The sequence below is a fragment of the Capra hircus genome, chromosome 2 (assembly GCF_001704415.2).
Source record: "Capra hircus breed San Clemente chromosome 2, ASM170441v1, whole genome shotgun sequence".
NCBI classification, from domain to species: Eukaryota; Metazoa; Chordata; class Mammalia; order Artiodactyla; family Bovidae; genus Capra; species Capra hircus.
The window spans coordinates 125,689,083-125,977,440 of record NC_030809.1 but is presented as its reverse complement, the minus strand read 5'-3'; the positions used below and the strand labels follow the sequence as shown (position 1 = coordinate 125,977,440).

Below are 288,358 nucleotides of genomic sequence, written 5' to 3'. Positions count from 1 at the left end.
GTTTGCTGGTTTTAGAAATTCAATGCAATGCATTTGTATACCAGGTGATCTATTTCTGGATATTTGTTCTCAACATAATGCTTTTCAGATTTATCCAATTGTGACATGAATCAGTGCTTCAGTCATTCTTATATATCCTAGTATATGAGTAGGGGCTTCCCAGCTGGCTCAGTGGTAAAGAATCTGACTGCCAAAGCAGGAGCTGCAGGAGATGTGGGTTCGAACCCTGGGTCAGAAAGATACCCTGGAGGAAGTAAAGGCAACCCACTCCAGTATTCTTGCCAGGATAATTCAAGGAGCCTGGCAGGCCTTAGTCCATGGGACACAAAGAGTCCGATTTTTAAAATCAGTTTTACCAAGATGAAATTTATGTAAGCTAAAATGAGCAGATTTTAAGACTACAATTTGATGAGTTTTGACAAATTCGTGTACTTGTGGAACTACTGTCTCAAGATAAAAGTTATATCTATAATCATTGGAAGATCCTCCTGAACTTTTGTTTCTAAAGTCCAGACTTCTGGGTAATCACTGATCACTAAAGCTTTAATTTTTCAATTCTGGGATGACATATAAGTTGTGTTTTAAAATAATCTTTCACCTGGCTTCTTTCACTCAGCAATGTTTTATTGTTTTTTAAAATCATCCATGATAATTAAAAAAAAATTTTGTAGTGTTTCATAGATCAGTAGTTCAAATTTTTTATTATTGAGTAATATCACAATATAAGAATATGCCAAAATTCTCATATTCATTCTCTTGTCAATGGCTATTTTGTTGTTTCCAGGTTTTAAAAAATGTTATGAATATTAGTTTACCAATCTTTTGTGAGCATATGCACTATGTATTCTTGGGTATGTATCCATGAGCTGCTATCTCTGGGACATAGAATGAATATTTATCTAATTGTATAAGGTTTTCCAAAGTAGTTGTAACATTTCTCACCTAAAATATATGAGAATTATAGTTGTCCCTCATCTCTGTCATCACTAAGCATAGTCAGTCATTTTTATTTTAGCCATTTTATTGGGTATGAAGTGCTATCACATTCACTATCACAAATAAATACAAAGATTTTATTTCTATTTCCTTGATGACTAATGACAATTAGTGAACACATAAAGTGCCAGACATTCTTGTAAGCTATTTGATTATATTTAAACTTAAAATAAGTCTATAAAGTAGGTATTGAGAAGACTGATCATCAGAGAGAACTACTTTTTTTTTTTAATTTTTACTTTTCATAAGACTGTGCTGCAGCTTTTTTCACACTTTCCTTCACAAGTAAACTTTGGGCATTTTTCAAGGAAAAGTGCCATAATTTTATAGTATTTATGTATTTCTTAATAATTTAATGTATATAAAACTGTACTATTGCTTTCATTAGATTTCCACCTGAGTTCATTCTTACGTGTTGCTGACAAAGGTTTTGAATGTTGTGCCTACAGCTCTATTTACTCATAATCGCTGTGGATTTTATTATGCACTTTGCTTAATACAATTATTTATAAGAACACATATGTCTCAATATAGCAGAAATCTTTTTTCTTACTTCATTTAAAACTTTTTCCCTTTTTCCCCCAGAAATTTTACTATGATGTCTTAAGTTATGATTTTTATGACTTTTTCCTCTTTGGTATTTCTAGTTTTTATAGAATCTATCTATCTATCTATCTATCTATCTATCTAGGTTAACATATATATATATAGGTTAATGTCTTCCATTGGTATTATAAATTCTTTATTATTGTTATTATTTTTTTGGTTTTATAAATTCTTAACCAAAAACCCTGCAGATATTTCTGCTGCCCTGTTATCTATCTCCTTTCCACTTAGTGTGGAGTTTTATCTATATTTTATGTTGTACTTTTCCACCATAGCTTGTGTATTTCTTAACCCCCCCATTTTCTCCCAGTAATTCTCTTTTTCTGTTCTGTATTTTAGTCTGTATATTTACTTGTGACCTATCTGCTTCTTCACTGATTCTTTCTTTAGCTATGTCTCTTTCGCTGTTAAATTATAAACTGTTTTCTTAATTTTGCTATTCTTCTAACTGTCAAAGTTTTCTATGTAGTCAGTCCACTGGCCACCCTCTAAATTGCAAATGCAGTTATCTTCATCCCAAAATATGCACAATTCTTAATGTAGTTTGAATTTTGATGCAGAAAAATTTTATACTAGCCATATTCTTTATTTTTTCTGAAATATATGAATTGATCTTTTGGCCTAATAACCAAAAATTACTATTTTATTTTAAAAATCTAAATATTTCTGTAGCATTATTCTTGGTGTTCAACATTTTGGGGTAATTTTCTCTATCATAAATGTCCCGATTCTTTCTTTCTTTTTTTAAAAATTGAAGTATAATTGCTTTACAATGTTGTGTTAGTTTCTACTGTACAGCAAAGTGAATCAGCTATATGTCTACATATATCCTTGATCCTCCTTCCTATATATGAAATCTATAAAAATGGTACTGATGAATCTATTTGCAGGGCAAGAATAGAGACACAGATGTAGAGAACAGACTTCTGGACACAGAAGGAAAAGGAGAGGGTAGGATGAGTTGCAAAAATGTATCTTTTAATGTCAGATTCTAGTCTATTATTTCAGGAGTTTATTAAATTATATTACTAAACAATTGTTCTCTCCAGTTGTTTTAATATTTTTCTTTGGAAATTCCAAGTATGCATACACTTTCCCTATTCATTCCAAGTATGCATATACTTTACTAATAATTTTTAATAATAATAATTTTTAATAATAATAATTTTTAATGTTTATTTTTGTTTCAATTTGCCCGCTATTTTCTTATTTCTGTCCTTTATGTTCCCTACTTAACTATTAGCCAGGTCTGTCATCTCCTGTGCTCCTTGAGGTTTTGACTTTGCTTCTGTAAATGTTTTACTTTTCTTAGAAACTGAGTTTTGCCTTTTTTTTTTTTTTAACATTTTATTTACTCCTAGAATCTGCTTCCAAGTTTAGTTTTTCTATACCAACATTTTGCATAAGGGGAGAAAGCAAGGAAGTCAGCCCCAAGGAAGTGGTGGGGACAGTTATTCTCTTTAACTACTGCACCAGTTGGTAGCTAAGCTGTTTCTGACTTTTATGAACTCAGTCATGTTCTGGGGAGCTTCCAGTGCTCTCTAGTAACTTCCCTGGCTGTTATCTCCAAAATTCCTAGACCCTGCTTGTCAGCTGTGTTCCTCTGTTTTAGTATAGGATAGAGGTCTCTCTACACCTTCACATATGCTCACATCCTGTGCACATGAAGCAGACGGCCAAAGCTCAGCTGTGCTTCTGATTTGGGGTATCTGCCATTCAGCGCCTCACCATCTCTCCCCACTCTACTCCCTCACTCCCCCCGCTGCTTCTAGTTGTCGCCAAAGTTCTCTGTTGTTTCTGCTAGCATTTAGAATTTGAGGATCTCCTCTTAGCATGTTCTAGTTTCAGGTATATTTTCATTTTTTTTCCCCTGAAAAACTGTATTTTTGTTTGTGTGTGCTTGTGTGTTTTTGTTAAGTGTGTTGTCCTCAGCACTAAGAAAGAATATCACTATTTTGAATGGGAAATTTCAAACAAAAGTGATACTTTGTAAAAGGGACACTTTTAAAAACTTTATACCTATTTTTAGGTCAAGAATTTGTGGGGGAAAGTTGGGGAGAATGATAGGAATCATCCGAACGTCTTAATTAGGTTATACTATAAGGATCCTTTTTTATCACATCTGTTGGGCCCTTTTTCTTGGGTGACAGGTCTGCCCTCAGGTTTGGTGTCCCTCTTTTATTATCTGCAGGAGTTTTTATTGTTCTCACAATTCTTCCAGGTGGAAATTCATTTATCTGGTTTCAAGTGACTTGAATAAGTAGTTACAAAATTGCTTCTTGCTCAACCTTTTTTTTTTTTCCCATTCTGTAACATCTTCAGTCCAGAATTCTAGTTTATACCACAGGTCTCAGAAAGTTCAGAAGCAGATATCCTACTTTTTTCTTCCTTCCTTACTGAAAGTGAAAGAGAAAATGAAAGTCGCTCAGTCCTGTCTGACTCTTTGCGACCCCAGGAGCTATACAGTCCACGGACTTCTCCAGGCCAAAATACTGGAGTGGGTATCCTTTCCCTTCTCTAGGGGATCTTCCCAACCCAGGGGTTGAACCCAGGTTTCTCTGCAGGTGGATTCTTTACCAGCTGAGCAACAAGGGAAACCCTAAAATATTGGAGTGAGCAGCCTTTCCCTTCTCCAGCAGATCTCCTCAACCCAGGAATCCAACCTCGGTTGAATCCAATCTGGGGATTCCTACATTGCAGGCAGATTCGTTATCAACTGAGCTATCAGGGCAGCCCATCAGAAAAGTCCTTCCTGACTGCTGTACAATATTAAATGAGAAACCTGGAGATGCTACATATCTCACCTGCAGCACGACTATTCGCCTCAAACTTACATTTCCTTCAAGATTGTTACTTAGATGCTTAAGAGTTAAGCCAGATTTTCTTAGACAATTCTACACATTCCATGGGAATTGTATTTATATAAACAGTTCTGGTATTTTTCACTAATTGGTTTCAAAATATTCTCTATTTGGCAGTTAGTTATTCATTTATTAATGGTCTTCCCAGGTAGTGCTAGTGGTAAAGAACCTGTCTGCCACTGCAGCAGTCATAACAGATGTGGGTTTGATCCCTGGGTGAGGAAGATCCCCTGAAGAAGAGAATGGCAGCCTACTCCAGTATTCTCGCCTGGAGAATCCCGTGGACAGAGGAGTCAGGGGGGCTACAGTCTATGACGGTGCACAGAGTCAGACATGGATGAAGTGACTCAGCACGCTCTTAATTTATTAACTCTGTTTTTCACTTTCTCTCTATGGACTTCAGTGAGTAAAAATGATTGTCTGGATATTTTGGCACTGAATTAATTTAATCTTTACTAAATGAATATACATTAATTATGGGATATAAAGTTATTACAGAAAGACTTGTTACAGTTTCAGAATCATGATGTTTGAATGAATGTGATAACTCCTAAATAAGGATGCCAGTTAAAATGTTGAACTAGTTAATACAAAACAAAATATGTGAAAGAATGCTTTATTCTGTATATTTTTTACTTATTGGCATGGTTCTTGGAATCTTAGTAAGTTTACTTACTATCTGATCATGGGTTTAATTTACCATTCTTTGAAAAAATTAAAAGACTAAAAGGGCCAGGATAGCAGGGGGAAAAGGAGAAAAGAAGTAAAGAAAAGAAAACCACAGGGGCAGATGCAACAGACAATAGAGAAAATGAAGTCAGAAACAATGTCAAAAGTTTATCATAACATGAATTGTGTTTTTCTTGCTTGTGCTAGTCATACAGACTTTTCAAAATTTCTTTGAATGTGCATATTTTCTTCCCAGAGGGGCTTCGTCTACATCGTTTCTCTGCCTAAAGCATTTTCACTCTTCTGTTGATCTTATCCTTCAAACCTGAACTGAATATCACATCCATAAGGAAACATTTCCTAGAAGTTCTCCTGTTTTATTTGCTCATCTATTTTTTATACCATCATTCAATGGCAATATTGTAATGTGGGGTTTATTTCAGGAGAATATTCCGCTTTGGGTTTTCCCTCTTTGCAGAAAATAGAGCTTTGGAAATGAGCAAAATAAATGATCAGTGCTTTTCCTCCTCACCAGTCTTAGCTGAATGCTAACAGATGAGAAGCAAAATTTTACAGCTAAGAGAGAACAATTTCTTTGGTAGGTAACATGCTTGATAACTGGAGCAGAACTAGGCATCTGAAAATTTTCAAGCATACTCAAGTTGCTCTTCATAGAGCTATTTCAATGGCCAATAGGTTGTTTTGAATTCAGTTTTTAGAACTGATAATTAGTGAGTGTATTTGCCTTGATTAAAACTACTAATAAAGAAAAAAATTATTTTAAATGAGATTATTTATAATAGAAAGGACACAGTATTTAAATTCAGAAGGTATGATTGGATCTAGACTTTGCTGTTTACTAGTTAAGTAGCCTTAAGAAAATAACAAGCACTCAATCCTTCTGTTCATCTATAACTACAACTATAAATGCTTATATACTAAGAAGGCTGTTCCTATGATAAAACAGTAGACTATAAATGTTATAAACTACAAGCTCTAAAGCTATATTAGAAATATACAGCAATAAAAAGTTTAGTTTATGATTAAGTACTCCATTATCTTAATAATAGAAATGGTTATATATTAGCAATTTCTGACCCCTTGGACTTTACAGTCCATGGAATTCTCCGGGCAAGAATACTGGAGAGGATAGCCATTCCCTTCTCCAGGGGATCTTCCCAACCCAGGGATCGAACCCAGGTCTCCCACACTGTAGGCGGATTCTTTCCCAGCTGAGCCACCAGGGAAACCCTCTTTATATATTAACTAGTTATATATGTAGGATTTAAAAAATACAGTCTTCTCAGATGTTAAGTATAGAATCAATGATCCTCTAATACTTTTTGCTGCTTTTATCATTTTGCATTCTGAACATTTAAAACCTAATATCGAATTATTACAAACATAAAGGTCATAAAATTAAATTCATATTCTAAGATTTTACAATGTCTGGCTTTCTTTCTCTATTTCCCTTTCTCTCTCTCTTCTTCCTTTTTGTATTTCTTTCTTTTGCCTTACCTTTCCATAATATATTCAATGGTTATTGGTATGAAATATTACACATTTTTCAGTGAAGAAAATAAGTGAACTTGTTACTGAGTCTAAATTCATACTATTTGCCATACAACAGGCCATTGATGGAGATATGAAGTATTGGGGAAAGTAATAGCAACTATTCAGAAAGCCAGCTGACCAAGAAGATTTTGGTCTAGTGTCCCAAAGAACCATCGTGCTAAGAGTTTGGATACTAGTTTCTTTTTTAGAACAAAGAAGGTGAGGTGAGTAAAAAGGGTTGTAAAAAAAGTTGTAAATGTTTCCTGGTTTCTGTCAGACTCTGAGGGAATGTATTAATTTCTTCTTTCCTACAGTCATTCACAGGTGGGCCTGGTCAGGATGTTTCCCATGAGGTAAACAAGGGTATTTTTGAAATTTATTGAGATTTAGTTGATTAACAATGCTGTGCATAAGAAAGGGAATCACCTATTAATACATGTACATTTACACATATATCCCCTCCCTCTTGGATCTCCCTCCCACACCCTTTAACCTCATTGTATGGGAGGCAAGCTTCTCAGAGATGGGCCATTATGCCTACTTTAAGATATAGGCAACATACTTGTAGTGATTAACTTGTAGCAAAGGAATAGACTATAAAGATAAAAGTAAAAAAACCATATTCAATATGAAGTCAGATTTTTTCTTTCTTGTTACAAACTTTTGTTTTCCCAAGAAATGCTATGTATTGATAGTTTTATAAATAGGAATATCACTACTTAAGTATAAAATGCTTTAAAAATATGAAAAAGTAAAAATAGATTAATTCTATTATTTATATCATAGCAGCAGCCTTGAGAGTAATTATTGACTAAATTTATCTTTTATTCTGTATATTTTATTGCCTACAATTTAAATACAAGGATTAAATAATTTTTATAATCAAATTATATCAGAATATGGAGATAGTAAATCCAGTATACAAACTTTCTCTTTAGGTGTTAAAAGAAAGTAAGTTTCAAACATCAAATATTGTTTTCCCTGTGCTTATGATCTTCTTTCTTTCTTCATCTTGCCTTATGCCCCAAGTATCTTAAATGGTCTTAGTCTCCCAAATTACTCTTAGGTATTTTAGTTTTAATTTCTGATTTGTTACCTGGGAATACAGACTGTAAATAAATATAGAATATACTTAGTATAATGAGGACAAATATTAAATACTAGTCTCCCCAAAATACCACTGAAACAGTTTATTAATAGACAAAGGCGAATCCATTACTTTCTTTTTTAAGAGTCAGCACTACCTAGATAGAGTTTTGGCATCACAGAGGGAGACCCAGAGTTGTGAAATTTATGAACTTTTTGATATTATAGTCTGATTAGGATTGGTCTGATTAGGATATGATTAGGACTGGGTAAAGATTGATATGATAATTCAGGCCTTGTGGATACAGCAAAGTGAGGATTTTGAAGAAAGGGTTTAGAAGAGTCTAGGCCTGGAAAATTCCATGGACAGAGGAGCCTGGGGGAATACAGTCCATGGGACTGCAAAAAGTTGCACGTGACTGAGCAACTGAGCACCAAGAGATCTTATGGTAGTTCTAATTATTCCACTTCTGATTATTTATTCAAAGAAAGCAAAAACACTAATTTGAAAAGATATACACACACCTATGTCAATTACAGTGTTGTTTATAATAGCCAAGATATGTAGGCAATCTAAGGTCCATTGATAGGAGAATGGATAAAGAAAATGTGGCAATACACGCACACACACACACACACACACACACACACGTCACTTTTGTGGTGAGAGATGGTAACTGTCAATATAGACTTATTGTGTTGATTATTTTGTAATGTATATAAGTGTTGAATCACTATTTTGCACACTAATATAATGTTGTATATCAAGTATACTTTAATAAAAACAAAACAGGAGTTTGGGGAAAGAAAACAATCATTTGGGATTATTAATTAAGTTACTCTATAATCTGATGTTCAATGGATAGATCTTTCAGGAAGTCCCTGAAATGAGTAATAAAATTATTTCTGGCTTTTTTCTTTCTTGGCAAGAATTTCCTGGAAAACACAGAAAAAATCTTGAAAGCCATAACTACTTTGTGTCCACTTGGTCATGTTGATGAAGTAACTAAGTCACATAAATATAGACAGCAAACTGTGTGGATATACCCTAAATGGTTTTAATTCTCACACATCTTAAAAATGGAAATTTAAAATGTAAATAAATTATGGAAAACTATTTTCTCCAAGCTAGTGTGACTGCTCAGTGTGTGTGTCTCTGTGTCTGCATATTGGTATTGTGGATGCCTATTAAGGTTTATAGGAGAGGAAAATATTTGAGAGGTCATCTGCTGTCTATTTAGGGCTGATAATCCACTTGAGCTTCCCTGGTGGCTCAGTGGTAAAGAATCTGCCTGCCAGCGCAGGAGTCACAGGTTTGGCCTTGGGTTAGAAAGATCCCCTGGAGAAGGAAATAGTAACCCACTCCAGTATTCCTGCCTGGGAAATTCCATGGCCAGATGAGCCTGGTCAGTTACAGTCCACGGGATCTCAAAAAGTCAGACACGTCTTAGCGACTTGACGACAACAAAAAGCACTTGAAAGCAAGAACAATATTTTTTTCATATGCCATATTTTGTCTTTGGGTTAGAGGGACCAATTATCTTTTTCTGCAGTATTTATGCATGTACATTTTAGTAAATCAAACCAATAAAATACAAATATAAAATAATAATATGAGACAGTGTGCAACACTACACAAAAATATGTAGATATATACCTTGTTAGTATTTCTGACTGTATAGAATATGGGTTCTTGGCTCAAGTAGAGATAACTGAGTTTAGGCAGTTTGGATTGGTATGGATGATGTCTGTTCTGGGACATGAAAGACATATAGACTTTCAATAATTAAAGTCATCAAAGGCTGTCATATATACATAGATGAACAAGAGTGCTAAGATGGTACCTGGCACATAGTAGGTACTCAATGATTTGAGTAAAATTACAAGTGAATTATGTGTTGGTAAACATTCCTGGTGGCTCAGACGGTAGAGTGTCTGCCTACCATGTGGGAGACCCGGGTTTGATCCCTGGGTCGGGAAAATCCCCTGGAGAAGGAAATGGCAACCCACTCCAGTACTCTTGACCGGAAAATCCCATGGATGGAGAAGCCTGGTAGGCTATAGTCCACAGGGTCGCAAAGAGTTGGACACACCTGAGCGACTTCACTTTTATGTGTTGGTAAGTAGACTCGTGATCTTTAAACACAAATTTCCTGTAAGATATTAATGGGAAATTCTACTGAAAAACTATTTGGGCAAGGTTACAAAAGACATTAAGTGAGATAATGAATGGAGACATTTTTCTTACAGGCAGTAGAAAATAGATGACTCTTGCACAGAGAAATCATTTGAGGGTGTTTTTTGAAAGAATACGAGAGCCACGCTATGTTGGGACAAGTCAAAGAAGAGAAGCTGATAGTGGTGCAAGTAGTTGAAAAGAATGTCAATCTAAAATGGAGCCAGAGGTATAAAATGGAAAATCTCAGCATGTGCCCTCAGGTAAACAAAACTTAAGGACTGAGAGACTGATTTCCTGTAAATGCTTGATTTACAGATGACTGATAATGGAATTTTCTTAAATAATAGGGAGTGGTTAAGGTTGCTTCATATCAACATTGGGAAAGTTTCCTTATGGTTTCCAGGCATGAACAAGAAATGACCCAGGTCTGGTTGGTCTTGAAAAATATGCTGAATTTAGATTTGTTGATATGATTGGACTGGACTTGTCTACTCAGGGAATTTTCAAAGTTGGTCCCATTTGTTTTTTATTTTAACAGACTCCAAATGCACTTTCTCTTTATATTCCCTGCCCATATATACAGCCTACCCCAAACCCTTAGTAGGCTTGCCAGTTTGCCTGTCTGGAATTGTAGTTCCTCTGTTATTCCAGAATAAACTTTTCCTTTTGACAATTTTCACCTGGCTTTGTTTTACCTTAAAAGTTTAGGTTGATGGAAGTTAATACAATATTCCATAAAGAGCTATATGTTACCTTTGTCTTAAGAGGAAGGACAATAAATGGTTGTTTATTGAACATTTAAAATATGTGATTGATTATGTAGCATTTTGGAAAACTGTAGTCACTTAATGCACAGCACTCACCAGCTTATACTTGATGATGACAGAAAGGATATTACTTGGTTAGATTTTGACATCACTTTTTGGTTATTTACAAATAAGCTGAAATGCATATCAAAAACACATAATTTTTCTGGATATAAAATTATAAACCTAATTCTAATGTATTAGCTATTTACTATTCTGTTCATATAACTGGGCATGTGAAAAGGGTGAACATCTTTGACAGGATAAAAGGGGTTATAAAATATTTAATTAAATCCAAGCATTGCTGTTGATAATTTTGTGGCTAACTTGAGATGCAGTGGTTAATGTGATTTAATTTTTTGGCATCAAAGTCCTAATTAAAAAGAGGAGTACAGCCTTTTATCACACATTAAATGAATTTTCCCTGGTGTGGTCCATATGGTATATGACTTAGACAGATATTTTCATAATAAAATCATGGGGAAGAAAAGCCTTTACATTTATAACAACAGTAATGAAAGCATACAGGTTTGTTGGCCAAAAAGCCTTTGTAAACATTTATATATTTGCCTTTCTAGGTTATTTTAAAGTGGATATTAATAGATATTTTGAAGCAAGTTTGCAAGCATATTAGTAAGTTTGACTGGTAGCATCATAAATGAAAACAAAAAAAATTATTAAATGTGTCACTTAAATAGGAAGAAGACAACACATAAATTATGCTCTAAAATATTCAGGGTAGAAAAATGACTAGTAATTTGTGTTATCTTTAAAAAAATGCTATCAAATTCTCCTTGGAATTTTGTTATTCGTGCACATGTCAACTACTTGAAAAGAGATTTTTGTCTTAATTACTTTCTGTATTCCCAGTAGTAATTTTTATATTTTAGCTTATTAATTACTCAACTATTATTGATAAATTTATATTGGATATGGAGATTGTTTAGATCAAAGTTATAGTAGCTAAATTAACAAGCATGTATCATTATATATTATAGTAAAATTTGTTAAAAATTAACTTAGAATTCACCTTTTAGGCTCTGTATGAAAAATCCTTCTTTCTCCAGAAATCATCTTAATTTTATCTTCCTGGGCTTTATAATTTTATTTCTCATATCTGGGTATTTAATCTACCTGGAGCTCATTTTCATATATGATACAAGTTAGTGATAACAGTATCTTATCTGTTTCATGAATTGAGATATATTCCCCCCCAAATTTATGGAACATTGTATCATTTTCACATTTATTTCTGATGATACATCTACACAAATCATACTGATTCCTGGCTTCTATTTGCTCTGTTTGTCTATGTCAGTTCATTACTGTTGTGATTGCAATGGCTTCAGCTAACTTAATAGCGTTTAGGGTGCATTTTCCTTGGCTTCTCATACGTGTGTTCCTTTTAATTGATTTTGCTCACTGTGGGCATTTGTTTTCCCATGTAAAGCTTAGGGCCCCTTTATATAACTGCATATTTTTTTCATTTTTCTTTACACTTATAAATTAAATTTATTATTTAAATATATACTTAAATTATTTTGGAGACATTGTCATCTTTTCACTATTAATATTTTTCATCATTGAATGAAAATGATATATCTACATCTATATAGTTATTCATGTCTGTTCTTTAATTGGATTTTTATAACATGCATAAAGGTATTATTTATTTTTGTTAGGTGAATTTATGTATTTATGCATTGTGTTATAATTGATTATTTTTATATTGAAATTCATAAATTCTTCTTGGATCCAACAACCTTTCCTCTTTCTGTTTGTAATAATTTGTTTCCATTTGTATAATAGAATTTAAATTTTTTGAGACTTCATCCATGTGTGACTTTAAATCATATCATATTTTCATAAATATCACAGTAGTCCTTGAATTCTCATTTACATGGGCCTCAGAATTCTCATTCTTTGTAACTTACTTACACGGAAAGTTTCTTGAGAGCAAAATTTCAGTACTGAGTCTGTTGTTATTTTTTTCTGTGAAAACCTTGTACTTTTTCCTGTTTTGTTATATACACTGGTTTATATATTCTACATATAAATGGTAAAATACAGTATTTGTCTTTGTCTGACTTATTTCACTAAGTGTGATAGTCTCTAAGTCCATCCTTATTGCTGCAAATGGCTATATTTAATTCTTTTTTTATGGTCGAGTAATATTCCATTACATATGTATACCACATATTCTTTATCCATTCTTTTGTTAATAGGTTCTTTATTCTTCCTTTACCTGGATATTTGTTTCCTTCTCCTGGCTTGGGACAGAAACATTGAAATTTTGTTCAGAGTAGTAATTATTGTTATAGTGAACAATGCAGAATTTGGAAAATGTTACAAGCTTCCATATCTTAACATTGAAGTGCAAATATACAATATAATAGCAAGATATCAGAGAATTTTCCTCTTCCCAGTGTGTAGCATCTTTCCTTTCAGGGAATTACTCTCTTGCCTGTTATGTCATCCTGGTAAGGCATTTCCAGGTTTTAGAGGGAATGATAACCAAGATTAGACCAATTATAATTTCTCATTCTCAGCAGTGTTTGTCAAAGAATTATGCATGTAATGTAAACAGTGCCAAGGAGATATACTCTCAAATATTAATTTTAAGAAACAAAGAATGAGGATGAAAAAAAAAATTCTAAGCCTGCTAAACTATGAGATGTAGTGTTGAGGCCTGTGCTGGCCCTCTCACCTATGTGAATGGTGGGAGCTCATTGCAGAACTCATAAGAGGAGCCCTACACAGTTGGAAGCAAAGCTAAGTAAGTAGGAGAAGAGAGGCCTGAATTCATTTTCTCTCTTCAGATTCTCAAATTAGTCACTATATTTTCTTTTCTTAGAACTTGTCTGAGAGGTAAGGTATCATTTGCCATCAAAAGTTTCCTAATACTTAATCTGATACTTAGGAATCGGCGAACTAAAATGGACTAGAATGGTGAATTTAACTCAGATGACCATTATATATACTACTATGGGCAGGAATCCCTCAGAAGAAATGGAGTAGCCATTGTGGTCAACAAAAGAGTCAAAAATGCAGTACTTGGATGCAATCTCAAAAACAGAATAATCTCTGTTCGTTTCCAAGGCAAACCATTCAATATCACGGCAATCCAAGTCTATGCCCCAATCAGTGATGGTGAAGAAGTTGAAGTTGAACGGTTCTATGAAGACCTACAAGACCTTTTAGAACTAACACCCCAAAAAGATGTCCTTTTCATTATAGGGGACTGGAATGCAAAAGTAGGAAGTCAAGAAACACCAGAGTAACAGGCAAATTTGGCCTTGGAATGTGGAATGAAGCAGGGCAACGACTAATAGAGTTTTGCCAAGAAAATGCACTGGTCATAGCAAACACCCTCTTCCAACAACACAAGAGAAGACTCTACACATGGACATCACCAGATGGTCAACACCGAAATCAGATTGATTATATTCTCTGCAGCCAAAGATGGGGAAGCTCTATACAGTCAACAAAAACGAGACCAGGAGCTGACTGTGGCTCAGATCATTACCAAATTCAGACTCAAATTGAAGAAAGTAGGGAAAACCGCTAGACCATTCAGGTATGACCTAAATCAAATCCCTTATGATTATACAGTGGAAGCGAGAAATAGATTTAAGGGCCTAGATCTGATAGATAGAGTGCCTGATGAACTATGGAATGAGGTTCGTGACATTGTACAGAAGACAGGGATCAACACCATCCCCATGGAAAAGAAATGCAATAAAGCAAAATGACTGTCTGGGAGGCCTTACAAAAACCTGTGAAAAGAAGAGAGGTGAAAAGCAAAGGAGAGAAGGAAAGATATAAGCATCTGAATACAGAGTTCCAAAGAATAGCAAGAAAAGATAAGAAAGCCTTCTTCAGCGATCAATGCAAAGAAATAGAGGAAAACAACAGAATGGGAAAGACTAGAGATTTCTTCAAGAAAATTAGAGATACCAAGGGGAATATTTCATGCAAAGATGGGCTTGATCAAGGACAGAAATGGTATGGACTTAACAGAAGCAGAAGATATTATGAAGAGATGGCAAGAATACACTGAAGAACTGTACAAAAAAGATCTTCACGACCCAGATATTCATGGTGGTGTGATCACTTATCTGGAGCCAGACATCCTGGAATGTGAAGTCAAGTGGGCCTTAGAAAGGATCACTACGAACAAAGCTAGTGGAGGTGATGGAATTCCAATTGAACTGTTTCAAACCTTGAAAGATGGTGCTGTGAAAGTGTTGCACTCAATATGCCAGCAAATTTGGAAAACTCAGCAGTGGCCACAGGGCTGGAAAAGGCCAGTTTTCATTCCAATCCCAAAGAATGGCAGTGCCAAAAAATGCTCAGACTACTGCACAGTTGTACTCATCTTGCATGCTAGTAAAGTAATGCTCAAAATTCTCCAAGCCAGGCTTCAGCAATACGCGAACCGTGAACTCCCTGCTGTTCAAGATGATTTTTGAAAAGGCAGAGGAACCAGAGATCAAATTGCCAACATTTGCTGGATCATTGGAAAAGCAAGAGAATTCCAGAAAAACATCTATTTCTGCTTTATTGACTATGCCAAAGCCTTTGACTGTGTGGATCACAATAAACTGTGGAAAATTCTGAAAGAGATGGGAATACCAGACCACCTGACCTGCCTCTTGAGAAACCTGTATGCAGGTCGGGAAGCAACAGTTAGAATGGGACATGGAACAATAGACTGGTTCCAAATAGGAAAAGGCATATGTCAAGGCTGTATATTGTCACCCTGCTTATTTAACTTCTATGCAGAGTATATCATGAGAAACGCTGGACTGGAAGAAACACAAGCTGGAATCAAGATTGCCGGGAGAAATATCAATAACCTCAGATATGCAGATGACACCACCCTTATGGCAGAAAGTGAAGAGGAACTAAAAAACCTCTTGATGAAAGTGAAAGTGGAGAGTGAAAAAGTTGGCTTAAAGCTCAACATTAAGAAAACGAAGATCATGGCTTCTGGTCCCATCATGTCATGGGAAATAGATGGGGAAACAGTAGAAACATTGTCAGACTTTATTTTGGGGTCTCCAAAATCACTACAGATGGTGATTGCAGCCATGAAATTAAAAGACGCTTACTCCTTTGAAGAAAAGTTATGACCAACCTAGATAGTATATTGGAAAGCAGAGATATTACTTTGCCGACTAAGGTCTGTCTAGTCAAGGCTATGGTTTTTCCTGTGGTCATGTACAGATGTGAGAGTTGGACTGTGAAGAAAGCTGAGCGCCACAGAATTGATGCTTTTGAACTGTGGTGTTGGAGAAGACTCTTGAGAGTCCCTTGGACTTCAAGGAGACCCAACCAGTCCTGGGATCAGTCCTGGGATTTCTTTGGAAGAAATGATGCTAAAGCTGAAACTCCAGTACTTTGGACACCTCATGCTAAGAGCTGACTCATTGGAAAAGACTCTGATGCTGGGAGGAATTGGAGGCAGGAGGAGAATGGGACTACAGAGGATGAGATGGCTGGATGGCCTCATGGACTCGATGGACGTGAGTCTGAGTGAACTCCGGGTGTTGGTGATGGACAGGGAGACCTGGCGTGCTGCGATTCATAGGGTCGCAAAGAGTCGGACACGACTGATTGACTGAACTGAACTGAATCTGATACTTGAAGTAGAGTGTTATATCTGACAGGCTCTAAAGTATGAAATTTTTGGTGGTGTCAGAAGGATGGGAATATTTTAATACCTTTACTAATAAGTGGGGATTTGGCAATTCTTATTTGGTAATAACATCCCTGGTTAAATTATCTGTGTGTGTGTGTGTGTGTGTGTGTGTGTGTGTGTGTGTTTGTGCTGGGGGAAGACATATATTGTATGCCTACAGAGATTGGAAGTTAAAGATCTAAATAGGAAAATATCAGACTGCATTATTATGTTCACTCTTCTTTGTGACCTTGAATACTGTCTTGAGAGAATAGGGACAAAACTTTACTGAGAAGCACAAACCTTGAAGGATCATTCAGACCATTGTGAGAACTTTGACTTTTGCTTTGAGTGAAATGGGGAGCCACTGAATGGCTCTAAAAAATAGAATAAGATGATCTGAATAATGATTCTAAAGGCTCACTCTGGCTTTCGAGTCGACAATAGACTTAGAAATAGAAGGAAAGACCAATGAAAAATCTATAATAATTACCCAGCTGAGGAATGATGGTAGTTAGTAGGTTTGGATATAGCAAGAAATGGTCAGAGTTTTAGATAACATGTGTCTGTCAAGATATGCTGACTATGAAAGATGACTAGCCAATGGACAATCACATACTGATTATCCACAGAAACTGAGTGACAGATAACCTAACATACCTATGAATACCGATCCCTGCCAACACCGTGAAGATTCCTGCATGCCCTTTTCAACTCACTAGGTGAGTACAGTACCAGGTTGAGATATATGAGAGCCTTTACTCTCTAGAGGGCCAAATACTTAAATAAATTTCTCCAGGTTCCATTGAATATGATTTCCTATTGTCATTCCAGCCAATAAAGGTACAAGTGTTTAGTGATGCTGCTCTATTAAAGCTATATATTATAAATACAGACAAAAAGAGCTGACAGATATGTTGTGACTGTTTATTAATGTATCCATTTAAATCTAAACATTTTTGATGTGTTAAAGTGGTATTCTGTTGTTTAAACAGAATTTAAATGTTTATATATATGCACTTTTCAATCTACTACAGAGATAATCTATTAAAAGAAAATTTGCTTTTAGCCATAGAGGATTGTATATTTCCCTCTTGAGAATTGTATTATCACACTCATTAAGTGGTGTACCTGAGAAGAATAAGAGTGCTAATTATGTTTATAATGAATAATAATAATATATAAATAAAATGGGTTGATGTCACATTAATAAATAATAAGAACATTAAAAAAGGTTTACACTAAGCTTATTATAGCAAGTATTGTTAATTTGCACCAACATTTTAATTTTCACCTGTAATCTAGTGAGAAAGATATGTCAGTGATGTGAAGCTAGATACAGAGAGGGAGTCAGACAATATTATATTTCTTTTATTTAAAAATTATTCTGGATTTATGTATTTTAATGAAGAAAATTATTGATTAAAAACCTGTTGGCCAAAATGTTTTTCCATGTTACTATCAAACTAATAATTTGCATTTTCCTAGAGTAAGCAGTTTTGAAAGCTAAGCTATTTTATTCTGTATACTACTAATTTTTAGCAAGCAACTTATATAAAACATGGCAAATATTAGATACCATCAAAACCTCACTGGGAGTTCTCAAAAACTGATAAACTGATTCTCAAACTGATAAGAAAGTATGAAGAGCTGAGAAAACCCAAAATATTTTAGAAAAAGAAGAGCACATTTAAAGGGTGTAAGCTGCCTGATTTCAAGATTTACCATAAAACTACAGTAATTAAGATAGTGTACTGCTGCTGCTGCTGCTAAGCCGCTTCAGTAGTGTCCGACTTTGTGTGACCCCATAGATGGCAGCCCATCAGGCTCCCCGGTCCCTGGGATTCTCCAGGCAAGAACATTGGAGTGAGTTGCCATTTCCTTCTCCAACGCATGAAAGTGAAAAGTGAAAGTGAAGTCCCTCAGTCGTGTCCGACTCTTAGCGACCCCATGGACTGCAGCCCACCAGGCTCCTCCACCCATGGGATTTTCTAGGCAAGATTACTGGAGTGGGGTGCCATTGCCTTCTCCGAAGATAGAGAAGTACTATTACTTAAGTATTAGATGTTTATATTGGTGGCATGAAATAGAGAGTTCAGAAATATTCTTGCACATATATGATCACAGTTTTGACAAATGTACCAGAGAAATTCAGTGGGAGAAATGATAGTCCTAAAAAAAGTGATGACAGAAAAGTTGAATATTCACATGGGGAGAAAAATTGAACCTAAAAACTCAATGTACACATTTATAACACTTAATTCAGGGCTTTCCAGGTGGTGCAGTGGTAAACAATTTGCCTGCCAATACAGGAGATGCAGCAGACACAGGTTTGATCCCTGGGTCAGGAAGATCTCCTGGAGTAGAAAATGATAACCCACTCCAGTATTCTTGCCTGGAAAACTCCATGAACAGAGGTGCCTGGTGGATTACAAGTCCAAGGGGTTGCAAAGAGTCAGACATGACTGAGAACACACAGCACGGATACCAAAATGAGAGTTGATCAGTGACCTAAATGTGAAAAATAAAATTGTAAAGCTTCTAGTAGAGAAGAAAGAAAGAAATCTTGTGACCATGGGTTAGGCAAATACTTCTTAGACTGGACCAAAAAAAAAAAAAAATCATGAATTATAAAGTTAAGAAAATCATGGAACTTTATCAAAGTCAAAATTATGATGCTTTTCAAATGTCATTGTAAGAAAATAAAAGGGCAAGTCATAAAATGGAAGGAAATATTTTCAAAACATTTCTGATAAAGGTCTTGTGCATAGATATATAATAAACACATATAATTCAATAATAAGAACACAATCTAATAGTTAATGATGAAAAGATTATGTTGTTGCTATTATTGTTTTGAAAGTATTTTCTTCCATTCTTTGGCTTGCCTTGTGACTTATCTACTGCTGTGCACTGAATTACCCAAGACTTAGCAACCAAAACCAAGACACATCTGTAAGCCCCAAATCTGAAAGACTTAGATTTTCCTACCTCAGAATTTCTCATAAGATTGCAGTCAAAGTGTAGATGAAGGCTTAAGTCATTTTCAGACTCAACTGGGAGTGAATTATCTTCCAAATTCTTTCTCGCAGAGGCTGAAAAACCTCAGATCTACTTGCAGCCTCAGTACATGGACCTCTTTCCACAGAGCTACCTCAAAAGAAGGCAGGTGAGTGCCCCAGACAGAAACCTTTTAATAATGTAATCTCAGAGCAATATTCCATCACTTCTGTCTTACTCTATTCATTAGAAGTGAATCAGTGAATTTAGGGCATATGCAAAGTGATGATGTTACATAAGGGTGTGACTACCAAGAGGCAAAGAATGTTTGGGGCCATCATAGAGAAACCAACTGCAATATACCCCCTGGACCTCTTCCTGCATACAAAATACTCATAATTTTGGTTTTGTTTGCTTGTTTTTTGATAGACAGTTTTCTTTTAAATTGAGGTATAATTGACATATAACATTATATTTGTTTTGGGTATACAACAGTATCCCCAGTATGATTCAGTATTTGTCTATATTGTAAAATGGCCACAAGTTCATTTACCATCCATTACATGTATAGTTAGAAAAATCATTTTTTGTTGTTGTTGCTGACAACTTTTAAGATATATTCGTTTGCTGCTGCTGCTGCTGCTAAGTCGCTTCAGTCATGTCCGACTCTGTGCAACACCATAGATGGCAGCTCACCAGACTCCCCCATCCCTGGGATTCTCCAGGCAAGAACACTGGAGTGGGTTGCCATTTCCTTCTCCAATGCATGAAAGTGAAAAGTGAAAGTGAAGTCTCTCAGTCGTGTCCGACTCTGTGTGACTCCATGGACTGCAGCCCACCAGGCTCCTCCGTCCATGGGATTTTCCAGGCAAGAGCACTAGAATTGTGTGCCCTTGCCTTCTCCAATATATTCGCTTAGCAACTTTCAAATATGCAATACAATATTATTAATATCCCCATGACTTATTCATTTTATAACTGAAAGTTTATATCTTTTGACCTCCTTCACCCATTTCACCCATTCCTTACCCCTGCTAACTCTGGTAACCACCAGTTTTTTCCTTGTATCTATGGGCTTAGCCTTCATTTGTTTACTTGTTTATTTATTTTTTTGATTGTGTCTATTTGCGACCCCGTGACCTGTAGCCCACCAGTCTTCTTGGTCAGATTTTCCAGGCAAGAACACTGCTATGGGTAGCCATTTCCTTCTCCAGGGGATCTTTCTTACGCAGGGATCAAACTCAGGTCTCCTGCATTGCAGGCAAATTCTTTATGGTTTGAGCCACTAGGGAAGCCCTATTACAATATAAGAAATATCAAATTTTTTTTCTTTCTCTGTTAGACATTTCACTTTGGATAATGCCTTCAAAAGGGCAAATTTTCATTCTTTTATGATTGAATAATATTTCATTATATATAAATTTGCCACAGCTTGTTTATCCATTATTCTACAGATGTACACTGAGGTTGCTTCCATATCTTGGTTATGATAAATGTTGCTGCAATGACCATGGGGTGAATATGGCTTTTTGAATCTGTGTTTTTCTATTATTTCAGATAAATATGCAGAAGTAGAATTGCTGGTAAATATGGTAATTCTAGTTTTAATTATTGTGGAATCTCATACCATTTTCCATAGTGACTGTAGCAATTTGCATTTCTACCAACAAGACACAGGGTACATTTCTCCAAATCCTTGCCTACATTTGTTATTTCTTAACTTTCTGATTACAGCTACTCTAAGAGGTATGAAGTTATAACTCACTGTATTGATTTGCATTCGCTGAACATCTTATCCTGTACCTGTTGGTCATTTGCATGTGTTCTTTAGATTATCTGTATGTTAGGTCCATGAATCAAGGCAAATTTGAAATGATCGAACAGGAGATGGCAAGAGTGAACATCAATGTTTTAGGAATCAGTGAACTAAAATGGACTGGAATGGGTGAATTTAACTCAGATGACCACTATATCTACTATAGTGGGCAAGATCCCTTAACAGTGATGGAGTAGCCATCATAGTTAATGAGAGTCTGAAATGCAGTTTTGGATGCAATCTCAAAAATGAAAGAACAATCTCCGTTCATTTCCAAGGCAAACCATTCAAGATCATAGTAATCCAAGTCTACGCCCCAACCAGTAATGCAGAAGAAGCCGAAGTTGAACAGTTTTACAAAGACCTGTAAGAACTTCTAGAATTAATACCCAAAAAAGATGTTTGGGTTATAGGGGACTGGAATGCAAAAGTAGGAAGTCAAGAAACACCGGAGTAACAGGCAAATTTGGCCTTGAAGTACTGAATGAGGCAGGGCAAAGGCTAATCGAGTTTTGCCAAGAGAACGCACTGGTCATAGCAAACTCCCTCTTCCAACAACACAAGAGAAGATTCTACACATGGGCATCATCAGATGGTCAATACCAAAATCATATAGTTTATATTCTTATCAGCCAAAGATGGAGAAGCTCTATACAGTCAGCAAAAACAAGAACGGATGCTGACTGTGGCTCAGATCATGAACTCCTTATTACAAAATTCAGACATAAATTGAAGAAAGTAGAGAAAACCACTGGACCATTCAGGTGTGACCTAAATCAAATCCCTAGTGATTATACAGAGGAAGTGAGAAATAGATTCAAGGGATTAGATCATATAGAGTGCCTGAAGCACTATGGACAGAGGTTTGTGACATTGTACAGGAGGCAGGGATCAAGACCATTCCCAAGAAAAAGAATTACAAAAAGGCAAAATGATTGTCTGAGGAGGCCTACAAATAACTGAAAAGAAGAGAAACAGAAGGCAAAGGAGAAAAAGAAAGATATACACATTTGAATGCAGAGTTCCAAAGAGTAGCAAGGAGAGATAAGAAAGTCTTTGTCAGTGATCAATGCAAAGGAATAGAGGACAACAATAGAATGGAAAAGACTAGAGATCTCTTCAAGAAAATTAGATAAACCAAAGGAATATGTCATACAAAGATGGGCACAATAAAAGACAGAAATGGTATGGACCTAACAGAAGCAGAAGATATTAAGAAGAGGTGGCAAGAATACACAGAAGAACTGTACAAAAAAAGATCTTCACAACCCAGATAATCATGATGGTGTGATCACTCACCTAAAGCCAGACATTTTGGAATGCAAAGTCAAGTGGGCTTTAGGAAGCATCACTACAAACAAAGCTGGTGGAGGTGATGGAATTCCAGTTGAGCTATTTCAAATCCTGAAAGATGATGCAGTGAAAGTACTGCACTCCATATTTCAGCAAATTTGGAAAACTTGACAGTGGCCACAGGACTGGAAGAGGTCAATTTTCATTCCAATCCCAAAGAACAGCAATGCTGAAGACTGCTCACCTACTGCACAATTGCACTCATCTCACATGCTAGTAAAGTAATGCTCAAAATTCTTCAAGTTGCACTTCAACTGTACGTGAACTGTGAACTTTCAGTTGTTCAAGCTGGATTTAGAAAAGGCAGAGGAACCAGAGATCAAATTGCCAACATCCACTGGATCATGGAAAAAGCAAGAGAGTTCCAGAAAAACATCTACTTCTGCTTTATTGACTACACCAAAGCATTTGACTGTATGGATCACAACAAATTGTGGCAAATTCTGAAAGATGGGAATATCAGACCACCTGACCTGCCTCTTGAGAAACCTGTATGTAGGTCAAGAAGCAAAAGTTAGAACTGGACATGGAACAATATACAGGTTCCAAATTGGGAAAGGAGCACATCAAGGCTGTATATTGTCACCCTGCTTATTTAACTAATATGCAGAGTGCATCTCGAGAAACACTGGGCTTGATGAAGAACAGCCTGGAATCAAGAATGCCAGGAGAAAAATCAATACTCTCAGATATGCAGATGACACCACCCTTATGGCAGAAAGTGAAGAAGAACTAAAGAGCCTCTTGATGAAAATGAAAGAGGAGAGTGAAAAATTTGAATTAAAACTCAACATTTGGAAAACAAAGGCATCTGGTCCCATCACTTTATTGGAAATAGATGGGGAAACTGTGGCTGACTTCATTTTGGGGGGCTCCAAAATCACTGCAGATGGTGACTGCAGCCATGAAATTAAAAGATGCTTGCTTCTCAGAAGAAGAGTTATGACCAACCTAGACAGCACATTAAAAGGAAGAGACATTACTTTACCAACAAAGGTCCATCTAGTCCAAGGTATTGTTTTTCTAGTAATCATGTATGGATGTGAGAAATGGACTTTAAAGAAAGCTGAGTGCCAAAGAATTGATGCTTTTGAACTGTGGTGTTTGAGAAGACTCCTGAGAGTCCCTTCGATTGCAAGATGATCCAACCAGTCCATCCTAAAGGAAATAAATCCTGAACATTCATTGGAAGGACTGATGCTGAAGCTGAAACTCCAATACTTTGGCCACCTGATGCAAAGAACTGACTTATTTGAAAAGACCCCAGTGCTTGGAAAGATTGAAGGTGGGAGGAGAAGGGGATGACAGAGGATGAGATGGTTGACAGAGAATGAGATGAGATGAGATCACTGACTCAATGGATATGAGTTTGAGTAAACTCTGGGAATTGGTGATGGATAGGGAAGCCTGGCGTGCTGCAACATGGCGTCACAAAGAGTTGGACATGACTCAGCGACTGAACTGATACTCATGACTTCTTTGGAAAAATATTAAGTTCCTTGGCCCTTCTAAAATTGGATTGTTTTTTCTTTTTCTAATGAGTTGTTCCAGTCTATATATATATTTCAGATACTAACCTCTTATCAGCTATATGACTGCAAGATTTTCTCCCATTAAGTAAGTTGCCTTTTCATTTTGCTGATGATTTCCTTCATTGTTCAGAAGCTTTTTAGTTTTATGAAGTCCCACTTGTTTATTTTTGCTTTTTCTGCCTTTGCCTTTGGTATCATATGATGCTCATATGATTTTTATCCTTCATTTTGTTCATATGGTATATTACATTGATTGGTTTGCAAACGTTGAAGCATTGTTGCATCCATGGACTAAATTTCACTTTATTATTGTCTATGATCCTTTCAATATATTGATATTTTTGCTAATAATTTGTTGAAGAATTTTTCATTTATCAGGGATAGTGGCTTGACTTTTTTGTTTAAACAAGATGTGTTATGATTGTGCTTTTAAGTTCACTATACTCTCAATCATAAGCTAGTTTAATGAAACCCTTATAACTCAGTTAAAGAAGTGGTTTGAATAGAATGTTTTAAATCATTCCCTTATTCTTAAAATGTATTTGTATTAACACATTATACAAGTATTTGCTTTCAAAGAAAAATGTTTTTTAATTTTGCCAAATGTCTTTCATTTCTTTATTTTAAATAAAACACTAGTCTTCCTTTTTTTATCATATACTCTGATAACTGCTAAGTAATTCCTCTTTAAAATGACTCAGCATAATCTTTCTTTACATTTCCCATTTTCTAATCCAAATCAAATTGCTACTTCTAAATTTGAGAAATATGAAACTGATATAATTTTGAGATATGAAATAAAAATACTTTATTTTAAAAATTTTGTAAGAAATTATGTTTAATAATATCAATGGGTATTCATCAGTTTACTATTTGGTTTTCCTGACTTTGAATTAAATATTAACTATTTTTCATTTCAAATGGTTATAAGAGATTTGAATTTTTTCCTCCCTGTACTTTTTAAGAAAATAATGAAGTTTGGATGGTTTTTGAAAACTCTTTTCCATTTCAAAACAATTCTATTTTCTGATATACATCCTATATCTTTTCTAGTGGGCTCTTTATCCCATTTTTTAAATCAGTTCAAAGTCCAGAATCTCATTATCTGAATCAGGTCCACACAAGGATCAGTTAAGTTCAGTCACTCAATCATATCCAGCTCTTTGCAACCCCATGGATTGTAGCACGCCAGGCTTCCCTGTCCATCACCAGATCTGAAGCTTGCTCAAAATCATGTGCATTGAGTCGGTGATGCCATCCAAATATCTCATTCTCTGTCGTCCCCTTCCCCTCCCACCTTCAATCTTTCCCAGTATCAAGGTCTTTTCAAATGAGTCAGTTCTTTGCATAAGGTGGCCAAAATATTGGAGTTTCAGCTTCATATCAGTCCTTCCAATGAATATTTAGGACTTATATCCTTTAGGATTGTCAACTTTGATCTCCTTGCAGTCCAAGGGACTCTCAAGAGTCTTCTCCAACACCACAGTTCAAAAGCATCAGTTCTTTGGCACTCAGCTTTTTTATAGTCCAACTCTCACACACATACATGACTACTGGAAAAAACATATCTTTGACTAGACAGACCATTGTTGGCAAAGTAATTTCTCTGCTTTTTAGTATGCTGTATAGGTTAGTCATAACTTTTCTTCCAAGGAGCAAGTGTCTTTTAATTTCATGGCTTCAGTCATCCTCTGCAGTGATTTTGGAGCACAAAAAAAATAAAGTCAGCCACTGTTTCCAGTGTTTCCCCATCTATTTGCCATATAGTGATGGGGCCAGATGCCATGATCTTAGTTTTCTGAATGCTGAGTTTTAATTCAACTTTTTCACTCTCCTCTTTCGTTTTCATCAAGAAGCTCTTTAGTTCTTCGCTTTCTGTCATAAGTGTGGTGTCATCTGCATATCAGAGGTTAAATTGATATTTCTCCTGGCAATCTTGATTCCAACTTGTGCTTCTTCCAGCCCAGCATTTCTCATGATGTACTCTGCATAAACGTTAAATAAGCAGGGTGACAATATACAGCCTTCCTTTCCCAATTTGGAACAATTCTCTTATTCCATGTCTAGTTCTAACTGTTGCTTCTTGACATGCATACAGGTTTCTCAGGAGATAGGTCAGTTGGTCTAGTATTCCCATCTCTTTAAGAAAATTCTATAAGAATTTTCCACAATTTGTTTTGATCTACACAGTCAAATGCTTTGATGTAGTCAATAAAGCAGAAGTAGATGTTTTTCTGGAACTCTCTTGCTTTTTCCATGATCCAGTGGATGTTGGCAATTTGATCTTGGTTCCTGTGAGTTTTATAAATCCAGGTTGAACTTCTGGAAGTTCACAGTTCATGTACTGCTGAAGTCTGGCTTGAAGAATTTTGAGCATTACTTTACAAGCGTGTGAGATGAGTGCAATTGTGTGGTAGTTTGACCATTCTTCGGCATTGCCCTTTTTTGGGATTGGAATGAAAATTGATCTCTTCCAATCCTGTGGCCACTGCTGAGTTTTCCAAATTTGCTGGCATATTGGCTACAGCATTTTCACAGCATCATCTTTTATACTTTAAAATCGCTCAACTGGAATTCCATCCCTTCCACTAGCTTTGTTTGCAGTGATGCTTCCTAAAGCCCACTTGATTTTGCATTCCAGGATGTCTGGCTTTAGGTGAGTATCACACCATCCTGATTATCTGGTTCATGAAGATCTTTTTTGTATAGTTCTTTTGTGTATTCTTGCCACCTCTTCTTAATATCTTCTGCTTCTGTTAGGTCCATACCATTTCTGTCCTTTATTGTGCCCGTCTTTGTATGACATTCCGTTGGTATCGCTAATATTCTTGAAGAGATCCCTGGTCTTTCCGATTATGTTGTTTTCCTCTGTTTCTTTGCATTGGTGGAAGGCTTTCTTGTCTCTCCTTGCTATTCTTTGGAACTCTGCATTCAAATGGGTATATCTTTCCTTTTCTCCTTTGCCTTTCGCTTCTCTTCTTTACGCAGCTATTTGTAAGTCCTCCTCAGACAACCATTTTGCCTTTTTGCAATTTTTTCCACCTCAGGAATGGTCTTAATCCCTGCCTCCTGTACAATTTCCCAAACCTCTGTCCATAGTTCTTCAGGAACTCTATCAGATCTAATCCCTTGAATCTGTTTGTCACTTCCACTGTATAATTGTAATGGATTTGATTTAGGTCATACCTGAATAGTCTAGTGTTTTTCCTAGTTTCTTCAACTGAAGTCTGACTTTTGCAATCTGGCATTCATGATCTGAGCCACAGTCAGCTCCCCATCTTGTTTTTGCTGGCTGTATAGAGTTTCTTCATCTTTGGCTGCAAATAATATAATCAGTCTGATTTGAGTATTGTCATCTGCTGATATCCATGCATAGAGTCTTCTCGTGTGTTGTTGGAAGAGGGAGTTGCTCTGACCAATGAGTTCTCTTAGCGAAACTCTATTAGCTTTTGCCCTGCTTCATTTTTTTCTCCAAGGCCAAATTTACTTTCTACTCCATGTATTTCTTGACTTCCTACTTTTGCATTCCAGTTCCCGATAATGAAAAGGACATCTTTTTTTGGTGTTATTTCTCGAAGGTTTGTAGTTCTTCATAGAACCATTCAACTTTGGCTTCTTCAGCATAACTGGTTGTGGCATAGATTTGGATTACTTTAATACTGAATGGCTTGTCTTAGAAACGAACTGAGGTCATTCTATCATTTTTGAGCTTGCATGCAAGTACTGCATTTCAGACTCTTGTTGACTATGATGGCTACTCCATTTCTTCTAAGAGATTCTTGCCAACAGTAGTAAATAGAGTGGTCATCTCAGTTAAATTCACCCATTCCAGTCCATTTTGTTCGCTGATTCCTAAAATGTTGATGTTCACTCTTGCCATCTCCTGTTTGACCACTTCCAATTTGCCTTGATTCACGGACCTAACATACCATGTTCCTATGCAATATTGCTCTTTACAGAATCAGACTTTACTTCTATCATCAGTCACATCCACAACTGGGTGTTTCTTAATTACAGTTCCTCAGTTATATTTCTGCATCTGTAGACCCTGGAAATTCAAAGGACATATTATCTGCACTAAAAATATCTAACATTAACGGTGAATGAGGGGGTAGGTATAGAATAACTGCTATAGACATTCAGTTTGAAAAAGGGATAATTGAGACAAGTAGTCACTTGTTCCTAAGAATTCTAAAACCTATGGAAATGTTTGACACTCCTTGATTATTCCTCAATACCTGGAAATACTTTTCCTTGGCACTCATGTCTAATCTCTAGGCTCTTGGTTTCACCCTGTGAGTAATTTTTCTAATACATGAAAGGTAGCACTTTTTTTTTTTTTTAATTGCTAAACAGTGTTGCCTGCTTCCTGCAAGTAGTCTGGACATTCAAAGACCTCATTTCATTTGTTATATTCTTAAGTTTTAGGATCATGTACTTCCTGGAGTGGCTGGAGATTTTTTAAACCTTCAAGTTCTGGTTTGAAGAAAGAAAGAACCTTCTTTCTTTCAATTTACCTATTTCCTCTGACAGATCACTATTAGCATCGTGATTCCTAGAAAATATGCTGTACCTTCAAAACTCTTCATATACTTTTCATTTGTTAATGTATTTCTTTTCTTAAACATCTCTTTAGGGAGATCACTCATCTCATTAGTCACATGTTCTACTTTCTACACGATCCATTTTAGTGTTGTTAATCTTTCTATCACAAAGTAACAAGGATTCACCTTATTTCTCTTTTTTAGAAATACATTCCTCATTTTCTTATAAATCCTTAGCCACAGTATAAAATCCAAAGTTCCTCAGACAGAATGTTGAAGGCACTTCAAGTTTTTACTAACACTGTCCTCAACGTCCACCACTCTTTTCAAAGCTTTTTCCACAGTTTAGGTTTTTGTAACGGCAGTCCTCACATTCAAACACCAAAGTCTGCATTATTAATCTTCTTCTGCCTCATACATTACTCCAAACACAGTGGTTTAAAATAGCAAACGTTTATTATTTCATGGTTTCTGTCAGTCAGGAATCCAGACACAGATTTGCTGGGAATTTCTGCTTCATGGCTTCTCAAGAGTCTGCAATCAGGGTGTGAGCTGGGACTACAGTTGTCTCATAGCTCAACTAGGATAGGATTCACTTCCAGACTTTCTTTCATGATTCTTGATAGGCCTCAGAAGATCTACTTGTCAGCACAGCGATGTGGACCTCTCCACGGGGCTGCCAGCTTGTTTCTCTCTGAGTGGGCAGTCCAGGACAGAGCACAAGAGACTGAATCTCATGTCTGCTGTATCAAATTCACTAGAAATGAGCAAATAAGTCCAGGTCATATTCAAGGGTAGAGTATTACAGAAGGGCTTGAATCCCAGCAGGCAGGGGTAGGGGAAGGGTGAGATGGGGAGCATCTCCAAGGCTGCATCCTGCAGTAGTTTTTTACACATATATATGAATGATTGTCCATAGGGTGATTTGAGATTGTCCATAATATTGGATTAAATATTACTGTCAAGTGAAAGATTTTTTTCAAAAAATACTATATATTTCGTATCTTAAAGAGGAATCCACACATCTTGAATGAATGGAAAGTTTCCTCAGTGTATCTTCTAAGTTATAATTTTGCTTTGTTTGTTTTAGTCACTCAGTCTTATCCAACTCCATGCACTGTAGCCCTCTGGGCTCCTCTGTCCATGGGATTTCCTAGGTGAGAATACTCAAGTGGGTTGCCATTTCCTTTTTCAGGGGATCTTCCCTGACCCAAGGATCAAATCCACATCTTATGCACTGCAGGTGGATTTTTTACCAATGAGTCACTGGGGAAGCCCCAAGCTATAATTTAGCAGACTAATTAGATGTTGTTTAAGTTAGGTTTTCTCATACTTCCTAGGTCACGTTTTGTATACATATGTACTATGAAGAAAAAGATCTCTACTTAAAACTGTGATTTTCTTAAACATGCATTTTAAAAATTGATTTTCCAGGATAGGAATTTCAATGCTTGGCTTATAGTCTCATGCTGTTACATCTTTTCATGTCCTGTCTTCACAGAGTTCGTGTTTATATACTACGGTTTATTGATATATAAGAATTTATATTCCACTCCCCTCTAGTTCGAGAAAACATCCTGTATCAGTCAGGGTCCAGTTTTAATACAGAGATTAAATACTGTCAGCTGTTTTCACAGGTGGAGCCCAACAGAGGATGAAGGATGCTTAGGGCACACAGAGAATCAAAACTGCATAAAGTCCCTACCATTGTTCAAACAGGGAAACCAAAGGGAAGAAGTGCTATCATGAGTCTAGCAAGCTTGAGTAATCCTGACTCTGATGCTCAGACCTGTGATGAAGGGCTGTGACTGACGGTGTTCAGAGAGCAGAAGATAGGTGTATGTAAGTTGGTGCTTCTGAAACTCTGACTCCTCAGTTCATGTTTCTGGCTGCTGTTCATGCTCCAGAGGGAGTGACGCATGACTGCTGCTGCTGTTGCTGCTGCTAAGTCGGTTCAGTTGTGTCCGACTCTGAGCGACCCCGTAGACGGCAGCCCATCAGGCTCCGCCATCCCTGGGATTCTCCAGACAAGAACACTGGAGGGACTGCTAGGTGTGTCCAAAGATGCTGGATTCTAGATTTAACTCTCCTAACCAGAGAGAGGTCAACCAGACTAGTGAGCTCCTCATTCTAGCTTTCTAATTTTTCACCAGTGACTACTAGTAGGAGAGAGCAATTCTAAGCTGGTAAAGGAATTGGCTGAATATAGTTTGCAGATAGAGGGGTAGGCTTGACCAAAGAAACTAAAGGTCAAGCTTCCTAACAGAAAGTGTAGCGTTTTGAGGTTAATAATGACCTGCCCACAGAAAAAGTTTTGTGAGCTCTTAAAATGTCATAATGGTTTATTTAGATACTGGTATAACAAAATTGTCCCAGGTTGGATTTCCTTTAAACAGGTACTGAGAAAGAATTGGTCTGCAAGATATTTATTAGAGATTAATATCTATTTCCCTGGTGGCTCAGACAGTAAAGAATCTGCCCACTGAGAGAGACCTGAGTTTGATCCCTGGGTCAGCAAAATCCCCTGGATCAGGGAATTGTAACCCACTCTAGTATTCTTGCCTGGAGAATTCCACGGATAGAGGAGCCTGATGGGCTACAGTCCATGGTGTTGCAAAGAGCTGGACACAACTGAGCAACTTTCACACACACAAACATATGTAATATCTGTAGTGGGAGGGAAGAGAAAGAATTTAGGAGAGCAAACTTCAGCATCCATCAGAATTACCCAGAAATTGCTATTATCCACTCCTAGAATATCTGATTCAGTGTTTCAGAGATCAGCTGAATCTGCATTTTGAAAAGATCCCAGTTACACTGCTGCTGCTGGTCTGGTCTTTATGTCAAAAAACTCTCGAACTTTTTTGAGTAATGCCAACTCAAAAAAAAGCCTTGGTCAACCTGGAAAGGAGCTCTCAGGAGTGTTGCCCATCAGATGATACCCAGCTGAGCCCAAGGGATCAGGTCCTTGTCTCCTTGTTTTCTTCAGTCTGGATTCAGATGCCCTGGGACGGGAATGAGGGTTGGGTAAATTCAACTCTTTGCAGCTGAGGCAGGCTCTGAGGAATTATGCGCTGGAAGCTGTTTGCAGACCTTCCTCTCTACTGTTAGGCAGTAAGCCTTCCTGATGGGAGACCTGGTTGTACATCTTTACATCTACCAAAAAGATTGAAATAATGTTTCTTTGTTGTGGACAATTCTAAATGTTTGAAATTTTCAAGTAAATTAATGTACTGTCCAATATTCTAATCAAATACAAATTTTAGAACTGCAGTTCCTCACAGAAGCATTACACAATGGAAAGAAATAATGCTTATAAAATGAATGTGATATCTCTGTGTCCTCATATTGTTCTGAAATAATTGTGCAATAAATCTATAAACAGAGCTATTTTACAAAAATAATACAGGATGCAATTAAGGATGCTAGAGCTCTTTTGAAGGATATAGATGTAAAGTCCAGGTATAATAGGTAAAATTTATGATTCAATTGCACAAAATACTCACTTTGTTGTAAGCATAAACTATATCAGACCATGGTTGGTCTAATTATGAATTCATACTGAAACCAAAAATAAACTTGTTGATAAACTGTAGCATATTTCAACATTAATATTAAAGTATATTTAAATATACTGTATCTTCAGATTAATTTTAGAATCTACATATATTTTAAAGCATTAAAACTTTCTGTTGTACATATCCAGGACCACAAAAATATCTTTTATTCAGAAGGTAACTACCAAGAGGTTATTATTTTGAGACATGAATCAATCATTCACTATAGCAAATTTTATGTATAAAATTATCCCTTTTATTTTGAAATCTAATCTTAAGAGAATGAAGTAGACTTTTTTATTTTCAGCTGCACTTTGCAAATCCTATTGTTGCTGAGTGTACATCTCAGGTGCTCTTTTGTAATGGCCATTCTCAGCTAGGCACTTCCAACTCTATGACTTACTAACGAGCTTGTTCAAAAGTTGCAGTGAGAACTCATATTCAGATTAAAAGATGCAACATCTAAAATAATCATACACCTGGCTGAAATTAATGACAAGATCTAAGGAAACATTATATGAGAATGTCCCATTCTCCATGGTGTTCACTTTGAAAACTAAAAGTAACTCCTTAGAGATTTGGAGCTAATCATACAAAAATTGATATGTTTTCAACAAAAAGGAACAGATAGGCTATATTGTTGACAGTCCTACAAGAATTCTTATGTGAATATTTTATATTGCAATACCAAATGAAGAAATTCAATTGTATTTTTGTATTATTTATTCTAGTGTATATGTACTTAAAGCATTAGAATATATGAATATGGAAAGAATATTTTAGGATTGATGTTATTCCAATAATATTGATAAGTCCATTCCAGTTACGTTTAAATATATATGTGTAAATATGGGTTTATGTGTGCTTTTGAATCAATGGGTCTTTATGCTCTTGGATATGGGTATGTATGGATAGTTTGAATATTATGTTAGAGTAATAAATGTAGAAATGAGAGAAGGTGCAAGGTGTTTATGAATGAATTGGTGTTTACATATTTGAAAAGTTCCAGTTCTTGTCCCTCTCAGTCTTCCTTTTACCCTGAGAAAAGGAGACATCTCTAACCTCTCTGTCAGATGTCCCTTCTGACACCTGCTTTTGGGACCCTGCTATTTCAGGGTCTCTGACTACAAACATGGCTCTGAAATAGTTATGTCCATATCACCTGGGAATCATGAGAGACCTGTTTTATGTATAAAAAGGCAAAGATGGCCCCTGTCTATTGGCTCTATGTTGGTTATTTCTTCATAACAGGCTGGGGGCCCATTGACTCAAAAGTCCACAGTCACCATTGTCAGATATTTTAGATTAGGCCATTTAGAGACTGTCTGCTTTGCATACTCTGCAAAACTGCACTCAACACCTGCTGGGCATCTATATTATAAACCTCACTGCTACTGTCCTCAGCACCCCCTGCCCAGAGACTACTGAGCTCTGGGTCAAAGGCCGGGTTCCCTGCTGTGCTGTTGAGCAAAATCACCTGTGCTGACAGAATTCTACTTATGTTAGAATAAATAATATTCTACTACTTAAAATTTTCTTTTGGAGCTACATTGATGTTTAGTCACAAATCATTTTTTTTCTCTTTTCCTTCAATAATAATAACAATAGGAAGAATATTAAGAATAAGAACTTGTACCCCAATGTTCATCGCAGGACTGTTTATAATAGCCAGGACATGGAAACAACCTAGATGTCCATCGGCAGATGAATGGATAAGAAAGCTGTGGTACATATACACAATGGAGTATTACTCAGCCGTTAAAAAGAATTCATTTGAATCAGTTCTGATGAGATGGATGAAACTGGAGCCGATTATACAGAGTGAAGTAAGCCAGAAAGAAAAACACCAATACAGTATACTAACACATATATATGGAATTTAGAAAGATGGCAATGACGACCCTGTATGCAAGACAGCAAAAAAGACACAGATGTGTATAACAGACTTTTGGACTCAGAGGGAGAGGGAGAGGGTGGGATGATTTGGGAGAATGGCATTCTAACATGTATACTATCATGTAAGAATTGAATCGCCGGTCTATGTCTGATGCAGGATACAGCATGCTTGGGGCTGGTGCATGGGGATGACCCAGAGAGATGCTATGGGGAGGGAGGAGGGAGGGGGGTTCATGTTTGGGAATGCATGTAAGAATTAAAGATTTTAAAATTTAAAAAAAAATTAAAAAAAAAAGAATAAGAACTCATTTATTAAACATTTGTTATAGGCTTTTTCCTAAGCATTTGTATATATTAACTCAATTCTCACCAAAAAAAGTCAACTTTGTTGTAGGTCTTCGTATTCAGTTCAGTTCAGCCACTCAGTCGTGTCCGACTCTTTGCGACCCGATGAATCGCAGCACGCCAGGCCTCCCTGTCCATCACCAACACCCAGAGTTCACTCAGATTCGTGTCCATCGAGTCAGTGATGCCATCTAGCCATCTCATCCTGGGTCATCCCCTTCTCCTCCTGCCCCCAATCCCTCCCAGCATCAGAGTCTTTTCCAGTGAGTCAACTCTTCTCATGAGGTGGCCAAAGTACTGGAGTTTCAACTTTAGCATCATTCCTTCCAAAGAAATCCCAGGACTGATCTCCTTCAGAATGGACTGGTTGAATCTCCTTGCAGTCCAAGGGACTCTCAAGAGTCTTCTCCAACACCACAGTTCAAAAGCATCAATTCTGTAGTGCTTAGCCTTCTTCACAGTCCAACTCTCACATCCATACATGACCACTGGAAAAACCATAGCCTTGACTAGACGGGCCTTAGTTAGCAAAGTAATGTCTCTGCTTTTGAATATGCCCTCTAGATTGGTCCTAACTTTTCTTCCAAGGAGTAAGTGTCTTTTAATTTCATGGCTGCAATCACCATCTGCAGTGATTTTGGAGCCCCCAAAAATAAAGTCTGACAATGTTTCCTCTGTTTCTCGATCTATTTCCCGTGAAGTGATGGGACCGGATGCAATGATCTTCGTTTTCTGAATGTTGAGCTTTAAGCCAACTTTTTCACTCTCCATTTTCACTTTCATTAAGAGGCTTTTTAGTTCCTCTTCACTTTTTGCCATAAGGGTGGTGTCATCTGCATATGTGAGGTTATTGATATTTCTCCCGGCAATCTTGATTCCAGCTTGTGTTTTTTCCAGTCCTGAGTTTCTCATGATGCATTCTGCATATAAGTTAAATAAGCAGGGTGACAATATACAGCCTTGACGTACTCGTTTTCCTCTTTGGAACCAGTCTGTTGTTCCATGTCCAGTTCTAACTGTTGCTTCCTAACCTGCATACAGATTTCTCAAGAGGCAGGTCAGGTGGTCTGGTATTTCCATCTCTTTTAAAATTTTCCACAATTTATTGTGATCCACATAGTCAAAGGTTTTGGCATAGTCAATAAAGCAGAAATAGATGTTCTTCTGGAACTCTCTTGCTTTTTCCACGATCCAGCGGATGTTGGCAATTTGATCTCTGGTTCCTCTGCCTTTTCTAAAACCAGCTTGAACATCAGGGAGTTCACGGTTCGCGTATTGCTGAAGCCTGGCTTGGAGAATTTTGAACATTACTTTACTAGCATGTAAGATGAGTGCAATTGTGCGGTAGTTTGAGCATTCTTTGGCATTGCCTTTCTTTGGGATTAGAATGAAAACTGACCTTTTCCAGTCCTGTGACCACTGCTGAGTTTTCCAAATTTGCTGGCATATTGAGTGCAGCCTTTGACAGCATCATCTTTCAGGATTTGAAATAGCTCAACTGGATTTCATCATCTCCACTAGCTTTGTTCATAGTGATACATTCTAAGGCCCACTTGACTTCACATTCCAAGATGTCTGGTTCCAGATGAGTGATCACACCATCATGATTATCCGGGTCATGATAGAAGCAAGGTCCGATGCCATAAAGAGCAATATTGCATAGGAACCTGGGATGTCAGGTCTATGAATCAAGGTGTTCGTATTATTCCAACTTGAAGAAATTTAATCACAGAGAGGTTAAATAATTTGCCCATGGTCACAGAACCAAGGTTCAAACTCAAGCATACCTATCTTAGATCCTTACAACCTTGCTTGCATTGAGTTTCACTTTACTGGGCTCTCATCTATTATTAAAATTATAGCAAGACAAACAGAAAACAAAAACCAAAGCAAAATAATACCCTCCATTTACTTTTGTTTTAAGAGTTCTCTCCAGAACTGTTCTCATTATAGTACCTTAGATGAACAAGGCAAATATAATAGTTCATCTTCTTTTATAAATGCAACATATGCATATTATATATTATAGATATAACATACTCTACATAGACAGACAAATAAATAAATGAATGATATATATAGGGGAAGGACTTCCCCAGTGTTTCAGCGGTAAAGAATGTGCCGGTAATGCAGGAGATGTGGGTTCAATTCCTGGGTTGGCAAGATTCCCTGGAGGAGGAGATGGCAACCCTCTCCAGTATTCTTATTGGGGAAATCTCATGGACAGAGGAGCCTAAGGGGCCATAGTCCACAGGATCTCAAGGAGTCAGATATGACTGAGGGACTGAGTACAAATACATATATGGGGAGAAGGGAGGGGGGCCATTGATAAAGATAATGATTTTTCTTCTATTTTGCCCTATACTGCTAAAAGCATCCAGTGTAATACTTTGGAAATAAAATCAGGTCATTGCTCTGCTCAAAATATTTCATGGTCTCCATTTTGCCAACATGGCCTTGTTGTTCTTGACACAAACATACTAAAAATGCATTGACATGTGTGGCACTCCAGAAAGTTCCTTCTATCAAACACACCCTTCTACGTTTCCGTCTGACTTTTCTCCTCTCTATTTTCAGGTCTATGTTTAAAGGTCACTTAGTTGAAGAAGTTCTTCCTGGACGGCTCTATATATAGAACACTCCTCTCTGCAGTATCACTAATTCTTACTTTACCCTAATTTTTCTTTATAATATTCATAGGGCTCCAGAATGCAACTATCAAACCAGAGATTGTGTCTATTTGGTTTACTATTGTATCCCCAGTGTTTAAAATAGTGACGAGACTGTATTCAGCACTCAGTCCTTATTCCTTATGTGAAACATACATTTATAGCTAACTTTGATGAGATATTAACCAATGTGTTAGGTGTTATGTGTAAGTGGTTTAAATATATGGTACATAACCATGACAGGAATTCCATGTTATAGAGAGAAAACAACCAGCTTATAAGTGGCAGAAATAGGATTTGACATTAGGCAGATTTTAGAGTTTACACTATTAATCATCATATCAAACTACCAGATGTGAGAAATCTCTTTCCACGTTTCAAATATTATTCTCTTCTCTGAGGTTTTGGTATCCTTCATTCTTTCAAGTGAAGAGAGCAAATTTAATTAACCCTGGTTGAGAGTTTTAAATACTGTTTTTTCTCCAATCATTCATTCTATCAATGCCACAGGATATATGCCTTCTCTAACATGCTATTCCAAGTGGTTAGTGTTTTGTTTTTTTTTTTCCTGGGAAAAATAGTGGTAAATTAAAAAAAAATTATACTTTGCCTTTAGGATCTCTAATCTTCTAATCTTGTGTTATGCGTTATTTGTGACTTGTGTTTTTTTAAGTTTTTTATTTTATTTTTTGATTTTGTCCATCTAGGCTTTTATATTTTTTTTACTCCTCAGTATCTTATAGTACTTCCATGCTTATTTCACCTAATTTTGTGCTCTGTGAATGCTTTTCCTACTTTACAATGTAACTTTAATTCTAACTATATATTTCATGTTAATTTTACTTTCAATTCCACATATAAACTCCAGAAAGAAATGCAAAAGAATATATATTACTTGGGCTTTATTAAGGAATTGACAGTATAATTTGGTCATAAAATTCTGCACTAATGTTTCACTGCTTTCTCACTGAGAGAATGAATATATAAATGGACAGTAGCCAAACTGACCTGAAGCAAACTGACCTGAATCAAACTGACTCTTTAATCAAATAGAAATTGATAGAGAGGGCAGATAAGAAACTCAAGCAAGGATTTATTGGGACTGGTGCTGCAGCAAGGGGGAGCAAAAGCAAGTAACAGGTGCCCTTGCTTTCTCCCTGTGGGTGGGGCAAGCTGGTTCCTTTAAGGGGGTGAGGGTAGGGGCAGATTCGTGGGTCAGCCTGATGGGTGATCCGCCCATCCTCTTGGTAGCTGTGTGCAGGGATCATGTGCAGTACCCTGCTTTTGCTCCTGGAACCTCATAAAGTGTCAGTTGGTTTTCAGACTTTTTATATCATATTGTTCATTATTTGCTCCAATTGTGCATACTTGCAGTTATTTTTAATGCCTTAGAGTTTCTTTGTATTCTGTTGCTCAAGGAGGAAATGTTTGTCCAGGTTCAAGGACTCTAGTAAAGGGTCCCAGGTCCCTGCCTGTCTCAAAAGCATATATAACAGTAGAATTCTGACCCTCGACCTGCAGCAGCCAATCCAGGAAGCTAAACAACAGCCTCAGTAACCTTTGATCCAAAACAGCCAGGACTTGATGGGTAACTGGGAGCTTCTCTAATTTTTGCCCCTGCTTCTGATTTAGGATCTAACAAATTATACAGAGTGCCCGCTTCTAGTTTGCTTACAGCTTCTCCATGGCAACAGCCTCCAATCAGAGGATACTTGAAGCCTTCCCTTTTTTGCTGTAAAAAGCTTTCCTATTAATCTGTCTGCCTTTGAGTCTCTGCTGGTAGGCTAGTTGATGGCTGACTTCCTTGCCATCTCAAGCTCTGAGTAAATGGCATTTGGATAGTTCAAATGAGAATAGCACATTTTCATTTGGATAGTTTTTGTTATTTCCACAGTTCCTTTATTAGACTCTGACAATTAAACTTATTTTAGTTGCTTCTAGTGTATGTGTTCCTAGTATTACATTTAAAATGTAGACTTTCACCTATTTACGGATTTATACATTTGATCACTGAACACCCATTTTTTGAGACTGTAACTATGGAGAGAGTGTCAGTCAAGGACACAACCCCCCACTGCTGGGCCGGCCTTGATCATATGCTTATCAGCATTCCTAAGGGAGGCACCGCCATTCAGAGACCAGTCTCAGCTGAAACCTTCTTAGCAAGAAATTGTCTCCACTCTGACTCAGCACTTTTTCACTCCTAACACATCTTCACCAGCTCCTGGCTACCTAAGCCTATAAAAGGCAAGAGAGGTTTTTTTGCTTCTTCTTTTTCTTCTTCTTCTTTTTTTTTTTTTTCCTTTTTCAGGATCTTCAGCAATGAGGTGGTTTCCCCCACTGTGCTGGGAAATCTAACCGACCCTCTCCCGGTAGCATTCCATGGGGAAACATGGAACACTGGTTAGCTTGTACTGTTTTCTTTGCCTCTTGCCTGCATTGTCACAGTATTATGGGCTCAACTGTGTCTCTGAACAGTTTGGGCTCCTGAAGAGAATTTTAGGTTGAAGACAGAGGGAAGATCATGTGAAGGTGGCTATCTATAAGCTCTGGAGAGAGGCTGCAGAAGAAGTAACCCTGCCAACAGCTTGATCTCTAGCATCTAGACCTGTAAGTTTAAACAACCCTGTGGTATCCTGGTACCTTGCTATGGTAGCCCTAACAAACCAATACACACAGTAAGTGAACAAAGGCTTGATTGTTACTTGAAGTCTCAGTTTACAATTTTTTCTTTTATGCTCCATGTTTTGTTTAGTTTATAAATATAAAAAAATCTTTGTTAGATAACAAATAAACTGTTTTCTTTACGACATTTTATAGTTTTTGGTTGAATGTTTAGCTAGGCTTTTCATTTTGAGTTCATTTTTTATGCATGGTGTGATAAAAGGGAGAATACTCAATCTTTATACACAGAGATTAAATTTAATTGCTTTGGTATCTTTGTCAGAAATAAATTAAGCCTATATATGTGGGCCAGTTTCTGGATGTTCTATTTTGCTACACTGATGTATATATCTATCTTTCACTAATACCAGTTTTTATTTTTTAGCCTTATTCTCAAAATTAGGTGGAAAAAGTCTTTAAAATTTTTGTTTTTGTTTAAAATCATTTTTGAATCAGCTTGTCAACTTGTATATTTGGGGTTGTCTTTTGTACATAGTTGAAATGGGGGGGCTTTACTATCTTAAAAATATTAAATGTTTCAGCCCATGAATAATTCATATTTCTCTATTTAGTAGTCTTCATTTTCTATCACTAATGATTTGCAATTTACATTGTTGGGAAATAGTGCATCTTGGGTATTTTATTTTGTGTACAGTGAATGAAATTTAAATGTTTTAGTTTTTAATTGTTCTCACTGATTAGTAAAAATACAACTGATTTTAATATTATTTTTTATCCTTGAATTTTGCCTAATTCATTCATAAATTTTAGTGTTTTTGTGTGGATTGCATGGAATTTTCTGTTTGAATAAACATACTCTCTCAGTTCATTTCAGTCGCTCAGTCTTGTCCAAATCTCTGTGACCCCCATGGACTGCAGCATGCCAGGCTTCCCTGTCCATCATCAACCCCTGGAGCTTACTCAAACTCATGTCCGTTGAGTCAGTAATGCCATCAAACCATCTCATTCTCTGTCATCCCCTTCTCTCCAGTAGCATATTAGGCACATACCGACCTGGGGAGTTCATCTTTCAGTGTGAGTCAGTTCTTAGGCAGGTTGAGAAAAAGTCTGGGGTCCCCAAGGAGGTCAGAGGGGTCTGGGGCTCTCAAATAGGAGATGGGGTCTGGAATTTTCAAGGAAGAGGAAAGAACAAATGTCTTTTTTCTTCTATCTTCCTTAGTCTTAGTCACATAAAATGTTTTTTTTCTTTAAGCCTGGAACTGATGATTACACAACAAAGAACTCAGATTAAACTCTGTACTAAGGATTATATAACAACAATGTATCCTGCTTGAGGATAGTTTCTCCTTCTTGAAAACATTCTGGCTAATAGTGTTATCAATAGAATGTTAATGTTAGATATATAAAGGGAGTGAGTTTGATAAGATCTTTCTACAGTTCAGTTCAGTTCAGTCACTCAGTCATGTCCGACTCTTGTGACCCCATGAATTGTAGCATGCCAGGCCTCCCTGTCCATCACCAACTCCCAGAGTTCACTCAGACTCACATCCATCGAGTCACTGATGCCATCCAGCCATCTCATCCTCTGTGGTCCACTTCTCCTCCTGCCCCCAATCCCTCCCAGCATCAGAGTATTTTCCAATAAATCAACTCTTGTGCATGAGGTGGCTAAAGTACTGGAGTTTCGGCTTCAGCATCATTCCCTGCAAGGAAATCCCAGGGCTGATCTTCAGAATGGACTGGTTGGATCTCCTTGCAGTCCAAGGGATTCTCAAGAGTCATCTCCAACACTGTAGCTCAAAAGCATCAATTCTTTGGCGCTCAGCCTTCTTCACAGTCCAACTCTCACATCCATACATGACCACAGGAAAAACCATAGCCTTGACTAGATGGACCTTAGTTGGCAAAGTAATGTCTCTGCTTTTGAATATGCTATCTAGGTTGGTCATAACTTTTCTTTCAAGGAGTAAGCTTCTTTTAATTTCATGGCTGCAGTCACCATCTGCAGTGATTTTGGAGCCCCAAAAAATAAAGCCTGACATTAATGAAGATATAGGCTGTAGATGTTTTTAGATTCATTTTATCAGATTGTGGAAGTTTCCTATAATTGAAATACATGCTGCATATGCTTATTTATTATCATTGAAGTATAGTGATTTATGTTGCATGTATTTACTGTGTACAATTTTATGAACTGGTACAATGAAATCACCTTGAGGGAAACAATAGAATGAGAAAGACTAGACTCTAGTCAAGGAAATTAGAGATAAAAGGGGAACATTTCATGCAATGATGGACACAATAAAGGGCAGAAATGGTATGGACCTAACAGAAGCAGAAGATATTAAGAAGAGGTGGCAAGAATACACAGAAGAACTATACAAAAAGGATCTTCATGACTGAGATAATCTTGATAGTGTGATCACTCATCTAGAGCCAGACATCCTGGAATATGAACTCAAGTGGGCCTTAGGAAGCATCACTACTAACAAAGCTAGTGGAGGTAATGGAATTCCAGTTGAGCTATTTCAAATCCTAAAAGATGATGCTGTGAAAGTGCTGCACTCAATATGCCAGCAAGTTTGGAAAATTCAGCAGTGGCCACAGGACTGGAAAAGGTCAGTTTTCATTTCAATCCCAAAGAAAGGCAATGCCAAAGAATGCTCAAACTACTGCACAATTGCACTCATCTCACTCGCTAATAAAGTAATGCTCAGAATTCTCCAAGTCAGGCTTCAGCAATACATGTACCGTGAACTTCCAGATGTTCAAGCTGGTTTTAGGAAAGGCAGAGGAACCAGATATTAAACTGCTAACATCTGCTAGATCATGGAAAAAGCAAGAGAGTTCCAGAAAAATATCTATTTCTGCTTTATTGACTATGCCAAACCCTTCGACTGTGTGGATCACAACAAACTGTGGAAAATTCTGAAAGAGATGGAAATACGAGATCATCTGACCTACTTCCTGAGAAATCTGTATGCAGGTTAGGAACCAACAGTTAGAACTGGACATGGTACAGCAGACTGGTTCCAAATAACAAAAGGAGTACGTCAAGGCTGTATACTGTCACCCTGCTTATTTAATTTATATGCAGAGTACATCATGAGAAATGCTGGGCTGGAAGAATCACAAGCTGGAATTGAGATTGCTGGGAGAAATGTCAGTAACCTCAGATATGCAGATGATACCACCCTTATGGCAGAAAGTGAAGAAGAACTAAAGAGCCTCTTGATGAAAGTGAAAGAGGAGAGTGAAAAAGTTGGCTTAAAGCTCAACATTCAGAAAACGAAGATCTTGGCATCTGGTCCTATCACTTCATGGCAAATAGATGGGGAAACATTGGAAATAGTGGCTGACTTTTTATTTTTGGGGGGCTCCAAAATCACTGCAGATGTTGACTGCAGCCATGAAATTAAAAGGTGCTTACTCCTTGAAAGGAAAGTTATGACCAACGTAGACAGCATATTAAAAAGCAGAGACATCACTTTGTCAACAAAGGTCCATCTAGTCAAGGCTATGGTTTTTCCAGTAGTCATGTATGGATCTGAGAGTTGGACTGCGAAGAAAGCTGAGCGCTAAAGAATTGATGCTTTTGAACTGCGGTGCTGGAGGAGACTCTTGCGAGTCTCTTGGATTGCAAGGAGATCCAACCAGTCCTTCCTAAAGGAAATCAGTTCTGGGTGTTCTTTGGAAGGACTGATGTTGAAGCTGAAACTCCAATACTTTAGCCACCTGATGTGAAGAGCTGACTCATTTGAAAAGACCCTGATGCTGGGAAAGACTGATGGCAGGAGGTGAAGGGGATGACAAGATGAGATGCTTGAATGGGGTCACTGAATCAATGGACATGAGTTTGGGTAAACTCCAGGAGTTGGTGATGGACAGGGAGGCCTGGCATGCTGCAATTCATGGGGTCACAAAGAGTTGGACATGACTGAGTGACTGAACTGAATTGAACTAGGAATATATTCTACAATTCTAGAATTTATTCACCCAACATCATTGAAGTTTTAGACTCACTAAATACCAATTCTCTGTTTTCTCTACCCTACCCCAGTTTTTGGCTTCTCTCTATGTATACTCTATATAAAACCTTTGTGTGTGTATGTGTGTGTGTGTGTGTGTGTGTACACTTATGGTATAAGATCTAAGATCTGTAGTCAGCAAACTCTAGATGCAGGAGAACCAGTGGTGTAAGTTTTAGACTGAGCTTGAGGGCAGAAGACTGATTACTTGAAGCCAGTGAAGCAGTGAGAAATAATTTTTCTTATTCAGACTTTTAGTCTATTCAGTCCTTCAGTGGGTTGGATGAGGCTCCTTCACGAGTCTTCTCCAGCACCACAGTTTGAAAGCATTAATTCTTTGGCACTCAGCCTTCTTCATGGTTCAACCCTTACATCTGTACACAACTATTGGAAAGACCATAGCTTTGACTAGATGGACCTTTGTTGGAAAAATGATGTTTCTGGTTTTTAATATGCTGACTAGGTTTGTTTTAGCTCTTCTTCCAAGAAGCATCTTTTAATTTTATGGCTGCAGTCATGGTCCACAGTGATTTTGGAGCCCAAGAAAATAAAATCTGTCACTGTTTCCATTTTTTCCCCATCTATTTGCCATGAAGTGATGGGACCAAATGCCATGATCTTAGTGTTTAAGTGTTGAGTTTTAAGCCAACTTTTTCACTCTCTTCTTTCACCTTCATCAAGAGGCTCTTTAGTTCCTCTTTCTGTTATTAGAGTGGTGTCATCTACATATCTGAGGTTGTTGATATTTCTCCTGGCAATCTTTATTCCAGGATGTACTTCACCCAGCCCTACATTTTGCATGGTATACTCTGCATGTAAGTTAAATAAGCAGGGTTGACATATTCCTTTCCCAATTTTGAACCAGTCCATTGTCCCATTTCTGGTTCTATTGCTTCTTCATATGCATGCAGGTTTCTGAGGAGGCAGGTAAGGTAGTCTGAATTTCTCATCTCTTTAAGAATTGTCCATAGTTCATTGTGATCCACACAGTCAAAGGCTTTAATATCGTCAAAGAAGCAGAAGTAGATAGATGTTTTCTGTCTTGCTTTTTCTATGATCCAACAGATGCTGGCAATTTGATCTTTGGTTCCTATGCCTTTTCTAAAACCAGCTTGTCCATCTGGAATTTCTCGGTTCACATATTGATGAAGCTTAGCTTGAAGGATTTTGAGCATTACTTTGCTAGCATTTGAAATGAGTGCAGTTGTGCAATAATTTGAACATTCCTTGGCAATGTCCTTATTTGGAATTGGAATGAAAACTGACCTTTTCCAGTCCTGTGGCCACTGCTCAGTTTTCCAAATTTGCTGGCATATTGAGTGCAACACTTTCACACCATCATATTTTAGGACTTAAAATAGCTCAGCTGGAATTCCATCACCTCCACTAGCTTTGTTCATAGTAATGCTTCCTAAGGCCCACTTGACTTCACATTCCAGGATGTCTGGCTCTAGGTGAGTTTTCACACCATCATGGTTGTATGGGTCATGAAGATCTGTTTTGTATAGTTCTTCTGTGTATTCTTGCCACCTCTTCTTAATATCTTCTACTTCTGCTAGATCTATACCATTTCTGTCCGTTATTGTGCCCATCTTTGCATAAAATATCCCCTTCCTATCTAATTTTCTTGAAGAGATCTCTAGTCTTTCCCATTCTATTGTTTCCTCTATTTCTTAGCATTGTTCACTAAGAAGGCTTTCTTATTTCTCATTGCTGTTCTTTGGAACTCCGCATTCAGATGGGCCTTTCTTTCCTTTTTCCTTTGAGTTTCACTTCTCTTCCTTTCTCAGCTATCTGTAAGGCTTCTTCAGACAGCCATTTTGCTCTTTGTAATTTTTATTTTCCCCTTTCTGGATGGTTTTGATCACTGGCTCCTGTGCAATGTTATGAATCTCCGTCCATAGTTCTTCAGGCTATGTCTATCAAATCTAAGCCCTTGAATCTTATTTTTCACTTCCACTGTATTATCATACAGGGTTTGATTTAGGTCATACCTGAATGGTTTAGTGGTTTTTGCTACTTTCTTTAATGTAAGCCTTAATTTTGCAATAAGGATTTCATATATATATATATACAAATGTATACAAATCATATACACACTTTTCATACAAGAAACTAGAAATTTTATAATGTCTATGCCTGAAGTATCCATTTTATCTTTGTGTTCCAGTTTTACTCACAATTTCTGACACATAGGTTAAATCAATGCTTTCTAAGTGAAAATATAACTTCTTATATCTATACTCCAGAAATTGTAAAAGACAGGATTATGGGATTATTCAGGTAATGTAAGATATGCCAATCTACTTTCCATATTATATAATGCTTTCAAATTACCTTAGTTTTAATATTAGCATTTTCATTGCTATAGACTGTTTCTAACTCCTGATTATTTTAAATATTTTGCATTATAAAGGAGGAGAATTACATTCATTAAGAAAAAAATTTCTAATGTTCATGTGCTTTTGAGTGGTTCTCAAAATTTGCAGTCAGCAACATTTTAGATCTATTTTTCCTAATGCCAAAGAAGAGAGTGTTATTACTGAAGTCACCTAACATAATCCAATTTGATCGTAGCCAGAATATTTGCATATTTTCTCTATACTTCAAAATAGACTCCAGATATAGGTAAATTTTATAATCATTCATCAAGATAATAATAAACTCTCACGACATTGAAAAGTAAATTTCTTCACCTACAGTGATAAACTATCAAATTAAATAACAAATTTGACCCACATTTCACTTACCTATGTTTAATGATAATTTATGAACATTTATAAAATATTCCATGGAAAATATTTATTCTAAAATATTTAAATTTAGAGTAAAGTTTTTAAAAATATTTTAAAATTAAACATCAGATTAGTAGACCAGACAAAAAGAACTCATTAAATTGCATGTAGTATAAGCAGAGCTCTCTGCCCATTTGAAAAGATGAATATACTATGGGCCTGGTGCAACACACTCTATAACATATTCTACGGAAGGGGTTCCCAAAACTTGCTCTCAGAAGCTTAAAAAATTCTTAAAATTTGTGGAGAACCTTGTGGGTAAGTTCTATCTATACTTAAGTTAATTTTTACAAGAGTATAGTGGCTTTACAATGTTGTGTTAGTTTGTACTGTATAGCAAAGTGAGTCAGCGATACATATACACATATCCCCTCTCTTTTGAACTTCCTCCCCAGTCAGGTCACCATAGTGCATTAAGTAGAGTTCCTTGTGTTATATAGTATGTTCTCATTAATTATCTATTTTATACATAGTATCAATACTGTATGTGTTTCAATAACAATCTCTTAATTCCTCTTCCTCTTGCCCCCTTTATATGCATATATGTGTTCTCTATCCATATATTTGTTCTCTATGTTTTTGTATTTCTGCTTTGCAAATAAGATCTATATCATTTTTCTAGATTCCATGTCTCTACAAATGACCAAATTTCATTCCTTGTTATGGCTGAGTAATATTCCATTTTATATATGTATTACATCATCTCTACCTATTCCTCTGTTGATGGACATTTAGGTAAATTCCATGTCCTGGCTGTTGTAAATAGGCTGCTATGAACATTAGGGTACCTGTATCTTTTTGAATTATGTTTTTTTCTGGGTATATGCCCAGGAGTGGGAATGCTTGCTATTTCTAATTTTAGTTTTTTAAGGAACTTCCATAATGCTCTCCATAGTGGCTGTTATCAATTTATAGTCCTACCAACAGTACACAAGGGTTGCCTTTTCTTCACACTCCAGCATTTGTAGATTTTTTTGGTGATGGCCATTCTGACTGGTCTGATGTGATACCTCACTGTAGTTATAAATTGCATTTCTGTAATTTATTAATTAGTGATATTGAGCATCTTCTCATGTGTTTGTTGGCCATCTGCATGACTTTTTGGAGAAATGTATATTTATTTCTTCTACCCATTTATTGACTTTTTTTTTCCTGATGTTGAACTGCTCGAACTGCTTGTATATTTTGGAGATGAATCCTTTGTCAATTTCTTTATTTGCAGATATTTTCTTCCATTCTGAGGGTTGTATTTTTGTCTTACTTATGGTTTCCTTTGGTATACAAAAGCTTTTACGTTTAATTAGGTTCCATTTGTCCATTTTTGGTTTTATTTTCATTACTGTAGGAGATGGGACAAAAAAATCTTGTGATTTATGTCGAAGAGTGTTTCGCCTATGTTTTCCTCTAAGGGGTTAATAGCATATTAACTACAGACCTTACACTCAGGTCTTTAATTCCTTTTGAGTTTATTTTTTGTGTATGGTGTTAGAGAGTGTTCTTATTTCATTCTTTTACAGTTAGCTGTTTAGTGTTCCCAGCACCACTAATGGAATAAACTGCCTTTTCTCCATTATGTATTCTTGCCTCTTTTGCCATATATTAGGCAACAATAGATGTGTGGATTTATCTCTGTTTCATCCTGTTTCATCATCTTTCCATCCTGTTTCATAGACCTAGAGTTAGAATTCCGGCTGCTTTTATACTAAACGGGGAGAGGGTATGGCCCATTGTTGTAAACTCTGTACAGGCATCCTTTGTTCTTGTATCTGTTCATGTGGGGCTGTTCACAACGTTCCTGTAAACCTCCAACAAGACAAGTGTTATTCTCTATTCTTCAAGTTTTTATCTCTATATGAGAGGAAAAATGTTATACTTTTAAAGGTCAGAGCCTTGAGAATGGGTTATCATATATATATTTCAGGTTATAGGCAACATTCTTTTACAAAGATGCAGAGCCAGAATGACTAAGCTTGGGCAACAAAGCACATGGGTTAGAGCCAAAGGCATAAATCCAATATGAACAGATTTGTTTTTCTCTGTTATACTTCATTTTTATCTTATACAGTTATTAAATATATATAAAAATATAACATAAACTGTAAGGTGATATCCAAATATAAGCTACAAGTATTTCCATAAAATATGAACACAATGCTGGCTCTTAGTTTTTGACATATGCATTAATAAATTCAGGATGCATACCTGAATTCATGAATAGATGATGTCTTGATCTCTATTATCCAAATATTGGTGTGAGAATGTGATTGCAAGTTGGTGGTTCAAAAAACTTTTGGACAGTTGCATGGTTTCTCTAGAGAGCAATGATATGTGAAAATACAGCCTAACCATAGATGCTTATAGACTAATAGTTGTTGGAAAATACAAATAGTTCTAAAGTCAATTGCTTTGTGGTAGCAGCAATGGATTACATTCTGTCACTCAGTTGTTATCAGTGACCTAAGTGAAATAAGATAGTTTCTTGGTAGTGAATTCAAAAGGAAAGGGCTTAAACATTTTCCACAGTAAACTTAGTATGCCCTTGGCGCTTAATATAGCTGATACAGTGGCAACCTAATTTCCCAGTGAGTATTCACTTTAGCCATACCAGCTGCTAGGCTCTACCACTTACAACAGCTTTGCTATTAAATAAAGATAGTCATTTTTGTAAAGAAGTAAATTGCTTTATTTATTACTGATGTTCTTGCCTCATATATTGAAACATTTTGTCACAGCTGGAGAATGCAGCTGCTTTTTCCCTTATATTGCAATAAAAAATAAATCATAAGAGAAATACATTAGAGAGTAAAATAGTTTTTTCAGTGTTTAAAATAGGCTGTCAGCAAGTTAGAAATGTATAATTTTCAGAAAATGAGTAATTTAAAGGAAAACATATTGATAATGATCAATTATCTGATTGTATTATAGTGTTATTTTGCAACTTTTGTTTCTTAGTTAAGACAAAGAATACCCATATTTTAGAAATTTTTAAAGAAATTGAAGTTTGTGAATTTTGGAATCTTTTGTGTAATCATCTATAAAACATTATCACATGTAAAATTTTTATAAATGTATCAGAGTCTGGCACATATTAGCAATGTGAGTCTTAAACACAGAATATAGTTACTGTGAATAATGTGATGAAACTGTTTAGAATATCAAAATATGATTTAACTAAACTATACTCCTCAAGTCAATAAAAAACTAATTTCATACACTCTTAGTTTTTTTTCTGCAGTCAGGGATCTTTAGACGTGGTGTTTCAAGCTCAGAGGAAATTGATGTGCCCACAAGCAATGTATACAAAATGCTTTTGATCATGAACTGAACTGACCAAACTCTAGTGTATAAAATACTTTAGTTGACTAGAACATGGTAGGAAGTTTTCAACTAAAATTGCCTAATGGCTTTCTAATAAAATAATTTTAAAATGAGTAAAAATAAAATAATAACTTCCCTTTTCATCTATGACAGAGTAATGGACAGGATTTACCCTCTCTACTTAGGTAAAAACAAAATCTAGAGATAGACAAAAAATATGAAATAATTATTTTCGGACATTGGATAAAATGCAGTGTACGTCTGTGATCCTTTGAGAAAAGTAAAACAAACAACATGAATCCTGTTAATTTTTCTAATTACCTGGAAATTGTTTTTTCACTGCAATGAAGAATGGGCCTCTGAGTATGGACTGCGGGAAGGTGAGATTTTCACTTTTTCTTATGTTTTCTAGAGTATGGAACATCTTCACAAGACTCAATAGTGGAGTGACTATTTCTGGCCTGTGGAGGAACATTAGGACATTGTTCTAAATTATGGAATTGAGGAAATCTGATCTGAATGAAAATTATCCATGAATTATACAATTCAATTTAATGAAAAATTGAGATAATGATAAATTGAACTAAAATTCATCAACATACTATGTAGCAAAGTAGCTGCTATTTAGAATAAATAGTTGTAAATCTGGCTTTAAATTTTATAATCTGTGACCTTGGATAAATCTGTTAATTTTCTCGATCTCTTGTTTTCTCATCTGTAAAGTGAAATTGCTAAACAAAGTCAGTAGTTGATAATAATCGGAAGTAATAAAAGTTATTGAGCATCATTTACATACCTCAGTAAGTTTGACAATATCTCTGTGAAATGGGAATTTTTAGTATCCCATTTATAGTGAGAATAAGTAACCTGTTCAAGGTAGTGGATGACAGAGAGGGAATATGCGCCCAGGTATGTTTGGTTTCTCAACTTTGTCGTTATTCACCATGTTGTAATATTTCAATATTGGATTAACCATAAACCACTTGTTTGGACATGTACTCTATGATAGGAATACAAAATGGTAAGATAATTAGTGTAATAACAAAAAGAAAAAAGAATATAGTTATTCTAAATATTTACAAAGCCAAATATGAAAAACAAAGATTCACTCTGATCTCTTGGGCCAAAATATTTTGTCAGTCCAATAAACCTGAGTTCTGACAATGTTACTTTGCTCATTTAAGAGAAGTTCTGTTTTTAGTGGAGTTAAGCCACTGGATAATCAGTTATGTATATATCATATATTGAAAATGAAGCTTTTTTTGCTATTTAAAATTATAGCATAGTATTCATCCTTGTACAAATATCCTTTTATATATTTTCTAAGAGTTTAGAGCTATTTATATAAAATAATTTATTGAAAGTATAAAATTCTATGTGCATGTGTGTTTAGTCATGTCTGCCTATGCAACCCAATGGACTGTAGCCCACCAGCCTCCTCTGTCTGTGGAATTTTCCAGGCAAGAATACTGGAATGGGTTGCCATTTTTTCCTGCAGGAAATATTCCCAACCCAAGAACTGAACCCATGTCTCGTGCATTGGCAGATGGATTCTGAAGGTAAATTTCATATTCATCATGCCAAAAAAGATTTCTTATGCACCTTTGCAGCCTATCCATTCAACTGCCCCTGGATTCATATATCACTAAATGTTCTTTATCACTATGTATGTTTCCATTTTCTGGAATTTCACTACAAAATGTAGTCAGTTCAGAGCCTCAGTCGTGTCCGACTCTTTGGGACCCCATGGACTGCAGCATGCCAGGCCTCCCTGTCCATCACCAACTCCTGGAGCCTGTTCAAACTCATGTCCATTGAATCGGTGATGCCATCCAACCATCTCATCCTCTGTCATCCCCTTCTCCTCCTGCCTTCAATCTTGCCCAGCGTCAGGGTCTTTTCCAATGAGTCAGTTCTTCACATCAGGTGGCCAAAATATTGGAGTTTCAGCTTCAGCATCAGTCCTTCCAATGAATATTCAGGACTGATTTCCTTTAGGATTGACTTGTTTGATCTCCTTGCAGTTCAAGGGATGAAACATAGTACTTACATTTTTAAATTTATTTTTACACAGGAAAGTGATTTTCGGATTTATCCAGGTTGTTGCATGTAGCAGTAGCAATTCATTTTACTGATTGTAGAGTTGTTTATCATTGTATAGATAGACCATTGTTTTTAATCAACTTACCTGCTAAGCATCTTATCATGTGCTTATTGGCCATCCATAAATATTCTTTTGTAAAGTGTTTGTTAAAACATTTTACCTACTTCTAAAGAAATTTTTTCCTATGCTAGATGGCAAAGAAGTACCCTAATATTTTCTTCTAGAAATTTTATACTTTAAGCTTTTACACTTAGATCTATGATCCATTTAGAGTAAATTTTTGTGTATTATGTGAGGTAGGAGTTGAGGTTGATTCTTTTTGTTTCTTTGTCGTATGGATATCCATGTTTGTGTAATCGGTCATGTATGATTCTCTGCAACCTGTGTTATTTATAGCGTGCCAGGCTCCTCTGTCCATGGAATTTTCCAGGCAAAAATACTGGAGTGGCTTGCCATTTCTTCCTCCAGGGGATCTTCCTGACCCGGGATTGAAACTGCATCTCCTGCATTGATAGGCAGATTCTTTATCACTGAGACACCTGGGAAGCCTATGCATATCCATAGGGAATAAATTTAAGTAGAAATTTTGTAATACTAACTCATCTTTTTTTCCTCTATTACCCCAGTGTCTGCTGACTTCATCTAATTTCTTCTAATTATTCTTGAACCGTGGTGCTGGCAAAATGTAACTTCAAAAAAGAAGTTTACAGTTTTTCATGTTCTTTTCTCCCCTAAACTTTTGAGGCTGGTTGAAATTCAAGAAAACATTCTCCCAAACGCTTTTGGCTTTGTGTTTGAATCCTTTTTCTTTTGTCTTTGCTCTCTGTGTTTACTGAACTGAGTGGGTAGATGGTAGAAAGTGGTTCTTTCTCGTTCAGTTTTTTTTTTTTTTTTAAATCTTGCATCAAATTAGGTAGTTGATGACATTTTCTAGCACTACTACAAAATGATCTTTTAGAAATGAGACTTGCTAGTTGACCATTATTTAATTTAATTGGCTTCCACGATGACTCAGCAGGTGAAGAATCTGCCTGGAGTGCAGGAGACGATGGGTTTGTTCCCTGAGTCAGGAAGATTCCCTAGAGGATGAAATGTCAACCCACTCCATATTCTGGCCTGGAAAATTCCATGGACAGAGGAGCCTGGAGGGCTACAGTCAGAAGTGTTACAAAGAGTCAGACACAAGTGAGAAACTGAACATGTACATGCACATTATTTCATTGCTTGTATTCATTTAAAGTTGGAGAAGGCAATGGCACCCCACTCCAGTACTCTTGCCTGGAAAATCCCATGGACGGAGGAGCCTGGTAGGCTGCACTCCATGGGGTCGCTAGGAGTCGGACACGACTGAGCGACTTCACTTTCACTTTTCACTTTCATGCAATGGGGAAGGAAATGGCAACCCACTCCAGTGTTCTTGCCTGGAGAATCCCAGGGATGGGGGAGCCTGGTGGGCTGCTGTCTATGCGGTCACACAGAGTCGGACACGACTGAAGTGACTTAGCAGCAGCAGCATTCGTTTAAAGTTATCTGAGGATTTTTGTCAGCATTGTTTAGTTCCAGCATACATTTAAAGTTTTTGATAAGTAATTTTTTCTTTGGCTGTTTTGTCAAGTTTTGTCAAGTAAACATAGAGGGAGAGTATTTGGTATATGGTCAGTTGCTGCCATATTTCCTAGTTTTGGAGTATTTGCTCATTGATAAAATTATGCAGAAATAGAGTTTCAAATCTTCTTTTGGAAACATCACTTGTTAGTGTTTAATATTTAATATTTAGTATCAGAAAGATTTTATAAACATCCTTAATAAAAGGTTTTACTTCACCTATTTTTCTGACATATATATATATTTAAATTTTTTTCTTGTATTTCATTGCCTGCTTTTTTTTTTTTTTTCTTAGTCACAGCCAAATGATATGAATTAATTTTTTGGCCTGATGAGATCACTTAAAATTTTGCCAGTTCATATACTAACATTTAGGAAAGAATTTAGAATAGGTATTTAGTAATGTTTTTTAAATGAATTAATTTAGGAAAGTCATCAGATAAACAGTTATTACAGGGCAGGTCTTATTCTCCAATCATGTAGTGCTTTCCTCAAATAGTATGACAAAATTCAATGAGAGTGTACTGCTTATACGTTGTACATTTGATTAGACTAGTGTTAACAGGGATTTGGGAATGTGTTGCCTTTGCTTATTTATTAGGAATTCATTAGACATAGGTTTGGAAACATCTTTGCCCACACAGTGGTTGAAATTGAGGAAAAGTAGACACTGTCCTTTTGTTCCTCTGTACAGATTTCATTTTGTTTAAATATTAATAATCTTAGTAAAATGCAATGAAAATTTAATTCATCTTGTGTAAATGAGCTAAACATATTGATTACTGTGCTATACTGAGCATCAGAACAATGCACTTATTACCTAATATGTTTTATTAATAATTAAACATGGATTCCGAGCTTAGCCAAAATGTAACAGAGAAGCATAACATTTGGCAGTTCACAAATATGTTTGAGAGGCAAGTATTTAAAAGAAGCACTACTCAATGAATATTTGTGAGATAAGTCATATTTTTGTCTCTTTTTCATGTTTATTTTATCGGAAAAAATGAATTGATAAAATTCTGACTCTAAATCTGGAAATTTATAAAATTAAAACACTGATTTTCTTCACATCATATAATTGTGTAATATGGTGAGGGGTTATGCAACTAGGAACTAAGCACTTCTGTGGAAGATAGAAAATTAAAATTTATGTTCCAAAATTTACCTACCCATATACATTTGAGGTAGTGAGAGAAAGGTGACTTATAAGTATGCATTTTTATTTAATTATTTTTATACATTGTTAAACTTACCATTATTTCAAGCATTTTAATGGCTAAATGTTCTTGAAATTCTTTGACATTGAAATACAAAATAAATTATTTTTAATGTTAAAATTTATATTGAAATGATAAATAATATTTGTACTTTATGAGGCATTTAATATCACTTATTGATTTTAACCCCAAGAACATTTTATTAAAAAAAATATTCCTCAGAGCTAACACAACTTTTTCAATTTCCTATAACACCTTCCAGACTTCTGCTTATATACATGCCTATTTATAAATGTTTCATTACAGGTTTTTAAATCTAACTTCTGGATTCTTTTCTACGTTGTTGATATAATTGGTTCTTTATCCCCTGGAGAAAGAAATGGTAACCCACTCCAGTATTCTTGCTTGGAGGATCCCGTGGACAGAGGAGCCTGGTGGGCTATAGTCGACTGGGCCACAAAGAGGAAGACACAACTAAAGTGAGTTAGCATGCATGCACATACTGCTTATATTACCATCAGTTACATAGCTATTTTAAAAATAAAAGATACATGTGTATTTTCATTTTCTACAAATTTTTACTTATGTCATTTACTATGGAACTGAAAGTTCAGTGATTTAAAATTCTGCTATTTGATACAGTTAGCTATGTTTTTCATCTATCTTTCATGTTTTATTTACACTATCCATTACTACTTATTACACATTATTGTGATTATCAGGTAATATATATTCCTTGTTCACTATATTGAGGCAGAGGCTGCAGACTGTTTATTTCTGTATTCCCCAATGTGAGCAATGCTTGAGACATAGTAGAAGCTTAGTAAATATTTGATGCTCTCCCTCTTCACAATGTGTATCTAAAATCTTGTGCGCAATTTAATTTGGATTTTAAGATCATAGGCATAGCACTTGCAGTTTGCACCTATTGAGGTGAAAAGTCATACCCACCTCTGATCTCTCTTAGCTCAGATCTTTCTGGGTAGGAATGGCAGTGTTCTCTAAAGAAGCCACTCTGCCCACTAGGAGCAATTTGTGACCAACATCTTTACATGTTTATTGGGGTAAAAAGAGTTGGTAAACTCTTAAGAGAATCAAATTTAACTGACACTAGTACGTCCTAAGTATATTGTTTTTCTTTATCTCTAGAACTCTTCAGTTCAGTTCAGTTCACTCAGTCATGTCCGACTCTGCGACCCCATGAATCACAGCATGCCAGGCCTCCCTGTCCATCACCAACTCCCAGAGTTCACACAGACTCATGTCCATCGAGTCCGTGATGCTATCCAGCCATCTCATCCTCGGTCGCCCCCTTCTCCTCCTGCCCCCAATCCCTCCCAGCATCAGAGTCTTTTCCAATGAGTCAACTCTTCTCATGAGGTGACCAAAGTACTGGAGTTTCAGCTTTAGCATCAGTCCTTCCAAAGAACACCCAGGACTGATCTCCTTCAGAATGGACTGGTTGGATCTCCTTGCAGTCCAAGGGAGTCTCAAGAGTCTTCTCCAACACCACAATTCAAAAGCATCAATTCTTCGGCGCTCAGCTTTCTTCACAGTCCAACTCTCGCATCCATACATGACCATTGGAAAAATCATAACCTCGATTAGACGGACCTTGGTTGGCAAAGTAATGTTAGCATGTCTCTAAATTGAAGATTTTACATCACATGAAAGTATTATAAGACTTTCCGGCCATAGATCCCTCATGTGTTTTAGTTGTTCAGCTGTGTCTGACTTTTGTGCCCCTATGGACTGTAGCCCTCCAGGCTCCTTTGTCCATGTAATTCTCCAGGCAAGAACACTGGAGTGGGTTGCCATTCCCTTCTTCAGGTGATCTTCCTGACCCAGGGATCGAACCTGGATCTCCTGCTTTGCAAGTAGATTCCTTATCTTCTGAGCCACTGTCCCACTGTCCCCCATTTCAATTGCCTTTGAAAAAATTGTATAACCATTAACTCTTCTTTTGGTTCAAAATAAACTAGGTGCCTTTCAATATGACTTCCTGAATTGTTTTAATTTTCTGGAGAAAAAATTAGGAATGAGAAGTTGGTTGGCAATGTATGTTAATTATTTCATTTGGGCATTCTTAAATTTACTTTGTGTCAGGCTGTTCTAAGTACTTTGTTGTTGTTCTTTATTTACTAAGTCATGTCCCATTTTTTTGTGACCCCATGGACTGTAGCTCACCAGGCTCCTCTGTCCATGGGGTTTCCCAGGCAAGAAAAATGGAGTGTGCTCCCATTTCTTTCTCCAGGGGATCTTCCTGACCCAGTGATTGAACTCATGGTGTCCTGCATTGGCAGGCAGGTTCTTTACTGCTGAGTCACCTGGGAAGCCCTCTAAGTGCTTTACACACTGCAAATCATTTACATCATAACTCTTCTATTTACATAGTATCACCTCTCTGCTACAACTTTCTTGGAATTTCAGTCCATAGGAATTTTTGAAATAAGTTTTTCTTAAAAATTCCAAAGGTGGTGATTTTATTTATGTACTACCATATTGTTTATGTACTATTATAAAATAATCTTCAGAAAAGTATTTTCAACTGTTGAAAGCTTAAATAGTATTATTAAATTAAATGATATTCTTGTGTTTGTATCAGAAATATTTGAGAACACAAGTTTTCTTTTTGATATTGAAAAATTTATAATTTAGTGTTACTTTTGAAGACATATTTGTGATAACATGATTAATTTGGTACATAGCTATATGTTTACCAGTTTTTCTTTTCTTTTCTTTTTTTTTTTTTTTTGCCAATAATGGCTCTGTCATTAAAGAGATAACAAATTATCTATGAAGTTTGGGAAGATTAATAGTTTTGGTCTCTAATTTCATTTTTAACTGGTAATTACTTTGAACATCAGTTGTCTAAATTCACCAATTAAAAGACAGATTGTCATGTGGGTTAAGAAAAGACTCACATATAAGTTCTCTACAAGAAACTTCATTGTTTTGAAGACATATATAAAAGTTAATAGGTGGAGAAAAATATAACACGGTAATACAAATCAAAAGAAAACAGGAGTAGATATCTTAATTTTAGACAGTAAGGACTTCAAAGGAAGGAAGTCTATCAGAGATATAGAAGAGTATTATATAATAATAAAAGGATCAATTATTCAACAAGTATAACAGTCCTTAGCTTGTATGCACCTAAAAACAGAATGACAAACTACATGAGGCAAAAACTAATAAAGTTGCAAAGAGAAACAGATAAATCAATTATTATAACTGGAAACTTCAACATCTCCATATTATAAATGGGCAGACTTAGCAGTCAATAAATCAATAAGGACAATCAACTGAATATAGTTGACATCTTGTATGTGTGTGTGTCTGTGTGTGTCTGTGTGTATATATATGCACAAATATATTCTGTATACAAACTATATATATATACATATATATATATATGTATTTGAGGCATTTGTCTACTCAATCCAACACTTAGGCCCTCTCATGGTCCTTTATATTTGCCTGCTTTACTTCCAGAGTAGAGTTTCCTGATTTTTTTTTTTTTTTGCACATTTCCTAACTTTAATGAACAAAATTTTGCATTTTAGGTAATATATTGTAGCAGTATGAATTCTGCTTTATTTTTAAATATTTTGTAACTTTTCTGGATTCAACTGCCACATGTATCATTTCAAAGAATATGTCTTCCTTTCTGGAAACAAAGTTTCTGGTTATGCTCATCAGCCATGCTCTGTAAAAACTGTCCTCCCTGATCAAGATGGGAAGAGGGAAGCAATGGAGCAATTACACATGGGCAAAACAGATTCTGTTCTTACCTGAAATTCTGGAAGGTTGTTATGAATAATCCGATTCCAATTTTTTGTTTACCATTGGTCTATTTTCAGATTCCTTATATTGTTTGTTTTGAAAATGTTGTCTTATTTTATAGTTGTTTTTGAGGAGGATGATTCATTAAATTCCTGAGCCATAGCCAAAAGACTCAGACATGACTTTTGCATATTTACTCAGATAATACTTTGGTACTCAGAGAAAAACAGTTTCTTCATCTTTTTCCAGGTGTTCTAATATTTATTCCTTTGGTTTTTCATGGGATCTCACACTGCTAATGAAAAAGTAAACTTCTTATTTTTCTAAATTAAAAAAAATAAATTATTTTAATTGGAGGCTAATTACATTACAATATTGTATTGGTTTTGCCATACACAAACATGAATCCACCACACATGTTCCCCATCCTGAACCCCCCTCCCACATCTCTCCCCATACCATCCCTCTGGGTCATCCCAGTGCAACAGCCCCAAGTATCCTGTATCCATTGAACCTGGACTGGCGATTCATTTCTTATATGATATTATACATGATTCAATCCCATTCTCCTAAATCATCCCACCCCCTCCCTCTCCCACAGAAGCCAAAAGACTGTTCTATACATCTGTGTCTCTTTTGTTGTCTCGCGTACAGGGTTATCGTTACCATCTTTCTAAATTCCATATATATGCCTTAGACTGTATTGGTGTTTTTCTTCTGGCTTACTTCACTGTGTATAATAGGTTCCATTTTATCCAATTTTTATCAATTTCATTTATCCTTTCAAAGAACCAGCTTTTGGCTTCATTGATTTTTGCTATGGTCTCCTTTGTTTATTTTGCATTTATTTCTGCCCTAATTTTTAAGATTTCTTTCCTTCTACTAACCCTGGGCTTCTTCATTTCTTCCTTTTCTAGTTGTTTTAGGTGTAGAGTTCGGTTATTTATTTGACTTTTGTCTTGTTTCTTGAGCTATGCCTGTATTGCTATGAACTTTCCCCTTAGCATTGCCTTTACAGTGTCTCACAGGTTTTGAATTGTTGTGTTTTCATTTTCATTCGTTTCTATGCACATTTTGATTTCTTTTTTGATTTCTTCTGTGATTTGTTGGTCATTCAGCAGTGTGTTGTTTAGCCTTCACTCCATCCCATGTTGGAATTTTTAATAGTTTTTCTCCCATAATTGAGATCTAATCATACTGCATTGTGATCAGAAAAGATGCTTGGAATGATTTCAATTTTTTTTGAATTTACCAAGGCTAGATTTATGGCCCAGGATGTGATCTATCCTGGAGAAGGTTCTGTGTGCACTTGAGAAAAAAGTGAAATTCATTCTATTGGGGTGAAATATCCTATAGATATCAATTAGGTCTAACTGGTCTATTTTATCATTTGAAGTTTGTTTTTCCTTGTTAATTTTCTGTTTAATTGATCTATCCATAGGTGTGAGTGGGGTACTAAAGTCTCCCGCTATTATTGTGTTATTGTTAATTTCCCCTTTCATACTTGTTAACAAAAATTTGTCTTACATATTATGGTGTTCCTGTGTTGGGTGCATATATATTTATAATTATTATATCTTCTTCTTGGATTGTTCCTTTGATCATTATGTAGTGGCCTACTTTGTCTCTTTTCACAGCCTTTGTTTTAAAGTCTATTTTATCGGATATGAATATTGCTATTCCTGCTTTCTTTTGGTCTCTATTTGTGTGGAATATCTTTTTCCAGCCCTTCACTTTCAGTCTGTATGTGTCCCTTGTTTTGAGGTGGGTCTCTTGTAGACAACATATATAGGGGTCTTGTTTTCGTATCCATTCAGCCAATCTTTGTCTTTTGGTTGTGGCATTCAACCCATTTACATTTAAGGTAATTATTGATAAGTATGATACCATTGCCATTTACTTTATTGTTTTGGGTTCAAGTTTATACAGCCTTTTTGTGTTTCCTGTCTAGAGAAGATCCTTTAGCATTTGTTGGAGAGCTGGTTTGGTGGTGCTGAATTCTCTCAGCTTTTGCTTGTCTGTAAAGCTTTTGATTTCTCCTTCATATTTGAATCAGATCCTTGCTGGGTTCAGTAATCTGGGCTGTAGGTTATTTTCTTTCATCACTTTTAGTATGTCTTGCCATTCCCTCCTGGCCTGAAGAGTTTCTATTGAAAGATTAGCTGTTATCCTTATGGGACTCCCCTTGTGTGTTATTTGTTGTTTTTCTCTTGTTGCTTTTAATATTTGTCCTTTGTGTTTGATCTTTGTTAATTTGATTAATTTGTGTCTTGGGGTGTTTCACCTTGGGTTTATCCTGTTTGGGACTCTCTGGGTTTCTTGGACGTGGGTGATTATTTCCTTCCCCATTTTTGGGAAGCTTTCAACTATTATCTCCTCAAGTATTTTCTCATGGTCTTTCTTTTTGTCTTCTTCTTCTGGGACTCCTATGATTCGAATGTTGGGACATATAATATTGTCCTGAAGGTCTCTGAGATTGTCCTCATTTCTTTTCATTCATTTTTCCTTTTATTCCTCTGATTTATTTATTTCTAACATTCTATCTTCTACCTCACTAATCCCATCTTCTTCCTCCATTATTCTACTGTTGGTTCCCTCCAGAGTGTTTTTTATCTTATTTATTGCATTATTCATTATATATTGACTCTTTTGTATTTCTTCTCGGTCCTTGTTAAACCTTTCTTTGGTCAACACTGAAATAAGATTGATTATATTCTCTGCAGCCAAAGATGGAGAAGCTCTATACAGTCAACAAAAACAAGACCAGGAGTTGACTGTGGCTCAGATCATGAACTCCTTATTACCAAATTCAGACTCAAATTGAAGAAAGTAGGGAAAACTGCTAGACCATTCAGGTATGACCTAAATCAAATCCCTTATGATCATACAGTGGAAGTGAGAAATAGATTTAAGGGACTAGATCTGATAGATAGAGTGCCTGATGAACTATGGAATGAGGTTCGTGACATTGTACAGGAGACAGGGATCAAGACCATCCCCATGGAAAAGAAATGCAAAAAAGCAAAATGGCTGTCTGGGGAGGCCTTACAAATAGCTGTGAAAAGAAGAGAGGTGAAAAGCAAAGAAGAAAAGGAAAAATATAAGTATCTGAGTGCAGAGTTCCACAGAATAGCAAGAAGAGATAAGAAAGCCTTCTTCAGCAATCAATGCAAAGAAATAGAGGAAAACAACAGAATGGGAAAGACTAGAGATATCTTCAAGAAAATTAGAGATACCAAGGGAACATTTCATGCAAAGATGGGCTCGATAAAGGACAGAAATGGTATGGACCTAACAGAAGCAAAAGATATTAAGAAGAGGTGGCAAGAATACATGGAAGAACTGTACAAAAAAGATCTTCACGACCCAGATAATCATGAAGCTGTGATCACCAATCTAGAGCCAGACATCTTGGAATATGAAGTTAAGTGGACCTTAGAAAGCATCACTATGAGCAAAGCTAGTGGAGGTGATGGAATTCCAGTTGAGCTGTTTCAAATCCTGAAAGATGATGCTGTGAAAATGCTGCACTCAATATGCCAGCAAATTTGGAAAACTCAGCAGTGGCCACAACACTGGAAAAGATCAGTTTTCATTCCAATCCTAAAGAAAGGCAATGCCAAAGAATGCTCAAACTACTGCACAATTGCACTCATCCCACATGCTAGTAAAATAATGCTCAAAATTCTCCAAGCCAGGCTTCAGCAATACATGAACCATGAACTCCCTGATGTTCAGGCTGGTTTTTGAAAAGGCAGAGGAACCAGAGATCAAATTGCCAACATCTGCTGGATCATGGAAAAAGCAAGAGAGTTCCAGAAAAAACATCTATTTCTGCTTTATTGACTATGCCAAAGCCTTTGACTGTGTGGATCCCAAGAAACTGGAAAATTCTGAAAGAGATGGGAATACCAGACCACCTTTCTGCCTCAGGAAGGAACAGTTAGAACTGGACATAGAACAACAGACTGGTTCCAAACAGGAAAAGGAGTACATCAAGGCTGTATATTATCACCCTGCTTATTTAACTTATATGCAGAGTACATCATGAGAAATGGTGGGCTGGAAGAAACACAAGCTGGAATCAAGATTACCAGGAGAACTATCAATAACCTCAGATATTCAGATGACACCATCCTTATGGCAGAAAGTGAAGAGGAGTTAAAAAGCCTCTTGATGAAAGTGAAAGAGGAGAGTGAAAAAGTTGGCTTAAAGCTCAACATTCAGAAAATGAAGATCATGGCATCTGGTCCTATCACGTCACGGGAAATAGATGAGGAAACAGTAGAAACAGTATCAGACTTTATTTTTTGGGCTCCAAAATCACTGCAGATGGTGACTGCAGTCATGAAATTAAAAGAAGCTTACTCCTTGAAAGAAAAGTTATGACCAACCTAGATAGTATATTTAAAAGCAGAGACATTACTTTGCCGACTAAGGTCCGTCTAGCCAAGGCTATGGTTTTTCCTGTGGTCATGTCTGGATGTGAGAGTTGGACTGTGAAGAAGGCTGAGCGCCAAAGAATTGATGCTTTTGAACTGTGGTGTTCGAGGAGACTCTTGAGAGTCCCTTGGACTGCAAGGAGATCCAACCAGTCCATTCTGAAGGAAATCAGTCCTGGGATTTCTTTGGAAGGAATGATGCTAAAGCTGAAGCTCCAGTACTTTGGACACCTCATGCGAAGGGTTGACTCATTGGAAAAGACTCTGATGCTGGGAGGGATTGGGGGGAGGAGGAAAAGTGGACAACCGAGGATGAGATGGCTGGATGGCATCACGGACTCAATGGACGTGAGTCTGATTGAACTCTGGGAGATGGTGATGGACAGGGAGGCCTGGCGTGCTGCTATTCATGGGGTTGCAAAAAGTTGGACATGACTGAGCGACTGAACTGAACTGTACTGCTCGGGAACAGGGGGTTTCCTGAGGCTCGATCCCACCTTTGCATATGAGGAAGCCTCCTTCCTCATGACCTTTGCCACAAGCGGAGTTCCTCACGCTGGCTCCTGGCATATGACCAGTTCCAGTTCAATATCACATCTTCAGTTGAGGCTTTTAAATTTCTCTTGTGATAGAACATAGAATATTTGACATTTAATACATATTTGAAGTGTAAAATTCAATGGCATGACATTCACAGTGTTAAGGAATCATCACTGCCATTTCCAAAAATGTCTCAGTAGTCCAAGTAGAAACTGCCACAATTAAGCAGTAATTGTAGGCAGTGATCCCCATTCTTATCTCCAACCCCTGTTCCTGGTAATGTTTAATTTACTTTTTGTCTCTATGCATTTGCCAATTGTATACAATATGTAATTTAAGTAGAATATATTTTTGTCCTGAATCTGGATTATTTCATTTATTTAGAATAACATTTTAGAGGTTCGTTTCTGTTGCCACATGTATCAGGGCTTCATTATTTGATGGCTAAATAATATTCCACTATATGTATATATCACTTTTTTTGAGTACATTCATCTGTTGATAAATAGGTGAGTTGTTTCCACATTTGGCAAATAGTACTGCAATGAATGTTATTGTATAAGTGTTTGAGTTCCCATTTTCAGTTCTTTTTGGCGTATATATAGGAGTGGAATTGCTGAGTCACATGGTAATTCTAGGTTTAGCTTTTTGAGGAACCACCATTACCACAGCAGCAGCAATTCCCAACAACAATTTATGAGTATTCTGTTTTCTCTATGTCCTGGTGCACTCAACGTATTTTTTTTTTTTCCCTTTAAAAAAAGTCATCTTAGTATGAATGAAAGTAAATGATTGTTGTTTTGATTTCAGTTTCCTAATAGTTAATGGAATTGCATGTCTACAAAATCTTATGGCCATTTTTATATCTTATGTGGAGAAGTGTCTATTCAAGTCAACACCCATACCTTAATTGTTTTTGAGTTGCATGAGTTCTTTGTATATTCTAGACATTACACCTTTATTAAATACTTGATTTGATAATATTTTCACCTATTCTACAGGTTGGCTCTTCACTTTCATGATAATATTCTTTGCAGATAAGTTTTTAATTTTTGAGTCTAGATTTGTTGCTCATGGTTTTGATGTCATATTCAATAATCCATAGTCAAAAATATAGGATCATAAAGATATTTTCCATTTATTTAGTCCTTTTAAAATTTCTTTCTGAAAAATATAAACGTTTTATTATGTCTTACACCTCCTTTCTTGATTGATTCTTATTTAGGTGATATTGTGGGAACTGCTCTAAATTTGAGGGGGGTATTTATTTCAGGTATATAGAAACACAATAGACTTTTAAAATTTATCTTCTATCCTATAATCTTGCTGAATTCACTTATTAGTTCCTGTAGCCTTCTTGTGGATCTTCTTTGGGGATCTCTAGTCATATCTGCAAGCAGAGATAGTTTTATTCTTTTCTCTCTCACTTGGATGCTTTTCATAATTTATTGCCTAATTGCTTTGGTAAAAAAAAGTTCTACCATGATGTTGAATAGTAGTGAATGAAGCAGGGCATTAGAAACTTCCCAACAGAGAAAAATCCAGGACCAGATGACTTCCCTAGTGAATTATACTGAGCACTTAAATGAGAATTAACACCAGTATTTCTTAAACTTGTCCAAAAATCAAAAGGAGGAAGGAACATTTCCTAATCTATACTATGAGGCCAGAATTACCCTGACACAAAGCCATATAAGGACATCACAAGAAAATAATTAAATACCAATATTTTTTATGAGTGGAAGTGAAGTCGCTCAGTCGTGTCTGACTCTTTGTGACCCCAGGGACAGTAGCCTGCACCAGGCTCCTCTGTCCATGGGATTTTCTAGGCAAGAGTACTGAAGTGGGTTTCCATTTTCTTCTCCAGGGAATCTTCCCGACCCAGGGGTTGAACCCACGTCTCCCACATTGTAGACAGACGGTTTACCGTCTGAGCCACCAGAAAAGTCCTTATGAACAAAAATGCAAAAATTTTCAACAAAATACTAGCACACTGATTTAACTTAAAAGGATTAGAAAATGAAAGAAGGTTCAACATGGACAAATTAATCAATGTGATCCACTGTGTTATTGTTTGAATTGTGCTTCTTCCAAATTCATATTGATTTTCTAACCTCTCACCTTTTTTGAAAATAGGGTCATTGAGAGTGTAATTTTGTGTTAAGATGAAGTTGTACTGGACAATGGTGGTACCTTACTTCAATACGATGAGTGTTATTGTAAAAGGAATACCATATAAAAATCCAGGCATACACAAGGAAAATCCATTGTGAAGATTGGAGTTAAACTGCCCAAAGCCAAAGAACTAATAGAAGCTAGAAGACAGGCTTAGAAAATATCTTTTTCTATTTCCTTCAGAGGGAGCATCGTCCTACAAAACACTTTGATCTTAGAATTCAAGCTTCTAGAACTGTGCAGCATTTCTGTTTTTTAAGCCATTCAATTTGTGGTGCTTTGTTACAGTGCGTAAGTAACCAATTGGGACTAATTTAATAGATTGAAGAGGAAAAGCCACATTAACATCTCCATTGACAGAGAAAAAAGGCATTGGACAATAATTACCACTATTTTATGATAAAAAAAAGTTCAGAAAAATAAGAATAGAAAAGAACTTTCACAACATGATAAAGGGGATTTATTAAAAACACACAGCTAATAAAATTATACTCAATGGTGAAAAATGGACCCCACTCCAGTACTCTTGCCTGGAAAAATCCCATGGATGGAGGAGCCTGGTAGGCTGCAGTCCATGGGGTTGCCAAGAGTTGGACACGACTGAGTGACTTCACTTTCACTTTTTACTTTCATGTATTGGAGAAAGAAATGGCAACCCACTCCGGTGTTCTTGCCTGGAAAATCCCAGGGACAGGGGAGCTTGGTGGGCTGCTGTCTATGGGGTCGCACAGAGTCGGACACGACTGAAGTGACGTAGCAGTAGCAGATAAAAGTTTATAAATTTTCATTTTTTTTCAAAAACACAAATATATGATTTCATAGGTTTTTTTTTTGTTTCTCTGGTGCATATTTTACTTTTCTTCATTCTAATCTTTTTACTTCACTGTGTCTGCTAGCTTTGGGTTTATTTGACTCTTTTTTTTTCTAGTTTTTCTCTCTTTTTTTTATTTTTGGGGGTTCCAAAATAACTGCAGATGGTGACTGCAGCCATGAAATTAAAAGATGCTTACTCCTTGGAAGAAAAGTTATGACCAACCTCAGTTCAGTTCAGTCACTCAGTCGTGTCCAACTCTTTGCGATCCCATGAACTGCAGCACACCAAGCCTCCCTGTCCATCACCAACTCCCGGAGTTCAATCAGACTCACGTCCAATGAGTCAGTGATGCCATCCAGACATCTGATCCTCTGTGGTCCCCTTCTCTTCCTGCCCCCAATCCCTCACAGCATCAGAGTCTTTTCCAATGAGTCAACTCTTCGCATGAGGTGGCCAAAGTACTGGAGTTTCAGCTTTAGCATCATTCCTTCCAAAGAAATCCCAGGGCTGATCTCTTTCAGAATGAACTGGTTGGATCCCCTTGCAGTCCAAGGGACTCTCAAGAGTCTTCTCCAACACCACAGTTCAAAAGCATCAATTCTTCGGCACTCAGCCTTCTTCACAGTCCAACTCTCACATCCATACATGACTACTGGAAAAATCATAGCCGTGACTAGACGGACCTTAGTCGGCAAAGTAATGTCTCTGCTTTTGAATACGCTGTCTAGGTTGATCATAGCTTTTCTTCCAAGGAGTAAGCATCTTTTAATTTCATGGCTGCAGTCACCATCTGCAGTGATTTTGGAGCCCCCAAAATTAAAGTCTGACACTGTTTCTACTGTTTCCCCATGGCCTATAGCATATTTAAAAGCAGAGACATTACTTTGCCAACAAAGGTGCGTCAAGTCAAGGCTATGGTTTTTCCAGTGGTCATATATGGATGTGAGAGTTGGACTGTGAAGAAGGCTGAGCACCAAAGAATTGATGCTTTTGAACTGTGATGTTGGAGAAGACTCTTGAGAGTCCCTTGGACTGCAAGGAAATCCAACGAGTCCATTCTGAAGGAGATCAGCCCTGGGATTTCTTTGGAAGGAATGAGGCTAAAGCTGAAACTCCAGTACTTTGGCCACCTCATGTGAAGAGTTGACTCATTGGAAAAAACTCTGATGCTCGGAGGGATTGCGGGCAGGAGTAGAAGGAGACGGCAGAGGATGAGATGGCTGGATGTCATCATCCACTCGATGGACGTGAGTCTGAGTGAACTCCGGGAGTTGGTGATGGACAGGGAGGCTTGGCGTGATGCAGTTCATGGGGTCGCAAAGAGTCGGACACGACTGAGCAACTGAACTGAATATTTTCTTTATATATTTTGTGGAGATATGTTTATAATTGTTTTATTAATGAATAGACCCTTTTATAAATATATAATGTCATTTTTTGTCTGTAACAATGCCCTAAAATTCATTTTGTCTGATAATAATATAGCCACCTCATGCGAAGGGTTCACTCATTGGAAAAGACTCTGATGCTGGGAGGGATTCGGGGGGCAGGAGGACAAGGGGACGACAGAGGATGAGATGGCTGGATGGCATCACTGACTCGATGGACGTGAATCTGAGTGAATTCCGGGAGTTGGTGCTGGACAGGGAAGCCTGGCCTGTTGTGATTCATGGGGTCAGAGTCGGACACGACTGAGCGACTGAACTTTACTGAACTGAATGTAGCCACCGGGCCTATTTTTAGTGACTATTGGCATGGAGTATACTTTTCCATCCTCTACATCTATTTGTTTCTTTGGCCCTAAAACAGTCTCCTGAGGCGCTATGCTTTTACTTTTTTCCTACTACAAGACTCTGCCTTTTGATTAGAGAATTTAATACATTTACATTCAAAGTAATTACAGAGAGGGATTTTTCCATTTAATTATTTATTTTTGGTATCCTTTACAGCTTTTTTGTTCCTTCATTTGCTTCATCACTGCCTTCCTTTGTGTATTGTTACTTTTTTGTCATGATTCCTTTGATTATCTTATATTTTTATTGTGTATATATTTTTTAGATGTTTTATTTGTGGATACTATGGAGAGAATACATTTACAAGTTTATACCATATAATTAGAACCGGTATCAATATAACATGCAGTTCAGTTCAGTTGCTCAATCGTGTCCGATTCTTTGTGACCTCATGAACTGCAGCATGCCAGGCCTCCCTGTCTATCACCAACTCCCAGAGTTTACCCAAACTCATGTCAACTGAGGTGTTGATGCCATCCCACCATCTCATCCTCTGTCATCCCCTTCTCCTGCCCTCAATCTTTCCCAGCATCAGGCTCTTTTCAAATGAGTCAGCTTTTCGCATCAGGTGGCCAAAGTATTGGAGTTTCAGCTTCAGCATCAGTCCTTCCAATGAACACCCAGGACTGATCTCCTTTGGGATGGACTGTATGGACATCCTTGCAATCCAAGGCACTCTCAGGAGTCTTCTCCAACTCCACAGTTCAATAGCATCAATTCTTTGGTGCTCAGCTTTCTTCACAGTCCAACTCTCACATCCACACATGACCACTGGAAAAACCACAGCCTTGACTAGATGGGCCTTTGTTGGCAAAGTGATGTCTTTGGGTATATACCTAGAAGTGGAATTAATAGAATACATGGCAATTCTATGTTTCACTTCTTCAGGAACTGTCAACCTTTTCCATGGTGGCTGTTGGAATCCCTTTTATACTTTTTACTTCTTTATTGATACTCTCATTTAGTTCATGCAATGTTTTCCTGATTTCCTTCAGTGTTTGTCCAAGTTTTCCTTTGGCTTTTTGAGCAGATTTAGTGTAATTGTTCCATGATCTTTATATATTACTCCAAAGTTTGGGCTTCCTGAGGGAGGGTTTCTTAATGTTTATTTTGTTGTTCTAGGGGATATGTTTTCCTATTTCTTTGTATTCCTTGTGGGATTTTGGGGGGCTGATTTTGTTGTTGAAAACTGGAAATTCATGATTCATAATATGGTAAACCTGGAAACCAGGTCTCCATCTTTTCCAGTTTTTTTTGGTTTGTTTGTTTTTGATTGTTGAAGGCTACAGGAGCCCATTTGTTTAGTGAATTTCTTAAACTATAGTTTCAAAGGATGTATTTCTTGTCTTCTATGGTCACTGAAGTCTGTTCCTTGTGTTAAGCTAGAGTTTTAACAGAGGTTCCTTCTGGAACAGCAGAAGCTAAAAAGCACACATATTAGTCTTTGCAGGATCTATGAGGGGAACTACTTTAAATACCTAGCTAGGCTTAGCTAGCCTAATGATTGGCTTGAAGTGAAAGCTTAAGGTGTTTCATATCTTTTCTGAGCATGAGTTTTGCTGTGGGAATATGCATCGCTTTCTGTTTTCCTCTCATAGATGCTTCTGAATGTCTTAATTTCTTAATGAAATGACATGAATCTTGTTCCTCAGATTTTGGTATCTGTTTTATGTTTCCATCATATTTTACCACCTAAGCATCTGTGAGTTGTTAGCTTGGCTTGCAGTTTTTTTGAGTGATGTCTATTGCTTTTCTGCTCTGAGTTCCCAGTTAGGTTGAACTGGGAACAAGTGCTTTGCCACTATTTCATGCTGCTCCCGGATAGTTTGTAACAGACAAACAACAATTTTCCAAGGAAGTCTGCTCTGCTCCTTCCAGTAGCAGGGTCCAAGGACTTACACACTAGGAATGGGAGTTTCTTTCTTTTAGGACTGCCCCTGCGCTGCTGAGAGAATGAGCAAGGGCAAGTAAAAACATCATACATTTTTGCTACCATTTTTCCAGTTACCTTTCTCTTGATTCAGTGTTTGATTAGTTACTATAAACATTTAACTGTTTCACAAAGTTCTGAAAAGTTGTATTTGACAGTTTTTGCTTGACAGCTCTTTCTGTAGGGGGATGGGAACTTTGAGGGGCAATCTAGACTGATGTTGAGAGATTTACAAAAATGTGACTACCAAGTGTTCTGAAAATATGTCTGGATCCATTTTGACTGGCTATTTCTAAGGTAAGAACAAATTTTTACTGAAAATTCAACTTCAAATTAAAGCTTGATGTAACTTTCTTTTTCTTTTTTATTTATTTATTTATTTTTAAATTTTTTTAAATTTTAAAATCTTTAATTCTTACATGCATTCCCAAACATGAACCCCCCTCCCACCGCCCTCCCCATAACATCTCTCTGGGTCATCCCCATGCACCAGCTCCAAGCATGCTGTATCCTGCATCAGACATAGACTGGCGATTCAATTCTTACATGATAGTATACATGTTAAAATGTCATTCTCCCAAATCATCCCACCCTCTCCCTCTCCCTCTGAGTCCAAAAGTCCATTATACACATCTGTGTCTCTTTCCCTGTCTTGCATACAGGGTCGTCATTGCCATCTTTCTAAATTCCATATATATGTGTTAGTATACTGTATTGGTGTTTTTCTTTCTGGCTTACTTCACTCTGTATAATCGGCTCCAGTTTCATCCATCTCATCAGAACTGATTCAAATGAATTCTTTTTAACGGCTGAGTAATACTCCATTGTGTATATGTACCTCAGCTTTCTTATCCATTCATCTGCTGATGGACATCTAGGTTGTTTCCATGTCCTAGCTATTATAAACAGTGCTGCGATGAACATTGGGGTACATGTGTCTCTTTCAATTCTGGTTTCCTCGGTGTGTATGCCCAGCAGTGGGATTGCTGGGTCATAAGGTAGTTCTATTTGCAATTTTTTAAGGAATCTCCACACTGTTCTCCATAGTGGCTGTACTAGTTTGCATTCCCACCAACAGTGTAGGAGGGTTCCCTTTTCTCCACACCCTCTCCAGCATTTATTGCTTGCAGATTTTTGGATCGCAGCCATTCTGACTGGTGTGAAGTGGTACCTCATTGTGGTTTTGATTTGCATTTCTCTAATAATGAGTGATGTTGAGCATCTTTTCATGTGTTTGTTAGCCATCCATATGTCTTCTTTGGAGAAATGTCTATTTAGTTCTTTGGCCCATTTTTTGATTGGGTCGTTTATTTTTCTGGAATTGAGCTGCAGAAGTTGTTTGTATATTTTTGAGATTAGTTGTTTGTCAGTTGCTTCATTTGCTATTATTTTCTCCCATTCAGAAGGCTGTCTTTTCACCTTGCTTATATTTTCCTTTGTTGTGCAGAAGCTTTTAATTTTAATTAGATCCCATTTGTTTATTTTTGCTTTTATTTCCAGAATTCTGGGAGGTGGATCATAGAGGATCCTGCTGTGATTTATGTCTGAGAGTGTTTTGCCTATGTTCTCCTCTAGGAGTTTTATCGTTTCTGGTCTTACATTTAGATCTTTAATCCATTTTGAGTTTATTTTTGTGTGCAGTGTTAGAAAGTGATCTAGTTTCATTCTTTTACAAGTGGTTGACCAGTTTTCCCAGCACCACTTGTTAAAGAGATTGTCTTTACTCCATTGTATATTCTTGCCTCCTTTGTCAAAGATAAGGTGTCCATATGTGTGTGGATTTACCTCTGGGCTTTCTATTTTGTTCCATTGATCTATATGTCTGTCTTTGTGCCAGTACCATACTATTTTGATGACTGTGGCTTTGTAGTAGAGCCTGAAGTCAGGCAAGTTGATTCCTCCAGTTCCATTCTTCTTTCTCAAGATTGCTTTGGCTATTCGAGGTTTTTTGTATTTCCATACAAATCTTGAAATTATTTGTTCTAGTTCTGTGAAAAATGTGGCTGGTAGTTTGATAGGGATTGCATTGAATTTGTAAATTGCTTTGGGTAGTATACTCATTTTCACTATATTGATTCTTCCAATCCATGAACATGGTATATTTCTCCATCTATTAGTGTCCTCTTTGATTTCTTTCATCAGTGTTTTATAGTTTTCTATATATAGGTCTTTAGTTTCTTTAGGTAGATATATTCCTAAGTATTTTATTCTTTTCGTTGCAATGGTGAATGGAATTGTTTCCTTAATTTCTTTTTCTACTTTCTCATTATTAGTGTATAGGAATGCAAGGGATTTCTGTGTGTTGATTTTATATCCTGCAACTTTACTATGTTCATTGATTAGCTCTAGTAATTTTCTGGTGGAGTCTTTAGGGTTTTCCATGTAGAGGATCATGTCATCTGCAAACAGTGAGAGTTTTACTTCTTCTTTTCCAACTTGGATTCAGATCAGTTAGACCTAATTGATATCTATAGGACATTTCACCCCAAAACAATGAATTTCACCTTTTTTTCAAGTGCTCATGGAACCTTCTCCAGGATAGATCACATCCTGGGCCATAAATCTAAACTTGATAAATTCAAAAAAATCGTAATCATTCCAAGCATCTTTTCTGACCATAATGCATTAAGACTAGATCTCAATTACAGGAGAAAAACTATTAAAAATTCCAACATATGGAGGTTGAACAACACACTTCTGAATAACCAACAAATCACAGAAGAAATCAAAAAAGAAATCAAAATATGCATAGAAACTAATGAAAATGAAAACACAACAACCCAAAACCTGTGGGACACTATAAAAGCAGTGCTAAGAGGAAAGTTCATAGCAATACAGGCATACCTCAAGAAACAAAAAAAAAGTCAAATAAATAACCTAACTCTACAACTAAAGCAACTAGAAAAGGAAGAGTTGGAGAACCCCAGAGTTAGTAGAAGGAAAGAAATCTTAAAAATTAGGGCAGAAATAAATGCAAAAGAAACAAAAGAGACCATAGCAAAAATCAACAAAGCCAAAAGCTGGTTCTTTGAAAGGATAAATAAAATTGACAAACCATTAGCCAGACTCATCAAGAAGCAAAGAGAGAAAAATCAAATCAATAAAATTAGAAATGAAAATGGAGAGATCACAACAGACAACACAGAAATACAAAGGATCATAAGAGACTACTATCAGCAATTGTATGCCAATAAAATGGACAACGTGGAAGAAATGGACAAATTCTTAGAAAAGTACAATTTTCCAAAACTGAACCAGGAAGAAATAGAAAATCTTAACAGACCCATCACAAGCACGGAAATTGAAATGGTAATCAGAAATCTTCCAGCAAACAAGAGCCCAGGTCCAGACGGCTTCACAGCTGAATTCTACCAAAAATTTCGAGAGGAGCTAACACCTATCCTCCTCAAACTCTTCCAGAAAATTGCAGAGGAAGGTAAACTTCCAAACTCATTCTATGAGGCCACCATCACCCTAATACCAAAACCTGACAAAGATGTCACAAAAAAAGAAAACTACAGGCCAATATCACTGATGAACATAGATGCAAAAATCCTCAACAAAATTCTAGCAATCAGAATCCAACAACACATTAAAAAGATCATACACCATGACCAAGTGGGCTTTATCCCAGGGATGCAAGGATTCTTCAATATCCGCAAATCAATCAATGTAATTCACCACATTAACAAACTGAAAAATAAAAACCATATGATTATCTCAATAGATGCAGAGAAGGCCTTTGACAAAATTCAACATCCATTTATGATAAAAACTCTCCAGAAAGCAGGAATAGAAGGAACATACCTCAACATAATAAAAGCTATCTATGACAAACCCACAGCAAACATTATCCTCAATGGTGAAAAATTGAAAGCATTTCCCCTAAAGTCAGGAACAAGACAAGGGTGTCCACTTTCACCGCTACTATTCAACATAGTTCTGGAAGTTTTGGTAACTTTCTTTTTCTAATTCAAGGTAGCTTGTAGCAGAATGTACATGTGCCTTTTCAGAAATGTATTCAATAATAAAATTACAAAAAAGATGAATATTTGAACCTTATGTATAAATTTTTTGTAATATATTTTGAAACTTTTTTTAGTAAAATTTCATTGCTTGTTTGGCCATACTGCATGACTAGTGGGATTTTCGCTCCCCAACCAGGGACTGAACCTGGACCACAGCAATGAAAGTAACAAGTGCTAACCACTGGACTGCCAGGAACTCCCAAAATTCATTGTATTTAGAACTATTTTTAATGTTTTTAACATCAAAGTATCTTTTATTAGCATTAGCATCTTTAATATCAAACTCCGTTAGTTTATGTTCCCAAATTTTCATAGTACATGAGTCAGTACACTACTACCATGGGGTCTACCTGGCTTACCATCTTGTTCTGTGAAATCTGTGAGCTAAGGATGGTTTTATAATCTGTTTTATCACTGAAGAAATAAAAGATGTTTTGTGATGTAAAAATTTTAAACTTCAAATTTTACTTTTCATAAACTGAATTTCCAGCCATATTCACTGGTTCATACATTAACTATGGTTGCTTCTGTGGTAGAAAGCCATAATGTAATAGTTCTGACAGAGACCATTATACCCTCCAAAAGTATGACGTTCACTATCTAGCCCTTTATGGAAAAGATTTGCCAACCTCTGTATTAGTACAGCAGAAATGGAAAAAAAGCCTGAGAAATTATTCCCATGCTTTATGGATTTAAAAAATATTTTTCCATATCAAAAGTTCATTACATATAAAAATTTAAGGCTACTACAGATTTCATCAGGTAATATACATTTCTTCAACTCAGTCTTTGAATTTTTAGTATCTTTTCTAATATTATCTAAACAGCTACAAAGTTTATTCAACACATGACATGTTATAGAAACTTTTCTGGATTAAAGTTTTTCCTAGAATTTAAATTTATGAATAATTTAAATCACTTTTCCCATAATTTTGACAGCTTCAAGAATTCTGAACTTTATGCTTCTTTTTATACCTCAGTTGGAGAAAATTGGAAATTTCTTTCATCATTAAAATCCTATCAGAAAGTACATTACTCTTACAAGTTAAATCTTTAATTAGAGAAGTATGTGAATCAGAGTGCCTTAGAATCACTTTTTCCATAATTTTGGCAACCTCAAGAATTCTGAACTTTATGCTTCTTTTTCTACCTTAGTTGGAGAAAACTGAAAATTTCTTTCATCATTAAAATCCTACCAGAGAGTGCATTACTCTTACATGTTAAATCTTTAATTAGAGAAATATGTGAATCAGAGTGCCTTAGAATCAGATTTGCTAAAGATTTGCTTATTTCCTTATCAACTTTTGAAAACATGGATGAGAGCTTTGATTAAAAATAATTTACAGTAAAACTTTTTTATGTTAAAAGACAACCTGAAAGCATGGGATTTTTAAAGCTGGGGACGATCAGTGATTTGTTTGGATGACATTTATAAGGATACACTCTACTGTCAATTTATGCACACTGGTAGAATTAGTTCTCCTGAAAATAGTTTTGATTTGGACTGGCAATCATTTCTTATCAACTATCATTTTTAAAAGATCTACATCTATAGTGTATATGATTTTGTATGATCTTTGAGATAAAATAATTTATAAGAAATTTCATCATCACTTGAATATAAAAATTCTTTATAATTACATTTTTTCCTCTAGAACTATCTGTCATAACATCACTAAATTTATTAAAGAAAATCCAGTTGTGTAAAACAAAATTTTCTCTGACATTTCTGCTTTAATTCCGGCTACTGTCAAGAATATTATATAGAGAAAAGAGACGATATCACATTCTCTGAAAATGTATGAGTCAGCACTGCATGACTGACATTTTTTACTGTTTGGTCCATCTTTTGGATCTTTTCAAAAGACTTTCAGAACCCAGGAGCAAACATGCTGAATAAATTTGGATCCATACAACAAAGTAGCAAGTTAACAGATATTAAAAAAAAAAAATTCCTCTATCACTGTACTAATGATCCATCTTGTTAAGTTTTCCTCAGTACTTTTTATGTTCTTACAAATAGAATCTTGAGATCTATGTTCATATAAGGTATCTATATAAAGAATTTAACAACTTTGCCAACAATTTGTTTATTGATGGTATTTTATACAAAAAGCTACCTTGTCTGAAAAAGGTTTTTAAGGAGAGGGGTCATCTTATGTATATACAATGGTTTATCCACAGTGATTCTTCTTGATGGTTCTTTATCAATAGTTACATATTTTCATTTGGCAGGTGTTTTATAAACTGATGAAATTTTACCTGTAGTTGCTTAGAGAGACTTCTTATTTGAACATACAAATACATCTTTTCTAGTGAACCAATCAGTTTCATATCTGTGTCAGAGAATTCAGCTTGAGTTTTATCTCAGCTTGCTGACTATTTTGGTGAACATACCCTCTGGAAATTTAATAGGAAAAAATTCAAGTTCATTTTCTGGTGGTTAATGAGGGCTGACTGATTTACTTGATATGCTTTTTGTCTCTTTATCTTCATGGCACGTATATAATATCAGCACTCAGCATCTCCTTATACCAAAATTCTAATCAGAAGCATTGTCAAAATTTTGTTACTCAGGTCTCTATTTCTCTTGCTCTTAACTTTTTGCTCAGAATTATAGGAATCATCTTATTGGACACTATGTTAATGTTTTAAAAAACATTTTATTTTCTAAGGGAAGTAAGCACAGTAATATCAGGTATAAAAACTTCAATGCTCATTCTGGTGAGGTGGTGAGGAAGATTTGAAAATATTGGTGTTAATATTTCGAGAAAACACCTTTGACAGAGCTGAAGATACCTTTGCCAGCATTTTAGATCCTTGTTTGGGAACATCAGACCTGGAAGTTTCTGTGGACAAAACAAAGCAGTATCGATATTTATTAGACATTCTAGTTGAGGCACTAATACCATAGGATTAATGATTTGATGTTCAGAAATTGACATTTATAAAATAAATTATGGAATGTAAAAAATATTCACAAAGATTCTGTTGATTTGATCCTTCTAACACCCCTGTGAAGGAAACAGAATGATATTCCCATTCTTGGATATGAATCTTGATGAAGTCAGAAACCCTGCCTAAGGTCATGTTAATAGAAAGTCATCCCACTTCCATAAGGTCCAGATTTCTGCCTCTCATGGCATCATTATACCTGCTCTACTCTGATACTTCTCTAATCAGGTGTTCAAAGAATACCTTTCTTTTTCTAGCAGAAGAACCTCTGAAAAAGTAATGAGTTAAACTCACATAAAGAGTACTGATAACTTTCAACTCTATACAGCGAGACTGTCTATTTCAGAGTGCTCAGTTGAAAACAGAAGTGCATTAAAACTGCTATTATTTCTCACAACTTTGGGTAAACTTTTAGTTGACTGACTTCAAGTGACTTCTTTTGTCATGTGAAAGAAAACTGTATGGATATAAGAGTTTCCATTTGGAATTATTGTTCTGTATCACATGGGATTTGGAGAAGGAAATGGCAACCCACACCAGTACTCTTGCCTGGAAAATCCCATGGAGGGAGGAGCCTGGTAGGGTACAGTCCATGGGGTCGCAAAGAGTCAGACACAACTGAGGGACTTCACTTTCACTTATCACTTCTTCAGGGCATGGACTCTTCAGTTCACTTCAGTTCAGTCACTCAGTCGTGTCCGACTCATTGTGACCCCATGAATCACAGCATGTCAGGCCTCCCTGTCCATCACCAACTCCCGGAGTTCACACAAACTCATGTCCATTGAGTCAGTGATGCCATCCAGCCATCTCATCCTCGGTCGTCCCCTTCTTCTCCTGCCCCCAATCCCTCCCAGCATCAGAGGCTTTTCCAATGAGTCTACTCTTTGCATGAGTTGGCCAAAGTATTAGAGTTTCAACTTTAGCATCAGTCCTTCCAATGACCACCCAGGACCGATCTCCTTTAGAATGGACTGGTTGGATCTCCTTGCAGTCCAAGGGACTCTCAAGAGTCTTCCCCAACACCACAGTTCAAAAGCATCAATTCTTTGGTGCTCAGCTTTCTTCACAGTCCAAATCTCACAGCCATACATGACCACTGGAAAAACCTTAGCCTTTACTAGATGCACCTTTGTTGGCAAAATAATATCTCTGCTTTTTAATATCTCTGCTATCTAGGTTGGTCATAACTTTTCTTCCAAGGAGTAAGTGTCTTTTAATTTCATGGCTGCAATCACCATCTGCAGTGATTTTGGAGCCCCAAAAAATAAAGTCTGACACTGTTTCCACTGTTTCCCCATCTGTTTCCCATGAAGTGATGGGACCAGATGCCATGATCTTCGTTTTCTGAACGTTGAGCTTTAAGCCAACTTTTTCACTCTCCTCTTTCACTTTCATCAAGAGGCTTTTTAGTTCCTCTTCACTTTCTGCCATAAGGGTGGTGTCATCTGCATATCTGAGGTTATTGATATTTCTCCCAGCAATCTTGATTCCAGCTTGTGCTTCTTTCAGCCCAGCGTTTCTCATGATGGACTCTGCATATAAACTAAATAAGCAAGGTGACAATATACAGCCTTGACATATTCCTTTTCCTATTTGGAACCAGTCTGTTATTTCATGTCCTGTTCTAACTGTGGCTTCCTGACCTGCATATAGGTTTCTTGAGAGGCAGGTCAGGTGGTCTGGTATTCCCATCTCTTTCAGAATTTTCCACAGTTTATTGTGATCCACACAGTCAAAGGCTTTGGCATAGTCAATAAAGCAGAAATTGATGTTTTTCTGGAACTCTCTTGCTTTTTTGATGCTCCAGCAGATGTTAGCAATTTGATCTCTTGTTCTTCTGCCTTTTCTAAAATGAACTTGAACATCTGGAAGTTCATGGTTCATGTATTATTGCTGAATCTTGGATTGGATAATTTTGAGCATTACTTTACTGGGGTGTGAGATGAGTCAACTGTGCAGTAGTTTGAGCATTCTTTGGCATCGCCTTTCTTTGGAACTGGAATGAAAACTGACCTTTTCCAGTGCTGTGGCCACTGCTAAGTTTTCCAAATTTGCTGGCATATTGAGTGCAGCACTTTCACAGCATCATCTTCCAGGATTTGAAATAGCTCAACTGGAATTCCATTACCACCACTAGCTTTGTGTGTAGATATTCTCTTAGAGAATATCGTATTAAAATTTAACAAAATGAGTATGTTATATGTAAAGACAGAGGTGAATATTTACATACTTTTATGAAAACTTATGATAGGATGTGATAGGACATTGAAGCATGATAGTAAAAGCCCATCTTTTCCTAATTCCAGTTCATGCCAGAATTCATGACTATACCTCTTATAGTTACTAGATTTGTTTTTTCTAGCCAGGTGATCTTCTGTGGTTAAGCTAATATGTTGTTTAGTCACTAAGTCATGTCTGACTCTTTTGTGACCCCATGGACTGTAACCTGCCAGGCTCCTCTGTCCATGGGATTCTCCTGGCAAAAATACTGGAATGGATTGCCATTTCCTTCTCCAGGGTATCTTTCTGACTCAGGGATCGAACCCAGGTCTCCTGTGTCTCCTGCACTGGCAGACAGGTTCTTTACATCTGACCCACCTGGGAAGCCCCTTAAAAGCTAACACAGCTAACAGCAAATTTAAAGTGAAAAGTGAAAGTGTTAGTTGCTCAGCTGTGTTCCGCTCTTTGTGATCCATGGACTATAGCCTGGCAGGCTCCTCTATTAATGTAATTCTCCAGGCAAAAATACTGGAGTGGGTTGCCATTCCCTTCTTCAGGGGCTCTTCCTGACCCAGGGTTCAAACCTGGGTCTCCTGCATTTCAGGCAGATTCTTTATCATCTGAATCACCTGGAAAGTCTAAGAAAGCCAACAGAATAAAGAATTAAAAAAAAACAACAACAACTATGTTTAGGTTTTTTGTACATGCCCGGTTGGTCAGTCGTGTCCGACTCTTTAAAACCCTATAGACTATGGCCCACCAGGCTCTTCTGTCTGTGGGATTTTTGTTCAGGCAAGAATAGTGGACTGTGTTACCATTTCCTTCTCCAGTAGATCTTACCAACCCAGGGACTGAACCTAAGTCTTCTGAGTCTCCTGCATTGGCAGGCAGATTCTTTACCACTGAGCCACCTGGGAAGCCTCTGTTTAGATTTTTACTGCGCTATTGTTTTTTAAATTATCTAAAAATTAAATAGGAAAAATCCAAAATCTGTAGCAAAAAGACAGACGTATGGATGAAAGAGAAAAATGTACATTCTGAAAAGGAAAGATAAAAAATTTTCTAACATGACTGAGGCATTATGACAAGGCTTCTGAAATTCTCATTGGAGAGGTAAGGGTTAATGTTCTGAAAACTTGGTGGTCTTGTTAAAAATGCAGATTTCTGGGCATCATTACTCCAAGATACTAATTTAGCCAGTCTATAGAGGGTCTGGGAATCTTCATGATCAAAATGGTATTCTGGGTGGTTCCAGTGTTGTAAAGCAGTTTCTAGAAACAAACCAAAGACTGCCCAAATCCATATTCACTATTAGAAGACTGGTGGGTGGCTGGTGTACTAGGTTAAAAGCATCATTCCCAGAGTGAACAGTGAACCCTTGTGTTTATCAATTAATAGTTATTTTTACAACAAAACTATAAGCTATCTTTGCTCATTACCCACCAAGGACCTAGTTCTGGGATGCAATGGCAACTGTATGGATCCACAGTGGAGAGGGAAGAAAGAATGCAGGATTAAAGTAAGAAGATATGTTTTTGAACCCTAAAAGCTCTCCATCTGTTGGCTGTATAACCTCCAATAGTCATTTACCTTCATTTCTCATCTGTAAATTACGGTTCTAAGACTTGCAGAGGGAATATTATATGGTGTAGGAGATATAAACAAATTTAGTTTCATTTATCAGGTGTTTTGAAATTACATCATAAAATCTGAAAGTCAGAATTTTTTACACAAAACTGTCTCTACTTTCTTCTGAAAAATGCTAAGACTTGAATTAGAAGGCCTGGCAACAAGCCAGCATGCCATTGACTGGACCTGTGTAGCAGCTCCCTTCTTTAGATGGGGCATGCCATGGGTCCCAGCTCAAACTACTGTTCTTGTTTGTCACCTACTTAGCTCCTGTGATCATTTGAGTATATCAGCTATGGTCATGCTTAATGAGCTCAGGCTTTGAAGTCTGGCAGATCCGTATTTGAACCCCAGTGCTGTAACTTACTTGCATGGGGTGACCTTGAGTAAGTTATTCTCACTTTTTCTTTAATAAAATGAAGATAGCTGATACCTAATCAATGTTAGTTCCATTACCTATTACCTCTTTGGTTTAAGAATTGCATAGTAAACTGCAAGTGGAAATAATATCTTAATATTTATATATAAGATTTGTATTTTTATGTATAGCTATCTCATATTGATAACATGAGCCAAAGCTGCAAAGGAGAAACTACTCATTCTAGAAGTAATGTTAAAAGCATAACATATTTTGTACCTGAAATGACTTCTTTTGAGGGATTCACACTGTGAAGGATATTCTTGTTTCCTTCAAAAATGGTGATAAACTGCAAGACAAAGCAAAGTACTGATTCAACCTTTTATTAGATACTACATACTAGAGATATCTAGAAATCCTCAAGAGATGTAGCATACTCATTATAGCATTTTATATGACTTCCGTGTTCAGCAGTTACAATTATTCTCTGAGACTCATACATTTTGCCAATTATATGGCTAGGATTGACCCTTATCATAGATATGAACCTTGACTACCAAATAATTGAAGGCTCAGGTATCATAACAGACAAAAAAATTATCAGCTTTGTCTCTCCCTCCTCTTCTTTGGGATAAATTGCAATGAGTAGTAAGTTATAGATTATTTTCTGATAATAAAGAAAAGAGAAAGAAATAGATGTTTAATATATAACTCTTCATGGGAAATAGATGGGGAAACAGTGGAAACAGTGTCAGACTTTATTTTTGAGGGCTCCAAAATCAGTGAAGATGGTGACTGCAGCCATGAAATTAAAAGATGTTTACTCCTTAGAAGAAAAGTTATGACCAACCTAGATAGCATATTCAAAAGCAGAGACATTACTTTGCCGACTAAGGTCCATCTAGTCAAGGCTATGGTTTTTCCTGTGGTCATGTATGGATGTGAGAGTTGGACTGTGAAGAAGGCTGAGCGCCGAAGAATTGATGCTTTTGAGCGGTGGTGTTGGAGAAGACTCTTGAGAGTCCCTTGGACTGCAAGGAGATCCAACCAGTCCATTCTGAAGGAGATCAGCCCTGGGATTTCTTTGGAAGGAATGATGCTCAAGCTGAAACTCCAGTACTTTGGCCACCTCATGCGAAGAGTTGACTCATTGGAAAAGACTCTGATGCTGGGAGGGATTGGGGGCTGGAGGAAAAGGGGACGACGGAGGATGAGATGGCTTGATGGCATCAGCGCCTCAATGGACATGAGTTTGAGTGAACTCCGGGAGTTGGTGATGGACAGGGAGGCTTGGCATGCTGTGATTCATGGGGTCGCAAAGAGTCAGACACGACTGAGCGACTGAAATGAACTGAACTGAACTGAGCTGAACTGATATAACTCTTAGCTTTCTTTTATGGAAATCTTTGCTGTTTCTGAAGAGAAGTCAAGTGGCTGTGTGGATCTAGTGCAGGGAACATGGCTCAGAAACTAGCTTTATTCCATAGGACTTTATCTTTGAATGCAAAAGAAGCAACTTCCCCAGAAAGACGTGAAGTATCCTAGGACAGGTAGCAAGATTTCACTGTAGCTATTTTAGAATGCTAGTAATTTAAAAAGGAAATGCATCAATGAAGTAAGGCTTAATATATGTAACACAAAATGCCTTGTGTAGAGATTATGCAAAGACCACCAGATATTAATGAGTTCTACCACAGTTCCTCCAAGAGAATTTGAGGCAGAGTTTGAGATATTTTGAACGACACTTGAAGAATAAAATGGAGCAGAGACTGTGTAAAGATCTTATTCTCAGCATTGGCTGCACAGTAGAATTATCTATGAAAAAAAATTAATATGAATCCCTGGGTCCCATACCACCATGGAATTGAAGTCCCTGAGTGCGGGGCAGATATTGACACTAAAGAAAAACACATGACTCTAATGTGTGAGAATTAGAGTTGTAATACCTATTCTATAAGAAGGAAGCAGATGCTACCATGTGTCTCATATGAATAAATATACTTAAGTTCTGCTAAGAACTTCCAGTATTAAATCAGATTCAAGAGTATTTGCTGTTACTTCATGGAACATTGTTAAAATAACCTTTTTAATAAAAATTTAGAGGTTCTTTTTTTTTTTTTTTAATATTGCAGTTGTTTTACAATGTTGTGTTAGATTTTGCTATGTAGCTAAGAGAATCAGCTGTACCTGGATCTCGTCTTCTTTGGATTTTTTTCCCCTTTTAGGTCACCAGAGAACACCGCTATACAGCAGGGGCTCATTAGTTATCTGTTTTGTACATGGTAGTGTATGTACAGCAGTCCAAATCTCCAAACTCATCTCAACCCTCACTTCCCAGCCACCCTTGGTAATCATAAGTCTGTTCTCTACATCTGTGTCTCTTTCTGCTCTGCAGATAAGTTCATCTGTACCATTCTTCTAGATTCCACATGTAAGTGACATTACACAATATTTGTTTTTCTCTCAGATTTACTTCACTCTGTAGGACAATCTCTAGGTCTATCCACGTCTCTACAAACTACCCAATTCCATTCCTTTAGATGGCTGAGTAATATTCCATTGTATATATGTTCCATATTGTCTTTATCCACCTCTCTGTTGATGGACATTTAGGTTATTTCCATGTCACATCTATTTTAGACAGTGCTGCAAGGAACATTGGGGTGCATGTATCTTTTGATCATGGGCATTCTGACTGGTGTGAAGTGATATCTCATGGATTTGATTTGCATTTCTCTAATAATTAGTGATGTTGAGCATCTTTTCATGTGTTTGTTGGCCATCTGTATGTCTTCTTTGGAGAAATGTCTATTTAGGTCTTCTGTCCATTTTTTGGTTGCATTATTTCTTTGATATTGAGCTGCATGAACTGTTTGTATATTTAGGAGGTTAATCCTTTGTCAGTTGCTTTGCAAATATTTTCTTCCGTTCTAAGGGTTGTTTTTTTTGTCTTACATATGGTTTCCTTTGCTGTGAAAAAGCTTTTAAATTTAGTTAGGTCTTATTTGATCTTTTTGGCTTACCTCCTAGAATAATGAAAATGAAACCAAAAATAAAGCAATGAAGCTTGATTAAATTTAGTATCACTTAAAGTTTTTATTTGAAAATTTAAAAATATTGCCTATGTTGGAGTTGGCATCTTTGTCCCTTCCCTTTAAAGTTATAGACACTGTCTTAGTTCTTTGTATGTTGAGAAATATTGTATTGTATCCTGACCTTTTTGAACAATTTATATGATTCTAAGAACTGTTAAAATCCTCTGTAGAGGGTTGATTATTTTTAAAGTAGTTAGTTAACCCATTAAAGTTCAGAACACACATCCTACCCTGTCTTCTGTGACTGTGGTTCCAATGTAAATTTAGTTTTCAGAGTCTTGGCAGTATTTTTTAGTGTGTATCTCTATTAAGACTGTAGTTCAATTTCTTTTTTTTTAATTTTTATTTTTACTTTATTTTGCTTTACAATACTGTATTGGTTTTGCCATACATTGACATGAATCAGCCTCAGGTAGCCTTTTGTCTATTGAACATCAAGTCAGTTCTTTGCATGCACATCTCAGGAGACACTTTATAAAAACAGATTTGGAGGGGTTCCTTTTTCATGTCCCTCTTCTCTTTGATTTCAGTGTCTCTGATTCTCAACAGTCCCCTGTTCTGATTCTGCGTTTAGAATGCTATGGCTCTAGCCCTCCTGTGTGCTGTCTCACACATCCCATGACGGTATCGATGTCCAGGGTAAAGTAACAAAAGAAGGCAGAGAAAAACGTAGCAGGTTTCCCCCTAGTGTTCTTCATGTTACTGGAGACTAATTCCTCTGGCCAGAGAGAAAGATTTTCTCTCAGTCTTAAGTGCCTCACAGCTTTGTTGCCACTGTTGTACAGGTTCATGGCTAAAGCTTGCCTTGAGAGTGGGCAGAAGAAGGGGGAAACAGTGGTGAAAGTGAGCTTCCCTACTTTCCATTTCATAGGTACTTCTTCCTAATTCTGGTAAGAGAGCCATGGTTTCTCTTGGAGCTTTCTTATTTTATCCATTCCCTCTATGTAATTATAGGATTTGAACTGCCCTGGGTCTATCATAGATGTGAGAGGAAAAAACACACGAAACTCATAATGGTTTTGGAGTTCTGATTTCCTGCCCCAAGCTACTGAACCAGTTGCTTTTCAGAGCCCTCAGTAGTTGTCTAGAGAGTTTAATCAGTGAGAGACACAACTGGAATGTGCTTTACTTTACCTTTCTCAGAACTGGGCTGAATAAAAACTGTAAGCACAATTTTACCATGGAAAAGAAGTTAAGTGAGGAAAAAGGACAGGAGCTAAAAGGGTGCAGATTAGCCAGCAGTTCAGTTTGGCACAAGGAATGGCCTGTTAGTCAGGTCCTTAGATTAGAGATTGTCTTCATTTTAGTGACATTTGATTTTACTTAGAAAACATGGCGTAAGTGAAGCCTGAGGTTGTCAAACAGGTGTTTTCGTTTAAAAATGAAGATTAGGTTGAGTGAGGAACTAACCCAACATCTTTAGAGATGTGGTAAAAGTTATCTTAAGTATGAGTTGTAAGATTTGACTCTGAAAATTACTCTGGTAATAAGAAGTGACTGGATAATTGATGGATTGGGTGTCATGGGGTTGGGGAGATTTGCTTAGAAATAGGATTAAATTGAGCCAAGAAACAACCACAACATAAGAGGACTTGTAGCTTGAGGACTCATTGGAAACTTTCTAAAGAGGATTAGGAAGGAGGACACTTTCTGAGTTTACACTGGAGCATAGCTCCGTCTCTGGAAAACTGTCTTCAGGCAGTCATTCCTTAGGAATGCAGAGAAATAGATGGAATCAGCATTTATTTCTTATAACCTGCTCTCTTCCATTTCTGAAGCTTCTGTTTCTTCCTTGCCTCCACCAAACCCCTCACTTGGGTCTACTTGCCCTAAGAAGGGCCAAGTGACTCATTCCTTCTCAGATTTCCTCCAGTGACTGCAGTAACAGAGTTAAGGAATGGAATTGTTTTCAGGTGCTAAGGAGGAACAGTGGCTTATCCTGTGCACTTAAGCAAGGAATGATAGCTTAACCCTAAGGTGAGAATTGATGGATTTCTTGGGTACCATGGACAAGTCTTGGCCTGGAGGAGAGATTTGAGCATGAAGAAATTGCAAATAGAGGAAGAGCTCCTGATGCCCCTCAAACAGCACCACATGGTCATTGATTTAACCTTGAAAAATAGAATATACTGGTGGGCTGCCGTCTATGGGGTCGCACAGAGTCAGACATGACTGAAGCAACTTAGCAGCAGCAGCAGCAGCAGCAGCAAATGGCCTCATATATTCTAATTAGAGGCTATAAAAAAAATACTTACCTTAACACTGCTTGAATTTTCTGGCTTTTGTTCCTGAGAACTTGCTGTGGAGACGAAGAAAAAAAACAGGAAAAAAAAAAAAAGTATTCTTTCGGAGGCACAAATAACATTGACACAAATCTGATCTTATTGTTTTTCACTGAAAAGTCATAGAATTAGGCTAATAGAAGCACTTGTTTCAGTGCATAGACAATGTGAATAAAACTGAAATAGGTGAGATCCCTAGATGTATGTGGCATATTTTAGCCCTTCTTTTAGGAATTATGAAAGATGAAGTGTGATGTCATAGGAAAGACAGGTTCTGTAACTTAATAACTATAAATCTATGAACAACCACTCAATCCCTATGTGCCTCTTTATTATTTATTTTGCATATAAAATAAGAAATTGCCCTATATGTGATTCCTAAGGGCCTTTCCAGCTTTAGCACTCTTTGATTCCACATAGCTAATTAAAAGCAATCAATTGGAACGAAGAGGAAGTCTTTTATAAGAGCTAGTCTTATGAAATATTCTGAGTGAGAATCAGGAGAATTTTGAGACAATACCAGAGGAAACCTGGCGGAGTTGCTGCACAACTAAAAGTTGCCTAAATTTTAGGGGAAGTCAACACCAGTAAAAAAATTCAACCCAAGGAGGTAGAAATAATACTATGAGATACATTTCACAAAGACCCATCACTAAGAAGGCAGCTCACCTGCTAGGGCATCAGAAAACTTGAGTTTAAGTCTTAGCTTCACTACTTAGAGCTGTGTGGATATTGGGGAATTTAATCTGACTTCTCTCTCAGTTTCCTCCCCTTTGTAGACTGTGAATGAGACAGTCTCAAGAAGACTTAATGAGATATCTCATGTATAAAAAACTGTGCATTTTATAGACATGTACTCATCAAGAGTCAACACATGTTTGTTAGGATCAATTTAGGTTCTGGAAACAAAACAAAACAGTAGCAAGACCTCAGTTAACTTAAGAGAAGAGCTAATTATCTGACTTACCCGACAAGGTTGGCAAAATTTCATTGTTGGTTAATAATATTTCTAAAGTATCTAACTGTATATTGCACAAAATTGAACTGACTTTTAAATTACTGAGGACATTTGGATTTACTACCATGGCTATCATTCCAAACACTAGTTTTTTTTGTTTCTAGGTTCAGTGGCTATCAACTTTCCAGGATGTACTAGGAATTTGTTTGGATGAAAAGTCACAGAAAAATTCCTGCTAGTTTAGGATCCTAGGATATTCAGATTCAAGCTATTTGGAATTTTCTTCTATATTCTATATAAAACTATAAACCAAAATTAGGAATATTTTATAATATATATAAAACTATAAACTAAATGTTCAACCTTAATCTTGTAATTCAACTCAAGATTTAAATATCCTATGGCTTATGTGACATCTCAACTTAAATATCTAATATCTTAACATATTCAAAACAGAATTCTTGTCCACTCTCTTTAGTTATTCCCATAGTCTCCCTTATTTACTGCTTCCTCCTACTATAAGCTTGTTTTAGACCCTTGGGGATATAGCTGTGATCTTCATGGAGCTTATATTCTAGAAGGAGATAGTGAAAAAAACAAATACGGAGTCTGTCATACAGTAATAAGAGCTAGGGAGAAAAAAAGCAAAGAAGTGGAATATGCAGCGCCATCTTCACAATGAGGTTACAATTTCAGAGCGTGGTCCAAGAAGACTTCACTGAGAAGTCTGAGTTTCTGAAGGTGAAGAATAAGCAATGTAGATACAGGAGGAAGGCTTCCTTGGTGGCTCAGATGGTAAAGTGTCTGTCTACAATGTGGGAAACCTGGGTTTGATCTCTGGGTCAGGAAAATTCTCTGGAGAAGGAAATGGCAACCCACTCCAGTATTCTTGCCTGGAAAATCTCATGCACAGAGTAGCCCGGTGCAGGCTACTCTGTCCATGGGGTCCAAAGAGTAGGACACGACTGAGCGACTTCACTTTAGACTTCCCTGGTGGCTCAGATGGTAAAGTGTCTGCCTGCAATGCGGGAGACCTGGGTTCAATCCCTGGGTCGGGAAGATCTCCTGGAAAAGGAAATGGCAACCCACTCCAGTATTCTTGCCTGGAGAATCTACAAGGATGCTACATGAGGATCAGCAAGTGCAGAGATCCTGAATTCCTGGAATGTTTAAGGACTAGCAGAAGGTCAGTGAGGCTAGGACAGGGTGAGCCAGACAGGGAAACCAAGGAGGTGATAATAGGGGTTTGCGGTGATGTCTAGATGATGTAAGGTTTTGCACGCCACAGTAATTTCTTTGGTTTTTGTTTCAGATGGGATGGGAAATACTTATACCTGTAATTATCTTTGCTACTCTGCCTCAAGTTACAATGTAAATTCTATGATGTTGAGGACTCTATCAGTCTTATTCACATATGGGATTTTAGAACAGAAAGGAAGTGCTCAGTGAATTTCTGAATGAGTGAATTGGACAGCTGCAATATTACTGAAGGATATAAGAATTAAGCTTGATCATTGCAACGAAGCTGGAATAAACAAAACCCTGAATTTAGGGTCAGAAGACATGGGATGTAGACTAGGCTCTGCCTGTGACTTAAACTAGCCTTGGACAAGTCACTTCCTCACCCTGAGCTTGAATTTCCTCATGTAAACAATGGAGGAAGTCATATTAAGTGATTTTTGTCTGACTCTAATCAGCCTAGGATTCCATAATATGGGAATCATACAGTGATTATTTTGACACCGGGTTATAGTATGTTTATAGAATTCTGTTGTACTTACTGTTATTTTATGAACCATCTTAATAAAAATGATTTCCTCTTTCAAGTTGAGAGAATGTTTCTTAAGTAATACCTTGAGTGAGCTGTAGTTGTGGTTCAGATTTAAAGGCCACTTTACAGTAGGCACAAACTCAAATTCTTGGACATGCTACCACTGTTAGAACCATATTAATTACCTGAGGTTTCAACAAATAGAGTGCTAGATAGTCCTCACACAAATGTTCTAAGCACTCAATATAATTATAGGTTAAAAAAAAATTGAGGTCCATACTAGCCACATTTAAATGTAAGCATATGAATTTAGCTCTAAAGGCCTTTTTTAGGGGTACATTTTGATTTGGTTAAGAACAAAGAAAGGATAAGTTCTCAAATAAATTGTTAAATCCTAGTATCATAGTTTCTGGTTCAGCTAGAAACTATGATATACACCCTGATTTTGTGGATATTTCTCACAGGAGCATGGTAAACATAAATTCATTTATCATATCATATTCTTGACCAAAATCATTAATAATAACATAAACTAGTTCACTTATTTTAACACCTGCATGCTATAGTACTGGATTCTTTTTAAAAGTAGATAAGCTCATAGGAAAACGTAGTATCAACTTCAGGCTTGATGACTTAAAAAAACTGATCAGAGCAGTAGAGTATCCTTCTGAATAGTTTCTACTTTAAATTAAGAAAAAGAATAAATCCAACCTTCCAAAATTTTAGTTCTCTCTGCAGTATAACCTTCAGTTTCACTAAAACGGAAGAGAAAAAGAACATTTCATTTTTTTGTGTATTTAATGAATCAAGAAATTACTGGTTAAGTAAAATCACAATTAGTCCTCATTCTCCATACAGAGGTAAACTTGGAATAATGTATCACTGAGTTTCCAAATCAAATGCAGATTATTTCTACATTGACTTTCTTCCCACTTTTAAAATCCTGGTAAAATACACATGAAATTGATTATCTTAAGCATTTTTAACTGTACAGTTTATACTTGAGTGCATTCACACGATTGTGCAACTATCACCACCACCCATCTCTGGAGCTTCTTCATTTCCCCCTGAAACTGAAACTTTGTACTCATAAATCCTTATTCCAAAATACTAACACTACCTCCCTCTCTCTCCACCCCCTGGAACCCATATTTTACCTTATGCCTATGTGATCTGACTAGTGAGGTATCTCGTATAAGTGGAATCATAAATTTGCTATTTTGTGACTGACTTATTCATTTAGCATAATGTCTTCAAGGTAACATGTCCTTGTCAGGATGCCCTTCCCTTCTAAAACTGAAAAATATTCTGTTGCAATTATGTATCATATTTTGCTGATCCATTCATCCATCAGTGGACTCTCGTGTTACTTCCAAGATTTGGTTATTGTGTATAATGATGCTATGAAGATAAATATAAAAATATTTGTTTGAGTCCATGTTTTTTCTGGTTCGTATGGTAACTTTGTGTTTAATTTTTTTTTTTCACAAACTCTCATACTGTTTTCAATAGTGCCTGCACCATTTTAAATTTCCACTGCATTGTGTGAGGGTTCTGATTTCTTCACATTCTTGCCAACATGTTATTTTATGAAAAAAAATTGTTTTTGATTATAGCTATCTTCATGGGTGTGAAATAGCATCTCATTGTGGTTTTGATTTGCATTTCCCTAATGATCAGTGATGTTGAGGATCTTTTTACAAGCTTATTGTCCATTTATATATCCTCTTTGAGGAAGTATCTATTCAAGCTACCCTTTGCCTAATTTTTAAATCAGGTTGTTTTTTGTTTTTGTTGAGTTATAGGAGTTCTTTATATATTCTGGATAGTACTTCCTCAGATATATGACTTGTAATTATATTCTCCCATTCTATGTGCTGACTTTTTACTCTCCTTTGAAGCGCAAAAATTTCTAATTTTGATACAGTCAAACTTATCTAATTTTTTTCTTACTGCTTGTACTTTTAGTATCATATCCAAGAAATTATTGCTAAATCCAATGTCATGGGCTTTCCCTCTATGTTTTCTTACAAGAATTCTATAGTTTACTTAGGCGTCTTTGACCCATTTTGAATTAGTTTTTCTACATAGTATAAGGTAAAGGTCTAAGTTTATTTTTGTGTGTGGTTATCTAGTTTTCCCAACGCCATCTGTTGAAAAGACGTTTTTCTCCACTTAATGGTCTTGGGATGCTTATAAAAATGTTTTTGATATATTAGAGATCCGTTCTGTGTTATTTATTTTATTCCATTGGTCTACATATCTGTCTTTATGTCAGCACCACATTGCTTTGATTACCATGATTCTACAATAAGTTTTGTAATCAGGAGTCCAAGTTTGTTCTTTCTTTTCAGGATTGTTTCGGCTACTGGAAGTTCTTTGAGATACCATATAAATATTCAAATGTATTTTTTCTTTTTCTGCAAAAAGTCAGAATTTCTATAAGGATTCCATTTAGTCTGTACAATCCTTTGAGTGTTATTAAATTCTTAACAGAATATTTCCATTAATTTGTGTCTTTTAAAATTTCCTCCAGGTATGTTTTTCAGTTTTCATTGGAGTATAGAAATGTAATGGTTTTCTTCTGGGTTAATTCTATATCTACCAATTTTGATTAACTCATATATTTCTTTTAAAAGTTTTTTTTTTTTTTTTGGTACGGCATCATTTGATTTATACATATAAGATAATACCATCTATGAGCAGAGCTCATTTTAATTCTCTTCCAATTTAGATACCTTTTATTTCTTGCCTAATTGTTTTGGCTAGGACTTCTGGTAATATATTGAATAGAAGTGATGAGAGTATCAACTATTGTTGAATAAAACTGGACAGAGTAGACATCCTTGTCTTCTTTCTGATCTTAAAGGAAATGCTTTCAGCTTTCTATGGTTATATATAATGTTAGCTGTAGGTTCGTCAGATACTACCTTTATTATGTTGAAGAATGAAATCCCTCATTTGCTCCACTGCTGCCTTCCTTCCTATTAGTTGAGGTTTTACAGAGACACATTTTGATTCCCTTTTTGTTTCCTTTCATGTATATTTTATAGTTATTTTCTTTGTTGTTAACATGGAGAGTACATACAATATCTTAAAGTTATGATAATTAAGCTGATATCAATTTAACTTCAGCTGCATACAAAAACTCTACTCCTTGATAGATCAAGCACCATCCCTTTGTTACTGCTGTCCCAAATTATGGCTTTATATAAATTCCATTTAGTCTTTGGGTTTCCCTGGTGGTTCAGATAGTAAAGAATCCACCTAGATTTATTATAATACTGATTTTTACATTTGTCGATATATTTAACTTTACTAGAGAATTTAAAATTTTCATACGGCTTTGAGTTACCATCCAACATCCTTTAGTTTCAATTTGAAGAACTTGTGTTAACATTTCTTGCATTTCATTTTCTATTTTCGAATGTTCTGATTTCTCTTTCATTTTCAAGGGTATTTTTTTTTACTGGTAATAGAGTTGTCACATGACAGTTTTCTCTTTTAGCCCTTTAAATATATAATCGACTGCCTTCCATCCTGCAAGGTTTCCTCTAAAAGTCTTACTGACAGTGAACAGGGAACAGATTGAGATCTATGGAGATCTCGTGTACAAGCAATCCCTATGGTGCCACCTGAAGATTCTCTTTTGTCTTTGTCTTTTGATGGTTGTGATTATGTTTCAGGTAGTCTCTGTGCACTTATGTTACTTAAAATTCACTGAATTTATTATTTGTATATTCATGCTTTTTCAAATTTGAGGAGGTTTTGGCCATATTTCCTAAAATAATCCCCTTTCCCTTTTTCTCTGTTTTCTCTGGAACTCACCATAGTGTGTGTGTGGGTGTGTGTATTGGTATGCTTGATGATATCCCTTACGTTCCATAGAATCTGTTCACTCTTTTTTTCAGCCTCTTCTTTTTACTTGTCAGACTCAATAATTTCAAGTGACTTGTGTTCAAATTCACTGATTATTTCTTCTGCTTGATTGTGACTGCTTTTGAGCCCATCTAGTGGATCTTACAATTTAGTTGCTATATTTTTCAGTTATAAATTTGTTAGTTCTGACCAGTTCCTTTTTCCAGGTTTTAATCTCTTAATTTTCATTTGCATGATTTTTTTAATATACTTTTCCTTTGACTTCCTTTGGTTCTTTGTTTCAGTTATTTTATTATTTATTTATTTATTTATTTTTTTTTTTTGCATTTTGGCCATACCTTTATTTATTTATTTATTTATTTGAATTTTTAAATTTTTTTTTATTTTTTAAATTTTAAAATGTTTCAGTTATTTTAAACTCTTTGTCATATATGTCCATTTGGTGTGCTTCTCCATGGACATTTTATGAGGATTTATTTGGTTTCTTAAAAACGTGCCAGATTTTCTTGTTTCTTAATATACATTGCGGTCTTATGATGGAATTTGACCATTTAAAGCAACAGTTATCTCTTCCAGCTTTTGAAGATTGGTGTAGAAACCCTTCACTAACTAACAGAATGGGAAACCTTGGGAACAGACAGAGCTAAAGCCTTCAGGTGTTCATCTTGTTCTGGGCCTATGTCCTTCTGGGACTATGTCCTTCTGGGCCTATGTGTGTACTTTTGCTTTTCCTTCTTCACTTTTCCCAACCTGCTGTTAAATATTTCGTTTCCTAAGAGTATAATCATATTTCTTCTCAGTTTAGTTCAGTCACTCAGTCGTGTCTGACTCTTTGCGACCCCATGGACTGCAGCATGCCAGGCCTCTCTGTCCATCACCAACTCCTGGAGCTTACTCAAAATCATGTCCATCAACTCGGTGATGCCATCCAGCCAGCTCATCCTCTGTCGTCCCCTTCTCCTCCTGCCATCACTCTTTCCCAGCATCAGGGTCTTTTCCAATGAGTCAGTTCTTTGCTTCAGGTGGCCAAAGAATTGGACTTTCACCTTCAGCATCAGTCCTTCCAATGAATGTTCAGGACTGATTTCTTTATGACTGACTGGCTTGATCTCCTTGCAGTCCAAGGGGCTCTTGAGAGTTGTCTCCAACATCACAGTTCAAAAGCATCAATTCTTCTGTACTCAGCTTTCTTTATAGTACAGCTCTCACACCCATACATGACTACTGGAAAAACCATAGCTTTGACTAGACAGACTTTTGTCGGCAAAGCAATGTCTCTGCTTTTTAATATGCTGTCTAGGTTGGTCGTAACTTTCCTTCCGAGGAGCAAGCGTCTTTTAATTTCATGGCTGCAGTCACCATCTGCAGTGATTTTGGAGCCCAAGAAAATAAAGTCTGTCACTGTTTCCATTGTTTCCCCATCTATCTGCCATGAAGTAATGGGACTGGATGCCATGATCTTAGTTTTCTGAATGTTAAGTTTTAAGCCAGCTTTTTCACTCTCCTCTTTCACTTTCATCAAGATGCTCTTTAGTTCCTCTTCACTTTCTGCCATAAGGGTGATCATCTGCATATCCAAGGTTTCTTCTCAGGGCCTTAGCTATTCTGTTGTTTTCCTGCATCTGTAATCTCTTGCCTTCAGGTGTCTGTGCATCTGTAGTCCCTTGTGATTTCCATGCACCATGGCATCCATCTACTGACTTCTGAGGCTTCCAGGCTTAGATGCAAACTATGCCATCATTCCCAATCTGTGCTTCTTCAGGTGAGACAGAAATAGTCTCTCAGGTAGTCCACAGATCCGAACATTGCAAATAAGTTCCAATCTGCTTTTTCTACTCCAAGAGAAAAAAAAATGAGAATTGGGCCATTTCTTCCCAGCTATGCCACATCATGTTGCAGAAGGGGGTTGGGCAAAGATAAGAAAAGTCTGTGGAATTTCCTGCCACTTTGAATGTGGCCTTTCTTTGGGCATTCCCTTTGTTGATGCTGTTATTTGATCGGTTTCTAGAGCTCTTGTAAAGTTGTTTTATCAGTCTATAGTTATTTTTGTTTCTACAAGAAAATAAGGGTTTGCATTTTCTTGGCCTGCTACCTTGCTCTAAATTGACTTTTAGTTGGCATTATCTGTGCCCTCTGTCTTCATTGATATAAATAATAGAGGGGTACCTGCATTACTAATTTGTCTGTTAATACAATCAATCATTATTTAGGAACAAGAGGCAATAATTTGGCCAGGAACAAATGTCCCAAAATAGTATGTCAAAAAGAATTGCATTATGCTGTGTGGGGAAAAATTATAACCAGGTAGATTTTCCTATTTATATCTATTGCTCCTCCTACAATAGAAATACTTCCATTTCTAGGTTATGAATACTCTTATAAACTTAAGAATAATTTTAGGCAACTTCTGTTCTAGATATGATTAGATTAGAAATCTAATTAGATTTCAAGTCTGTTGCTGTTGTTCAGTCACCCAGATGTTTCTGATTCTTTGTAACCCAATGGACTGCGGCACGTCAGACCTCCCTGTCCCCTACCATCTCTTGGAGTTTGCCCAAGTTCATGTCCATTGCATCAATAATGCCATCCAGCCATCTCATTGTCTGACACTCTTTTCTGCCCTCGGTATTTCCCAGCATCAGGAATTTTCCAAAGTATTGGCTCTTTACATCAGGTGACCAAAATACTGGAGCTTCAGCTGCAGCATCAGTTCTTTCAATTAGTACTCAGGGTTGATTTCCTTTAAGATCAACTAGTTTGATCAACTTGCTGTACAAGGGACTCTCAGGAGTCTTCTCCAGCACCACAGTTTGAAGGCATCAATCTTTTGGCACTCTGCCTTCTTTACGGTTCAGTTCTCACAACCTTATGGGACCACTGGGAAGACCATAGCCTTGACTATATAGACCTTTGTCGGCAGAGTAATGTCTCTGCTTTTCAACACACTGTCTATGTTTGTCAAAGCTTTCCTGCTGAGAAGCAATTGTCTTCTGATTTCATGGCTGCAGTAACCATTCACAGTTATTTGAAAGCCCAAGAAGAGTAAGTCTGTCACTGCTTCCACCTTTTCCCCTTCTATTTGCCATAAAATAATGGGGCTTGATGCCATGATCTTAGTTTTTTAATATTTAGTTTTGAGCTGACTCTTTCACTTTCTTCTTTCATCTTTATCAAGAGATTCTTTAGTTCCTCCTTGCTTTCTGCCATTAGAGTGGAATCATTTGTGTATCTGAGGTTGTTGATGTTTCTCCCACCTATCTTGATTCCAGCGTGTAACTCATCCAGCCTGTCATTTCTTATGATGTGCTCAGCATAAAAGTTAATAAGCAGGGTGACAACAGATAGCCCTGTTGTACTCCTTTCTCAGTCCTGAACCAATCAGTTGTTTCATACAGGGCTCTCACTGTTGCTTCTTGACTCACATACAGGTTTCTCATGACATAGGTAAAATGGTCTGGTATTCCCATCTCTTTAAGAGTTTTCCACAGTTTGTTATGATCCACACAGTCAAAGGCTTTAGCGTAGTCAAAACAGAGGTAGATGTTTTTCTGGAATTCCCTTGCTTTCTCTATGGTTCAATAAATGTTGGCAATCTGACCTCACAGCTACACAGTTCAGACTGCTCCAATACTCATCCAAACTTGGGTTGCCTTCTCATGTAAATGCTGTCTATCTACACAGACCCACATCAAACTACATTGTTTTCTAGAATTCATCTCTGAATGCTCCAGCTTACACTGTTCCCTCTCTTATTTGGATTCGTACATACTGGAACATTGAATTACTTGAAGAGAGTTGAGTAGGAACCCTTTGGGCTGAAAGGCACTGGGTGGCATTCGTATCTGAACTATCTTCCAGACTAAAAAACAAAACAAAAGCCATAACACAGTAGCGAATTCTTAATTCAAGACACTGTTAGACTAGGAAGAATGTAGAGGGCAGGTAACTAGGAATGGGGCATCAGATGGAATGAAAAGGCCTTAGAGAAGCACAGTGAGAGGTAGGGGAGGAAAGGATAAGGAGTGCAAGAAGTTATAGGGTTGAATACTTGCCCTATCAAGTTTTACCAGGGACTTCATTCTTCCCAGAAGCATTACCCTGATCTCAGATTGCTATTTTATATTGCTTTAATTTCATATACCTGGCATATGAAATCAGATCTTCTTGGTTGTATGAAGATGAACTCATAATTCTGTGTATGAAGTAATGTGGCGGCTCAGTAGTAGGAATTTTTTCTTCTTTCTGGAAAAGTGCAAGCTATGCATTATATTTGATAAGCATTTTACCATATACTTGGCATATTCTCCCCTCTTAACATACACTATAGTTAGAAAAAGTTTCAGAAATTACTTAAAAATGGATGGAACCTATAGTTCTAATTAAAATGTCTTTTTCCAATATAGTTTTTAGGAAATGGCTAGTGAAAGGTTCTAGACAATAACATTGAAGTTTGAGTAAATGCTAAAGATAAACATAGCACAAAGTTTGATGTATATGGTTTTCCAGTTCTGTACTTTACAGGTATTTTATGGAAACTTAGTTCAAAAAGAACAGAGATATAACTCTGGTCAGTTCAGAAGCTTGTCAACTCAGTCATGTGAACCTGTACTCTGATCTGGTTTGTTGGGAAGTCATGTGTGATTTTAAGGCCATAACTTTTATAAGAATATGTTTAGTGTTGTGTCTGTTATAATCTTGAAAAAATAGACTACTATTACTGGGATTACTGTTTATACAATCTATTTTTACTTTTGTTAATGTTAATTCTTCAGTTATCTATGAAGTCAGTACTTCTGAATATGTGGCTCAAGAAAACTATTCTGCAGACTGCGTCTAGTCATGTAATCACATAGATTCCCAGCAAATAGTTCAAAGTATGTGTTAAGATGATTTGCCTGGGAAGCTTTTGAACTGAACAGAGTTGTATCTGTTGTTTCTGGTTCATCTCAGCTTTTGTGTTAACTTGGGAATCATGTCAAATGTATAATCAATAGGATTATCCCACCAGGAAACCCTAAATCATATATACTTTTCAAAAACGTACTTTGGTATACATTTTTGAACAGGGACCACCCAAAGAGTCACTGAAGTCCAAACCATTATCTTATGTGAGGCACTTGGTACTAGGGATGAAAGTTGTTCTCCATGAATATAGAGGAGTTTATGGGCTGATTGCAAGGGTGATATTTAAAATATTTTTATTAACTTGTTAACTTTGGGCAAGTTGGTTAAGCAACGTGTTTTAAAAAAAAAATGCTATGTAACTTGCCCAAAAGATGCATAGCTATTAAAGATAGAGTTGGGTTTGAAAGCCAGACAATCTGAAGTTGTTGTTGTTGTTGTTGTTTTTAATTACCTCCTACCTTGACCCATCTTCTGGTCCTAACCTACTTGTTGAAAATGTATTTACCAGTCAAAATATAAAAGGGATGAAATCTTCTAAAATATGTAAATAATTAACTTTCACTTCTCTTAAGTAGCTTCCTTTTCTGTCATCCTTGGCTTTCTAATTATTCTATGTCTCTTTCCATTTTCTGCTTTACTTCAATTGTGTTCTATGCATGTTGTAAAATTTTAAGAAAAGTTTCTTTCATATTGTAAATTTTTCTTGCATACTGTATGCATTTCTTGCATACTGTAAATGTTGCCAGACTTAGGAAGAGACTCTCTGGAACCATTTTAGTATTCTTTTCTACTCAATTAAGGTGCATTCTTGGACAGAATCTCTGAAGACCTCTACTCTTTCCACAAACATCTGGTTATTGAGAGTCATGTTTCTCACTCACCTTACTCTGTGACTTTTCTTCCCAAGTAGAATCTGTTTCAGTGAAGGTTCCTGAGCAGGGGGACATGTCAAGTTCAGCAATAGTTCTTTTAATTTGTCCCTTCTTAGCTTCTATTACATGATTTGACATTGTTCCAGTATGTTCAACATTTGCATGGGATGTGGGCTGACAACATTTACTTAGTGAAAAAAACTTTTTCAGACTGCTTGTGCTTTGTGTTGGCTTGGGAGAAACGACTTTGCTTTCTACTGGCTTTGTGGAATCTTTCACTTGATCTTCAATATTTTCTCCTGAGTGTTCTTGTACAATCTCTCTTAAAACAACTTCATCTTCATCAGATGAAGTTAGTTCCTCTTCTATGTTACTTTCTGAGATTTCCTGTTCAATATCATGGGCTACTAACCGGAGGATAAGTTCTTTTTTGTTCTGAACATCTTTTAAAAGCTCCACTTTGGTGATATCAGGCTTTCTTATATTCTGAAATGAATTTCTGCAAACAGCCTAGAATTGAAGGTAAAATGAATATCAGAAACAAATGCCTCAATCACTTTTCCTGTGATTCTGTTATAAAAGAGCTATTGCAGTATGATTTCTAGTTTTAGTGTAAAATAATATCTTCAGATGCTATGTTTACATTAGCAATATTTTAAAAAAGAAACATGAAAATTGTAAGAAATATTTGTTAGTATCATTTCTTTTACATTCAGGGATTGTATGTAATTTATCATACCATTTTATTAATCTACCATAATTTACTCCAGAGTTTAATGAAGGACTAACACAGGTTCTTCTTTTGCTTTTTTTTTGCTTAAACTTTGTATCTTGTTGCATCATGGATATATATTTTTTATTTTTTTACTTTGGAAGTTTGTGAGAAAAGTAGATATGATGATATATTTTTCTAAAACTGTAGATAGGTCATCAAAGATAAACTGAAATGTACATATTTTCAATAGAAAATCAGTGTATTATCTGCTCTTGATTTTTAAAAATGATGAAAGACCAAGATTGTGAAGGTCTCTGACTCTTTAATCTCTATCATTCCACTCTTGATTCTTTGGATATATTTTCCAAAAGAATCTTCAAAACATAAGTCTTCATTTTCCCCTCACCTCCCTAGGCAAATCTCACCGTTCATTTTCAATGTCTAAAGACAGATCTAAATGTCTAAAGAAAAGACAATTATAATTGAGTAATATAACATCCCCATTTCAGTAGCCTTTGATGATGCCACAGAACCTCCAAACTGTTCCTAATCCTAGACCTCAACATTCCTTTGGAACACTGCAAGCCAATTTTTAAAATATTGGTACCAGAAAAGAATATTTTCTATGGAAATAAATATACAAACAGTCTCCTTAAGAACTTAAAACACAATCAGTTTTGATTTTCTGTATTATTGGCGGGGTGTAGGGGGCAGGGCAGGCAGTGGTTTAGAAAATCCAAAATCATTCTATCTGGCTTTGTTACTATATATAGTTTTAATATGTACATGCCTAGTGTGTTAGGAATTTATGGTATCTCAAAAAGGAAATAAAGCCCTGGGGCACAGCCAACAAATACCTAGATTCTCTGCTCTGATCTACTATTCTTTAGTCTTTTTGTCCCTGTGCAGGAGATTGATAACACTGATACCCAGACTGGTTCAAATCATGTCTTATCAGAGTTGTCTAGGTCTGCTTCATTTGTGCTTCAGTTTTTGGATGAATTTTCTCCCCCTTAAGAGAAAAATGGCCATTATTTTCATTTAAATATTATCTTCCTGCTTTCTGTGGTCTATAAATGACTTAATGAAAGAGAATGATAACCAAGAGTGAGATTTGTGACAGACAATTTTACATGTAATTAAAAACTACCTTTGAGCAATGTTATTCTATGTCTTTTAACACAAATTTTACTCCTAAGGGGTTACATATATATATGAATGAAGACTACCAAAAATATGCTAATGAAAATGATGAGAATCCATGTAAGAAATAACTTTTAGATCTTGAAAAGACTGTCATCTGGTTCAAAAGAGTTAAAGCAAAGATTAAATTAGTATGTCTTCCCATAATAATTTCAGGACTTGGGTATGAAAACATAAGTGCCAATTAACATATTTAACAGCCCTGATACCTAGTTCAATGGGTTGCAGGACAGTGTTGGAGAAAATTTACTTCAAGTGCCTGCTCCAAGGAGAATAGTTCTATAAAACTTGGCTCATTGTCCAAACATAAATTATACCCTAAGCACACTCTGTCCTCTTATGAGAGAACACGATCAGTACAAGGGGCTCTGATAAAAATGTGTAGATTAGTGTAATTCCATTGGCCAGACCATCCTTTGTCCTCAGTTGTACAGTTTCCTTGGAACAAGGACATCATTTTTTGCATTTTAAAGTCTCCACTAGTTTAATATATTTGCGGCCTAAATATGGAACTGCAGAGCAGAATTAGGAACTAAAACAAGAGGAAGCAGATTCATAAATATGGAAACATTAAAGCAGCTAAATCTAGAAGGATAAGAAGAAACTTAACACTTCTTGAGATTATAGAAGAACCTGAGGAAGACTATTAAAGTGAAATAATAAGAAACTAGTATAATCTAAAAGGTTGTATTCTGATGTGTGTTGGCAAATGTTGCTAAAAGTAAAGAGTAGTGTTACTGCTGTAGAGCTTTCTATTTGAGAAATCTATTTTAGATAGTTTTATTATTATTTCAGTCAGCACAATTCTGCTGTCAAGTGTGTGTGTGTGTGTGTGTGTGTGTGTGTGTGTGTGTAGGTGTTTGTATGAGAGCTGCTCAGTCGTGTCCAACTCTTTGTGACCCCACAGACTATACCCTGCCAGGCTCCTCTGTTCATAGAATTCTTCAGGCAAGAATATTGGGGTGGGTTGCCATGCCCTTCTCTAGGGGATTTTCCTGACCCAGGGATTGAAACCTGATCTCCTGAACTGCAGGCAGATTCTTTATCCTCTGAGCCACCTGGGAAGGCCAGTCAAGGGTATATCCCTGTATTCTCATTATTATTATTATTATTTTTTAAAGTTTAAATTGATTGTCTTAGCAAAACTAGCCTGAGACTTTTAGAATGAGCCTCAGAGCTGGAATGGCAAGTCCCAGTGAGTCATATAACTATACAGATAAACTTGTGCCACCAGTTTTCCTGTTGGGTTGGACAATAACAACAACAAAAACACATTCTCATATAACTATTTGAGGAACAGAACAGAACAACCATTTCTCACTTTTTTTGTGTGTGCTATTCTTCTTATACTTACCTCAAAGGGTTTTATATCTAGTCGTCCTATCTTATTCAATGAGGTCCGTCTTTCTCTCTTCAACTCTCTTATAGTAAATGTGTTTGAGGGATAACTTCTTCCACTTATTGATGCTCTTCTCAGTTCTGCTATGTCATGTCCAGTATTCTTTAAACATTCTGTCTGAAGTTTCTCAAGGGGTTGAGTTTTTATAGAAATTACTGCTAAGTGTTCTGAGATAATGTTTGGATCTATTTTGAGGGGTTTATTCCCAACATGTGGAATTATTTTAATTGCAAAGTCCTCTACAATTGAATCTTTAGTTGATTTTTTATCTAAGTCAGGAATCATGTTAACAGCATGCTCTTGTGCCTTTTCAACAATTCTGTTAATGTCTAGATCTCCAAGCAAACAAGCATTTGAATTCTTTGGACTAGCTGAATCGAAGGGAAAATTGGAAACTTCATTAACAATTAAATTAGCCACTTTTTTAGGGAAAACTCTGTTTGTGCTTTTTATATCATGATAAAGATCCTTTTGGCTTCCAGATTGTTGTAGTACATTGCTATAAATAGAATCAATAACCTGAGAAACCATTTCTATGCTTTCTGGATTTAGAAAGTATCCTTCAGAATCAGTAGCAACAAGATTAATATTACTCTTTGAAATTTCAGCCGTCACAGATTTTGTCAGTTGAGATGCAATTTTATTTAATTCAGGCTTTGATAAGTTTTTTGCATGTTTGCTTGACTCACTTGGCAACCTTACTATTTTAGCCAAGAACAAGGCCAGTGCTTCCTCTAAAAACATGGCATCTAACATAGAACCTTTTTTGGATGAAGACTTTTCCTGGGACTTAAATTTATCAACCATTTTGACTACTTTTTCCATAATTTTAACAGCTTCCAGAGCTAATTCTGGACCTGATAATTCTTCCTGTATTTGAGGTTGAAATTTAGATTTGGAAATTTCTTTCACCATTAAAAACCCTATTATATCAGAGAGGATATTACTCTTACCCATTAAATCTTTAAATATAGAAGTGAGTGAGCCAGAGTGTTTTAAAATACTGGTATAAACAGAATTAACTACTTTTTCAATAGCTTCATTGTTAGCTAAAAGTGCAGTAGGTATTTCCTTTGCTGGTGATACTACTTTAATCTTATTTTTGGAGATAACTTCTTGTATTGAATTTAATATTTTTGATGTTATTTTTTGCATTTCAGTTTCTAGGGATTTGGATCTTTCCTTATCGACCTTTGGAAACACAGATAAAAGCTTCAATAAAAATTTTACAGCAATTTCTTCTATTATGTTATAAGGCAGAATACACGCCTGTGATGGATGAGGCTGGGGAATGTCAGCCGTTTGGATTACATCTTTAAGAATATTTTCAACAACATTGTCAACTTCTGCACACTGATACGGTGTTAGCTCTCCAGAAAAGTAGTTCTGCAACTGATTGCCAGTCACTTCTCGTCGAATTAAGTCAACTATGGTTTCTGAAAGAATTCTACATCCACTGGCTGCACAATTTTGTATACTCTCTTGTGACCCAAATTGTGACAAGAGATTATCATAGAGTGATTGAACCACTAATTGAATAGTTTCATCATCACTGGGATGTAAGGATTCCACATACTGTATAATCATATTTTCATCGTTGGAGATCTCTGTTGTAACTGTACTTAATAACTTCATTTGAAGGAAATCCAGTTCTGTAAACCAGCTGCCCTCATATGTTTCTGTTTTGATGTTTGATATGGTTGAGAAAATTTTAGATAAAAGAGTAGAAATCACATTCTCCAAAAATTCATGAGGCAGTATGATGGTATATGGTGATGATGTCTGACATTCTTTGTTGGCTGTTTGAGCCAATTTTTGGACCTTTTTAACAACATCCTTAGTTTCCAGAGGCAAACACGACGAAGCTGGAAACTCATCACACAATATCAAATTAAGCTTATGTTGAAAAATTTCATTTATCATTGCACTAGTTAATCTTCTTACTAAATGTCCCCCATTACTCTTTATATTCTTACAAATGGAGTCTTGAGATTTATATTCCTTCAAAATATTGCACACAGAGGCATGGACAACTTTGTTGACCAATGTTTTATCAATTGATGACATTTTATCTAAAAAAAGTATCTTATTTGAAGACGGTTTTTCAGTCATTGTATGACTCTTATCCACAGTTATTGTCTTAATGTTGCATGGTGCTTCATCTATATTTGATTCTTTATGCCTGGGATATTCCTTAGGAACTGATGACACTTTATCTGCCGGTGGAAAAAACTGATATTCTTTATCTGGCCTAAATACCTTAATTTGAGCATCAGAAAACTCCTTTAGCAGAGAATCAATAAGTCTCATAGCTGTGTCATAGAGTTCAGCTTGATTTTCATCATCACATACATTTTGACATCTATCATATGTTTGTGTTTCTGGTGAGGAAGAAAAGACCAATTTGTTAATCGTTTCAGTAATAACATCTTCTAAAAATTTAGCAGGGAAAACTCCAGGTTCACATTTTGGTGGGTACTGGGGACTGTCTGGTTTACTTGGTTCCTTTTTAATATCCTTAACTTTCACGCTGTCATCTTCTCTTCCCCCCCCCCTCTTCTTCTCCCTCTCTTTTTCTATTTTGCTTGCATCCTCTTTTTCTTCTTCCTCTTTGGCAGGGAGATTTTTGTTGGCTGAGAGGGATAAATCCTTTGTTAAAACAGACTGTGCAAAATCCTTGCCAATCTCTTGAGTTACAGGCAATGCTTGAGTTAGAGGTGATGCTGTATGACTTGGAAGACTTTGTTGTTTTAAATAATTAGCTGATTCTTGAGAATGGTACATTCCAAAGATATTGTCATAAATATTTTTAGTGACATTTTCGACTAATTCATAATCTGAGTACTGTCCTTCCTGTATGTTTATTTGAGCTGAAGAGTCTTTCCTGCCCTCATCGTTTGGCTTCTGAGTAACTGCTTCTGAAGGTTTCTCGATTGTGTTCTCTGTATTTCTCACTTTGGCTATCAAAGAAGGTAACTGGAGGGAGTTGTCTCCTGTTTTTAATGAACTTTCTCTTGTTTCATCAACCGTCTTCTCATTGTCTATTTTAAAATCTAGTTGAAAGATTCCCCTTTCACCATCAGTAGCTACTAGAAATTGTGTGTGTACCTCCTTACCTCGCCCCTCCTTATCTGAAGCTGATATTCTTTTCTTGTCAGTTTCATTATTTTTGAGTGTTATCTTCAAATATGGCTCCTGTTTATCTTTAGTTTTCACACTAGTAGTTGGACAAGTAACTTTTGATCCATTGTATTTTTGAACTGGAATTCCCATTTTGTTTTTATTCTCTTTATTTGCCACACCTGCAGCTGGTCCTGATAACAGGTTAACTACATTGCTTTTCATAATACTAGTTACAGAGGTAACCACTGGGTCTTGGATATCACCTATTTTCATTGATGTCTCCTTAGTTTCCAAACTTTTCTTTTTGCTCATTGCACCTCTATCTACTTCCAAAGTATCCAACACATTTTTCTGGTCTGAAGTTAGAGACGTGTGTTTATATGACTCTTCTGGTAAAGTAAGTTGATTCTCTTTTAAGCATCTGTTTATCTGTGTAGATGTTTGCTGTGGAAGGTGTTTAACCCTTTGAGTGATGTTATCTGGATTTAGAAATGAAAAGAAAGTAGAAGACCAGTCTCCTGAAAAAAGTGGTTGGATCTTGAAAGCAGAGATTGCCTTCTGGGTTAAAGTAGCAATCATTTCTATAACAATGTTATTTTTACCATTCTTCTGAATATCATTAGATTCATAGGTTCCTATGAACTGATCATACACAAAATCGGATATCTTATCAACTGTCTCTTTATCAATTGGGGGAAAAGAAAGCATTTCTTCAGCATTTGGTAGAACTTTAATTTCACTTTTCCTAAATTCTCCTATCAGAGAGTTTGCAAATTTTATAGCTAAACTCACAACATCTGGCTCTGATTTTTCTTTTTGCTTAATCTCTTCAGTATTACTTGGAAGAGAACAAAATTTGTGAACAAGGTCAACAATTACATCTTCCAAAAATGTAGCTGAATATAGAGAAGGCTGTGTCTTTTTTTTACCAGGTATAGTATGTACAGAGACATGGTCATAATTAGATAAGCTATTGGAGGATGATTCTTCACCACGTAAAAATGGCTGCAGATGATGATCCATGATTTCCTTCATAATGAAACCAGCTATTTTACTGAGGAATGAGCCTCCATTTTTATTTGCATCTTTCTGGACTTCAGCTTGAAATTCAGATTTTTTCAAAATATTATTACATATAGAGTTAATCAAATCTTCAATCACTTCTAATTGCACACTTTCTGCATTCTCCTCTGCTGTAGCAAGACAGATCTCATGTTCAGAAATTTCTTTGATGATTTCATCAGTTAGTTTTGATGCTGCGTCCATGAACTCATAATCTGAAACCTCTCCCTCTTTTAGTTCACTTTCACTGTCGGTTGAAGGGAAGATATGCACTAGAAGCTTGTAAATCATATCTTCTAAAAGAGAATGTGGCAACACAGTAATACATGGTGGCAAGGCATGGCTATCTCTCGTGATGACATTGAGTACATTTCTGATGATTTTATCAGCTTGAGGAGAAGAATAGGAAGAAGATATTAATTCTCCTGAAACTAATGACTTTACCTGGTAGTCATAAATTTCTTCCAAAAGGAAATTATATATTTTTCTTCCAAAACAAGCAGTGTCACTTTGCATAGCCCTATATATTTGAATCAGAGATTTATATTCATCTAATATTTTTTCATAAGTAAGGTTGACTGTTCTTTTAACCATTTCTTTATATCCTTCTGAAAAACACATATCAGCATCAAAGCTATCTGCAAGAAAAATCTCTGATGTGGTGAACTCCAGAACAATTGATTTTACTAATGTTGTAACAATGCCAGTAACTTTGGCTTTCACTGTATCTGGGTTTTCAGCAGCCAAAACATTGTGTGAGAATGCATAAAGGAGTTTACATAAAAGTTCAGAAATTACTTCTTCCAAAAAGACAGCTGAATTCATGATGAAGGACAACTCTTTTTCTTTAGGATCTAATATTTTCTGTTTATAAGTTTGATCAACTGCAGCTGAAAGGATAGTTTTATCTCCAGATGAAAATGACTGAAGATGATGGTTAAAGATTTCTTTTATTATAAAACTTGCTATTTTTGTAACAGGTATATTACTTATATCTTTTTTATCTTTTGTAAGCGATTGGTATATACTTGAATAGGAAAGAGCAGCATAAATGGAATCAACCATGGATTGGATATCTTTTTCTGAAATAATACTATGTTTTTCATTCCCATGTTTAATAATACATACTGCATGTTTTGAAATTATTGACATGATTTCATTTATCAGTTTTATGACTGTATTACTTAAGTCTGATTGAGAAGTATCTTGGTGTTCTGTACTGGAGGCCAATGGACTCATCTGAGATATAAGCTGAGACACAATTTTTTCCAAATGAGTATGTGATAACATAGTAGTATATATTGTCGAAGCCTGTCTTTGGGATCTTGATTTAGTAATGTCACGGTGAACTTTCTTTATCAAAATATCACTACAAAGTTTGGATTGTGACCCAAATGGAAGCTTTTCTGTAAGATTCGGATGAATTTGGAAATCAGAGGTTTCGGCCAGGATGATTTCAGTTATCTTTGTAGCCAGTGCCTTTGTGTCATTTAGAAAATTTTTGTCAGGCATTATTTCCATTTCATATTCTTGCACAACTTTGCTATACACCATGTCAATAATGTTTTTGACTACATCTCTCTTTACTGGAGGCAAATATAAAATTTTCTCTGCATTCTCTAAAATGCTAACTTTAGCTCTTGAGAATTCCTCTGTTATGAAATGTATGAGTTTTTCAGCTTTATCACATAGTTCATCTTCTGAATCTCTTACTGATTTTGTTTGTACAATGCCTAACCCCCTGTGGAATATTTTGCTTAAAACCCCAGAAATCACATCCTCCAAAAATTCTGAGGAATAAACACTGGCATGAACCCAATGCCTTCTCTCATCATCCAAATATGTGTATGATGAAGAAGGTAATGACTTTCCATCCACAAATGGCTGAAGATGTTGTTGACAGACATGTTTAATGATAAAACCTGCTATCTTGTCAATAAGAACATCACTACTACTTGTGATACTTGGCTCAACTAATTCTTGAGACTCAGAGTTTAAAATATTTTTGAATACTGAGTCCACGAGATGGTGGATATCATCTTCTGAATAAAGAAATTTGGTTCCTTCTTCATCTTTTGAGAATCGAATTTCATGTTGGGAAATTTTCCTTCTAATATCACTGATTATACCTGAAGCAATTTCATTGAAATTAGTTTTTGATCTATCTTTTGGAATTTCTCTGTTTGCAGCAATGCTATGTGCAGAGGGAAAAATTCTAGATAATAGTACTCTGATCATGTCTTCTAAAAATGTGTATGGCAGGAAGGTGTTATATGGAGATAAACTCTGACTTGGTATGGTAGATCCACCGATGTTACTAAGAATGTCTTGAACAATATTGTCAGTTGTTGAAAGAGAATATGAAGATGACAAATTTCCAGAAAACAGTGGATGAAGAAGGTAATCTGAAATAGCTGCTACAACTAAGTTGGTAATTTTTTCCACAAAAATACTGCTGTCTTCAGACTCTTTATCAAACTCAGGATCTAATCCATACTGTTTTAAAGCATTTCTATAAACTGAGGTGACCAGTTCATCCACAATATCTGTATCCACAGAGGGGTAAGATTGTTCTTTGTCATTACATAGAAGGTGAACTTTAGCTTTGTCAAAATGGTTATTTACTGAGTTTACAATTTTTTGGGTCATGTTTTCCAGCTCAATTTCAGTGTTATGCTTTGGACTGAAAATTTTTGATAAAAGTCTGGCAACAATTTCCCTTACAAATGTCTGAGAGTAAATAGCTGGGGCTGATGGCGTCTGGGGTCTGTGTGACTCTATGACTTCGTTGAGAACTTGTTTAACCATATTCGATATTACATCTGAAGGAGTCTTTGGACGAGGTAAACCTTCTCCACACAAAAATGGCTGAAGGTGATATTCAATAATCTCTTGGATAATAAAACTGGCTATTTGGTCAACCAAAATCGGGTTTCGGCTGAGTATACTTTTCTGTATTGAAATAAGAGAGTCATAGGTTTGCATAATATTTCTGTAAACAGAATCCACCATCTTCTGGAGCCTTTTTCCGGTACACAGATATTGATTATCATATATAGTGAACCAAATTTTGTGTTTTGAAATGGCTGATATAACCTTATTTATTATACAGGTAGACATTTCATTAAAATCTGAACTCGTGAAATATTTGTTTTCCAAAGAGGAAGCTTTACTGGGTGGAGGAATGAGTTGAGATAAAAGTCTTCTGATGATATCTTCTAAAAATGATTGTGATAACATGGTGCTATAGTCTGTTAAAGACCTAGGTTTGGAAATAAATTCCCTCAGGTTATTTTGAAGTTTCTGTAATATAATTTCAGCATTGAGAGGGTAATATGAATTGTGTAAGAGCTTTTCCCTGAAGCAAGATGGGAGTTGGTAGTGCAAAGTCTCTAACAATATGCTATTAGTTATTTGTTCTGCTATTGAAGTACTGTCACATGCCAGATTACCACCACAGGTCACTTTTGATTTATATTGCTGTAAAACACCATAATAAACTGAGTCAACAATCCTACTAACAGTTTCTTTATGGATTGGTGGAAAACACAGCCTTTCTTCAGAATTCCGTAAAACAGTGACCCTTGCCTTATTAAACTCATTCACTACACTGTTGACAAATAATGTATTCATTTCATTGAGCCAGGCACCGATGATGTTTTCATTTTTGCCCAGCAGTGAAATAGAGAGATTAAAAAACAGTTCTGAAATTATGTCCTCTAAAAATGTGGCTGAATAAACACCTGTATTCATATCTCCTAGATACAGCTTATTATGGATGGCTATTGTATTTGTATCCTTTGCTCCCTGTCTTTTAAGAGGTGGCACATTAGCAAAATTTACTGAATATTTCTTGCCAAACGGTGCTTGTATTTTGGAGCTAACTACACCGGGATTATTCAAGGGCCCTGTCAAATCATGGCCATTATAACTCATGTGTCCTAAAGCGCCTCTACCTTTTTCCAATTCTGTTAATTCTGGCCTTTTTGCTTTTATAAAACTAGACTGTATTCCTCTTGTTCCATACTTCAAATACTTGTTTGCAAAAGGTGGACTTTGGGGGAATTGTATACTGTGATGTAGTTTATCCATCAATGATTTAACCAAGCTGTGGGAAATAATAGTAAGCATAGAGTCTGATGACAATAAATCCGGATCCATTTCTGCCAGATTTTCCAAAATGTCTGACATATAATCCCCTTGAAATTGTTCAAAGTCCATTGCTCCGTTACAAGAGTCAAATTCTTCATCTACACTTTGAAGTACTTTTAAAAGTTGACATTCTTCTGCTGATACCTCTTCAGAAAGAGGGCAATTATCAAGAAAGACAGACTTTGTGCATTTCTCTAAAAGTGTTCTGATTAATTTCTCACATACAACATTGAGAAGGAAAACTGATTTAGGGGAGAGCCCTAAGTTATTTCCAAGTATGTTATTACATTGCTCTTCATATGATGATGAGAAAAATGTTCTTGCTTTTATTTCAGAATCCATAGCCTCATCTGGCTGTTCATCTGGTAAAAATAAATCTAAAACAATACTGAAAACTCTGTTGACTATTTCTTTGGATTCACGAGTTTTTAGGCTACCAGCCAGACTATCTAACTTGTGTGCTAAATAATTTAATTTATTTTTTTGAATGATATGATCAATTTGGTGAGTAGCTAATCCCCAGTCTCTGGAACCTTTCTGTCTTTGCATTGTATTTCTTCTGTTGCAAATGGGCACACTATTACTTCTGAGCATGGGAAATGGTCTGTTTCTTCCACTGTTTTCAAGGTGATGATTTAACCCTATTTCTTTGGACAGTACCTGAATGACACCTATTAAGAGGTCCTGAAAGAGATCATCAAAGTCAGCAGCACCTACTCCTGGGCAGTAAGTGTACTTTCTTGTTAACGAAAACATTTGCTGTGCAATGTCGGTCTCTATGATGTCACTATTTAAAAGGATTTCAGTGATGATTTCAGAGATACTTAGAGCAAGTTCTCCAACAGAAATTGACCTACTCTCAAACACTTGAGAATCAATTGAAATAATAGTGTTAAATGCAGCATTTTGTCTTTCCAATGTTTTCTCTTTTTCTCTAATATCTGTGGTGCTACCAGAAATGCTTGACATTAAATGGCAAATGACAGACTCAGTGAGATGTTCACAAAGTTGATGAAGTGAAGAATCACTATATATGCTTCTTAGAGGTGATTTTGATTCATATTTTTTCCTTGACAGTGTGGAAACAACAGATACCTTCTCACTGGAAACTTAAAAAAGAAAACATTACCATTTTAGTAGGCATTAAGGGACATATGGAAAATTCAGTATTTTGATAATTATTTATGTATGAATTTAATCTGTGGAACACCTCACTAAAAAAAAATCTAGTCAAGAAAAATACTGGGTTTTCTTCAGTACTTATTTCCCACCTGTGGAATCTTGATTTTAGCCATAAAGTTGAGAAAATAACCCTGAAGAATTCAAATATCTTAAGTCTATTGCTGGTATTTATTTTGCTTAGATGACTGCTACTGCTGCTGCGTCACTTCAGTCGTGTCCGACTCTGTGTGACCCAATAGACAGCAGCCCACCAGGCTCCCTGTCCCTGGGATTCTCCAGGCAAGAACACTGGAGTGGGTTGCCATTTCCTTCTCCAATGTATGAAAGTGAAGTCGCTCAGTCATGTCTGACTCTTAGGGACCCCATGGACTGCAGCCAAGGTGCTCTAAAGAGCTGGAATTCCTGGGGCAGAGAAATGATTTCCAAGTGTAGTGTAGTGTTATATCTTAACATGAGCACAGTGATCTCTGTGGAATCAGGCAAGACCGGTGGAGAGTGGGGGCTTTAAGCTGAACTTTGACAATTAGATGGGTTTAGATATCGTGAGATGAGAGAAGTAAGGAAAGGGAGCTCCACATGGAAGGAGCATGAATGACATCACTGGAAAACCCTGGACATGTCTGGGAATAGAGGAGCCGTGATAGAAAGAAGGGGCCAGTGGTAAAGAATCTGATCTGCCAAGGCAGTAGACACAGGTTTGATCCTTGGGTCAGGAAAATCCCCTGGAGAAGGAAATGGCAACCCACTCCAGTATTCTTACCTGGAAAATTCCATGTACAGAGGAGCTACAGTCCAGGGGGTCACAAGAGTCAGAGACCTAGTGACTAAACAACCACCACAGAGTCAAATACCAATGGGATGGGATTACAAATCTTATCTTCTCCTGTTTTCTGTGTTTTTCTTTATTCTCTAAGTTCAGTTAGGCTGTGCTTGAAGAAATTCTACTTATAAGCTTGGAACTGCAGGCACACCCAACCGTCCACCTTGAAATAATACTAGTTTTAATTATAGGAAATGCCTCATTGTACAAGTAGTTAGGACTGATAATATGTGTTCTATTATTTCAGTGATGGTTAAGTGATGTATCTAGACTGGTAAAGTAGCAATGAATTACTGGCAACTGGAATTAATGATCCAGCTCAAGGCTATAATAGCATTAGATGGAATTTTATGAAACTGCCAACAATGATCAGGTTTGACATAAAGTGGCTATCATATGCTTCAACCAAACATACAGATGTATGCATGCTCAGTTGCTAAGTTGTGTCTGACTCTTTTCCAACCCTGTGAACTGCAGCCTGCCAGGCTCCTCTGTCCATAGAATTTTTCCAGGCAAGGATACGAGAAAGGGATACCATTTCCCCCTCTGGGAGACCTTCCTGACCCAGGGATCAAACCCACGTATCCTACGTCTCCTGCATTGGCAGGCAGATTCTTTACCACTGAGCCACCTGAGAAGCTAAATATATATATAGAAAAATATATCTTCACCCTCTTTTAGAAAAATGCTTTCAAGGATATGTTTAAATTATTATACCTAAAAGGAATATAATAATAGTGGAACACAAACAAAACAAGATGTTTAATACCACTGATTTTATGCTGACTAATCATAGCAATGACTTCAACTGTCCACCTTAAAGTTGAAACACAGCTTTCAATCAGTTACCTGTACATTTGGTATAATTATAAAGAAGTCATGCATGACAACTTTAAAAATGTTTAGAACTCAGACCTCATGTTCAAACCAAAATCTCCTGCTTTTCAATAGTCACATTTTCTCTCATCTGCAGATATGGAAAAGTGAGCAATACACCTTTTCAGATTCAAACCATATGAATGTTTAACATTTTTTTTTTTTTTTAGTATCCTGTTATATTAAGAAGTGATTAAACACCCTCCCTCTAAGGTTGTTTTCAGGAAAACAGTAAATGAAGCTTCTTGAACTGGGGCTCTTTTACATATATCTGATTATTTTCTTTCTAAATTAAGCCCACTCTTACTTACCTCTAGTTTCAAAGTTCTTGAAATATGTGACCACAGATGTGGTGACATGCCTGGATACCAGATGAATTTCATTTGGACCTAGTTCATGGTCAGCAAAAGCAATGACTTCAACTTTCTTCAGAGTCTTTATTTTCAGGTAACTCTTATTTTCCCATTTTTGCAATAAAGAAAAATCTTCCCTTCTGACCTCAGCTTTGTTTTCTTCTTCAAGTATATAGCTGATTCTTTTATCCCACATTCTAAGCAGACTTTTCTCCTCATTCTTTTGTTCTCCAGATGTTTTAGACAAAGGGTCTTGCTTTGATATGAAAAATGGTTTCATTGTTTCCATGCTTTCTTTAATGTGTGGTTGATTTGGAAATCCATAGCTTGACAGCACAGTACTGACAATATTTTCTGCGGCTAAACAAATTTTGAGAGGAGAAACACTTGTCTGAATTTGGTTAGGCTCAACAACTGGTTTGGAGATCTCGTAATGAAACACTCTTGGATTTTCACCTTTTCTCAATTCTATAAATGACATTACTTGCTTTAATGCTGTTTCTGTGGATTCATTTGCTTTCTTTAACAGTTTTTGTAAGACACTCCCTTCAGGGAGGGAGCTATTTCCTTTCATAGGTTGATCAAAATAACCCAAGTCAGATTCCTTTGGGATAGTGTCTTGCACTTTGTTTCTAGAAGATGAAGGTCTGTTTTCTGAATCAGGCCTTTTCATTGGCTCTGAGTTTCTAACTGTGTCTTCTACAGAGGCTCTGGAATATGAAGGTAAATTTGATGAAGACTTATACCTTTTTTTCATATTTTCCTCTGAATAAAAATCCAAACCTGGAACACTGCTTTGTGGAAGATTATTCCCAAAACTTACTTCCTTTAACTTTAACATGGGCATTTTCGTATTTGTTGCTAATTCAACCTGGTTAACAATGTAAGTATTTTCTACTCCTTGGAAGAAATTTTCCTTGGGAAGGTTTTTGATTAGAGACTCACTGAAATGAGCACACTGGTACATCAGTGTACCAATGATATCACTTGCTGCAGTGTTCTCTTTCAATATGCTGACAGAAGATGGTTCCACTTGGCTTATTTCTTTGTCTAGCTTGTTCTTAATTACACCAAGCATGTTGTGGACAATATTAACAGCATATGTAAGTAATTCTGAATGGAATGAATGAACCTGAAGAAGGGTATTCTGTACATTTTCCTTGGAATCAATAGTACTTGACTTGGATTCATCAGAAAATTTTTTCAGTGGTTGTAACTTTGGCAATATCTTTTTGCTTAATAGTCTTTGTTGGACAGGAAAAAGATTTTCTACAGGCATTTTCACTATTTCAGAAAACTCATATTTAGAGATATGTTTAAACTGTAAGTCCACAAATGACTCTAACATGTTTAAAACCCGTTCGACAATTTCTCGAACAATTTGGTTGCTAGAGCCCAAAGTGCTTTGGTCTTTGGTTTTAGTGTTACATACTGGTACATTGCTGAGGATGTCCTTGGTTGGAAAACCGTATTTACTTTTAGTAGTAATGTGTTCTTTCCTAATTGCTGGAGTTTCTTTACCATATGGGGTGGTCATCTGGGACAAAAAGCACAGCTGTAATTTTTCAAACAGCATTTCAACAATTTCCCTTCCAAATATATTAATTTGTGCTTTGGTGTCTTCAGCTCTAGTAGAAGCTCCCTTAAAACAACTATGAAACCGGTTTTCACAGTCCTCAAGATGTGGCAGATTTAAAAGCGAAAGAGAATATTCTAATTCTTTTGCTTTTATTGAAATTTCAGTCAAATCATTTTCAGCTATCATTAAGAGCTTACATTTTTCATTTTCCATGTCATTTGATTCTGCTTGCCATTTGTCAAACATTTTTTTAAATATACCTTCTTTAGGAAAAATCTGTTCTAACTGTGAAGAAACATTTTCCAAGTAAAAACAGGCTTGTGGTTTGGCGAGAAACTCTGCACCTATATTTCCCTGTGAAAGTTTGGGATCATCCAGATGTAAGAATTTGATAGGATTAGCCGAACTGTGGTTATTGATTGCATATAATCCTTGCAAAACTGTATTAACTATTTGATTTGCTGCTACGATTTGATCAGATAGTAAAGCTCTATTGCTTACCATTGCTCTAGCTCGTGTCTCCTTTTCCAATTCTTTAACAATTGTTTTCAGGATATTACTTATTATATCCTTGGCATACATTTTTAGTTCCGAAGTAGGCAGTTTCATTTCCAGTAAGTTTTTGGCATCTCCTGTTGATAGGATGTGTGGCAGCCCAAAATCAGTCGTGGACCAGATGTCTTTCAGGGTCTTCTCTCCAGGACTTAATTTGGTCCTGCTCTTGGCCTTAGCACGACTAGGTCCTATGTGTGGTTTTGTTCTAAATTTAGGCAAAGGAGTAACTTTTGATTTTGCTTTTAAACTTGTTTTAACACTTGGCTTAGGGCTCACTTTAGAACTGTGTAGCCTTAAAGGTTGCAACTCATCAGAACAACTTTCATGGGACACAGTTTCTTCAAGATAAAATGAGGCAAAATTTGTGATCTTTTTGAGGACCATGTGGATTAAATCTTTCCCCACTTGTGATGGTGAATATTGTAACAAAGTGTTTTCCAATAGAGAGCTATTTCGACTGTCTGCATAAGGATAAACCTGTGGCAGCACAAATCTAGTGACACTACGTCCTATTCCTGCTTTAGTTTCTCTGATGCATGGTGATTTCTTTGGTAAAATATTTTTGTCAGCTGGTTCTCCTTCGTTATTTTCATATAATGATGTCATGATTACAGAGTACATTTTCCCCAAAACATTTTCAATTATGTCACTTGCTGCACTGTTGATATGTGATTGACAGAAGTTTTTTTGTATTATGTCTGATGTTTTAGAGTGGGGTTTTTCATTAAAGGAAGGCAAATGGCCTATGATTTCTATTATTTTTTGATACACTTTACTTAAAACTTCTTCCACTGCACTGAATAATGCAGTTCTTTCTTTCTGTTTTGATTTTTCATTTCTCATAAATATTTCTTCTAAAACAATTCTTTGGCTTTCCCTTTCCAGTGCCATTTGGTTTTGTTCTAATGGATACTTTGAAAACAGGGACAGTTTGGTGTTTTTTTCCTGAGCTCTTTGTCCCAGTGATATTTCATTTGATATGGTTAATTGTGAAAATAAATTAGGATTGTCTTTTGAGGAAAAACTGATTTCTTTTGCAGATCTTTTATTATGTAAACTCTTTAAGATACCATTGACAATTTCACTTACAATGGTAATTTCTTGGAATGAAACATTGTTTGGATATGGATGCATCTTTTGGATTTCAAGGTCTAAGTCATTTTTAATAAAATTCAAAATGGCACTGGCAATGATGTCAGAATATTCCTTAAGACTAGCTTGTGATAGATGAATTGTAGATCCAAGTTTTTCTCTGTAACTGGCAAAAGTGGAATCCGTGAGCTCTTGGCTGAGAATAGTTTCATTTGATATTTTCAGAATATTCACATTTGATTCCACCTGGCTTGGTTCACGAAAGATGATGCCATCTTGCTTACAGTTTTCCAGTTCTGGTCTCACAAATGACTTTTCTTTAGGCTGGAAAGCAAGCATAATAAATGAATCTATTCTTTCTGTGGCAAATGATTCTAACCAATTAAAAATACTTTGAGTAATGAAGTTAGCACTTTCCTCACATGGGTCAGGAACAGATTTCTTGGGGTCTTCTTTCTCTAATATAGTTATCTGCCTATCATTAGCATAAGCTGGTTTAAGAATTTTTGAAGATGGAAAATGCTCTGTTTCTCTTTCACTTTCTGACTCCATAAGAAGAGACTGTTGACACTGTGCTTTTGGAAACGTATCACAAAAGGTCAGAGGCAATCTAGTAGAAGTAGGATCCTTTGCATTTATGGTAAGCATGACAACAGAACTGAGATTATGAAGTACAACATCTACTATATCATTGGATATCAAAATAACATCTGATTTAGGAACTGAAAACTTTGGAAGAATTTTATTTACACCCTCAGTGTCAGAATTTGCTCTGGAATGTTTGCCAGCTATGCTACATTTCAAAGTAGGTGTGGCAAATGAGAGATCATTCTGGTTGAGTGTTTTTTCATAAATATCACATAAGACACTTTCAATGGTGTCTTGTATTTGAAACTGAAGTACTTTTCGATACTGAATCTTCTTAAACAGCTTTTCAATAATACCTTCTTGCTGATCTGAACTGGTCTCCTTGTCAGAACTGTTCTTGTCACATTTTCCTTTGGATGATACAATATCGAACACTGTGTTAACAATTTGACTTGTAATACTTTCAGAAACCACAATGTTATTAGTTAAGAAATGAGTTTCCTTCTCTTTATCTAATTCATTTTTTATTCCTTTTAAAATTTTTCTGGCCACTTCTGTTGCATATATATTTAATTTGTTCAAAGAGACCTGACAAAATGAGTTGGTGTTCTGTGACATAACATTATCCACTGAGCAAGAGGAAAACTGACCCTCAGAATACAAATCCTTGGCTGACAAAGCTTTGCTTAATGTACTCTCACCTTGTTGAACAGGTGAAGCTATTGGAACTGTGAAGTTGATTTGGGGACAAAAAAGAGACTGTACTTTGGAAGTCACAAAAGTTTCTAAACTTGTTAATATTGCCTGCACAATATCTTCAACTATGTTTCCTTTAGCCTGTCTGTCAGTATTGAATCTGGACTGAAGAGTATATGGATTCTTGTTCAGTGCAGTGATGGAAGGTTTTCCTCTTCCATAGGTGTGTTCATGGAAAGAAACATTTGCTGAGAAGGTGATGGTTTTATAGCTATTTTCACTTGCAATTGTCTCTGTCTTAGCAGCTGTATAAAGTTTATCAAATACAGTTGTAACAACATCATCTGCCACTATGGTTACATCTGCTTCAGACACCATCATTTTATCTATAAATGGAACAGGTGTTTGAGCAATTGGCTCGTCAACATTGTGAGGGATGTCACTTAAAAGGGAGTGGGAGAGAAAAAGCATATTTAATTGGCTGACCAAAGCATTTTGAAAGATCTCATTCAAAATATTTCTTATAATGGGAACAATTGGTGATTTCTGTGGTTCTTTGAGCTTTACTTCAAGTTTGTTTAAGGTTCTTTCTAGAACCCATTGTTGAAGAGAATCTGATTGAGTTTCTTCTCTTAGTGGTATTCTCTCACCAATGAATTCTTTCTCTGTGTTTGTAGCATCTTCTGGAAATGAATCTGATTCAGCTCCACCCGGAAGAAAATTTCCATAGATTGGCCTGTATCCATAAGTTTCACTGTCTCTCTCTTCAGATTCAGTTTCATCAAGCATATCTGAGGATACTGCATCTAAGATTAAACTGACTATATTCTCTAGCATTTTTTTCTCAGGTGGTGGTGTTTTCACACTTGTCCTCAAATCTAACGAGTTCATATTTAATTCTGTTTGAATAGCTTTCAAAATAGCACTTGACACTTTCTTTGCATTTGTGTATAAAGCTGACTGCAATAGTTCTTCATGTGTGTCTGTGAAAACACTGAAGCTTTCACATTCCATGTTCATCTTACTGCTTATTTTATTTTCATCATTAGTAGAATCCAGAGTTTCTAAACTTCCATTGGCAAACCCTTCCAGTTTAGCAAAAACCATATTAAGAATATCTGAAGCTACCGCTTTTAGCTTATTTGAATGCATTTCTTTTGTGCTCCCTGTTTTGGAAGACTTGGGAGCAAAAGGTTTTTCCATGCTTTTAGTCATCTCTTTATCACCCTCTTCAACTATCCTGGAAACTATGCTGGAGATTATGTCAGTGCATTTGGCCATTTCCTCAATAATTGAAGTAAATGATAGGTTGTCAATATCGAGAGACTCTGAGACAGCTTTACATCCAGAACTTACTGAACTAGTATCTGTGTTGACACTACATAATTTTGCAATGATATATTCCAAAATTGTTGTGGAAATGAGCTGAATATTAGACTGCAATTCAGTGGCTCTTTGCTGATTCTTGTTTGTTTTCTCTCTGCTTAGCTTAGAACAAGATGGTTGACAGTGAGGGTGGGCCCCTATGAGCTTGCATAACATTTCATAGAGTGTTTCCCCAATATTATCTAACACTTGTAATCTGGAATTCTCTTTGAGATCTTTTCCATTAATGACACTATGGAGAGCACATGGAGTAGCTAAAATTTTGTAAAAAGATGCTTTATCCTGTCTGCTTGGCAAAATGTTCCCTTTATCAACATTATCAGATCCATGTGAAGTTGTTGGCTTTGAGTTATCTGAAGAGAGTGAAATATTGCTTTGATCTGAATGTCCACTGGATAATATTTCACAAATACAAGTTAATAATGGTGATTCCATGATGTCATCATTGAGATTTGAGACAAGAGATTCTAATTTCTTAGTGTCAGTAAAACATCCTTTACCTGTGTGGGATTTGGTATAATTTTTTTCCCTAAGATTTAGGTTTTTCTCACTGAGTTCTAGTTCATTCTGGATAGCAAGCAAAACGATATTTACCACTTTAGCTGTGTAAGTACTAAGTTGAGATTGTAATGAAGATTTCTCTGCAAGTGAAGGCTTGAAGCCCATTTGCAATTTTGGACAAATAAATAACTTCAGCTTTTTAAAAACTGCATTAATGATCTTATCAGTAATTTCATCTGCAGGTTTTGGTTCACTCTCTTCAGATTTTAACAGGGTAGGTTTTGCCAGATCTCCATCGAGTGAAGATAAATATTTCATTTTTTTTTCACTGTCGAACCATATTTTTAATGGCTTTTTATTTGGTGCTGCTTTGGCCATGTGGAGAGTGTCAGGACTCTCTTGAGACGCTGGATGAACTGATGATGAAATGGAACTTTTGGTGGTACTGGGAATGCAGCTTGCCTTTTGCAGTATGTTTAGTATAGTGTCTGTTATTTCCTGAGCTACTGTACTAATTTCTGACACAGAAAACAGCTGGTCCATCCATTCTTGATGTGATGGTTCTTGAGGTTTTTCTGAAACGAGAACTGAAGCTTTGTCAGTTCTACTTTCTAAGTGACCAGGAGGAACAGAAGATATGTCCTTGAGCATTTCTGTTAAAATACTTTTAACTGTGTTTTCCGAAACCTTTTGTATTTGATGCTTTTGATCTTGGCTGAAAAATAAAATGTCTTTATGCAAACAGGGTTTTTCCTTCAAAATTTTTCTATCCTTAAAATATGGTAGCTCAGTCCTTAACCTGCGACTATGAAATGTAGCTTTGCTTCTTGGAGAAACAGGCTTTGTAGGTAGTTTGCTATTTCTTTGGTATTCTAGACAAGCGTTTCCTTTTGTAAACCAATGCTCAGGAATTTGTTCTTGTGATTTTGCTTTTTCATCTTTGAAAGATGAATCAAGCACATTTTCCACAATTCTGTCTACTTCTTCATTATCATCTTCAGAATAAAGGACCATGCCAGGAACGTTAATAGGTGGAAATGGTCTTCCAGACCTACGGCCATTAGATAATCTAGTGCCAGTGAGTCTGTACTTTACTTCAGTGTCAGAAGGACTGACCAGTCTAGAATGTCTACATTTTTGATTACCTGCCTTTACTGGTTCCTGATGTAGCTGAGTAAAGATATCATCGAGCAACTTAAGGAGTACTACTGTTTCTTCAGATGCAATAAGTCTCTCATTATTAAGTTCAGTTTGTACATATCCTAGTATAGTGCTGATTGCTTCCTCTATATAGCCAACCAAAGAGGACTGGGAAAGAATATTTGACATTAAATTTTGTATCTTTTCTTTAACAATTAAATTAGCTGCATCAAGTTCAGGATTACATTTCTTTTTGTTGGCATTTATATGGCGCATACATGTTGGGTCTGTCATATGTTGCTGATCAGAAAGTTTAGTTGCCTCTTCAAGATGAGGAAGTTCACTTTGCTTACGAGCCGTAAGAGTCATCAGCTTTTCTAAAATGGCATGCACCATATCCTCTGCAACATCACACATGGATTCTGCAGTAGAAGGCACTGAAGCTATTAAAGGTTTTCTGTATGATAGAGTGAGAGATTCTCCACTGGGTGTTAGGCTTGGTTGAATTTTGACTGATAAATCTTCTCGTGAATATATCTGGACACATTTTTTCTCAACTGCAGACTGTAGCTTCTCAAGCATATTTTCCACAATTTCTGAAGCTACTGAGCAGATATCAGCATTGGAAACCAAGTCTCCTCTTACAGGCTCACTTTGGTCAATAAAAACTTCAGCAGTAACAGAAGAAATAGAGGGAATGGCATGTGTTAAATCAGACATTATTTCTTGAAAAATGCTTTCCAAAATCAATTCAGTTTCTCCTTTTAAGTGACACTTAAAGTTAACAAAAACATTCTTTAAACTCTTCATTTCATTCATGGCTTTTGCTTTTTGATCGGAAAGTGATGGATTCTCTAAACCATCTGTTTCAGTGGTAGCATCCTTTGATTTTTTTGTGCCTGTTTCAGGTGATGCTAGAAGATGACTATCAGATTTACAACTTCTGAGGTCAGGGTATGTATATGCCATGCTTGTTTCATTATGTTTCAGTTCATTTGTTACAGATTGTCCTGTCATGTGACATGTTTCTCCCACAACTGCTTTTTCCACATGGGCAGATGGCTTTAATGGTGTAGTTGGTCTCCTTACTGATATGTCGACTGCAAATGCACAGGGCTCTCTCTTAAATGATTTAATTGTTGCAGAAGTGTAGCTTCCATAAGTAAACTCTTCACTGCATGTGCTACAAAAACTTGAACTATCTGAGGAGAGGACAGAGTCATCAGACACTGGATACGTATTATTTTTCAACCTTTCTTCATACTTTGTGATGGCTGGGTATAATATACTGGTAACTGTAGCCACAACCCAGGTCATTATATTCTGAATTATGCTATTCAGTTCTTCAGAAGTTACCTGGTTTGAGGCAAGCAGGAATGAAAAGAAAATCATGTAACTATCTACTCTATGATGCAACAGAGGGTAACATTTGATATTTTATATCAAACAATGCATAGCTTGATACCATCATGGTTATAAAGAGAACATGGTAAATATATATACTTAGAATTCCAAATTAATTTTAAGTTGACTTATTCTACACTAAAGTATAAAAAAAATATAAGTTTCCATTTGGCTCTCATTCCCTCAGAATATTTTTATTTATTTATTTTTTCCTAACATTTATGGCTAGGATAAAAGAAATTTTGGTTAAAAAGAAAGAAAATGAAAAATCACCAAATTGCTGTCTAGGCACATTATATTACATGCATATATTTTTTTAAGAAGAAACATATGAACCAGGTTATTTCTAACAAATTATTTCTCAAACAGATATGGTCAAAACATTTGGGTGCCTTCAGAGGCATTCGTCTAGCTAAAAGTAAGGATGCAAAAGAAACCAGCTCTCCTTTCATTCCCTGATGCAGAGGTGAGCCTGTGTTTTGTTTATAGGGAAAGGACTACAGTTAATTGTTAAGAATCTAATCAGTTCAGTTCAGTCACTCAGTTGTGTCCGACTCTTTGTGACCCGATGAATCACAGCATGCCAGGCCTCCCTGTCCTTCACCAACTCCTGGAGTTCACCCAAACTCATGTCCATCGAGTCGGTGATGCCATCCAGCCATCTCATTCTCTGTCGTTCCCTTCTCCTGCTGCCCCCAATCCCTCCCAGCATCAGAGTCTTTTCCAATGAGTCAACTCTTCACATGAGGTGGCCAAAGTACTGGAGCTTCAGCTTTAGCATCAGTCCTTCCAAAGAAGACCCAGGACTGATCTCTTTTAGAATGGACTGGTTGGATCTTCTTGCAGTCCAAGGGACTCTCAAGAGTCTTCTCCAACACCACAGTTCAAAAGCATCAATTCTTCGGCGCTCAGCTGTCTTCACAGTCCAACTCTCACATCCATACATGACCACTGAAAAAACCATAGCCTTGACTAGATGGACCTTTGTTGGCAAAGTAATGCCTCTGCTTTTGAATATGCTATCTAGGTTGGTCATAACTTTCCTCCAAGAATCTAATAAGCAAAAATAAAAAGTTCATGCTTTATGGAGACTGAATGGGTTTGCATCTAACAAGATAGTATCAATGGAAACTGTCAGAGAAGGCAGAGAAAAGGTGATACAGTGAAGGAACAAACGCGTTTAGATAGAAAATAAGGGCAGGCCAGAATTGCGTCTCAAAGAGTCAAGAGGGTTGAGCAAGGATAGGTTTAGAGAATTCGTCCTTTTGAGCTTTATATAAAACCTCAGGGACTAGATTTGAACGACTATTTCCTTAGTGGTCAATGGTGCTATCCTAAGTTTAAGTTTGGGCTTTCCAGATAGCTCAGTTGGTAAAGAATCCACCTGCAATGCAGGTGACCACGGTTTGATTTCTGGGTTGGGAAGATCCCCTGTAGAAGGGAAAAGCTACCCACTCCAGTATTCTGGCCTGGAGAATTCCATGGACTGTATAGTCCATGGGGTCACAAAGAGTCGGACATGATTGAGCGACTTTCACTTACTTACTTAAAGTTGGACTAAGAGCCTCAGTCACAGAATCCATCTGTTTCTATATACTTCTGCTTATGTACTAAAAACATACTTTGGATTTGTATTAATAAAAATCCTCTTTTGGATCATAGCCATTCTGACTGGCATGAAATGGTATCTCATTGTGGTTTTGATTTGCATTTCTCTGATAATGAGTGATGTTGAGCATCTTTTCATGTGTTTGTTAGCCATCTATATGTCTTCTTTGGAGAAATGTCTGTTTAGTTTTTTGGCCCATTTTTTGATTGGGTCATGTATTTTTCTGGAATTGAGCTGCAGGAGTTGCTTGTATATTTCTGAGATTAGTTGTTGTCAATTGCTTCATTTGCTATTATTTTCTCCCATTCTGAAGGCTGTCTTTTTACCTTGCTTATAGTTTCCTTTGTTGTGCAGAAGCTTTTAAGTTTAATTAGGTCCCATTTATTTATTTTTGCTTTTATTTCCAATATTCTGGGAGGTGGGTCATAGAGGATCCTGCTGTGATTTATGTCGGATCAGAATGACTACGATCCAAAAGTCTACAAGGAATAAATGCTGGAGAGGCTATGGAGAAAAGGGAACCCTCTAACACTGTTGGTGGGAATGCAAACTAGTACAGCCACTATGGAGAACAGTGTGGAGATTCCTTAAGAAACTGGAAATAGAACTGCCATATGACCCAGCAATTCCACTGCTGGACATACACACTGAGGAAACCAGAATTGAAAGGGACACGTGTACCCCAATGTTCATCGTAGCACTGTTTACAATAGCCAGGACATGGAAGCAACCTAGATGTCCATCAGCAGATGAATGGATAAGAAAGCTGTGGTACATATACACAATGGACTATTACTCAGCCATTAAAAAGAATACATTTGAATCAGTTCTAATGAGGTGGACAAAATTGGAGCCTATTATACAGAGTGAAGTAAGTGAGAAAGAAAAACACCAATACAGTATACTAACGCATATATATGGAATTTAGAAAGATGGTAACTATAACCCTGTATGTGAGACAGCAAAAGAGACACAGATGTATAGAACAGTCTTTTGGATTCTGTGGGAGAGGGAGAGGGTGGGATGATTTGGGAGAATGGGATTGAAACATGTATAATATCATTTATGAAACGAATTGCCAGTCCTGGCTCGATGCGTGATACTGGATGCTTGGGGCTGGTGCACTGAGACGACCCAGAGGGATGGTATGGGGAGAGAGGAGGAAGGGGGTTTCAGGATGGGGAACACGTGTATACCTGTGGTGGATTCATGTTGATGTATGGCAAAACCAATACAATATTATAAAGTAATTAACCTCCAATTAAAATAAATATATTATTTGCAATTTTTTAAGGAATCTCCACACTGTTCTCCATAGTGGCTGTACTAGTTTGCATTCCCACCAACAGTGTAGGAGGGTTCCCTTTTCTCCACACCCTCTCCAGCATTTATTGCTTGCAGATTTTTGGATCGCAGCCATTCTGACTGGTGTGAAGTGGTACCTCATTGTGGTTTTGATTTGCATTTCTCTAATAATGAGTGATGTTGAGCATCTTTTCATGTGTTTGTTAGCCATCCGTATGTCTTCTTTGGAGAAATGTCTATTTAGTTCTTTGGCCCATTTTTTGATTGGGTCATTTATTTTTCTGGAATTGAGCTGCAGAAGTTGCTTGTATATTTTTGAGATTAGTTGTTTGTCAGTTGTTTCATTTGCTATTATTTTCTCCCATTCAGAAGGCTGTCTTTTCACCTTGCTTATATTTTCCTTTGTTGTACAGAAGCTTTTAATTTTAATTAGATCCCATTTGTTTATTTTTGCTTTTATTTCCAGAATTCTGGGAGGTGGATCATAGAGGATCCTGCTGTGATTTATGTCTGAGAGTGTTTTGCCTATGTTCTCCTCTAGGAGTTTTATAGTTTCTGATCTTACATTTAGATCTTTAATCCATTTTGAGTTTATTTTTGTGTACGGTGTTAGAAAGTGATCTAGTTTCATTCTTTTACAAGTGGTTGACCAGTTTTCCCAGCACCACTTGTTAAAGAGATTGTCTTTACTCCATTGTATATTCTTGCCTCCTTTGTCAAAGATAAGGTGTCCATATGTGTGTGGATTTATCTCTGGGCTTTCTATTTTGTTCCATTGATCTATATGTCTGTCTTTGTGCCAGTACCATACTGTCTTGATGACTGTGCCCACTTCTGGGCATACACACGGAGGAAACCAGAATTGAAAGAGACACATGTACCCCAATGTTCATCGCAGCACTGTTTATAATAGCCAGGACATGGAAACAACCTAGATGTCCATCAGCAGATGAATGGATAAGAAAGCTGTGGTACATATACACAATGGAGTATTACTCAGCCGTTAAAAAGAATTCATTTGAATCAGTTCTGATGAGATGGATGAAACTGGAGCCAATTATACAGAGTGAAGTAAGCCAGAAAGAAAAACACCAATACAGTATACTAACACATATATATGGAATTTAGGAAGATGGCAATGACGACCCTGTATGCAAGACAGGAAAAAAGACACAGATGTGTATAATGGACTTTTGGACTCAGAGGGAGAGGGAGAGGGTGGGACGATTTGGGAGAATGGGAATTCTAACATGTATACTGTCATGTAAGAATTGAATCGCCAGTCCATGTCTGACGTAGGGTGCAGCTTGCTTGGGGCAGGTGCATGGGGATGACCCAGAGAGATGTTGTGGGGAGGGAGGTGGGAGGGGGGTTCATGTTTGGGAACGCATGTAAGAATTTAAGATTTTAAAATTTAAAAAAAAAAAAATAAAAAAAAAAAGGTAAAAAAAAAAAAAATAAAATAAAATAAATATATTAAAATAAAAAAATAAAAATCCTCTTGCCTATAAAAAACTAATAGTCTGTTCAAAATTGTTATGACTCTTAAAACAAAAACTAGTAAACATAAGTAACTGGGAGCAAAGCCTTGAAAGCTGTCATGTGGGCAGGAGAATAAAAAAAAAAAGAGAGTTTCTGTAATGGGGCTGTTCACACCCAAAATACTGCATTAAGTTAGCACAGAAAGCAGAGACATCACTTTGCTGACAAAGGTCAGTATAGACAAAGCTATGGTTTTTCCAGTAGTCATATATGGATGTGAGAATTGGATCATAAAAAAGGCTGAGTGCTGAAGAATTGATGCTTTCAAATTGTGGTGCTGGAAAGTCCCCTGGACAGCAAGGAGATCAGACCAGTCAACCCTGAAGGAAGTCATTCCTGAATATTCATTATAAAGACCAATGATGAAGCTCCAATACTTTGGCCAACCTGATGTGAACAGCCAACTCCTTGAAAAGACCCTGATACTGAGAAAGACTGAGGCAGGAATAGAAGGGGGCGACAAAGGATGAGATGGTTGGGTGGCATCAGTGACTCAATGGATGGGAGTTTAAGCAATCTCTGGGAGAGAGTGAAGGACAGGGAAATCTGGGTCACAGAGTCGGACACAGCTTAGCAGCTGAGCAACAAGCACACAGTTATACCCATATTAAGCCAACAATCAAAGATAAGTTAACACCTATGCAGCATACTCCCTTTAGACACATTAAAGAACATTTGGGGGCACCCCAGGGAAAGCCATTTTATTCTGATCTAATCCTTGAATCTTCTCATACGTTTTGCATTTATTATACAACATAAAAAACATTACATAACATCCAAAATCAAATGTTTTGAATAACAATAAATAATTTATTGTAATTTACTATGACATATAAACTGAGATATTCTCTCTCTCTCTCTCTCTATATATATATATATATTGCTTTTTGCTTTTCTTACTATCAGAGATAATAAATGATAGAACTACATTATCATTCTTAGGCAGACTTTATTTTTTGGGGCTCCAAAATCACTGCAGATGTTGACTGCAGCCATGAAATTAAAAGACGCTTACTCCTTGGAAGAAAAGTTATGACCAACCTAGATAGTATATTCAAAAGCAGAGGCATTACTTTGCCGACTAAGGTCCACCTAGTCAAGGCTATGGTTTTTCCTGTGGTCACGTATGGATGTGAGAGTTGGACTGTGAAGAAGGCTGAGCACCGAAGAATTGATGCTTTGAACTGTGGTGTTGGAAAAGACTCTTGAGAGTCCCTTGGACTGCAAGGAGATCCAATCAGTCCATTCTGAAGGAGATCAGCCCTGGGATTTCCTTGCAGGGAATGATGCTGAAGCTGAAACTCCAGTACTTTGGCCACCTCGTGTGAAGAGTTGACTCACTGGAAAAGACTCTGATGCTGGGAGGGATTGAGGGCAGGAGGAGAAGGGGACGACCGAGGATGAGATGGCTGGATGGCATCATGGACTCGATGGACGTGAGTCTGAGTGAACTCTGGGAGACGGTGATGGACAGGGAGGCCTGACGTGCTGCGATTCATGGGGTCGCAAAGAGTCGGACACGACTGAGCGACTGAACTGAACTGAACTGAAGTATGACATATGAAAGAAAGCTATTCCTAATATGTTTTGTTTTTAGGTGACTAGGTCCCTTCCCACAAAACTGACTCAGGACAAATCCAGCCCTCCCAACTCATGAGCTAAATCTTCAAAGTGATGTGTAGTGGCTTCTCATGACAGAATGGGTTTATGGTTGTTTGACACTATTCTTATAAGGGCTAGGTCTCTTAATGCTCCTCCCCTGACTTCCTGCCCATCTCCATGAGACGTCTTCCTGAATGGGCAAAGTTATCTTTTGATGAGAACTTTAGACTGCTGCAAAATCTAAGAATTAACTGAAAGTGAACTTTAAAGAAGAAAAAATGGGCAAAGAGGGACATTAATATCAGTAAATGATTGCATTGTTTTTTTCTACTATGAAACATTTAAAATTATCATTAATATGCTGCTTTATCAATGAGTTTTATGATACATACTTTTTCTTGCAAGCAGTTTTGTAGGATATGCTGTTGTCTGTAAAGTCAAGAAAGGTTGATAATTTTGTTATTATTTAGGGTCAAGAATTTATGTAGCTTTTTCCAAAAGTTATAATCACTGAATCAGTTTTTTTTTTCTCTTTATATCTGAAAGGTGTTTTTTTTTTCTTAAAAAAAAACCACAGAAATTCAAAAGAATAAACTTTATTTCCATTCCCCATCACCTACTTCTCTTCCTTTTTTGATACTGGCCTATATGCCTTAATACTCAGAAGTAGAATTATAACTGTTGCAGAAAAATGTCTATTTGAAAATTCTACTTCTGACCCGCCTTAGACATTCCTGCTGTGTGGTCCACTGGGAAAGGACACAGACTTGGAGGGAGAAGGTGAGCTAGTCTTTCATGTTTGCTAAAAGGCAGCATGAAGTGACAAAACATATGACCAGTTCTTCCGGATAATCCTTTACTTATCCTTTCAAATCCCATGGTTTTATCCGTGGTTTCGTCAAACAGAAAGGAATTAAGTGATAACTATTCAATAACTGTGGGTTAAAATAATACATTTCTAGCCCTCCTAAATACAGATTTAGACATAGCCCTTTTCTATGTATGACACTATTCTATCATATATTCTAGTCATATTTTTATCATGATAGTGGAATCAACAATGTAGTTTTCTCACTGGTAACAAGAACTCAATGAAAATTATAGAACTGTTAATGAAACAAAATCTAAGACTTTAGTTCTTATTTATTTTTGTATATTTCAGGTATTTATTTTCATGTATTTCAATAAAGGCCCTTTGCTTATCTTTTTCCTAATTACTTAAAATAAAATTGATATACCTTTTTTACTTTTCTAGGCCTGTACTTTACATTATAAAATCAGACATTGAGTTTGTTTTGAGTGATGAGACATGGGCTTCTGCTCCAACAGCAATGAGCATCGCTGACCTATGAGGAAGACCACATGCAAAGGAAACAGATTTGGAATGAAATCAGTGTTCACTTGCTCACAAACTGTATTCTCCCAAGATCTCTGGAGAATATGTATACAGTTAAATAGATGCTTTCAGAAGGGTGACAAGATGGCAGAGTAGAAGGACTTGAGTTCATCTTCTCTCACAAAAACACCAAAGAGGCAACTAACTGCTGAACAATCATCCACAGAAAAGACTAGATCCTATGAAAAAAAAGTATTCTACATCTAAAGACATAGAAGAAGCCACAACGAGAGAGTAAGTGTGCTTTTGTGACAAAATCAAATCTCACATCCACTGGGTTGGTGACCCACAGACTTGAAACATATTGCAGAGTTTCTCCTAGAGGTCTGAGAATTCTGAGCCCCATATCAGGCTTCCCTGCCTAGGGGTCTGGCATCACAAATAGGAGCCCACACATAATTAGGTTTAAAGATCAGCAGGGCTTGACTGTAGAAGCTCCTAGGACTAGGGGAAACAGAGACTCCACTCTTGGAGGGTGGATGCAATGTTTTACATGCACTAGGACCCAGAACAAGGCAGTATCTCCATATGAACCTGGGCCAAACCTACCTGTGGGTCTTGAAAGGTCTCCTTGCAGTTGGCAGAAGTCCCAGGTGAGTCCTCAGTGTGAGCTCTCCAGGAGGTCACCATTTTGGCACTGAGAGTCAGCCCTATCCAACAGCCTGAAGGCTTCAGTGCTGGGATACTCAGAGCAAACAACCAACAAGATGGGAACACAGCTCCACTCATCAACAGAGAGGTTGGCTAAAGTTGTCCTGAGGCCCCTGGCACAGCCCTGTCCACCACAGTAATAAAATCCAGCACCACCCACCAGTGAGCAGGTACCAGTCCCTCCCAACAGGAAGCCTACACAAGCCCCTAGACTAACCTCACCCAGCAGGGACAGACAACAGAAGCAAGAAGTACTGATCCTACAGCCTGCGGAACATAAATCACTAACACAGAAAGTGAAACAAAATGAGCCATCAGAGAAATATGTTCTAGATGAAGAAACAGATGAAACTCTAGAAGAAGTAAGTGATGTAGAGATAGGTAATCTACCTGAAAGAAAATTCAGAATAATGTTAACAAAGATGATCTAAGAGCTTGGAAAAAGAATGAGGGTATAGACTGAGAAGATATAAGAAATGTTTAGAAAGTGCTAGAAGATTTAAAGAACAGACATAAAATAACTAAATTAAAAAAACACTAGAAGGAACCAATAGCAGGATAAATGAGGCAGAAGGATGAATAAGTAAATTGGAAGACAGACTGGTGGAAATCACTGCTGCAGAACAAATAAGGAAAAAAGAATTAAAATGATAGTCTAAGTGATTTCTGGGACATTAAACACACCAACATTCCAATTATAGAGGTCCCAGGAAGAGGAGAAAGGGCCTGGGAAGGTATCTGAGGAGATGATAGCTGGAAAAATCCCTAACATGGGAAAGGAAACATTCAAGTCCAGGAAGTGCAGAGTCCAATATAGAATAAACCCAAGGAGGAATGCACAGAGACACATACCAAACTGATAAAACTTTAAGACAGAGAAAATAATTAAAGCAGCAAGGGAAAAGCAACAAATAACGTACAAGGGAATCTGCATAAGGTTATCAGCTGATTTGTCAGAAGAAACTCTGCAGTCAGAAGGGAGTGGCGTGATATATTTAAAGTGACAAATGGGAAAAACCTACAAGCAAGAATACTCTACCCAACAAGGCCCTTGTTCAGATTTGAAGGAGAAGTCAAGAGCTTTACAGACTAGCAAAAGCTAGCAGAATTCAGTACCACCTCACCAGCTTTACAACAATGCTAGAGGAACTTCTCTAGGTGGAGAGGATAAGGCCACACCTAGAAACAAGAAAACTATGAATGAATGGAGAAGCTCACCAGCAAAGGCAAACCTAAAGGTAGGAAATCATTTGCACACAAATATGATATCAAAATCAGCGATTGTGAAGGGAATAATGATCAAAACTATGATTTAAGAAGTTCCAACAGACAAACATCCAGGATCAAATGGCTTCATTGGCGAATTCAAAAAATATTTAGAGAAGAGTTAATACCTGCCCTTCTGAAACTATTCCAAAAAATTGCCACAACAAGGTATCTTTAAAAAAAGAACACCTCACAATCACTTAGGCATGGTTTTCTTCTTTGTCATATCTACCTAATATCTAGCATTATGCTTCAAATATAAATTCCTATTTAAAATCTTTTGGATATGGGCCTACTCTCTGTAATTCAAAATGAAGCCTTTGTGCAGGACAGTAATGGACTTCTAACACTGGTTTCTACTTTCTTTCCATAAATTATTCATATATATTTCTGTTAGGTATTCATCATGTATTCCAATTTGATCATGCCATTATCCCACCTAAACAGTGTTGCCCAGTAGATAAACTATAAATTTCTGATAGTATGCAAAGTAGCAAGCACTCTTACTGTCTTCTTTACTATTACTCCTTACAACTTCCATCCCAATGATATAAACGTAGTCATTATCTAAGTGTAATGCTTCATTATTGAAACTTAATTATAAAAATCATTGAAGTTTATCCACAATACTATCATATTTACTTTGTCTTCATTCTCTTGGTTTTGAACTTCCAAGTCTATTTTACAAGTCTTGCTGTTTTTAGTATTAACGTTAGAGAAAATAGAACAAATCGATAGAGGAAAGGGAGGGAGGGAGAAGGTGGATGGTAGAATACATGTAATCATTCCACGGTAAAGTCTTATGAAATCTGGAGAGAAATCAGAATGAGAAGAATATGAATATGTATGATTGGCAGAGTAAGACGAGAAAACATTGTTAGCTGTATTTTGTTGGTATTCTTATGGAATGTTAGGCTGGTTGGGAGCAGCTAAAAGTTATTTTTCCCTGTCAATCTGGAAGGGAGTGGTGAAAAAGCTCCAAATAATGCACAGAGTTACTCACCTTACTGAGCACAATACGTGAACCAGAAACTTTCAGATGTTCAAGCTGGTTTTAGGAAAGGCAGAGGAACCAGAGGTCAAATTGCCAACATCTGCTGGATCATCAAAGAGCAAGAGAGTTCCAGAAAAACATGTATTTCTGCTTTATTGACTATGCCAAAGTCTTTGACTGTGTGGATCACAAAAAAAAAAACTAGAAAATTCTGAAAGAGATGGGAATACCAGACCATCTGACCTGCCTCTTGAGAAACCTATATGCAGGTCAGGAAGCAACAGTTAGAACTGGACATGGAACAACAGACTGGTTCCAAATAGGAAAAGGAGTACTTCAAGGCTGTATATTCTCACCCTGCTTATTTACCTTATATGCAGAGTACATCATGAGAAACACGGGGCTGGAAGAAGCACAAGCTGTAATCAAGATTGCTGGGAGAAATATCAATAACCTCAGATATGCAGATGACACCATCCTTATGGCAGAAATTGAAGAAGAACTAAAGAGCCTCTTGAGGAAAGTGAAAGTGGAGAGTGAAAATGTTGGCTTAAAGCTGAACATTCAGAAAACTAAGATCATGGCATCTGGTCCCATCACTTCATGGCAGATAGATGGGGAAATAGTGGAAACAGTGTCTGACTTTATTTTTTGGGCTCCAAAATCACTGCAGATGGTGATTGCAGCCATAAAATTAATAGACACTTACTCCTTGGAAGGAAAGTTATGACCCACCTAGATAGCATATTCAAAAGCAGAGACATTCCTTTGCCAACACAGGTCCATCTAGTCAAAGCTATGGTTTTTCCAGTGGTCATGTATGGATGTGAGAGTTGGACTGTGAAGAAAGCTGAGCACTGAAGAATTGACGCTTTTGAATTGTAGTGTTGGAGAAGATTCTTGAGAGTCCCTTGGACTGCAAGGAGATCCAACCAGTCCATCCTAAAGGAGATCAGTTCTGGGTGTTCATTGGAAGGACTGATGTTGAAGCTGAAAATCCAATACTTTGGCCCCCTGATGTGAAGAGCTGACTCATTGGAAAAGACTGTGATGCTGAGAAAGATTAAGGGCTGGAGGAGTAGGTAAGGACAGAGGATGAGATGGTTGGATGATGGCATCACCAACTCAGTGGGCATGGCTTTGGGTAAGCTCTGGGAGTTGGTGATGGACAGGGAGGACTGGCATGCTGCGGTTCATGGGGTCGCAAAGAGTCAGACACGACTTGAGTGACTGAATTGAACTGAAGCTGGATCTTATTTTGGTAATCGATTTTTTTTTTTTTAGGTAACAGTGTTGGGTTTAAAATGATAGTCTCTCAACTCTAACATTGAGAAAGCCATTCTAGACACCAACAGAAACAGATCATCACCAGTTTGAGGAATAAAACTCCCTGAAGTACCCCAAATCTCTTTTCCCAAGACTGGCAAATTCCAACATTAGAGGTTATTATTTTGGATTATATGGCAAACATATTTTAGAATAACAATGACTAATTAAAAATTAAAAAATTAAAACTGATCTACCATCCTTAGGAAGCCAGTAATCTCTTAAGTTTCAAGGAATGGTAAATATTTAAAAGAGGATAAAGGCAAAGAGATAAGTCTAGATTCTGGAAAGCTACCTGAAGAGGAGAGGTCATATATGAATGTGGCATGAAGACGCTAAATATAGGGTGAGTGTAGAATCACAGTGGCGTAAGAAAATAGAGAAGGAAAAGGAACAATATTCGCTTTGTCTACTTTACAGTTTAACCTTAGTGATGAGAATTTGAAAAAGACATCAGTTCACTAAATCTAAGTAGAACTACAAGAATGGAGGATCCCATGCAATTATTTGCTTTTTAACATCACTCATGTACTTCTTAGAATATTAGTTTATAAATATATATTAATTTTCTTAGATACTTACGTATTTGAGAAAACACAAGAAGGGAAAATACCCTGGGTTGTGGCAGAAGCCTGAAGTTCTATTTAGCAGAAAAAGAAAACAATTAGATTGCATCCTTCCCTGACAAATTATAAAATGGCAATTAATGTCCTTTAATAGGTCTTTATTCTGTTATCAGTCTTGTTTAAAAGCCTCCAGAGACTCTCCACAATGAAATCTAAATTCCTTAGCAAGGCATAAGATATACTGTACACTCTAATGTTCTTTCTTAGCTCTCTAGTGTCTTCACTGGCTAGTCTTCCATATATATCTATGAATCAGACGCACAGAATAACTTACTTCCTAAATGTATCATATTTTCCATGCCTCTGAGCCCTTGTTTTGCCATTTTCCCTGTCTGGAGCACCCTATGCCCTCTTTTAACTTACCTTTTTGGTCTCATTCAGCTTATGTTAACTCTTCTAGAAAAATTTCTTTGAAACTAAGTACATGAATATTGGGACTTCCTTCATAGCTCAGTTGTTAAGAAGTCTGCCTGCAATGCAGGAGACCCGGGTTTGATTCCTGGGTTGGCAAGATCCCCTGGAGAAGGAAATGGCAACCTACTCCAGTACTCTTGCCTGGCGAATACCATGGACAGAGGAGCCTGGCAGGCTACAGTCTATGGGGTCTCAAGAGTCAGACATGACTGAGCGACTAAGCACACACAGCACAAATAAATATTCTTCTCTAGTGCTCCTAAAGTATTCTACAAATTTCTATTATAAAACTTATTATGCTATATTGAAATTAAAGGTTTGCTCTTCTGTCTTCCTGATTATGATATAAATCTACAATTATATTCCCAACATTAATTTTTTGAGAATACTATTTAATTAATGTTTCCTCAAAATTTATTCATTGATTTGTTGGCCACTAATCTCCTCTCACTTGAATATCATCTAATTTGCCTTGTATGTAATCCAGTAAGTTTCCATTACTGGGTTTTATTAAGTTGGTGCAAAAGTAATTGATGTTTAACATTGAACTTTACAGTTTGATCCTGGAATACATTCTTAAATAAATGTGGTTACAACTGATATACATCATTTTAATGAACGTTTCTCACTTTATTATTATTATTATTTTTTTTTGCTAATTATTTGTTACTTGCTTCTTATTTTAGACTATAAAAATGATGTTAGACAAAAAGCAAATTTGAGCAGTTTTCTTATTTGAGTTCAAAATGGGTCATAAAGCAGGGGAGACAATTCACAACAGCAACATACATTTGGCTCAGGAACTGCTAATGAATGTACACTGCGGTATTAGTGGTTCAAGAAGTTTTGCAAAGGAGATGAGAGCTTTGAAGATGAGGAGCATACTGGCTGGCCATTGGAAGCTGACAACCACCAATACAGAGCCATCATCGAAGCTGACCCTCTTAAAACTACATGAGAAATTGCCAAAGAACTATATTCCACAGTCATTTGGCATTTGAAGCAATTGCAAAGGTGAAAAACATTGAAAAGTGAATGCCTCATGAACTGACCACACATCAAAAGATCATCATTTTGAAGTGATGTCTTCTCTTATTCTGCACAAAACAATGAACCATTTCTCTATGAGAGTGTGACATGTGAATAAAAGTGGATATCATACAACTGTCAATGACTTACTCAATGGCTGGATGAAGAAGAAGCTCTAAACCACTTCCCAAAGTCAAACTTGCACACACACACAAAAAGTGATGGTCATTATTTCATGGTCTGACAACCTTCTGACCCACTGTAGCTTTCTGAATCCCAGCAAAACCATTACATCTGAGAAGTATGCTTAGGAAATCGATGCTGCAGCTGCTAAGTCGCTTCAGTTGTGTCCGACTCTGTGCGATCCCATAGATGACAGCCCACCAGGCTCCCCTGTCCCTGGGATTCTCCAGGCAAGAACACTGGACTGGGTTGCCATTTCCTTCTCCAATGCATGAAAGTGAAAAGTGAAAGTGAAGTCACTCAGTCATGTCCGACTCTTTGCAACCCTATGGACTGCAGCCTACCAGGCTCCTCCATCCATGAGATTTTCCAAGCAAGAGTACTGGAGTGGGGTGCCATTGCCTTCTCCACAGGAAATCAATGAGATGCACCAAAAGCTGCAACACCTGCAACTGGTATTGGTGAACAGAATAGGCCCAATTCTTATTCACAACACCACCCAACTGCAATTATTCTCCAGAACAATGCCGTACTGCACAACACACAACCGATTCTTCAAAAGTTGAATGAATTAGGCTATGAAGTTTTGCCTCATCTGCCATATTTACCTGACCTCCCACCAACTGACTACCACTTCAAGCATCTCAACAACTTTTTGCAGGGAAAATGCTTCCATAACCAGCAGGAGACAGAAAATGCTTTCCAAGAGTTCACTGAATCCTGGAGCATGGATTTTTGCACTACAGAAATAAACCAACTTATTTCTTATTGGCAAAAATATGTTGATTATAATCGCTCCTTTTTTGATTAATAAAGATATTCAGTTCAGTTCAGTCGCTCAGTCGTGTCCGACTCTTTGTGACCTTATGAATTGCAGCACGCCAGGCCTCCCTGTCCATCACCAACTCCTGGAGTTAACCCAAACTCATGTCCATCGAGTCGGTGATGCCATCCAGCCATCTCATCCTCTGTCGTCCCCTTCTCCTCTTGCCCTCAATCCCTCCCAGCATCAGAGTCTTTTCCAATGAGTCAACTCTTCGCATGAGGTGGCCAAAGTACTGTGCTTGAGCCTAATTATAACGATTTAAATTTCACGGTCTGAAACTGCAATTGCTTTTGTACCACATCATGCGAAGAGCTGACTCATTGAACAGACCCTGATGTGTATAGCGAACTTTTGGACTCAGAGGGAGAGGGAGAGGGTGAGATGATTTGGGAGCATGGCACTGAAACATGTATAATATCATGTAAGAATCGAATCACCAGTCTTTGTCTGATGCAGGATACAGCATGCTTGGGGCTGGTACATGGGGATGACCCAGAGAGATGTTATGGGGAAGGATGTGGGAGGGGGGTTCATGTTTGGGAACACATGCACACCCATGGTGGATTCATGTCAATGTATGGTGAAACCAATACAGAATTGTAAAGTAAAATAAAGTAAAAATAAAAATTAATTAAAAAAAAAAAAAGAAAAGACCCTGATACTGGGAGGGATTGGGGGCAAGAGGAGAAGAGGATGACAGAGGATGAGATGGCTGGATGTCATCGCTGACTCGTTGGACCTGAGTCTGGGTAAACTCCGGGAGTTGGTGATGGACAGGGAGGCCTGGTGTGCTGCGATTCATGGGGTTGCAAAGAGTTGGACACGACTGAGCGACTGAACTGAACTGAACAGAATAGTAAAGATTCTGGACACAGGTGACAGGAAGTTTTTACATACATCTCTTGCCTGGCAAATCTCATGGACAGAGGAGCCTGGTAGGCTGCAGTCCATTGGGTGGCTAGGAGTCGGACACGACTGAGTGAATTCATTTTCACTTTTCACTTTCATGCATTGGAGAAGGAAATGGCAACCCACTCCAGTATTCTTGCTTGGAGAATCCCAGGGATGGGGGAGCCTGGTGGGCTGCCATCTACAAGGTTGCACAGAGTCGGACATGACTGAAGTGACTTAGCAGCAGCAGCAGCTACAGGCACAGTGGATTTAGTGTTTGTTAATTATACAAATGTAGAAATGAATAAAAATTTTAGACAGAAAGTGATGGATACAGAAAAGTATTAGAAATTAGAGCCTGTTCAAAGTCAAGTTTAAGAGGTAATTCTTGTTTCTTCCAATGAATGAGTAACAAATAGGTAACGATGTATATAAAAAGTGTTACTTAAATCCTATGGACCTTTTTGAGTTTGTGTAGATATATTTGTTGTGTGTGTTCATATTTTGAGCAGTAGAACTTCAATTTAAGATTTCAAAGAACTGAGAAATTAAGTGTGAGGTTAATATAATTTTAAAAGCAAAATAAAAAACTCTTCTATGATTTTCATTAATATGCTGTAGTAAATAGAAATATTTTTGTAGAGTGCTGTATAAAACATTATAGCTATCTTCTTTAAAAAGCTAGGGTTTCAAGGAGGAAAGAGAAGTCTTTTAGGGTAAAAAACTGGGGGAACATAAATATAGAACTATAAGGAAATGTTGAAGCTGATGCCTGCTCTCTACCCATTGGCCATAACTGCAAACTTAATGGAGAGCCACGGAATTAAATTATATCATGCTCAAGTCATATGGGAAATTGAAACTTAGAGCATATAAAAACATATTGGGTCCCACAGAGCTACGCTCTTGGTGAAAGAGTTGTCTTTAAAAAAAAAAATTCATGGCACAGAGATGCACATGATACCAAGGCACAAACACATTATGCCTTGGTATCAGTGTGGAAGAGGGAGAAAAGGAGAAAATAAAAATATATCTTAATAATTCACAACCATAGATTATCTCTTGTGTGATTTTCAGGTGCAAATTCACAGTATGGGCCATAAAGCTTCAAATGAGAAATTAATTTAAAATGAACCTCTAGTTATAGCCCTCCCAGATGCCTAGCAGAAGCATATTAAAAAATTAACAACTTTATTGAAGTATAATATTCCTATAACTGTACCTATTTAATGTGTTCAGTTTGAGTTTCTACATAGTAATATACCATATCAAAGCATAGAATTCTGTCATAAATGAACTAACATGTAAAATACATCCCTGCCATACACATAGACAAATATAAAAAAAAAAATTAATGTGCCTGTTATCAGGAAAAAGAAGTATTAAAATTAGACCTCAAAAATTTCATATATTTATCAGATATATAAAATATATGCATTTCATGTTTAAATACATAAAGAAGTAATTGGAAATCATAGAACCTATAAAAAAATCCAGTCAAATCTGGAAAATGAGAAATTTTACAATGTATAAAATATATTTTACATATTAATAAATATATATTAAATAAATATAAAATACATATTTATAATATATACAATGTATATGTTTATTCTAATAAAATAAAAGGGCATTGAATTAATACAGTAGTAAAATAGATATAGCTGAAGAGAGAATGGTTGAAATGGAAGACAAACTAAGAAATTAACCAGAATGCTATAGAAAAATGGAAAATACCGTGGTTTTTAGAGGACATATAAGTAGAAAGGTAAATACACACACACAGACACATGCATACACATACATATATATTGGGAATTTTAGAGAAAAAAATAAAATGAGAAGAGGCAATATAGGAGAGAAATATAGCTGATACATATCTGGAACTGCTCATCATAGTGATACTAAAGTGAAACAAGATCTTAAAAGCAGCCTGCGGTGTGTGTGTGTGTGTGTGTGTGGCAGGGGGTGGGAAGGTCAGGGAGATGGATGATCACTTACATGAAATTAAGTAGAATGGAATGTAGATAATTTAAGTAGAACAATCTTTTTAAAGTGCTAAAAAAAAAATAACTGAGAACTGGTATACCCAGCCATAATAAATTAAATCCTATAACAAGTAAAATATAGTTCTATCAAATAAAATCAGAGTTTACTAACAAAATATATTCATTAATGACATTTCTAAAGAATTGATATACTTTAGGAAGAATGAAGGTGATTCCATAAAGTATGAAATGCAAAAAGGAATGATGAACAACAACAAAATAAGAAACATCTGAGTAAATATAAATAAAAGTTGACTGTATGAAAAAGAGGAGAGTAGTTTAATTTTGAATGTTTTAACAGATAAACTATTAGATAAATATGGGATTGTGATTAGAAGTAAAATATATCCACTTTGAAATATTCTAACTTTAAGTATGTATGTTAAAATTTAAGGATAATTGTCAAAAGAAATATAGTATATAATTTCCAAAACAGTAGAGGGAAAACTGTATTTAAAATACATTTAATATTCTAAATGAAAGGAAGAAATAAGAAACTTTTAAAAATATATAATATGCTTAATTTAAACATATATATTATCTATATATTAAAAAGGAGAATTGACTTCAAGCAAAGCAAGGAAAAATCTCCCAAAGATCTATAATTAACATAAATATAGCTAGTTTACTTCAGTTAAAAATCAGAAATGCTAATACTGAATAACATGAAGGAAAACCCAGAAATATTTTTAAGAGCTACATATAAACACTAAAGATTGAAAGTGTATACAACTATATTAACATTAGACCAGGTGAATTTAAAACAGAAAATATGACTCATGATAAAGGTCACTACATAATATAAGAGACTCAGTTTACCAATATAAACCTGGATATGGCCCAGATGTTTAAGCTGGGTTTAGAAAAGGCAGAGGAACCAGAGATCAAATTGCCAACATTCATTGGATCATTGAAAAAGCAAAGAGTTCCAGAAAAACATCTACTTCTGTTTAATTGACTTGGCCAAAGCATTTGACTGTGTGGGTCACAACAAACTGGAAAATTCTTATAGAGTTAGGAATACCATACCACATTCCCTGCCTCCTGAGAAATCTGTATGCAGGTAAAGAAGCAACTACAATTAGACAACTAGCCAATCTTATTACATGGACCATAGCCTGTCTAACTCAATGAAACTAAGCCACGCTGTGTGGAGCCACACAAGACAGATGGGTCATGGTGGAGAGGTCTGACAGAGTGTGGTCCACTGGAGAAGGGAATGGTAAACCACATCAGTATTCTTGCCTTGAGAACCCCATGAACAGTATGAAAAGGCAAAAAGATAGGACACTGAAAGATGAACTCCCCAGGTCGGTAGGTGCCCAATATGCTACTGGAGATCCATGGAGAAATAACTCCAGACAGAGGATGTGGCCAAAGGAAAAACAACACCCAGTTGTGAATGTGACTGGTGATAGAAGCAAGGTCCGATGCTGTAAAGAGCAATATTGCATAGGAACCTGGAATGTTAGGTCCATGAATCAAGGCAAATTGGAAGTGATCAAACAGGAGATGGAAAGAGTGAACGTTGACTTGGACATCACCAGAAGGTCAACCAGAATCAGATTGATTATATTCTTTGCAGCCAAAGATGGAGAAGCTCTATACAGTCAGCAAAAACAAGACTGGGAGCTGACTGCAGCTCAGATCATGAACTCCTTACTGCCAAATTCAGAGTTAATTTGAAGACAGTGGGGTAAACCACTAGACCATTCAGGTATGACCTAAATCAAATCCCTTATGATCATACAGTGAGAGTGAGAAATATATAAGGGACTAGATCTGATTGATAGACAGAGTACCTGATGAACTATGGATGGAGGTTCATGACATTGTACAGAAGAAGGGATCAAGACCATCCCCAAGAAAAAGAAGTGCAAAAAACCAAAATGGCTGTCTCAGGAGGCCTTATAAATAACTATGAAAAGAAGAGAAGTGAAAAGCAAAGGAGAAAAGGAAAGATTTAAGCATCTGAATGCAGAGTTCCAAGGAATAGCAGGGAGAGATAAGATAGCCTTAGTCAGCGATCAATGCAAAGAAATAGAAAAAAACAATAGAATGGAAAAGACTAGAGATCTCTTCAAGAAAATTAGAGATACCAAGGGAATATTTCATGCAAAGATGGGCTCGATAAAGGACAGAAATGGTATGGACTTAACATAAGCAGAAGATATTAGGAAGTGGCAAGAATACACAGAAGAACTGTGTAAAAAGATCTTCACAACCCAGATAAACACGATGGTGTGATCACTCACCTAGAGCCAGACATCTTGGACTGTGAAGTGAAGTGGGCCTTAGAAAACATCACTACAAACAAAGCTAGTGGAGGTGATGGAATTCCAGTTGAGCGATTTCAAATCCTGAAAGATGATGCTGTGAAAGTGCTGTACTCAATATGCCAGCAAATTTGGAAAACTCAGCAGTGGCCACAGGACTGGAAAAGTCAATTTTCATTCCAATTCCAAAGAACGACAGTGCCAAAGAATGCTCAAACAACTGCACAATTGGACTCATCTCAAACGCTAATAAAGTAATGCTCAAAATTCTCCAATCTAGGATTCAGCAATACATGAACCGTGAACTTCCAGATGTTCAAGCTGGTTTTCGAAAAGGCAGAGGAACCAGAGATCAAATTGCCAACATTTGCTGGATCATCAGAAAAGCAAGAGAGTTCCAGGAAAATATGTATTTCTGCTTTATTGACTCTGCCAAAGTCTTTGACTGTGTGGATCACAATAAACTGTGGAAAATTCTGAAAGAGATGGGAATACCAGACCACCTGACCTGCCTCTTGAGAAGCCTGTATGCAGGTCAGGAAGCAACAGTTAGAACTGGACATGGAACAACAGACTGGTTCCAAATAGGAAAAGGAGTATGTCAAGGCCGTATACTGTCACCCTGCTAATTTTCCTTATATGCAGAATACATCATGAGAAACGTTGGGCTGGATGAAGCACAAGCTGTAATCAAGATTTCTGGGAGAAATATCAATAACCTCAGATATGCAGATGACACTACCCTTTTATGGCAGAAAGTGAAGAAGAACTAAAGAGCCTCTTGAGGAAACTGAAAGAGGAGAGTGAAAAAGTTGGCTTAAAGCTCAACATTCAGAAAACTAAGATCATGACACACAGCCCCATCACTTCATGGCAGATAGATGGGGAAACAGTGGAAACAGTAGCTGACTTCATTGTTTTGATTGCAGCCATAAAATTAAAAGACACTTACTCCTTGGAAGGAAAGTTATGACCAACCTCGACAGCATATTAAAACGCAGAGACATTCCTTTGTCAACAAATGTCCATCTAGTCAAGGCCATGGTTTTTACCAGTAGTCATGTATGGTGTGAGAATTGGACTATAAAGAAAGCTGAGCACAAAAAAAATTGATGCTTTTGAACTGTGGTGTTGGAGAAGACTCTTGAGAGTCCCTTGGCTTGCAAGGAGATCCAACCAGTCCATCCTAAAGGAGATCAGTCCTGAATATTCATTGTAAGGACTGATATTGAAGCTGAAACTCCAATACTTTGGCCACCTGATGCTAAGAGCTTACTCATTGGGAAAGACCCTCATTCTGAAAAAATTGAAGGTGGAAGGAGAAGAGGATGACAGAGATGAGATGGTTGGCATCACAGACTCAATGGAGATGTTTGCATAAGATTCTGGAGTTGGTGATGGAAACAGAAGCGTGGCCTGTTGCTTTCCACGGGGTTGCAAAGAGTCAGACACGACTGAGAGACTGCACTGAACTGAAATTAATCACTGTTCTAAACCACATTAACAAATGGGATAAAATCCATATGAAGATCTAAATAGATGAAGAAAAAGCTTCTGACAAAATTCAACATGCATTGATGATAAAAACTTTCCATAAAGTGTGCATGGAAGGAATCTACCTCACAAAATAAAGGCCATATAAGACAAATTCATAGCAAACCTCATTCTCAGGTGTGAAAAACTGAAAGCATCTCCTCTGAGATCAAGAACAAGACAAGGAGGTACACTCTTTTCACTTTTATTCACAGAGCTATGGAAGACCTAGCCACAGCAATCAGAAGAGAAAAATAAAAGGATTCCAAATTGGAAAATAAGTCAAACTATCACAGTTTGTAGATGACATGATGCTATATACAGAAAATCCTATTTGCTACCAGAAAACTAGTAGTTGATCCCTAGTAGGGCTCAATGAATTTGGAAAAGTTGCAAGATACAAAAGTGATGCACAGATATATCTTGCATTTCTATACAGTAACAACAACAGATCAAAAAGAGAAAATAATGAAACAATCCCAAGTAACATCACATCAAAAAGAGTAAAATACCTAATAATAAAGGTACCTAAGGAGGCAAAGGCTTCCGTGGTGGCTCAGACAGTAAAGAATCTTCCTGCAATGTGGGAGACCTAGGTTCAATCCCTGGGTCAGGAATATCCCTTGGAGAAGGGATTGGCAACCCATTCTAGTATTCCTGCCTGGAGAATTCCATGGAAGAGGAGCTTGGCAGGCTACAGTCTGTGCTGTTGCAAAGAGTCAGACATGACTGAGCGAATTTCTGTCTGTCTGTCTAAGGAGGCAAAAGACCTGAAGCAGAAAACTAAAACACTGATGAAAAAAACCAAAGATGACACGAGGAGAGATGCCATGTTCTTTGGTTGGAAGAATCAATACAGTCAAAATGACTATATCACCTAAAGTTAACTACGGGAACGTGAAGTCACTCAGTCATGTCCGACTCTTTGCGACCCCATGGACTGTACCAGGCTCCTCTGTCCATGGGATTTTCCAGGCAAGAGTACTGGAGTGGATTGCCATTTCCTTCTCCAAGGAATCTTCCTAACCCAAGTCTCCCACATCATAGACAGACGCTTTACCGTCTGCGATCTCAGCCAAAAGGCCGAGAAGCAATTAGTTAACTACAGATTCAATGAAATCCGTGTCAAATTGCCAATGACATTTTTCATAGAATTAAAACAAATTTTACAATTTGTATAGAAATACAAAGACCCTGAGTAGCCAAAGCAATATTGAGAAACAGAGCTTGAGGAATCAGGTGGACTTGTTTCAGACTATGCTACAAAGCAGCTGTCAACAAAACAGCAAGGTATGGTACTGGCACAAAAATAGATCAATGAAACAGATAGCTCAGATATAAACCCACACACTCATGGCCACCTAATCTATGACAAAAGAGGTAAGAATATACAATGAGAGAAAAGACAGTCTCTATAATAAGTGATACTGGAAAAATTGGACACATATATGTAGAAGATTGAAATTAGAACACTCCCTAACACCAAACAAAGAAATAAACTCAAAGTCAGTTAAAGACGTATGTAAAGCAGGATGCTATAAAACTCTTAGAGGAAACATTGGCAGACATTCACTGACATAAATCACAGAAAAATCTTTTTTGATCCACCTCTTACAGTAATGGAAAGAAAAACAGATGAATAACAACAAAATAAATGGGACCTAATTTGACTTAAAAATTTTAAGCTTTTAAACTTAAAATATTTTTCATTAACAAAACAAAAAGACAGCTGTCAGAGTGGGATAAAAGACAGCTGTCAGAGTGGGATAAAATATCTTCAAATAAAGCAAGCAACAGGGATTAATCTTATACACACACACACACACCCCTCATGGAGCTCAATATTAAAAGAAAAAATAGAAAAGTGGTTGTAATGGTCATCATTAAAAAGTGTACAATAATAAACGGTGAGGATGATGTGGGAAAAAATGAGTCCTACTACATTGTACTCCCTCCGAGTGCAAAGAGATCAAGCCAGTCAATCCTAAAGGAAATCAATCCTGAATAGTCACTGGAAATTCTGAGCAAACTCTGGGGATAGCAGAGGACAGAAGATCCTGGTATGTTACAGTCCATGAGGTTGCGGAGTCAGACATGACTTAGTGGCTAAACAACAATACTTTTTGTGGGGATTGGCACAGTCACTAGGGAAGAACAGTATCAAGGTTTCTTAAAAAATTAAAAATAGATTTACTATCTGATAAAGCAACCCCTCTCCTGGGCAGATATCCAGAGAAAGCCATTATTCAAAAAGATACATGCACACCAGTGTTCACTGCAGCTCTATTTACAATAGCCAGGAAATGGAAGCAACCCAAATATTCATCAAATGATCAATGGATAAAGAAGATGTAGTACATATACACAATTGAATATTACTCAGTAATAAAAATAAATAAAATAATTCCATTTGCAGCAACATGGATGGACCTAGAGATTGTCATACTAAGTAAAGTCAGACCTAGAGAGACAAATTTCATATGATATTGCTTATATTTGGAATCTAAAAAAAAAAGTACAAATGAACATTGTACAAAACACAAACAGAGTCACAAATGTAGAAAACACATGGTTACCAGTGGTAAAAGGTAGAAAAGGGATAACTTGGGAGACTTAACATATACACACTATTGTATTCAAAATAGATAACTATAAAGGACCTACTGTATAGCACAAAGAACTCAATACTCTGTGATGTGCAAAGGCCTATATGGGAAAAGAATCCAAATAAGAGTGGATATATATATATATATATATATATATATATATATTTGTATACGTGATTCACTTTGCTGTATACTAGAAAGTAATAAATAGTAAATCAACTATATTCAATAAAAATTTAAAAAACAATAGTTCTCAAGCAAACTGCTGTTCATGTTGAGGAGAAAGGAAGCAGGGACCATGATATAGTTTTACACTGAGAGGACTGAAAGGGATCACTACTGGCACTGGGTTGCTCTAGGTTCTGAAAGTAAGAGAGAGCTACAAACTATACTTGAAGTGAGGTATGGGAGTAGAGAGACCTTCTCTTACCAGAAGGCTGCCTGTGATCCTATATATCCTGTCCCCTTTATGCAGAAATAATTGTGGTTTCCTTTACTTGCTTCCTGCTAATATATAGGCCTAACTATATTTGCCACTTCATGGAAAATAAATGGGGAAAATGTGGAAATAGTGTCAGATTTCATTTTCTTGGTCTCCAAAATCAATGCAGACAGTGACTGCAGCCATGAAATTAAAGACACTTGCTCGTTGGAAGAACAGCTATGGCAAACACAGACAGTGTATTAAAAAGCAGGGACATCACTTGGCCGACAAAGGTCCATATAGTCAAAGTTACAGTTTTTCTAATAGTCATGTATGGATGTAAGAGTTGGACCATAAAGAAGGCTGAGTGCTGAAAAATTTATGCTTTTGAACTGTGGTGCTGGAGAAGACTCTTGAAAGTCCCTTGGACAGCAAGGAGATCAAATCAGTCAATCCTAAGGAAATCAACCCTGAATATTCACTGGAAGGACTGATGCTGAAGCTGAAGACCCAATACTTTGGCCACCTGATATGAAGAGATGATACATTGGAAAAGACCCTGATGCTGGGAAAGACTGAGGGCAAGAGGAGAAAGCAGCTACAGAGGATGTGATGGTTGGATGGCATCACCGACTCAAACTCAGGGAGATAGTGAAGGACAGGGAAGCCTGGCATGTTGCAGTTCATGGGTTGGAGCAGAGTTGGACATGACTTAGAGACTGAACAACAACAGCTGAGAACATAAAGTATGAAGCAGAAGAGAAAATTTTAAAACTCACTTAATAAGAACTCAGCAATAATTGGGCTGAGAACTACATATGACACTCTCAAAAGCAAAACTGATGAAAGACTCAAGTTATGTCTATTCACTCATATTGCCGGTGACTGATTTCCAGCCTAATTGGCAGAGTTGAATAGTTCCAAGGAAGACTTTATGACTGCCAGCACATGAATTAAAACATTACATCTCTCACAGAATGTTTTTTGATATATCTGTGAAACGTTTAAAAACAATGATGTGGGCTTCCCTGGTGGCCCAATGGTAAAGAATACACTCAACAATGCAGGAGACATGGGTTTGATCCTTGGTCAGATTCCACATGTCATGGAGCAACTAAGCCCATGTGCTACGACTATTAAGCATGTGCTCTAGAGCCCAGAAACTACTGAGTCCATATACGGGAGCTACCAAAGCCTGTGTACCCTAGAGCCCAAGCTCTGCAACGAGAAGCCACTGCAATGAGAAGCTTGTGCACTGAGACCAGAGAGTACCACCTCGTTGCACAACTAGAGAAAAGCCCATGCAGCAATGAAGAGCCAGCACAGCCAAAAATGAATACATAAATAAAATTATTACAAAAAAATACATTGATGTATATTTGGCCATGAAGAAAACTGAACTTCAATGAAGAGAGATTCAAGGGCTCTATTTTTCTGATATTAAAGAAAATAAAAATAATAATACCCAAATTATTTACTAGAAATTTAAAAATATACACACATATAGATGCTTTATTGAAAAATAATGTGAGGGAAAGTAGAATATATATATATATATATAAACCAATAAAAAGCAGAACAATTTACAGCACAATATATAGTATTGAGCTATACAAAAAGAAAATATCTGCCATAGAGGCTATTATTATAATGGAATTACAAAACAAAATCCTGCAATCTTGTAAGACAGAGTTAAAAACTTGGTTAAGAATGTTCTGTCTGTATCTTTGTGGAAAAATTAATGTTTGACTTCTTTAGCCTATTAAACTTAAATTTTCCTTATTTCTTTTTATTGAAGTATAATTGATTTATAATATTTCATTAGTTTCAGGTATACAGTAAAGTAATTCAGCTACATATATTTCTTCAGATTATATTCCATTCTATATTACAAAACAGTGAATAAAATTTCCTGTGCTATACAGGAAATCCTTGTTGCTTATTTTATGTATAATGGTTTGTATCTATTAAACTCATACTTTAAATTTGTCCCTCCTCCCTCCCTCTCCCCTTTGAAAACCATAAATATATTTTCTACATTTGTGAGACTGTTGCTGTTTTGTACATAGAACTGCTTTTGCTGGATCCCATAGCTTTTGTATGGTTTTGATTTCATTTTTGTCTCAAAGTATTTTCTGATTTCTTCTTTGATTTCATCATTGATCCACTGGTTTTTTAGTATGATGCTATTTAGTTTCCATTAGTAGTCATTCTTTTCCCATTTTTCTTTCTGTGATTGAGGTCTGGCTTCATGTCATTGTGGTCAGAAAATATGCTTGAAATAATATCTATTCTCTCAAATTTGTTGAATATTGTTTGGTTACCTTAGTGTGCAGTCTATCCTAGGGAGTGTTCCATACATGATTGGAAAGAATGTCTATTCACTTTTTGTTTTTTGAACGTAGTAACCTGTAGATGTCAATTAAGTCAAACCTATCTATTGTGTCATGTCTGTTGCCTTATTTGACATTCTGAGAAGAAAAAAATATGTGAATTAAATAATCTAGTTTTAACATGTCAAGGAACAAATTAACGAAGGACATCCTAAGCACAACAGGTGAAACAACAAATAGTGTGGAAACAGAGCCTCAAAAGAAAATAGGAAAGATCAGTAAATACTCTGTCTTAAAAAGGGAGGTGGGAGGGGGTTAAGGATGGGAAACACGTGTACACCGTGGTGGATTCATGTTGATATATGGCAAAACCAATACAATATTGTAAAGTAATTAGCCTCAAATTACATAAATTTAAATTTAAAAAATTAACAAAATAGACAAATATTTAGCTAGACTTAACAGAAAAAAGGAGAAAAGACTCAAAATCAGAAATGAAAAAGGAAATATTAAAATTAATACCACATAAAGTCAACGGATAATAAACTATCATGAATAATTATATCCCAACAAATTAGATAACCTAGGAAAAAAAAAGGATAAATTCTTACAAACATCCAAACTGCCAAGGTGGAATTACTAAAAAAAAAAAACAAACCAGAAAATCTGAGAGATTACTAGAAAGGAGATTGAATATATAATTTAAAAACATTCCAGCAAAGAAAAGTCCAGGACCAGATAGTTTCACTGGTGAATTGACCAAACATCTAAAGACGAATTAATAATTGTTGTTTAGTCGCCATGACTGACTATTTGCAGTCAATGGAACGCACCACAGCAGGCTTCCTTGTCCTTGACCATCTCCCAGAGCTTGTTTAAACTCATGTTTATTGAGTTGGTGATGCCATCCAACCATCCCATTCTCTGTCGTCCCCTTTTCCTCCTGCCTTCAATCTTTATGAGCATCAAGGTCTTTTCTAATGAGTCAGCTCTTTGCATCAGGTAGTCCAGAGCTTCACCTTCAGCATCAGTCCTTCCAATGAATATTCATGGTTGATTTCCTTTAGGATTGACTGTTTTGATCTCTTTGCAGCCCAAAGGACTCTCAAGAGTCTTCTCCAACACCACAGTTCAAAAGCATCAATTCTTCTGCGCTCAGCCTTCTTTGTGGTCCAACTCTTACATCCATACATGACTACTGGAAAAAACATAGCTTTGACTATAAGAATTAATACTAATCCTTATCAAACTCTTTGGGAAAAAAACAGAAGCTCAAGAATCACTTATAAATTCATTATAAAAGGCCAGCATTACTGAGATATGAACGGCAGACAAGGATACACAAGAAAAAAAGAACTGCAGGCAAATATCCTGATGAAAGTGAAAGTCACTCAGTGATGTCTGACTCTTTATGGCCCATGGACTGTAGCCTGCCAAGCTCCTCTGTCCATGGAATTCTCCAGGCAAGAATACAGGAGTGGGTAGCCATTCCCTTCTCCAGGGGATCTTCCTGATCCAGGGATTGAACCAAATTTGGGTCTCCAGAATTGCAGGCAGATTCTTTACTGTCTGAGTTACAGAGAAGCCCATCTCTGATGAACATGGATGGAAGAATTCAAAACAAAGCATTAGCCACTGATTCAAAAAAAGGAACACACACCAGGACATATACACCAAGTGTGATTTGTCCCTGTGATGCAAGAATGGCTCAACATATGCAAGTGGTTACCTGTGATACACCATATTAATTACATGAAAATTAAAAAGTATATGATCTCTGGATGCATGAAGAGCATTTGATAGAAATTCACACCATTTCATGATAGAAATTCTCAACACACTGAGCACAGAAGGAATGTTCCTCAACATAAAAAAAAAACAGCATATGACAAGTCCACAGCTAACATATTCAATAGTGAAAATCTGAAAGCTTTCCCTCTACGTTAGGCACAAAACAAGGGTGTGCAAACTGGGCACTTTTATTCACATAGTACTACAAGTCCTAGCCATTAGTAAAGAAAAAGAAAATATGGCTAAAACAGAAAGAAAGAAAGAATATAATCTCTATTTTCAGATGACATAATATTACATAGATAATATCCTAAAGAATGGACCAAAAAACTTGGAGATAATCAAATTTAGTAAAGATATAGCATACAAAATCAGTATATAAAAATAAGTTATGTGTCTGTATACTAATAAATATCAGAAAAAGAGCCCAGGGAAATAAAATCTATCTTTCCATTGTTTCCCCATCTATTTGCCATGAAATGATGGGACTGGATGCCATGATCTTCGTTTTTTTGAATGTTGAGTGTTAAGCCAGGTTTTCCATTCTCCTCTTTCACTTTTAGCAAGAGGCTCTTTTGTTCCTCTTCACTTTCTGCCATAAGGGTGGTTGTCATCTGCATATCTGAGGTTATTGATAGCTCTCTTAGCAATCTTCATTCCAGCTTGTGCTTGATCCAGCCTGGCATTTCACAGGATGTATTCTGCATATAAGCTAAATAAGAAAGGTGACAATATACATTCCTGATGTACTCCTTTCCCAATTTGGAACCAGTCTGCTTTCCATGTCCAGTTCTAACTGTTGCTTCTTGACAGGCATACAACTTTCTCAGAGGCAGGTAAGGTGATCTGGTATTCTCATCTCTTTAAGATTTTTCTACAGTTTACTGTGATCCACACAGTCATAGGCTTTAGCATAGTCAATGAAGAAGAAATAGATGTTTTTCTGGAACTCTCTTGCTTTTCTATGATCCAACGGGTGTTGGTAATTTGATCTTTGGTTCCTCTGCCTTTTCTAAATCCAGCTTTATCATCTGAAAGTTCTTGGTTCACATACATTTGAAGCCTAACTTTGAGAATTTTGAGAATTAGCTAGCGTATGAGATGAGGGCAATTGTGAGAGCAATTGGCACTGCTTTTCTTTGGGATTGAAATGAAAACTGACATTTTCAAGTCCTGTGGCCACTGCTGAGTTTTCCAAATTTGCTGACATATTGAATATAGCACTTTCACGGCATCATTTAGGACTTGAAAGAGCTTGGCTGGAATTTCATCACTTCCACTAGCTTTGTTCATAGTGATGTTTCCTAAGGCCCACTTGAATTTGCATTCCAGGATATCTGGCTCTAGGTGAGTGATCACACCTTCGTGGTTATCTAGGTCATGAAGATTTTTTTGGTGTAGTTCTTCTGTGTATTCTTGCCACCTTTTCTTAATATCTTCTCCTTTTATTAGGTCCATACAGTATCTGACCTTTATTGTGCCCATCTTTGCATAAAGTGTTCCCTTGGTATCTCTAATTTTCTTGAAGAGATCTCTAGTCTTTCCCATTCTATTGTTTTCTTCTATTTCTTTGCACTGATCACTGAGGAAGGCTTTCTTAGCTATCCTTGCTATTCTTTGAAACACTGCATTCAGATGGATATATCTTTCCTTTTCTCCTTTGCCTTTCACTTCTCTTTTCTCAGCTACTTCTAAGGCCTCCTCAGACAACCATTTCCCTTTCTTTTTTTGGGGGGATAGTTTTGATCACTGCCTCCTATACAATGTCATGAACCACCATCCATAGTTCTTCAGGCACTCTATCAGATCTAATCCCTTGAATCTATTTGTTACTTCCACTGTATAGTTATAAGGGATTTGATTTAGGTCATACCTGAATGATATAGTGGTTTTTCCTACTTCCTTCAACTTAAGTCTGAATTTGGTGATAAGGAGTTCATGATCTAAGCCACAGTCGGCTCCCCATCTTGTTTTTTGCTGACTGTATAGATCTTTTCCATCTTTGGCTGCAAAGAATATAATCAATCTGATTTCAGTGTTGGCCATCTGGTGATGTCCATGTGTAGAGTACTTTCTTGTGTTGTTGGAAGAGGGTGTTTGCTATGACCACTATATTCTCTTGGCAAAACTCTATTAGCCTTTGCCCTGCTTCATTCTGTAGTCCAAAGCCAAATGTGCCTGTTACTCCAGATGTTTCTTGATTTCCTACTTTTGCATTCCAGTCCCTTATAATGAAAAGGACATCATTTGGGGGTGTTAGTTATAGGCTCAGCTGGTAAAGAATCTGCCTGCAATGCAGGAGATCCGAGTTTGACCCCTGGGTTGGGAAGATCCTCTGGAGAAGGACAGTCTACTGACTACAGTATTCTGGCCTGGAGAATTGCATGGACTATACAGTCCATGGGGTCACACAGAGCTGGACACGACTGAGGGACTTTCACTTTCTAGAAGGTCTTGTAGATCTTCATAGAACCATTCAACTTTAGCTTCTTCAGAATTACTGGTCTTGGCATAGACTTGGAGTACTGTGATATTGAATCATTGGCCTTGGCAATGAACAGAGATCATTCTGTCATTTTTGAGATTGCATCCAAGTACTGCCTTTCAGACTCTTTTGTTGACTGTGATGGCTATTCCATTTCTTCTAAAATATCCCTGCCCACAGTTGTAGATATAATGGTCATCTGAGTTAAATTCACCCATTCCAGTCCATTTTAGTTAGCTGATTCCTAAAATGTCAACATTCACTCTTGCCATCTCCTGTTTGACCACTTCTAATTTGCCTTGATTCTTGGACCTAACATTCCAGGTTCCTATGCAATATTGCTCTTTACAGCACTGGACCTTGCTTCTATCACAAGTTAAATCCACAGCTTGGTGTTGTTTTTCCTTTGGCTCCATCTCTTCATTCTTTCTGGAGTTGTTTAATTACTCATCTCCAGTAACATATTGGGCACCTACCAACCTGGGGAGTTCATCTTTCAGTGTCCTATCTTTTTGTCTTTTCATACTGTTCATGGGGTTCTCAAGGCAAGAATATGGAAGTGGTTTACCAATCTCTTCTCCAGTGGACCATGTTTTGTCAGAATTCTCCACCATGATCTGTCTATCTTGAGTGGCCCTACAAGGTATGGCTCATAGTTTCACTGAGTTAGACAAGGCTGTGGTCCATGTGATTAGATTGGTTAGTTTTTTGTGATTGTGGTTTACAGAGTGTCTGCCCTCTGATGGAGAAGTTTAAGATACTTATGGAAGCTCCTGATGGGATAGACTGACTGAGGGGGAAACTGGGTCTTCCTCTGATGGGCAGGGCCATGCTCAATAAATCTTTAATCCAATTTTCTATTGATGGGTGGAGTTGTGCTCCCTGCCGGCTATTTACCTGGGGCCAAGCTATGGTGGAGGTAATGAAGATAATGGTGACCTCCCTCAAAAGATCTCATGAATGTACTGCTACACTCAGTGCCCCCAACCCTGCAGCAGGCCACCACCGACCCACGCTTCTGCTGGAGACTCCTGTCAAGTCTGTGACAGTCTCTTGTGGGGTCACTGCTCCTTTCTCCTGGGTCCTAGTGTACGAGGTTCTGTTGTGCCCTCCAAGAGTCTATTTTCCAGTCTGGTGTAAGTTCTGGTAGCCCTATGGTGGGGTTTATGGCGACCTCCTCCAAGAGGGCTTATGCCATACCCAAGTCTGTGGCACCCAGAGCCCCTATCCCTGCAGCAGACCACCGTGTGCACGTGTGTGCATGTGTGTGTGCGTGTGTATGTGTATAAATGATACACTACAGGAAACAGGGGTCAAGACCATCCGAACGGAAAAGAAATGCAAAAAAGCAAAATGGCTGTCTGGGGAGGACTTATAGATGTGAAAAGGAGAGAGGCGAAAAGCAAAGGAGAAAAGGAAAGATATAAGTATCTGAATGCAGAGTTCCAAAGAATAGCAAGAAGAGATAAGAAAGCCTTCTTCAGGGATCAACGCAAAGAAATAGAGGAAAAGAATAGAATGCAAAAAACTAGCAATCTCTTCATGAAAATTAGAGATACCAAGGGAACATTTCATGCAAAGATGGGCTTGCTAAAGGACAGAAATAGTATGGACCTAACAGAAGCAGAAGATATTAAGAAGAGGTGGCAAGAATACACAGAAGAACTGTACAAAAAAGATCTTCACGACCCAGATAATCACGATGGTGTGATCACTCATCTAGAGCCAGACATCCTGGAATGTGAAGTCAAGTGGGCCTTAGAAAGCATCAGTAAGAACAAAGCTAGTGGAGGTGATGGAATTCCAGTTGAGCTGTTTCAAATCCTGAAAGATGATGCTGTGAAAGTGCTGCACTCAATATGCCAGTAAATTTGGAAGACTCAGCAGTGGCCACAGGACTGGAAAAGGTCACTTTTCATTCCAATCCTAAAGAAAGGCAATGCTAAAGAATACTCAGACTACCACACAATTGCACTCATCTCACATGCTAGTAAAGTCATGCTCAAAATTCTCCAAGGCAGGCTTCGGCAATACATGAACCGTGAACTTCCAGATGTTCAAGCTGGTTTTCGAAAAGGCAGAGGAACCAGAGATCAAATTGCCAACATCTGCTGGATCATGGAAAAAGCAAGAAAGTTCCAGAAGAACATCTCTTTCTGCTTTATTGACTATGTCAAAGCCTTTGACTGTGTGGATCACAATAAACTGGAAAATTCTAAAAGAGATCAGAATACCAGACCACCTGACCTGCCTCTTGAGAAATCTATATGCAAGTCAGAAAGCAACAGTTAGAACTGGACATGGAACAACCGACTGGTTCCAAATAGGAAAAGGAGTACGTCAAGGCTGTATATTGTCACCCTGCTTATTTAACTTATATGCAGAGTACATCATGAGAAACACTGGACTGGAAGAAACACAAGCTGGAATCAAGACTGCCAAGAGAAATATCAATAACCTCAGATATGCAGATGACACCACCCTTATGGCAGAAAGTGAAGAGGAACTAAAAAGCCCCTTGATGAAAGTGAAAGAGGAGAGTGAAAAAGTTGGGTTAACACTCAACATTCAGAAAACAAAGATCATGGCATCTGGTCTTATCACTTAATGGGAAGTAGATGGGGAAACAGTGTCAGATGTTATTTTTTTTTGGTCTCCAAAATCACTGCAGATGGTGATTCCAGCCATGAAATTAAAAGACACTTACTCCTTGGAAGAAAAGTTATGACCCACCTAGATAGCATATTAAAAAGCAGAGACATTACTTTGCAGACTAAGTTTCGTCTAGTCAAGGCTATAGTTTTCCCTGTGGTCATGTATGAATGTGAGAGAGAGACTGTGAAGAAGGCTGAGTTTCGAAGAACTGATGCTTTTGAACTGTGGTGTTGGAGAAGATTCTTGAGAGTCCCCTGGACTGCAAGGAGACCCAACCAGTTCATTCTGAAGGAGATCAACCCTGGGATTTCTTTGGAAGGAATGATGCTAAAGCTGAAACTCTAGTACTCTGGCCACCTCATGCGAAGAGTTGACTCTTTGGAAAACACTCTGATGCTCGGAGGGATTGGGGGCAGGAGGAGAAGGAGACAACAGAGGATGAGATGGCTGGATGGGATCACTGACTCAAAGGACATGAGTCTGAGTGAACTCCAGGAGTTGGTGATGGACAGGGAGGCCTGGCGTGCTGTGATTCATGGGGTCACAAAGAGTCGGACACGAATGAGCAACTGAATTGAACTGAACTGATGGATAATTTTATGCTAATACATTTGGAAACTTAAGGAAGTTTATCAATTTCAAGAAAAAGATAACTTACCACCAAGACAGATAGCTAATTGATCCTATATTTAAAATTTTTAAATTGTAGAACTAGCTATTGAACAACCATTGACAGGAAGATGCTGCTACTGCTGCTGCTGCTAAGTCGGTTCAGTAATGTTCAACTCTGTGCGAACCCATAGACGGCAGCCCACCAGGCTCTGCCATTCCTGGGACTCTCCAGGCAAGAGCACTGGTGTGGGTTGCCATTGCCTTCTCCAATGCATAGAAGTGAAAACAGAAAGTGAAGTCGCTCAGTCATGTCCAACTCTTAGCGACCCCATGGACCACAGCCTACCAGGCTCCACCATCCATGGGATTTTCCAGGCAAGAGTACTGGAGTGGGTTGCCATTGCCTTCTCCAGGAAGATGCTGGAACCTACCAAAAAATGATAGCCAACATCCAAAGATGAAGAAGAGACGTCAGTGAGACAGCATGAGGGGCACAATCATGATAAAATCAAATCCACACCCACCAGGTGGGTGACCCACAAATTGGGAACAATAATACCAAAGAAGTTCTCCCACTTTGTAAAGGTTCTGAACCCCACATCAGGCATCCAAGCCTGACGATCCCACAATGACTGGGACTCCCCAGGGAACCTGACATTGAAAGCCAGAGGGATTTGATTATAAGACTTTCACAGGACTGGAGGAAACAGATTCCAGTCTTGAAAAGCACAAACAAAACCCTGTGATACCAAGACTCAGAAGAAAGGAGCAGTGACCCCACAGAAATCTGAAGCAAAACTACCTGCTGGTGTTGGACAGTCTCCTGTGGAGGTTCAGCAGGGGCTCACCACAGGAACGGGGGAACCACAGGAACGGGAGCACCAGTCTCCCATGGTGTAAACCTTCTTGAAGGTCTCTATTGAAAAGAAAGTGAAGTCGCTCAGTCATGTCGGACTCTTTGCGACCCCATGGACTGTAGCCTATCTGGCTTCTCCATCCCGTGTGATTTTCCAGGCAAGAATATCAGAGTGGGTTGCCATTTCATTCTCCAGGGGATCTTCCTGACCCAGGGATCGAACCCAGGTCTTCTGCATTGCAGCCTCTGAGCCACCAGGGAAGCTTACAGTACAGTAGTTTGTTTAGTTGTGCCCGACTCTTTGCGACCCCATGGACTGCAGTCCACCAGGCTCCTCTGTCCATGAGATTTTCCAGGCAAGGATACTGGAGTGGGTTGCCATTTCCTTCTCCAGGGGATAACCATAAAGCCTTGGGTTGTCTCAAGCCAAAAACCTAGGAGGGAGCACAACCCCACCCATCAGCAGATATTTAGATTAAAGTTTTACTGAGCAAGGCCCTGCCCACCAGAGCAAGACCCAATTTTTCCCACCACCAGTCTCTCCCATCAGGAAGCTTACACAAACCTCTTAACCTCCTCTATCAGAGGGTAGACAGAAGAACCACATCCCCATAGTGATTAAAGCAAAAAGCAAATTTCAGAAAGTTAATCAGTGTGAAAAAGCAGAAAGTTATATCCCAGATAAAGGGACAAGATAAAATCCCAGAAAAACAACTAAATAAAATGGATATAGGCAACCTTCCAGAAAAAGAATTCAGAATAATGATAATGAAGATGATTTAGAATCTCAGAAACAGAATGGAGGCAATTATTGACAAGATGCAAGAAATGTTTATCAAAGACCTAGAAGAACTAAAGAACAAATAGATGAATAATACACTAGAAGGAATTAGTAGCAGAACAGCAACTGAGGCAGAAGAACAGATAAATGCCCTAGAGCACAGAATGGCTGAAATGAGTGCCACAAAACAGAATATAGAAAAAAAAGAATGAAAAGAAATGAAAACAGCCAAAAAGACCTCTGGGACATTAAATGCACCAACATTTGCATTATAGGGGTCCCTGAAGGAGAAGAGAAAGAGAAAGGACCTGAGAAAATACGTGAAGAGGTAACAGCTGAAAACTTCCCTAACATGGGAAAGGAAATAGTCAACCAAGTCCAGGAAGCACAGAGTGCCAGGCAGGATAAATAAAAGGAGGAACACACTGAGACACACAGTATTCAAACTCACAGGAATTAAAGACAAAGATAAAATATTAAAAACAATAAGGGAAAAATGACAAATAACATACAAGGGAACTCACATCAGGCTATCAGCTGATTTCTCAACAGAAACTCTACAAGCCAGTGGCATGATATATTTAAAGTGATGAAAGGGAAGAACCTACAACCAAAAATATTCTACTGAGCAAGACTCTCTTTCAGATCTGATGGAGGAATCAAAAGCTTTCCAGACAAGCAAATGTGAAGATAATTCAGCACCACCAAACCAGCCTTACAATAAATGCTAAAGGAATTTCTCTAGGCAGGAAACAAGGAAAAGACTTATCTATAGAAAATAAACCTAAAACAATTAAGGAAATGATAATAGGATCATACATATCCATATGTTGTTCTTAATTGCTCAGTAATGTCCAACTCTTTGTGACACCATGGACTATAGCCCACCAGGCTCTTCTGTCCATGAGGATTTTCCAGGAAAGAATACTGGAGTGGATTGCTATGCCCTCTTCCAGGGATCTTCCAAACCCAGGGATCAAACACAGGTTTCCCATATTACAGGCAGATTCTTTACTGTCTGAGCCACCAAGGAATCCCAAGAATACTGGAGTGGGTAGCCTGTCTCTTCTCCAGGGAATCTTCCCTATCGAGGAACCGAGCTGGGATCTCCTGCATTGCACACAGATTCTTTACCAGCTGAACTACCAGGGAAGCCCATATATATCCATAATTACCTTAAATGTAAATGGATTAAGTACACCAATCAAAAGACATAGATTGGCTAAGGAGATGAAAACATGTGGATGTATTCACTTCCACTTACCACATCACTCGGCTTGATCCCCCCAAATTGTATGTAATTATTTTATATTGTTAGGTTAATGATGTTCCCATTATGGCTTGTGATTGTATTTATCTTTATTTTTTGGCTGGCTATTGATTGTCAAAACTGATCAACATCTTTCACTACAGCAATTATGTAACTATTACTCAATACCACTGTATCATGACTGGTTAACAGAAAAATAACAGAATTCTGTATCACCAAAACTATCACTTAATAGAAAAACCTGTAATAACTTTTTAAAATCCAGATGTTAATCAGAAGTATCTTGGAATTTTTTGAAAAATACAAATGCCCAGGTATGGCTTTTCCTTTTGCCAGGGCTCCAGATATGTTTCTAATGAGCAGTCATATTTAAAAACAACTCGACTATATGAAGCTATTTTACTTTTATCTAGTTTGTTTCACTTTTTAATTTCAGTGCTCCCATTTCATTTGGTTTATGATTTCCAATTTTTCCATCTCTTTTTTTTATGTTCTTTCTCAAGCCTTTATCATGTGCAGTAGAAAACCTCTTGTACACATATATATAAATAATATGTATAATATATATTTTAGAAAACTTATGAATTTCTGCCTAACTAAAATATTTATGACATTTTGATTCTACTTGTTTGGTTTACTGTAAATAGAATACTAGATTTCTAATTTAAAAAATAGATCTGCAACAAGCCACAAAGGCTTATTGTATAGCACAGGGAGCTACAGTTAATATCTTGTAATACCCTATAATGGAAAATAATTTTAAAATAATATATGTATATATTATAACTGAATCACAAAAAAAAAGAATTCTACTTTTAAAATTTAGTAATGTTTATCTTTTTGCCAGTTTCCCTAAATATCCTATGGACTTCTAATAACAATATATGAAACACAGAATTTAAACATATTTGTGTAGGATATTTATTAATGACATCATTCAAGATGCTACTATTCTTATTCTTTTCTGCACTAGATAAAATATTCTCAGAGAAATGTTAATATGTCTCACCATGATTATATACTTTTCTCATTTCCCTTTTATTTCTTCTGATTTTTGCTTTATGTATCTTTGTTGTTAGGTATCTAATGGTTTATGACATCTATCTTCTTTGTGAATTGTGTCTTTTACCATTAAAAACATTCATTTTCATTGAAAAATAAATTAAAAAAAACAAATTCAACAGACTTTAAAAATGAAAAAAAAATTGTTTAAATTGTAATTAAGAACTACATAACAAAGTAACTCCCAGCTCAGATAGCTTCACAAATAAATTCTATACAATGTGTAAGGGGAAAAAAACAAACAAACAAACAAAAAATCCCAATATTATACCTAGCTCTTCCAGAAGAAAATAAAGGATGAAACACTAATGAGAACAACCATAGCACAACCATGTCAAAAAGGTATGAGAAGTGAAAATTATAAGCTAATCACTGTCATCACTACAGAAGCAAGAAATTAAAAACAAAACTTAAGTAGACTGAATCCAGGTGCAGAGAAAAATAATACATAATGATCATATGATTATTATTTGAAGTAAGAAAAGATTGGGTTTCCCTGGTAGCTCAGATGGTAGAGAATCTGCTTGCAATGCAGGAGACCTGGATTCAATCCATAGATTGGGAAGATTCCCTGGAAAAGAAATGGCAACCAACTCTACTTTGGTATTTTTGCTTGGAGAATTACATGGATTTGGGAGCCTGGCAAGCTACAATCCATGGGGTCGCCAAGAGGTGGACTTGACTGAGTGACTAACACTTGCACTTTCTTCCAAGAAAAGATTGGAGCAACATTTTGAAAAATTAACATAATTCATTAACCAGATAAAGGAAAAAAAATCATATAATCATCTCAATAGATGTAAAACAAAAGCAAAATCCAGGTGGAAAGACTCAACATCCATTCGTAATGAAAGATTTTGGTTAGCAGGTTAAGGCTTTAAGACAACATCCTTAATATGCTAAGATCCAAAAAGAAAAAGAAAAAAATAAGCGGACATTTTTGTTAAGTTTTCACTCTCAGATTGGGAATAAAAAACTGCCTTGTTCAACACACACTAATGCTACTAGACAGTTAAAATATATATGTAAAAAAACAGATAAAGGGTTGAACAGGAAGAAATACTGACACTTGTAAGAAACAATAATATATGTAGAAAGTCTAAAATAATCTGCAAATGAATTATTAGAAATAATAATTGGGGTTACCCAGGTTTCTGACTAATATAGAAAACAATTTAATTTCATTAGACTATTGATAAATATAAAAATACAAATTTAAAAGATACTCTTTAAAATATCATTAAAAAAATCAAGCTCCCAGGAATAAATCCAATAGAAATATATTTAAGACACAAAAGCATAAATATTATTGAGAGAAATTAAAGGAAACTTAAATATATTCTTGTAAAATTTATATGGAAAGGCAAAGGGCCAAGATACTCTACTTGCTTTACTGGATATCAAGATATGTTAAAAGGCTTTTGGAATTAGGACAGTGGAGTATTGGTTTGATAAGAAGATGGTACGGAACTGCACTAATATATACAAATATATATATATAAACATATATATATATAAACTATATCAGAAATCAAGATAATGACAGTATCTTGTGAGAAGAGAGAATATTGATTGGGAGTGTGTATAACTAGGTTTTCCTTCTACTAGATTTGCAATGTTCTATTTCTCCTATGTTGTGGTTTCATGGGTGTTTTCCTTTGTCAATTCATTAAGCTGTATATTGTTTTGTAATCTTTTCTGATTATGTTTTACTTCAATTTAAAGAATATACAAAAGTAAAACATGAGTGCAATTTATTTCTGAAATTGGAAAATAATATATGATAGAATCTATCAATATGATCCTTATAAATTAAAGAAGACAGTATCACATGATTATATCAATAGGTACTAGAAAAGATTTTTAAAATGACTTTATTTCATAAAATAAATTCATAATTTCATCTTCAGCTGTAACATTCCTAATAAGATAGAAAAACATTATTTAAAGATAATAAAGGTATATTTACCAAGAGCAATGGCAAATATCCTATATGGTGAAACATCAAAACTATTTCAGGTAAAACCACAAATTTAACAGGCATATTGTTAACTACCATGCCACTTATATTGGAAGTTCCAGTAATTATTTTTAGAAAGGATATTAAAATGAGCACAAACACTTGGGAATTTTAAAGAATTTTCTCACATAATCACTTATTTTAAATAAAGAGATAAGAAAAAAATGTTAAAAATTAACTAGATTTTCATAAGGTAATTCAATAAAAAATGAAAAACTTTACGGTGTTTCTCTAGCATTAGGAACCTATTTATACATGAATATAGAAAAATATTTATAAAAATGATAAAATTACTTAGGAATAAACTCATGCACAGAACCAATCTATATCATGTTTCACATATTTATGTGTCATATATGTATATAATAAAACAATATTCAAGGCAACTTCTCCACAGAAAGGCACTCAATATTTAGAGAAAGAAAAATTAATCTTAGAAGCATCAATTTTCTCAAAATTAAAATAGAAAATTCCTTCTCCTCCTTCATGTCTTAATTATGACCTATTCTGTAAAGGCTTCTCTGAGGACCCTAGGTAGACCTAGGCACTGTCTTCTTTATATTTCCTCTGATATGTATGCACACCTACTTTCTTTATTGTACTTACCTTATTGGGTTGTGATTACTGTCATGTCTATCTCCTTACTACAATATAACTGAACTATGCATTTTCTTTTTTCAGTCTTTAGCACAATACTTGGCATGAATCAGGTGTTCAGTAAATGTTAGTTGAAAAAATGAATTAACAGACTGCATGATTTACTCAATAGCTGTTGATATTTACCTGGTTTGCAAAACAGGCTTGTTCTCTTTGATCTTCCATTCCAGTCAACATTTATCTCCTTCTACATAATACAAACAATAAAACAAATATCTTCAAATAATTATTTCCAGGATCTGATCATCTATTATTTATATATTTAAAACACAAATATTTATTATTTTTGAGAACTTCTCTTAAATGTAATTTTTGAAAGAAATGCACACATTTTGATGGTTATATTACATCTATTATTTACGGAATTAAGCAAGTTTATAGCTATATTATAGGAGGGCCACAAGACTATGCACATGTGGTAATTTGCAAAGACTCAGGGGACTCAGAATATAGTTGTATTCACATCTAATATTTATTATATTAATAGTAAAAGGATACACTATAGGATAAGTAAGGGGGAAAGACAGCAGGAGTCTGGGAAAATAAAAGCACAGTTGCTTTCTCCTGCCTGTGAAATGACACATTTGAACGTGCTCTTTTCTCCAGCAATAAAAGTATATGTATACAATGTTTTGGCCTCAGAAATCCATTAGAAACTCAGCACTTAAGGTTTTTATTGAAGGTTCATCATGAAGCCATCCTCTGCCTAATGCGTATCTGAAATTCTAGCCTCCCAAAAGGAAATCAGATGTTCAACAAAAATCATATTTTCTGCAGAGTCTAGGTACATGTATGTACCTGTTCAGTTAGGGAATTTTCGTATCAGTTAGAGAATGTTAGAAAAGCCAAGTTCCCAAACACTAGCCAAAGGCCAGTCTTGCAAGCAAGCCACTACGAAGTCAGTAGTCTCAAGCCTGTTCTTTTCTGCACAATATCATTTACTGTTAAATTAACTATCTTTGGAGTGCACTGATTAGTAAGGAAGTTAACTCAATGGAATAAATGAACAGGTACTTTTTTTCTTTTTAAACACCAAAAGAATAAACATTTAAGTAGAGCTGGAAGGCAGAGTGCAGATTCTCCGAATATATGAGAGTTTGAGAGCAGTGAATCAGGTGCAACAGATTTTTCTTTTTGGGGGGCTACACTGTGTAGCTTGCAGGATCATAGGTTCCAGACCAGGTATGAAACCCAGACCTCCAACAGTGAAATGCCAAGTCCTAACCACTGGAGTGCCAGGAAATTTCACAATAGACTTTAAAAATACAATTTTTTAAACTGAAGGATAATTTGCTTTACAGAATTTTGTGGTTTTCTGTCATATATCAACAAGAATCAGCCATAGGTACACCCATGTCTCCTTCCTCCCTTCCCACCCTTCAGCCTGTCACAGAGCCCCTGTTTGAGTTGCCTGAGTCATACATCAAATTCCCATTGGCTATCTCTTTTAAATATGGTATTATAAATTTCTATGTTACTCTCTTCATATCTCCCCTTCTCCCTCCTCTCATCCCACCATGTCCATAGGTCTGTTCTCTATGTCTGTTTCTCTACTGCTGCTCTGAAAATAAATTCATCAGTGCCATCTCTTCAGATTACATATATATATGTGTCAGTATAATATATTTGGACTTCCCTGGTGGCTCAGATGGTAAAGCGTCTGTCTACATTGTGGGAGACCCGGGTTCGATCCTTGGGTTGGGAAGGTCCCCTGGAGAAGGCAATGGCAATCCACTCCAGTACTATTGCTTGGAAAATCCCATGGACAGAGGAGCCTGGTAGGCTACAGTCCATGGGGTCACAAGGAGTCGGAAACGACTGAGCGACTTCACTTTCACTTTCACTTTTTATACTATGTTTATATTTCTGTTTCTGACTTACTTCACTTTGCATAATAGGTTCCAGTTTCATCCACCTCATTAAATAGATTCAGATGTGTTCCTTTTTATGGCTGAGTAGTATTCCATTGTATATATGTACCATAGCTTCTTTATCCATTCATCTGTCGATGGACATCCAGGTTGCTTCCATGTTCTAGACATTGTATAAAGTGCAGCAATGAACATTGGGGGACGTGTGTCTTTTTCAATTTTGATTTCCTCAGGGTATATGTGTAGGAGTAGGATTGCTGGGTCATATGGTGGTTTATTCCTAGCTTTTTAAGGAGTCTCCACACTGTCTTCCTTAGTGGCTTTATCAGTTCACATTCCCACCAGCAATGCGAGAGGGTTCCCTTTTCTCCACACCCTCTCCAACATTAATTGTTTGTAAAATTTTCAATGATGGGCATTCTGACTGGTGTGAGGTGGTATCTCACTTTAGTTTTGACTTGCAGTTATTTAATAATGAGTGATGTTGAGCATCTTTTCATGTGCTTGCTAGCCATCTGTATGTCTTCTTGGGAGAAATGTTTCTTCAGGTTCCTTTCCCACTTTTTGACTGGGTTGTTTGCTTTCCTGGTATTGAGTTGTATGAGCTGCTTGTACATTTTGAAATTAATTCTTTATCATTGTTCCCTTTGCTATCATTTTCTTCCATTCCACGTGCTGTCTTTTCACCTTGTTTGTAGTTTCCTTTGCTGCGCAAAAGCTTTTAAGTTTTATTAGGTCCCATTTGTTTATTTTTTTTTTAATTTCCATTACTCTAGGATGTGGGTTACAGAAGATCTTGCTTTGATTTATGTCATTGAGTGTTCTGCCTATAAGAGTTTAATAGTTTCTGGTCTTACATTTAGGCTTTTAATCCATTTTGAGTAATCCATATCTTTGTGCATGACATTAGGAAGTATTCTAATTTCATTTTTTGCATGTAGCTGACCAGTTTTCCCAGCACCACTTACTGAAGAGGCTGTCTTGCCCCATTGTATATTTTTGCCTCCTTTGTCAAAAATAAGGTTACCCATAGGTATGTAGGTTTATCTCTGGGTTCTCTATCTTATTCCAATGGTCAATATTTCTGTTTCTGTGCCAGTACCATACTGTCTTGATAACTGTAGCATTTAAGTATAGTGTGAAGTCAGGAAGGTTGATTCTTCCAGTTCCATCCTTCTTTCTCAACACTGCTCTGGCTATTCCATATGAATCATGAAATTTTTTTTGTTCTAGTTTTGTGAAAAATGCCATTGGTAATTTGATAGGGATCACATTGAATCTGTAGATTGCATTTGGTAGTATAGTCATTTTCAAAATATTGATTCATCCTACCCAGGAACATGGAATATCTCTCCATCTCTTTATGTCACCTTTGACTTCTTTCATCAGCATCACGGTTTTCTGTATACAGGTCTTTTGTCTCCTTAGGTAGGTTTATTCCTAGATATTTTATTCTTTTTGTTGCAATGGTGAATGGTATTGACTCCTTAATTCCTTTCTGATTTTTCAATGCTAGTATATAGGAGTGCAAGTGATTTCTGTGTGTTGACCTTGTATCCTGCAACTTTGTTGAATTCAGTGATTAATAGAGGTAATCAGTGAATTCACAATAGACATTTTAAATTCCCAGATCCAAGAGTTGAACACAGGCCATCAGACATACATTTTCTGACAGTGGTAAGCTTTGTACAACATGTTGGAAACAGGATGCAATACTTTTCATAATAAAATTTCAATGGTATTTCTCATAATAAACTAGATATTTGTAGATGCTTAATATTCATTTTTCAAGAAATATGGTTGACAAATTTAAGAATACACACATTACTCAGAAAAGGTCAATAATAAAATGTATTTAAAGAAGTTTCTCATTTTTTTGTGGTTGTTTTGGTTTTTAGTAAATGACATAGTCTTTAATATTTGTTAGGCAATATGAGGACTTTAGATGTTAAGAGTTAGTAAAAAAAAAAGCTCTTTTTCATGCTTAATGTGGTTATTAACACAGCAGAACATTGAAACGTAAACTGCTTGTTCATAATAAAACTGTGCTACAGAAAAGCATATTATATTAATCACACATTTATGAATTTATACAATGGACTCTTTGAAAAATTATGCATTAGAGGACATGGAAGATGATGCTGCTTTCTACTGTAATCAAATAGAATTCATTCAGAAAAATTTTAATAAATTTTCAGTATACTGAAATCTCTTTCAAATCATGTTAACTTTTTAAGAGTTCAACCAGTTAACACTTGTGCTGCTAATGTAATGGAAGATGTGGTTTTTGACTCCTGTGATAGCAAGTTGGCAACCCATAGAGAAAGGTATCTATATATCTATGTTATACCCAGATGTCACACCCTTAACTTTTGCTGGTAACTTTTCAAAAGCAATTAACCGATCATTAGTCAAAAGGCAATGGGAAGAGATGGTCTGTCTCAGAACAATCTATCAGCACTATCCAAAGCCAAATAAAATAAGCCTAATTTGATACTTTCTCTGAAGGTTGCAGGTATGTACCATGAACTATATGTTGCAGCCTATTTTGGGGAATTTTATGATATGATTAATTTCATGAGTAAAGTTGTTCTATATAGTTGCTTCATGAATGAATATTTTTAACCAATGATGATCATAAAATAGTACTTCATTTATTATTTGCATTTAGAGCAAAGGAAATATTATATACCTCAACTTTTGAATGATTCAAATACATCAGTGAAGATCTGGGAAAATTTCTTGTAGCTGAATTCTGAGGTGAAATCATTGAATTTTGAGTTGAGACAAAAGGCTCCCCTGGACAAAGAAGAGAAACAATTACATACAAAAAGATAATATTGCTGGATTAAGGATGAATGTTCATGAAAAGAACTGATTCAATGTTCTCCCTGCTGACTGAGCTCAATCACTGGGTTACATCAATCAGGGATTCACCTAAGTTAAGGAAGTATCACCAAGAATAACATGTGCTTTGCTGATGGTCAGTGCCTACAAATTTCCAATGGCTCACCACTGCCCTCAAAACCAAGTCTGAGATCCTTAACCTCTGATCTTAATTCATATACTACTATGCCAATTTAATTCCTATAATCACAAACCACTGGCAGATTTAACTGGATATTTGCATTTCATTCCGTCTGCAATGGAAAACCATTTACAACTTGAATAGAGGAATAACCAAAACTGTGTTTTAGGAAAATTGCTTTTATACCAAAACATATAGTAGATTAAAAAGAAGAGGAAGAGGTTGGGGAAAGATTACTGAAATATTCAAGGATGGACAAAACAAAGTCAGCAGTTGTGGAAATAGAAAAGAGGAGGGGGGAAAAGGAATTAAGGAGGTAGGTTAGACAGAGACTGGTAATATTGGGATACAAAATTTAAGAAAGAGGAAGAGTCAAAGATTAGTCAAGTTTTGTGCCTGGGTAAAAACAGGAGGATGAAGAATTTGATTTTTGTATTGAATCTGAGGTGGTCATTGGGTACTACATGGAGGGTTCTAGCATTTTCTATGTGTGTATACTGTAGGATATGCATGGAAGTGCTTTAAGTGACTTCCAGAAATCTAACAACATGCAGAAAAACTTAGCTTTTGTATATTCCACTCAAGAGGAGATACAAATTAGGATATATTGTCTATGAGGAATATATGGCAGTGGAACACGAGGGCCTTCCTGGGAAGTGCTCTGTATTGTAACCTACTGAACCACAGTACCTTACTCTATTTATCACTGGAACAGTTACAGCAGGTATTCTAACTTGCCCACACCTCAAAATTTTCAAAAACCATCCTCATCAAGCAATCATTCAAATATATAGGCTAATTAAAAAATCAAAATTCATAAATAGTTTCATATCATGCTTCATTTTCCAAAAAAACATGATTTTTATAATCAAATAAAACAACTTGAGAAACTATATGGTGAAACCATAATTAGGTACTTAGCAGATAACAGAACAATTATGAAATGTTTTTTATTTTCTTACCTCTATTATCAAAAACACTTGGTTTTTCACTTGTCTCTCCATTTTTCTAAATGGCACAACATTAACGATAAGAACATTCATTAGTAACTTTACTTCTTAAAGAGATTTGCCTTCCATCAATCAACCAAATTAATACAGATTTTCTTGTCTTTAATCTTCTAACTCTCTCATGAAAACTGTCTCAGGGGCAATACTTAATACCAGCCTCGTAGGGTATCTTCTACAGGTAGGTACTAGTTCTATAGGTATTTCACTAGTTCAAAATTGAGTTTAGTATGTGGTCAGTGGGGAAGATCCCCTGGAGAAGGAAATGGCAACACACTCCAGTACTCTTGCCTGGAAAATTCCATGGACAGAGGAGCCTTGTAGGCTACAGTCCATGGGGTTGCAAAGAGTCGGACACGACTGAGTGACTTCACTTCTTCTTCCAGTATTCCATACTTTGTTTAAATTCATGGTAATCTATTTAATGGCTGATTCTAAAAACTTTAGTCATTTGCTTTGTTTCAGAGAAATACAATCCAAACTATTCTAATCCAATTAATGCTTTAAAAACACATTGCTTAGAATCAAAATAAAATGTATCATTCCATATTCTTTACTTACTGTAAAACTTTTTTTTTTGTGTGTGTCTGTCTGCTTTCCTAAACAGTAAGTCCGCAAGAGGAAAGATTATGTATCCTATGTGACCGGTTTATTCATTTTCCCTTCCTTCTGGAAAAAGCCAGAGTGCTTTGGCCAACAGATGCTCAATAGATATTAGATATTATCATTGCAGTTGCTAAATGATTGTTTGGATTAGTTTCTGCAAATTACATAGTGAGTTTAGCACAAAGATAAATCAACACATATAGGGGAAAGGATCAGTTCTCAGGAATAGACCCTAATATACCTAACAGATAAGTTAACATGCTAGAGAAGGAGGTGGTTCATAGAAGTAACAGTTAACTAGATAAATTAATAATCAGCATACAAAAGTTTGAGACATAATTTTATACCTTTTGTTTAGCATCATCTTGTGCATCTGGCTGACAAACAACAGCAGGTACAGGTTTTTTGGCAACATTCTTTGAACTACTTAGAGAGCTCTGAAGAGTGTTTGTGCAGGGTCCTAAAAGTAAATGGAAGAGAAACAGCATATTTTAAAAAATAACTCACTGAAGTATAATTGAAGTAACATAAACTGTACTTAACTGTATGGTTTCCTGAATTTAAAAATATGCTCATAACTGTGAAGCCATCACTACAACCAAAAGAAAATTTATAACACCCCCTGAAAGTTCTCATTCACTTTTGTAATCCATCTATCTCTTTCTTTGCATTATCTGACAACACTGCTCTGTACTTCTAACACAAGATTTATTTGCATTTTCTAGAATTTTGATAGGAATGGTATCATATAGTATGTATTCTTTTTTTGCCTGGCTCCTTTCACTCAACATAATATTGCATGTATAGGAATGGTATCATATAGTATGTATTCTTTTTATGCCTGGCTTCTTTCACTCGACATAATATTGTATGTTTTAAAAATTCATTCCTTTTATTTCTAAAAATTATTCCATTGCACTGGATGTGTCACAATTATTTTTATCTACTCCCCTGTTGTTTGGGATTTACAGTTTTGGCAACTTACAAATATTTATGAATCTACCTGTGCAAGTTTTTGTGAATATATGTTTTCATTTTTATTGAGTAAGTACATAGTAGTATATGGCTAGGTCATATGGTAGGTATATGTCTAATTTTTAAGAAATGTCAAACTGTTTTCCAAAGTGGTTGTACCATATCATACTATTCAGCAGTGTATCAAAGTTTTAATTCTTCCACAACCTTGTCACACTTAATAGGCAGAAGAAAAGAAATAAGATCCAAGTGAAAAGGAAATAGAAAAACAAGGGAAAATAAAGTAAACAGTTTAAATAAAACTGGTAAGTCAGAATAATCAGGAAAAAAAGACGCAGTGATAATGGCATAACAGAGTCTATAGATAATGCTAAAAATAATAAATTATGAAAAGGTATAGCAATAAGTTATAAAATGAGATATATTTTCCATCAAAAACAAAAAATGACCAAACTGCATTCATGAACAAATAGAAAATATGAAGAACATCATATCTATTTAACAAATGGAATGTGTACTTTAAAATATTCCCGCAAAGAAAACTCTAGGCTCAAACTACTTTCCTTCTGAATTGCACAACATACTAAAGGAAGAATTTACACTAATTCTACACAAATTCATCCAGGAAAATGAAGAGGAGTGAACTCATCTCCTAACTCATACTGAGACTAGAATCACTCACATATAAAAATCATATAAAAATTACAAGACATTACAAGAAAAACTCAGCTAATATCCTCCCATGCTGAAAGATGTAAAACTTATAAATAAACTGAATCTAACTATATATATATATATATATATATATTAGAAAATAATACATAATGAATAAGTGATGCTTATCCCAAGAATGTACGGTGGATTATTATTCAAAAATATGCCAAAGTAACTTACCACAGTAGGAGCAGAGAGAAAGGAAATTTAGATGATTATCTCCAAGATGCAAGGAAAAACATGGGAAAACTCAACACCCATTCATGATGAAACTTTTTAGTGAATGCGAGTATGAGAGGATATGTCTTTCCTTTGATAAAAGTTATCTTCAGATCTCTAGAGCTAATATTTTAGTTTATATTGATCACTTAGCCTTAAATTTTAGAACAAGATCAGGATGTACACAATCACCTTTTTGTTCAATATTGCTCCAGAAGTCCTGGCCAGCAAGAAAAAGAAATGAAAGATGAGCCCACAAAAATTCCAAATGACAGTTGTAGAAATTGGAGAGCTGAAAAGATACATACATGCCAATGTTCACAGCACTGCTATTTACAATAGTCAAAATATGGAAATAATTCAAGTGCCCATCAACAAATGACTGGCTTAAGATACACACACATACACACAAAATGGAATATTGATATTATGTGGCCATAAAAAAATGAGATATTGCCATTTGCAGTAACATGGATGGACCTAGAGAGAATATTATGCTCAGTGAAGTAAGTCATATGAAAGTGAAAGTGAAGTCGCTCAGTCGTGTCCGACTCTCTGTGACCCCATGGACTGTAGCCTACCAGGCTTCTCCATCCATGGGATTCTCCAGGCAAGAATACTGGAGTGTGTTACCATCTCCTTCTCCAGGGGATCTTCCCAACTCAGGGATCGAACCTGGGTCTCCCGCACTGGAGGCAGACACTTTAACCTCTGAGCCACTAGGGAAGACTATAGAGAGAGACAAATACTTCATGATATCACTTATATGTGGAATCTAAAAAAGGTGATACAAGTGAATCTCTACAAAATTGAACCAGACTTACAGACTTAGAAAACAAACATAGTTACCGTAGGGGAGACGGAGTAAGGGAGAGACAAATTAGTATAGGATTAATGGATACAAACTATATTCATAAAATAGATAAAACAACAAGGATTTGCTGTATAGCACAAGGAATTATATTCAACAGCGTGTAATAACCTATAATGGAATATAATTTATAAAAAACCCTGAATCATTTTTATACCTGAAACTAACATATTATAAATAAACTATACTTCAATCAAAAATTAAAATTTTTATGGAAACGCAATGGCCCTAGAACAACCAAGTTAACCGAGAAAAACAATTAATGTTAGAGAACTCAAACTGCCAAATTTCAAGACTCATTATAAGGTTACAGTAATTAATAGAATACTGTTTTCACATAAGGGCAAACAGACCAATGGAACAAAACAGCATGTGTAGAAATAGGTCCATCTATATATATCACTTCATCTTTTCAAAGATGCCAATGAAATTCATTGGTTGAAAACAACTGAATGTGTATAGGATAAGCTTCTCAGTTAACAAGAAAGCTAACAAAAATCAATAGGGTTGTGTCAAAAAGGATTCAAGAGTTATCTTGAAGGGGCTCTCACCTGCTAGAGCTGCATAAACAAGCACAAACAAGCACAGTATATAATTATTGTGCTTGTTTATTTCAGCATCGACAAGCACAGTAATAGCATTATGGACAGTTTCCCTGGTAGGTCAGTGGGTAGAGAATCCACTTGTAATGCAGGAAACTGTCAGTAATGCAAGAGAGTCAGGTTTGATCTCTGGGTTGGCAAGATTCCCTGGAGGAGGGCATAGCAACACACTCCAATATTCTTGCCTGGACAATCCCTTGGACAGAGGATCCTGGGGGCTACAGTCCATAGCGTTACAAAGAGTTGGACATGACTGAAGCGACATAGCACACATGCATGGAAGACGCTATTGAAATAATTCATTATTTTGAAAACTAATAAATGATGTTAAAATATTAAGCATCAGTCTGCTTTTCTTAAATACCTGTATCACAATGTAACCAATCAGAAGTTGAGGGTAAGTTTCTTTTTATTAGACCATTCTAATTTTTTTAAAATATAAATTTATTTAAATTGGAGGCTAATTACTTTACAATATTGCATTGGTTTTGCCATACAGCAACATGAATCCACCACAGGTATACAGGTGTTCCCCAACCTGAACCCCTCATGATACTGAATGCTTGGGGCTAGACCATTCTAATTTATAAAGGAGAGATGATGGAATTAAAATAACCCAATTTTGAAACTTATAATTAATTCATAGATCAGGCCTTGAGCACAAATGGCTGTTAATAACACAAAGAGTAAAACACTGCAATATTATGGTGCTTCCTAATAGAAAGATACGCTACTATCTATGAATCAACCTTGCTAAAGAACCTGAACCTGAAAGTAAATAAACTAATCCTTTACTAGAAATACAGAAGAAATAACATACACCATATAGATGCAATCAGCAAAAGTTCAGTTACTGAAGAGCTCAACAAGGCAAGCAATTCAATTTCTGAAACAAATAAACAGTGGCTTGAAAATACAGGAGAAAGGGAAGGAGGGAAGAAGAGGGATATATGGAAGGAGAATCCATAGATTAAAAGAGACTCAGAAGATATACAAACAATTGCAATATTTGTCAATATAGATTTAAAGTAACTTCCAAATATTTTTGTGATATTTATGAGATTACTGGAAAGCTGAATAGTGATTTAATGTCTGATTACATTAAGGACTTCCCTAAAGGGCTTCCCTGGTGGCTCAGACGGTAAAGTGTTTGCCTGCGATGCAGCAGACCTGGGTTCGATCCACTCCCTGGGGAAGGAAATGGCAACCGACTCCAGTACTCTTGCCTGGAAAATCCCATGGATGGAGGAGCCTGGTAGGCTGCAATCCATGGGGTCACGAAGAGTTGAACACAACTGAGCGGCTTCACTTTCTTTTACTTTACATTAATGACTTATTCATTTGTGTAATGCGATCATGGTATTGTGGTTATGCATTAAAAATAATCCTTATCTTTTAGGTACATAATAATATACTGATGGATGAAATAAGGTGTGTGATGTACTTTAAAACAACAAGGCACCAGGGAGAAGTTGAAGGCACAGACAAAACAAAATAGTCCATGAATTGCTGAAATTGAAAGAGAGGCACATAAGTATTCTGTTGGTTTTTGCTTCTGTTTGAAATGTTTAATAAGAAAGGCTAAAAATGCCATTAACAAAATGATGAAAATATTTCCCACAAATAAAGTAAAAGATTAATAATTTTTCAATATCAAAGAGAATTCATACAAATGAGCCTGAAAAAGTAACAAAATATACAAACTATAATGAAAATATGTAAACTTTTATTGTACTGAATTAAGAATTTCTTCACATCAAAAAATATTTGAAAAAGAATAGATATATGTATATGTTACTTTTCTATACACCTGAAACTAACACGAAATTGTTAATCAACTATACTCCAGTAGAAAAAAAGTTAAGAAAGAAAGAATAAAAATAACCAGAAACATCAAGAGTTAAAAGGCAACCAAAATGTAAATTATTTGACTAAATATAATAAACTGTCTACCTCTATTTAGTTATTTAAATAATGATTACTTTGTCTGACTGGGTGTTTGGTGTACGTAGACGTAACAAATAAGGTACCTAATAACAAAGGGCAGAGGAATAAGGAAACATATATAGTGGTAAGATTTCCACATTCTACACTTTACATTTTACATAGAGGTAAGAATGTCTAGTCAGAGTTGATTGTGATAAGCTAAGCAAGTATACTATTACCTTGAACAAAACCACTAAAATATCTGTACAAAAAGATATAGTAAAAACAATAGCCACGGACAACTGGGAATCAAATTTATAAAATACCATTTATAATAGTACCAAAAATGAAGCACTTATTCATAAATATAACAGAACATATACAAGATTTCTAAGCTGAAAACTACAAAACACTTATGAAAAAAACTACAAAACACTTATAAAAAAACTACAAAACACTTTTCATAAGTGTTTTGTAGTTGGGCTCCAAAATCACTGCAGATGGTGACTGCAGCCATGAAATTAAAAGACGCTTACTCCTTGGAAGAAAAGTTATGACCAACCTAGATATTTATTCAAAAGCAGAGACATTACTTTGCTGACTAAGGTCCATCTAGTCAAGGCTATGGTTTTTCCCGTGGTCATGTATGGATGTGAGGGTTGGACTGTGAAGAAGGCTGAGTGCCGAAGAATTGATGCTTTTGAATTGGTGTTGGAGAAGACTCTTGAGAGTCCCTTGGACTGCAAGGCAATCCAATCAGTCCATTCTGAAGAAGATCAGCCCTGGGATTTCCTTGCAGGGAATGATGCTGAAGCTGAAACTCCAGTACTTTGGCCACCTCATGCGAAGGGTTGACTCATTGGAAAAGACTTTGATGCTGGGAGGGATTGGGGGCAGGAGGAGAAGGGGACGACAGAGGATGAGATGGCTGGATGGCATCACTGACTCGATGGACCTGAATCTGAGTGAAGTCCAGGAGTTGGTGATGGACAGGGAGGCCTGGCGTGCTGCGATTCATGGGGTCGCAAAGAGTCGGACGTGACTGAGTGATTGAACTGAACTGAACTGAAACAAATAGGAAGAAATACAACGTTTATGGATTGGAAGACCCTGTAAAGATTTATTTCTCTTTCATTCAAAAATTCTGGCAAATTTTTTGATGTAAAGCTTAGTATAAAACTAATACTCAGGCAAATGAATTAAAATGTCCATAAAAACTGGGAAGAAATAAACTTGCTGGAAAGTATACTACTTCATTTTAAGACAAGAAGAAGCTACAAAAATCAAAGATAGTGCAATATGGGCAAGAGGATGGGCATACTGAATAATCAGAAAATTGAAAGGCAAGTCACAGATTAAATTATTTTCAAATCACATACCTGAAAAAGACTAATATTCAGAATATATTAGTAACTTTCAAAATTCAATGTGCTTCCCTGGTGGCTCAGGCAGTAAAGCATCCTGTCTACTATGCTGGAGACCTGGGTTCGATCCCTGGGTCGGGAAGATTCCCTGGAGAAGGACGTGGCAATCCACTCCAGTACTACTGCCTGGAAAATCCCATGAACAGAGAAGCCTGGTAGGCTACAGTCCATGGGGTCACAAAGAATCAGACACAACTGAGCACACTTTCTTTCTTTCAAAATCCACTAGTAAGAAAACTGTCCAAACAAAAATGAGGAAAAGCTACTTCATCAGCTGCTTCACCAGGCAGGATTTACAAAAGGCAAAAAGCGTATGAAAAAATTCTCATCATCATTAGACATCAGAGAAATACAAATGAAAGCCACAATGATATACCATTACATCTATATAGATAGCTAAAACAAAAATTACTGATAACATTAACGGTTGCAAGGCTGCATAGCAAATAGATCTCTCATGCATTACTAATGGGGAATACAGAATAGGCAATTCTTTATAAACTTCAACATACACAATAATAATCCCATGTTCACACAAAAAGGTTAATTTATACTTAGTGTATACTTCTGATCTTTCTATTCATAATCATCCAAATCTGGAAACAACCAAATTTTCTTCAGCTGGTAGATGCAGAAGAAAATCCATTGCATACACACAAGGGAAATAAAAAGGAGTAAACTACTGACAAATGAAATAATTTGAATGAATTTCAAAGGCACTATATTGAATGAAAGGAACAATTATTAAAATGTCCATTTATAAGACATTTTCTAAAGGGAAAAGAACTGTAGTGATGGACAACATATCAGTGGTTGCCTGGGCTGATCAGTTGGAGGAAGGAATGCATGACTGCCAAAGAACTTTTTTGGAATGTTGGAAATGTTACGATTTTGACAGAAGTCACACAATTTCATATGTGTTAAAACTCATGCAATTACATAAAACCATTCCATTTTGCTTTAAAGTAATTTAAAAACCAAAATAAATTAACCTCCAGATCTTTTTTTGAGAATGTAAAAATATAGAGACAAAAAGCAGGAACTGTAAAGAATTCTGACCTCTGAACTCTGCTTGGATTGTTGCCAATTACAAAATGTTGAGAAAACTGCCCATAATAGTGGAAAGGCTATTACACCATATGGAGTTCATACTCAGTGCAACGGTGAGAGGCAAAGTAAGGAAGTTTGATTATGGTGAGTGAGAGAGAGGAACACTTTAATATATAATTGTGATATCACTAGTGTACATTTCTAAAGTTCATAAAAAAGAATGATTTATGTGCCAATCTCTAGGAGTGGAGAGCAGAAATAATACCTCCCCACCATCCCCAGATAAAGCATTACTACAGTTTGAGAATTCATCTTTGTCTTTCAGTTATACTTAAATAAATTTATAGTTTTGACACCTGGAGAACTGTCACAGACTGGTACCCTGGTGAGGCTTAAAACAGTACTTTCCATTTACTAATCTTTCCTCCAATATCACTGAGATATTTTGACATCAGTTCAGTTCAGTTCAGTGTCCGACTCTTTGCGACCCCCATGAATCGCAGCACACCAGGCCTCCCTGTCCATCACCAACTCCCGGAGTTCACTCAGACTCACGTCCATCGAGTTGGTGATGCCATCCAGCCATCTCATCCTCTATCATCCCCTTCTCCTCCTAACCCCAATCCCTCCCAGCATCAGAGTCTTTCCCAATGAGTCAACTCTTCACATGAGGTAGCCAAAGTACCAGAGTTTCAGCTTTAGCATCATTCCTTCCAAAGAACACCCAGGACTGATCTCCTTTAGAATGGACTGGTTGGATCTCCTTGCAGTCCAAGGGACTCTCAAGAGTCTTCTCCAACACCACAGTTCAAAAGCATCTATTATTCAGTGCTCAGCTGTCTTCACAGTCCAACTCTCACATCCATACATGGCTACTGGAAAAACCATAGCCTTGACTAGATGGACCTTTGTTGGCAAAGTAATGTCTCTGCTTTTGAATATACTATCTAGGTTGGTCATAACTTTCCTTCCAAGGAGTAAGCGTCTTTTAATCTCATGGCTGCAATCACAATCTGCAGCGATTTTGGAGCCCCCAAAAATAAAGTCTGACACTGTTTCCACTGTTTTCCCATCTATTTCCCATGAAGTGATGGGACCAGATGCCATGATCTTCATTTTCTGGATGTTGAGCTTTAAGCCAACTTTTTCACTCTCCTCTTTCACTTTCATCAAGAGACTTTTTAGTTCCTCTTCACTTTCTGCCATAAGGGTGGCACTTTCTGCATATCTGAGGTTATTGATATTTCTCCTGGCAATCTTGATTCCAGCTTGTGCTTCTTCCAGCCCAGCATTTCTCATGATGTACTCTGCATATAAGTTAAATAAGCAGGGTGACAGTATACAGCCTTGACGTACTCCTTTTCCGATTTGGAACCAGTCTGTTGTTCCATGTCCAGTTCTAACTGTTGCTTCCTGACCTGAATATAGGTTTCTCAAGAAGCAGTGATTTCGACATCAGTGAGAAGTAAATAGCAACCCACTCCAGTGTTCTTGCCTGGATAATTCCATGAACAGAGGAGCCTGGTGGGCTACAGTCCATTGGGTCACAGAGAGTCGGACATGACTAAATGACTAACTTTCTTTTCTAAGACGATTCTGACCTGCATTAAACACTAGAGTTTTAGAAAACCATTCTGCATAGGATAGCTACTTCAGAAACTGAGAATTGAGTTTTATTGTCTCTATTTAGTGGATATGTGTGGCTTGTGTTGTCATAATTGTATATGTTGTAGGTAATTCCTTGGTGTTTTATTTAAACAAACAAAAAAAAACTTTGGATTTTAAAAATGAGACCCACAAAGTTTAGAGCTGAATTAAGTAAACTACAGTAGTTCTGAGTGCAAGACAGCCTTAGCTCAATCTTGTTTCATCCTAGAGACTTTATGAGAGTAATCAAATTACACCCTCGGGTAAGAAAGATGTTAAACTTTTTTTATTTAGAATTAAACTGACAAATACAAATGTATTTAATTTTTATACTTAATTTCTCCTTGGAAATTTAATATGGGAGAAGAATTCATATTGCTCAATTTAAAATAGTCTTATACTTTTGATAGTGTATTATTTGGAGGATATTTATGCAGTTATTTGGGTTCCTGGTCTAATTCTAACAGACAACATGAAGTAACACAGAATGATAGAAATAATAAAGTGATATTTCATTGGAGTCCATGTTGGACTGAATTAATGTACTTAATTTCTGATCCACCTCAGAATTTTAAAAAATCATTTTGAGCAATATAAAAATTATCTTGCAATTTTTTGTTTCACATACTGTTCATTCAGCAGCAATAGACCATTTAATTTCTCTAAAATGATGATATAAGGCCAGAATACTAAATTAGTAATTAGAGATAAAATTCTGGAAGCAATAGAGTTGTATCATTGTTTGTAAGCATCATCCAAATTTTGTCATTTGACAAGGAATAGAGGAATTATCTGCATTTAAGCCAAGAAAAGAAAAAAAGTCATCCAAATTTAGTCTTCCCTAAAAATACTATTTAATATTTCTTATTATAATGTTAAATTACCATATGCTCCTCTGTTTGGTTTCTGGTCAGCAGCAGCATAAACTACCTTTATGTCATCACTCTTCTTCTTTTTCTTCTTTGGAGAAAAAGCTTTAAAATGCAACAAAACATTAATTTTTAATAATGGTGACGACAGAATTACCCAAGATAGAGTCTCTTATCATACCATAATAGGAAATGAGCCTACATGCTAATTATATTCAGCATTTTGGGGAGGTAATGGGGAACAAGAAGAAATGTGAAATGGAATTACTCTTCAAATATTATCCCTTTAGGTTAAAAGATATACTTGAAGGGACAGAATTTTCATCTGAGAGAAAAGCTATATCTGGGTTATTATCTATAACTTACTGTTTCTTTTTTATAGAGATGGGATATCAATAGAACTACTGGCTGGAGACCCACTAGCCCACAGTGACAACTGCAACTCTTGAATGTGCCTCACAAATTAGCACAAGTAACCATATACATATTCCTTCTCTGTAAAAAAGGAAATTATAATTCCTGCTTCTAACCAATTAAGACGACAAAGGATCTTCATAGCATGTGTGCTCAATGATTTTTCAGTACAATTGTCACATATGAGAGTGATCTTTCCTCTAACTAGACCAGGTTCACCCTATATTCCTTTCCTTTCTTATTCTCTCTGTCCCTCTGGAAGCTATTTGGAAGATGACAACATCACTATAGAGCTCTAACTCAATTTGTCACCTAGATAAAATAATTTATATATAACACTTCCTCAAAAGAGGAGATTTGAGGTAACAGTTTGTTTAAAATGTCTTCTTGACCACATTCACAGACACACACACAGACACACACGCACACACACAGTACTTAGTACTCTGTGAAACACAAAGGTGGGAGTTACAATATTAGGGGTAATGAAGATAGTGGGAAATACGGAATACATGGATTAAAAATAGCACAAAGTATTAGAGAGTTCAAAAGAGAGGTATCTTCTAATTACAGACATCAAAAAAGATTTTTTTTATTGTGTCATTTACTGTGAAGATTTAAAGAATTTTAGGATTTGATTACATGAACAGTAAACATGGCATTCCAGGCTAGAAACTTGGATAAAGAGAAGCACAGAAGTATAAATGGTAACTTGTGTTTCAAGAAAGGTCATTAGTCTCATTTGATTAAACAATTAACTGAATGCTTGCTAAGGGCTAGAACTTTTGGCCTCTTTATGGGATTTAGAAGTATTATCTTCTCAGATGATCAAACTGAATCAAAGATGTTAAATAATTTATATAATCTATTTACAAGGCTAGAAAATGATAAAGCAGGACTTGAACTTCAGCAGTTTGGCTCCAGTTTTGGTGCATATTACCTCCTAGATCATATCCAAATTCTTCAAGGAGGTAATGTGAAAGTTAGGTTTAAGTTTGACCCTCGATGGTGATGAATGGTTGCTTAAGAAGTCTGAGCTTCATTTAAGAGTTAATGGAAATCTTTACGTTTGGGGGCCAGGAGAAGAAACTATCAGAGCAGACCTTTTTATATAATTTAGCAATAGCATAAAAAATGGATTTGAGGCAGGTAAAAATAAGAGCCACTTGAGACTAGTTAGTAATCTACTGGAGTGACAAAGGGAGACTCTCACCATGAAACAGCATTGATGGGACAGAGACAGGATTGATGGGATGCTGTGATAACTTATGCAAGATTATTATGTTTTTCCCTGATACATATACTCACAGATAATTTTAAAAAAACCTACATATTTTTATTCTGGCCAAAAAAATTTAATATCATTAATTTAACAAATAATACTATAGTCTTATAATGTTAGAAATAAGAGGAAGCTGGTAGATATTGGGCATAACAAAGTAATAACCTAAAGTCCTTCCTTTAAATTTTCTTTGTTTCTTCCTTTTTTTCCATTTTCTTCCTTTCCTTCTTTTTCTACTTCCTCCTTTCCTTCATCTTTTTTTTTTTTCTGGTACTGTCTATTCTTTATGGCTGACAAAATAGTAGAACATCATGTTGGTATGTAATAGCAATTATTTACAAATTTTTAGTTTCAGTAGCACAAAATATTACAGGTTCCTATGCAATATTGTTCTTTACAGCATCAGACTTTACTTCCATCATCAGTCATATCCACAAGGGGTTGCTGTTTTTGCTTTGGCTCCATCTCTTCATTCTTTCTGGAGTTATTTCTTCACCAATCTCTAGTAGCATACTGGGCACCTACCGACCTGGGGAGTTCATCATTAGTGTCCTATCTTTTTGCCTTTTTACACAGTTCATGGGATTCTCAAGGCAAGAATACTGAAGTAGTTTGTCATTCCCTTCTCCAGTGGACTACATTTTGTGAGAACTCTCCAAAATGACCCGTATGTCCTAAGTGGCCCTACACAGCATACTGATAATTTCATTGACTCAGACAAGGCTGTGATCCATGTGATCAGTTCGGTTTGTTTCCTGTGATTGTGGTTTTCATTCTGTCTGACCTCTGTTGGATAACAGGCTTATGGAAACTTCCTGATAGGAGAGACTGAGTGAGGAGGAAACTAGGTCTTGTTCTAATGGGCGGGGCCCATCAGATTGATTATATTCTTTATAGGCAAAGATGAAGAAACTCTATACAGTCAGCAAAAACAAGAGTGGGAGCTGGCTCAGATCACAAACTCCTTACTGCCAAATTCAGATGTAAATTGAAGACAGTAGGGGAAAATACCAGACCATTCAGGTATGACCGAAATCAAACCCCTTATGATTATACAGTGGAAGTGACAAAGATTCAAGGGATTAGATCTGATAGAGTGCTTGAAGAACTATGGACGGAGGTTCATAACATTGTACAGGAGGCAGTGATCAAGACCATCCCAAAGAAAAAGAAATGCAAACCGGGAAAATGGTTGTCTGAGGAGGCCTTACAAACAGCTGAGAAAAAAAGAGAAGTGAAAGGTAAAGGAGAAAAGGAAAGATATACCCATTTGAATGCAGAGTTCCAAAGAATAGCAAAGAGAGATAAGAAAACCTTCCTCAGCAATCAGTGCAAAGAAATAGAGGAAAACAATAGAATGAGAAAGACTAGAAATCTCTACAATAAAATTATAGATACTAAAGGAATATTTCATGCAAAGATGGGCACAATAAAGGACAGAAATGTTATGTACCTAACAGAAGCAGAAGATATTAAAGAAGAAGTTGCAACAATACACAGAAGAGCTATACGAAAAGGATCTTCATGACCCAGATAACCACGATGGTGTGATCAGTCACCTAGAGCCAGACATCCCGGAATGGAAGTCAAGTGGGCCTTAGGAAACATTAGTATGAACAAAACTAGTGGAGGTGATGGAATTCCAGTTGAATTATTTCAAATCCTGAAAGATGATGCTGTGAAAGTGCTGCACTCATTATGCCGGAAAATTTGGAAAACTCAGCAGTGGCCACAGGACTGGAAAAGGTCTGTTTTCATTCCAAACACAAAGAAAGGCAATGCCAAAGAATGCTCAAACTACCACACAATTGCACTCATCTCACATGCTAGTAAAGTAATTTTCAAAATTCTCCAAGCCAGGCTTCAACAATACGTGAACTGTGAACTTCCAGATGTTCAAGCTGGATTTAGAAAAGGCAGAGGAAACAGACACTAAATGCCTACATCCATTGGATCCTTGGAAAAGCAAGAGAGTTCCAGAAAAATATCTATTTCTGCTTTATTGATTATGCCAAAGCCTTTGACTGTGCAGATCACAACAAATGGTGGAAAATTCTTAATGAAATGAAAATAACAGACCAGCTGACCTGCCTTCTAATAAATCTGTATGCCTGTCAAGAACAACAGTTAGAACTGGACATGGAACAAAAGATTGGTTCCAAATCTGGTAAGGAGTACATCAAGGCTACATATTGGCACTCTGCTTATTTAACTTATATGCAGAATACATCATGCAAAAAGCCAGGCTGGATAAAGCACAAGCTAGAATCAAGATTGCTGAGAGGAATATCAATAACCTCAGATATGCAGATGACACCACCCTTATGGCAGAAAGTGAAGAAAAACTACAGTGCCTCTTGATGAAAGTGAAAGAGGAGAGTGAAAAAGTTGGCTTAAAACTCAACATTCTGAAAACTAAGATCATGGCATCACTTCATGGCAAATAGATGGGGAAACAATGGAAACAGTGAAAGACTATTTTTGGGGGGCTCCAAAACCACTGCAGATGGTGACTGCAGCCACGAAGTTAAAAGATGCTTGCTCCTTGGAAGGAACCTAGACAGCATATTAAAAAGCAGAGACATTACTTTAAAGTTACATCTAGTCAAAGCCATAATTTTTCCAGTAGTCATGTATGGATGTGAGAGTTGGACTATAAAGAAAGTTGAGCATTGAAAAATTAATGCTTTTGAACTTTGGTGTTGGAGTAGACTTGTGAGAGTCCGTTGAACTGCAAGGAAATCCAACCAGTGTATTCTAAAGGAAGTCAGTCCTGAATATTCACTGGAAGGATGGATGCTGAAGCTGAAAACTCCAATACTTTGGCCACCTGATGCAAACAACTAACTCCTTGGAAAAGACCCTGATCCTGGTAAAGATTGAAGGTGGGAGGAGAAGGGGATGACAGAGGATGAGATGTTTGAATGGCATCACTGACTCAGTGGACATTAGTTTGAGTAAGCTCTGGGAGTTGGTGATGGACAGGGAAGCCTGGCGTGCTGCAGTCCATGGGGTCACAAAGAATTGGACATGGCTGAGTGACTAAACTGAACTGAGCACAAAATATATTTTAAGTATAAGGAAGTTGGCTAGAACTGCAGTATAGGCATGATTCTCAGCTGAATCACTTGATAAGGCTATTTTAGTTAGCTTAATTATATATATATGTCTACATTGCAACTTGAACTGTGATAGGGAAATTCCTAGAATCCTGCCCTGGTACAAAGCAGATAGCAAGCATGAGCAATTGTTTTGCAAAAGAATTTTTTACATAAATATATAGTCAAGCACTTTCTACATAGCTACATTAGATATTAATATTCTCACATTCATAATGTAGTCCACCTTGTTCTCCATAATCATTTGTATTTTCCCTCATATCTTCTTTTTTATTGCCACTTTCTTGCATTTTTTGTAAATGATAAGCCATTTTTTTCTCTAGAAGAGCTTGTTTCTAAAATATCAAACAAGATATTGGTTAACATAAACCTGCTGTTTAAAGATACAAATAAATATTTAATATGTGACAGTATGTTGGAAATGAGCAATCATTCCTGTCCTGTGACTTGTAAGGTTATTCTGAACATAAATTTGGGAGGGTGGTAATGGGAAAATTTCCATATGTTGTCAAACAGGAAGAATATATTTAACACTTAGATGCAGTTTTTCTCATTGCACACCTTCAGGGTATCCAGTTTCAGATCAGACATCATCTCAATGTATTGCTCTCCTGTGATTTTAGGCAATTTCTAAATCATCTTCAGTTGGAGAATTCCTTTACCAAATGCCACTCAGGTCAAATACATATAAACAGAATATCATATATGAAATCTGGCTTCTTTTTGTATATCTCTGGACTAATATTGACACTGGATATACCAGAAAAGAGACAGCTGCACAGAGAAAGAGCCCCAGTAATCCTCAGAGAATTCCCTAGAGGAGTAGTCAGCAAGAGAATGGATTAATACTTATATGACTTTTATGTGAGACACTACCCAAGATCAAAGACAGGCCCATCCCAATGGAATCAAGAAACAATATTTAACACCAATCTATGATGCTTATTCTAATGAGGCTACTCAGAAAAAATTCATTAAGTCATAGGGCATTGAGTAGACTACTAAAATGGGCCTTGCCTCTCCAGTGATGGATAACTCATCCCAGGTTCAATATGGTTCTGTTCCCATCTAACAAATATTAAATAGCAAGACTTATTTCCAAATAACCTATATACATCCAAGAAAAAAGAGCTAAGGAGTATTATACAAAGATGAAAATACTCAGCACACACAATAAAAAGTTCACAATATTTGGCATCCAATCAAGGAATACCGAGCATATAAAGAAGCATAGAAATATGACCCATAAAGAGAGTAATCAATTAAAAATAACTCAGAAATGATACAGATGTTAGATTTAATGTAACATTAAAATAAATAAGCTGAAAATAGAGTTACTATATGATCCTGTGATCCTATTCTTGGGCATACATATAGAGAAAACTAATTCACAAAGATACACTCACTTCAACATTCACTGCAGCACTATTTACAATAGCTAAGACAAGGAAGTAATGTAAATGTCCATTGACAGGTGAATGGATCAAGAAGATACAATATATGTATATACACACACAATGGAATACTACTCAGCCATAAAAAGAATGACAATGCCACTTGCAGCAACATGGACCTAGAGATTATCATACTAAATAAAATAAGTCAGAGACAAACATATATCAGTTATATGTGAGGTCTAAAAAAATAATGCAGATGAACTTATTTACAAAGCAGAAATAGGCTCACAGGCAGAGAAAAAAAAAAATTGAAGACTGCCAAAGTGGGTAGCAGGCAATGGGTAGAGAGACAAATTAAGAGTTTGATATTAACATATACACACTACTATATATATATATATATATATATATATATATATATATATATATATATATATATATAATAAGTAAACAAGGACCTACTGCATAGCACAGGGAACTATATTCAGTATTTTCTTATTATCTATAGTGGAAAAGAATTTGAAAAAGACTTTATATATACACATGAATATATATATATATATATATATATATATATATAACTGAATCATTTAGAACTAATACACCATTATAAATGAACTACACTTGAATTAAAAACATACAATAACTGAATTCCAAATATTTATAAGATGAACAAGAGACACAGAAGATACAAAAAGTACCCAATAAATTTTAAATGCGTGAGATAAGCAATGCATTTGGTGCATTAATGGCAGAGTTCACATTGAAAGGGAAGAGATTAATATATATTCAGAAAAAGAAACCATCCAAAGAGAAACACTGAGAGAAAAAAAAGAAAAAAGCGAAATTAGGGAATGTGGATAAGATGGTAGAGAAGGGAGACCCCAGGCTTCCTTCCTTGATCATGGACATACCAAAATTAAAACTATTTTCAAGGTAACTAAGAGAATGACAGGAAGACTAGCAGAAAACACTTTCCATAACTAAGGACAGAAAGAAGTAGCCACAATGAGATGGATAGGAGACAAAGAGATGTAATACAGTCTAGAGCCTCACCTTGGGGTCAGTGGCTCATAAACAACAGGATAATCACATCTGCAAAGGTTCTTCCTAAGGAGAAAAAGGTCCAAGCTCAACATTAGGCTTCCCAGCCAGAAAGGTCATGCACCAAGAAGACAAACCTCAAAAATATCTGGCTTTGGAAGTTAGCAGGGCTTGCATATGGAAGAACCAGAGGGTGGTAGGAAATAATGATTTTGGTCTAAAAAGGCACATGCAAATATATGTTCTGAGGCCCCACACAGAGGCAGTAAGATGAAAGAAGCATGGATTAGACCAGCTTGTTCATCTTGGAGAGATTCTTGGAAAGACAGGAGGCAACTGGCATTCCCTTTGGGGATGGGGATGAGGGTGGCAGCCACTTTTGGAGGCCTGTTTTACTACAAGGATACCAATGCTGGCAAGTACCATTTTGAAGTCTTCCTTTTAGATTGTTAGCACTGAGGGATTACCTGCTCACAAGGGAGCTGGCAACAGTCCTGTGACCCATCTGGGCTATACGCTCAGCCTTATTGAGACCCATTGTCTCCCAACAGGGGCCTGGTACCTGCTCCATTCACCAGAGGTCCCACAGCCAGTCTTACTAGACATGCATTTTCTATCAGTCAGCTGGCTGAGGCATGGGGACCCTTGGACCTTTCAACCAACTGCACCAGGACCCAGCTCTGTCCATCAGTGGGCAGGCAGCCATCACATGAGGCAGTGCTTGGCAGTCAACCAGTCCATGTAGATCTGATATGGAACACCTTTTGAGCACATAGTTCTCATGACCTGAGGAGAGTGTACTGCTGGGCCTCAAAGGATATAATCCACATAAGTACACATCTTCAGGACTTGGAAACGTAACCAATGTATCTAATACATAGAAATAAACAAAAAGAATTATGCAAAATGAGAGAAATATGTTTCAAACATAAACAAGACTTCAGAAAAGAACTAAATAAGGGGAGACAAGCAATCTACCTGATAAAAGAGTTCAAGATTATGGGCATAAGCTGCTCAAGGAACACAGAAGATGGATGAACCAGTGAGAAGTTTAACAAGCATTAGAACACATAGAGAGGAATCAAATGGAACTAATAAAATAGCTAAACAAAACAAAACAAGACAAACAAAACACTAGAAGGAGTCAATAGATTAGCTGATACAGAGGAAGGGATCAGTGAACTGGAAGACAGAGTAGTCAGAATCACCTAAGCCAAACTGAAAAAAAGGCAAGAGTTAAACAAAATGAGAGTTTAATACAATTCTAGACATCAATCATACCATAATTTGCATTACAATGGTCACAGAAGGAGGAGAAGAGAGAAGGAAAGTGGCTGAGGACTTAGATGAAGAAAAAATAGATGAAAATTTGTCTAAAGTGGGAAAGAAAACAGCCATCCATGTCCAGGAGGCACAAAGAATCCCAATCAAGATCAACCAAAGAGGTTCACACCAGTTTTTGGAAAAATTAAAAAAAAAAAAAAAAAGGAATCTTGAAAGCAGCAGGGGAAAAACAAACAGTTATGTATCCATAAGACTCTGAGCTAACTTTTCAGCAGAAATTTTGCACTCCAGAAAAAAGTGGTACAATATTTCAAAGTGATAAAAGGAAAAGCTACAACTAAGAATATTTGGCAAGGCTGTCATTCAAATTTGAAGGTCAGCCCATTAATTTTGTAGGTAGGTGCCCAATATGCTACTGGAGATCAGTGGAGAAGTAACTCCAGAAAGAATGAAGGGATGTAGTTAAAGCAAAAACACATCCAGTTGTGGATGTGACTGGTGATAGAAGTATGGTCTGATGCTGTAAAGAGCAATATTGCATAGGAACCTGGAATGTCAGGTCCATGAATCAAGGCAAATTGGAAACAGTCAAACAGGAGATGGCAAGAGCGAACGTCGACATTCTAGGAATCAGCGAACTAAGATGGACTGAAAAGGGTGAATTTAACTCAGATGACCATTATATCTACTACTGTGGCCAGAATCCCTTAGAAGATAAGGGACTGGAAATCAGTCCTGGGTGTTCACTGGAAAAACTGATGTTGAAGCTGAAACTCCAATATTTTGGCCACTTGATCCAAAGAGCTGACTCATTTGAAAAGACCCTGATGTTGGGAAAGATTGAAGGCAGGAGGAGAAGGGGACAACAGAGGATGAGATGGTTAGATGGCATCACTGACTCAATGGACATGAGTTTGGGTAAACTCTGGGAGCTGGTGATGGACAGGGAGGCCTGGCGTGCTACAGTTCATGGGGTCACAAAGAGTCGGACATGACTGAACGACTGAACAGAACTGAACTGAAAAGACCACTAAAAAGTTTTATAAGAAACCTGAAAATGACTGCTCTAAGCAGAAAAGAGCACAACTAAAATATGGAAAACAGAAAAGGAAAAATCTCATTGGTAAAGGCACACACACAGTAAAAGCAGTGGATTAAGCGCTTATAAAACTAGTAGGAAAGTTAAAAGACAAAGGTAGTAAAATCATATCCACAGTAAGTAGCTAAGCCAAAATGAAAACTGGTTGCATGGTCGTGTCCAATTCTGCCATCCCACGGACTGTAGCCCATCAAACTCCTCTTGTCCATGGAGTTCTCCAGGCGCAAGTACTAGAGTGGGTTGCCATTTCCTTCTTCAGGGCATCTTCCCAACCCAGGGTTTGAACCTGGTTCTCCTGCACTGCAGGCAGATTCTTTACCAACTGAGCTACTAGGAAAGCCCGACCTGGGGGTGCAACAAAGGGACTCAGAACCCCTAGGGAATTTGACTTTGGAGGCCAGTGGGATTTGATTACAGAAATTCCACAGGACTGGGGAAACAGTCTCTTTGAGGGCACAAACAAAACCTTGTGTGCGCCAGGAGCCAGGAGAAAGGAGCAGTGTTCCGACAAGATACTGAGTCACACTTGACAGTGAGTGTAGTTAAGTAGTTAAGGGATGCCCCAAAATACATAAAATATATGTAAAAACATTAAAAATGGAGGGGAGAATAAAACTGTAGGGTTGTTAGAAAGCATTTGAATCAAAGAGATAATCAACTAAAGCAATAATATGTAATTATATACATATATGTATATGTATATATGATTTTAAACACACACACACACGTCTTATGCTTCCCAGGTTGCTCAGTGGTAAAGAATCTGCCTGCCAATGCAGAGGACCCAGGAGATGCAGGTTCGACCCCTGAGTTGGGAAGAGCCCCTGGAATAGGAAATAGCAATCCACTCCAGTACTGTTGCCTGGAGAATTCTATGGACAGAGGAGCCTGACAGGCTGCAGTCCATCCTTGTGGTCATAAAGACAAAACTGAGCTACTGAGCATGCACATACATTTTTACAGTAACCACAAACCAAAACTGTGTAATGTAACACAAAAGAAGAGAAACAAACTCAATAATATTAAAGATATTCATAAAATCAAAATGGAAGAGAGTAAAAGATTAAATGAATGAAAAAGAACCTACAGAACAACCAGAAATCAATGAACAAAATGGAAATAAGTACATACATATCAGTAATTATCAATACTTTACATATAAATGGATTAAATGTTTCAATCAAATGACAGAATGGCTGAATGAATATAAAAAAATAACCCATACATATGCTGCCTGCAGGTTGATCTAAAGACACACAAACTGAAAGTAAGGGGATGGAGAAAGTATTCCATACAAAATCAGTGATAGCAATACTTTTATCAGACTAAATAGACTTTCAAACATAGACTATAACAAAAAACAACGAGGGATATTACATAATGAAGAAAGGATTGATCTAGGAAGATATAACAATTGGAAATACCTATGTACCCAACATAGGAACACCTAAATACACAAAGCAAATACTAACAAAGATAAAGGGAGAAATTGATAATAACACAATAACAGTAGGGAACAGTAACAACTTCACTTACATTAACTGATAGATCATCTAGACAGAAGATCAATACAGAAACACTAGCCTTAAACAACAAATTAAATGGTGGATATCCCATCAAAAAGCAACAGAATGCACATTCCAGTATACATGTGACATTGTTCAGGAGAGATCAATCACATCTTAGGCCAGAAAATAACTCTAGGTAAATTTAAGATGACTGAAATCATATCAAGCATTTCTTCTTATCACAATAAAATCACCACAAGGAAAGAAAATTGTAAAAAAAAACAGAAATATGTGTATGTGGAGGCTAGACAATATGTTACTAAACAACGAATGGGTCACTGAAGAAATCAAACTAAAACTATCTGGAGACAAAAGAAAATGGAAACACAATGATCCAAAATATATGGGAAGCAACTTTTCTAAGAGGGAACTTAAAAGAAGTTCTAAGAGGGAAGTTTACAGCAACAGAAGCTTACATCAGGGAACAAAATCCTCAAATAAACCACCTAATCTATACCCAAAAGAACTAGAAAAAGAACAAAAACTCAGAGTTAGTAGAATGAAAGAAGTCGTACAGATCAGAGCAGAATAAATGGAACAAAGACTAAAAAAAGTTGGAAAATATCAATGAAAATAAGATCTGATTATTTGAAAAGATAAACAAAATTGAAAAATCTTTAGCCAGGCTCATCAAGAAAGAGAGGGCCCAAATAAAATCAGAAGTGAAAAAGAAGTTATAATCAACACCATAAAAACACAAAAGATCATAAAAGATTATGATGAACAATTATATACCAATAAAATATACAAGCTAGAAGAAACATACATTCTTAGAAAAGTATAATCTCCCAAGACTGAATTGAGAAGAAGATAAAAGATGAAAAAAGAAATTACCAAAGTAATGAAATTTAATCAACAGGACCGGAAGTCTTTACTGATGAATACTACCAATATTTAAAGAAGACTTACTACCTATCCCTCTCAAACAATTCAAAAATATCAAAGAGGAAGGAAGGGTCTTCCAAACTCATTCCAGGAGACCAGAATCACCCTGAAACAAGACAAAAACACCACTCAAAAAAGGAAATTACAGGTCATTATCAATGCTGGACACAGATGTAAATATCCTCAAAATATTAGAAGTCAGAATTTGACAATACTTTATAAGGATCATACACCATGATCAAGTGGGATTTGTCTGAAAAGTATGTTTCAGTACCTGCGAAGAAATCAATATGATACCTATTAACAGTGTGAAAAATAGAAATCATACAATTATCTCAATCAATGTAGAAAAAGGTGTTGACAAAGTTCAATATCTATTTATGATAAACACCCTCCTATGGCTTACTCATATTGATGTTTGACAGAAATCAATACAATTCTGTAAAGCATTTATCCCTTAATAAAAAAAATAAATTAAAAAGAAAAAAAAAAAAAAACTCTCCACAAAGTAGGTGACAGGGGAAGCATACCCCAACATAATAAAGGTCATATGTGATAAACCTACAGGCAACATCATAGCTAATGGTGAAAAGCTGAAAGCATTTCCTCTAAGGTAAGGGATAAAACAAGGATGGCCCATCCCACTACTTCTATTGAATACAGTTTTGGAAGTCGTTTTGAAGAGGCAGAGAAACCAGAGATAAAGGTGCCAACATTTGTTGGATCATGGAGAAAGCAAGGGAGTTAAAAAAAAAAATCTATTTCTGCTTCGTTTACTACATTAAAACCTTTGACTATCTGGATCACAACAAGCTGGAAAATTCTTATAGATATGGGAGTACCAGACCACCTTACCTGTCTCCTGAGAAAGTTAAATGCAGGTCAAGAAGCACCAGTTAGAATGGACATGGAAGAATTGACTGGTTCCAAATTGGGAAAGGAGTTTGACAAGACTGTATACTGTTACCTTGCTTATTTATCTTAAATGCAGAGTACATCACACAAAACACTAGACTGGATGAATCACAAGCTAGAATCAAGATTGCTGGAAGAAATATCAACAACCTCAGATATGAAAATGATACCACTTTAATGGCAGAAAGTGAAGAGGAACTAAAGAGCCTCTTGATGAGGGTGAAAGAGGTGAGTGAGCTGGCTTGAAACTCAGCATTCAAAAAACAAAGAACATGGCATCTGGTCCCATCACTTCATGGCAAATAGAAAGGGAAAAAGTGGAAGCAGTGACAGATTTTCTTTTCTTGGGCTCTAAAATTATTGAAGATGGTGACTGCAATCATGAAATTAAGACGTACGCTCCTTGGAAGAAAGGCTATGGCAAATCTAGACAAGTATTCAAAAAGCAGAGGTATCACTTTGCTGACAAAAGTCCATGTAGTCAAAGCTATGGCTTTTCCAGTAGTTATGTACAGACATGAGAGTTGTACCATAAAGAAGGCTGAGTACAATTTAATGCTTTTAAACCATGGTGATGTTCACAGAAGACTCTTGAGAGTTCCTTGGACAGCATGGAGATCAAAACAATCAATCCTGAAGGAAATCAACCCTGAATATTCATTGGAAGGACTGACGCTGAAGTTCCAATACTTTGGCCACTTGATGAAAAGAAGTGACTCACTGGAAAAGACCCTGAGCCTGTACAGACACAAAGCAAATGGAGAAGGGGGCAACAGAGGATGAGATGGTGATAGCATCACTGACTCAAGGGACATGAATTAGAGCAAACTCCAGGAGATAGTGGAGAACAGAGGAGCCTGGTGAGCTACAGTTCAGGAGAGAGCAAAGAGTCAGACATAACTTAGTAACTGAACACTGGAATTCCTAGCCATAACAGTCAGACAAGTAAAGAAATGAACTGTATCCAACTTGGAAAAGAAGATGTAAAACTGTTGGCAGATGACATGATATTATATAGAGAAAACCCTAAAAATGCCCCCACATTTATTAGAACTAATAAATGAATTCAGTAAGATTTCAGGATACAAAATTAATAATCACAAGTCATGTTTCTACAAACCAACAATGAACTAACAGAAAGAGAAATTAAGGATCAATCTCATTTACAATTGCATCAAAAAGAATGCATTACCTAGGAATAACTCTAACAAATGAGATACAAGACTTAAAATCACAAACTGTAAGACATTAATGAAATAAATTTAAAACAACACAAAAAATTGGAAAGATATACCGTGGTCACAAATTGGAAGAATTAATACTGTTAAAATGACCATATTTCCCAATGCAATGTACAGATTCAACGTAAACCCTATTAAAATACCAATGGCATTTACGGAACTAGAACAAAGAATTCTAAAATTGGTATGAAACATAAAAGTTTTTGAGATCGATGATGGTCTTTTCTCAAAATAATCTTGAGAAAGATGTTTAAAATCATAATCCCTGATTTCAAACTATATGACAAAGAGCTACAGTAATCAAAACAGTATGGAGGTGGCACAAAAGCAGACATATATATCACTACAACAGAAGAGAGAGCCCAGAAATAAACCTGCACTTATATGGTCAATTAATGTACAACAAAGGATGCATAAATATAAAGTAGCAAAAACATAGCTTCTTCAATAAATGGTGTTGGGAAAACTGGACAGCTAAAGGGAAAAGAAAAAAACTGATTTGCTTTTTCATACCATATACAAAAACAAATTCAAAATGAATTAAGAATTTAAATATTTAAGATTCCAAACCAAAAAATTCCTAGAGAAAACAGGTATTATGATCTTTGACATAAATTTTAGCATATTATTACTAGTTTGATCTGGCTGTTTAGGCAAAAATAAATTAATAAATAAACAAATGAGACTGCAAGAAACTAAAACTTTTTTGGACACGTAGATTCTTGGCAAAACAAAAAGGCAGTTTACTGAATGGGAGAAGATATTTGTAAATGATATACCCAATAAAAGGTTAGTATCCAAAATACAAAATGGAATCATATAACTTATCACAAACCACCAACCCAACCAAAAATGGGCAGATGACTTGAATGGACATTTTTCTAAAAAACATACTGATGGCCAAAAAATACATGAAAAGATGCTCAACATCACGAATCTTCAGGAAAATGCAAATCAAAACCACAATCAGTATCACCACACGTCTGCCAGAATGGCTATCATTAAAAACACAACTAATAACAAATGGTAAAGATGTAGACAGTGAAAAAGCTGGCTTAAAGCTCAACATTCATAAAACTAAGATCATGGCATCCAGTTCCATCACTTCATGGCAAATAGATGGGGAAACAGTGGAAACAGTGTATGACTTTATTTTTCTGAGCTCCAAAATCACTGCAGATGGTGATTGCAGCCAGGAAATTAAAAGACACTTACTCCTTGGAAGAAAAGCAGTGACCAACCTAGACAGCATATTAAAAGTAGAGACATGACTTTATCAACAAAGGTTCGTCTGGTCAAGGCTATGGTTTTTTCAGTAGTCATGTATGGATGTGAGTTGGATTATAAAAAAAGCTGACTGCCAAAGAATTGATGCTTTTGAACTGTGGTGTTGGAGAAGACTCTTGAGAGTCCCTTGGACTGCAAGGAGATCTAACTAGTCCATCCTAAAGGAAATCAGTCCTAAGTATTCATTGGAAGGACTGATGTTGAAGCTGAAATTCCAATACTTTGGCCACCTGATGTGAAGAGCTGACTCATTGGAAAAGACTCTGATGCTGGGAAAGATTGAAGGGAGGAGGAGAAGGGGACGACAGAGGATGACATGGTTGGATTGCATCACCAACTCAATGGACATGAGTTTGGGAAGACTTCGGAAGTTGGTGATGGACAGGGATGCCTGGCATGCTGCATTCCATGGGGTTGCACAAAGTCGGACACGACTGAGCGAGTGAACTGAACTAAACTGAAGGATGAGGAGGAAAGGGAACCTTCAAGGCACTGTTGTCTGGATTATAAATTATAAGCTGGCAGAAGCCACTACAGAAAACAGTATGTAAAATCCTAAAAAAATTAAAAATGACCCAGCAATTTCACTTCTGGATATTTAATCAAATGAAATACAGACACTAATACAAAAGATGCAGGCACTCAAGTGTTCACTGTAGTAGTATTAACAGTAATCAAGAAAAAGGAAGCAACCTAAGTGTTCATCCATAGTCAAATGGATAACTAAAATGTGGTCACACACAATGGAATATTATTTAGCCATTAAAAATATTTAATCTTGCCATTTGTGACAACATGGACAATCTAAAATATTCTGATAAATGAAATAATTCACAGCGAGACAAATGTGACATAATAGCAAATGTAGAACCTAAAAAATAAAACTGACAAATTCAGATAAAGACAAGAAACAGGTGGTTTCCAGAAAGGAATTTGGTGGGAAGCAGATGTAGCGTATTAAGAGGTACAAATTTCAAGTTATCTGATGAATTAGAGGGACAAAATATACAGCATCTGGAATACAGTCAATAATATAAATCAGCTTGTATAACAAAGTTTACTAGACTTATTGTGGTGATCATTTTATAATATATGCATGTGTAAAATCATTATATAATATACCTGAAGCTAACATTGTACAGTGTAATACTGTACACTGACTATATTTCAATTAAAATACAAAATGAAAAACATCATTAAGGTCTGGTGCAATGTCAAGCAGCCTAATAGCTCTGTAGAGAGGCAAGACAGGACAAAATAAATATTTGACAATAATGTTCATTATAATCACATATATTAAACATTATACTGGAGGTTCTAGCCAATGCAATCAGGCAAGAAAAGGAACTAAAAAATCATCCATGTTTAATGAGCACCAAGATCATTTGTAGCACCATGATCATTTATGTAGAACATCAGTTGGCACCTACAATAAAACCACTAGAGCTAGTAAGTGTTTTTATCCATATAAGATATATGATGAATATTAAAAATTGATTTCCTATATCCCAACATAAAATAATTGGAATTTAAAATACAAACTACAGTATATTAGATTATGAAATATATAGGAATAAATCTAGCAAAAGATGTGTAAAAGCTTCAAATTATATAACTATATGATAAGAAAAATTAAGAAGACAATAAATAGAGGTATTTGATTCATGAGTTGGAAGATCCAATATAATCAAGAGATGAATTCTGCCTAAAATGACCTATACAGTCAATACAATTCCCATCAAAATCTCAGCAAAATTTCCTGGCAAACATTGACAACATGGTTTTAAAATATATATAGAAATATAAATGTAAATATAGATTAACCAAAACAACTCTGAAACAGAAAAACAAACTTGGAAAAATAAAATTACTGATTTAAAGAATTATTAAATGTATAATCAAGACAAACAGGTCAAAAAACAGAAAACAGGAGTAAAGTTAGACTAATGAAACTCATTTTTCACAAAGAAGCTAAGATAAATCTCTTATCTTAAAAGTTTTTGATAACTCTGCAATAAATAATTTGAGTAAAAATGCAGGTAATGTCAAATCTAAAAGAAAAAAATATAGATTATACTTAGAAACACATTAAAATGAATTGAAAAGCTTTTATATTAAAACATAATTCAAATAGACAATCTGAAATAGCTGCACTGGAATTAAAAAAGCCAATTTAGAATAGCTGCACTGGAAATACCAACAAGTCAAGCTGCTCTTCCATTATGATGTTTCAAGCAGCCTGTGGTATTACCATGCCTACCATCAGTGGTCATGTTTAATGGGTATGCCCAGTGCCAGAATTTGATTGAGACTAAAGTTAATGGAGACACAGTAAATGTCATCAGGTGAAAATTTAGAAGAAACCTGGTGTATTCTGTTGCTACAGCCAAAAGAATGAAATTAGAATATTCACTAACACCGTACACAAAAATAAACTCAAAATGGATCAAAGGCCTAAATGTAAGGCCAGATGTTATAAGACCTTAAGAGGAAAATATAGCCAGAACACTCTTTGACATAAATCACAACTATATCTTTTTTTGATCTACCTCCTAGAGTAATGAAAAGAAAAAGGACCTAATTAAACTTAAAAGCTTCTGCACAGCAAAAGAAACCATAAACAAAAAGGGGGAATATATTTGCAAATGAGACAGAAAAGGAATTAGTCTCCAAAAGTTACAAACAGTCCCTTCAGCTCAGTCAGAAAAACACAAAGCCCCATCAAAAATAAGCAGAAGATCTAAATAGACATGTCTCCAAAGGCATACAGATGGCCAAAAAGCATATGAAAAGATAATAGTTCTATTTTTAGTTTTTTAAGGAATCTCCATATTATTCTCCATAGTGGTTGTACCATTACATTGCCATAACAGTGTAGAAGAGTTCCCTTTTTTTCTCCACACCTTCTCCAGCATTGGTTGTTTGTTGACATTTTGATTTTGACCATTTTAATCAGTATGAGGTGATACCACATTGTGGTTTTGATTTGCATTTCTCTGATCATTAGTGCAGAATAATATGGAGAGTCCTTAAAAAATTAAAAATAGAACTACTATATATGACCTAGTAACCCCCATCCTGGCCATGTTTCCAGAGAAAACTATAATCCAAAAGGATACACACACTCCAGTGTTCATTGCAGCATTATTCACAGTAGCCAAAACATGGAAGCAATTTAAATGTCCACTGATAGATGAATGGATAAAGATGTGGTACATATATACAACAGAAAAATAGCCATGAAAAATGAAATAATGCCATTTGTAGCAACATAGATCACCTGGATAGAGATTATCACACTAAGTCAGATAGAAAAGACAAATATTATATGATATCACTCATATGTAGAATACAATTAAAAAAAAACAAATGAACTTATTCAAAAAACAGAAACAGACTTACAGATATGGAAAGAAAACTTATGATTACAAAAGAGGAAATGTGAGGGGGTAGAGGAATAAATCAGAACCTTGTGATAACACACAGAAAACACTACTATATATATGATAGATAACCAACAAGGACCTACTGTATAGTACAGTAAACTCTACTCAGTATTCTGTGATAACCTACATGAAAAAAGAATCTAAAATGGAATGAATACATCTATAACTGAATCACTTTTCTGTACACCTGAACCTAAATCAACTACGTGCTAGGCTTACTCGCTCAGTCATGCCCGACTCTGTGACCTCACAGACTGTAGCCTGCCAGGCTGTTCTGTCCATGGAGATTCTCCAGGCAAGAACACTGGAGTGAACTGCCACTCTCTCCTCCAGGGGATTTTCCCAACCTAGGGATCAAATTCAGGTCTCCTGCACTGCATTCCAATAAAAAAGGTGTGAAAAATTAAATATTAGAGAATAATAATTATAGTAAATTCAAGTAAGCTGAGATTGCCATATGAACAACGAGTCACTAACAATACAAAAAAGTACATGTAATAAGCCTAGAGGGCTTCCCTAGGGGTCGTGAAAGTCAGACATGACTTAGCAACTAAACAGCAACAACAAAATGATATAATAAAAGATTAATATATTTAAATTTCAAACTATTTAAAAAATTTTACAGCAGTATTATCCAGTATAACCAAACTATGTAGATCTTACACTTACATACGTTTGTCAACAAGAAATTACCTACAATAATTATTTAGATTATTTTAGATAACATTTATTGACATAGTTGTCAATGTTGTTTTGTTATTAAAAAAGCAATCTACAAAATAATCTGTAAGGAATAATAACATGAATGTATATATTCATTCAAATATATAAACATTTATAGAAGTATTATACAATGTGTAAGAATACAGTTGTGTGTGTATGTATACCAATAAATAAATATGGTGGTGATGGAATTCCAAATGAATTTTATTTCTCTTTATATTGATTTATACTGTAAATCATAAAACATTACATATTATTTAAAGTTCAAAACAAGTATTCTGAGAAGATTAACTGGTGGGGAAAAACTGAGAACTTGTGTCAAAATTCTAATTCTAATAAAGATAATCAGTTATATAATTTTTTTCTATAGGAATTACAAGTGTAGTTGATGGTGTGAGATAAAGTCAAAAGTAGTTTTATCAAATAATAGGGAAGTACTTTTTATATTACAGCCACAATGGAATACAACCAAAATACAATAACAATTTTATAAATTTCACTTTGTATAATACAAATCATTTGGTGTAACTGTTCTATTTCCATCTCACAAAGTGAACTACATTCAAAAATGAAAACTATCAAAAGCACACCCTCAATCAGCCCCAGTCAGAGGTTAAATCTCACCCTACCTTCTTGTCAGTCTCTTCTCTGCTTTTACGCCGTTGTTCCTCTATCCTAGCTTCTCTTTTGACATCTTCTCCAATCCTTGTCAGAAGTAACATCTCTTTTGTCTTCCATTCCTAAAGAGCACCATGTTACCATATTCAGTATGCGTACACAATTAACCTCTGTATTTTGTCCACTACCAAAAAGCAAGTTATTTCGAACAAGTCAAGAGCCTAACAGAAATCAGACCAAGCATAAGTATTAGTTTGGTTAAAAAGTAATTGCAGTTCTGTGAATTTTAAACCATTAAAAATAGGCTTAAGCACATCTTTATTAATCAAAATAGGTAGTTATAATCAACACATTTTGCCACTGAGAAATAAGTTTGCTTACTCCTGTAGCATAAAAATCTGTGCTTGATGCTTTGAGATTCACTGAACGCTTGGAAAGCATTTTCTGCTTCCTGATGGTCGTGGAAGTGCTTTCCAAACAAAAACTTGTCAAGATGCCTGAAGAAGTGGTAGTCAGTTGGTGAGAGGTCAGTTGAATACGGCAGATGAGGCAAAACTTCCAATTCATTCAACTTTTGAAGCACTAGTTGTATGATGTGTGGTTGGGCATTGTCAAGAAGTGGACACATTTTCATGACCAGTGCCAGCTGCAGGCATTGCAGCTTTCCACTCATCTCATTGATTTGCTGAGCATACTTCTCAGATATAATGGTTTTGATGGGGATTCAGAAAGCTATAGTGGGTTAAGCTGATAGCAGATGACCAAATAGTGACCATGACATTTTATTGGTGCAAGTTTGCTTTAGGAAGTATTTTGGAGCTTTTTCTTGGTCTGACATCTGAGCTGGTCATCTCATTGCCAGTTGTCACATAAAATCGACTTTTCGCCACACATCACAATTTGATTGAGAAATGGTTCATTGTTGTGTAGAATAAGATGACACTTCAACGATTTTTTAATTTGCAGTCAGCACATTAGGTATCCACTTAACAAGCTTTTTCACCTTTCCAATTTACTTCAAAAGCTGAATGACCATAGAATAGACAAAGTTAAGTTCTTTGACAACTTCTCAGGTAGTTCTTCCAAGATCAGCTGCGATGGAAGATCAGCTTCGATGATCTCAATTGGTTGGTGTCAGCTTTCGAAGGCCAGCCTCTCATTTCCTTTGCAAAACTGGAACAGCCACTGCACTAGAGGTTCATTAGCAGTTCCTTGGCCAAATGCATCGTTGATGTTGTGAGTTGTCTCCACTGCTTTACGACCCGTTTTGAAGTTGAATAAGAAAAGTGTTCAATTTGCTTTTTGTCTAACATCATTTCTGTTTGCTGTTTTTGTTCAGTAGCCAAGTCATGTCTGACTCTTCATGATCCCATAGACTGCAGCATTTAGGCTTCCCTGTCCTTCACCCTCTCCCAGAGCTTGCCCATGATCATGTATTGTATTGGTGATTCCATAAACCATCTCATCCCCTGTCACCTTATTCTTCTGCCAACAATATTTCTCAGCATCAGAGTGTTTTCCAATGAGTCAGCCGTTCAAATTAGGTGGCCAAGGTATTGGAGCTTCAGCATCAATCATTCTAATGAATATTTAGGGTTGATTTCCTTTAAGATTGATTGGTTTGTTTTCCTTCCTGTCCAAGGGACTCTCAAGAGTCACCTCTAGCACCAGAGTTTGAAAGCATTAATTCCTCAGCATTCTCCCTTCTTTATTGTCCAGCTCTCACAACTGTACCTGACTACTGGAAAGGCCATAGCCTTAACTATATGGACCTTTGTTGGCAAAGGGATGTTTTTGTTTTTTAACACACTGTCGAGGTTTGTCATAGCTTTCCTGACAAGAAGCAGTTCAGTCAGTTTAGTCGCTCAATTGAGTACAACTTTTGTGACCAAATGGACTGTAGCATGACAGGCTTCCCTGTCCATCACCAACTCCTGAAACTTGCTCAAACTCATGTCTATTGAGTTGATGATGCCATCCAATCATCTTATCCTCTGTTGTACCCTTCTTGTCCAGCATCAAGGTCTCTTTCAATGAATCAGTTCTTTGCACCAGGTGGCCAGAGTATTGGGGTTTCAGCTTCAGCATCCATCCTTCCAATGAATATTAAGCTGCCCATCATGCTTTCTTTTAGGATTGACTGATTTCCTTTAGGTTTGATTGATTTGAACTCCATGCAGTCCAAGGGACTCTCAAGAGTCTTCTCCAACACCACAGTTCAAAAGCATCAATTCTTTGGCGCTCAGCTTTCTTTATAGTCCAACTCTCACATCCATACATGACTACTGGAAAACCATAGCTTTGACTAAATGGACCTTTGTTGGCAAAGTAGTGTCTCTGCTTTTTAATATGCTGTCTAGGTTGCTCCTAGCTTTTCTTCCAAGGATCAAGCATCTTTTAATTTCATGGCTGCAGTCACCATCTGCAGTGATTTTGGAGCCCCCTCCCCTCAAAAAAGGTCTGTCACTGTTTTCACTGTTTCCCCATCTATTTTTCCATGAGTGCTGGGACCAGATGCCATGATCTTAGGTTTTCTGAATGTTGAGTTTTAAGCCAACTTTTTCACTCTCTTCTTTCACTTTCATCAAGAGGCTCTTCAGTTCTTTGATTTCTGCCATAAGTGTGATGTCATCTGCATATCTGAGGCTACTGATATTTCTCCTGGCAATCTTGATTTCAACTTGTGTTTCATCCAGCCCAGCATTTTTCATGATGTACTCGGCATATAAGTTAAATAAGCAGGGTGACAATATACACCCTTGACATACTCCTTTCCTTATTTGGAACCAGCAAATTATGATCCAGCAAATGCTGACATTTAGATCTCTAGTCCTTTGCCTTTTCTAAACCCAGTTTGAACATCTGGAAGTTCTCGGTTCATGTAATACTGAAGCCTAGCATGCAGGAATTTGAGCAGAGCCTTACTAGCATGAGTATAGCTATCTGGTGACTTGAACATTCTTTAGTACTGCCCTTCTTAGGAATTGGGATTAGGATTGACCTCTTTCAATCATTTCCCTAGTCTAAAATAAATAAAATAAACAGCAAGTAATAAGTCATTAGCCAAAAAAAAAAAAACCATAAAAGGAAGAAATTTACATGTAAATGGTATATAACATAACCATATTTACTTAAGAATGCATTCCAACATCAAATAGCAACATTCAGCAATGCAAAATTGCAATTACTTTTGCACTAACCTAATAAAATCATTCATTGGCTCTAGAATGGGCTTTCTTTACTGCACTCCTATTAGGAATGTACTAAATCTAAATTTAAAATGTTTTCCTCTCCACACTGAGGGCTATAGTGGAGTAAAACAGTATCTAGTAACTTTCCCAATCATCACTTTAAGAGCAGATACTAGCTCATACGCACAATGTGTGGTGTCATCTTTATTTTAAGTAACAACTTATGATTACAGCTGTGGAGAAACATCATTGTGGGGTAAAATGTTTAGACCTGACATTACCTGAAGAAGCATGATGGACAGCTCAACTTATTTACAAATGAATAACTATACATAGTTTTTCTCTATTTTAAATTTGCTGTCTCTCACCTCTTCAATTTTTCTACGAAGATTAAGTTTTCTTCTTGCGTGTTCTCGCTGTCGTCTTTCTTCTCTATCCATTCGGAGCAGGCGTTGCTCTTCAGCTGTGTGCTCAAGATGTTCTAACTCCTTCCTTATCATGTCCAGATATCTAAGTAAAAGCAAATGTAAGTCATGGTGAACTAAGAGTTTTGCTTACAATGACATCATCTTCTTTGATATTCCAAAACTACCTCTTTGCTTGCTTTATTTCTTGAGCTTTTATATATATATAAGTATATGTTATTGTGGCCAAGAAAAGGATAAATGTGGGGCATTTTATTAAAAACATTTTGCAGAGTACATATTCACAATAGGTTTAAGAATATGTGTTTGTAAAGAAGGTTGAAATAACTGAAACAGTGACTTCAAATTTGGAAAATGATTTAGATTTTCTAAGAAAAGATGTATGTTGATTCCCTTGTAATTTAAAAGGCCTTGAACACATCTTCCATGTATAGTTTGGGTCTCTGGTATGTCTCTGTATTACAGAATTACTATGGAACATAGCAGTTAGGAAATGCAGCTTAATTCCACAGCTTAATGAAGGAAGAGGGAAAAAATAAAATGTATTTTCACTTCCTAAGTGATGGTCTTGACCATGGAAAGGTAATAATTGAACATGAGTAGATGGCATCTAAAGAGCTTGCCCCTTCATGGATCACTGCCTTGTCATGATGGAGGGGCTTGCATAACTCAGTGAAGCTATGAGCCATGCCATGTAGGGCCACGTAAAATGGACAGATCATAGTGGAGAGTTCTGACAAAATGTGATCTACTGGAGGAGGCAATGGCAAACCACTCCAGTATACTAGCCATGAGAACTCCAAGAACTGTACAAAATGGCCAAAAAATATGACACCAAAAGATGAGCTCCCCGTGTTGGAAGGTGACCAATATGCTACTGAGGAAGAGAGGAGGACAATTACTAATAGCTCCAGAAAGAAAGCAGCTAGGCCAAAGCAAAGCTCGGTTGTGGATGTGTCTGATGATGAAAGTAAACTCCAATGTTGTAAAGAAAAGTATTGGATAGGAACCTGGAATGTTAGGTCCATGAATCAAGGTAAATTGGATATGGTCAAGCAGGAGATGGCAAAAGTGAACACTGACATCTTAGGAATCAGTGAACTGAAATGGAAAGGAATGGCTGAATTTAATTCAGATGACTATTATTTCTATTACTGAGGGAAAGAATACCATAGAAAAAAATGGAGTAGCCCTCATAATCAACAAAAGAGTATGATATGCAATACTTGGATGCAGGCTTAAAAACGACAGAATGATCTTGGTTTGTTTTCAAGGCAAACCATTCAACATCACAGTAATCCAAGTCTATGCCCCAACCACTGATGCCAAATAAACTGAAGTTGACCAGTTCTATGAAGGCCTAGAAGACCTCCTAGAATTAACACCCCTCCTCCAAAAGATATTATGTTCATTATAGGGGATTGGAATGCAAAAGTAGGAAGACAAAAGATTCCTGGAATAACGGGCAAGTTTGGCCTTAGAATACAAAATGAAGCAGAGCAAAGGCTAACAGAATTCTGTCAAGAGAACACACTGGTCATAGCAACCACCCTTTTTTAACAACACAAGAGATGACCTTACACATGGACATTACCAATGGTCAATACTGAAATCAGATTGATTACATTCTTTGGAGCCGATAATGAAAAAGCTGTATTCAATCAGCAAAAACAAGAACTGAAGCTGACTGTGGCTCAGATCATCAGTTCCGATTAAAGAATGTAGGGGAAACAACTAGGCCAGTCAAGAACAACTTAAATTACATCCGCTATGAATATACAGTGGAGGTAATGAATATATTCAAGGGATTAGATCTAGCAACCAGAGTTCCTGAAGAACTAGGGACAGAGATCTGTAATACAGTACAGAAGGCAGAGAACAAAACCATGCCAAGGAAAAGAAATGCAAGAAGGCAAAGTGGTTATCTGAGAAGGCTTTACACAAAGCTGAGGAAAGAAGAGAAGCAAAAAGCAAGGGAGAAATGGCAAAGGTATACCCAACTAAATGCAGAGTACCAGAGAATAGCAAGGAAAGACAAGAAGGCATTCGTCAATGAGCAATGCAAACAAATAGAGGAAAACAATAGAAAGAGTTTAAGACTAGAAGAGCTCTTTAAGAAAACTGGAAATTATCAAAGGAACATTTCATCTAAAGATGGGCACAAAAAAGGACAGAAATAGTAAAGACATAACAGAAGCAGAAGAGATCAAGACGAGATGGAAAGAACTGTACAAAAAAGATCTTCATGACCCAGATAACCACAATGGTGCAGTCTCTCACTCAGAGCCAGGCAATCTGGAGTATGAAGTCAAGTCAGCCTTAGAAAGCACTGCTGCCAATAAAGCTAGTGAAGGTGATGGAATTCCAGCAGAGCTTTTTAAAATCCTGAAAGATGATGCTATTAAAGTGCTGCACTCTTTAGGGCAACAAATTTGGAAAACCCAGCAGTGGCCCCAGGACTAGGAAGGATCAATCCTCCTCCCAATTCCCAAGAAATGAAGTACTAAAGAATGTTCAAATCACCAGATAATTGCACACATCTCCCATGCCACTAAGTTTATGCTCAAAATTCTCCAAGCTAAGCTTCAACATTACATGAACCAAGGAACTTCCAGATGTTCAAACTTGGTTTAGAAAAGGCAAGAGGAACCAGAGATCAAATTGCCAATATTTGCTGAACCATAGAGAAAGCAAGCGAATTCCAGAAAAAAAAAAAATCTACCTCTGTTTCATTGACTATGCTAAAGCCTTTAACTGTGCGGATCATAACAAAACTGTTGAAAACCCTTAAAGAGATGGGAATACCAAGACCATTTTAATCTGTCTCCTGAGGAACCTGTGTGCACGTCAAGAAGCAAAGGTTAGAACCCTGTATGGCACAGCTGACTGGTTCATGATTGAGAAAGGAGTATGATTTCTCCTTTAGGCTGTTTATTATCACCCTGTTTATTTAACTTATATGCAGAGCATATCATGAGAAACGCCAGGCTGGATGAGTTACAAGCTGCAATCAAGATTCTGGGAGAAATATCAACCTCTGATATACAGATAATACCACTCTAATGGCAGAAAGCAAAGAGGAACTAAAAAGCCTCTTGATGAGGGTGAAGGAGATAACACACCAACTTAAAACTCAATATTAATAAAACTAAGATTCTGGCATCCAGTCCCATTACTTCATGGCAAATAGAAGATAAAAAGGTGGAACAGTGACAAGTTTCCTTTTCATGGGCTCTAAAACCACTGCTGATGGTAACTGAAACCATGAAATTAGAAGATGAGTACTTCTTGGCAAGAAAGCTATGAAAAACCTAGATAGTATGTTAAAAAGCAAAAACATCCCTTTGCCAACAAAGGCCCATATAGTCAAGGCTATGGTCTTTCCAGTAGTCATGTACAGATGTTAGAACTGGACAATATAGAAGGCAGAGTGCTGAAGAACTGAATCTTTCAAACTGTGATGCTGGAAAAGACTCTTGAGAGTCTCTTGGAAAGCAAGGAGATCAAACCAGTCAATCTTAAAGGAAGCAAGCTCTGAACATTCATTAGAAATGAGTGATGCTGAAGCTCGACTATATTGGCCGCCTGATTCAAACAGCTGACTCATTGGAAAAGACCCTGATGCTGGGAAAGACTGTTGGCTGAAGGAGAAGGTGACAGAGGATGAGACTGTTGGATGGCATCACCAATGCAATGGACATGAACTTGGGCAAACTCCAGGAGATGGTGAAGGACAGGGAAGCCTAATATGCTGCAGTCCATGGAGTCGTGAAGAGTTGGACACGACTTGGTAACTGAACAGCCACAACAACAACGAAGAGCTTGCAGGTTTTTTAAGCAATCACACATGTTTTATCAGTATCAAAGCTATATCTACCCTCCTTTTTTGAATTTGCATTAATTTCCTCAAACAATGCTGCCAGCTCTTAAAGAAGACCCAATAAAAAATTATTATTAAAATAATGTGCTAAAGATATGTTCCCTCCATTTCCAACTATAGGATGGATTTTGTATTTGATTGTTTATTCAGTTAGCAGCTTGGATTACCTCCTGGACTCCCAGAAACTGTATCTTCTCTAGCAGAAATTCATGTTTATAGCCTTGGCACCAGAATTCCCAATTCTTGGACCTTTTGGTTTCCCTTTCTAGCCATACTGAAATAGTGAAGTTAAATAGCATCCCGTACTTTAAAAAAACTCTTAGCTTCAATTATTTCTAGCATTTTGTAACTTATTTGGATCCACAATATATACATAAAATATGCATTAACTTCAATCTCACCTGTGCCTTATTAATCGTTCTTGGTCCTTAATAGATGGGGTGCCTTCCTGTAACAACCAATTTTGGAACTGTGTAACATCAGAACGTCCAGGTATTTGATTGTCTTCCTGTAGTTTATTTACTTGTTTTGCAAGCATTTTCTATTAAAAAAAGTGTGTGTGTGTAATATATATATATATATGTATATATGGATGTGTATATATATGTATATACAAATTTTTAACATTTCCCAGAAATAAAAATGTCTTTTGATCTGCTTTTTTTATATTTAATGTTTAGTGAAATCCCCATACTTTGTAAATAACTAATTCCTTTTAACTGCATTTAAATCTATTTTGAATCCACTGTAGATATGGACAATTGAATCAAAATAAAGATTTCTGTTTCTGAAAATAAAAAATATTTCAGCTTATTTTTCTATCCATTCTAAAGAAATTAATTAAAAAAAAATGGAAGAAGTGGAGGAGACACTCCCAGCACAAAGGAGGAAATGAGGGGAAATAGAGAACACTTAAAAGTATAGGAGAATCATCTTCATTTCTATACAATTCTTGACTTTGGAACATAAATCTGTAAAACTCACATAAGTGCAGCTTTTTCATTTTTATCCAACTCATGACTCTAAAGTTTGAATTCACTTACACACACATGGGCAGAGGCTCACATGTTACATGTTCTTTGCATTTTTAGGATGTTATAACTATTCATATGGCTCCTCTCCTGTTACTTAAGTTGTTTTGGACTCCAGCCTAAGAATCTTGCTGCCACAACAGACTCTTCTAATTGGTCCCAAATCAGGTAGATGGGGCATATCCTAGTAACAATCTAATTATTAAATTTTGCCAGATACCACTGGCATACTAATAGATGACCTGGTCCCTTTCCCTTTCTTGGCCCAAAATAGCAACCTCAAAATATTTTCTTCAGCTCTAAATTTTTACTTGGAGAAATTATTTAGGTTGCCACAATTAAAGGTAGAATATTATAAGAAAATACTCTGCCCACAAGCAAACCTTTGTTCCAAACCCCATGTACAGAAACCGAATTTAAATATTTAACTTACTTGTTCTCTTATATAGTTTCTTTCAAAGTCTAATTTTAAACTGGTAAGATATTGCCTGTACTTATTCAATTCCCTCAAGGTACATACAACCTAAAAAAAACACAAAACAATAAGAAAATATATATAAATAAAAAATCTAAAAATCAAAGCAATTACTTTATAGAAGTAAAATAATATTGTTACCGACCGAGTAAAAAACTGCTAAGAATTTTGTAAGTAATATCTCTCTAGAATTTTTAATCAACAGGAAATTGCTATTCAAATAGCATTACTTTATTTATATGACTTATGCCATGGTAAGGAATTGAGTACATAAAGTTATTAAAATAAAATACTAATGTAATAATTATGTTCAACCTCAATAAGAACAGAGTGTAATAGGACTGTATCAAGCTGATTTTTCTAGGTTCTTATTTTCTCTTAATTTTTTAGAAAGTACACGGGACATAATCCTCGACAAGCATACAGTGTCATTAGAGACAAAGAAAACTATGATACAGTTGGGAAAATTCTTTTTATGTCTTCAAATTATTTATAAATAAGATATTTATAAATATCTTTTGATATTTCAAGGAAAAGAAGTTAAAGGAAGAGATAGTTTCACTTGGAAAACAACTACTGTCTGATTTTCTTTGACCCAAATACTGATTGATTTAATGGAATTTTCCATTAAGTATCTCTTTTGACCAAATTAAAGGTGATCCAGGTCCCCCAGTGAGGAACAGCAGCAAGCTTTTATCAAATCTTAGAGGTTTTCAATGATTGATGTGGCAGAACCAATACAGTATTGCAAAGTAATTAGCCTCCAATTAAAATAAATAAATTTAAATTAAAAAAAGTTATCTTCAACTCACTTTATTATTGCTGGTGATGTAACCACCTTTCTTTAATCTTCTCAAGATGTCTTTACGCTTATGGTAGGCTCTTAAATGTGGATCATGGAGACTTTTATATTGGTTTTCCAAAAGTCGACAGTAAGGATCAGTCAGGTTAAAACCATAAGAAGGTCGAAAAAGCTGCAAACAAGAAATTTAAGCATATTATAAATGTAGAATTAATCAATTTCTCTTTTAAATATCACTCTATTAAAATAACCAGACTATTCATAGAAAATAAAGCATGTAAGAACGTGAAGCGGGAGAAAATCAGAAAAAGAATTTGAAATGGGCAGTGTTAATTGCATATCCCTACCTTTTTACTTCACTAACCTGAATTATCCTAAAACCCCACCTTCACTCAATGAATCCCCCCATCTTTATCAGTCCCTGGCCCAAAGCTAGAAAAGGAAGGAGGAAATGAAAAGAAAGTGGGAAGTATAAACTTTGTTTTAATGTATAAAGCCCAAACTAAGACTCTCTCTTTTCCTCTTCCCTCCTCCAGATCCAGAAACTGCATTCAAAGGATAAAGGGATAATATCAATATCATTTAGTTCAGTTCAGTTCAGTTGCTCAGTTGTGTCCAACTCTTTGCGACCCCATGAATTGCAGCATGCCAGGCCTCCCTGTCCATCACCAACTCCTGGAGTTCACTCAAATTCATGTCCATCAAGTAGGTGATGCCATCCAGCCATCTCATCCTCTGTATCTCATATTCTAACAGTAAAGAAAAACAGAAAATCTTCCACAAAGATTTGATGAAACAACTTTGGAAAAAAAAAAAAAGAGAAGTAAAACTCAGATGTTAAAGATGATGAATTGAAGAGTTATTGCATTTTGAACTCTTATCAAAGAAACAATGATTTCTGAGTGCTACAGTCAGGGAAAAGTTACTACTCTATATTATAAAGTTCAATATATTGAAGAATCAATTATAAAGACTAATGCTAGGGATTGAGATTTCTCCATGCCAAATACAACCTTATGAAATAGCTATTACTGTATCAAAGAAGGAAAATAACTAATAGTCATGTTAGTTTATCTGTTACTTTAGAGGAAACATGAATAATTTAATTCATCTGTAAGTTAAAACATTACCAAGGCAAGGCAATCTTTAAAATCTGCCAGGGGGGGACGTCAGTACTTAGTTCATTTTTCAAAAAACTTTCAGTAGCAGGATAGTGATAATAGGGAATGGGAGAACCTCTGAAAGGGGAAAAGGAGAGGCTAGAAGTAGGTGCAGAAGTCATCCAAATGTTGTCTTCGTATCCTATATTTATACTATCCTTTAGATTGTCTTGGCCAGACAACAGAAATTTTTAGTCTAAAGTTAAAGTAGGAACTGTCTCAAGTGAAAGGCAACTGGAATGTGTGGGAGATGTGGCAAACCTGAGAGCACACCATGCCCTGTGCAGGCATGCTATTCAAATTCTGTGGCCTGACACACTATGCATCTTTGTACACTGGTATCTGTCTGCAGGTACCAATTTGTGTTCAGTCTGTGTTCTGTCTGGCAGGAGCCTCCTCAGTCAGATTCTGAACACTAAAGAGCCTGGCTTGGGTGGGACCCTAAAAAGAACTCCTTCAAGCAAATTTGAGGATGCTTATGTGAAAAAAGAGGGAGATTGGGGAGCTGACAGGATGCTAGGATGCCTTATCCATTTAAAAGTTTCCTTGATAAATTTCTGACAATTTGCTTAATACTAGACTTTACTCTCTTCCAAGGCATCTAAGTTATAAAGCAGAATTCCCTAATTACCAAAGATTCTCTAAGAAAGGCGGTGGGGGGGGGGGGGGATGAGTTCCATAGGGCAATGTCATAAATTCAGTGAGACCAGAAGTGAAATCCGTATCTTTCTCTAAGGAAAACAATCAACTGTCATGAATCATGAGTCATGAGTCAGGAAGTGGATTGTTTCTTTTAGAGGTTGATATTTAGCTGTCAACTTCTTTTAGATATTCAGTTCAGTTCAGTTGCTCAGTCATGTCCGACTTTTTGAGACCCTGGGAACTGCAGAACGCCAGGCTTCTCTGTCCATCACCAACTACCAGAGTTTGCTCAAACTCATGTGCATTGAGCCGATGATGCCATCTACCCATCTTATCCTCTGTCGTCCCCTTCTCCTCCTCTCTTCAATCTTTCCAGCATCAGGGTCTTTTCCAAGGAGTCAATTCTTTGCATCAGGTGGCTAAAGTATTGGAGTTTCGGCTACAGCATAAGATCTTCCAGTGAATATTCAGGACTCATTTCCTTTAGGATGGACTGGTTGGATCTCCTTGCAGTCCAAGGGACTCTCAAGAGTCTTCTGCAACACCACAGTTCAAAAGCATCAATTTATCAGTGCTCAGTTTTCTTTATAGTTCAACTCTCACATCTATACATAACTACTGGAAAACCACAGCTTTGACTAGACAGGCCATTGTCGGCAAAGTAATGTCTCTGCTTTTTAATAGGCTCTCTAGGATGGTCATAGTTTTTTTCCAAGGAGCAAGTGTTTTTTAATTCATGGCTATCACTATCCACAGTGATTTTGGAGCCCCCCCAAAAGAAAATCCCTCATTGTTTCCATTGTTTCCCCATCAATTTGCCATGAAGTGATAGAACTGGATGCCATGATCTTAGTTTTATGAATGTTGAGTGTTACACTACCTTTTTCACTCTCCTCTTTCACTTTCATCAAGAGGCTCTTTAGTCCCTTTTCAATTTCTGCCATAGGGTGGTGTCTGGAGAAGGCAAAGGCAACTCACTCCAGTACTCTTGCCTGGAAAATCCCATGGACAGAGGAACCTGGTGGGCTGCAGTCCATGGGGTCACTAAGAGTCGGACACGACTGAGCGACTTCACTTTCACTTTTCCTCCTATGCATTGGAAAAGGAAATGACAACCCACTAAAGTATTCTTGCCTGGAGAATCCCAGGGACAGTGGAGCCTGGTGGGCAGCCGTCTATGGGGTCGCACAGAGTCGGACACGACTGAAGCAACTTAGTAGTAGTAGTAGTAGTAGGGTGGTGTCATCTGTGTATCTGAGGTTATAGATATTTCTCCCAGTATTCTTGATTCCAGCTTGGGCTTCATTCAGCCAGCATTTCACATAATGTACTCTGCATAGAAATTAAATTACCAGGGTGCCAATATACAGCCCTGACATACTCCTTTCCCTATTTAGAACAAGTCTGTTGTTCCATGTCCAATTCTAACTGTTGCTTCTTGACCTGCATACAGATTTCTCAGGAGGCAGGTAAGGTGGTCAGGTATTCCCATCTCTTTAAGAATTTTGCACAGTTTGTTGTCATCTACAGAGTCAGAAGCTTTGGTGTAATCAATAAAGCAGAAGTAGATGTTTTTCTGGTATTTTCTTTCTCCTTCTATATCCAGTGGATGTTGGCAATTTGATCTCTAGTTCCTCTGACTTTTCTAGACCCAGCTTTAACATCTGGAAGATCATGGTTCACATACTGTTGGAGCCTGACTTCAAGAATTTTGAGCATTACTTTGCTAGCATGTGAGATGAGTGCAATTGTGCAGTGGACTGAACATTCTTTGGCATTGACCTTCTTTGGGACTAGAATAAAAACTGACCTTTTTCAGTCCTGTGACCACTGCAGGGTTTTCCAAATTTGCTAGCATGTTGAGTGCAGCACTTTCACAGCATCATCTTTTAGGACTTGAAATAGCTCAGCTGGAATTCCATCACCTCCACTAGCTTTGTTTGTAGTGATGCTTCCTAAGGCCCACTTGACTTCACATTCCAGGATGTCTCACTCTAGGTGAGTGATCACAGCATCATGGTTATCTGGGTGATGATCTTTTTTGTACAGTTCTTCTGTGTATTCTTGGCACCTCTTCTTAATATCTTCTGCTTCTGTTAGGTCCATACCGTTTCTGACACAATAATGTGCCCATCTTTGCATGAAGCGTTCCCTTGGTATCTCAAATTTTCTTGAAGAGATCACTAGTCTTTCCCATTCTATTGTTTCCCTCTATTTCTTTGCATTGATCACTGAGGAAGGTTTTCTTATCTCTCCTTGCTATTCTGTGGAACTCTGAATTCAAGGGGTATAGCTTTCCTTTTCTCCTTGGCCTTTAGCTTCTTTTTCCTCAGGTATTTGCAAGGCCTCCACAGACAACCATTTTGCCTTTTCTTTTCCTTGGGGATGCTCTTCATCACTATCTCCTGTACAATGTCTCAAACCTCCATCCATAGTTCTTCCAGTACAATGTCTATCAGATCTAATTCCTTGAATCTATTTGTCACTTCCACTATATTTTACATACTGAATTTTAGCTTCGATGGTCTCAGCTCAGTTCAGTCGCTCAGTCATTTCTGACCCTTTGTGACCCCATGGACTTCAGCATGACAGGCTTCCCTGTCCATCACCAACTCCTGGAGCTTACTTAAACTCATGTCCATCAAGTCCATGATGCCATCCAACCATATCATCCTGTCTTCCCCTTCTCCTCCTACCTTCAATCTTTCCAAGCATCAGGGTCTTTTCCAATGAGTCAGTTCTTTGCATCAGATGGCCAAAGTAATGGAGATTCAGTTTCAACTTAGTCCTTCCAATGAATATTCAGGACTGATTTCCTTTGGATCAGTTGCATCTCCTCGCAAACCAAGGGACTCTAAACAGTCTTCTCCAACACCAGAGTTCAAGGCATCAATTCTTCAGCATTCAGCTTTCTTTATAGTCCAAATCTCACATTCATACATGACTATTTGAAAAACCATAGCTTTGACAAGACAAACCTTTGTTGACAAAGTAATATCTCTGCTTTTTAATATGCTGTCTAGGTTGGTCCTAGCTTTTGTTCCTAGGAGCAAGTGTCTTTTAATTTCATGGCTGCAGTCACCATCTTTAGGGATTTTTGAGCCCAAGAAAATAAAATTTTTCCCTGTTTTTATTGTTTCCCCATTAATTTGCCATGAAGTGATGGGATTGGATGCCATGATCTTTATTTTAGGAATGTTGAGTTTCAAGCCACCTTTTTCACTCTCCTCTTTCACTTTCACCAAGAGCCTCTTTAGTTCTTTGCTTTCTGCCATAAGGGTGGTGTCATCTGCATATCTGCGATTATTGATTTTTTTTTCTCCCAGTAATCTTGATTCCAGCTTGTGCTTCATGCAGTCCAGCATTTCTCATGATGTACTCTGCATATAAGTTAAATAAGCAGGGTGACAATATACAGCCTTGATGTACTTCTTTCCCAATTTGGAACCATCTATTGTTCCACGTCTGGTTCTAACTGTTGCTTCTTGACCTATATACAGATTTCTCAGGAGGCAGGTTAGGTGGTCTGGCAGTCCCATCTGTTTAAGAATTTTCCATAGTTTGTTGTGATCCACACAGGCAAAGGTTTTGGCATAGTCAATAAAGTAGAAGTAGATATTTTCCTGGAACTCTCTTGCTTTTTCTATGATTCAGCGGATGTTAGCAATTTGATCTCTGGTTCCTCTGATGGTCTGTGTTTCTCAAAATCAACCCTGGGCTACTGATCTCTAAACAAAGAACATCTTTGATACAAACCCATTCCTTAGTGTCAGGTAATCCTTCTGCTGTCAATTAAAACAATTGTGTGAAAAAATACAGTGTAAATATAAGGCAGTATTTCATTGAGATTTTACTGAAAGAAAAAGAAGGCTATCACAAAGTCAGTCTTCAGGGAAATTTTGCCTAATTATGGTTAAATGAAGAATTTGAGGGAAATGAATATAATAAAGAATAGAAAATGTCTTTTTAAAAACTACTGGACAACTTAATTAATATTGGACAGAGAAAATGGTAGTACAACAAGTAATTTATTTGAGGAAGCATTTGGAAGACAGGGCTAAGTTTATATAATAAGAGGAGTGATATAGGTTGAGCATTCTTTCATAAACCTGGTTTGTGTGGCTATGATGCAATCAAACTGTGTGTGGTATCATGTTTTCAGGTAATTTGCTCTATTCTAGTAGATTTATTTTAAAAAAGTGAAGTTATACATTTTCCAAAAGCAAAGTTTTACTTTTAAGAAATTATGTTTATTAGGCAAGGATCAAATATGGAGGGCTCTACTCATTTCTGATGACATCACAGATACTATGTTGGGCTTCCCAGGTGGCATTAGTGGTAAAGAACCTGTCTGCCAATGCAGGAAACATAACACAGGTGGGTTTGATAGCTGGGTCAGGAAAATTGGCTAGAGGAGAGTGTGGCAATCCACTCCAGTATTCTTGCCTGCAGAATCCCACGGCCAGAGGAACCTGGTGGGCTACAGTCCATGTAGCCGCAAAGAGTCGGACATGACTGAAACAACTTAGAATACACGCATGGCGGTTAAATGAAAATTCTTTCCAGTAGAATTTTTTGCCATATTGATCAAAGCAACCCGTTAAAAAGAATGCATTGCACTTCCTGCCCTGTTAATTACTGAATTAAGGAGTGGGGAGGTTTCAGGGAGGGTATTACACTGAGGACTAAAAACATGGAAGGGTTTGAGGGACATACATGGCAACCCACTCCAGTACTCTTGCCTGGAGAATCCCATGGAGGGAGGAGGCTGGTAGGCTACAGTCCATGGGATCACAAAGAGTTGGACACGACTGAGCGACTTCACTTTCACTTTCACATTATATTGAGGACTAAAAACAGGGAAGGGTTTGAGGGGCATACACACTATAACCTAGTAAAATTTAAGTTATAAAATTATAGTATTGGGTAGACTTATACAAACCAAGGAAAATGCTAATTCTAAGGAAACAAAGGCTGTAACAGTTGAAAAGAAATCTTGAAAGATGGTCCAAGTTCATAGCTGGGGAGAAGAGCAAAGGATAGGATTGAACCTGGGTCTCCTGAATTGCAGGTGGATTCCATCAGAGCTACTTGAGGGTTATAACTCTGTGTGGGGAAGACCTGTTGGAGAAGAAAATGGCAACCCACTCCACTATTCTTTTCTGTAGAATTCCATGGACAAAGGAGCCTGATAGGCTACAGTCCATGGGGTCGCAAAGTCAGACACAACTGAGCAGCTAACAATTTTCAGAAAAGAATGAAGTCAATGTAAGAAAATTAAACATCACCTTACCTTCTCATTTAATTTCGTGGTATAGTATAAACTATTGCTTCCCGGGATCACAGGTAGCTTGACCCCAAGAGGCAGATCCAGTAGCTGAGTTGCTCCGACCCCCAAAAATTGAGTTTTGTGTTCACCCTGTCGGATACAATTGGATTTTGTCGTTCCTTAAGTTATGTTAGTTTAGGCCAACTTAACTGCTACTCCAATCCTGAGGAAGGAAGGAACGGAAAGGTCCCGCCCTGCCAGGCAGCCTGGAAGACCTTGGTTTCCAGTCACCAGCTCCCTCGACAGCGCCACAGCCGGTTGCGCCCGCACCCGCCCAGCCCCGCCTCCTGCGGCGTTGCTGCTTGAGGGCCTTGGAAGCCGGACGGTTGGGCCTCACCGCGGGCACGTGACTATTTGCCACCCTCCCCACCCGTTCCTCCCAGGCTGGAGGCCCAGCAGAGGAGGACAGAGCTGACCAGCCTGGGGGCCACTCACGTCTCCGCACTGCTGGCTTTCCGTGGTCAGGCCGCTGGTGGCCGTCTTGGTGGCTGCAACATCGGCAGCCTTGGAGCAGGCGCTAAGGTACAGCTCCATAGCCGGCCTGGGCCCCTCTGTGCCCCCACTGTCCTCCCCTCTCACCTCCCCTCACACCCCGTCCCTGTCGTCGTCCCTCCGTCCCCACCGAACCGAATGACCAGTATCCTGCGTCCCAGAGGCCCACCCTCGCAGCGTTCCAGGCTCCGAACGTGCGGGTGCTCGACTATGAAGAGCAGAGCGCCCTCCTGAGGGCGAGCCCCTCGCGCGCTGGCTTGGGAGCCTCAAGAGCCGGGAAATCAGGACGCGGGGCCTGGTCCCTGCGTGCCGAGGGTGACATATTTCTCTACGAACCCTACAGCCCTCAGCCACACCAAACCAAAATCAAAACTTACAGAACTTCACTGGCGCATTAGCTGGCTAATTTCTCCTCTTCTCCAAGAAGGTTTGGTTCTGTGCAGAAAACAAAGAGTGATTGTGCGGCCCATTCTGGAGCCAGTTCAGTTCAGTTGCTCAGTCATGTCCGACTCTTTGCGATCCTATGAACCGCAGCACGCCAGGCCTCCCTGTCCATCACCAACTCCTGGAGTCCACCCAAACCCATGCCCATTGAGTCAGTGATGCCATCCAATCATCTCATCCTGTCTGTCCCCTTCTCCTCCTGCCCTCAATCTTTCCCAGCATCAGGGTCTTTTCCAGTGAGTCAGCTCTCCGCATCAGGTGGACACAGTACTGGAGTTTCAGCTTCAACATCAGTCCTTCCAATGAACACCCAGGACTGATCTCCTTTAGGATGGACTGGTTGGATCTCCTTGCATTCCAAGGGACTCTCAAGAGTCTTCTCCAACACCACAGTTCAAAAGCATCAGTTCTGCACTCAGCTAGGACTGACAAATACACATGGCTCCCTTGTAAACTGTGATCACACCCCATCCCCAGGTGTCCATAACCTCTTCCCAATCCACTCCAGGTTCCACATAACTTATTATCCTCCCTCCTCTTCTAGTCTCCCTCTTTCATTTCTAGCTCTCTTTCTTTTTTCTTTCTTCCTGTCCCTATTGTCTGCCTCTCTTGTGTTTTCCTGTGGGCCTCTTTTTTGTCCTCTCAATCTTCCAGCGAAAATTTATCAAGTGCCTGGCTCCTTTGGGCCAGTCATCTGAGCTGGGAACTTAAGGATACAATGATGAGAAAAAATATGATCCTTCCTTCAGGGAGCTAACTAGGATCTGAGAACTTTGAAAGCAGAGACTGTATCTGATGTTAGGAATTTGGACTTAGCCCCTTAGATTCCTTGATCTATTCTTATCCTTTTATTTTTGGGGCCATTTAATAATAATACCTACTATTTATTGAGAATCTGCTAACTCTAGGTACTGTGCTAAACACTTTGTGCATTAATGTTTTTAACAACCTCGTCAATTATCCCATTTTTTCAAAGATTAAAGAAGGTCAGTATTAAATAGTGGCCCGAGACAGTTTCTTAATCATTACACTCTTCTTTTACATATGCTTTGTTTGTCTTGATGTCACCCATATGCTTAGGACTTCGAAATTTGAAATCTAAACTTTAGTTATAATCCACAGGGATTTCTCACAATCAACTCACATTCAATATATCCAAATCTCAACCCACACTTTTCACCACAGGACAAAACCAGAGCCCCATTCTTCCTGCATTTCCCATCTCAATGACAGTACCAGTGTCTACCCAAACCAGAAGATGAGAAATCCTCCTAGACCTACTTCCCCTTCTAAGCCCCCTGACTCAAAACTCTCTGTATTACTGTGCTGTTTCCTCTTCCTGACAGCCCTTCCCACTTTCTTGCTTGGATAATTTCAGTCAACCTTGAAGACTGCTTAAGTATTCTCACCTCTAGGAAGCCTTTCTGACATTTTAAGCTTTTGTTAAATTATCTTCCTCTGTTATAGTTGTTCAATCACTGAACTACATTCAGCTCTTTGCCATTGCATAGACTGCAGCACACCAGGCTCTTCTGTCCTTCACCATCTCCTAGTTTGCTCAAATTCGTGTCCATTGAGTGGTGATGCTAGTCAACCATTTCATCCTCTGCTTCCACCTTCTCTTTTTGCCTTCAATCTTTCCCATTTTCAGAGTATTTTCCAGTGAGTTGGCTCTTTGCATCAGGTGACCAAATATTGGAGCTTCAGCTTTAGCAGGATTTGTTCCAGGAAATATTTAGGGTTGATTTCCTTTAGGAATGACTGGTTTGATATTTTTGCAGGCCGAGGGACTCTGAAGTCTCTGGCACCATGATTCAAAAGTACCAATTCTTCACTTCCTCTGTGCTTCCCTCCATTTTAGCTAGTTGTGTCCAACTCTGTGACCCCCATGGACTGCAGGTCACCAGGCTTCCCTGTCCATTATCAACTCCTGAAGCTTGCTCAAACCCATGTCCATTGAGTTGGCAATGCCATCCAATCATTTCATCCTCTGTTGTCCCGTTCTCCTCCTGCCTTCAATCTTTCCCAGCATCAGGGTCTTTTCAAATGTGTCAGCTCTTCCCATCAGGTGGCCAAAGTATTAGAGCTTCAACTTCAGCATCCGTCCTTCCCAGTGAATATTCAGGACTGATTTCCTTAAGGATTGACTGGTTTGATCTCTTTGCAGTCCAAGAGATTCTCAAGAGTCTTCTCTAACACCTCCATTCAAAAGCACCAATTTTTCTGCTCTCAGCGTTCCTTAATGGTCTAACTCTCACATCCATACCTGACTACTGGAAAAACAATAACTTTGACTAGATGGACCTTTGTGAGTAAAACAATGACTCTGCTTTTTAATATGCTCTCTAGGTTTGTCATAGCTTTTCTTTCAAGGAGCAAGCATCTTTTAATTTCATGGCTGCAATCACCATCTGCAGTGATTTGGAGCCCAAGAAAATAATGTCTATCACTGTTTCCAAAGAATAGCAAGAAGAGATAAGAAAGCCTTCTTCAGCGATCAATGCAAAGAAATAGAGGAAAACAACAGAATGGGAAAGACTAGAGATATCTTCAAGAAAATTAGAGATACCAAGGGAACATTTCATGCAAAGATGGGCTCGATAAAGGACAGAAATGATATGGACCTAACAGAAGCAGAAGATATTAAGAAGAGGTGGCAAGAATACATGGAAGAACTGTACAGAAAAGATCTTCACGATGCAGATAATCATGGTGATGTGATCACTAATCTACAGCCAGACATCCTGGAATGTGAAGTCAAGTGGGTGTTAGAAAGCATCACCACAAACAAAGCTAGAGGAGGTGATGGAATTCCAGTTGAGCTGTTTCAAATCCTGAAAGATGATGCTGTGAAAGTGCTGCACTCAATATGCCAGCAAGTTTGGAAAACTCAGCAGTGGCCACAGGACTGGAAAAGGTCAGTTTTCATTCCAATTCCAAAGAAAGGCAATGCAAAAGAATGTTCAAACTACCGCACAATTGCACTCATCTCACATGCTAGTAAAATAATGCTCAAAATTCTCCAAGCCAGGCTTCAGCAATACGTGAACCGTGAACTCCCTGACGTTCAAGCTGGTTTTAAAAAAGGCAGAGGAACCAGAGATCAAATTGCAAACATCTGCTGGATCATGGAAAAAGCAAGAGAGTTCCATAAAAATATCTATTTCTGCTTTATTGACTATGCCAAAGCCTTTGACTGTGTGGATCATAATAAACTGTGGAAAATTCTGAACGACATGGGAATACCAGACCACCTAACCTGCCTCTTGAGAAATCTGTATGCAGGTCAGGAAGCAACAGTTAGAACTTGACATGGAACAACAGACTGGTTCCAAATAGGAAAAGAAGTAAGTCAAGGCTGGATATTGTCACCCTACTTATTTAACTTATATGCAGAATACATCATGAGAAACGTGGGACTGGAAGAAACACAAGCTGGACTCAAGATTGCCAGGAGAAATATCAATAACCTCAGATATGCAGATGACACCACCCTTATGGCAGAAAATGAAGAGGAGCTAAAAAGCCTCTTGAGGAAAGTGAAAGAGGAGAGTGAAAATGTTGGCTTAAAGCTCAACATTCAGAAAAAGAAGATCATGGCATCTGGTCCCATCACTTCATGGGAAATAGATGGGGGAACAGTAGAAACAGTGTCAGACTTTATTTTTTTTGGCTCCAAAATCACTGCAGATGGTGACTGCAACCATGAAATTAAAAGACGCTTACTCCTTGGAAGAAAAGTTATGACCCACCTAGATAGTATATTCAAAAGCAGAGACATTACTTTGCCGACTAAGCTCCGTCTAGTCAAGGCTATGGTTTTTCCTGTGGTCATGTGTGGATGTGAGAGTTGGACTGTGTAAAAGGCTGAGCGCTGAAGAATTGATGCCTTTAAACTGTGGTGTTGGAGAAGACTCTTGAGAGTCCCTTGGACTGCAAGGAGATCCAACCAGTCCATTCTGAAGGAGATCAACCCTGGGATTTCTTTGGAAGGAATGATGCTAAAGCTGAAGCTCCAGTACTTTGGACACCTCATGCGAAGAATTGACTCATTGGAAAAGACTCTGATGCTGGGAGGGATTGGGGGCAGGACGAGAAGGGGATGACAGAGGATGAGATGGCTGGATGGCATCATGGACTCGATGGAAGTGAGTCTGAGTGAACTCAGGGAGATGGTGATGGACAGGGAGGCCTGGCGTGCTGCGATTCATGGGGTTGCAAAGAGTCGGACATGACTGAGTGACTGAACTGAACTGAACTGAACTGATCACTCTTTCCATTGTTTCCCCATCCATATGCCATGAAGTGCTGGGACCGGATGCCATGATCTTAGTTTTTTGTACATTCAGTTTAAACCAGGCTTTTCACTCTCCTCTTTCACTGTCATCAAGAGCCTCTTTAGTTCCTCTTTGCTTTGTGGCATAAGGGTTGTGTCATCTGCATAACTGAGGTTATTGATATTTCTCCCTGCAATCTTGATTGGGATAGAATGGATACAGACATGTTTACGGTTGAGTCCCTTTGTTGTTCATGTGAAACAATCATAACACTGCTAGTGGCCTACACCCAAGTACAGAATAAAAAGTTAAAAAATGAATATCTCTTTACCTGTCATTCCCCTTTAATGAAATAGAAAGTTCTTGAAAGCAGGTATTTCCTTATTCAACTTTATATGCACAGTACCTAGTATAGTGTCTGAAAGTGAAAGTTGCTCAGTTGTGTCTGACTCTTTGTGAACCCATGGATTATACAGTCTATGAAATTCTCTAGGCCAGAATACTGAAGTGGATAGCCTTTCCCTTCTTCAGGGATCTTCCCAACCCAGGGTTTGAACCCAGGTCTCCCACATTACAGATGGATTCTTTACCAGCTGAGCCACGAGGGAAGCCCAGTATAGTGTGTAGCAATCATTTAGCAACAATCTTCCTAAATTGTCTAGAATTGCTCATGGTAAACAAACTGGAATATAGAGATTTTGGGATAATGATTGGTTGGAAAAGTTATGTAATCTGTGTAATCCTCTCAGTGTAAAACATATCTCGTAATTTAACTGGCTCCTTCTATGAAAGTAAAGCATTTCTCACAAAAAAACTTGTCTGTTACCTTGAGCCAGAGAGCATCTGATGTATAATAGGACTTGGGGAAATGCTCTAGAGGTCTTGGACCTTTGTTTTTTCACCTGTGTATTATGATTACATATATCCCTGAAATTATTAGTGAAGGTTGATACTGGCTAAGATCTGAGTCCTTTGAATCTTAATTATCAATCTAACCCTTTGCTGCTGCTGCTGCTGCTGCTAAGTCGCTTCAGTTGTGTCTGACTCTGTGTGACCCCATAGATGGTAGCCTACCAGACTCCCCCATCCCTGAGATTCTCCAGGCAAGAACACTGGAGTGGGTTGCCATTTCCTTGTCCAATGCATGAAAGTGAAAAGTGAAAGTTAAGTTGCTCAGTCGTGTCCAATTCTTTGCAACCCCATGAACTGCAGCCTACCAGGCTCCTCTGCCCATGGGATTTTCCAGGTAAGAGTAGTGGAGTGGGGTGCCATTGCCTTCTCCTCTAACCCTTTATATTATCTTAAATTCCAAGATGTATTGATTTCTATGACAGCCCTTCTCAAAGTTCATCCTATTAATTGATTTAAGCATTAGTGTCCCTAAGAAGACATAAGAAGCAGAATTTTGTCTTGGTAAAGTCTTAACATATGTGGGTAAAAATCTGAACACTCAAAAGTAGAGTAATTCATCCTTTCTCAGATCCCAAGACTCTCAACCCAGAAGCAAACAACTATATTCTGTGTATCATTATGTACATACAAACATATCTTAATGAAGCATTTAGTGTTCATTTTCACTGAGAAATATGTCTTGAAATTATTCCATATGAGCTCATTGTAATTTAATTTAGGTTTTAACTACACATGTATAGTGTGCAATACTATAATTACCATAATTTATTCAACCAGTCTTACATTTATGAATTTTTAGATTTGTTAGAAAAATTCTATAATAAGCATCTATTTAAATAGATTCCTAAATTAAAGAGTTGCTGACTTCATTTTTCAACTTATAGATATCATCATGGTTCCCTGAAAACAGTCACACAAGTTTATCCTCCCGCAAATGGAGATTTGGTAAGGTAATGTGCCTGACGTTATCATCCTTTTTCTGTCCTGAATAGATATTTCTCATGGGCTGTAGTTTCAAGGAACAGCTAAAACTAGTTGTTTTTTTTTCTCTCTCTCTCTCTCTCTTTTTTTTTTTTTTTTTGCTTAAGAGATAATATAGATTTTTTCCCCTCAATTTTCTTGCTAATTTTTTTTTTTCATTTTGGATTTTGAAACTTTTACTCTGCTAAATTTAAGCAAAATCACTGGATAACTTTCTGTTGCATGTACTTATTATATAAGCTTAGGGGAAGAGTAAAAGGAAAGTAGGGGCCAAAGGGATTATGGACTAACCAGCAATATATATTTTTTGTCTCCTTTAAAAATAAAAATAATATTTAATAACAATAAGAAACATGCTATATGTAGTATGAAATATATCACAAATTAAAAATAATCTTGAACTTTTCAGTCTGTATACAAAAGGGTTAATACCCTTGATCTGAGCCTGCTATCTTCTTAGAGAAGCCTGCTTACGAGATTCTCTTGTGACTGGAATCTAGGTACTTGGCAGCTGAGCCATCACAAACTGATTACGTGGGTTCACTGTGCCTAGATTGTTTGTAAAAACAATGGTTATTCTGGATACATGGTTTTTATCTGGGTGTCTGGGATTTTGATATGTGCTAGTGAGCAGGTGCTATCTGATTAACTACCATAAATTGTGTTCCCCTAAAATTCTTATGTCAAAATCCTAACCCTCAGTTTCTCAAAATGCCACCATATTTGGAGAAAGGGTGATTAAGTTAAAATGAGGTAACTAAAACAGACTCTAATTTAATATGACTGGTATCCTTATGAGAAGAGAGATAGACAGTCACAGAGAGCAGATATTAGGAAGACAAAGGTCTCAGTTCAGTTCAGTCATGTCTGACTCTTTGTCACCTCATGGACTGCAACACGACAGGCTTCCCTGTCCATCACCAACTCCCAGAGCTTCCTCAAAATCATGTCCATTGAGTCAGTGATGCCATGCAACCATCTCATCATTTGTTGTCCTCTTCTGCCTTCAATCTTTCCCAGCATCAGGTCTTTTCAAATGAGTCAGTTCTTCACACCAGGTGGTCAAAGTATGCTTCCAATGAATATTCAGGACTGATTTCCTTTAGGATGGACTGGTTGGATCTCCTTGAAGTCCAAGGGATTCTCAAGAGCCACAGTTCAAAAGCATCAGTTCTTCTGTGCTCAGCTTTCTTTGTGGTCCAACTGTCACATCAGCACATCACTATTGGAAAAACCATAGCTTTGACTAGACAGACCTTTGTTGACAATGTAATGTCTCTGCTTTTTAATAAGCTGTCCAGGTTAGTCATAACTTTTCTTCTAAGGAGCAAGTGTCTTCTAATTTTATGGCTGCAATCACCAACTCAGTGATTTTGGAGCCCAAGAAAATAAAGTCTGTCATTGTTTCCACTGTTTCCCCATCTATTTGCCATGAAGTCATAGGACTGGATGCCAAGGTCTTAGTTTTCTGAATGTTGAGTTTTAAGCCAACTTCTTCACTCTCCTCTTTCACTTCCATCAAGAGTCTCTTTAGTTCTTTGCTTTCTGCCAAAAGGGTGATATCATCTGCATATCTAAGGTTACTGATATTTCTCCCAGTAATCTTTATTCCAGCTGTGCTTCATCCAGTCCAGCATTTCTCATGATGTACTCTGCATATAAGTTAAATAAGCAGGGTGAAAATGTACAGCCTTCACATACTCCTTTCCTGATTTGGAACCAGTCTTTTGTTCCATGTCCCTTAAGTATATATCCTTTTAAATCTTTTTTTAAAAATAAATATATAAAATCATGATATGAAAAACATTAAATGTAAGGGGAGTAAACTATAGGGTGGTTATAATATGTTTGAATTTAGAGAGAATCTAATTTAATCATATATATTTAGGAAGTTATGTATGAATCTCATTGTGACCACAGATCAAAAGAGAAATGGATCCAAGTACTAAACATAGTTGAATTATATTAAATTATAAGAGAAGAGAGTAAAATGAAAAATGATCTACAAAACAACTGGAAAACAATAAACAATATGGTAGTATTTACATAACTATCAATGCTGTTTGTGCTAAGTTACTTCAGTTATGTCAGACTCTTTTGACCCCATGTACTGGAGCTCACCAGACTCCTCTTTCCATGGAATTCTCCAGGCAAGAATACTGGAGTGGGTCGCTTCTCCAGGGGATCTTCCCTACCCAGGGACTGAACCTGCATCTCTTGAGTCACCTGCATTGGCCAGCAAGTTCCTCCCCACTAATGCCACCCAAGAAGCTGGCTTGTCAATAATTATTTTTAATGTAAATAGAGTAAATACTTCAATCAGAAGCACAGAGTGCCTAAATTAATGAAAAAGCAAGATTATTTATATGTCAGTCTAGAGACTTACTTCAGATTTAAATACACCCACAAAGTTGGCAGATAGAAAAGATATTTCAAGAAAAATGGAAAGTGGATTAACTATCAGAAAAAATAGATTTTAATAAAGCAATGATGGTACACGAGACAAAGAAGTACATACTGTAAAGGGATCAATCTAACAAAGACATAACAATTATAAATGTACATGCACCCAGTATAGGAGCACCTATGTTGTACAGGGGGTAGGGAACACAACCATCACAAAGAAAAAGAAAAGCAAGAAGACAAAGTGGTTGTCTGAGGAGGCTTTATGAACAGCTGAAGAAAGAAGAGAAGCAAAAAGGAAGGGAGAAAGGAAAAATCAATGCAGAGTTCCAGAAAATAGCAAGGAGAGACAAGAAGGCCTTCTTCAAAGAACAATGCAATGGAATAGAAGAAAGCAATATAAAGGAAAAGACTAGAGATATCTTAAAGAAAGTTGGAAATGTCAAAGGAACATTTCATCCAAAGATGGGCACAATAAAGGACAGAAATGGTAATGACATAACAGAAGCAGAAGAGATCAAGAAGAAATGGAAAGAATACACAGAAGAACTGTACAAAAAAGATCTTAATGACTTGGATAACCACGATGGTGTGGTCATTCACCCAGAGCCAGACATTCTGGAGTGTGGAGTCAAGTGGGCATTAGGAAGCACTGTTGTCAATAAAGCTAGTGGAATTTCAGCAGAGCTTTTTTAAATCCTAAAAGATGATGCCATCAAAATGTTGCACTCAATATGTCGGCAAATTTGGAAAATCCAGCAATTGAAAGCCAGTGTTAACAATAGGAGATATTGACAGTCAGTCAGTCAGTTCAGTCGCTCAGTCATGTCTGACTCTCTGCAACCCCATGAACCACAGCACACCAGGCCTCCCTGTCTATCACTAACTCCTGGAGTTTACCCAAACTCATGTCCATTGACTCGGTGATGCCATCTAACCTTCTCATCCTCAAGTGTCCCCTTCTCCTCCTGCCTTCAATCTTTCCCAACATCAGGGTCTTTTCCAATGAGTCAGCTCTTCACATCAGATGGCCAAAATATTGGAGTTTCAGCTTCAACATCAGTCCTTCCAATGAACACCCAGGACTGATTTTCTTTAGGATAGACTGGTTGGATCTCCTTGCAGTCCAAGGGACTCTCAAGAGTCTTCTCCAACACCATGCTTCAAAAGTATCAATTCTTTGGTGCTCAGCTTTCTTTATAGTCCAACTCTCACATCCATACATGACCACTGGAAAAACCATAGCCTGACTAGATGGACCTTTGTTAACAAAATAATGTCTCTGCTTTTGAATATGCTGTCTAGGTTGGTCATAACTTTCCTTCCAAGGAGTAAGTGTCTTTTAATTTCATGGCTTCAATCACCATCTGCATTGATTTTGGAGCCTAAAAAAATAAGTCAGCCACTGTTTCCACTGTTTCCCATCTATTTGCTATGAAGTGATGAGACCAGATGCCATAATCTTCATTTTCTGAATGTTGAGCTTTAAGCCAACTTTTTCACTCTCCTCTTTCACTTCCATCAAGAGGCTCTTTAGTTCCTTTTCACTTTCTGCCATAAGGGTGATATCATCTGCAAATCTGAGGTTATTGATATTTCTCCTGGCAATCTTGATTCCAGCTTGTGCTTCATCCAGCCCAGCGTTTCTCATGATGTACTCTGCATATAAATTAAATAAGCAGGGTGACAATATACAGCCATGACATACTCTTTTTTAAAAATTTGGAACCAGTCTGTTGTTCCATGTCCAGTTCTAACTGTTGCTTCCTGACCTGCATACAGGTTTCTCAAGAGGCAGGTCAGGTGGTCTGGTATTTCCATCTCTTTCAGAATTTTCCAGTTTATTGTGATCACACAGTCAAAGGCTTTGGCATAGTCAATAAAGCAGAAACAGATGTTTTTCTGGAACTCTTGTTTTTTCCATGATCCCGTGGATTTTAGCAATTTAATCTGTGGTTCCTCTGGTTTTCCTAAAACCAGCTTGTACATCTGGAAGTTAACAGTTTACATGTTGCTGAAGCCTGGATTGGAGAATTTTGAGCATTACTTTACTAGGGTGTGAGATGAATGCAATTGTGTGGTAGTTTGAGCATTCTTTAGCATTGCCTTTCTCTGGGGTTGGAATGAAAACTGACCTTTCCCACTCCTGTGGCCACTCTTGTTGACTTTTCTTGATTTTCTGGCATATTGTGTGCAGCAATTTCACAGCATCATCTTTTAGGATTTGAAATAGCTCAACTGGATTTCCATCACCTCCAGTTCATAGTGATGCTTCCTAAAGCCCACTTGACTTCACATTCCCGGATGTCTGGATCTAGGTGAGTGATCAAACCATCGTGATTATCTGGGTCATGAAGATCTTTTTTGTACAGTTCTTCTGTGTATTCTTGCCACCTCTTCTTAATATCTTCTGCTTCTGTTAGGTCTATATGATTTCGGTCCTTTATTGAGCTTATCTTTGCCTGAAATGTTCCCTTGGTATCTCTAATTTTCTTGAAGAGATCTCTAGTCATTCCTATTCTATTGTTTTCCTCTATTTTTTTGCATTGACAGTCATGACAATAATCAGGTAGTTTAATACCCTATTATATCAATGGATAGCTCATCCAGAGAGAAAGTATATTAGGAAATCCTGGCCTTAAACAACACATGAGATCATATTGATTTAATATATTTATAGAGCAATGCACATTCTTTTCAAGTGTAGTAAAGCATTCTTCAGGATAGATCATGTGGTAGGCCCCAAATTTAAGACTGCAGTGATCTAATGCTTCTTGACACACTGTGGACTGAGAAATCAACTACAATAAACACAATCACATGGAGGCTAAATCACATGCTATCAAATAATGGATCAGTGAAGAAATCAAAAGGAAATTTAAAAGATACCTAGAGACAAATGACAGTGAAAACACAATGATTCAAAATATATGGGTCACAGGATAAACTGTGTAGGAGAGAAATTTATAGCAAGCCTACCTCAGGAGACAAGTAAAGTGTCAAATAAAACACTTAACATTACACATAAAGGATCTAGAAAAATAATAAAGCCTAATGTTAGTAGAAGGAAAAAATGTTAAAGGCCAAAGCAGAAATAAATGAAATAGAGACTTAACAAAACATCAATGAAACTAAAGTTGGTTCTTAGAAAAAATGAATAAAATTGATTAATCTTTAGCCAGATTCATAAAGAAAATAAATAAATCAAAGGTGAAAAAAGGGAAATTATAATGTGTACTGGAGAAATACAAAGGATCATAAAAATTGTTATAAACAAATTAATCAATTTATACACCAATAAAATGGACAACATATAACGGACAAATTACTAGAAATATACAATTTCCCAAGATAGATTCAGAAAAAAATAGAAAATATGATCAGACCAATTCCTAGTAATTAAATTGAACCAATAATCCATACACTCTAACTGGATAAAAGCCCAAGACAAGAAAGCTTAACAGGTGAACTCTATCAAAATTTTAAAAAGATTCAACACTTTTCTTTCTCAAACTATTCCAAAACTTGGAAGAAGAAAGAATGCTTCTGAACTTATCCTGCAAGGTTGTGCATGCATGCTGAGTCATGTCCAACTCTTTATGGCCATGGACTGTAGCCTGCCAGGCTCCTCTGTCCATGTGGTTTTCCTAACAAAAATACTGGAAAGTGAAATTGTTAGTCAGTCAGTTGTGTCTGACTCTTGCCACCTCATGGACCATAACCTGCCAGGTTCCTCTGTCTACGGGATTTTCTAGGCAGAAATACTGGAGTGGTTGGCATTCCCTTCTCCAGGGAATCTTCCCGACCCAGGGATCAAACCCATGTCTCCTGCATTGCAGGAAGATTTTTTACCATTTGAGCCACAAGGAAAACCCAAGAATACTGGATGGGGATGCCATTTCTTCCTTCAAGGGATCTTCCTGACTTAGGAGTTAGTGAAGTTTCTTAGTCTCCTGCCTTGGTAGGTGGATTCTTTACTTCTGAGCCACCTGTGAGTCCCTTCCACAACATTAGCATCACTCTGATACCAAAACCAGAAAAGACTTTGCAAGGAAAATTACAGGCCTATAATCACTGTTACCCAGGTGATGCAGTGGTTAAGAATCTGCCTGCCAATGCAGGAGATGTGGGTTCCATCCCTAGGTCAGGAAGATCCCCGGGAGTAGGAAATGGCAACCCATTCCAGAATTCTTATGTGGAAAATCCCATGAAAAGAGGCACGTGGCAGGCTGCAGTCCATGGGGTCGCAAAGAATTGGACACAACTGAACACACATGCACACAATTATTGATGAAAAGGCTGCATAAATTCAAGATACCAGGAAACCTAATTCAACAATATATTAAAAGAACTGTAAAACATAATAAAGTGAAGTTTATCTCAGGGTTGCAAGGATGGTTCAATATCCAAAACTCCATGTGATAAAGCACATTAACAAATTGATGAAAAATCATTTGATCATTATAATAGATGCAGACAAAACTTTTGACAATATTTAATATCCATTGATAAAAATGCTACAATACGGGTACAGTGGGAACATATCTCAATATAATAAGGGCCATATATGACAAGCCAACAGCTAACATCATACAGGATGAAAAGCTTAAAGAATTTCCTCTACAATCAAGAACAAGACAAAGGTACCTACTCTCATCCTAGCACATCAATAAGAAAAACAAAAGGAATCCAAATTGCAAAGGAAGAAGTAAAATTGCAAATGTTTTGCAGATGACAGTATATTGAAATTCCAAATATGCCTCCCCCCAAACTAGTAGAACTAGTAGATGCATTCAGTAAATTTATAGGATACAAAGTAAATGTAAGTCTGGCACATTTCTATATGCTAGAGAAGGCAATGGCGCCCCACTCCAGTATGCTTGCCTATAAAATCCCATGGGCGAAGGAGCCTGGAGGGCTGCAGTCCATGGTGTCGCTAAGAGTCGGACACGACTGAACGACATCACTTTCATGCATTAGGGAAGGAAATGGCAACCCACTCCAGTGTTCTTGCCTGGAGAATCCCAGGGACTGGGGAGCCTGGTGGGCTGCCGTCTCTGGGGTCGCACTGAGTCGGACATGACTGAAGCGACTTAGCAGCAGCAGCAGCAGCAGCAGCCGCAGCAGCAGCAGCAGCAGCAGCAGCAGCAGCAGCAGCAGCAGCAGCAGCAGCAGCATTATATCAGAAAGAAAAATTCAGAAGCAATTGAATTAGTGTTATCAAATACTTAGGAATAAAACCATCCAAGGTTGTAAAAGGTATTCAAAAAACTATCACATTCATAAAATAAAGACAACAAAAACATGTGAAGATGTACCATGTTCAATTAGAAGAATATTGTTAAAAATGACCAAGTTACCTAAGACAATCTACAGATTCAGTACCCTCTCGCTCAAAATACCAGTGGTATTTTTTACAGAACTAGAGCAAGTAATTCTAAAATTTTTATGGAAATGCAAAAAAAAAAAAACCCTCAAAAAAGCAAAAATATTCTTGAGAAAGAACAAGTCTGGAAGTATCACACTTTATTTACTGAGTGGGAGGGAATATTTGCAAGTGATATATCTGCTGCTGCTACTGTTAAGTCACTTCAGTCGTGTCTGACTCTGCACGACCCCATAGACGGCAGCCCACCAGGTTCTCCCGTCCCTGGGATTCTCCAGGCAAGAACACTGGAGTGTGTTGCCATTTCCTTCTCCAATGCAGGAAAGTGAAAAGTGAAAGTGAAGTTGCTCAGTCGTGTCTGACTCTTAGCGACCCCATGGACTGCAGCCCACCAGGCTCCTCCTTCCATCGGATTTTCCAGGCAAAAGTACTGGAGTGGGGTGCCATTTCCTCCTCTGAATGATACATCTGATAAGAAGTTAATATAAAAAATATACAAAAATCACACAACACAGCATTAAAAAAAAAAGAGAGAGAGAGAGAAACTCCTGACTAAAAAATGGGCAGAGGACCTGAATGAACATTTTTCCAAAGAAGAGATTTAGCTGGCCAAGAGATACATTAAAAGATGCTCAAGTTCACTGATTATCAGGGAAATGCAAATCAAAGCCACAATAAAATATTACATCTGTCAGAATGGGTATTATAGAAAAGATAACAAATACAAGTGTTGGTATGCATGTGGAGAAAAGCGAATCCTTTTGCACTGTTTGCAGAAACATAAATTGATGCAGCCACTATGTAAAAAAAACAGAGAAGTTACTTACAAACCTTAAAATACAAGACCATATGATCCAGAAATTCCACTTTTGGGTATTTTCCTGAAGATATCGAAGTCACTAATTTGAGAAGATAAATGCACCTCAGTGTTCATTGCACTATTATTTACAATAGTCAAAATATGGATGCTATATTTGACAGCTAAATGGATAAGGAAGATGTGGAGTACATATACAGTTAGCTATAAAAAGTGAAATCTTGTCTTTTGCAGCAGTATGGATAGATGGAGAGGGCATAATGCTAAGTGAACGAGAAAGAACACGTATTGTATAAAATCACTTATGTGTAAAATCTTAAAAAAAAAGAACTAACATAATAAAACACAAACAGTCATAGATACTGAGAACAAACAGGAGGTTGACAGAGGAGAGGAGGATGGCTTGAACTATTTGAGAAAAATTAAGAGGTACAATGAGTTTCAGCAAACTCTGGGAGATAGCGAAGGGCAGGTAGCCTAGCATGCTGCAGCCCATGGGATTGCAAAGAGTCAGACATGACTGAGCAACTGAATGACAACAATAAAGAGGTACAAACTTCCAGTTACAAAATAAGTGAGTCACAGGGATGAAATATATGGCTAAGAAATAGTCAATAATAATCTTTTTGTATGGTGACAGTAAACTTACCATAGTGATCATATTGTAATGTATAGATATATCAAATCACTATGTTGTTGGCCTGGAATTAACAATTCCATATAGGTCAATTATACTAAATAAATACCAATGGATTAAGCTTGCTATGTACAGGATGCTCTCTTTTGATTTACATAAAATCAACTGACTAGGGACTTTAATATTTATAAAATCCCTTTATAAAAGTAGAACATAGAAAAATGTTTGACTGAATAATCAAGAGAAGGTGAGTTTAAGGTAAAAGATGACTATAATCACCTTTCTTTCAACTGTCTCAAGAAAATATTCCCTGAAGCCTACTCTAACTGGAAATACACTAGGAAGATAATTTTGAAGAATATTGTTCAGCCAAGTTGATACATCAAGAAGCCATCACACAGTGACCCAAAGCATCCTAAAACAGGGACACATTTCACTGAAACATTTTATTTTCCATTACTCACCTCAAAGTTTGTATGAATGATAGTCCAGCTGTCATCTTGACATTCTGGAATCTGCCTTTTTCCTCATATGAATTTAGACCTAGTATCTTTGTGACATTCTTACTTGGACCCAAATCTGTGTGAATTCTCAGTGATATAATGAAGAGATGGTCATAACTGGCATAGAAAAATCAAGTGGTACAATGCTTATTTTATATAATATGGGGTACTGAATAAAAATTACAACATAAGAATATTGAAGAATGAATTTTTATAATATGCTGCCAGCATACATATGACTTAAGTCACAGCCAAAGTGTGAACAACCTGTCAAAGACTTTCCTTTTGCCTTTCTTATGAAATTTGTATAATTCTTGGTTTACTGTCCTGCCTGACAGTATGTTTCAGATACTTTAGAAAAGTGACTACGTTTTGCCTATTATTGCTTTATTAAAATTAACTTATTTTAATTGGAGGATAATATCTTTACGATATTGTGGTGGTTTTTGATCTACATCAACATGAATCACCCATGGGTGCACATGTCTCCCCATCATGAACCCCTTCCCACCTGCTTTCCCATCCCATTCCTCTGGGTTGTGCCAGAGCACTGACTTTGAGTGCCCTGCTTCATGCATCAAACTTGTACTAGTCATCTATTTTACATATGGTAACATACCTCTTTCAATGCTATTCTCTTAAAAGATCCCACCCTCACCGTCTCCCACAGAGTTAAAAAAACTGTTCTTTACATCTGTGTCTCTTTTGCTGTCTTGCATATAGGATCGTCATTACTGTCTTTCTAAATTACATATATATTCGTTAATATACTGTATTGATGTTTCTCTCTCTGACTTACTTCACTGTGTATAATAGGCTCCAGTTTCATCCACCTCATTAGAACAAATTCAAATGTGTTCTCTTTTACAGCTGAGAAATATTCCATTGTGTATATGTACCACAACTTCCTTATCCATTTGTCTGCCAATGGACATCTAGTTTGCTTCCATGTCTTAGTTATTGTAAACAGTGCTGCCATGAACATTGGGGTACATGTGTCTCTTCAAATTATGGTTCCTCGGTGTGTATGCCCAGCAGTGGGATTGCTGGTACATATGGCATTTGCCTTTCCAGTTTTTTAAGGAATCTCCACACTGTTCTCTACAGTGACTGTAACAATTTGCATTCCCACCAACAGTGTCAGAGGGTGCCCTTTTCTCCACATACTCTCCTGCATTTATTGTTTGTACTATTTGATCACGGCCATTCTGACAGGTATGAGATGACATGTTATAGTGGTTTTGATTAGCATTTCATTAATAATGAGTGTTGTTGAGCATCTTTTCATGTGTTTATTGGCCATCCATATGTTCCAGAAAAACATCTATTTCTGCTTTATTGATTATGCCAAAGCCTTTGACTGTGTGGCTCACAATAAACTGTGGAAAATTCTTAAACAGATGGGAATACCAGACCACCTGACCTGTCTCTTGACAAACATGAATGCAGGTCAGGAAGCAACAGTTAGAACTGGACATGGAACAACAGACTGGTTCCAAATAGAGAAAAGGAGTACGTCAAGGCTGTATATTGTCACCCTGCTTATTTAACTTATATGCAGAGTACATCATGAGAAATGCTAGGCTGGAAGAAACACAGGCTGGAATCAAGATTTCCAGGAGAAATATCAATAACCTCAGATATGCAGATGACACCACCCTTATGGCAGAAAGTGAAGAGGAACTAAAAAGCCTGTAGATGAAAGTGAAAGAGGAGAGTGAAAAAGTTGGCTTAAAGCTCAGCATTCAGAAAACGAAGATCATGGCATCTGGTCCATCACTTCATGGGAAATAGATGGGGAAACAGTGGAAACAGTGTCAGACTTTATTTTTGGGGGGCTCCCAAATCACTGCAGATGGTGATTGCAGCCATGAAATTAAAAGATATTTACTCCTTGGAAGAAAAGATATAACCAACCTAGACAGCATATTAAAAAGCAGAGACATTACTTTGCCAACAAAGGTCCATCTAGTCAAGGCTATGGTTTTTCCAGTAGTCATTTATGGATGTGAGAATTGGAAGGTGAAGAAAGCTGAGCGCTGAAGAATTGATGCTTTTGAACTGTGGTGTTGGAGAAGACTTTTGAGAGTCCCTTGGACTACAAGAAGATCTAACCAGTCCATCCTAAAGGAGATTAGTCCTGGGTGTTCATTGGAAGGACTGATGTTGAAGCTGAAACTCCAATACTTTGGCTACCTCATATGAAGAGTTGACTCATTGGAAAAGACCCTGATGCTGGGAAGATTGAGGGCAGGAGGATAAGGGGATGACAGAGGATGAGATGGCTGGATGGCATCACTGACTCGATGGACATGAGTCTGAGTGAACTCTGGGAGTTGGTGATGGACAGGGAGACCTGGTGTGCTGTGGTTCATGGGGTTGCAAAGAGTTGGACATGACTGAGTGAATGAACTGAACTGATGTCTTCTTTGGAGAAATATCTGTTTAGTTCTTTGGCTCATTTTTTTTTATTGGGTTGCTTGTTTTTCTTGTATTGAGCTGCATGAGATGTTTGTATATTTTTGAGATTAATTCTGTGTCAGTTGCTTCATTTGCTATTATTTTCTCCCATTCTGAAGGCTGCCTTTTCACCTTGCTTATAGTCTCCTTCATTGTGCAAAGCTTTTAAGTTAAATAAGGTCCCATTTGTTTATTTGTATTTCCATTACTCTGGGAGGTGGGTCTTGGAGGATCTAGCTGTAATTTATGTCATTCAGTGTTCTGCCTATGTTTTCCTCTAAGAATTTTATTGTTTCTGATCTTACATATAGATCTTTAATCTGTTCTGAGTTTATTTTTGTGTATGGTGTTATAAAGTGTTCTAGTTTAGTTTTTTTACACATGGCTGACCAGTTTCCCCAGCACATCTTGTTAAAGAGGTTGTCTTTTCTCCATTGTATATTTTTGCCTCCTTTCTCAAAGATAAGGTGTCAGTAGGTTCCTGGATTTATTTCTGGGCTATTTTGTTCCATTGATCTATATTTCCATCTTTGTGCCAGTGCCATACTGTCTTAATGTCTGTAGGTTCATAGTACAGTCTGAAGCCAGGTGGATTGAATCTTTCATTTCCATTCTTCTTTCTCAAGATTGCTTTGGCTATTCAAGGCTTTTTGTGTTTCCATACAAATAGTGAAATTATTTGTTCTAGTTCTGTGAAAAAAATACTGTTTGTAGCTTGATAGGGATTGCTTTGAATCTATATATTTCTTTGGGTAGTATATTAATTTCACTCTATTGCTTCTTCTAATCCATGAACATGGCATATTTCTCTATTTGTATCACTTTGATTTTTTCATGAGTGTGTTATAGTTTTCTATATATAGGTCTGTTTTCTTTAGGTAAATATATTCCTAAGTATTTTATTCTTTTCATTGCAAGGGTGCATGGAATTTGTTCCTTAATTTCTTTTTTTTTCATTGTTAATGTATAGGAATGCAAGGGATTTGTGTGTACTAATTTTATATCCTGAAACTTTACTATATTCATTGTTTAGCTCTGGTAATTTTCTGGTGGTATCTTTAGGGTTTTCTATGTAGAGGATCATGTCATTTGCAAACAGGGAGAGTTTTACTTCTTTTCCACTCTGAATTCCTAATATTTCTTTTTCTTCTCTGATTTCTGTGGCTAGGACTTCCAATACTATGTTGAATAGTAGTGGTGAGAGAGGTATCTTTGTCTTGTTCCTGATTTTACAGAAAAAAATGCTTTCAATTTGTTCACCATTGAGGATAATGTTTGCTGCATTTGGTTTTTACTATATTGAGTCATATTCCTTCTATGCTTGCTTTCTGGAGAGTTTTGATTATAAATGGGTGTTAAATTTTGTCACAGGCTTTCTCTACACCTATTGAGATAATCGTATGGTTTTTATCTTTCAGTTTGTTAGTATGGTGAATCACATTGATTGATTTGCAAATATTGAAGAATCATTTTATATTCATTTATACCAATTTATAGTCACTTATACTCATTTATACCAAATGAGTAAAACTCATTTGGTTATGATATATGATTTTCTTAATTTGTTGTTGGATTCTGTTTGATAGAATTTTGTTGAGGATTTTTGCATCTATGTTCATCAGTGATATTGGCCTGTAGTTTTCTCTTTGTGTGTCATCTTTGTCTAGTTTTGATATTAGGATGATGGTGGCCTCATAGAATGAATTTGGGAGTTAACCTTCCTTGCATTTTTCTAGAAGAGTTTGAGTAGGATAGGTGTTAGCTCTTCTTTAAATTTTTGGTAGAATTCACCCGTGAAGCCATCTGGTCCTGAGCTTTTGTTTGTTGGGAGTTTTTTGATTACAGTTTTGATATCCATCCTTATGATGGGTCTGTTAAGATTTGTTCCATATGCTTTTGTTGAACTTTATTTCTAATATTGTATGTGAGATTCAAAAGTTTGACATAAAATGTTGGAAAATTAAGTTTAGCATATATTATAATACCCAGATGATCAGGACCTTGTTCAGTTATTCTTTGTTGAGATTCTACTGTCCTCATACTTCTACTAAACAGTTTACAGATAATGAATACTAATGTACCTTGTCTATTTTCAAGAAACTTATTTTCAAGGGATGAGGCATTTTAGTCAGATACTTAGAATATAGTATGATGAGTGCTTTTCGTGAATACTATGGTAGGACATATGAGTCTTGACAAAGCATTGGGAGAAAGAGTGATCTAAGTCAGAGGAGGCATCTAAATGTTTAAATAGACAAGTATTGAGAGGAATAGAATAGCTATGTCAAACCTAGACAGTTTTAAAAAGCAGAGACATCACTTTACCAGCAAAGGTCCATATAGTCAAAACTATGGTTTTTCCAGTAGTCATTATGGATGTGAGACTAGGACCATAAAGAAGGCTGAGTGTCAAAGAATTGATGCTTTCAAACTGTGGTGCTGGAGCAGATTCTTGAAAGTTCCTTGGACTGCAAAAAGTTCAAACCAGTAAATTCTAAAGGAAATCAACCCTGAATATTCATTGGAAGGACTGATGCTGAAGCTGAATCTCCAATACTCTCCACCTGATGCAAAGAACTGACTCATTGGAAAAGGGGACCCTGATGCTAGGGAAAAAATGAAGGAAAGAGAAGGGGGTGACAGGTAATGAGATGGTTGTATGGCATCACTCACTGAATGGAGATGAGTTTGAGCAAACTCATGGAGATAGTGATGGACAGAGAAGCCTGGCATGCTACAGTCCATGGGGTCACAGAGAGTCAGAACTTAGCAACTGAAAAACAGCAACAACAAGGATTAAGAAGTAGCAAAGTAATGGAGAAGTAAAGAATTTAAAATAATTGGATTTTGTAGAAATAGATAAGCTCACTGAAGAATTTTAAGGAAGATAGTAATATGATTAACTGAGTTTAGCAAGGTTAGCCATACACATGTGCACACTGATCCCAGAGTATATATTAAATACTAGATAAATGAATGAGTAAATGAATACAATACAGGGAATGAATTAATTTGCAAAAGCAATCAATCAGTTCAGTTGCTCAGTCATGTCCGACTCTTTGTGACCCCATGGACTGTAGCACACCAGACTTCCCTGTCCATCACCAACTTCCGAAATTTGCTTGAACTCATGTCCATCGAATTGATGATGCCATCCAACCATCTCATCCTCTGTCATCCCCTTCTCCTCCTGCCTTCAGTCTTTCCTAGAATCAGGGTCTTTTCAAATGAGTCAGTTCTCTGCATCAGGTGTCAGAAGTATTGGAGTTTCAGGTTCAGCATCAGTCCTTCCAATGAATATTCAGGACTGATTTCCTTTAGGATGTACTGATTGGATCTCCTTGATGTCCAACGGACTCTCAAAAGACAGGTAGTCCAGATCATAGGCTGTTGAAGTAAACTAAGCTAGAGGACATGGGCTTAGCTAAAATTGGCCTGATGGAGAACAGGTATAGATTCTAGAAATATAAAGAAAGTAGAGCAAGGAATACTTCACGATTTAGTTGTTTAGTATAAGGGTGGATAAAGAAAAGGGAATGAATTGAAAATTTGTGGCTTAAATTACTGAGAATGGAAATATAGGATAAAGAGAAGATGTGAGTATCAGTGAAGAATAATTCCAGTAACATTTTTATTACTGGTGTCTAGAGAGGTTGAAGAAATCAGAAGATGTTGTTAAAGGATATATAGTTGCATTTGAAAGTGAATAAGTTGTAGAGATCTAATGCATAGCATAATAATTATAGTCGATAATACTGCATTATATTCTTACTTCAAAGATGCTAAGAGACTAAATCTCATCCCCTCCCCCCAAGGAAGTTATACTTGTGTAATATGGTAGAGGTGTTTGATGATAATCATATTATAATACATAAATTTATTAAATCAATACATATTTCTTAAACTTACACAATATTGTATGTATATAGATCTGTACATATGATGGTGGGTGGATTGGAGGATCAGTGGTTTCCACAACCTCAGCAGTTCTAGGAACAGCAGTTGTACCCATGACCCTGGTGCCCTTGGCAGCAGTGGCAACACCTGCAGCCCTAACTTCCCCACCTGTGGTTGTGGTGTTTGCAGCACAGGGTACCTTGGTTAGCCCAGCAATGATAGTGGTGCGTATGATTCTGACAATCCTGTAAGCAGCAGCAGAACTGGTGACCTTTATGGTGCAAGAAAGTACAATGGCACCTGCGACTCCTCTGGCAGAAGGAATAGGGGGTGGAAGTGTGCACTCCCAAATATAGCTGCAGGCAACTCATGAAAACAAAAGAAAACATGTGCCACCTGCTAGGAAACAAAAGAAAGGCCTCTAATTCCCCAGGTAAATAAAGCTTTACTTAAATAAGAAAGGTGTTCCTAGTTCAAATGTGCTGGTAGAGGCACATCTCATCAAATACCATGAAAGAAAAATCACAGTGGTATGGTTTCACAAAAAAGAGAATGGCAATTTTCCAACAGACAAACTCAAAGTCTGGAAGATTGGTATCTAACTAATAGAGGATTCAAAACAGCTGTTGTGAATTCAGTGAGCTACAAGAAAACTCAGAAAGGTAATCCAGTGAACTCAGGAATAAAATTAGTAAAGAGATGTAAATTGCCAAAAAATACTGAAATTATAAAGAACAGAAAAAATTCAGAAGCTGAAGAACTCAATGTATGAGATGAAGAATGTATTAAAACACATGGAAACAGATCCAGTGGAAGAGAGAATAAGCAGTCTGGAAGACAGGGATCTAGAAATGATTCAATTGGAATAGGAGAGAGAACTAAGATTTTAAAACAGTAAAGAAACTTTATGAGAACCATCCGACTCCATTAGGAAACTAAGAGAAGAATAATAGTAGTTCCAGAAGAAGAGACAGAGAAGGGGACAAGGAGGATATTCCAGGAAATAATAGCTAAGAACTTTCTAAACCAAGGGAAACATGCAGACATATGGTCCATGAAGATAATTGATCATCTTACTATCTCAATGTAAAAAGACCCCTTCCAATATACATTACAATGAATCCATCAGTCTCAACAATGAAAAACTATTAATGGCAGACAGGGAAACCTACAGATGAACCTCCATTAGACTATAAGCAGGTTTCTCAGCAGAAATTCTACAGAGAACGGAATGACATTAAAAATATTGAAAGATAAAAACTTCCAGACAAGATACTTTAGTCAAGTTGCCCTTCATACATGAAGAGGAAATAAAATGCTTTCTCAGATTAAAAAAAAAAAAAAGTCAAGGGAGTTCACCACTAACTACTAGATCTGCCTTAAATGAAATGTTGAAAGGAACTTTTCTACTTAAAACAATAAGACAGAAATATACAATACTTTAAGTAAGCTGATAAAGACAGAATCAGAAAATTGTAACCCAATTATAGAATAGGATTCTAAACAATTAGAGCATTGAGGTTTAAAGGAAAAAAAAGCATTAAAAATAATTATAGCTACTACTGTTTAGTGACAAACTCACAGCATAAAAAGGGACCATTTGTGACAGCAAAAATATAAAAGGGGGTGGGAAAATGATGGAACCTCTAAAAACAAATGAAGATAAGTTGCTATCAGCAGAAAAAAATAACCATTTTATCTATGAGAGTTTATTCAAACCTCATGGTAACCACAAAATACATGTCTAGAGAAAAAGCTCAAAAAAGGAAACTGAAGAAATAATTCTAGAAAACTACCAACCCTAAAAGGTAAACAGAAATATAAAATAAAAAACAAGCAATAGAGATACAAAACAATCCCTGGAGGCTCAGTGGTGAAAGACTCACTTGCAAATGCAGCAGACGCGGTTTCAATCCCTGGGTCGGGAAAATCCCCTGGAGAAGGAAATGGCAACCCACTCCAGTATTCTTGCCTGGAAAATCCCATGGACAGAGGAGCCTGTCAGGCTACAGTCCATGGGACTGCAAAAGTGCTGGACATGACCTAGCAACTAAACAACAAGTCCTTATATATCAGAAATCACCCTAACTGTAAATGAGTTGAACTCAGCAGTCGAGTGAGTTCAACTTATAACTGCCTTAAGAGACTCAACTCCATAGACCGACAGATTTAAAGTGAAAGAGTAGAAGATGATACTCCAAGTAAATATTACCAAAAGAAAGCAGGTATAGACATGCTGGTATAGTACAAGCTAGAATCAAGATTTCCAGGAGAAATACCAATAATCTCACATATGCAGACAACACAACCCTTATGTCAGAAAGTGAAGAAGAACTAAAGAGCCTCTGGATGAAAGTGAAAGAGAGTGAAAAAGGTGGCTTAAAACTCAACATTCAAAAAACAAAAATCATGGCATCTGATCTTATCACTTCAGGGCAAATAGATGGGGAAACAATGGAAACAGTGACAGACTTTAATTTTTTGGCTCCAAAATCACTGCAGATGTTGACTGCGGCCATGAAATTATGACACTTGCTCCTTGCAAGGAAAGTTATGACCAACCTACACAGCATATTAGAAGCAGGGACATTACTTTGTCAAAAAAGGTCTGTCTAGTCAAAGCTATGGTTTTTCCAGTAGTCATGTATGGATGTGAGAGTTGGACTATAAGGAAAACTGAATGCGAAAGAATTGATGCTTTTGAACTGTGGTGTTGGAGAAGACTTTTGAGAGTCCCTTGGACTACACGGAGGTCCAACCAGTCGATCCTAAAGGAAATTAGTACTGAATGTTCATTGGTAGGACTGATGCTGAGGCTGAAACTTGAATACATTGGCTACCTGATGTGAAGAACTGACTCCTTGGAAAAGACCCTGATGCTGGGAAAGACTGAAGGTGGGAGAAGGGGATGCCAGAGGATAAGATGGTTGCATGGCATCACTGACTCGATGGACATGAGTTTGAGCAAGCTTCAGAAGTTGGTGATAGACAGGGAAGCCTAGCGTGCTGCAGTCCTTGGGGTCTCAAGGATTCAGACATGACTGAGTTTCTGAACTTAATATCTAAAAGAAGTTGACAGCTAAATATCAACATCTAAAAGAAAGTAACTCAAAAGAATTGCATTTTAAAATTTAATCTATTGTGAAATATATAACAAAAAGTGATATACCTATAAAACAATCACAGGGAACCTATGATTCATTAAATAGAAATAATACATAGTATTTATAAAATCTAGAGTAGATAGGTCATTATTAATTCATTAGGTATAATGAAATTGATATGAAAATAAAAAGAAAAAAATTGACTCTTGAAGTTGATTTTAATCAGCAAGTTAGACAAAGTTTCATAAAATATTAACCTGGTCAAAATTTAAGACATATTTATTCTTGATGAAATTATGTACACATGAAGGAAATTATTATCTAAATATTTCATTTGCATATGACATTTTACATATTGTACTTATTTTATGCACTTATTAATCTCCCATTGTCTCCAGAATTATATCTTGAACTTCCAACTTACTTTGATTAAAAAGTAGTAATTTACTATGAAAACTTTAAAATTTGACAATTATGTAGTAACTGGATTTCAGGTTTTACTGGTTAAATTATATTTGAGCCTTAAAATCTGAGGTGTTTGCTATCAGAGACATATGGAGAAATTCAGTAGCTGAATTAAGCTTAAGTAGGACTAGATATGTAGGGTCACTTCTCTAGGAAAACATTTACTACATAATAGATACACAATATTCATTTTACAGTTTCTCTACCTACCTATTTCCTCTATTAAAATGTTTTACATATCTAAACATTTTTAAGAATTGTAGAAATGAAAAGGACTACTGAAATAGTTGTACTAATAGAATGGTTGTCTATAGAAGATGCACAAATAGCCTGAATTCATGTGGCATTGGTTCAGTAACATAGTTCAGATGAAAGATAAAAGGTCCAAAAAATTTCTTTTAGGAAGGTTAGCCCCTTTAGTAACTAGCTGATATATGAGATACTTTAAATGACAAGAGTTTTAGTCTGACACAGCAAAGTCTATACATAATGGCTGTTAGAACTGTTGTCAGCCACAGAGGAATAATCAATTAACACATTGGTCCTCCCACAAATTAGTTATTAATAATCTGCAGGGAAAATACAATGGAATGCTGATTGGGGGCTGTTTGTCAACATGGAGTGATTCTCACAATAGTTGCAAAAGTGGCAGCCCTGAGTTCCAAAAGCCTAATAGAAAAATGTGAAATCTTTGAAGCTAGGGGAACCTAGAGAAGGAGTGCCAGGAAACCACAGCTGCTGGAGAGGGAAGAAGGGATCTGCAGTAAGGGGGAAGTCAGGAGAAACCCAATTCCTTCATTAAATAAGTCCACGTCACTGAACGGTCCCTGAACAAGACACATGAAGGTCACAGTGAAAGTAGCTTACAACCAAAGATTAAGAAATTGAGTGGATATCTAAACTGACACTCAATGCATGCATGAGTCAGCAATTTAAGTTTAATAAACTAAAACAAAACATTTGTGTTCTTGGAGAAATATAGTAAAATCTAGAATGTACCAAACATGCTATTCACAAGGTTCAGGACAAAATTCAATTATTCAACAGTCAGGAAGATGTGATCTAGTATTTAAAAAAAAAAAAAAGCCATCAACAAATGGCGATTGCTAATTAACTCAGATGCTGCAATTTTCAGACCAATACTTCGAAACAATTTTCTCAGCTGTTTTGACTGAAGTAAAGGAAAATATGCTTATAATGTATGAAAATATAGGAAATGTCAGTAGAGGAAGAATAATCAACCAATATACAATTGGTTGAATGTAAATGGCAAAACAGCTGTGAAAAACATTCTAGAAGCTTTTTTACCCTTCTTTTTAAGTAAAAATGAACTACCAGGAGTTCCCTCCTGGGTATTTATTAAAAATAAATGAAACTTATTTTCACAAAAATAAGTGTAGATGAATGCTAATAGCAGTTTTATTTCATAATAGCCAAAAACATAGGAATATCCCAAGTGTCTTTCAACAGGAGAATTGCTAAACAAATGTACATTCATAGGATGGAATACTACTCAGAAATAGAAAGGAACAAATTAATATTTCACAAGATTCCAGTAGCTAAATATTTCCCTAAATTCTAAATTCTAAAATGGTTTACCAGCACTTTGCAAAACTGTGTCAGCATGACTAATGAGACTTTTCTCATTTTAGTTTAGCTTTTTCCCTAAAAAAAAAGCTACTATATAAATATTGTGAACCAAAGGGAAAACAAACAAACAAACAAAATGTCTTCTTAGCTTCCGTATGTCTTAAGGTCCTAAGGAAAGAGCAAAAAGAAGACATAAAAGGAGGCAAAAAAAAAAAAAAAAAAACCATAACAAAGTTGGAAAACATGAAATGGAAAAACTACCGTCCAAGATGCTGAAAAGCAGGCTGATGGAAGAAATAAAAACCAGGGAAACACAGCCAAGAGATCAGAGGAAAGCATACTGTTGCTACTGCTGCTGCTAAGTCGATTCAGTGTGTCCAACTCTGTGCGACCCCATAGACGAGAGCCCACCAGGCTCCGCCATCCCTGGGATTCTCCAGGCAAGAACACTGGAGTGGGTTGCCATTTCCTTCTCCAATGCATGAAAGTGAAAAGTGAAAGTCAAGTCGCTCAATTGTGTCTGACTCTTAGTGACCCCATGGACTGCAGCCTACCAGGCTCTTCCATCCATGGGATTTTCCAGGCAAGAGTACGGGAGTGGGGTGCCATTGCCTTCTCTAGAGGAAAGCATAGTTCTTCCCAAAAGAGCTCGGAACAAACTGCAGTAGAGAAACAATCAATATAAGGAGCAGGTGTGGACCTCAGGCCCACGAGGAGGTTAACTACTAACAACTTTTATTTGTAACAGCTGGCTCCATGAGTGCTCCTTGTTCACACTCCTTAGGCACAGGGAACAGGTTAACTACTAACATTTATTCTTGACGGCTGGCCACATGGACATTGCCTCTCTTCATTCCCAGGTTCTTTGAAGAAAAGCTTTAACTTCTTAACTAAAATTTGAAAACCACTCTCAAAAGTAAGTAATTTGTGTGTGTAGCAAAACAGTGTGGGTTGTCAAAGTGAAGTCACTCAGTCCTATCTGACTCTTTGTGATCCCATAGACTATAGCCTACCAGGCTTCTCAGTCCATGGAATTTTCCAGGCAAGAGTACTGGAGTGGGTTGCCATTGCCTTCTCCAGGGGATCTTCACAACCATAGTAAAAGAGCAAAGCTTGAAGAAATACTGGACTTGATTTCAGACGCTGAAAAAGAAATACTCGTGTAACAAGTGTTGAAGCAGCTTTACCCAGGAATATATGCCAAGTGTTCTATCTGGAGAAGAGCCTTTATTTTGGCAGTTGTAGGGATCCGCAGCCTGGTTCCCTCTGTGTTCCACCCACAGCCAGGCACACTTCCAAAAAGCACTCTATGGTCCATCAATTAAAAGAAATGAATATTAGGAAAGCAAATCTACAGTAGCAAAGGAAAACCAACAATACAGCTATATTCATCAATTGAATTCTTTGTGGTAAGTTGTAAGAGGTGATCACTGAGTTTCTGAGGAAAATTAATAGAATGTGTTAAAAATAAGATAACAGACCCAAAATGGAGACACACACTAAGTTACACGCGGCCAACCAAGACAAACTTGATTATAGCTTCAGCTGTCTAGGAAACAGAATCTTAAACCTGTCCATCAGGAATCACCTGATCAGCACTAGTTAGATAAACTGCCTGAGATACTCCTGCCATCCCCTAAAGGAAAGTTAACTTTGTAATAACTAACCTACATTTTTTTCTTTTCTTTTTTTCATAGTATAACTTCCTTTTTCCACACCCCTCTGCCTGTAAAGCTTGCATTTCATATGGCTCTTCTGAGCTGCTTTCTACCTCCTATGTTAGATGCTGCCTGACTCTATTGGATTTTTGCTCAAATAAATCAGTTAAAGTAAATAACTAAATAAAGCTAATCAGAAATAAAAGGAAAAAATTAGTGATATATGCCACAGCATGGGTACATTGTAAACATACTTTGTTGAGTGAAATATACTTTCTCTAAAGAATATATGTTGAATGATTCAATTTATATGGATCTGTAGAATATGGAAAACTAATGCTTAAGGGGGACGTTATACAATGATTATATTTGGAGTGTAGGTAACAACTAAATGTAAAGGGAAAGAAAGCATGTTTTTGAGGTGATGATAACAGTCTTTATCCTGATGAGGATTTTGCCTACATAGGACTGTTCATTCAAAACTCAGTCAATGTACACTTAAGACTTGTGCATTTTACTGTACTTGAATATTACATAAAAACATAAACAAATTGGAGAACAGAAGTTAAGACAATTTTCAATCTCAAATTGAACAAGGGGAAAAAATAGAGGAACTCAGTGCAAGTATACTGTTTAAGATTTTTTTTTTAATATGGATCATTTTTTTAAGTCTTTTTTTAGTTTGTTATAATATGCTTCTGTTTGGTTTTTGGTTTTTTTTGCTCTGAGGCATATGGGATTTTGGTTACCTGATCAAGGAATGAACCCACATGTCCTGCATTGGAAGGTGAAGTCTTAACCACTGGACCACCAGGAAAGTCCAAGTGCCACTTAGTTTTTAGATAAATATGAAATATGCCAAACCCAGAGCAGCATCCATATGATTACAGTGAGTTGGAGAGTCTGAAGCATTTCCCTCATAATATAATTTAAGTGGAAGGCTTTTTCTACTTAGAACCTGCCCATTTTTTCAGACCTTAGGTTTACTCTTTGCATGTTGTTTGCAACCTCCTACCCATTCAAAAGAACAAAATACCAATACCAATACTAAGCAACATTATTTCTTTATTCATACATATGAAATACTAATCAAGGATTAAAGCCAGGAGTAGGAAGAAAAAGATCAGGCTATAAAAACTGAACTACAGATTCCAAAACTTATTGAGATAATGTAAAGAATGGAAGAGTCATTTTTTAAAATATAATTAATATTCTTAAAAGGATTAAGTGTACACTATATTCAGTTTTTTAAATAACTAAAAAAAAACCCTAAAAACAAAATGATTAAATTATACTAATATTGTCACAGGAAAAATTATTATAATTTGTTCAATAAAATGAGAAGTTTAATAAAAGTTGAAAATGTTTTTTATACATTATGAAATCACCAAGTATAACTTGAATTTGTTAGGCAGTAATATTTGAGAAAATACTCAAATAGCATGTTGAACAGCAATGTAATGTGAGTGATATTGGTGATCTAGAGAGCATGTTATGATGATGGGAAATAGGCAGTGTGCCTCAGTGGATTAAACTAGGTATTATGAGGCATAATTTCAGCCCTGCCAATTGTGGTATGAATTGGCAAATAATTTTCCCTCATAGGTGATAGTTTTTTCTCATCTACAAATTTAGTTTCAATCATATTTGAATTTATATATTATTATCATACAATTCATGACAGTATTTGCATAATTACTTATAGTGTGTTTAAATACATGAACTTTAGATCTCCAAGAGAGTGAGTTTTAGTTTTTACCTTCAATGAATATTTCATGCCTTTTACATTTTGTTTTGCTTTTTTCATGTCCGTGTATTATTCTTCTGCTTCAGGATCTGTAGTTTACATTTTTGTAGTTCATGATTCTTTCTGGCTCCTGTGCCATATTTACCTTGGTGCAGCATCCAGCTTTTCTGCATCTGCAGCTCTCACAGGGCTGGTGAGCTGGAAAGGATGGGTGAAGTGCCTGATTGCAGCCATGGCTGGCATACTCAGACAAGCAAGATTCTCCTATTCCTTTGTTTGCTTAACAAATCATGTAGGACAAATTAAAGCAGCAGGCCAAACATGCCTCAGCCCTACCTTCAGGGTGCTGTCCCACTATGTGTCTACTATATGATAAGTATTGTACAGAATATAAAAAGAAGTCATCAGTATCTAAATGTAATATTCGAATTAGCTAATAGTCCTATTCAATATTTGAAATTACTTGATCTCTCTTGAGTTGATCTCTCTTTATTTTTTCCTCATTAATATGTTTTTCAAAAAAGTGGTGAAACATTTATAAAATACAATTTTATGTATGTATACTTTCTTACTAGAAAGGATTGCAGAAATTTAGTGTTTACCAATCATGATTTCTAGTAAATATGAGTATATATTCTCAAATATATGTTAATTGTTCAAATTATCTCAGAGGATAACTAGGTATTGCCTTACAAGAAATCAGCAATTATTGCATTTCTTTGTTAGATTTAAGAACTATCCGAGCTCTTAAATGATTTCCTATATTTGTAGAATAAAATTTTTCTGTATTTTAGTTGGTCTAAACTTTGCTTTTGACTAAATAAAATATATTGGAAATAAAAATTGATGTGGAAAATTAATAGGAATATGAAGAATTTTCATGCTTGCATTAATACATAATTGCTTGCTAATTATCAACCTGGAGTAATAGAAAAGGGTGATTCTGATTTCCTTGACATCATCATATTTTAGGACAATTCAAAGTTATTCCAAATGTATATTCAGATGTTTGGGTATTTAAATATCTGCTTCATGATGTGACTATGTTTATAAAATAGTCTTTAATGAAAACTACAAAAATTGTTTGCATTTTATTTACAAAGACTAGTTTGCTTCTGTTCAATCTATTAAAGTAGCTACCAAGCAAAGTATATTATTCAGCATAATTTCAGACAATTTGTAAAATGACCTAATGATGAGCATAAGGAATGAGAAACAAGTAGGATGTATTTTTCTTTTTTCAGAAGTGGGCCATCATCATTCTTTGAACAGGACGTTTGTTTGCACAGCTCTAAATTAGCCATGTTGTGTTAATTTAATATTCATTGAATAAATGGATGATGTAAATGAGCATAGAAAGGGGATGCTTATTTCTCAGGTATCACTGTGTATTGATTTGAAAAAAAATGTAGTCTATGAAATGATGCTGAGTATATTGGATTACTAAAGATAATGCTGTAGAATATAAAACTTTTAGATTCTGAGTTCACACTGTACTTTTTTCTAATATTCCCACAAGATTTCTTGAATAGTTTTTATAACTTATTCCTAAAATATTTTGTTAAATTAATAACATTCACAAATTTGGTTAAATTAACAAAATGCAATTTGAAATGAATCAAATTGAATAGTTGTACAAGATACAACTGTTTGTAAAACATACAAATGCTAGCATTTACTTTCCTTTGTTAAAAATTGTGTAGTATTCCATGCGATTATATCTTTTTAATAGCATAAAGCCACAGTGATACAAGGAGTCTCATGCTTTATATTGTGTTAGATGTTATGAGGCGCAATACATGCTTGTGTTTGGCAATACTTTTAAAAAATAAATTAGATCCTGTAGTATGGGGAAAATGAGTAGATGTAAGAGCAGTATTTCTTTATGGCCATCTGCTAAACATATGGTAATGTCATGTACTATGAAGGGGCTAAAATTTTACCTTACTCATAAGTTAACAATGTAGCAATGTAGCTTGAGACTCCTTTGTCAGAGATGAAGGATTTATTACTCATAGCACAGAAGGCAATAGGAATTTTACGTTTGTATTGGTTTACTTTGGCCCCAGTCTCCCAGAAAAAGTGGAAGAGGTCAGAAGTGGATACTAAATACACAGTGGGTTTATGTTATAGCTGAGTAACCCTGAGTTTAGGAAATCCAAGTTCATTATCAGATTCTCCAGGCAAGCCTACCCAAGCTTTGCCCTGGAGAAAGACACTATCTTTATTATATTGAAGAGAAATAAGTCTGTTCTGTATTTCAACAGGAGATATTATCTCCATCTCCCAAAACTGTTTGCTAGACGAACATCCTCAAAAGGATGCTTTGAAGTTGTCAGTGTCTCTGCAGAAATACAAGAGGCCCCTGGAGAAGTTTCTATCAGCAATATCAACCTCTCATTTCTACACTGTCTGAACCTCTGGTTAGTCTTTCATGTATATGTCAATTACTCTGATTAATCTGATTGACAAGGATTGGGACCAAATTTGTTGAATTTGTTTTAGACAGTGCATAATTAAGACCACTATCAAGACTAGAATCAGCAAGATGAGTCAACAGCAATATTGACTTCAACCTTGCACTGCAGAGTCCTAGAATCAATTTACTGAACAAATACTATACACTATCAGGTGATTATCTTTTCGTTTCTGTATCGGCCTTTCCATTTAACCAAAGGCATTAATCTAGATAGAACAGGATGTATTAATCATTGTACAGAGTTTAACTTGGGCCATGAAAAGGACATCTGAGCAACACTTATCTCTAGCTACATTGTCTAAGCAATCATAACTGACCTGAATAACTTCCATGACCAATATTGTGTCATTGAGTGCTTCAGCTAAAATGACGGATAAATTTTGTGTTCACTTTCTTAATTGAACAACTCCTATTGCAGGGAAACTGCCTGTAGCATGCACATAAATAAGGAGAGCCTCATTTTGGAGAAATTTCCTCAGTCACCTGAGAGCAATATATAATCTGCTTGTAAGTTGCTTATGAGCATCCCTGAAGTAAAAGTCACTGTGTTTCAGATGACAGGACAGTGTGTCCCTGGCTTCCACATAAGATGTACAATTCTGGGAGCATATATGTACTGCCAGAAAGAAAGTGGTGCTTACAATTACTGGGCCTCTCCCCAGTGGGGCCTATGTCATACAGGGGGCACGGTTGGAAAGTGTCTCTAATGTGGCCTTGCAGCAGGCTGGTAGTTCTTAGGGTCCCCCAATTCAGTTTAAATAATTTAGTTTAACTATTGTTTTTGTTTGTTGCCTGAAAACAGTTAATCTAATGTGTCCTATTTGTCCAGGCTGCCAGCTAAGTGGCCTTTCCACATCTGTGGAATAATGGGGAGTGAAGATGTGGAAGATCTGGAAGTGTTTTGCCAGAGTTCCAGAAGCTGGAGCTATTTCCTGATTCTTTTGATAACCCTTTCAGTAAGGTGAAAGGGAATGGCAAGCATGTCATGGCAAGAATTATCTGGAGGGCCACTGCAGACCAAGCAGTTGATTAAATGTATGGTGCTTGCACGTTTGAGCAAGCAGTTTGGAAGAGCCTACCAGAGTATTTGCCTTCATGAGAAAGGATGCAGGGGCAGTGCTAAAAGATCTTCAGTGACAGTAGTTCATTAATGCTTCCTCTCCCTCATCCCTCTCAGGTTCTAAGGTGTTCTCTCCCCAGTGGAAATATGCTCTCCCTGTTCATGGCACAGAACCTGTATGCACCATTAGAGTAATTATAACTTTACCTTTTGTCCACTTACTTCCTGCCGAGATGACTGACCTTTCATTCAGAAGAATCAGATGCAGGAGACAGTGGCATTTGTATAGAAACTAACCAAGTATTCTTGGATATAGAAATCTATAAAAAAAAATCCTTCACCTTCGAGAATGTAGAATGGGGCAGCCATTCAGATGAACAATCTGGCACGTCTCAGTCTGATTAATTATACTTATACCCTGTATCCTAGCAATTGTGATCCTAGCTGTATGTTCCACTCCTCATTCTGGTCTATCACAGACTTCTCATATAGTTCAATAATGGAATATGCATTGCAATGTTTATTAAAATGCTACCTGTGCTGTTAGCAAGATAGACAAAATGTCAGTGTCAGTTACTGAGTTAGTGTAACACAAAGAACTGGAATGGGCATCCAATGTTTTCTGGGACATATACTGCTGTGGTAATAGAAAACTGATCACAATTCTGAGCAGTTTCAGTATTCTTCCTCCACCTTGCTTTGGGAGTAAGCAAGCATGTGCACACTCTTCATGAGTGGAATATACATTTCTTACAGTCCTACTATTAGTCACACTGAGTTTCAAATCACGTAAAGGGTCTTGTTTATCCAGTGTTAGACTCCAAGGCTGAGTTGCCCAATATGTGGCTTGAATGGCTCACTTCTGAGTGAGGATCTCTGAGCCCATTTAATCTCTTGACTCTTCTGTGCTCCCTCCAACATGATTGCTTCTCTTCCCTTCCCACCTGACTCTGTGGATATTTCTTAAAAATTGGGTTGTATAAGTGTCTTTCTGGCAGTCTCCAGTTGTTTTCAGTGAGAATTGCTCCAGTGTAGATGTATATTTGATGTGTTCATGGGGGAGGTGAGTGCCATCTCCCACTCTGCAATCTTGTTTTCCTCCCAGTGGCAGGTTTAGTAAGCAAGGAAACTTACCAGATTTATCTCGGATGGCCACAAGACATTGATTTCTACCCTTGCTTGCCAAATATTAAAAGTTTATATAGAGGACTTAACTGAGTTCAGTCAGTTATACAGTCAGCGTGGTCTGGACACCACATTACCCTCTCAAGGCTGTGTCCTTTGGCAGCTTCTAGCTCAAGAAAAGCAAGTGGAACACACATTCCAAGGACAGGAGTGGGGATAAGGAGCTACTGATTGCCCAGGACCAAGTCACAGGTCAAATAGGCAGTCACATCTTATTAGTAACCACCTCCAACAGTTTTATGTCCACTTAAGGTATTAAACATAATATTTAAACCTAGCCTACATAGTAACTGAAACCTGTCAATTGCTTGAATTGTTTGATTTTACTCCTTGTCAAATTTTTTAAATATTTTATTTAAAATGAAATGCCAAGGTTATCATTTGAGACACCAAGGGAAATTGAACCACTTAAGGTAACCTTAGACTATTGCAAAGAGATTTTGAGCAGATTTAAAGGAAAAAAAGGAAAAGAAAACAGAGAGAGAATTCATCGGCATTAAGGAAAAAACAAACAAACAAAAAAACCCCTCCAATCGGCCAAACCCTCCAACTCTAGAAGGAAGGCTTGGTAATTAAAATCTGAAGCAGCCAAGAGTTCATTAGGGGTTTCAGTTTTGAATGAGGAAATAGACTGCTTAAATTAAGCTATGAAATTAAATATGAGACTTTCAGTTTCTGATAAGATGACACACTTAGCAAGGTGTTGTTGTCCTCCCTTTCTCCCACAGAGTCCAAAAGTCTGTTCTTTATATCTGTGTCTCTTTTGCTATCTCACATATAGGGTCATTGTTATTATCTTTCTAAATTCCATATATATACATTAATATACTATATTGGTGTTTTTCTTTCTGACTGACTTCACTCTAAAATAGGCTCCAGTTTCATCCACCTCATTAGAACTGACTCAAATGCCTTTTTTTTCATTAGCTGATATTCCATTGTGTATATATACCACAACTTTTTTATCCATTTGACTTCCAGTGGACATCTAAGTTACTTTCATGTACTAGCTGTTGTAAACAGTGCTGCAATGAACATTGGGATACGTGTGTCTCTTTCAATTCTGGTTTCCTCAGTGTGTATGCCCAGCAGTGCAATTGCTGGTACATATGGCATTTGTATTTCCAGTTTCTTAAAGAATCCCCACACTGTTCTCCATAGTGGCTGTACTAGTTTGCATTCCCACCAACAGTGCAAGTCCCTTTTCTCCACACCCTCTCCAGCATTTACTGTTTGTAGACTTTTTGATAGCAGCCATTCTGACTGGCATGAGATACCTCATTGTGGTTTTGATTAGTATTTCTCTGATAATGAATGATGTTGAGCATCTTTTCATGTGTTTATTGGCCATCTGTATGTCCTCTTTGTAGAAATGTCTGTTTAGTTCTTTGGCCTATTTTTTGATTGGGTCACCCGTTTTTCTTGTATTGAGCTTCATGAGCTTCTTGTATATTTTTGAGATTAATTCTTTGTCAGTTGCTTTATTTGCTATTATTTTCTCCCATTCTGAAGGCTGCGTTTTCATGTTGCTTACAGTTTCCTTTGTTGTGCAGAAGCTTTTAAGTTTAATTAGGTTCCATTTGTTTATTTTTGCTTTTATTTCCATTTACTCTGGGAGGTGGGCCATAGTGGATCTTGCTGTGATTTATGTCAGAGAGTTTTCTCCCTGTTTTCCTCTAGGAGTTTTATAAGTTCTGGCCTTACATTTATATCTTTAATCCATTTTGAATTTATTTTTGTGTATGGTGTTAGAAAGGGTTCTAGTTTCATTCTTTTACAGGTGGTCAACAAGTTTTTAACCACTTGTTAAAGAGATTGTCTTTTCTTCATTGTATATTTTTTGTTTCCTTTGTCAAAGATAAGGTGTCCATACATGCATGGACTTATCTCTGGGCTTTCTATTTTGTTCCATTGATGTATATTTCTGTCTTTGTGCCAGTACCATACTGTCTGATAAGTGTAGCTTTGTAGTATATTCTGAAGGTTGATTCTTCAAGTTCCTTTCTTCTTTCTCAGTACTGCTTTGGCTATTCCATACTGTAGGCAACAGGAAGAATAGAAGAAAACAGGCCATAAAGGGCCATAAAGGTATTTATAATTATTAATAAACTGGATGCTTTAAGGCATGAGACTCTTGGAACAAGTCCAAGGGGAATAGTTCATAATCTTGAAAACAAGGTATGATCTTGAGGTTGGAAAGCCTACCTCAGACTGTTTTCCATCTGGCATCTCAGAGTCACATGTTTTACGTATCTGGAGGAAAATCTATATATAAGAATATTAGTCTTAGTTACTGGTTTGTTATTGATTACTGTTTCCTGTTTACTCAGTGGTTATTGATCACTTTGTTCTTTGGCTCTGAAGGCCACATGAATTATAGCTTAACTCCCCGCACACACATTACTTTCTTCACAGCTGAGAGTATAATAAAGCAGGCATGGATTCAGTTTCGACACCTTCATCTTGGAGCAGTGTTGGGCCCCTGATTCTTGCTTTTCACTGAACTCTTGTGTCTTCTTTCTCATTTTCTCGCCATATCACACTTTCAGAAACCCTGCTGGTTGAGCCAGGCTTGATACCATACAAATTGTGAAATTATTTGTTCTATTTCTGTGAAAAATACAGTTGGTATCTTGATAGGGATTGCATTGAATCTATAGATTGCTTTGGGTAGTATACTCATTTTCACTATATTGATTCTTCTGACCCATGAACATGGTATATTTCTCCATCTCTTTGTATCATGTTTGATTTCTTTCAGCAGTATTTTATAGTTTTCTATGTTTGTTTAGGTAAATTTACTCATAAGCATTTCATTCTTTTCATTGCAATGGCGAATGAAATTGTTTCCTTAATTTCTCTTTCTGTTTTCTCATTGTTAGTATATAGGAATGCAAGGGACTTCTGTGTATTAATTTTATATCCTGCAACTTTACTATATTCATTAATTAGCTATAGTAATTTACTAGTGGTATCTTTAGGGTTTTTTATGTGAGGATCATGTCATCTGCAAACAGTGAGAGTTTTATATACTTTTTTCCAACCTAAATCCTTTTATTTGTTTTTCTTCTCTGATTGCTATGGCTAGAGCTTCCCAAACTATGTTGAATAGTAGTGGTGAGAGTGGGCACCCTTGTCTTGCTCCTGACTTTAGGGGAAATACTTTCAATTTTTCACCATTGAGGATAATGTTTCCTGTCAGTTTATCACATATGGCTTTTATTATGCTGAGGTATGTTCTTCTATGCCTGCTTTCTGGAGAGTTTTGATCATAAATGAGAGTTGAATTTCATCAAAGGATTTCTCTGCATCTATTGAGATAATCATATGGTTTTTATCTTTCAATATGTTAATGTGGTATATCACATTGGTTGATTTGCAAATATTGAAGAATCCTTGCATCCCTGGGATAAAGCCCACTTTGTCATGATGTATGATCTTTTTAATGTGTTGTTGGATTCTGTTGGTTAGAATTTTGTTGAGGATTTTTGAATCTATGTTCATCAGTGATATTGAGCTATATTTTTTGTGGCATCTTTGTCTGGTTTGGGTTTTAGGGTGATGGTGGCCGCATAGAATGAGTTTGGAAGTTTACCTTCCTCTGCAGTTTTCTGGAAGAGTTTGAGTAGGATAGGTGTTAGCTCTTGGAATTAACCTGTGAAGCCATCTGGTCCTGGGCTTTAGTTTTTGGAAGATTTTTGATTACAGTTTTGATTTCTGTGCTTGTGATGGGTCTGTTAAGATTTTCTATTTCTTCTTCATTCAGTTTTGGAAAGTTCTACTTTTCTAAGAATTCATCCATTTCTTCCAACTTGTCCATTTTTATTGTCATATAGTTGCTGACAGTAGTCTCTATGATCCTTGTATTTCTGTGTTGTCTGTTGTGATTTCTTCATTTTAATTTCCAATGTTGTTGATTTGATAATTCTCCCTTTTTTTCTTGATGAGTCTAGCTAATGGTTTGCCTATTTTATTTATCTTTTCAGAGAACCAGTTTTAGTTTTGTTGATTTTTGCTATAGTCTCCTTTGTTTCTTTTTCATTCGTTTCTGCTCTGATTTTTATGACATCTTTCCTTCTATTAACTTTGGGGTTCTTCATTTCTTCTTTTTCTAGTTAGGTTATTTATTTGATTTTTCTGTAAAGTTAGGTTATTTATTTGATTTTTCTGTAAAGTTAGGTTATTTATTTGATTTTTCTCTTGTTTCTTGAGATATACTTGTATTGCTATGAACCTTCCTCTTAGCACTGCTTTTACTGAATCCCATAGGTTTTTGGTTATTGTGTTTTCATTTTCATTTGTTTCTATGTATATTTTGATTTCTTTTTTTGATTTCTTCTGTGATTGTTGGTTATTCAGAAGCATGTTGTTTAGCCTCCATGTGTTTGTATTTTTAATAGTCTTTTTGCTGTAGTTGACATCTAATCTTACCTCATTGTGATCAGAAAACATGCTTGAAATGATTTCAATGTTTTTGAATTTACCAAGGTTAGATTTGTGGCCCAGGATATGATCTATCCTGGAGAATGTTCCATGTACACTTGAGCAAAAGGTGAAATTCGTTGTTTTGCAGTGAAATGTCCTATAGATATCAATTAGGTCTAACTGGTCCATTCAGAGGCTATCCAGCACAGGAGCAGAGAGCTGTGGTTTTTCCAATAGTCATGTATAAATTTGAGAGTTGGACTATAAAGAAAGCTGAGCACCAAAGAATTAATGCTTTTGAACTGTGGTGTTGGAGAAGACTCTTGAGAGTCCCTTGGAATGCAAGGAGATCCAACCAGTCCATCCTAAAGGAGATCAGTCCTGGGTGTTCATTGGAAGGACTGATGTTGAAGCTCAAACTCCAATACTTTGGCCACCTGGTGCAAAAACTGACTCATTTGAAATGACGCTGATGATGGGAAAGATTGAAAGCAGGAGGAGAAGGGGACGACAGAGGATAAGATAGTTGTATGGAATCACCGACTCAATGGACATGAGTTTGCATAGGCTCCAGGAGTTGGTGATGGACAGGCAGGCCTGGTGTGCTGCAGTTCATAGGGTCACAAAGAGTCGGACACGACTGAGCAGCTGAACTGAACTGAACTAAACTGGTCCATTGTATCATTTAAAGGTTGTGTTTCCTTGCTAATTTTCTGTTTAGTTGATCTGTCCATAGGTGTGAGTGGGGTGTTAAAGTCTCCCATTATTATTGTACTACTGTTAATTTCCCCTTTCATATTTGTTAGCATTTGCCTTATGTATTGAGATGCTCCTAATTTGGGTGTATATATATTTATAATTGTTATATCTTTTTCTTGGATTGCTCCTTTGATCATTATGTATTGTCCTTCTTTGTTTTTTTTTTTTTTTTTTTCCCCAAGGTCTTTATTTCAAAGTCTATTTTATCTGTTATGAGGTATTGTTACTCCTGCTTTTTTGGGGACTCCATTTGCATGAAATATCTTTTTACAACCCTTCACTTTCAATCTGTATGTATCCCTTGTTTTGAGGTGGGTCTCTTGTAGATAGCATATATAGGGGTCTTGTTTTTGTATCCATTCAGCCAGTCTTTGTCTTTTGGTTGGGACATTCAACCCATTTACATTTAAGGTAATTATTGATAAGTGTGGTTCTATTGCTAGTTATTTGGTTGTTTTCAGTTTGGTTTTATAAAACTTTTCTGTGTTTCCCATCTAGAAAAGATCCTTTAGCTTTTTTTTTTTTTTTTTGAAGAGCTGATTTGGTGGTGCTGAATTCTCTCAGCTTTTGCTTGTCTCTAAAGCTTTTGATTTTTCCTTCATTATCTGGATGAGATCCTTGCTGGGTATAGTAATCTGTGTTGTAGGTTTTTCTCTTTCATCACTTTAAATATGTCTTGCCATTCCCTTCTGGTCTGAAGTGTTTCTATTGAAAGATCTGCTGTTATCCTTATGGAGATCCCCTTGTGATTTTTGTTTTGTTTTGCCCTTTTTTGTTGTTGTTGTTGTTGTTGTTGCTTTTCTCTTGATGCTTTTAATATTTACTCTTTGTGTTTGATCTTTGTTAGTTTGAATAATATGTGTCTTGCCTTAGGTTTCTCCGGTTTGGGAATCTGGATTTCTTGGACTTGGGTGGCTATTTCCTTCCCCATTTTAGGGAATTTTTCAACTATTATCTCCCCAAGTATTTTCTTATGCCCTTTTTTTTTTGTCTTCTTCTGGGACACTTATGATTTGAATGTTGTGATGTTTAACATTGTCCCAGAGGTCTCTGATTTCCTAATTTCTTTTAATTCTTTAGTACTTTTTTTCCTCTTTGCTTCATGTATTTCCACCATCCCATCTTCCACATCACATACTCTCTCTTCTGCCTCAGTTATTCTACTGTTGGCTCCCCCCAGACTGCTTTTGATCTCAGTTATTGCATTATTCATTATTGATTGACTCTTCTTTATTTTTTCTATGTCCTTGTTAAACATTTCTTGCATTCTCAATCCTTGTCTCTAGTCTATCTATCTATAACTCCATTTTGTTTTCAAGATTTTGGATCATCTTTACTATCATTATTCTGAATTCTTTTTCAGGTAGATTCCCTGTCTCCTCCTCTTTTGTTTGGTTTGGTGGGTATTTACCATGTTCCTTTACCTGCTGAGTATTTCTCTGCCTTTTCATTTTGTTTAGATTGCTGTGTTTGGGGTGCCCTTTCTGTAGGCTGGAAGTTCATGGTTCTTCTTTATTGTTGAGCCTGCTCCCTGTGGGTACAGTTGGATTAGTGGCTTGCCAAGGTTTCCTGGTAAGGGGAGCTTGCATCTGTGTTCTGGTGGGTGAAGCTAGATCTCTCCTTTTTAAAGTGCAATGAAGTTTCCAATAATGAGTTTTGGGATGTCTATGGGTTTGGCATGGCTTTGGGAAGCCTGTATTTTAATGCTCAGGGTTGTGCCCCTGCTTTGCTGGAGAATTAACATGGTATGTCTTGCACTGAGACCTGTTGGCCCTTGGGGGGAGCTTGGTTTCAGTATAGGTATGGAGACCTTTGGGTAAGTTCTTATCTATTATTGTTCCCTGGAATCAGGAGTTTTCTGATGTTCTCATGTTTTGGAGTTAAGCCTCCTGCCTCTGGCTTTCAGTCTCTCTTTTACAGTAGCCTCAAGGCTTTTCCATCCATACAGGACAGATGATAAAACAACTACATTAATGGTGAAACAATTCTGCACAGCGAGGGATACCCAGAAAGGTTCACAGATTTACATAGAGAAGAAAAGAGGGAGGAGGGAGGTAGAAGTGACAAGGAGAGAAGAGGGGGAGTCAAAAGGGGTGAGAGCAATCTAGCCAGTAATCAGTTCGCTAAGTGCTCTCCATAGTCTGGAACACCCAGAGAGATTCACAGAGTTATATAGAGAAGAAAAGAAGGAGGAGGGAGATAGAGGTGGCCAGGAGGAGAAGAGTGGGTGACAAAAGGGGAGAGAGCGGTCAAGCCAGTAATCACATCCCTAAGTGAAAATGGATACTGAAGATTAGATTCTTAAAGGTACAAAATTGATAATGAATATCAAAAAGCAAATATAAAAAATCTATAATAGAGGTTAGACTCTCAAAAATACAATATAAAAAATACAAAACAAAATCAATCACAAAAATTTATGTGTATATATATATATATATATATATGGAATTTGCTTTAAAAATAGGATCTTTTTTGCCAAGGTAATAGTAGGTTCTAAAAATGAAAATTAAAGGAGCAATAAAGAACTTAAACAAATTAAGATGTGGTAATAGTAAATATATCTTGGGATTTCTCTGGGGCTGTTGTGGGAAATGTAGGGTCAGTTCAGTTTAAGATAGTTCCTTGTTCCAGCTTGTAGTTTTACTCAGGGTCTATAGGCCCCCTCCAATGCTTAGTAGTAACTACAGGGTTTTAATCTGTTGTACCTGTCACTTCCAGAGAGGTTCCCTCTTTGTTTATTTTGCCTCCCTCTGCAAGCTTCTTCAATGTCTAACTGCTACCTTGACACAAGAGGGGGGATGAAGGTGGTCACTTATTTAGGCTAACTTGTTCAGTTGTGTTGTAGGGAGGAAGGGACACTGCAAACAAATATTGCATGTGTGGGGAGTGCTCACAGTGCTCGCAGTGTATGGACCACACTGGGTCTGCCTCAGCTCAAGGTGGTTTGTGCTTCCTGGGTCTACACTGCTGAGGCTCCAGGGTGCTCTGCAAGGGCACTGTCCGAATTGGGCCGTGTATTTCCTGGTCTAAGCCGCTCAGATTTCCTGTACTTCCCAGATCTAAGCTGCTCAGGTTCTCTGGTACTCTGCAAGGGCGCAGACTTGGTTGGGTGTGCATTGTGCCCTTTCTTGGTCCAAGTAGCTCAGGCAACCATGTGCTTGGTGAGCATACTGTCCCAGGTGGACTGTGTGCCCTAATCACCTCCCTGGTCCCTGGTGCTTGGTTTCCTGGGTGAGCTGTGAGAACACTGCCTCAGGTGTCCTGTGTGTATCCTCTAGGGAGCTGATCTCAGGGTGTGACCCTCCTGGCAGATATCAACCATCCAGGATCCCAGGAAGACATGGTTAGCAACTGGGAGCTTGCTTACAGTTTGATGGAGGATGTCATCTCTGGGGCCGAGATTGCAGCAGCCCCTTCCCTTCTGCCTCTGGCTGTCACATGCCTGCCTCTCTGCCTCCAGTGGGGAGGGGCCTGTACACAGCCTGCTAGCTTTCCTTTGGTATTCATGAAATCCTTTGTTTTGTGAACAGGCCAGGCTGTGCATCAGAGCCTTTCACAGGAAAGTTCTCTCTCTCTCTTTTTTTCTCTCTAGCTATCTCACATTTTGGGTTGTCATCTCAGGTTAGCTCCCTCAGATTGTCCTTAGGGCATGCAGGCCAAGTCCTTACCCTAAGCACTGATTATGCAGCCCATGCCTCCCTGTCCTGCCCCTGCTCCCTGGTGGTGGACATGAGCCTCTGGGCTATTTCTCTGCTGGCAGTTGTGGTTAGGCACATCCCGGTTATGTTGCCCTCTGAGATTCCAAGACTCCCCACAGAACCACCTGTTAGAGGGTTTCCTACTGTGTGGAAACTTCTCTGTCTTCACGACTCCCTCTCCAGGATGAATCTTCATCCCAAACACTTTTGTCTCTCTTTTTGTGTTTTGTATTTTGTCCTAGATCCTTTCAAAGAGAATGGGCTGCCTTTCTGGGTGCCTGGTGTCTTCCACCAGCATTCAGAAATTGTTTTGTGGAAGTTTCTCAGCATTCAGATGATCTTTTGATGAATTTGTGGTGGAGAAAGTGGTCTCCCCATCCTATTCCTCAGCCATCTTGGGACCACCCTCCCTGAAAGTATTCTGGTTAAAGAAGAAACAAATCGTGGAGAACAGGAATTATGAATTATGGGAAGGATAAATGAATGACTCTGAACAACTTAGGCCCAATAGTGTGATAAGCAGTGACAGTAAGAAAGAAAATATCTGCACATTCCTAGGTAAAAGCTTGAAGTAAAATAATGTTAGAGAACGAGCAGAGAAAAGTGATAGGAGATATATCTGTAGGTTTTGGATGAAATATAACATTGCTAAATTTAAGAAATGAGTAAGTAAAAATAACTTAATGGATTATATTAGGAATAATCAGATTGAAAAAATAAAAATGGAATTTTTCACGCTAGTAAAATTTTATGTATTTGGTATATATAACTGAAAACCAAAAGAATAATGTGATTTTGGTTAGATGTTAAGAAAGCATTTTTCTAGTCTTCATAAGAATTTAACTCGACTTTCTCACTTTGCCCCCTATAAACCTACTGAAATTGGAGTGTTAGCTAAGCAGCATTACTTATGATAAAAATAACTTCTGATTAGTAAATTGAAACCGAGCTTGGGAAAACTATAAATATCAAAAGGTAGCCTGAACTTTGTATTTTCCTGATGTTGGCCCTCATGCCTTCTTAACAGGTATTCTTCTGGACTTGTTACAAGAGATAACAGCTCTTGCGTGGCTTGAGATTTCAAACTAAATGAATTCATAACCAGAGTAATGATCCTGGTCTCCTTACACCTGAAGAGTCTTGAGGGCTCAGAATATCTCCTGGATAGCTATATAAACGATGCAAAGACCGTTCCTAATGTTGTGGAAAATCTTTTACTTTTTGATGGCAAGCTGTTTTCTCTTACCTTATATACATTAAAGTAACTCTGATGTTTAATGTGACCTTTTTAGTCTCATGAATTTGACTGTTTGGTTAATACTGAAAAGACTCCCTAGTGAGCACTGTAATGGTAAACAGAAAATAGATAATAAAATTAAAACTCAATATCATGTTAATTAGAACATGCTTTTAAATAAGTTACATTATTGATCAAATTCAAATTATCTGATATGATGTAAAAATTAATAACATATATTACATGGCAGATATATAGAAAATGAAAAGACATGATGATGTAGAAAATTCCAAGGATGAGAAATAAATACCATAAAAATTGGATCAGAACTTCCCAGGCAGTTCAATGGTTCCAAGGCAAGGGGTACAGTTTTGATCCCTGGTGGGGGAACTAAGATCCTGTATCCCACAAATTCCCCTAAATTCTACTGCTATAAGTTTGAGTTAGAGCCAAAGAAACTACATTGTAAACAAGCATTTAAGGTGATATTGTTGTTATTAGTCTACCGAAACCAGTTTTGAACCTCAACTATGAAAAGTTATGTGAAATACTCCTTGAAAAAAAAAATTGTGTAGTAATTGTTACCCACACTAGTTTATGTGATCATTTTTCTTGTCTGATAATTTTTGTTAATATTATTGAACTATAGACTTAGTCTCGGAGAAGGCAGTGGCACCCCACTCCAGTACTCTTGCCTGGAAAATCTCATAGTCGGAGGAATCTGGTAGGCTGCAGTCCATGGGGTTGCTAGGAGTCAGACACGACTGAGCGACTTCACTTTTACTTTTCACTTTCATGCATTGGAGAAGGAAATGGCAACCCACTCCAGGGTTCTTGCCTGGAGAATCCCAAGGACAGGGGAGCCTGGTGGGCTGCCTTCTCTGGGGTCACACAGAGTCGGACACAACTGAGGCGACTTAGCAGCAGCAGCAGCAGCATAGACTTAGTCTATTAGTGAATAGCATAATGTATTCATTATATAACAGCTGCTTATTCACTATCTTAGGTTTTATAGTACATAGATCCATGCAGATATTATACTGAGTTTATCCTTGCTATCTAAATGTATATTGTTATCATTATAACAATACATTTCTAAACTTTGGAAACAAATATTTATTGAGTACATACTAAGTTCCAGATAATCTTTTAGTCATTTGGAACTTAACATTGGCCAACTCAACAAAATTTTGCCTTTCTCAAGTTCAATGATAAGAGATAGATAGCTTGTAATAAAGATAATAAATAATCTAATGTGTCATAAGGTGATAAGTGTTGTGGAAGAAACTAAACAACAGAACAGGAAGAAGGCTGACAAGCTTATAAAGTGAGATATTGCAGAATACAGTATTCAATATAGTGGTAAGAACTGAACTTATTGAGAAACTCCTTGAAAAAAGTAAGGGATTTCTATGGAAATATCTGCATAGAATGGCTGGAGTTTTGCAGACAGAGGGCAGAGCTAAAGAAAAGCTGCAAATGTAGCACTGTAGTTGGTATACCCAGAGGCAATGTGGAAGGAATGGAGAACATGAAGAGGTGATATATCCTGGAACTGAGGAGAGGATGTTGTAAAATGACATCACAAATATTTTGGGTTTTATTTAAATGAAATGGTGACGGAAGTGCCATATTTTAAAATGATTTCCTGTTAAAAGCATACTGGGGTAGGGGAGAGTGTCACACCAGGAAGAACTTTAGGAAGCTATTTTTGTTTTTCAAGTGAGAAGTTGTAGTAGCTGAGCTAGATTATAGTTGTGAAGTTGGAAAGAAGGGGAGAAGTCTGGATATACGTTCAAGGAAAGTCAATGGATGTCCTGATTATTTAATATAAAGTGTAAGAGAGAAATAAAAGAGTTAAGGAAACATTATGATTTCTGGCCAAAGCTTTTGGAAAGAATAGAATTGCCATTAACTTTAATGCAAACACTCAAAGGCAGTCTCTGTGGGGGGTCTCTGGATCCTAGTGCACACAAGATTCTGTTTGAGCCCTGTGAATGCCTCTGGTGTGTGTAGGGTTTGATTCTAAATGCAATTTCGGCCCTCCTACCATTATGCTGAGGGTTCTCCTTTATGCTTGGATGCAGGGTATCTTTTTTTGGATGTTATCCAACATTCTTCTGTCCATGATTGTTCAGCCGCAAGTTGCAATTTTGGAGTTCTTGCAGGAGAAGATGAACACACATCCTTCTACTCTGCCATCTTGCTCAACCTTTTCATGTTTGACAACACTGACTTTGAGTGTTTGAGTGTCTCCTGCAGAGGCACAAGCCAGCAGTGGTCTGCTGCAGGGGCAGGGGCTCAGGGTGCAGTAGAGCTGGGTCACATAGTGTGTTGCATAAGCCCTCTTGGAGAAGGTCACCATTAACCTAACCATAGAGCCACCAAGCAGATGACCCACAAACCACAGAAAAATTATACCAAATAATTTCTTGCACTGTTAAGAAAGCTCGAGGACACAAACATATTTCCCAACCTGGGGATCTGGCAAAGGAACTGAGAACCCCAGGGAATTTGACTTTGGAGGCCAGTAGGATTTGACTACAGAACTTACACCGGACTGGGTAAACATTCTCTTGGAGAGCACAAACAAAACCTTGTGCCCACCAGGACCCAGGAGAAAGGAGCAGTGACCTCACAAGAGACTGACCCAGACTTGCCTGTGAGTGTACAGAAGTCTCCAGTGGAGGCATGGGATGACAGTGGCCTGCTGCAGGGTCAGGGGCACTGAATACAACAGTGCCTGCACAAGTCCTTTTGAAGGAGTCAACATTATCTTCATTACCCCTACCATAGTTTGGCCTTAGGTCAAACAACAGGGACGGAACACAGCATAAAATTGTACTAAACAGAAAGAGAAAATTGTATTAAAGATTTACTGAACATGGCCCCACCCCTCAAAACAAGACCCAGGTTCCCTCACTGTCAGTCTCTCCCTTCAGGAAGCTTCCATAAAGCTCTTACCCTTATCCACCAGAGGGCAGACAAAATGAAAACCTCAATCACAGAAACTAATCAAACTGATCACGTGGGCCAGAGCCTTGTCTAACTCAATGAAGCTATGAGCCATACCATGTAGGGCCACCCAAGATGAACAGATCATAGTGGAGAGTTTGAACAAAATGTGGTCCACTGGCGAAGGGAATGGTAAACCACTTCAGGATTCTTGCCTTGAGAACCTCATGAATAGCATGAAAAGGCAAAAAGATATGACACTGAAAGATGAGCTCCCCAGGTAGGTAGTAGTCCAATAAGCTACTGGAGCAGAGTGGAGAAATAATTCCAGAAAGAGTGAAAAGATGAGGCTCAAAGCAAAAACAATGCCCAGTTGTGGATTGACTGGTGATGGAAGTAAAGTCCGGTGCTGTAAAAAACAATATTGCATAGGAAACTGGAATGTTAGGTCTATGAATCAAGGTATATTGGAAGTGGTCGAACAGGGGATGGCAAGAGTGAACACTGACATTTTAGGAATCAGTGAACTAAAATGGACCAGAATGGGCAAATTTAATTCAGATGACCATCATATCTGCAACTGTGGGCAAGAATCCCTTAGAAAAAATGGAGTAGTGCTCATAATCAACAAAAGAGTCCAAAATGCAGTACTTGGGTGCGATCTCAAAAATGACAGAATGATCTCTGTTTGTTTCCAAGGCAAACCATTCACTATCACAGTAATCCAAGTCTATGCCCCAACCAGTAACACTGAAGAAGCTGAAGTTGAAGGGTTTATATGAAGACTTACAAGACCTTCTAGAAATAACACCAAAAAAAAAAAAAAAAAAAAAGATGTTCTTTTCATCATAGGGCACTGGAATGGAAAAGTAGGAAGTCAAGAGATACCTGGAGTAACAGGCAAATTTGCCCTTTAGTACAAAATGAAGTAGGGCAAAGGCTAACTGAGTTTGGCCAAGAGACCATGCTGGTCATAGCAAACGCCCTTTTCCAACAACACAAGAGATGACTCTACACATGGACATCACCAGATGGTCAATACTGAAATCAGATTGATTATATTATTTGCATTTGAAGACGGAGAAACTTTATACAGTCAGCAAAAACAAGACTGCGATCTGACTGTGGCTCAGGTCATGAACTGCTTAATGCCAAATTCAGACTGACATTGAAGAAAGTAGGGAAAACCACTAGACCATTCAGGTATGACCAAAATTAAATCCCTTATGAATATACAGTGGAAGTGACAAATAGATTTAAGGGGTTATATCTGATAGACACAGTGCCTGAACTATGAATGGAGATTCATGACATTGTACAGGTGGTAGTGATCAAGACCATCCCCATGGAAAAAAAAAATGCAAAAAGGCAAAATGGTTGTCTAAGGAGGCCTTAGAATAGATAAGAAGAGAAGTAAAAGGCAAAGGAGAAAAGGAAATATATACCCATCTGAATTCAGAGTTCCATAGAAGAGCAAAGAGAGATAAGAAAGCCTTCCTAAGTGATCAATGCAAAGAAATAGAGGAAGGCAATAGAATTGCAAAGACTAGAGATCTCTTGGAGAAGGCAATGGCACCCCACTCCAGTCCTCTTGCCTGGAAAATCCCATGGACGGCCTGGTAGGCTGCAGTCCATGGGGTCGCGAACAGTTGGACGCGACTGAGTAACTTCACTTTCACTTTTCACTTTAATGCATTGGAGAAGGAAGTGGCAACCCACTCCAGGGTTCTTGCCTGGAGAATCCCCGGGACAGGGGAGCGTGGTGGGCTGCTGTCTATGGGGTCACACAGAGTCGGACACGACTGAAGTGACTTAGCAGCAGAGATCTCTTCAAGAAAATTAGAGATACCAAGAGAACATTTCATGCAAAGATGGGCGCAATAAAGGACCAAAAGGGTGAACCTAAAAAAAAAGTGGCAAGAATACACAAAGGAACTATACCCAAAAGTACTTAATGACACAGGTAACCACAATGGTGTGATCTCTCACCTTAAGCCAGACATCCTAGAATGCGAAGTCAAGTGGACTTTAGGAAGTATCACTATGAACAAAGCTAGTGGAGGTAATAGAATTCCAGTTGAGCTATTTCAAATCCTAAAAGATGATGCTGATAAAGTGCTGCCCTTAATATGTCAGCAAATTTGGAAAACTCAGCAGTGGCCACAGGACTGGAAAAGGTCCGTTTTCATTCCAATCCCAAAGAAAGGCAATGCCAAAGAATACTCAAACTACCACACAATTGCACTCATCTCACACGCTAGTAAAGTAATGCTCAAAATTCTCCAAGCCAGGCTTTAACTGTATGTGAACAGAGAGCTTCCAGGTGTATAAGCTGGATTTAGAAAAGGAAGAGGAACCAGAGATCAAATTGATGACATCATTGGATCACAGAAAAAGCAAGTGAGTGCCAGGGGAAAAAAAAAAAACCTACTTCTGCTTTACTGACATGCCAAATCCTTTGACTGTGTGGATCGCAAAAAACTGTGAAAAAAGTGATGGGAATACCAGACCCCCATACTTGCCTCCTGAGATATCTGCATGCATGTCAAGAAGCAACAGTTAGAACTGGGCATGGAACAAATTGAGAAAGGTGTCAGTCAAGTCTGTATATTGTCACCCTGCTTATTTAACTTATATGCAGAGTACATCTTGTGAAATGCCGGGCTGTATGAAGTACAAGCTGGATACAAATTTTCTGGGAGAAATATCAATAACCTCAGATACGCAGATGACACACCCTTATGGCAGAAAGCAAAGAAGAACTACAGAACCTTTTGATGAAATTGAAAGAGGAGAGTGAAAATGTTGGATTAAAACTCAACAATCAAAAAATGAAGATTGTGGCATCCAGGCCATCACTTCATGGCAAATAGGTGGAGAAGCAATTGAAACAGTGAGAAAGCTAATTTTCTTGGGCTCCTAAGTCACTGCAGATGGTGACTGCAGCCATGAAATTAAAAGACCCTTGTTCCTTGGAAGAAAAGCTATGACCAACCTCAGTGTAGTTGCGTCGCTCAGTCGTGTCCGATGCTTTGTGACCCTACGAATCGCAGCAAGCCAGGCCTCACTGTCCATCACCAACTCCCGGAGTTCACTCAGACTCATGTCCATCGAGTCGGTGATGCCATCCAGCCATCTCATCCTCTGTCGTCCCCTTCTCCTCCTCTCCCCAATCCCTCCCAGCATCAGAGTCTTTTCCAATGAGTCAACTCTTGCCTGATGTGGCCAATGTATTGGAGTTTCAGCTTTAGCATCATTCCTTCCAATGAACACACAGGACTGATTTCCTTCAGAATGGACTGGTTGGATCTCCTTGCAGTCCAAGGGACTCTCAAGAGTCTTCTCCAAAACCACAGTTCAAAAGCATCAATTCTTCAGTGCTCAGCTTTCTTCATAGTCCAACTCTCACATCCATACATGACCACTGGAAAAACCATAGCCTTGATTAGATGGACCTTTGTTCGCAAAGTAATGTCTCTGCTTTTTAATATGCTGCCTAGGTTGGTCATAACTTTCCTTCCAAAGAATAAGCTCCTTATCATTTCGTGGCTGCAATCACCATCTGCAGTGCTTTTGAGTGAGTGAGTGAGTGAAATCACTCAGTCATGTCCGACTTTTTGCGACCCCATGGACTGTAGCCTACTTACCAGGCTCCTCCCTCCATGGGATTCTCCAGGCCAGAGTACTGGAGTGGGTTGCCATTTCCTTCTCCAGAGAATCTTCCCTACCCAGGGATCGAGCCCGGGTCTCCTGCATTCCAGGCAGATGCTTTACCTTTGAGCCACCAGGGAATCCCGCAGTGATTTTGGAGCCCCCCAAAATAAAGCCTGATACTGTTCCCACTGTTTCCCCATCTATTTCCCATGAAGTAATGGGACCAGATGACATGATCTTCGTTTTCTGAATGTTCAGCTTTAAGCCAACTTTTTCACTCTCCTCTTTCACTTTCATCAAAAGGCTTTTCAGTTCCTCTTCACTTTCTGCCATAAGGGTGGTGTCATCTGCATATCTGAAGTTATTGATATTTCTCCCGGTGATCTTGATTCCAGCTTGTGCTTCTTCCAATCCAGCATTTCTCATGATGTACTCTGCGTATAAGTTAAATAAGCAGGGTTACCATATACAACCTTGAAGTACTCCTTTTCCTATTTGGAACCAGTCTGTTATTCCATGTCCAGTTCTAACTGTTGCTTCCTGACCTGCATATAGGTTTCTCAAGAGGCAGGTCGGGTGGTCTGATATTTCCATCTGTTTAAGAATTTTCCACAGTTTATTGTGATCCACACAGTCAAAGTCTTTGGTATCGTCAATAAAGCAGAAATAGATGTTTTTCTGGAACTCTCTTGCTTTTTTGATGATCCAGCGGATGTTGGCAATTTGATCTCTGGTTCCTCTGCCTTTTCTAAAACCAGCTTGAACATTTGGAATTTCACAGTTTACGTGTTTTTGAAGCCTGGCTTGGAGAATTTTGAGCATTACTTTACTAGCGTGTGAGATGAGTGCATGTGTGTGGTAGTTTGGGCATCTTTGGCATTGCCTTTCTTTGGGATTGGAATGAAAACTGACCTTTTCCAGTCCTGTGGCCACTCCTGAATTTTCCAAATTTGTGGGCATATTGAGTGCAGCACTTTTACACCATCATCTTTCACGATTTGAAATAGCTCAACTGGAATTCCATCACCTCCACTATCTTTGTTCACAGTGATGCTTTCTAAGGCCCACTTGACTTCACATTCCAAGATGTCAGGCTCTAGGTGAGTGATCACACCATCATGATTATTTATCTTGATCATGTGGATCTTTTTGTACAGTTCTTCTGTGTATTCTTGCCACCTCTTCTTAATATCTTCTGCTTCTGTTAAGTCCATACCATCTCTGTTCCTTATTGAGCTCATCTTTGCATGAAATGTTCCCTTGGTGTCTGTAATTTTCTTGAAGAGATCTCTAGTCTTTCCCATTCTGTTGTTTTCCTCTATTTCTTTGCATTGATCACTGAGGAAGGCTTTCTTATGTCTTCTTGCTATTCTTTGGAACTCTGCATTCAGATGCTTATATCTTTCCTTTTCTCCTTTGCTTTTTGCTTCTCTTCTTTTCACACAAGAGGATGACCAACCTAGACAGCATATTAAAAAGCAGCAATCTTACTTAGCTGTCAAAGTTCCATCTATTCACAGGTATGGTTTTTCCAATAGTCATGTATGGATGTGAGAGTTGGAATATAAAGAAAACTGAGTGCGGAAGTATTGATGCTTTTGAAATGTGGTGTTGGAGAAGACTCTTGAGAGTCTCTTGGACTGTAAAGAGGTCCAACCATTCCATCCTAAAGGAAATGAGTCCTGAGTATTCATTGGAAGGATTGATGCTGAAGTCGAAACTCCAATACTTTGGTAGCCTGATGTGAACAACTGACTTCTGGAAAAGACTCTGATGCCTGGAAAGACTGAAGGTGGGAGGAGAAGGGGATGACAGAGGATGAGATGGTTGGATGGCATCACTGACTCAATGGACATAAGTTTGAGCAAACATTGGGGGTTGATGATATACAGGAAAGCCTGGCATGCTGCAGTCCCTGGGGTCATGAAGAGTCAAACATGACTGAGCATCTGAACTGAACTGTACTTAATGGCAAACATTGAGGGAAGATTTATGTTTTGAAATACTGTGTTTGGTTTGTCTAATAAACATGCACATGCAAATATAGAGTAGTCAGTTTGCAATATAAATCAGAATTAGTAATATCGTTGTTATTGGTGGTTTAGTCCCTATGTTGTGTCCAACTTTTGCAACCCCATGGTCTCTAGTCTGCCAGATTCCTCTGTCCATGGGCCTCTCAAGCATGCATACTGGAGTGTTTACCATTTTCTTCTCCAGGGGGATCTTCCTGACCCAAGAATTGAACCCAAGTCTCTAGCATTTCAGGTAGATTCTTTCCCAACTGAGCTACAATGGAATCCCAAGTTTTAGTTGCTCAGTTGTGTCCAACTCTGAGACCCCATTGACTGTAGCCTGCCAGGCTCCTCTGTCCATGGGATTTCCCAGGCAAAAATACTGGAATGCTCTGCCGTTGGGGCCAATTAATAATGTTGCAGAAAATATCTGACTTCCATAGCTTTGAAATACCGTGCCCCAATTACAGTTTCAGGAACATTGTAGCAAGATTACATTTTTACCTTGTGCCTTCTGAGTTTGAATATTCAGTCTTTTGATTTATGCATTTCAGATAGCTGGTAATAAGTTATTAGTTTTGTTCTAATTCCTTCTGCTTCCTAACTCTAAGTTTCCATTATATTTCCATTTTTACATCTAATTTATTAATTTTCAAAACGGCCTACCAGAGAAAAGTTTAGAAACACATGCCAGGTTCAGAGTAAAATTTAATGGTCTAGATGGAAAACAGAGTTACATAAATATTCCAGTTGCAAAGCTGAGTTTTATATCAGAAAATGAAATGCAAATATGTAAATCATACCCTTGTGATTTTAAAAGGAAATAAACCAAAGTAAAAAAGAAGGAAAGCACACTTTAACTTTCTATCATTTTGAGTTATTAGAATGCAATAAATTAAATATTATTTCTGCAAAACTGTTTTCCTTAATCAGGTAATTTAAAATGCATTTAAATATAAACTAATGTTAAGAAGTTATAATAAAATATGCCCTACCTGTCTACATTAGAAAACATAAATCATGCAGGCAGAGCTGAAAATTTCTATTAAGGAATAGGGAATATTTGAGTAGAGATCAAATGTTATTAAAAGAAGAATATGTTTGTTTTTCTATCTTTGGGGGAAGGAGAGATAGATATAAGCTAAATACTAATAAAATTTGGCCTTATTATGACTTTATTAGCATTCATATTTCTAGTTTATTTAATAAACTGTATATGTAGAATACATATGTATATATACCTTTATGTATATATGTAAATGTAGATATAAAACCATCACCTAATACTTTAATTTACAATTTTGTGTTAGTTTCAGGTGTACAGCAAAGTTATATATGCATCTTCTTTTTCAGATTCTTTCCCATTATAGTTTAGTATAGGATATTGTATATAATTCCCTGTGCTATAGAGTAGATCTTTGTTGTTTATTTTATATATAGTAGTGTGTATCTTGGAGAAGGGAATGGCAACCTACTCCAGTGTTCTTGCCTGCAGAATACCAGGGATGGCAGAGCCTGGTGGGCTGCCGTCTAAGGGGTCACACAGAGTCGGACACAGCTGAAGCAACTTAGCAGCAGCAGCAGCAGTGTATCTATTAATCCATAACTCCTAATTTATTCTGTCAGGTACTTTTCATTATAGAATTTGAAGAATAACTAACCTACATTACATATATATTGAATCATTGTTGCATTTTTTTTTTTTTTAGTTTAAACCACTTTCTGTGCCGTCTGTCTTACTTGTGGCTGCAATATTGATGTGATATCATCTGAATAGTTTCTTACACACATACAGAGAAAAAAAACTCAACAGTAATAGAGGCAGTGGAATCAAAATCAGGCGTTTTTGAGATTTATCTTAGGATGTGAGAGTTGGACCTTAAAGAAGGCTGAGCCCCAAAGAATTGATGCTTTCAAACTGGGGTGCTGGGGAATACTCTTGAGAGTCCCTTGGACAGCAAGGAGATCAATCCAGGCAATACTAAAGGAAATCAACCCTGAATATTCATCAGAAGAACTGATGCTGAAGCTGAAGCTCCAGTACTTTGGCCACCCAATGTGAAGAACTGACTCACTAAAAAAGTCCCTGATGCTGGGAAAGATTGAGGGCAGGGGGAGAAGAGGGCAACAGAGGATGAAATGCTTGGATGGCATCACTAACTCAGTGGACATGAGTTTGAGCAAGCTCTGGGAGACAGTGAAGGACAGGGAAGTCTGGCATGCTGCAGTCCATGGGATGGCAAAGAGTAGGACACAACTGAGAGGCTTAACAACAACAAATTTCCTTAAGGGCAAAAAACAGCTGGGAATCCTTGTTTTCAGAGGTGACTGGAGTACTTAAAACCATGCTGATAATTTTTAGTGGTTGAATAGACTGTCTCAATAATTCTCAACATTTCTGTTACTTTATTAGAGGCATTCCTGATGAAAAAGATAAAAAACACACAGTAAACCAAATGTAACATGGGAATAAGGTTAAGATATCAGAAAAATGTGAGAGTCAAATGGATGCCCCTTCTGGATTTGCACCAAATCATGAAAAACTCTTGATTAACAATCGTACAATGAATAATTTATATTACATTCAATAAGTTCATATTGATTCATAAATAAAAGTTCATGTTGGTTGATAGTTTATTCTAAAATGTAATTGTATGTGTATCCATTTTACTGTTTTATTTTGCTGGTTAAGAAACTTAATCAAGCCAGAAGGGAGTAAAGTGGGCTTTGAAAAGATATTTAGAAATATATGTTTATGTAGATATTTGCAGTAAATATATGTTCATTGTCTAATATCTGCTCTACATGTATTTCAAGTATTGTGACAGATGAAATTATAATGAAAATATCAAAAGACTAATTTAGAATTTTCTTTTGTTTCTATGACATCCACCATAATCAAAATGAAATCAGACTTCAGTTTTGCTGTCTCTATTGTTAAAAATATATAATTTTATACATCTTAATATAGCAGTTAAGAATCCCTGTGGAAATTTAATTTTGATCTTTTATAGAAGCAGTAAAATCAATGTATTCTGAAAATGTTAAAATTATCTATGATTGATCAAACACACTAAATTCATACCAAGTGTCTTCACCCCAGGAGTCCAAGGCTTTTTATAAAAACCCTTGCTTTTTCTCAAATAAGGAAAATTGTAGTGAAAGTTGCTGGTACAATGTAATGGGCACAGAAAGAGGGAAAAAATTTATCAATAACACAGGGAGTCAAAAAGCAAGGACATGTAAAAGGTCAGAAAAAGTGTGAAATTAAAGAAAGATTTCAACAGGAAGCTTACTTCATGTACACACTGCTATATTTAAAATGAATAACCAATAGGGACTTACTGTATGGCACATGGAGTTCTGCTCAATGTTATGTGGCAGCCTGCTTGGGAGGGGACTTTGGGGGAGAAGGAACACATGCGTATATATGGCTGAGTCCCTTCCTTTGTTCTGAAGCTATTGAAACATTGTTAATCTGCTATGAAACTGAAAGTGTTAGTTACTAAATCATGTCTGAAGCTTTGCAATCACATGGGCTGTAGCCCACCAGGCTTCTCTGTCTATGGGATTCTCCAGGCAAGAATACTGGAGTGGGTGGCCATTTCCTTCTCCAGGAGATCTGCCCAACGCATTGAACCTGGGTCTCCTGCATTGCAGGCAGATTTTTTACTATCTGACACAAAGTGCTTTGAACAGTTATAGCCCAATATAAAATAAAAAGTTTAAATTGAGAGAGAGATGCCACCCAATATCTCTTTCAGAGGGTTTAACTTGGTTTGCATACCCAGTTAATCTGGTTTAGAGGAAGTGAGAATGTAGTTGGGAGATGTGGAAAGAGGGGAAAAGACCTGGAATTAGTGCATATGTGGGTGCTTATTTGTTTTATGATAATCCACTGTTCCATATTTTACATTACCTCCAAAAAAGAAAAAAATCAAGAACATTGTTCTAAAGATGTTTATATATGAAGATATATTTATATATATTTTCAGAAACTACAAGCAAATATTCCCAGGTCTACAATGTATTGTTTGCATCATAAAAGCATTTTAAATATTTAATATTAAAATAAAATTCAGAAACTTGGAAATTTAAGTCTATTTCAAAATGATTATTTTTGAGAAGAGCAGTTTTCAATGAACTTTGTTTTTAAATTTATTTAAATTATAAAATTTATTTCTTCATATTAATAACGTATTTTTCCTAATTATATGCCATCATAGCTTCACAAATGTTATATTTTATCACACCCTTTTATATTTTAGAGATTACTCATCTTCTTTTAATTCTGATATTATTAATTAAAGGTCACTAAATTTTTCTTGGATTTTATTTATTTATATGTTGAAGTTTGGTATAGTTGTCTTTTTTTCCATATGCCAATATCAAGGTATTTTTTCACCTCTTCCACATAATTATTCCACTTGTTAAATGCCTATAATCTGAAATATATTTACTAGTCATGCAGTCATAAACAATATTCACTAGTGTAGAAAAGGACACATTTCTTGGATTTTATGCTTAAGCCTTTTTCACCTGACTTTTACTCTTTTCCTTTTTTCCCCAAGCATTTTTGCTTGGTTTTCAGTTTATTTTATTTTATTTTTTTCAAGTTGAAGGCCTTGTTGAAGTGTCCGGTCCATGACTATCCATTTAAATTTTACAGTGAGGGACAAAAGGGTATGGGAAGGCCGTTTGAACTGTGGTGTTGTAGAAGACTCTTGAGAGTCCCTTGGACTGCAAGGAGATCCAACCAGTCCATTCTAAAGGAGATCAGCCCTGGGTGTCCCTTGGAAGAAATGATGCTGAAGCTGAAACTCCAGTACTTTGGCTGCCTCATGCAAACAGTTGACTCATTGGAAAATACTCTGATGCTGGGAGGGACTGGGGGCGGGAGGGAAAGGGGACGACAGAGGATGAGATGGCTAGATGGCATCACCTACTCAATGGACTTGAGTTTGAGTGAACTCCAGGAGATGGTGATGGACAGGGAGGCCTGGCGTGCTGCGATTCATGGGGTCACAAAGAGTCAGACACGACTAAGCGACTGAACTGAACTGAACTGAATCAACTAATGACTTTCACTGGAGAGTGATCAAGTAGGGGATTAAAGGTATTTTGATGGAGAATCCTATTGTCAATAAGTATAGATCTTTTCTCTTAGGCCAGTCAGTTTCTGCAGAGAGAAATCCTGCACACTTCTAGTGGGAGTACATAGTCTAGCTCTCCTTTTTGGATTAAGATAGAAAAGGGAGATTATGGGCAAGGACAATGGGGTTTTTATCTTATAGGCATCATTTTTTCAATTCAGCACCCTGACCACTATTGTAGTCAAAGTTTTTAAGTCCAGAATATGTTTGATTTAGAGACTTCCATGGTGGCTCAGATGGTAAAACGTCTGCCTACAATGCGGGAGACCTGGGTTCAATCCTTGGGTCAGGAAGATCCCCTGGAGAACAAAATGACAACCCACTCCAGTACTCTTCCTGGAGAATCCCATGGATGGAGGAGCCTGGTGGGCTACAGTCCACGGGGTCACAAAGAGTCTGACATGACTGAGTGACTTCACTCACTCACTCACTCAGAAGCTCTGGAAAAAAAAAAAAAATCAACTCACGACAGAGTTAGAAAATAGTAATATTCGTCTGCCAAGATTTGAGAAAATGCATCCAGGGATATAACTGTTCTCTGTATAGACCTTAAACTCACATAGAACTCTTTTTCTTCATAGTTCAATTCTTATTACCATCTCAGAATTACTGCAATATGTTAAACATCATCATGACATTTCAGGTATAGTGGTAAACTTCCATGTTCCATATCAGACACACTTAATGAGCAGCAAATACTTAGAAAATGGACTGGTTTTCATATTTGAGATGCCATGTAAACATCCACAGGAAAAAAGCCTACATTAAACTCAGATTTGTCTATATCAAACCTTGGAGGCTTTGACTTATTTGATTTTTTGTTAGAGAGTATTTAGCCTATTCTTCTTCAAAGAATTAGAATGGGGAAAGCCATTCATAAATTGCAGTTATTGTACCAGATAGCACTGTACTTTCAGAAATCTCAGTCTATCCCTCGTTAGTTATAATCCCCATTGTATAAGTCTACAAGTATACAAACGGCAAGCTTGGAAAGCTTACCAGTGGCCTTTTTCTTGGTGGATCCTAAACCACAGTCTTTCTCCTCAGTATCCTGAGAGTGTCAAAAACTGTCCTCCTATTCAGTGTATTTTTCTCGACTTGTTAACCTCTTGCTCTGCTTAATAAGTCATCAAAAGCCTCAAGGGAATAACTGCTATGTGCCGTGATTACGTCTATTCACCTCCATTTTCTCAGAGATCAGATCTCTTTCCTTTTCATGTTCTTGATCTCTTATGTCCTGGTTCCTTAACATTGACAATCACCTGGCATATTTATTCTCTTACCATTTTAGTGAAGTCTGCTGCCAGAAATCCCTAAAGAGGAAAGTTGGACACAGAAAATTAGGTTTGCCCAGAAAAAAGACCTCTTCTCAAGATCTTGACCTTTCAAGCCCTGATGCATTTGTAGTTCTCTGATTCTTTTAAACTAAACATTTTAGGTAATAAATATTAAAAAAAATATATATAATTGCTGTTTTGATCTGAGCCTTGTCCTGCTTACATGATATTCCATCATATATTGAAATTAGGGTGAATGGTTAGCTGAAGAAAAAATGTTTCTGAACAAAGAGAGTTTTGAAGAGTGCAGGGTCTGAGTGGAATGCCTTCAAGCAGAGGGGGAAGAAAGTATGACTTGGGAGAAAAGAAAATAAATTCATGTCAGAGTCATCACAACTAGGTGTTCCTTGAACTATGCTCCTCATACATCTCATGTGCTACAGAGAAATTTTGGGAAACTAAAGTTAGGAGCTGAAGGACTATCTACCCCTTGTTTTCTCACCTACAGAGAAGTAAAGTGGGTTGGGTGCATTACAGGACATTTGCCACTTGAAGTAGCATACAAACTCTTATGCACAGGTCTCTTGATTTATTACAATTGATATCTCCTCAGAATATTTTGGCTTACATAATTATATCAAGTGCTTTTTGCTTAGCTTTTCTGTTGTTTCCCAATGTTTCCATGTGCTGTGCTTAGTCATCAGTCATGTCTAACTCTTTGTAACCCTTTGGACTGTACCTTACAAGGCTCCTCTGTCTATGGGATTTTCCAGGCAAGTATACTGGAGTGGGTTGCCATTTTCTTCTCCAGGTTATCTTCCTGACTCTGCTACTGAACCCGTGTCTCCTATATCTGCTGCATTGCAAACAAATTTATCTGGAACAAGAATAAAAATTATTGTTATTGCTTCCATATCTCTTCCATGACCAGAACTCTCCCGACAGGCTGGGGTTGCTATGGTTCTAAAATTTAACTGAGACTTATTACTTTCCATGGGCTTGGGTATTAAAAATAGCTTGAATATTTTGTATGGTTTGAGAAATGCATTACAAGTAGTTTGACTCAATTGGGGCAAATATCAAGTACGGTTGTTATAGTCTCCTTGTTTTAAAAAATATGCCTTCATTGAGATACTTCATGCTTCTAGTTTGAAATTTCTTATCCAATCAGTTTAAAAGAAAGAAATCTTGGAAGTGTTTCTGGTTCAGGCTGGTATTCTGGCCTTGTGTTTGTACTTCATCAAGCATAACATCTCTATATTGGTAAAAACATTACAGGCTAAACTGCTATACCAAAACTTTATAAATCTCTATCAAGCTAGTACAAAGCTTGATTAATTCTTGCTTTTCAGCTGAGGAATATTGAGGAACTGAATGCAGACATACTGATAGGCTGTTCTGTTCTCATGGTTACCTAGATACCCAGGTTACTTCAACTTTCTTGTTCTGCCATCTGCTAGGTTATGTATCTGCTCTGTCATCTGTATAGTCAGTGAGAATTAGAATCTGGTTCAATAGCAGTCTTGTATTGCAGCTTTGTGAAATTATAAATGAAAAATAAATACTAAATGAAGTACTCATCTAATCATTTTCCAGGCAAATTTTTTGTGTTCCTGTTTCATTGGTAAAAACTTAGTTACATAACCAAATGAATCTGTGAGGTGAGCTGGGAAATATAATCTCTAGGTGGATGGCATGGGCTTGATGAAAGCTTAGGGAGTTCTATTTCTAAAGAATAGAAAGAAGGACTTTCTACTGGAAGATAATTTGCCATCTTTGACCCCACGTTCATCAGGAATTCTTAATTTTCTTATGTTATTTAAGTGCTATAAAGATTGGAAAGGACTACTAGATTTTTTCTTAATTTTTGCAACCAAGAACCTATTATGCCCTCACTATTTTAAAGGGTTTGGAATTTTAATTATTTTCAGTAACTTCTGACTCTTACATGGTGACAATAGTACTGGCTGATAATTTTGGTTTTGTGGTTAAATTATAAATTTATCTCTAATATGGGTCTAAAGCAAATCTGACCAAGAACTGGATGGGATTCTGGGTTATTATCCTGGGTCACAAAAAAACAGGAAAACTGAAGAAGGTTAAGCTATACGAATTATTAAAAGAATGTCATGGGAATTTAGGTCCCACCAAATCCAAGGTTCAAATGTACACTCAGATTTGGTCAGCTATGCTATGAGTACTGGGTAGTGGATAAGATGATTAAGACATACATTGTATGATTATTGTGAATTTAGTGGAAGAGTCAGATATTAATTAGATTACTGTTAAATGGATATATTATTGGAAAGGAGCACACTGAAAGAAAATAAGAGTTTATATGAAGACATAATAAAGGAAGTTGACTTGTACTAGAAGATCTGGGAAGAAATCCTCCTGTAAAATTCACTTCATGGTAACAAAGCTGGCCCAGGCAGCTTGTTGTATGCTGTGTATGGAAGAAAATAATATCTGTCTATCAGAAATGTATTTCCTTTTCTTCGTGGAAACCATGCCAGACTGTATCCTCTGTTTGCCTTGCAGTTAGGCATGCTAGTGTGACTCACTCCAGCCAATCAGATGTGAGCAGAAATCCTGTGTGCAGTTATGGCTGATATTGTTCAGAGATGAGGTGCTACTTCTTTATTAACGCTTATCTTTTTACTGGCTAAATATAGTGGAAATGAGGCTAGAAGAGATAATTGGGCAATACCATAGAAGGAATACATGTTCTTATTTTAATATAAATAACAATAATCTTCTACTGTGTTTTACATTTTACAAAGCTTCTACAGCTAGCTTTACTATAAGCAATACACTATGTGGCCATACTCTTTCTAAGTTATAACTCATATTGGTACAAGCGCTAGATTTGATGCAGAAGTAGTTCATCCATTAACTGGACAAAAGCTGTGATTTGGTTGGGGAAAAAAAAGAACTTGAGTAATTTAGTTTTATTTCTGGGTAGGGCCAGTTTCATAAGTATGTGACCCTTATAGTCCTCACTTAGAAGTACTCTTTCCCTGGTTCAATATTCTGCCTTTTGAAATTCTTAATAATTTTTGAAGGTGGGGCCCCTTGCTTTCACTTTTCACTGAGTCTTTCAAATTATATAGCTGGCCATGCTACTGAAACCGAGTAAGTGAGAAGTTCCTGCTATGTCAGAGGAATTTAAGACATAGAGAAAAAGGGAATCTTGAGAAAACATTCGAGAAATGTTGAGAAAAAGGGAAGCTAACTCAAAAGTCATTTAGGTGAGGTGGGAAACAGAATAATGTAAAACTGAAGGGCCATGAAAGGGAAAAGTTAAGAAGTGGCCATCATCTTGAATAAATTTAGTTTCTGCTCTCCCTGTGGCTTGGATTCTCAGCTACTTGTTTTCAGTAACTGCTTTATTTCCTCAGAAAATTGGACTAATTTTTATAATCAGAAGAGCTTGATAATACATATATCAGGCTGTCTTATGTATTAATTTCCCACCCTGCTAAATCATACTTGATGCTAGGAAATGTCATGACTGGAAATTTGGAAGACCTCAGTATTATATCCATAGCCCCAAGGTGAATATCATCATATTTTAGCTACCAGTGGAACTGTGCATTGTTAGACCTACAACTAGATCTAGGAATTTAATGGCTTAAGGTAGAGTGATAAAGATGATCCTGGTTGAACTTGTATAGCTTTTTTTTTTTTTTTTAATTTTAAAATCTTTAATTCTTACATGCATTCCCAAACATGAACCCCCCTCCCACCTCCCTCCCCACAACATCTCTCTGGGTCATCCCCATGCACCAGCCCCAAGCAAGCTGCACCCTACGTCAGACATGGACTGGCGATTCAATTCTTACATGACAGTATACATGTTAGAATTCCCATTCTCCCAAATCATCCCACCCTCTCCCTCTCCCTCTGAGTCCAAAAGTCCGGTATACACATCTGTGTCATTTTTCCTGTCTTGCATACAGGGTCGTCATTGCCATCTTCCTAAATTCCATATATATGTGTTAGTATACTGTATTGGTGTTTTTCTTTCTGGCTTACTTCACTCTGTATAATTGAAGTTCAGGAAATTCATTACATAAAAGAGTGACACATTTTAGTATGTGAAATTACATTAATTGCTTATTACTTTAGCTCAGTATTTTTAAATTTTCACTGGTCATTATAACTTATTCATGACATTTTTGTATTTATAGTGTCATTCCTAGTAGTTACTGTGAGAATTCACTCACTCACCTCCTGATGCCTTGCCCCCCACATTGAAATTATCAGCAGCTTAAGTTGCGTCTGCCATAAGAAAATTGCCAGCAGAAAAACTTTCCTAGAAATGTCATTTATATGCCAAGATATGACTTTCTATATTTTTCTAGGTTATATCAAAATAATATTTTATAACTTTAAGTATAGAAAAATAAAGGTTTAAACAAAAATAAAATATTTAGATATATATTTAGGGTCAGCTGTGTATACTCGTTAGTGTTGTTATTTTAAGAGTGGAGATACTCTGACTCAGTTTTGTTTTGTGAAATATCTTCATTAATCTTTTCTTGCTAATACTTGTTGAGAATCAGGCTTTCTTGCCTCAATTTTTGCCTTTTTTATTTGTTTGTTTCTTTACTGGTAAGAAGATTTTGATGGCAACACTTTCAAATATTTATTTTGTACTTTTGTTGAAGGTAGCCTGCTTTTTGTATTTGTAGTTATATATTTTACATATTCAGACCTTTGAAATACCAAACAAAGCTAAGGCAAAATCCATGCTTAATTAATATCATGGAACATCCTAGATTTTAGATTTATTCATAGGAACCCTCTGACTTATTTTTAGGAATCTCATGAACTTTCTGACACCTGTTCATTTTCTCCTTGTTCATATTCTTAATATTAGTATAATTCAAAACAAAAGTTCTAACCCAGGCTGCTTTATCAACCTCAGCCTCGTTATTCTTTCCATTGCTCAATGTTCCAACATTTACCAAGCTGGTTTATTGTTCATTGATTAGTGCAGGAATATTTCCACTTCAGAAATCTCACACTCTTCTGTTCTCTCTGTCTGGAATACTTGTCTTCCACTGCATTCACTCCAGACCCGTGTGCAAATGTCTTAGTTCTGAAGCTTTCCCTACCTTCCCTACTTAAAATATTTCCTACCCCTCACCACTACCCAAACTCTCTGTGTCCGCTTCATGCTTATTTTTCAGCATAGTATTTATTATGACCTAATGGTACACTGGGGGTTTCCCAAGTGGCTAAGTGATGAAGAATCAGCCTGCAGTGCAGGAGAGGCAAGATACATGAATTCAATCCCTGAATCGGGAATATCTCCTGGAGGAGGAAATGGCAACCCATTCCAGTATTCTTGCCTGAAAAATCCCATGGACAGAAGAGACTGGTGGGCTACAGTCCATGGGGTTGCAAAAAGTTTGACATGACTGAACGGTTAAGCATGCGATAGTACATTGAATGTTTGTTTATGAATATCTTGTGTTTCCTGTCAATATACTGTAAGTTTCAAGACAATGGACACTGTGGGCACTGTGTCTTTCTCCCCCCATAACATTGGATCTAATAAGTAGAATTGTTTATTTTATACAGTAGACACTTAAGAAATATTTCTTCAATGAAGGAGTGAATGGGTTGCCAAGGAGTCGGAAGGATACTTTTCTAACAAGGCTTAGAGAAAGCACTAGGGTTGATATAGAATAAAAAAGACATGATTAAGACTCAGTGAAGTGGTAAATAAGTAGAAATAAAATAAGAGTTGGGTTTTCTTCAAAGAAGTATAATTTCTAAGAGTGAATAGTTATTCTACTTAAAGATAACAGAGAATCTCTTTATTGCAACGTGCAGGAAGTATTTGAACCTTGATACTTGGAATGTTCCAAGTTGTGTTTCCTTCATATAAGTCTTACAATGAGTAAAGCAAGTTCTAAATAGAATGTACCTGACAGAAAAGAAGGAAGAAATGAAAAGAAAGGACGTTTAACACTGTCCTGGAAATCTCTGAGATTGTCCTCATTTCTTTTACTTCATTTTTCTTTTTTCCTCTCTGATTCATTTATTTCTACCATTCTATCTTTTGCTTCACTAATCCTTCTTCTGCCTCTGTTATTCTATTTGTTGCCTCCAGAGTGCTTTTGATCTCATTTATTGCATTATTCATTATATATTGACTCTTTTTTATTTCTTCTAGGTCTTTGTTAAACCTTTCTTGCATCTTCTCAATCCTTGTCTCCAGGCTATTTATCTGTGATTCCATTTTGAGTTCAAGATTTTGGATCATTTTCACTATCATTATTTGGAATTCCTTCTCAGGTAGATTCCCTATCTCTTCCTCTTTTGTTTGTTTTGGTGGGCATTTATCCTGTTCCTTTACCTGCTGGATATTCCTCTGTCTCTTCATCTTGTTTATATTGCGAGCTTGGGGTGGCCCTTCTGTATTCTGGCAGTTCGTGGAGTTCTCTTTATTGTGGAGTTTCCTCGCTGTGGGTGGGGTTGTACAGGTGGCTTATCAAGGTTTCTTGGTTAGGGAAGCTTGTGTCGGTGTTATGGTGGGTGGAGCTGGATTTCTTCTCTCTGGAGTGCAATAAAGTGTCCAATAATGAGTTATGAGATGTCAATGGTTTTGGAGTAACTTTGGGCAGCCTGTATATTGAAGCTCAAGGCTGTGTTCCTGTGTTGCTGGAGAATTTGCATGGTATATCTTGCTCTGGAACTTGTTGGCCCTTGGGTGGTGCTTGGTTTCAGTGCAGGTATGGAGGTGTTTGATGAGTTCCTGTCAATTAATGTTCTCTGGAGTCAGGAGTTCTCTGATGTTCTCAGGATTTGGACTTAAGCCTCCTGCTTCTGGTTTTCAGTCTTATTTTTACGGTAGTCTCAAGACTTCTCCTTCTATACAGCACCACTGATAAAACACTAGGCTAAAGATGACAAGTTTCTCCACAGTGAGGGACACCCAGAGAGGTTCACAGAGTTACATGGAAAAGAGAAGAGGGAGGAGGGAGTTAGAGGTGACCCAAATGAGATGAGGTGGAATCAATAGAGGAGAGAGCAAGCTAGCCAGTAATCACTTCCTATGTGCACTCCACCACTGGGCTGCTCGGAGATGTTCATGGAGTTATACACAGAAGAGAAAAGGAGGAAGGAGACAGAGGTGGCCAGGAGGATAAAAGTGGGGAATCAAAAGGAGAGAGACAGATGAGCCAATAATTAGTTCCCTAAGTGTTCTCCACTGTCTGGAACACACAGAGATTCACAGAGTTGGGTAGAGAAGAGAGGGGGTAGGGAGGAGAAAGAGGCAACCTGGTGAGGAAAAAGGAGGCCTAATCAAAAAATGGGCCAAATAACTAAATAGACATTTCTCCACAGAAGACATACAGATGGCTAGCAAACACATGAAAAGATGCTCAATATCACTCGTTATCAGAGAAATGCAAATCAAAACCACAATGAGGTACCATTTCATGCCAGTCAGAATGGCTGCAATCCAAAAGTCTACAAGAAATAAATGCTGGAGAGGATGTGGAGAAAAGGGAACCCTCTTACTCTGTTGGTGGGAATGCAAACTAGTACAACCACTATGGAAAACAGTGTGGAGATTCCTTAAAAAAAGGGAAATAGAACTGCCTTATGACCCAGCAATCCCACTGTTGGGCATAAACACTGAGGAAACCAGAATTGAAAGAGACACGTGTATCCCAATGTTCATCACAGCACTGTTTATAATAGCCAGGACATGGAAGCAACCTAGATGTCCATCAGCAGATGAATGGGTAAGAAAGCTGTGGTACATATACACAATGGACTATTACTCAGCCATTATAAAGAATACATTTGAATCAGTTCTAATGGGGTGGATGAAACTGGAGCCTATCATACAGAGTGAAGTAAGCCAGAAAGGAAAACACCAATACAGTATGCTTACACATATATATGGAATTTAGAAAGGTGGTAACTATAACCCTGTATGTGAGACAGCAAAAGAGACACAGATGTATAGAACAGTCTTTTGGACTCTGTGGGAGAGGGAGAGGGTGGGATGATTTGGGAGAATGGCATTAAAACATGTATAATATCATATATGAAATGAATCACCAGTCCAGGTCCAATGCATGATATTGAATGCTTGGGGCTGGTGCACTGGGATGACCCAGAGGGATGGTATGGGGAAGGAGGAGGGAGGAGGGAGGGGGTTTCAGGATGGGGAACATGTATATACCTGTGGCGGATTCATGTTGATGTATGGCAAAACCAATACAATATTATAAAGTAATTAACCTCCAATTAAAATAAATCAATTTATATTTTAAAAAAAAAGAAGAAAGGAGGAAAGGAAGGGTGATTATATAAATCGGAATTTACCACAATTCAATCTTTGTAAATAGGACTTTCTTTTTTAACTGGACATGCAGAAACACCAGATTCAGAGTTCAAGATCTGTGTTTTATT

At 37.0% G+C, this 288,358-nt stretch overlaps 1 protein-coding gene across 1 annotated transcript; it reads right to left on the bottom strand.

Annotated features, from left to right (window-relative positions):
• On the bottom strand, positions 77,065–218,777 carry FSIP2 (fibrous sheath interacting protein 2). Its single transcript, XM_018066882.1, has 23 exons — positions 218,679–218,777; positions 218,208–218,333; positions 211,123–211,284; positions 210,269–210,358; positions 209,206–209,345; positions 204,868–205,009; positions 201,320–201,430; positions 186,010–186,136; positions 181,002–181,082; positions 171,037–171,149; positions 170,039–170,084; positions 168,741–168,847; positions 164,304–164,364; positions 135,382–135,439; positions 129,559–129,595; positions 114,126–123,060; positions 102,555–112,045; positions 99,292–99,792; positions 97,647–97,747; positions 97,291–97,364; positions 86,871–86,914; positions 81,800–81,869; positions 77,065–77,204 (listed from the first exon to the last, which is right to left on the bottom strand). Exons 1-23 carry the CDS (start codon positions 218,775–218,777, stop codon positions 77,065–77,067), a joined length of 20,856 nt encoding a protein of 6,951 aa, XP_017922371.1.

Excerpts from the sequence above, each read along its gene's own strand:
- FSIP2 (XM_018066882.1), bottom strand. The coding sequence starts at position 218,777 with ATGGAGCTGTACCTTAGCGCCTGCTCCAAGGCTGCCGATGTTGCAGCC. Across the intron at positions 209,346-210,268 it reads GAAACTATATAAGAGAACAA|AAAATGCTTGCAAAACAAGT; the intron begins GTAAGTTAAATA and ends TTTTTTTAATAG. Across the intron at positions 168,848-170,038 it reads AAGTGTTTTTGATAATAGAG|GGGAGCCTTTTGTCTCAACT; the intron begins GTAAGAAAATAA and ends TTCTTTGTCCAG.